Genomic DNA, 257,329 nt, shown 5'->3' with positions numbered 1-257,329 from the left:
AATATGCAAATGGATAATGTAGGTAATCCCTTTTGTGTCTTTTTTCTTTCATGATAAAAGAAAACAGTGCAAATCTACAACCAATAAATAAACTCAAACACATCAAATAACAGCTGCTTGTATTCCATACACTCTAAGGAAGCAGATCAAAAAAACAATCATTTCGCTGTGACTTTAATTTCACATCCATTGCTTAACACTGTATAATTTTAATACATGAACCTTTCCAATAAAGATTTGAGGTATATCGAGATGAATTGTCTACACATGCCTGCCTTGTTGTAAAGCTACCCTGGTAGGAGGGACCAGTGAAGAGGATTCAGATGGGCAGGGGGCTTAACTGCTGGGTTTCAGTGGAAAAGTATTCAATTATCTAACGATTGAGACTATTGGACTGAACGAGACATGGGAGAGTGGGTGGAAAATACGAAAAGATTGTTTTAATGTCATAAATCCTTCAGAGTGGCGTCCAGGGCCAGCCCAAGGTATAAGTGAACTTGAATTCTTGGACAACATGTTGACAAATGCATGATTTGGTTGCATACTAAGACAAAACTTCATAGCTTAAAAAATTTGCTCACCAGCAACACAATATAAAGCCTATTTAATTATTTCTGCTGCTATGTCCGAATGGGGAATAGATTTTTTGCACATCCTAACTGTTTGTTAATAGTTCAGCGAAGAACATTGCTTTTTCCATGGTTTGCTTGTAAAAGCAACATTACTTGGCATCTCTTCTGATCTGACGAATTGACATGTCAGACTGATACTTTTGCAATAATGTGTAAAAAAGCTGAAGAAACTCATAAATAGTATCTGATTTTTTTAATCAAGTAATGACTAGTTAGCTTTTTATGTAGCCATATAATTAGTCTTGGTGTCTATTGTTTATACCGTCTAGTTTAGATTATATGTTCTTCAAAGGTACACAAGCTTTATGAATATTTTCAGCCTGCAGCAAGTTTTGGAACCAAGAAAGCTTTATAGAATTACTGTGGAAAAGAGTGCAAATATTATTGTGTTTTATCTTCAAACTATGAAACATAAATGAATGACAATAGGCCTGTTAATTGTTGGTAAGGCCGTTTTTTAACCAAATTTTGAGTCACTCTCACTAAAATAGGAAAGCATGCCCATATATGGATGATGCAGTGTCTGCAACAGAACTGTCTTGAAATCCCTAAAGAAAATTATAGAACACACTGTTTAATAAAATAAATCTTTTTGAATCGAATATGTTGAATTGATATGTGGTCAGTTATTGGTTATAATTATCATTATGCAGGAAACATGGGGGTGCTTCGTAGAAGTACACAGGGGAAGATGACGGATATGTCCTCACCAAACAAAAACAGCCTCTTTGTTGGAAACTCTGTTTGCCTCAGGATAATAAAATAGTTGGAATCTTTGATTTAAGGAAGCAACAGCCAAAGCCTGAGCAATGAGGACAGAACATAGTTGAAACTACAGTAAGGACCGATAGCTAGAGAAGGGAATCATCAGCCAGACCACTGGGGTGAGTGCAAGCGTTCTTCATGAGCATAACGTTTATCAGGTTAGAAAAGGATTTATTTTACAGGATTTTTTTATGTTTTATGTTTTATGTGTCCTCTGTCAGTACAAAACCTCTGCAGATGTCTGCAGATCACCATAAATCAATAACCTCTCCTTCTCATTAATCCTCCTGCATGTTTAGACAAGATCGTTAGCTTAAGCTGCTGCATTTCTTTTAGTGTCTGAGCCAAAGGAACAGGACTTTTTGACTACATCTACAACCTGATTGTATATCAGTGTTCTAGTTCCCTTGCATCCACCACACGTGTAGCATGTAGTTCTTTTTTTACATATTTCTCAATTTCTGTCATGTAACTTTCATGAGCTTATAAACCGGTAGAGAACTGAGAACGAAGAATTGTAAAATATTATGATATATGATCTTTAAATGTAGACAAAAATGAAAGCACTAATGTTCAAAATAAGCAGTTTATCCAAAGTGACATTTATGTCTTAAGAACTATTATGAGAGAAATGTGATAGTCAAGCAGAACACATTCTGTCATACTCTTAATTTAAATAATTGAAACAAGTTATATTTAATGCAGCTTGCAAAAATGGCCAAGCATGGACAAGATGAATGGGAATGAGAGGGACTATGGTGGATGGTGAGCAACCCAGTCCAAATGTTGCTTCAGGCTTCAGACACCGTGGGCCGGCTCTGGTGGCTCCATTTTTAGGTAGCATATGTACTCCATTCATTTAAACATCCTTGAAATTGTGTGTGTGTGTGTGTGTGTGTGTGTGTGTGTGTGTGTGTGTGTGTGTGTGTGTGTGTGTGTGTGTGTGTGTGTGTGTTCTTGTACTTGTTGCTGAGTGAGAACCATTTTTCGTATTTTTATCGCAAAGTGAGGACATTTTGACAAAGTGAGGAAAAAGGCACTCAACTCTTCCCACATAACCAACATCTCAGTGCTTGCAATGCAGCACAGTTGCTCTTTGGAGCCTCTGCACATCAACCACATGTCTCACGTTTTTGCATGCATGTATGTATGTGTGTGTTTCTTTTTGTGTGTGCAGGCCCAGGTTCATTACAGACAAAGAGGGCTTGATGCATCTGCAAAGCACCCAGTGCCACACATGGAAATGTTTCTATTTCTCCATCTCTTTGTCCCAGGTCTAAACTACAAACATCTGCACTAAAAAGCTCCACAATCTGTGGAAAACCATGAGGTCATGTAGTAATACTGTCTAAATATTTCCTTTAATCTCCGAAGTTGTTCTTAGGTGCTGCTGCCTCCACTGCCACACCCTCTTTCCTCCTCTTTGTACCTCCTCCCTTGTATGATTATCTCCCGCTTGAAGATGCTACACAACAAGTAGTTTTGCCCACAAAAACATGTAAAAAGATACTTAAAAATGAGCCAAAGAACACCAACAGCAGAGGAATGCAGGGACAGTCCAGTTCAAAGAGGATTAGAGATCAAGGAAGAGGTCCTTCACATCCAGATAGTCTATCTGTTCCACAGGTATTCACAAATATGCACAGTCTTTCCACTTGTGATATCCCTTCCTTGTCTGTGCATAGCATCAGTTTATGACATGTTGAATTGTCTTTGTCTTTTCCTAATCTAAACATTTTTTTTTTTTTACATTTTGTCAAGAAGGTGCTTCTTCACATATAATTTCAGCACAACATAGCACAATAGTCACAAAAGAAACCATGTGACTATGGTACTAATTTTACCCGCATCAACAGTTGAGGAGGAGAAAAAATGAAAGACACATTGAAGGGGGGAGTAGAAGGAGAATAGATAAATAGGGGATAGATAATACAGAGAAAAGGATTAAATTAAAGAGTATTTACAGTGTTTCATGTTTATCTGTGTTTTTCTGAGGTATGAAGCCGGCAATGGGCCCGTAATAGTGCTCGCAAATCGAGAAGTGTAATGATGCAGAGCAGATAGGATGGGGCGTGCATGGCGACGGAGGAGAGCTGCATCTGTTCTCTGATTATCATGAAGGAGGCAAACATCATTGGCACTCTGAATCCTGTATTGTAACATTTGACCTCCCTGTTTGGCCACTAGAACAGAGCAGAGCCGCCCGCCATCCCTCCTTCACCCCATCACACACAGGGACGACTTTGGTTAAGTGTGTGGAGTGCCGTCCTACTTTGATTGTTCTCCTTTTGGTAACCTGAATATAACCTCTCATATGGCAGCGTAGCTGCACAATGCAAACATTCAAATTGTATCAAAGGATGCGTTGATAAGAGTCAAAATAATATTGTTTCATCATCTATGTGTGTGTGAAATTTACACAGTGGGGTCAAAATGGTTTCTGTGAATGGAGATCTCCACAGAACGAGATGTGCATGTTATTATGATAGACAGCAGGTGGCACTGTTACTTCTGTGTGGATCATATTAGGTGACCGCAGGGACATTACCCCTTTACCACATGAAAGACCTTGTGGACATTATACACAGGTACCATGACACACACATGTTGATAAGTTAGTCAAAGAGTCTGGACACAACAGAAAACAGACATTTCTGTCAGCATATGTCTCTAAAGTGAAGATGTAGCACATTGCAAAGTGTTATTCCCCCTTGAACTTTTCCACATTTCATCATATTAGAACCCACAAATTTGATGTATTTTATTGAGGTTCTCTGAAATAGACCACCACAAAGAAGTGCATTCATAGCATAGGTAAATAATATGTCTGCTTAACAATCAGGTCACAAATCTGGCCTTTCTGAAAGATTAGCAGGCAGAAATCAATATCAGAAAGATAACCATACACGTTCCTGTTTAGAATTCTTTAAATTTGCCTAAACTTGTTGGCCTATCTGAAAAAACACTTTATGTGTTGGAAAACTAACACTGCACATCACCCTAAATGTACCAGTGAAACACGGTGGTGACTGCATCATGCTGATGTGGATTCTTTACTTCAACAGACAAGGAAGCTGATTGGAACTGATGGAGAGATTAATGAAGCTAAATGGAGGGACCTAAGAAAACCTGTCAGAGGTTGCAAACAACTTGAGACTGAGGCGGAAGTTCACCTTAGAGCAGGACAACAACCTTACCCCATGTTATATGGAATGTTTTAGATCAGGGATTTGCAAATTCAGTTGTCAAAAGCTACTGTCCTGCAACGTTTACATACATCCCTGCTCCAACACAGCTGAACCAAATGATTGAATTACCTCTTCAGCAACCATCAATGTTTGGCAAAAGCCTGGTAATGAGCCATTCCTTTAATTCAGGTGTGTTGGAGCAGGGATGTATCAAAAAGCTGCAGTATAGTAGTTCTTGAGCCCTGCAGTTGGAGCCCCCAGGTTTAGATCAAAGTATTGCATGTATTAGAATGGCATAGTCAAAGTCCAGACCTAAATCCAAATGAGAGTATCTTGCAAGACGTCACTTATTCTCTCCATAATTCTGACAAGGCATTTGCAAATGGCAAAGAATAATTGCCAAACAATTTAAACTCTAGACCCGTAAGGCTGGTAAAGATGTATCAAAAAGACTTGCTGCTGTAACTGCAGTGAAAAGGGGTACTACAAAGTATTGAATAGGGAATACTGAATACAAACGCAAGCCACACCTTTCTGAGTGAACAATTTTTAAATGTTTAAATAATTTTTGTGTTTATAAAATAAATTCCCAATAAAATCCACAAAATATGTGACCGTAATATCAAAAATTGTGGAAAAGTTCAGAGGTCATGAATAGTTTTGCAAGGCGCATTCTATCGCAGGTTATGAAAGTAGTCTCAAGATGCTAAAATTGAGCCAAGGCTGCTTTTAGCCCCCATTCAGGTACATGTGGTCTCCTGTGTCTGGCAAAATGACACTAAATTCACACTATGTTCCCCATTCTGGCCACAATTCATGCACAAAGAACCTGAACATGTCAGAGACCTGCTTTTGAATTTCAAACTCATGACTGAATACAAAGGCTGAATTTCATTTCACCCCTAGTCCCTCATTCCTAGCCCTTAACCCATGATACCAAGGGAAAGACATTTATGTGATTTAGGGAAAGGACAAAGCAGCAATTTTCTGGGACAAATTTGGAAATTAAAGAGTAGAAGCTGTGCTTCCAAATTCACTCTCAGATACACTGTAAATATTCAATTAACATAAATTTAAAGGCACAGTAATCACTGTTATGACTAATATGACGTTTTCAGATATTTTACGTTTGACATCACTGTCAATAATTTTAAATAAATATTAGTAAAACATTACACAGCTTTGACAGCTTTGACAGCTTTGACATTGACCACAATTACAATTTGCTGTTTGATTTACATATTATATGTTTTTTGTTGATATAACTTAACCCCTAACCCAAAAAGCGATAAACTATTCCAAATTTCTTTGTTTAACATAAACTGTCACTCTGATGTCTAGTTCATTGTATTTTGAAGTAAATGTATTAAGCATTTAACATTTTGACATACTTGCAGTCTCCATAAACATCTGTATGCTTCAAGTATATTAGAAGATTAGTATATTTGAACTGTGCTAGTTTGGAACAGCAATGTTTCAATAAAATAGATACATTTTTGTCGGCAGACTCACAATACCTAATCAAAAATCTAAATAAATTTTAAATATATTCGATTTATTTTTCATTAGGGTAGACGTGGCATTATAATTCTGTTCCCCCTGAACAAGCCTAGAAAAACAATGTATGCTGAAGGATTGATAGCTGTTTACACAACACATACAGCCATGTCAAGTATGTTTCTATATTAGAAATCAGTGAGAACTGATGATGTATCAGCTTCTTAACGCAGAGACCCATTTCACAAGAGGATATATTAACAACCACCTGAATTGGATGGAAAGGGATAGGGAAAGGGCGAGGGTGCAACCCTTGGAAATGTGATTCAGCCAAAGTCTTCAATGATGGAGGAAATATTTCCCTCCCATTTCAAGACTTCAACACAAACCTAGACTTTAGTGCAGACTAATTTTCTTTGGTTTGGACACTCGTTTAAAGCTACAAATTCTTTGGTTTGAGGAGAGTCATTTACAAATGCAAGTCAGCCCACTTAGAACGATGTTCAAATGTAAAGAAAACACAGTGCACATCTGATTCATCTGTATAAGTGTGCAAGAGCAAATGAGATCAGATGAGAGTGCTGAACCTGCACATTCAAGAACTGTGCAGAAGAGAAGTTTTAAACACTGTTTGGTTTATAAAAAGAAACAAAAAAACTGTTCAACCATCCGTCCTGCAGCCATCAGGCTTTGGAGAAGGTGTTTGCAGACGAAGTGCCGGGTTGGATCGGGGACGCGCTGTTGGTGCCGCTGCTGCTGTTTCCGTGGGGAGTGTGAATATAGCCGTGGCCGTGCACGCCAAGACTGTGCTCCTCTGCGTCCCAGCGCTCTGGACAGCGGCGGCGTGAGTTCATGAAGAAGTTGGAGACGGTGGAGAGCTCCAAGCCCAGTTGCTGAGAGATGGTGAGCTGCATCTCCTTGGAGGGACGACGGTTCTCTCTAAAGATGGCCACAAGGGTGCGACGCTGCAGGTCTGTGAAGACCAGCCGCTGCTTTTTTGGCACCTGGCTGCGCTCCCGTCCCCGGTCCTCCTCCTTGCGTTTACATGCTGGAAGAAGGAAGGGAAAGGGATGGAGGACACAACAAGAAATACCCATATACATTAATAGCTTTGTGTGCGCACGATGACTCGAAAAAACAAGACAACAACGTGGGAAAAGGGCCAGATAAGAAAGTATTTGTGTTTAAGTACTGATGATGCGGTAATAAATACTGTTTATAGTTTAATGCAGAACTTGAAAAAGGTATAAATCTACACTATATAATACAGCCCATACTTGCTCAAAACTTACCTGAAACTCTCCTTGCAACTTTCTTGGAACTTCCCAGATACTTTCTGGAACTTACGAGATACTTTCAAGAATTTAGCAGATCCTTTCCTGGAACTTTTTAGAACTTTGTGGTCACTTTCCTGGAACGTACCCTAACCCTAAATTCTGGGAAAATACCCCAGTATACATCACCTCATAATGCAATACGGTTCCAAAAAGTACCCAGTGAGTTTTATTAAAGTAACCAATAAGCTCAATGAAAGTTCTAGAAAAATTAAAGTTCAAGAAAAGTACCCGGTAGGTTCTGGGGAATTAAGCTATTACAAGTAGCCTCATAATATAGCCCAATTCTTGAAAGTAAGGAGTAAGTTCTGGAAATACTGATTACTAAATTCCACAAACGTTCTTTTAAACTATATGGTAAGTTCTGGAATTTAACCTCTAAGTTCTGGGAAAGCATGAGCTGGAAAGTAGGAGCTGTAGAATGTGTGTTGCCTTAATTCTATTATCAAGTACCATGAAATATAGCATAAATAAAAATCACATCCGTCTTTTACAAAAAAAAACATTTTTCTCAGATTTAAACTGAGTTAAATGTCACCCAAACCCATGTTTTTGGTACTTGAGGTAATGTTAGCTACTGAGTTTACTTTAAGTTCCAAACTGACTTTATACCTGCCAGCAAATGTTGTCAAAATTAAAATGTAGCCTTTTACAATAAAAGGTTAGATACATTGAAGGCATTCCTTAGGTAATTTACTCATTTACAAACATTTGTCATATTGTCCTAGTATTTATGATGCCAGGTCCAACTCAAAAATACTGTTAAATGTTCCTTGAATGAAATACTTTTTTCCTCATCTTTGTGGTTTTAAATGTTCAACATGTACCTAAATTTTATTCAGTACTGACTTCTGTAATTGCTTTTTTTTCTGTCTTTTTCTGTCTTAAAAACCTTTTCTGAGGATGTTTTTACTTGAAACTGTTTTAGTTTATGTTCATACCACCATTTTGACCAGGAGCCCATGGAAGAAGAGCTGATTATTAGAGTAGACTTCAAATACCTAATGGGCCTGAACCAGTGGTCAAAATTAACTTAATCTTGTATATGATGGATTATTACAAGAGGTTTGAAATTTTAATGGACCAAAACCATGAATTTGGATGTTAAAAAGAAAAGTTACAGATACTCTTAAAAATTTAATTCTAAATATTTCAGAAGTTGGATTAATGCAAATTAGGTTCTAAATTACTAATCAAAGTAAAACCAGTCTTGAGGAAAGTCTTATCATGGCCTTTCGAAATGAAGATTTAAGAAATACTTCAACATAAAAGCTACTGTATTTTAAAAAGTGGTTCTATTTCCCAGTTCCACTAATTAAATTAAACTAGGGATGAAAGTCATTCAAGATGAAAGTCTAGCAATACATAGATTACATGATTCCAAGACAGGGATAATTAATTCCTCATTTATCTAAACCATAATTGAAAAGGGAATTGAATTCTACCTTTAGAACTTTTTTCTCTCCCTCCCTGCTGATCCCTGCTTCTGCTTTTTGTCTGTATTTTTCTCAGAGCCTCGCTTTGCATATCCTCCAAACTTGTAAATTATGGATTTGGTCAGCTGGACTCTCAATGTAATTGGTCAAATTTTTATTTTTTTTTTCCAACGGGAAGACAGGGTAAAGGAGACCCTCTTGTCCAGGCGGGACGTTCTTCTCTGGAAACACAATGGATTCTTGGCAGCAGTGGAAGATTGTGTGCCTGACTACAATGTCGGATGCTCTTCCCCAGCACTCCCCTACCAGCTGTGTGCTGATAGGACTATGCGGCCGATTGATAAAACTTCCACCTCTCTTCTCAAGGACAATGGCGCTTCTATCAGTGTTGACAGTCTAATTCTTGCAAACACATTCAGACTTATATATATATATTCGCACCCTCAGGATTCCACTGTACCCTTGCTAAATCTTTACTTATGTGTGTGTTGCTTACCCCTGCTGAGGTTTTTTGTACTGTTTCAGACTCATTCTGCTAAGAATAGTGTCTGAAATATGATTTTTTTTTCTTCCTATCTTACTTTACCTAAATGTGTGATTTCATGACTTTTCATAGATTTTACCAGTGAAAACCAAACATTATTAGTAATTTGAACTTTAGCTGCTCTTACACCAATGACCCAGCTTTCTTAATTAGACTACAATGGACTGTTTTTATTTAGTTCAACTTCAGTACCATCAAAAGCAATATATCATTAGCACCTGAAAATGTGGATTAAAGCTGTTTTGTACCAGTGACTCAGCTTCACTAGTTATAATTCAGTGGAATGATGAGACTTCTTAGCAAAAGATGCTTTCCCCTACATAGAGGGCTTAATGATATAATTACCTCTTTAGAAAGATTGGTTTAGAACCAGCTCTTACCAGTAAAACCCAAAGGATTATTAATGTTATCTGTATTATTGTAATATTGACCAGATTTTTAGGTTTCTCAGAAAGATTCATAGATTTTTAGATTTATTAGCATTTGATTTGTTTTTCTGTGTTCTTTGTGATTGTATTGTAATTGTATGTACAGCACTTTGAGTGTCTCGTTACTGAAAAGCGCTATATGAATAAACTTACCTTACCTTACCTTCAAAATAAAGCTCACAGATGGCCTTTAAACAGACATTCTGGTTCTTAGGTTATTGAGTGAGTCAAAATGTTGATCTATATGTTTGATCACTATCTCCAAGTAATGACACATTAAAGTTATATTTCATGTGTCATTTCTTAGAAGACAAGGACAACACAAGCAATGAAAACAATGCTTAGGGGTGGCAGTCACCATCAACATTTCTTCAGGGATTTTTGTAATTAATATAATTTATGTATGAACAGTACATGATATCCATGCATGATTCGGCAACAAATTAGGAACATGCCAGAGCTCATATTGGAATGAACCATGGGAAATTCTGTGCGAGTGAAGAAAAAGGAAAATATTACTCTAAAGATTTGAAATAACTTTCAGTGTACATGTTTTTGACCTGCAGATGTGTCTCAGTAATAGATAAATAACTCATAGAGAAGTAATTTCAGTAATTTAATTCAAAAAGTGAAACTCATACTTTATAGACTGATTAATATATCCAACAATCCATTTTTTTCTGTACCTGCTTAATAATTGCAGGGTCATGGAGGGGCTGGCGCCCATCTCCAGTGATCAGAATAATGAATTTTAGGAATTAGTTTCTATTTGTTTTGATCAAAACCCCAAATTCAGTTTAAAAGAAAATTTGAGCCCATATTATTGTAAATGCAATCATATAGCAGACAGTCAGTGACACCATCCACAATGAGAGTAAGGCATGAGGTCTTTGCTAAAGAAGCTTATTGTTCACAGAGTGCTATTTCCAAATATGTTATTGGAAAGTTGAGTAGAAGAAAAAAGTGTGGTAGAAATTGTGTCCGTTCAAGAATTTGGGGGAAGTTTCACAAGACGTTTACTGAGGTTGGAGTCAGTGCTTCATGAGCCACCACACACAGATGTATGCACAAGGGCTACAACATTCGCATTCCTTAGGCTGAGCCACTTCTCAGCCGGAGACAATGTGAGAAGTGTCTTTTTCGTTCTGGAGGAGGAAAAGGAAAAGTTCTATTTTCAGTTAGAAACCATAAGAGGCACTGAATCCAAGTTGCTTGAGGTACAAGTTTTCACAGTCAGTGAAGATTTGGGATGTGTCTGATGGTGATGATCCACTGTGTTGTCAAGACCAAAGTCAGTGCAGCTATTTACCAGGAGATTAAAAAAATTATATAATGATTAAATGATACATTACATAATACACCAGTTTAACTTTTTGAGTAATGTGTAGTTTGAGGTTGAGAAACATTTGCAACAAGTTCTGCAAATGTAATTTTTGCAACCAAAAATAAAGCAAACCCTTTCTTTTAAGAGCGAGGTTATGGATTTGTCTGGAGTGTTTTGATCGTGTGGCTGTGCCTGTGTGCGTGTTGCTGAAACCGGAGGAGAGCAATGTGAAATGCTGACAAAGAGAAGCGAAGCGCCGCGCTGCCTGGATGCACCGTCAGTAGTGCGGAGCTCGGCTCTGGCTGTGGAGACTGGAGGGAGTTTGTTCTGTTCTGCTGCCCTAAAAAGCTGCAATGATCGATTTTCCGCGGTTTTCTCCTGAACACGTGGTCCAGTAATCAGGGCTCCCTTCCCCACCCGATCGATCTGCATCGATCCGTGAGAGCGAGGTGCATGAAAGAGAGAGTGTGTGTGTGTGTGTGTTATTGCGCGTGTGCACGTGTGCATGTCTGTTGTGATACCGTGCGCGTGCGTGGGCGCGTCTTTGTGACAGGCAGATGAGAAGAAATTGTTTATCTGTGGAGGAACAAAGGAGGTGAGGCGGGAAAAGAGTGGTAGCCATCCAGTCTGGGAGCTCTCAAACGAGCCACTGGTTATTAAAAGAAAAACAAATAGATATGAAATGTTTGCAGGAGATTTAGTTAAGACTGAGAGGATCAGGAAGGATCCCAGACTTGGATGCCTGTGTGCACATGAGGTCCAGAGGAAATGAGGAGAGGATTAAAGAGGAAAGAAGTGAAGCTGGCTGCATTGTGGAGGTGGTGTATGCAAATGATTGATGACTTTAAAGTGGGCTAAGACAACGGCAGTAAACAGATTTGACTGTGAGACAGAGATCAATGTGAATGTGCACATGCATACCTGTGTGTGTATTTGTTATTGCATGCTTTGTTACTGCAAGCGAAGCATAATTACAGAAATATTTCTCCTCAGCAGGATGTTGCTATATGTTCCTCTGTGTGTTAGAGACACATGACTGTTTTCCTCTGGTTGTTTCTCCTTGATTGTTTTAATTTGCCCCCAGATTGATAGCCCCCCTATATTGATTGATCCTCACTTCAGAACCATTTCATGGAATGTTTATTCAATTGGTTCAGGCCCGGCCGCGCCAGAATCTCCTGTAGGCTCTCCCTAAGTGCTGTCTCAAACCAAACTCGATACTGTGTAATGTAATGGCTGAATTCTAGTGCTAATATAGTGATAATTTAATATGTAATGCCTGTTTACGAACAAATTGTGCTACGAGCCATTTTACAATGCCAACACCACTCTGGTTCTCTTCTGTGAGCCAGTGAGAGCAGCTCGGAGGCCTGTGGTTTCAGCGAACACTGCAGCCATTATCATAACTGAGCCAAACTCAGGAGTTTGCAGAAGATGGGGGGCTTGTCAGATCATGTTTCAGATAATCAATAGGTTCCATTTAAAATGAGACTTGTTCAGCCTCTATGCAAGCAGTGGATAGGACCACAGGGTTGACTCGGGGGGCAGCTCATTAAAGGGACCTCTCTTGAGACAAGAACCAAACAGTTATAGGCTGTCTTTAGCTGCCTTGTTACCAAATCAGCTATGTTGAAGAGACAAGAGGCAGTCTCAAGTGGCTCTTGCTCATGTTGTCTCTTTTATAATGTTCAAGTGTCAACAGTGTCAAAGATTATCAGGCAACAGTCACTTCAGTCTAGCCAAGCTCCTGCTGATCCACTCATCACTCAGCTTATACCCAGTAAGCAACAATACCTTATGGCTCTGTGTTATTGCTGCTGGTGTGTTTGCTCTGTCTAACAGTGTCACTTTGCTCATGCAGCTAAATCCCCTGAGCATAATGAAACTGTCCAAACAATGTGTAATGTGTAATTGTGGTTGGAAAGTGAAAGGTAAAAAGATATCATCGAAAATACATTTACTGATGTCTAAACTGTCAAAAAGTTGTTGGTTTCGATCAAATGGGTTAACGAAGCCCAAACAACTTTGTTTGGGCTTGACTTGAATAGGACCTATAAAGAAAAAATGTCAACACTGTTTTCTAGGCTAAATAAAGAGGACTACCCAACCTTAAATAGCCATAAAAATATGTCTATCCACGTCTAGTGTTTGGAGGGATGATGATAAAAAAAACCTTTCGTCTGATAGATGTTTTGTAGTGCACAGATGTGCTGTGTATATTTAACAGGCCTGCTGAAGTCTAAGTTGATCTGATGCTGCTTTAAGTTTTGTTTGTTTGGTTCATACAATGAGTGATTCTGTTCTTACATATGGGTTAAATGGGTTAAAGCATTATCTTGCGGTGTAAATTGATGGTAAAAGTCCTTTATTTGATTTAATAATTGAATTCTAGAGAGCTGAGAGTGATTATTTGGAATATAGTTGTTAATGGGACATTTGACCAACAGAGACTCTAAGTTTTGGCTTTTATTGATTGAAAGGCTGGTTGTTTTTTTTAGTAAATAACTTGTTTAATTTACAAATGTATTTTAAATAGTTATGGTAAATGCTTAAATTGATCAGTTTACCAATTGTCATGTACTGTACCAATATGTTAAAGTAAAAAACTTATGAATTAATATTTTTTCATTGAGATCCAGTTAACAAACATTTTTTGTTTGTTTATTTGCAAGGTTTTCAACCTGCTGATACTGCTGATACTACTGCTGATTCTACTACTACATATTTAATCTTTAAATTAAATAAATAAAGATGATAAGAAGAGTTGAACCAATGTCTGCATTTGTGTATAAAGGCTTGACACACACCCCCCAACATAAGTCTTTAACCTTATTATATATTTTTTGAAGATAAATTTAATCAAGATGACAAGTTTTAGAAAGTTGCAACATTTAACTAGTTAGTTAGTGTTGCTAAATCTTAGTTAGTTAGTTAGTTAGTGTTGCTAAGTGTTAGTTAGTTAGTTAGTTAGTTAGTTAGTTAGTTAGTTAGTTAGTTAGTTAGTTAGTTAGTTAGTTAGTTAGTTAGTTAGTTAGTTAGTTAGTTAGTGTTGCTAAATATTAGTCCAGGATTGTCTGCTAAACGTTTTTTGCAAATCAGACTCATGGTTCCACTTCTTACAATTAGATAATCAGAGGAAAATGTTGCAGTTTCACATGAAAATAGCTTTAGTGTAAAGTCTGTTCACCGAAGCTCAAATATTCAGATGTAATATTAATAAAAAGAAGAGATCTTTTTGACGCAATAATTACTTTCTATCTTAACTCCTACACTGTTTTGTGTTTAAGCTGCTTAAGAATTTCTTAAGACTTAAAACAAACCAAGTTCCAAGTTCAGGTAAGGTGGAGCTTCACTGATGTGTGAAACTCTCATTTACAACGGTGTTACTCCTTCAAAATGGTGAATAATAATTCTGAGAGACAGACTTTGCTCAAATAGCTTAATTGGTCACTGCAAATGTCAGGGTTAAATAACACATTACAAACAGGTAAGAAAAGTGAAAGGACTTCTATTATTTCCAGCCATTAATAACAGTTTGTCAAAGCTGTGGTGCAGTACAAACTTTAAAGGTCATCTGTATTTATCTCCAAAACATCAGCAAGGGAACATGAATTAAACTTTACAAAGTATGCATATGTAATTTGCATCAGTTTAACATACAGAGATTAATGGTAAGCTGTGTGTGTGTGTGTGTGTGTGTGTGTGTGTGTGTGTGTGTGTGTGTGTGTTGATGGGCTGAGAGGCAGACGGTGAACTAACCGCACCGTGCTGCTGCTAGTCGACGCCTGGACGGACCGATGAGATCGGGCTTTGTGTGCGGTGAGACGGCCCCTCTCCCGCCCTGGACGGACTACTGCGGGTGAAAAACAGTTTGGTGTCAATCACTCTCTGTCACCCTCCCCCTCAGATATACGATTATTGATTATATTGATCATGTACATATGGGCCTATTCATTGCTTGGAGGTAAAACGCATCAGTGTCTCCTGTCCCCTGTCACTATGAGCCGTGGAAGCCACCCCGTCCTTTTTTTATCCCTTAAGCGCCGACAATTGATTAGAATTGGTTTATCTGGAAGCTGTCGTTTATGTCTCTGAGAAAATCCCATGTTTTCGTGTTTAAACGAGTGATCGGCAGCTTTATAGCACACCAGTTATTGATTTGCAGGCTGTAAACCTTCTGTGGAGATTTGTGCGACTTTGTGAAAGACCCATATCGCCATTTTTAAATGTCACGGCTTAATACATTCTTAGCAGAAGTAAAGAAAATGTATTAAAATAAAACAAATAACTAATTTTGGCTTTTTAAAAACAATGAAAGTAAAGAAGGTAAAACAAGCCATTTAAGTTCGAGGACACCGTTCAGAAACATTTGAAGGGAAGTGATATATACTAATTCAGTAGTAAATTATGACCTAGAAAATAGGCCATAAAGAAATTTCAATATTTTTGTTTCAGAGGAATTTTTCTATTATTCCCTAAAACAGGTCGTGTTAGTTTGACATTCATAATAATTTGAAATTATTTCTTCATAAAAACGTCAGTAAATTACAGAACATCTTTTTATGTAAGTATTAACCCCATGAAAACATGCTATGACCTGTTCATCCTATGGGCCTGTAGGATGAAAAGGCCAAACGTCCTCTCCTAATTTGCCCCGGCGAAAACGTTGAAAGACGGGCTTTTTTACCAATCTTATCGACCATAATTCTTCATCATCAGTTTTCGTCGTTATGTAGAGAAAAAGTCATCTTCCTTGTGGCTGTACAGTGACAATTTGCGCTCTGGGTTAATTTTAGGGATCAGTTCCGAACACCCTGCGGAATGTGCGTCCTGTTTCAGACCCTGATTGACATCGATATGCTAATAAAAACATAAAGTATATGTTTTTTGAACAGATTATATTTTATGATCCCTTTCTAAACATTACATGTTTTTGCTATCAATTTATTTTGACTGAACTAAAATATTATGCACCCTGACAGCTTAAAGTCATACATTCCAAAGTGTTTGACTTTGTTCACATCGGCAATATGTCTCTTTTACAGACGGAAACCGCGCACAGTGCGTAATGTCGAAGCAGCTTTATGCTTCATGAACTGTATCTCCTTAGATAAAGATGTTACCTTTTAAAAGTTGCAATTCAAAAATATAGAATACACAAGAGAGACTCTGGGAAGATTTTAACACCAAATTACAGAGGTGTGAGGTGAGATGGAGCTGTCCTTTCAGCACCACGAAGCTACATCTGACAGATGGACCAAATTAAATACAAAAAAAGACTGTTATTTATTTGGAAGCAATATAAATTATTTAAAAATAGTTTAACTCCCTGATTAAGTATTTTGGGAAATTATAATAAAAAATGCATTTCACTCTTGTTTTGTAAATTACATAACCTGACTCTCTTGAAAAGCATTTCACCTATCTGACTCCAAATTATCTAATGTTCCCTAAATGCAATATTTTTTTGTTTCATGAGAAAAGCTACTCTAAACGTTTTCGTTTTGCTAAATACATAATTTCCACAATCCTATATTTATGCAGTTTGTTTTTCAAAACAGCTGACCTGTATTACACCTATGCATTTCACATATCTGAATACACGATGCATATTCATTTGTTACTGCCAAGCTAAGGGATTTTGCTACACCCACTCTCATTCAGTCTGAGGGCCAAAGTATTTAACTTCAGTTTGTCAGTAGTGGATATGCAAAATGTCTGTTACAGAATGAGATGACTAGAAAGCAGAAGTGAATTATGGCTGGAAGGCTGGTACAGTGACAGAAGAAAAACAGGAAGGGAGGGAAGGAAGCAAGGAAATAAGGAAATAATATGAGAGCTGAGGGGAGCAGAAGAGAGAAAATCAATACCGATTCAGAGGGAGTCAGATAAGCCTGAACAATGTATAGTGCAGACACACTCTATAACCCAGTCACACACACCCATGTGCATGTGGAGGAACTCACGCAGACACACAGGGAAAAGCGCACTCAGTAAACTGTGCTCCATGCCTCCATAAGGATGCATTACAAAACCCATAAAGCATACACACCTTTAAAATCAAATGATATTACAACCTTTGATTGCTCAGGGGATTTGCTGACATGAGCAGGAAGCGCTCATTACTAGGTGTCGATAGTTAGCTAGATGCTCTGATGCCCTACTGTACGATTTTCTTCAAATCTGATCTTTCAGTGTTTGGGTTAGAAAAATCACTCTTCTTACACTGAACCACTTGGAATCCTGCAGTCTGCAACTTTATTCAGCAGTGGAAGGCTAGACCCTGTTGACTGATATCAAGCTTGTACTATTGATATTTCTCACTATGTTTGGGTTGTAAACAGCGTTTTTTGGAAACCACTTACACGCCCGGCGCTGTGATGTTTGGGTAGTAGGACTGGTGTGTGATCCTTAGCTGTTAACCACAGATTTTACTTTGCTTACCAAGAAGATGCTTTTACAAGCTCTCACACCACCACTCTCATGCCTCTCTCCTTTTTCCCCTCTCCCTCTTTCTTGCCTTCGTCTCCCTTATACTTATCAATTATTAAGGCTGGTATTGATCCTTTCACTAGCCTGCCTCTATCTGACTGTTCACACAAAGCCCTAACCTGCCAACCCTCTCTCAGTCAATGGCATCTCCTGGATCTTGCATGGAGCTTCTTCTTCTTTTTTTTTCCAAATGTCATTTTCTGCTTTTTTCACTTTTGGTCTTAAGACAGGTTGACTGAAGTTTCGTGCATTCCAATTTTGGTCCATTCAGATTCCTCTGAAAAAACGCATCAATATTTCATAGCACAAGTACGTTTGATGGGCGATAAAAAGAGAGGGCAAAGATGCCTCTGTACATCATTTGACTTGAAGATTTTATCCTAATTTTTTGCACTGCAGGTCAGTTTCCCAAGCCAAACGACCTGCCTGCCTGTTGCTGGGCTATACAGAGAAAGATTAGTGATATTTTTGTCATGTACTGCAAAAAGGGTAAGCACTGGAGAGGGGGAGAGAAGGGGGTTGGGATGGGGAAAGGGCCTCATTGATCTTCTATGTGCAAAGCCACGCAAACACAGAAAGGACAGAGCAACACTATTAATGACACTCAAAATCTCAGCTACTCATCCTCATCTATCTATCTATCTATCTATCTATCTATCTATCTATCTATCTATCTATCTATCTATCTATCTATCTATCTATCTATCTATCTATCTATCTATCTATCTATCTATCTATCTATCTATCTATCTATCTATCTATCTATCTATCTATCATCAATCTATCTATCTATCATCAATCTATCTATCTATCTATCATCAATCTATCTATCTATCTATCATCAATCTATCATGCATTATCTACCCATGCATTTAATGAGAGGTTGTCTAATAGTATACATCTGGGAATGGTGTCAGCATTGGGGTTGTATTCAGATTATATTTCTCTTATTTGTGTCATTCTAAAAAAGTATATATTTTTGTCATTGTCCCTGCTAAGATGGGTGCAAAGGGATGCATCAGTCACCCCTATAAATTATTTATTCATTAATTATTTATTTATTTAACATAACAAATTAACGATTTATTTGTTTACTGAAACTTAACAGATTTTTATTGTTACTGATTAATTGTTTTCTGCTTATTTCATTTATTTTTACTTATCAGTGCCCCCCATCTCACCATAGCGACCTGAACGGTAATCTCCCTGCTTTTTTGCTCATCTTAAAGTGTTTATTTTCCTACTATTTGAAAAGCAGGAGAGGATTGTGTGGTTATTACGTCTTGCAGCTGTGATACGGGTATTGATCGGTGTGCCACATTTAAAAAGGAGAGTGGGAACTGGCGTATTGATCAGGCAGCCCGGGGTCACCCCGCTTCTGCCGGTGCAACTTGTTGGCCCCTGTAGCCCCACTACCGCCTGGTGGTGAGAAACAGGCGTCGTGGAGGTATATTCATTTCGACGTTATTGTGAATCACCTGGGATTAGGTATTTCGATCAAAAATATAGATTAAATTTTAGTTTACAACAACGTGTCTAAATGGCAGTGTCCTCAAACCGGTTACTGATATTTTAGGTTTATATGAAGGCAAAAGGCTCTTGTCTGTTTCTACATTATATTAATATCTAGAAAGTATGTTTTCTGACTTCAGGTCAGTTCACCCCTTCGCTATTCAATCTCCAATGTCGTCCTTTGCTATAGCCACTTCATACAAACCAACCAAGCAAACCACCGAGGTACTTCAACTATTGCATTTCAGTTCATTTTTCGTTATAGTTAAGACTTTTTTTTAATTTAGAGATTTAAGTCTTGAAAAGTCTTAACTCTCCCATATAATTTAACGCTACTGTGCATTTTCCGAAAACCCAATTTCTATTGACTGTGGTGCTGATCCCCATTTGGACCTCATTATCTGTCATATTAAGAAATGTAGATACAGACAGATAATGAGCTCCGATCCAGACTATAAGACGCACTCTGCTGTTGGAATTATATTATTGGAGTCACTAATAATAATTTCCTTACAGCAGATTCTGAATGGGTTGTACAGTAGAAGACTGCTTTAAGTTCTCGGTTGTCAAAGGTGGTAAGAAACGTCCCAAACAACAAATGCACATAATGCCTTTTGGCATGAAAGTCTGCACCAAATGTCTTTTGACCAACTGTGCCATTAAGTACCTGAAAAACGTATATATGAAACAACCAAAATAACAAAGGTACTAAATAATGAAGTGCAGAATTACCGAAAAAGTGGGGCAAGAAGACCAAAACTGCAAGAGTGCGAAACGGCGAAGGGGCAAAACGCCTCGTGGCCGACGGCTTCGTTTTATTCCGTGTGGGAAAAGAATGGGTGGCAAAGGATCGACAGTAAAAGCAGGAAATGGCAAAGCGGCGAAATGCAGCACGTTTTTTTCTCCGTCGTCCCCCGTGCGATTAACACCTGTCCGTGGTGCTGAATCTTTTAGGACCCGTGCAACTCTTTTAAACAACCTGCGTGTCTGTTTAAAGTAACGGTGTAATGCCATGCGTTTGTTGTTTGAAACTCTTGAATGTGAAACATGAATGTTGTGAAATGATTGTCTCACCGGCCAGCCGCAGAGCAGACATTCGCTGAAACTCGGGCTCCTGCAGCCACTTCCACATCCGCCTGAATGTCTCCCGACCCGATTTGAGCTTACTCCATGGTTTGGGGTTCCTTAGCAGGTCCGACAGGGTGCCCTGTGACCGGCTCAAGATCCGCTGGGCAAAAATAGCCTGTGGGATAGAGTAGCGCTTCAACTCGGCCGTTATCCTTTGGGCCACCTCCTTTGTGTTGATTTCCTCCGCCTGGATGCCCGACCCCGACACTCCCTGACCGGCAACGTGGCCGTGCCTCTCCCGATCGGCCATCATCACGGCACCGTTCGGCTGGGAATGGAGGTGGCTGTGTGGGTGGTGGTGCATGCCGTTGAGGTTGGAGATCAAACCGTGGCCGTGGCCGTGCCCCCCTAAACTCCTGGCTAGGTGTTCCTGGTCACTTCGAGACAGCATGGAGGCGTGAGACTCGAACCCTGACACCGGCGAGAGCATCTTGGTGTCGGTTGGGAGGTGCGTGCTGGGACCGTAGGCGGAGAGCGACTGTTGGGTGTTGTGCAAAGAACCGAGCCCACTGGACAACGGGGACAGCGATCCATGACCCATGCCGGCGACGGACATCTCTTTGGGGTAGTGACTGTACAGATTGCCCATGGAAGTCAGCCCCCGGTGGTCCTCCCGCATCAGCGTGAAACTACCGCTGACGTTCCCAGCAGACAGTCGTTGGTGGGCGGCAGGGTGGTGGTGCGAGTGTGAGTGGTGAAACTTATCTGCCACGGTGGATATCGGAGGTAGATGCTGGAGAGGGGTGAGCGTGGTGTAAGTGTTACTAAGGCTCATCCCGGTCTCACACATGCTGATGGACGAATGGAGGTGTCCCGACAAGGCGGATGGGTCTGTCCGGTAGTCCCCGCCGGACCCCTCGAGAAGTGAGGCCATGCCGGACACCATGGCCGGTCGCCCACCGGGAACGTGCGAGACCAGATTCCGGGATGTGGAGCTTGGGGATGGAGACGGCCGAGCGTGCGGAGAGCTCATGAGGTCTCCCGGCTGGGAATGCGATGAGACGGTGTGCAAGTTGTCCATGGTGAGCTCCATGGCTGAAGGAGCGTCTGTTCCCTTCGCCCACCCTCCCACCCTCACCCCTCTGTCTCTCACTCCGTCCTCTCTTACCTTCCTTTCTTAGCCGTCCCGGAGAAATAAAATTGTCAATCCGTTTGAACACAAATCCATCGATTGAAATTCGCCGATCGATCCGTAGCTGTGAAGAGAGAGGTACCGTTGTATACAGAACCGACAGGCTCTGCGTGCTTTCATGTGCTTGGGAGCTCTCTTGGGCTGGATCTCATCTCTGGTCTGACAGCGCCCACAATAAGAGCGTATCAGAGTGAAGGGTGCGCGCCACCGTGGATTTATAATGTGTCACGGGCACGAGCTGAGGTTCCTATATCAAACTGCCCCAGAGCGCTGCAAAAAGCTGCGAAACAATTAAATATTCATCCCAGAGTGTTCGATGTGAGTTAGCACACATATTTTATGTATTAATATAATTTTGAAATTACTTTTGCAAATTAAATGTTCGCACAACACCTCCACCGACCTTCCAAAAAGTACCATCTGACGCGGACAGTTTTCTTCATATTTTGCTTTTATTTTTCAAAATGCAGTCTGTTCGAGTTCCTTACAGATACACTTTGTTTTCCCACGGACTGTATGGTTTTGCATTTATGCGCTCAGTGCTAAACCTGATCGAAGTATTGACTGACAGAGATTAATGACGGGGCGCAGGTCGGTTAGCAGGGCGGGGAGGAGGGGAGAGGGTGAAGGAGGTCACAAAGTTAGGATCCCCGACACTACTGTATGGCCCAATGAGAGCGCATGGCGGCTGCTGGTTCAGCTTGTCATTGAAATTCAGCGCAGAATTATAAATCCAGAAAAACAATTTGCGTATATTATTCCGACATAGGTTCATATTGTGAAGCAGTTAGAATAAAATATCATATAAGGTTAAACACACCACGATAAAGGGGATTTTGGGCCGACATTTGAATTGTGGTGAATGAAAATATAATGATAATAACTATAATAATAATAACAAAAAAAAAAGTTAAAAATAAAAAGCAGCACAGAGCTCAGTTCTGAGAATGATGCTTGAAAATCCGCCTCATTCAGCCACGGCCAGCAAGCAGACACAGCCCGTTTAATCTTTATCTTGAGTGTCATACTGATCCATCTCAAACGTGGAGAAGAAAAAAAATAACGCAGAGCCATTAAACTTCGGTTATTGTGATTTTGTTTCTAATCGTTTCTAATATTGCACTCATTTGCAATGTGTCCGGTTTTTGCAAATCGAAAACATCTAAGATATGAAAGAAAAAAAAACCACAAAACATCTGAGTTTCTTACAGAGATCAAACTGAATTTTAAAAAGGCAGAAACTTGTTTTAGTTAAACCGTCCAAAGGTCAGACAGAAAAAAAAATATCAGGGAAAATCGCCCGTTTCTATAAGAGAAGGGCTATTTTACAGTTATTGTAATTTAGAATTAGTTTATAGATTTATTGTAAATACTGCTTGCGATGTTAATGTTCTCTGTAAACGTATTGCTTTTTGTTGTTTTTATATAGGCCATGAAAACACGTCAGATTTTATTTAGTCCAACACACAAATCTGGGCTACAGCTCCGGCCTATTCAGAAATTAACTAAATCACAAAAATAATGACAGCCTAATATATTTAATAATGATTTTTACCAGCCCTGAGCATTACTAATTTATCTAAACCAAAAATGTTCTTTTTAACCTTCATCAAATCAACTATTTTATTTGTTCAATCCAACCGAGAGCAGGTTATTTTCAGCCTATGAAGGACAAGGCTCTCCATATTAAACATTTATTTCCGGTTTTCATAAAGCTGGAAGCTGTCCCCCTCCCACCCCCCTAAGTTCAGATATTGATCAGCAACGTTCGATATATTGATCCTCGATCAGCCCACTGTTTCCATAACACTGAGGCATTTTGTGTGGGATTGTTTCGGCGGTTGGACCTTGACCTGTATGGATGCTGAACACCGGCAATATGCTGGAAAAATAAATGTCAGCTGCCCTGTTTTATTTTCTGAAGGCCATTAAAGGCTCCGCTCCCTCTTGCTTTTAGTAAAAGTGATAATATCTGTGCAGGCCTTAAATTCTTATATTGACGTGTTTTACAAACTCAAACACACACAAAAGAAAATAAATGGGGCAAAACGACTCATATTTTCATCAGCACATTTTTGTTTTACTAAGTATTTTATGTTTTTGACCAGTACTTATTATTATCGCCTTTTTCCGAGTTGTGCTGCACGGCGTTGGACGTTAGTTTAGTTTTAGAGGTTTGTTGTGTCAGAGAGCTTCGGGCCTGTATTATAAACTGTTTTGTGTGTGCATGTCTATTGAGCCCAATAAAAATATACAGTTGTTCCTTCTTTGTGGTAAAATTGTACATTTTCATTTGTGTTTTCTTGACCGAATTTGAAAATGTAACATCAAAATTGTTGCACCAACTGCTTGCGAATTTTACTCTAAATTCTAACGAAATCTTTAAACTTGTTCCATCACTGTAATTCTTGTAATTATATTGCTGTAATGGAAAAAAATATTTGGGTCTCACTGCTAAAGAGCAAAACTGGAATGAAGGGAAGCAACATCTGTTACACAGTGGAAAGCATTCAGGATATTTTCCCCCATAGGTCTGCAAGTGTAACTTTATGCATACAGAGCAACTTGGAAAACAAAGACAGCTCAAGAAATGAAGAACTGGTTTTCTAAACAAATAAAGCTGTTTAAATAAGATAACCTGAAATAATTTTAAATCCTTTCACATGTTAACTAAAAATAAATGGTTGCACGTCTGGAAACATTAATTTGGAGGCATGCAGTTTGGAACAATAAAACATGTGACATGCTGTATGTTATGGGTTCAATATTGTGGAAAAAATGTACTGGAATGGTAAGCTTAAAAAAGATCCATCTCTTTATAGACGTTTTCATTGATTCATTTATGTTAGAACTCTATGCATGATTTTATAGCTTTGTGTTGCTACTTGCTTGTATTTGGTCTTTGGTGTATTTTGTGTTGCTTGTATTTGTAATGCACTTTGTAACCTTAACAAACAGCTAAATAAATACAGCTTAACACCTGCATAATCTGCATTCAATGAAATATCAGCAAAACTAAAGGAAAGCATTTTGTCACTGTGATTTTATTATTTTTAAACATTTCAGTTAATTAACAGATATTTCTGAAATTCAGATCATTTCTAATGTTATTTATATTCATAACTTATATTTATGTGTGTTAGCAGTTATTGTCACAATATATCGATTTATATGAACAACAACATTTTACCAGTTGCACAAGTTTTACTGTTAGTACAGCTCACAAAGCTCTTTTTGAAGTATGAGGTCCTCATACTTTAACACAGCCAGCTTGCTGTTTTTTGAAAGTTCTGCCCTGACTCCCTATCTGATGATAAATGTCCAATCTTTTCCCTTTTACTCACAATTTTATATGATTTTAGCTTTTGCCCAGCCTGCATTTGGAAGCATGCCACATACGCAATAGTGGAAGTTCTTGCTACTGTTGTCATCTGATGTGAAGGAGGCTACATCTAGAATATCCCTGCAGCAAAATGAAACAAAATGAATTAAAAGAATAGCAGGCTGTATGTCTGCCTTCTAAATTTCCTGGAGCTATATGTGCTAAGCATACTGCATATTTTTTATAGAATGTATATGTCTGTTCTATGTCACAAGTTAATTAATTTCTGCTGTAATTTTTTTTTTCTCTGAACTAATACACCAAACGAAATCCCTTGTCTGTGTAACAACTGATTTAACAACATATCTAACTCTTAAATTTATTTGTAGTTATTTTTAGAGCCTTTTAAATATCAGTGCACATGTCATTTCCATTACTCATATGTCTCCATCAATGCAAAATGCAGAGAAGTCTAACTTCTCCAGCATCCATATCCTCCCAGGCTCTGGTTGCCTAGTAACAGAAGGGGAGATGTATTGAGACAAAATAGTCAATCAATTTTCCTTTGAGGTGCGTGCATGTGTGTGTCAATGTGTTTGTCCGAGTGTTGCACATACAACCATGTTGTTTGTGCTGTTCGGTGTCTGGGAGAACACGTAGAGATATAGTCAAAGTAAAAAATATGGCTAAAGGTCATAAATTACTTTTATTACCCCACAGGATTTTTTCAGTTTCATCTTTCACAGGTAAATCTGCTGACTGTAGATAAACTTTATTCTCTTTAGTACAAAAGCAACATGCACTTTGGCGACATGACCACTGATAAATGTCATTCTAATAAATGTCAAAACAGCACATTGTAGTACAATTGTTTATGACAGCTGCTTAAAAGGAAAATCAGTTATAATGAGTTGATTTACCCTGTTTTAGAACTTTATTGGGAAAGTTCACATTGTTTTCGCTGTGAAATTCATAGTGGAATTTAAAAGATTAATTTGAAAGAGGCTAACCTTTGTAAAGTAATCCGAATGACTTAGGACACCCAAAGAAAGCCTGTCTGTTTTTCTAATGTATCATTGAAATATTAAAGTACTTTAAATAAAAAACTAAAATACACTTTCTTTAAAGTGTAAAAATCACAGTTCCTGGTGAGGAATTCATTATTCTCCACATTGATTCTCAATTAAAATAGTTAAATTACACACAAGTGTATCATATTGGGTGCATAGTATTAACATTATTAATGTTGCTACTCGGAATTTTGAAGGACTGTTGAAATGATAGTGAATACCATGGCAAAAGTTAGGTTTGTTTGAGGCTTTCAGAAAGAAGACTGGAGCTTATGAGTCTGGTAAGAGATTTAAGAGGTCTCAAAAGAATTAAAAATCAGGCAATGCACTGTTCAGAAAATAGTCCACAAGTGGAGGACAAAATAAATACCAAAATGCCCAGGTTTTGCCTGTCCAAGCAACTTCAACCTGAGAACAGACTGCAAGATGGTAAAGGAAGTCTCCAGAAACTCCAAAATGTCAGATGTGACCTTTTGAAGGATCTTACTACTGTGAATTTGAACATGGATGCCTTTATAATAAGAATCAGACTGCACAAGTCTAACTTTCATGGGAGGTGTGCAAGGAAGAAACTTTCGTTCTCTGAGAAAAACATGAAGGGCAGGCTGAAATACAACAATTCAGGTATGAAACCTCAAACCAAATGTGAAGCATAGAGAGGGAAGTGTCGTGGTCTCGGGATCCATAGGATCCACCATGAGTTATATCACTTATCACACTGTGCTTAATGAAGATGTGAGACCATCTGTAAAAAAAAAAAAAAAAAAAAAAAGAAAGCTGTAGCAGAACTGGACGCTGCAACATGACTATGACCCAAAACATACCAGTCAATCCAGCAAGGACTTGCTGAGAATTAAGAAATGTAAAGTCCTTGGATGATTAACAGCCCTGATTTTGATGCCTGTGAGATGCTGCGGGGTGACTTGAAATAAGCTGAAGCTGCAGGAATCTCCTCAAACATCTCACAAGTTAAAGTGAGGAGCAAACTTTCCTCAGACTGATGTCAGAAACGTGTAGATGCTACAAAAAGCATCTCACTGATGTTATTTCCCCCAGAGGGGATAGCACAGGCTATTAGGAAGTAGGATGTGCTTACTTTTTCCTCAGCTACACATTTGTGTTGATATGTTTTGTTTAATGAGTGAAAATGTGTTTCCTGTTAAGTTTCCTCCAGTTAAGTTACTTTTTAACAAATAATTGAAAAAAGAATAGTAATCAAAAAGTGAATATTTCCCTTAAAATAATGTAATGTTTCCAGGGGTTTCCTAGTTTTTATAAGACTGTTTGTGGTGCCTTTTTTAATTATTTGAATGAAAGTAGTGAAAGTTGCTGATTGTTCATTTAGCTTTAATTAAAGTAATCAAAGTTAGGGTGCCTCGCCGAAGTCTTCACATTCCTAACTGTTTCAAATTTGTCACATCACAACCACAGAATTCGTGATATCTTAATGGGATTTTATGTAATGAATTGACACAAGACAGTACATAATTGTGGAAAAAAGGTGAAATAAAAAAAATTATACATAATGTTTGCATTTTTTTTTAAATAAAAAAAATAAAATGTTTGGCTAGAATTTGTATTCTACTCCCTCTGATACCCCTAAATTAAATAGTTGTTTTATAGTTTGTGGCTATAATGTGGCAAAATGTGTGCATATTTTTCACAATGCACTATATTTAGTGAGCATGCTTTATTGTTTGGAAGAACAGGTTCACAATGAAGAAATGTGAGAAATGAATCACTAAATTCCTCGTTCTGTTTCTCAGCGCATCCATCATGTGTTATTGAAGTTGCTGCATAAAAAGTATACTGGCTGAGCAATAAAGTTGGCTTTAACTGAACAAATTAAAGCAGAAATGCTCCTTTTACCACCTTATCCAAGGCTGTCATACACAATTCTTCTTAACCAGGGGGAAGAGAGATAGACCAGATTCATATAGTGCATTGATTTCACCCTCAAACAAAGACAGACAGGGAGAAATTGAGCCTGGAAGCAGGAGGAGGGGGGAGAGAAATGAGAAGTAGATAAAGAACTTGCCGCCCTGCTAATTTTTCTTGTTTTATCTGTTATTCAGATATAAATCTGGCAATTATAGGCTACTACAGGAGGAGATAGAAGGATGTGCATTTATTGCTGGGAGTCACTTAAAATGTTTTGTGTGTGTTTACCTCAGAAAGGAACACATTCATCAAGCTGGCAATGAGATCTCCTAATGTGGGGAAGAAAGCACTGTTTCCAGTGTAAAAAAGTGTGGCCAAAAAGCAACAGAGGCAAGAGAGACGAACAGAGAGCAACAGGAAAGGAAGACGAGGACAGAAAGGAAGGAGAGAGAACAAGAGCTGGGGTGGTGTTAAGGTGATTAGTCTGGTGGGTTGGCGATAGAGAGAGTTGATCAATAACCTATCGATTGCCCATTGCAAGTGTCAGGGGGGTAGTGGGAAAGAGAGGGAGGGTGAGAGAGAGGATTGGGAGGGAGTCGGTCCTGGCTTGACTTTTAAAAATCCTTTACACCGCAGATGACAAATAACCCATTAGACTGCAGGAGAGCTGAAAAATGTGGAAACATTGTATGAACACACACTAAAACACACTAGTATGTATATATATATATATATATATATATAGATAGATATATTTATACACTCCTGAGCTAATATTTTCTCTGTTTCAACCAATTGCAGCACCGCCAATTTTTCAACTTTGCTGGAAAGAAAAATCATTCCTGCAAGTAGTGTGGACGAACTATTGAGCTCAGTGCAGAGAAGTTACTTAGCAGACCATTACTTCAAAGAATTCCTGTAGGCTCAAATATTCACTGGAGCGAACCTCACCAAATACTTGCCCTGAAACCTTTAAAAATGTTCTGCAATAAGTTTGTTAGAAGTAGATGACAAATCTGAGCACAAAGCAGATGAGAACAATACAGCTGAGTTCCACTTTTCCCAGTATTTTAAATTCAGTTTTGAATCTTAGGGCCCACATCAACATCAGCTTCATCAGAGTGTACTCACTTTTTCCAGATCTGGTTAAAATTTTGAGAAATCCTGAAAGACTTTTCATCAGTCTGCCCCCAACCTAAGAAAAATAGAACAGTGGTTTGAAAAATGTACAAAAAAAGAAACAAGGTGTTGAAATGAAATTGAACAGATGTGTGAAACTGTCTCTTGATGGGGTTTTTTTCAATGCACCTTCAGGAACTATGGAAGGTGTCAAAATATTCCGGGATTTACACGAGACCAGTGTCAAAAAGCCAAAGGTGACGGGTCACTACTGTCAGAAAGAGGACAGAAGCTTAAATTATGCCGATAGAAGAATGAATCCTTAAGAAAAAAAGATGTATTTTCACTGTCACTTCTTACATACAGAACATTTTTCACTACATCAGCTGGGCTTAAAGTGCCCACAATGGATGCAAAGTTTGATAACAGCTACAGTTTTATATCTCTTGAACCTTTTCACATTTTTTTCAGTTACAACCATGAACCTTAATGTATTTAACTAGGATTTCATGGTTTAGATTCACCCAAAGTAGCACATCATTTGTGAAGTGGGTCACTACTGACACTACAGGTCACTACTAAAACCCAAGCCCTGGATGAGTTGAGTGGGATTATAAATGGATTTGAAAACTCACACCCTGAAGCTGCTTTCATTGTTTTGGGGGACTTTAATCGAGCCAACATGAAAACAGTTTTGCCAAAATACTACCAGCACATATCTGTTCCCACCAGGGGGGACCAGACCCTGGACCATTGTTACACCCCATTCAAGCACAGCTACAAACCCCTCCTCTCCCCTGCAGACCACAGTGTATTTTGCCGCTGCCTTTGTGCAAACAAAGGCTCAAACAGGAAAAACTGGTTCCCAGAGACATTTTCAACTGGGACAATGCAGCTAATGAGGCCCTACAGGACTGCTTTGAAACAACAGACTGGCCAATGTTTGCAGACTCAGCTGATGGCAACATTAATGAGTACACAGATTCTGTCAAAGGCTATCTAGGAAAGTGCATTGAGGATGTTGTGCCAAAGCCTCCATCTGTACTTACGTACCCCAACCAGAAACCATGGGTGGGACCTGAAGTACGTGCTGAACTTAAAGCATGCACTGCTGCCTTTAAATCTGGAGATCCTGAGGCCTACAAAACAGCCTAGTACAACCTCAGAAAGACTATTAAGACATTGCAGAAGGAGTACAGGGAGAGTGTCCAACAGAGCCAGGGCCCGGGGCGCATGTGGCATGGACTGCAATGCATCACAGACTAGAGTGGGAGGAACAGGTCTGTGGAACTGTCCAGTGCATCTTTTCTGAATAAGCTTAACACCTTCTACGATCAGTTTGATGTGAACAACATCACACCCGTCACCAGACCACACGAGGATAGTAAGGACGCTACACTCAACATAGACATGGCTACTGTGAGACAGGCGTTCAAGTAAGTTAACCCTCATAAGGCACCAGGGCCTGATGGCACCTCAGGAGAGTATGCGCTGACCAACTCGCCAAGGTGTTTACTAACATCTCTGAGCCTGTCTATTGTTCCCACCACCCTCAAAACCTCCAATGTTGTCCCCATTCCTAAGATCCCTGCAGCTACCCGTCCTAATGACTTTCAGCCCATAGTACTTATATCTATCATCATGAAGTGCCTTAAGCGAATCATCAAGAACCACATCTGTGCCTCCCTTCTTGACACCCTGGACCCTCTACAATTTGTATATAGAGCAAACAGGTCCACAGACAATGCCATCGCTCTTGAAATCCACACCTCCCTCAACCACCTGAAGAGGAGAAACACCTATGTGAGAATGCTCTTTATTAACTACAGCTCAACATTCAATACCATAATCCCCTCCAAGCTGGTCAACAAGCTCACCGCCCTGGGACTGGAAAAGTCCATCTGCTGCTGGATATTGGACTTTCCTACCAACGGACCACAGGTGGTGGGAATCGGCAGACACCTCTCCTTCACACTAGTCCTCATCACCAGTGCACCTCAGGGCTGTGTTCTCACTCTCCTCCTCTACTCACTTTTCACGCATGACTGTACTGCCAGGCACAGCTCAAACGATATCCTCAGGTTTGCTGACGACACCACCATCTTGGACCTCATTACAGACGGCGACAAGTGCCTACAGGAATAAGGAGAAATCACCAACCAGTTGGTGTCAGGAAAATAACCTCTCTCTGAACATCAGCAAAACTAAGGAGATGATAGTGGACTTTAGGAGACAGCTTGGAGGCCAGCATTATCCCATCGATATTAATAATTCCGAGGTGGAGCAGGTTAGCAGCTTCAAGTTTCTCAGCATTCACATCAATGAGGACTTATCCTGGACAGTACATGCAGACACTGTGGTCAAGAAAGCCTGACAGAGACTCTACTTCCTGAGCAGGCTGAGGAGGTTTGGTATGAACACCAGCATCCTCACAAACCTCTACAGGTGCATCATTGAGAGCCTTCTGATGGGCTGCATCACAGTGTGGTACGGGAACTGTAAACGTCAGAGACGGAAAGCACTACAGAGGGTGGTGCGAACGGCACAGTCTCCCCTCCATCTAGGACATTTACTGCAGCCGGTGTCTGCATAAAGAACGCAGCATCATCAAGGACACACCCAGCAAAACGACTTTCTGTCTGCTACCCTCTGGCAGGTGGTACAGGTGCCTGCCAGCACACAAAAAAAGAGTTAAAGACAGTTATTATCTGCAAGCTGTCAGACTACTGAACTCTGGACAACAATACTGCACCAAACCAAATTTGTGGCATTTTATTAGCTTATTGCTGCTGCATGATGTGTACTTTTTTTTACTGTACGCTATTAGTATTTTTGTTTTTAGAGTGAGTTGAACGGTTCTTCTTATCCTAAGCATTTCATTGCATTGTTGACTGTGCGTTAACCTGCATATGGCAAATGAACCAATACAGTACAAGAGAAAGAAAGGTTTTCAATGTTTTTTTATGAAAAATCTGATGAGACATATATTTGTTTTCGGTCTCACAGAGTCATTACTTCATGAAATCATTTTTTGCTCCAAAAACATCAGCATATGTTTTGAGGTATGTCTCTACAAGCTTTAGACATCCTTAAACTTCCAAAAACAATTTTTTTGCCCATTCTCCTCACAAAATAGCTCAAACTTGCAGATTGGATGAAAAGATTCTGTGAACATTAGCTTTAATTTCTTGCTATAGATTCTCAATTGGATTTAGGTCTTGACTTTGACTGGGCCATTCTAACACATGAATATACTTTGATCTAAAGCATTCCATTGCAGCTCTGGCTGTATGTTTAGGGTCGCTGTCCTTCTGGGAAGCTCCAGTCTTTGACATCCTCTTGCTCCATCCATTCTTCCCATCAACTCTTATAAATGTCTCGGTCCATACTGAAAAAAAGCATCCCCACAGCATGATGCTGCCACCACACACACCCAGTGTGAGTGTGCGCAGAGATGATTGTGTGTTCAGGTTGATTGACTGTGTTATTTTTCTCTACACAAAGTGTTTTGCATGTAGGTTAAAAGGTTCATCTGACTGGTATACCTTCTCCCACTAGTTTGCATTGTCCCCTATATGGCTTGTGCAAAATTGTAAACAGGAGATATCATGGCTTTCTTGTTGCCACTCTTCCATCTTCCTTTGTGTAGTGCATAACTAATAGTTGCCTTATCAACAGATTCTGCCAACCGGTAATCTATTTACTTATTAGGAAAATGAAGGGATGTAGTTGCATTGAATTTAGTGATGCAGAGCCTTGCAAAAGTATTCCCCCCTTGGTATTTTTCCTGTTTTTTTTTTTTTTGCCTCACAACCTGGAATTAAAATGGATTGTTGGAGAGTTTGCACAATTTCATTTACAGAACATGTCTATAACTTTGATGTATTTTTTTAATGTGAAGTAAACAGCAAATAGAACAAAATAACCGACAACTTCAGCGTTCATAACTGTTCACTGGCCTAAAGTCAGTACTTTGTAGAGCGACCTTTTGCAGCAGTTACAGCTGCAAGTCGCTTTGGATGAGTCTCTATGGCCAGCCACATCTTGCCACTGGGGTTTTAATCCATTCTTCAAGGCAAAACCGCTCCAGCTTCTTTATTTCGGATGGTTTCTGCTTGTGAACAGCAATCTACAAGTCTAACCACACATTATCAATTTGATTGAGGTCTGAACTTTGACTAGGCCATTCCAACATATTTAAATATTTCCTCTTAAACCAGTCAAGTGTTGCTTTAGCAGTAAGCTTCAGGTCATTGTCCTTCTGGAAGGTGGACCTCCATCCTAGTCTCAAATCATGGGCAGACTGACAGGTTTTGTTCAAGAATATTTCTGTATTTAGCACTATCCATCTTTCCCTTTACTTGGATCAGTCGAGGGAAAGTTCCTGCTGCTGCTGAAAAACATCTTCATAGCATGATTCTGACACCACCATGTTTCACTGTGGGGATGGTGTTCTTTGGGTTATAAATGCATTGGGTTTGCTCCAGACAGGCATTTTCCTTGGTGGCTGAAAAGTTACATTTTAGTCTCATCTGACCAAAGCACCTTCCTCAGTACATTTGGGAACCTGCCCATGTGCCTTTTGGCAAACTCAAAACGTGTGCTTTTATTTTGAACACTAAGTAATGGCTTTTTTTCTGGCCACTGCACCCTAAAGCCCTATGGAGTGTATGGCTTATTGTGGTCCTATGGACAGATACTCCAGTCTTTGCTGTGGAACTCTGCAACTCATTCAGGGTTACCTTTGGTCTCTGTTCTTCCTCTCTGATTAATGCTCTCCTTGCCTCGTCAGTTTTGGTGGCCGGCTCTCTCTCGGTAGGTTGTTGTGGTACCATGTGCTTTCCATTTGAAGATGATGGATTTGATGGTGCTCTGGGGGAACATCAAAGATTTGGATATTCTTTTATAACCCCACCCTGACTTGTACTTCTCAGCAACTTTGTCCCTGACTTGTTTGGAGACCTCTTTGGTCTTCATTGTGTGATGCCTTTAAATTACAGGTTGGGGTTAATACTTTTGCAAGGCAATGTAGGCTCAGTATTAAGAATACTAAAATGAATGCACTCCACACACACTCCACACCTGTCTAGGCTGTACCCGCCTCTTACCCAATGGATGGATGGATGGATGGAAGGACCTTTTTTCCTTAAGCCTCACCATTCAGCACTGGGTGTTGGTCTATCACATAAAATCCCAATAAAATACATTCACGAGGGTTTGTCATTGTAATGTGACATATAGTAAAAAAGGCTGGGGCTCTGAAAACGTTTTCAAATCACAGTGTACTGTATACAGTATGTGTCATAAATCACAGATTTACACAGTTTCTCTTTGCTGAGGCTCCTGCGTTAGATGGCAGACCAAGATGGATTCTCCTCGTGCTGCAGCTCAGATTTCTAATAGCTATTGTCGTTACGGATCCTGCTGACTGCAAGGCTTATTTGGACAAATGGACACAGTGTTTGATATTCAAGAAAATATGTGTAAAACTAAACCTTTTTTATCCCTTCATCTTGCTTCACTTTCCTTATTTTATTTTATTTTAATCCTCTTTGCATGTCTGTCTCCTTCTTGTGTCCTTGTGCCACTTTCTTCCATCAGACAGCCCTTCCCCCACACAGTTTCTCTCAAATTAATGTAGAGATATTGACAAGTGATTGGCTTGGGAGGAATAGATCATCGGGAAGATGAGGAATGGAAAAGGAGTGAGGCTGAGCCAAACTGCTCCAGCTTAAAAGCTGAGTTTTTTCCACTATATCCTCTGAGCTTTCTTCTTTATATTAAACTATTCTCACTGAGTGATCTAAAATAGATAAAATTCCTCTTAAAAACTCAGTGCTTGTTTCAGAATATGGCAGAGACTAAATCCGTGGGTATATCAACTTAAAGACACAAATGCACCTTTAAAATAAGTACCAGGCACATTAATGCCACAAACAGCAGGATTTGCACTACACTATACTCTGTGTAAACTGAATAAAGTCCTGCAAACAATGTGCATAGGGCCAGTTGATCAATATGACAATTAAACAGATGAGGGTATGGGAAGGGCAAATAATAGCCAATCACTGGAGTGCTTTCCCTGTCTTCTAGCGAGAGCTGACCATCTGACCCCATCCGAGGGCCCTGAGGCCAAAGGTCACCTCTCGAGAGGTCACAGGACATATCCACACACTGACCAGGGATGTGTTGCCATGGCAACGGCACTGACCAAAGAATGAGGTGGTGAAGTGGAGAAGAGTCACCACTGCATCTGTGACAGTAATGTGATACTTGGCTTTCTCCAGGTTCCTGCTCAGGTATTAGAACTCTTGTCACGTATTAACTTCCCTTCTTAGCAACATCTGCTGCTTTACCTCTATTCTTGTATCTTCAAGGGAAATATAACTTCAAACTCACCTACATCTCTGAAAAGTTGTATATTATCGTTTAGATAATAGAAATATATTTGATTCTTTTATATGCTTGAAAAAACCAGGATTAAGCATTTCCGATATAATATAATATAATATAATATAATATAATACAATATAATATAATATAATATAATATAATATAATATAATATAATATAATATAATATAATATAATATAATATAATATAATATAATATAATATAATATAATATAATCATTTGTTTTGTCTTACAGTAACGGAGATTTGGAAAATAACTAGTGAAGTAGACAGTATCAAAAATCATCGTATGCAATAAAACGTCACCTGTGCAACAATGCAAATATTATAAAATGCAGTACAAATTGTAAGCACTATATGATGCATATAGTTACATTGGGTACAGAATTTAGAGAGAATTTGTGTTTTTAACAAAATACAATCCTTTCTATATGTTGCATTAAAAGTATTTTACAAGTCAAAGTACTTTCTAAGCAGGATTTTCTCATTCGTTTTTAAACTAAATCTACTGTATTAAATCATAATTTCTGGTTTCTAAACATATTTCAGTCACTGCTCAATGTTAGTGGTGACATATTGAATTAGATTAATTTTTTTCTTACATTATGTTTTGTTTTTTTTCCCCTTCAGCAATATAGCTTACATACAGCTTTTAACTTGCAGCAAAACAGTAACATATTATAAAATTATTTTTGTTTTCTTATTTTGGCTGTGAATTTTGCTGGACATTTCTTAACCTTGAAGTCAACACACTCTTACTTGTGGTGTAATTCTCTTATATAAAGTGTTACTTGCCTCACTTTATTACACAGACATTATGGGGGTATTTTCCCTCAGACTATCACCTTATACCGCAGAGTTCAGCTTTAGCGAAATTATTCCCCGAGGATACCCATATTCGTCTATAACTACGCGTGTCAGATTGAATGGTGTCTCAGAGTGTGTGTGGATGTCTCAGCTGTCCCTGCGTTAGGTCTGTGATGGACTGGGGGCCTGTCCAGGGTGTACCCCGCATGCCTTCAGCCCTGAACAGGATAAAGCAGATACAGTAAATGGATGGATGTCACAAAACTAGGCACAGAATCACTTTTAATGCTGGTCAAGCTTTCTTAATAGACTTGTAAGGTGTATGGGTGTAACTGCACAACTTAATACAGCCTTTAGTAAGAAAAGAGTTTTCTTTATATTTACAGTGCTCTTATTGGTTTTATTACCTTAAGAAATCAAAGTGTTTTCCAATCAATTCTTGATCATCGTCTGCGGCTCTGCCTTGATTTGTAGCTCCCATGCTACTCTTATTAACCTTGAATGTTTTGTATTATTTGTTTAGGAATATAAATGATATATAAATATCAAAGAAAATGAAAAAAAAAGTTATATTTCAGTAACAATAAAAAAACATTGACTCAAAATTTTGTTCTGTGTTTTCAGTTGTTTTGGTTTTGATTATTACTAAAGCTGTCCATTTCATGTCATGCTTAACTGTTTCTCATCTTCAAACTAATTTTAATATCATTCAAATATCATCTGTGTAAAAACAAGTGCTTTTCAAATGATAATTTCATTTATTAAGGGGAAAAAGTTATCATAACCAACCTGATATAAAAAACTGTTTTATGGTCTGAAACATTTAAGAGTGACAAAAAAGCAGGATAGACAAAGCCGAAGTAACGTTTGTTGGCTATAATGCATGTGACACACCTGACCCTCCTTGTGTGTGATGTTGGGACATCACTGTAAAACCTTTATCATTATTTTTGATAATCACAACACTTTAAATAATCACCTCAGTCTCGTTGTTCAAACACGTTTCATGCAGCTTAGGGGAGTCGGCAGGGTCATTTGAGCTTCCCCTTAAAGAGGTTTAGAGTCATTCATGCTTTATACCCATCCGATTAGACTACTGAGCCACCAAAGCAAATCACATCAGCCAGACTTCTTTCTTAAATAAAAAAGGACAAAAGATTTGTCTTATATTAGCCTTCTTTCATTGGCAACCAATTAATTTGAGCATTGATTTTAAGATTTTACTGATTGCACAACACAATACATTTTTACTGATACGTTTAAAGCCCGTTCTGGGTTTACACCAAAGCACATTGCAGCTCTCCTAACACAGCTAATACATAATAATAGTATAAAATGTTTAGGTTCAAAATTGAAATAACACTAAAGGGATAAACAATGGATAACAATATTTGGTGAGAATTGTGACAGAATTAATTTGTGGTCCTTGTCTCTGCTTCTCTGCTCTGCTACAATGTCAAGCGGAAACTTCTTCAGACATGACTAATACAGCCACACACACTAAATGCTCATATAGTGAGCAAGAGTGCCACCTGCTGAAAGGAAAGCATGGTTCAGCAGTTAAGAGACTGCAGACAAACAGGATGCACGTTGCTTTATTAGTCTAATAAAATATAATCAAGGCTGAAATCTGTGCATGTCGTTTAATACAAGTTCCTTTCAATGAAGATTGAAGAAATGAAGAAAATAAACAACCATGGTATTTGCTATTGCATCTGGGAAGGGGTGTTTAAAAATACCTTGCAATTTTGAGCCCTTTTGCATGTATTAAATACAAATAAATTGATACATATGCATAGGTTTATGTTTGTAGATTTAAGGACTAAAAGTCTTTCAGCCTTATTTTGTTCTGCAGGTTGAGGAAGTGGCTGTATCACTTGACATCCATGTTCAACAGTTTCCAAAAGCTGAACAGTCAGCACCTGCCTTTTCGGTTTTAAGCTTTTTTTTTTCTCAATTTAAAGTCTGTTCTCTTGTCTCATCAAGCAAACATTTACCCAGAATAAATTATTTATTGTGTTGTGTTAACATTCAAAGCTGGAGAAATGGGCTGGGGAAAATGAAAAAGCATTCTGTTGGTCCCATTTTGGTCCCAATGCTTTATTGTTTGACCTGAAACAATTTAATCCAGCAGATCCCACTGGAGATGTTTCCTACAAGGCACTATAAAGGTGGCTCCATTATGATCTGGGTAGCTTTTTCCTTCAATGTACCAATGGAGCTTCTGGTTCTGAGGGAGCTCGTCTGTTCGTCAATGACCAGGCATTTCAGAAGGACAGTATTGTCATTTACAACACACATCTGACAGAAAATTTCTTAGTGTCCCTCATTTGGACCATCCTGCATGTTCTCTAAATCCCATTAAAAACATTTAGAGATGGATGGCAAGAGAGGATTACAAAATGTAAGTCAATTTCAGACTTCATTAAGCCATCTTCAACACATAGAGCACTTTGCCTGCAAACACTCACATCAAGCATGTCTAAACTATAATTCTGATGTGATCAACAACAATGAAGCTAAACACTTTTGATTAGCTGTTGCACCGCCTGTTTGAGCTTAAAGGCAGTTTTCAGTATTTTTAATACTCTATTTATTTTGTGTCCTTTTCCTGGTTCTTCTTCTTGTGTTTTGAAGCCCCTCCTACAACCTGGTTACGATCAACATAATACAACATTTTGAGTTTAGGAATGTTGTTTTGTATTTGAAAATATCAAAGAATTCCCTATGCACACAAAATTAAATTGTGCAAAATGCTCGATTTATGATTGCAGAATTTTATTTCTTATACAAACATTTTTACATATTTCCAGAAGTGTGCACAGTTATTGTCACTGTTTCTCTTGTGTCCTATTTCACTTTATAAGGGTATTGTTTCAAAAAATAAGGTCACATTAAATATTAAAAAATATATATCTAATTTTTGTGGTATAATCTAGTTTACAACAAAACAAACATTACAAAAACCTGTTTGCACATTCAAAAGCAGACAGAGCAGATGATTAATATCTTCTGGTTATCCTTACTTAATCTAGCTCTAATTTATTTTTTTGAGGCAGTACCACATATGTTACTTTGAAAAGGTGCAGTTAACTGGGATCAAGACCAAACTGAGACACAAACACAGGTTCTCTGATCAGAAATGTCTATAGCTCACAGTTATCTAAAATCATCATTTCATCTTGACTTCTGACTTTTATTAATTTTCTTTCAACATTACTATATGGGCCTGTATGAGGTGAATTTTGTTCCTTTAATATGCAATCAATACAAAAAAGTCAATGAAAAAAGCACATTTAAAAGGAAGACTACAGAAACTGCTACTAAAATTGTCGTTTTGCAAAATTAAATTAAAATAAATGTGCATCTAAGGTTTTGTGGGCTTGCAGACAACAAACTAATTTGTATTTCTTTAAGGTATTGTAGAATTAAGGCCATTTATATTAATCCTCATACACCAGGACAACATGAAGCTCTAATCGTTTAGTGTAATATTTTGTGAAGATATGCAGGTATATTAAAAAAATTTTTTATATTCATTCCAGTGAGGCTTGTTTGTCAGATTAAAAGTACATTTCTAATAACCTATAAGCAGGTATTAAAACATACCTTTCATTAAGTTCGCATTTCTGTATTAAAAAGGGCCGGGGTCACCCAGGTCTGGGCGGTGCCAGCGCTGTCTGCCTGTCTCTACCCCAGGAGGGAAGGGGACCACCTCCTGGGTCCGGGGCTAGTTGCCCCTAAGGGGTACCGGTGCCTGGACCTGGGAGTATAAAGTATGCATGGGGAGTGTGAGTGAATGTATGACATTCCATTGTTGTTTGTCTTTATGTTGGGTGCGGGTGATTTTATGTATATGCATGAGGGTGGGAGATTGTGACTGTGTGTGCCTGTTTTTTTTTTTTGTGACAGGTTGGGTCTTGGACTGCTCCCTCTTGTGGATCAGCTTAGGCCACCCCATATTATGGGGGGCGTATTTCCTCCCCGCCACACTACCTGCCGGTGGTTGGAGTCTCTGCCCGCTGGTGTACTTGTGGTTCTCGGTGTCCGGGGCCGGGTGCTTTGGTGTGTGCTGGCTCACTCCCGGTGGCTGCTTGCCGGGGCCTGGCCCCCTGGGCTCTGTCGGGCCTCTGCTTGGGGGGTGGTGTGTCCCGGGGTCTTGGGCCTCTGGGTCCATGGCTGGATCTGCTCGGGCGTGGACAGCTGCCGGTGGGGCCTGTGGGCTCGTCGCTGCGGCTCCCTGGGGCTTCTGCACTGTCGCTGCTGGGTGGTTCCCCTGGGATTCTCCACTGCTCTTCTCTAGGGGGGTTGCAGTAGTCCCGGCGGTGGTTCTCCTGGGGTTCCTGTGCTTTGGGGGGCTTTTGGATGTCTGTGGCTCAGATCTCCTCTGTGTCCGTCCAGGGACAATGGGGCAGGTCTGTGTGTCCTCACACTCGCTATTGCATATTTCTGTGGAGAAACTTTGTATACAAAAGCGCGTCCACACTCATACTCACAGGTGTTAAGCTTCAGGTGTTGACAGATACACAGATGTTCTATATTGGGCTGTACCTCTCGCTAAGTACATTTATAAACGACTCTCCAATTTTCCCTCACCTGTCTGATGTGCTCAATGGTCTTCGTGATGCTGTTTGTTCACTAATGTTCTCCAACAAATCTCTGAGGCTTCCCAGAACAACAGTGTTGAAACTGAGATTAAATTAAACACAGGTGAATCTATTCTGGATGTATATACTGATTGAGTGACTTCTGAGAGCTTGTTTGCACTGTATATTATTTTGGGGTATCAGAGCAAAGAAGGCTGAAGACAAATAAACGCTGCCATTTTCATTTTATTTGTAAAAGAATATTACAAATATTTTCTTCCAGTCATTTGTCTTAATTTTAGTCAAGTGCAGATATATGGGCCTTTGTGTTGCTCCATCACATAAAAACCCAATAAAATAATGTCAAAATGTTCAAGAAGCATGAATATTGTTGCAAGGCAGCAAGATCTTATCATATGAGCAAGCACCATCATAGCTATGTCAACAAACTCAGCTCCAGCAATGCTTATTGTTTCATACACATTGCAGGCTAAACAGGGCATGGCCTCTTGTGTTTGGGCCATTTGGCTCCTTTGTTGTTGTTTTGCTCCTGTCTGTACCTTCTCCAGATGTTTTGAGTTTTATGTCAAAGTTGTCCAAATCTTTTTGTTTTCTCTTTTTTTTTTTTTTTTGAAGAGAACTCACAATTTTCAATTAAATCATCTGTATTTTTACTTTGTGGGATTGATGGCTTTATGAGCATTTTGGTTGTATACTTATCATACCAGAAGGGGGCAGCACCTGAGGTATATCACAGAGGACTTTACGTAGAACACCTAAAGTGAGCAGACCCATATTCCAGGCTGTGATATCAAAACATATTTTGGCTGTGTGTTGTTTCCAGCGAAGGAGATAAATGTCGGAAATTCAGAGCACTCTGGCTCTGCTGACACCCACTCCTCTAGGTTACCTACAGTGCAGTGGGATGTTACAAGATTGATATTTGGAAAAATAATAAAACCATCTTTGTTTGCGTGTCTGTCAACTCCAGACAAATACGAGAGACCTTGACCTTTGGGAACAAATAAGTAATGCAGTATGTGTTTTGCCTATGTGTGAGCAGTGTTGTTGGGAGTAAGAACTACAGCAGAAAAACAGCAAAGTCTGCAGTCATTAATATGCAAATATGCAAATGAGAGGGTAATTAAGATTGGGCGTTTGTCAGTGGCTCTTTGATTGCTAATGAATTCCAATCTGCAAGAAAGGGGGAGGGGAGCAGAAAATGAGGGAAAGGAACAGAACGGCATTGTGCTTTCCTCCTTCTTCTTAAAAGGCAAGAAAAGAAGTCAGCGACAAACACAATGCCATAACCGTATAAGACTGATGTCATTATTTACATCATGATATTAAAAAACTGGGATGATAAAACAAAATGAACCATCATATGAGTCTGCTGAAATTCTGCATTAGCACCAGCAAACAGTTTAACATGTAAGGGTGAGTTTGTGCTCTAGACAATTAACCATGCACATTATCACCAAGCATTCAGCCAAGCAGGCTAGAGGCACTGCAGGAAGCTGCTGATATTTCTGCTCATTAAGAGTGATGCGACTGATCCCTGTTGTGAGAGTTGTTCAGGTATCATAGTGGGGGATGTGCAGTGGTGGCATGTTGTGTGTGATGGTCGAGTGTTTTGTCTTTTTTGTTTCATATTTTCTGGTAAACAGGAACCTATACCTCACACAAAAGCACACACTGCTGTTTTTGCTGTGGAAATGGTCCCATGACACCTGTACATGTTGGCAAGTGAGATATGTGTACTGTGCATGAAATAATGACAAATTAAATGTGACTGACGGGGTGAAAGAGCTGCTTCTCTCACAGCAGTGCTTAATGCCTACTTTACAACACATTAGTCTTACAGTTGCAAGTATTCATATCCTTTGATTTCTTGTCACATTACAACCACAAACTTCAGTGATACTGAGAATTGCGAAGTGGAAGAAAAATTAGATATGTTTTTTGTAACTTTGCTCAAATACAAAGCTGAAAGCGTGATGTGGATTTCTGTTCAGCACCCTCCAGAGTCAATACTTTGTAGAATTGCTGCAGTTGCAGGTGCATTTATTTTTGAGTATCTCTACAAGTTGTGTGCACATCTAAAGACTGAATTTGTTGTGCCTTCTTCTTTGCTAAATAATTGGAGTTCGGTCAGATTAGATGGAGATTGTCTCTACACAGCACGTCTTGCCACAGATTCAGTTGCATGATGCTGCCACCACCATGCTTCACAGTGGGGATGTTGTGTTCAGGGGGCAATACAAGGGGCAGTACAGTGACCAGTTTTGGTCCCATCTGCTCAGAACACTTTCTTTTACATGTTTCAGTGTTTCATTTATCTTTGTTTTGCCACTCTTCCACAAAGACAAGATTTGTGGAGTGCACAAATAAAAGTTGTCAGCAGCTTATCCCAGCTGAGCTGCTGCGGGGCTCTTGCTCATACAAATTATTTCCTTGCCAATCGTGTTGGCTCAGGTGACAGACATCTCTTGCTAAGTTTGTAGTCGTGCCATTCTCTTTACATTTTCAAATTATAAAGTGAACAGTGCTCTGTAATATGTATCATTTATGGAATTTTGTTTTTAGAACCAAACACTGTTTTAAAGATCTAAAAATTTTTATGTCTGACCTGCTGTGTTCCTTGATCTCCCTGATGCTGTTTGTTCACTAATGTTCCCTAACGAACAGTTAGATTTATACTGAGAAACAAAAGTACACATAGGTGGACACTATTTACTAAGTAGGTGACTTCTGAAGACAGTTGGTTGCATCAGATTTTATTTAGGGGTGTCAGAATAAATGGGGCAGATTACAATTCATATTGTACTGCAGATATTTATTTGGAAAAAGGTTGAAAACTATGTATTCAAAATAATGCACTACTTTGTGTTAACCTATGGCATACAATCCTAATGAAATAAATGAGGTTTGCAGTAATGTAAGAAAATGTGAAATGTTCAAAGGGTGAGAGTATTTTTGCAAGATGCTGTATATTTTTCTCAAACCTTAAGGTTAAATTGCAACATTTCAGTCTTAGGCTTACAGCAAATGCAAGATGAAGTCTTCTTTGGAGTGTAAAAGAAGACAAACAACAACACAATTAAAACCTGGCACATACTTGGGCCAGAACTGGAAACGGAAGCCCTCCAACTAATTCACTCCGTTTGAATTGCTTGAAGCTAATCCCAGCTCTGCTCTGTTTGCTTTTTGACAAGTTGTGGAGTGTGAAGTGTGTTTGTGTGTAAGAACGAAAGCTAGGAGGGGGGCTGTATTTTTTACAGGAAACAGGAAACCAGAAGTCATAACAGGATGCCCCAGGTTTTGATACTGTACCTGATGCGTGGGTGGCTGCATGGGGGTAACCCATTTACAAAGCCTTACAGAGCTGATGCCTCAAAGAGGAGAGAGCCCAGGAAAGAGTGGGTGGAGAGGAGGGTGCACAGTTTTGGGGTTAGGAAAATGGAGTTCCACTCTATATATAGACTTCATTTTTATCTTGCACTCTGCCGTAGAACCTCAACGTTGCTTTGCCACAGTTGTCGTCCTACTTTCAAAAAGGCAACAAAGCAAACGACCTTTGATGTTCCGTGGAATGCAGTGATATGATCGCTTCCATCCGAATGTGTTTGCCACCTTGCCCCAGGTGTACTGTTGGAGTGTCACACTGAATCTGTGACACGAAACTCATTCTGTCATAATGAGGTTGATGTGCTCAAGCCAACTGAACACTGCACACCCAAGCTGTGCAGTACTCTTGCATCCTTTGTATTCAAGTTGCTCTATGAATCTAAGCATAGCACATCAGAAAATAATAATGTAAATGTTTTTTGTTTGCAGGGCAAAACACAAAAGCTATAGTTATGAGAATTAAAAGGAAAAGAAAATTTGTTTATATGTTAAAAGTTCCATGAAAGCTTGATTGTGTTGAATGAGATTATTACCAGACCTACTCTGTTAATCACATACAGGTGTGTGCCAGAGCTGCATTTCTGCAATGCATGCCTCATATGTGTGCGTGTTTACGAACCACAAAGTGGATGGTTGACTTTTCTCGTAAAGGCCGGCACAGATGTCACTTAGGTTTCTCCCCCCTCCAAAGCAGTTGAGGTTTTCTTTAGAACATGTGTTGGTATTCTGCAACCTTGTTTTCATAAAGCCAAAAATAGATTTCTTGATATTCAACAACAGCATGGCAGTTTATGTAGGTTACTGTGGGACATGCAATACATTCTCTACCATTCTCAGCAGGATTCCTTAGGATTCTTTACAAAACGTATGCTGGAGCATTTAGAAAACATGTTCAAACATACAAGACATGGCATGAGATCACAGGTACCACAAACATATACAGTAGCCTACAATTGTATTCATTTATTTAGATTTAATTTTAGATTTTTCATAACACATGTCTGGCTTCTATTGAATTTTATTTTATGGCTATCACAGTAATGAAGACACACAGACAGAACTATATTTTCTTCAATGACAATGGCAAAATCATCCACCCCTTTTAGTTTTTCACATTCTGTCATGTTACAACCACAACTTCACTCACCTCCAGGGGATTTTATTTAGGGTTATCAGAGGACTGAACACATCTTGTGCTGCTGGTATGAAACATTTAAAACATCGACAAGATCAAGGGGTGTGAATACGTTTTTAAAGCATTGTTATACAAGTCGCCCCGTCAATTCGGAACTTTGGAAATAAAAATTAACCGAGTGAATAATAAAGAAAACTTTCTAATTGTGTTACCCTGAATGACATGTCAGAACACCGACCTTCATGTCTTGTCTGTAAGTTATAATTTTTTTTTTTTTCTTTGTAGCACAGGCAGTAAAAAAAACTAAAACGCTTCAAAACTCTTTGGCAAATTGAGACTCCTCTTTAGGGTGACGGTGGAAGATATTTGGACGTCCTGCACGTCAATCAAAATTTCGCGGCATCCAATTGGTCCTTCCTCCGATATTATCGTTCCATCTTGTGGTTTTACAGTCTGCTGTCCTCATCCGCGAGTTGACGTAGATCCCCTAAATTCGTGGTTATACCATTTTGTGTCTTGCTGACAGCTTTAGAGCCTTGACATTTTACGGTGCGTACGTTAATCGCAGTGTATAGACGTATAATGTCAAAAACTGCCTGATTTGCATTTTTGTCTGTTTGAAATCCGACACCGCTGATGTTTCATCGCCCCATGTCCTCCTCTAGGTTGTGCTGCGGAGTGATATTCCATTGGAACCGACAATGTGGAGGCTGTGAAAATGTCTACTTGGGAAAAGAAATGATTGCAGAGTCTCTAGGTGAAAGGAAACAGAGTAACGGACGAGTTATGACCTGCGATAAAGACGCGAGGTCGACTTCGTAACGAAGACAAACAACGAGTCGAGGCAACAGAGGAGCGGTTTATATAGTCTTCCCTGCGCTTAATCGAGCCCACAGTCCGGGACCACGGGAGAAGGATACTATCCCTAACTTTGTTTTTCCTCTCTTCTGATACACTGCGGTATCACTGCCCGCTGCTGGATGCCACACTGCTGACTCCAGGTAAACGTGGACGCATTCATAACGAGCTCATTCATGCGAAGCAGGAGTTGTTTGTTACGTTGGTGTAAGTTTTCAGCGCAGCGCTTAAATTGCTGGAGCGCTACAGCCGGGGTGAAGAAAAGCGGGGTGTTGGATTCTCCATTCTTTCGGTCTCATCGAGCTCCCCTGTGTAATTACACAGCATTAGCTGCCCTGGTGTGGTGGAAAACACGTCTTTGTTCACTTCAGGAGGCTATAACGTTATTAGCATATTACCAGAGCGAGTGAGCTCCCCTGGGGTCTCGGCACTTCTCTCTGGGTTTTATGTTCGACCGCTTAGCCGCTGACTTGTTAGAACAACCGTGTTGTGTTTGTGGTTTAGCCTCTTTTTATATTCAAATACGTTTAATAGTCCGGTGTGCTCACAATCACTAGGAAATAAGCTTAAAGTATAGAAATGAGGACATAATGAGGTATTCCCCCCCCCCCTTCGACCCAGCCTGCTACCGTTATAACCGTCGCTTGCGGCTTTTAATGTTTTCATTTATATCATCCCCCGACACCTGTAAGCTACCTAAAGTAAAATATATTGTTAATAAATAGTTTAATGGTGTATTATCATTTTATCATATAAAATCAACTTTGTTGGGCTGAGTCTTTTGTGTGTTCACCTCGATGTGAGGGGGCCAGGCAACAGGTTTGTGTTTTTTCCTTTTTTTTTTTCAGAGCCATTTAAACGTCCCGCAGCGTTTCCAACCCCATAAATGAAGACATTTAAACACTGATCGCTGGCTACCGCCCGCATCCGCATGTTCTCTGAACGCCACGGCAGGCAGGCAGGAGCTGTGTTTGTTTTTAGACGTTTCTGCCTTGTAACTTTTCCCCAAATGCGGCTGGCCAAAAGGTGGGGGTGCTCAAGGCAAGCGTAATGCAACTTCCATGTGTTAGGAGGGGCTAAGCACTTATCCCCCATTTTGACCTCGGCTCGGTGAGAGGCAGAAATTGCTAGATTATGTGCTGTCAGCGTATTGTTATTTGGTTGCATTTCGCGCATGCACTCCTATTTACAGCCTCTTCGTGGTTATTTATTGCAGTCTTTTTTTTTTTTTTCCCATTTCAAACATGTTCAAGCAGACAAAGTAAAGCAATTACTAATTACTATAACGATGATGATGGTTAAATAACGTATTTAAAAATGAGCTGGAAGAAGCATGTCGCCGTTTCTCCACTACGTATTATTAATATTCATCTCAGTGCTTCCTGTTTATCTCCTCCCAAATCCCTCTTGTTCTAATTTGCTACATAACTTAGTTTATAACCGCAAATGACATGCGAAGAGATACAAGTATCTACAGACATATGCACATAAGAAGAAGCAATATGGATGGACAATTTGTGGTTTTTATTGGAATGATGCTAAAAGGAACAGCAAGATAGTCATTTTGGCTGTAAATGTCAGGGCCACAGACCCAAAATAAAACTCATTCTCCAAGTCCAATGTTTAATAATCACGTATGAGCCAGTGGGAAATTCACAGCCAGGGCTGACCCTTTTTTTGGCCGCTCCATAACTTGTAATTTTTAAAGATGTTTTTCACTCACTGGGAACATTTGTGTTGATGTTGGCTGGCCATAAATTGCCTGTTCGAGAGTTCGGGGTGCTGCGTTATCACTGTAAATGTCAGTGCAATGAGATACAAAACACAGTTGGGTTTTGATGTGGAGGAAGCACCCTAAGTCCAGGGGCTGACTAAAACCAAATGCTGTGTGGCCTGTGGCTGAACCACGGTTTGATGTGGGCTACTTTTAGAACTGGTTTAGTTTTTTGGTCAGAACTCTGACTAAATGGTTAGATGTGAGGGTATGTCGCTTCAAAGATAGCTCAGTTTAAGGTGGTGGAATGCGACTATTGGTTATTTGGTTAATCTAGTATTTGACAGTTTATTCCATGAAATATTCACATACGATAGATTTTTGACAAATTGATGAGTGTTAGTACAGATTCATAAGATAAAATAAGAAAACAAAACTCATCGAATGAACAACTAACTCAGAGTTTCCCTCATTGTATGGTTTCTTATTTAATAGACATAATGCAAACTTAAGAGATCACTCAAGCCTTCAAGTTATGCTCAATGAATTCATAAATTTTTTTATCTGCCACAAATTTGCTTTGTGGGTCTTCCTTTGTGCAGTCACTGTTTCAGAAACTGAAGCCAAATCTAACTAACAGGTAAATGGTTCTGCTGGATGAAAGGTTGTGCAGAGCAATACGAGCTTTCTCCACTTATTTTCCAATCATCTTCAGGGTTCACTTGTGAGAACTTATTATTTGCGAGCCTTTTTTTTTTTTTTGCATCTTTTATTTTTACTACAAATAAAACCGTCCTCTTTTGTTGTTTAGTAGTTGTGATTTTTTTTCTTTCTTCCTGAATGTATTTGTGTAAGAGTCCTTTACCATTGCAAACCAGCCTACACAGAAATAGCTGTGGAAAAATGCTTCATTTCTTTCTTTCTGAGCAGAGACATGGAGTGACCTTTACTGACAGTGTTTGTTTCTGCTGAGTTTGAAAGATGCGGCTTTAAATGAACTGAACGATTTTTTTTAGCAGCCATGCAGCACCGGGACGGTCTGGTCTGTTGTGGGAACGAATAATGATGAATAATTGATTATTGTTTGGTTTGGGGTTATTGTTAATTTTTCTTCTCATAAAGCTTGATTTTATGTTCCATTTAATGACCAAACAACCAAGCAAACAGCATTTGATATTTGATTGAAAGAGTTATCAAAATAGCTGATGTTTTGAGGCTGGAATAAGACATTAATACACCTGTCTGGTTTTAAGTACACATTGCAGAAAACAGTCATCTTAACCAATATGTTTCATGTGATCAGAATGCCTACTGAAGCAAAATGACATCATGTCGTCCATGCTTGTCCTTGTAGTCTGTTGCTGAGACTGAAAAGGCCCAGTGAACAGCATCAGAGAATGGCTGCAGTGGAAAACGACAAGGAGCTGAGCGACTTGCTGGATTTTAGTGCGGTAAGGTCTTGTTGAGTCTGAATCTCACCTTGATAATCCATTTCACTTTAATAATAAGCCCCGAACTGCTGATAAGGGCCTTAAAATGTGAATGAACGGGGTTTATTATCAATTAGGAATGAATGGATTAATGATGTGTTTGTATAAAGCTGCGTCTTTTTTCGGGGGGTTGGGGGGTTCAGTTAAATTGTTTTTGTCACAAGCCATAGCTGAAACGTGGCTTGCCTTATGTTCGTCGCAGTTGTTAGTAAAAGCATGTAGGACAGCTTGGATTACCCTCTGATCAACGTTTGCATAAACTTCGAGAGAACATTCAAATATTTTATTGCCTTGCTGTGGTTTTACAGATTTATTGCTCTCTTTTCAGATGTTTGAACTTCCAGCTTCGAATGGAAAGAACGGCCCGACGACTCTTGCCAGCAGTCAGTTTGGAGGTCCTGGTAAGAAGCTGTTTGCTTTTCTGTCACCTGTAGTCAGTGGCTGTATTGCTTTGTTAATGCTTTTTGTGTTTTTCTAAAAATAAATCCATTAGAGCCGGTCTCCAGTCTCACTACCTCATTTTTATTCTCTAGCTTTCTTTCCAGTTGTAAAAGGATAAGACATTGTTCCTGTTTTGTTGATTTTTTTCTCATAAATTGAGATTTGTATCAAAGATAAGTGTGGTAAAGCTATTTAACGTTATATAGATCAAGCTTATAGGGCTGCACGGTGGCGCAGTTGGTAGCACTGTTGCCTTGCAGCAAGAAGGTCCTGGGTTCAATTCCCAGCCTGGGGTCTTTCTGCATGGAGTTGTTCTCCCTGTGCATGCGTGGGTTCTCACTGGGTACTCTGGCTTCCTCCCACAGTCCAAAGACATGCCTGTTAGGTTAATGGGTCACTCTAAATTGCCCTTAGGTGTAGGAATGGGTGTGTGCATGGTTGTTTGTGTGTTGCCCTGCAATGGACTGGTGACCTGTCCAGGATGTACCCTGCCTCTTGCCCATAGACTGCTGGGGATAGGCACCAGCTCCCCCGTGACCCACTATGGAATAAGTGGTAGAAAATGACTGACTGACTAGATCAAGCTTGAAGTCCCTTACACTCATTTTCTTCACAGGTGTGCCCTCTCTCACCTTCTCATCTGTTGCCTTTCAGTCAGTCCTCCGTCTCCTCTGCCTGGTCTGGGAAAGGGTGTATTCCCTTGTCCTTCAATTTTGTACCCCAGATTTTCCGCTCATATCAGTCGTCATCATCAGATATACACATCCAACCCTTATAATTAGTTTTATAGCGTGCATGTAGCTGGGTGTTACCAAAAGATGACCAGGATGCCTAAAATCCGATGGTGGTGTTGTGAATCTGGGGAATGTTTGATGCTATTATATGCAGACCCCAGTCGGTGTTTCCCTACTCTACCAGACCTTCTAGTCGCAGACAAAAAAAAACTCCCTGCTGCCATTGTATTTTTGGAGGCGCGTGAAGTCGTTCAACAAGCAACAGAGAGAAACACGATATTCAAGGGGAAGATCAAACACGGTTGCTGGGTGAGGTTATTGGGGGCTCTATTTCATCTATTCACATGTAAGCCACTTCTGTGTTCTTCTGTGATGATAGGATTACAAAAGAGGCATGTAGCTCTTATCAATCTAACGGCTTCTCACGAGGCACCTTTGGGCCTCAGGAACCTTATTAGAGTTCTTAGAACTATTTAAACAAGTCGCTTGATTTGAAATGCCTGAACTGAGCTTAATTCCTTGGACTGTTTTTCAAGGTTCTTTTTTAGTTCTCACCTTTGAGTGAGAACTAAAAGTTGAGCTTTTACAACATAAAGATAAGTAAATGCACCCAAAGGAAGAAAATTACTGGTGTATTGTTTTTGTGTTTCATAGGATGTGCTTCATGTGTGGCTTCATAACATGAAGGATAAGAGGCTCAGCGGAAACCTAGACTAGGTACACACCCCTGGCAGTGGATTGAGCTGTCTGATGTCTGACATCAAGGCTAAAAATTCATATTCCTGATGAATAATCATGTAGCAGTCATTAGTCTAACATGCATTTTGAACTATGTGTGGGCTGGTTACTGCTGTCAAGGCATGCCAGGTTTTTAAAAGATACTCTTTCAAAACCGCAAACATTCCATTCCTACGTTTCCTATGGTTCCTATAGATTCAGATGCCAGAGAACATGTTTAAATTGCCTGAGTTTTTTATGGCTTTATGTAGCAGGAGTAATGCACCACTGCCCCTAACCCTTCTTTTGCTGCTCACTGCCAGTCAGGTGGCTGAAAGAACCCTACTACATTTTTTCCTTCCTGACAAGAAACATATTTTGCTGCTTGGAAATATTCCACATAATTCCCAGACAGTCTTGGTGTGGAACCTGAAGGGGAGATACACGTCACTCTAGTGTAATTCTGCTTTAAAGGCGCAGTTAGGAAGCTATAGGCCTGATTGTCTTACTGTAGGGTGGCTACCCAGGTGCCTGACTATATAAACAACAATAATAATAATAATAATAAACTTGTTTCACTCCTAGTGCAGCATTAGTATTAATTCCTGCTTTTCTGTTTCATGTAAAATCAATAATATTATACATTTCTGTTTCAAATTATATACAGTTAGGCCAAAAATGATTTATATCTCTGGCAGATGTAATCTTTTAATTTTACCCAAGTTTCTTCTGACTGGAGGTGTTATTAAAGTTTTGGAGCGGCCCAGCCAGAGTCCAGACTATAATCTGACAGAGAATCACTGGAGGAAGCTAAAGATTAGCGTGATGGCAAGGAGGCCTTCCAACCTCAATGACCTGGACTCGTAAAAGATAAATCTTCAAAATACCAGTGCAAAGATGCAAAAAGCTGCTCAGTGATTATAAGAAGGGCTTGCGTGCTCTGAGAGTTTTCCACTGATTATAGAGAAAGGTATGGATCATTTTCAACATGTCACTTTTAAACAAGATGTAAATAAAAACTGTTTTTATTTCCAAACTGATTCTCCTTTTACATTGTTTTATTATTCATTATAAGATGCCTATCAGAACCGTCTTGGTTGAATGAAAATAATTTTACATCTAAATCTGCCATGGGTGTGAAGAATTGTGGGGCTAATTGTGTATTGTGATACCATGAAACTTTTATCTAAGTGTCATCATACTTTAATAATCTCATACCTGCCCACGCCTACATGGAATCATGAGAAATTTGATTCAAAAGTACTGATATGGATCTTAAGTAGTAATAGTAATCTATATTATATCACCAGTCTTATTGTTTTGAAATTGTTACATAAACACATCCCATTTAGGTTCGTTCTTCTTTGTAAGGTATGAGAACGTTTACCACGTGTTTCTGTGCTCTTGTTCCGAGCTTTCAGTGATTATGTTCAGTCCAGTTCCCTGTTTTTCTTTTTCTGTGGCCTTTCATTTTTTAGTTCACAAGAAACCGAGACTCCTAACGTGTTTTTTTTAGGGTGGTATGGGTAGAAATTTTGAAAGGGAGGTGATGTAAATTTGCATGAAAAGGTTCTTGTTTCAAGCAGATGTGAAACTGAATTTTAAAAACTCAGGTGTGAAAGTTACATGAGGGTCGGCTGTGGAAAGTCTGAATACCTGCTGTATATCATTGTTAAACATGTAAAAATCCTAGTGCTGGAGGACATTCTAATATAAGCTTAGCTGCGTGTGTTAAAAGCTCAGTGTGCCACATTGTCTTATGCTTAGGGAGTCTCCTGTGACTAACAGGTTTAAAAAGCCAGCCCAGTGTCATTGTACATTGTTCAGTATTTCATTAACAGTGTTGACTCTCTTGAGATTTTATCTGACATCATGCTTTGTGTTTGCGTGACTCACTTTTCCAGGGGAAGGAAGACGTTCAGACAAACGGCATGCTCCATTCTAGTTGGCCTGGGGCAGTGTTCCTGTTAAAAACCAAGACATGTCTGCGTGTTTGGTCAATATATCTGCCTGTGTTTCACTCATGAAGCCGGTGACTCAGGCTGTCTGCCTGTTTGCGATAGCACTGTCTGTGCCGTGTAATTATAGACTAGCCAACCTTAAAGGGGTGTTGCATGCTGGGAGGAGAAATGCATTGGGGTTCTCAGGAGAATATGTCTGTTAGTCACCCTCTTTTTCTTTCTTCTAGATAACATAGACTGTCTGAGTTCTTGACTGCTGATAGTTATTTGATGATTTTGGCATGTCCTATAGTAATAATAAAACTTAGTGTGTCTGAAATTGGTTTTGTTGTCATGCATCTTTAGCAATCACCGGTATGATCAGTTGTTGCTACTCTAGGAATCAGTTTTTGTTTATAGATCTAAATGAATGTAAAAACTTTTAAGTATAGTAGACACATAGCATTGGACTGTAAATGTATTTATTGCTCACATGTTTTGGGGGCAATGCACAGGTCTGTTGGTAATTTTGTTATTCTAAGTTAAAAAAAAAAGTTAATTATGGCATATTAAGACAAGTTTTAAGAGATAACATAAAACATAATTTGCTTGCTTTAATTTAAAACAGAAAAGCAGCACTTATTCCTACTGCTGAAAGATTTATAACAATATCTGTTATGTTTATTCACTAATTTCATTTATTCATTCATCTTCTATACCGCTTATTCCATAGTGGGTCATGGGAAAGCTGGTGCCTATCTCCAGCTGTCTACGGACAAGGGGCAGGGTACTCCCTGGACAGGTCGCCAGTCCGTCGCAGGGCAACACAGAGACATACAGGACAAACAACCATGCACACACCCATTCACACCTAAGGGCAATTTAGAGAGACCAATTAGCCTAACAGACATGTTTTGGACTGTGGGAGGAAGCTGGAGGAGCCGGTGAGAACCCACGCATGCACATGGAGAACATGCAAACTCCATGCAGAAAGACATCGTGCAGCCTTCATTAATTTAGTGTTTGGTTTTTTTTTTGTGATATTTTACATTTTCATACACAGACTTAGAAGAAATATATAATGAAGACTATAAATGTAGAAGCAGCTTGTGGGTGCAGAATATTATCAATTTTTGCCTTAACTTAGTAGCATAATGATATTAGCTGGTTAATTAGTCAGGCTATCTGCTCTGGTGGCCGACCTGCAGTCACCTGCTTAACAAACATGATTCTCACAGCTCACCAACTTTGGTTTTCAAAAACACGTTACTTGAATGAAAAAAACGGCACTCCTTTCTTTCCACACCATAACTGTCCATAGTCTTTTTGACCAGAAACATTTCCAAACAGACTTTTACTCTCCTTTTTCAGCCAGCTGACAGGCACTTAGCAGCAGCATGTGCACAGCAGAACTGTAACAGTACAGCGGCCTTGACTAGATGCAGATTTTGGATGAAACATAGGTGTAGCGCTTTTCAAGTAGCGCTATAATCCAATTTGTTCAAATGAAAGTTTTGTCTGTGAGTGAGCTCCTGCAAGACGCCTGCTCCCATTCCTGCTGTGGGGCAGTATTATTTCCTCAGCAGCGAAAAAGGTTTTTACCATCAATCCAGTCCAGTTTGGTTCACCTTGATTATGTGGATCAACTGATGTCACTAAAGAAATGGCTGTGATGTGGATTAAAGACACTGCAAAGCAGTTTTGTATGTCCACTATTATCATTTGCTGAAAAATGTTGATTATTTTAGTCTGTTTTTTTAATCGTCACAGTCCTTTAAAGTTATTTCACTACCTTAACTGTTATTTTAATAATAAGTCCGGCTTTTGAATGAAGAGAAGTTATTCGATGTATGAGCCGTTGTAAAAACTCTTCTCTTAAAGGTTAACATGTGTTTTTGTTGTTAGTAATGTAGAAAGCTGATTTGTCTGCTGAATGCTGAGTTATTGAATGAGGCCTATTGTAGTGGAATTATAATACAAGGCCTCTTGTGAAAGAAAGGGTTGCTTTTAAAACTAGGCATCCATGTGCAGTCAAGAAGCACCATTCACATGTTTTGCTCTAATCTATTAAATCAAGTTGCACCAAATTGTTTCCTGGTTAAATCAGATTAAATCTTGGTTGGAGGGCGAATTGAATTGCACTGTTTCATTGTTTGCTGCTCATGTATCTTTAATGTTAGTAGGGCTGCACAATTTATTGGCATCGGTGTCGGCCCAATTAGTAAAACTGAGGTGATATTGATAACCGATATTTGTTTCAGTTGTAGCTGTTTGTGTAAGCGTTTTGGAGGGGAGAGGGGTGGCCATGTGGTATTTGTTTGGTCATGTGACAGTGATGCAGGGCAGGATTGTGGGGCGTTTAACTGAAGCACAGAAGCAATGTCAGCAGTGTGGTCCTATTTTTAAGCTGTCAAAAGGGTAAAGAAATATATATAATATCAGTAAATAAATGGCCATGACAACAATATTAATATTAGATATTTATAATGTCCAAAATTTTCAGATTGATGCATCCCTAGTTGCTAGGACACATATCATATCATATCAGCCACAAAGCAGAGATACCCAATTCTCATTGTCCTGTCGCAGCATTTCAGGGATACCATATGGAGCAAATGTTCGCCTACATGTGCCAGGGCAGTTTTGCTCTACAAAAAGGATATGTCAAAACAGTATCCTAAATGCGTGATTAAGTTTATTAGTTCCGGATTCAAACCAGCACCAGCGTAAGCAGGGCTCACTGATGTTATAATAAGCTATGTTTGTATCACTTTCAACCATTTGAGTAATTGAGTGGGTGGGTGGGTGAGCATATGCGTAGAAATAGATGTGCTTGTGTTGAGTGGGCGTGTGTGAGCACACGTTTGTCACCTGGAAGAGAACATTTGTAAGTGTGGCGAGAACAGTAGAAGGCCTGACCTCCAGAGCACCTAAGAGCAGCAAAGGGCAGGTAGACCCGGCTCTGGAAGGCTGCAGTGGACCCAGGCAGCCAGACGTAAAGCATCACTCCAGGGCAGCCATACGCACAGCACAGAAGTAAACTAAAATCTTAATATTTAGGCATTTAGTGAGAATGATGAAGCTGAAAAAGATGTTGAGAATTGAACGCTACAAGGGCAGAAAGGAAGACCACTGAAGGTTTAATGAGTTTATATTGACGCTGCCGCATTTGCTTTATTCCAGCTTTGTTTATGAGGCAATTTATTGTGTTTTTTCATTTTGTCCCTGCTTTTAACTTTTTCCATTCAGTTAGTCACCTCCTAAATCTAAATCAGAGATCGGAAGTCTTCTTTCTTTTTTTTTTTTTTTTTTTTTGGATTGAAGGTGGTTGTTTATGACTCCACACATAAAAAGTGTTTAATGTGTAAGTTTTTCTCTGATTGACAGACAGAGCGGTAGTCAGACATAGAGAGGGGACATGAAATTGCCTCCTTCATCTCTTATTCTGCTGGTGTCGTGTAGATCACACTTGTCACTGCAATCTAGCTGCTTTTGGCACTATGGAGCCATTATTCGGTTCTACTGCTGATCCTGTCAGGAATCTAGCACCTCCCCACCCTCCCCTTAGCTTTTTAATTAGACAACAAAACAAAAATATGAATATTCATAGGTCTCAGCCTCATTAATATGCACAATTATGCAAATCTGAGTGCAATTAAGCTTCAGATTTCCCCTAGAGATGCTGTGTTGCAGTATGAGAGGAGATGGAGAGCAAGGGGATGGGCAGAAATTTCTGCTTCACAAATCTTTAACATCCCTTTCTTTCAACACCCGTCACCTTTCTTTAAGCCACTCCGACCAGCAACAGAACATCCTAGCCATGTCAGGTTGAGACGGTGAGCCCGTGTTATGGCGAAGGTGTGGGCCTAGTGTGTGAGAATAAATGGGTTATGAATGACTGTTGCCATGGAAAATGTACAGGAGTAGAGTGGTAGACTGAGGAATGTCGAGGATGATTCTGGAAGCCTCGATCTGAGTGTTAATTATTCAAACTTCCTACAGCTCATATCCAGACTATGTGACAGCGCTGTCACTGTGCTTTCTCTCTGTGAGCTTTTGAAGTGAGGCTCTTCAATGGAGGTTACTTTTAAGAGCCTGAAAAACCTGTATCAAAGCAAATTGTCACTTTCTCACATGACACATTTGTTGCAAAACAGGGGCATAAATCTGTGATTACAATGTTTTTACCCTTTGCTTGACAAAGTTTTTCTGTCTTCCAGGTATAGATGAGAGGAGAGGGTCCAGTCCTTGGGGACCAGGGGAACAGACTAGTCCATCTTTCAACCAGGGAAGGGTATGCTTTATTTTAGCCTCATACATTGAACTCAGCGATAGACTGCATGGTATTATTCATCATAGTTTGGATGATTTACTGCTTTGTACCTCTTTCACCCACAGTGCAACATGATAAACTGCTCTAGATTTGACCATTTGTACATTACCACTGTTGCCACTGATAAATACTACGTTGTCACCTAACCTCCTGGGCTTATACCAGAAGATACTTTGTTATCCTTCAGTTATATATCGAGCTTATTAGCAGATGTCCCCATACACTTTAAAAGTATGCAGCAATATTACATTCATGCTTAAAATAAACAGTATAATTAGTCAATATGATAATAAAAGATGACTCAAATCAAGTATCATTTTTTTTTTCGTCTTCAGGTACATGAAATAAAAATCAAAGGATGTTATCTGCTTATTTTGATGTATGTATGGAAATCCGGGTGTCTTGAGTTAAAGAGTCGCTGAGCTTACCACCCGGCAACTGCAGAGGGAAACAGCAGAGCAGAGGCTGTAGTGGCATTTAAATCATATCCTTTACAGATCCATTCCCTATGCTCTTTGTAGCAATTGTTTAATTCCAGCCTTACGATTTTATGTCCATTCAGCCTCATTTATGCTCTTAAAGAAATAGAGACTGGAGTTTGCGATTATCCGGTTATCTAAATCTGATTGGGTCAAATTCTGATTTTATTTTTTATTTTAATTAATGCAACAAAACTAAGACCTTCCTCCATTTCCAGTCTATAAATGTATCAACCAACAGCCTTTACTTTGATCTTGAGTTTAGTAAAAGTCACAGGGATACACAGGGAGATCTGCTTTGATGCTTAAATAGTAATACTCTTGTTTTCTTCTAAACAACCTTTTCTATTAGACAACCAGCAGCATATTTTTCTGCCTTATGTGTCATAGTCAAAGCTGTCTGTCAATAATCAGAATCAATGAGTCAGACCTCAGCGAGAAACAGACCTAGGAATTGGCCAAGAAAGGCCTGATTGATGCATCTCTACCAACAGAAATGAATACTATTCTCATATTAGAACAGAACGTAAAGTGAAATAATATCTGTGTGGTACAAATCAATTTTTATATAAGACTTTGAAGCTAGTTTAACCCTGCATTCATATGTGTTATTCCATCTCTTTCCGTTAGGTTTATGAAGAGGGCCTTTACAGTGAGAGAGAAAGCCTGGCCTCCACCCCAGTGTTCGGATCAGGGATTGCTGGTAAGAAGATTTAAGTTAAACTTTGCTCTTGAAGCACAGATGTCACCTCTTTCAAATCATCCCTTCTTTTTTTGTCAAATGAATTCAAATTGGTTGAACTTTTGTCAGTGTCGGACTAAGTGATGAAGGAATGTGTTCACTGGGGCACAGACCTTTACATCAATGGACAGTGTGGCTAAACAGAACAACGGGCAGTTTGTTTTAAAAGAGCAGCCATTCACAAGTCCAACACTCATGTAGCAGTTTAGGGCAGCGCATGAGGCAAGTAGGGTAAACGGGGAGGATGTGGAGGAGGGGTTTGTTTGTTTGTGTGTTGCAGTGAATGTGTGCTCAGTATGAGAGGGGTGGGGTTGTAAAGGGCACCCATGCACAAACAGGGCTTTCCCTGGGGATAAAAGTGGACTATAGCTCCTCTCTGTTTAACTGTCAGTGGAGGGGGCAGAGGTTGGGTAAAATTGCCCCCGAAGCATTGGTAATGAGTCTATTTGTTTTATTTTTGCTGTCCACAGTCATAAATACCACAGCATATACATTCACGTAGCAAATGAGTCAACAGGGCAGTGTGATTTAATAGATACATAAAAGCTGCATTTTAACAATCCTCACATATTTTTCTTTTTCCACAGTGAAGGCAGAACGAGGCTCGTACTCAGCATTTGGGACCCAGGTAAATCGTTTTGGAAGGCCAGTGAGATCTTCCTAAAAATGTTGTTCCTTTTTCGGTTTTATATTTGAAAACCAGTTGTAATTGACTGAAAGTCAAAGCAAAGCAGAAATAAATGTTTATCACATCGCAGAAGAAGTATGGTACGAACATGCAGCCAAATAAAAACATGAAAACATACACTACTGCCAAAAGTATTGGGTCACGCCACCAAAGCAATTCTGGTGTTAAAATCACCTTCATGGCTACAGGTGTAGAAGGTTTAGTGTGGAGAAACTTGACTGGCCTGACCTCGGCCTTCTTGAACACCTTTGGGATGAATTAGAGCAGAGGCTGCAGTTCTGGTTTTCTCATCTAACTACGAACACACTCCTAAACCTTCTGGGAGATGTTTACAGAATAGTTAAAGTTGCTGTTGCTGGCAACAGTGGGTCCCATCAACATGTACCATGTAAAAGTACACAGATACTTTTACTCAGTGTGATACTTTTGGCAATATAGTGTATATTATTAGACTTGGTATTTTTGAAAATAGGAAGTTGCCTGCTTGGTTTGTGGGCGTCTCTCCTGACAAGACTTTTAATGAATCCTGAAGCAATTTGTAAAGAAGTCATGAAGTTCAAATGTCTAAAATGTGAAATCATAACATGATGCAGGTATCTCTGTTGCATTGACTTTCTAGCTGTGGGTGATAGAATAGAATAGAAATATCCTTTATTGTCTCTCTCTTGGGATTTTGAGATGTACCAGCTGCAGGGTGACAGAGAAATGGAAGCATGCAGATTCACACAAATAAAACTTTCACATGTTAAATTATGTGATGATACCATTGCGGCCATTTATTTGTAGGTACAAAATAAAAGTCCACTTTAGCTCTGCACACCATTAGTCCAGGGCCCGGTAGGGTCATGTTTTTTAACCTGAACCCTAATCAATTAAAACTGATTCAACTCCATTTTCTTTTCGTGGAAATGTTCTTACTGCTGTTTCAATGAGTCTTTGTCTTTGTTTCACTAACCATCTGTAGCCTGGTTTTATGCCAAGTGAGATACCCCTGCCCAGTCCTGATAGCCTTTCCCCACCTACTGCCAAGTCCAATTCCCAGTTTTATTCATCCTATGAGAGAAGAAGACCCCCACAGGAACTCACTGGTAAGACTGCAAGAAAATAACTATTTATTTTTACTCTCCTAGTGCTAAACAATAATCAGACATACGGATTTTGTTTTACAAACAATTTCTCTATTCTGATCTATATTTACATTTGTGGGCTACGCCACTTCTCTTGTAAGTGTTTTAAAAGCGGTTTCGAGTTCTCACTTCTTCTTAGGAAGAGAAAGTGGCATTACTTACTTCTCAGTACATGAAACTACATAACTTTTTATGGTTGCTTTTCTGATCAGGCATTTATGAGGCTGCACAAAGGGTCACATGTTTAAAGGGTCACATGTTTGAAAGGAGGAAAAGATTTTAAGTGTAAACCTTTCGTGTATTGTGTAGTTTACTTTATATGTTGATTTAGATCTGTTTCTTTTTCTGTTTGCAAGCAGGCTTAAACAGCTACCTTTCTGTCTGTTTCCCAGCAGAACCACAGCCAAAAAAGATCCGTAAGGTCCCTCCTGGCCTCCCCTCCACAGTAAGTACAAACGTTCAGAAAAGCTTCAGCTCTATGCTACATCTCAGCCTTTAACCCAAAATGTTTATTTTTCATGCCCTTTTCCACATTTGGTTCGGCACCCAAAGTCCTTCCTTGGGTTCTGGGGCGGTATAATAGGAGCAGTACTGGCCTTCCTGGTCGTACAGCTGTACATCTGCAGCAGCAAAGTCAAAACGCAGCAGGACAGGCCACTTATTTACCCAGTCACTCATTTGCAGCATGTATTTATAGTATGTTGTGTTTGTGGGCCCATGGCTTTGTGGCCGCAATTCTTCCTCCCTGCCAAGTATACTCATCAAATCACTGAGGAGAATTCATACTGGAAGGGTTGATGGTTCTTTTTTCTCCCTCCCTGTTTCCCTCTATGGACACCCTATTTCCTCATTTCTTTTTCTGCTCCCCACCCGACCTCACACAGCCTCTCTCCTCCTCTTCCACAGCCATAAACAACAGCCCTCCCATTTCTCCCACTCCCTCCCCCATTCTTCTATCCCAGCTGCCAGCAGAGTTGGCCAGCATCCAGGATTCGGCAGATGGTTCAGTAATTAGGAGTGCATCTCCCTGTTCCCTCTTCTCCTCTTCCTTCTCTTTTCCTCTTCTTTTTTTCTCTGTTTAATCAAATTACAGAAGAAAACTTTAGTCCACTGTCATCAGAATTTTACAGACATCCTTGGTTTCAATTAAGAAAGAGGTGGTACAGAACAATGATTTCTTTATTCCCATTTTAATATACAGATTACATTTGATTGCTCAAAATGTTGTTTGTTAAGAAGAGCAAGTTACATGCCTGTTTTTAACAGCAAAATATAAATGAAATGGTAGATGTGGGCTCAAAAAAGGCTCTGGCCCTGTACATTTAATGCTCTCTGATCTATTTTCAAGTCTAAAGAAATGTTTTTTCAGACAAGCTTTAAACCAGATAGTAACATGCATGTTAGATCAGAGAAGGAATTTAAAGTTTATATCACTTTTTTGCTTTTTGGAAAATTTTTCTCAAGCAAGACACCAGCTTGGCATAGATTTCAGTCACACACTGAGCTAAACATATTTTAGTAAAGGTTTTAGGAAACAAGTTGTTTGCAAACTCCTTTCAAATATAGTGTTTATTTCCTTTGTAACACTAGAGGTTTACACCTTATGAAAAACAAATTTTTTACTGTCTGATTATAAATCAGATGAAAGTTTTACTGCTTTGGCCCAGTTGGGATTACCAACATTATTTCTACCTGCCTGAATAAAGAGGTTTATTTTTGTTATTTTCTTTAAGGGCAGACATTTACATAGACTGGGAAACCCAGATGAAGTTACCATGGCTTTTTAAGCTTCCGATAAGTCAATTCACAATAACAGGGCTTACTTGTGTAGGATAAATAGAAATCAAAAGAAATCAGCCAAGAAATCAGGAAGAGACCTCCACAAGTTTGGTCGATCATTTGTTACATTTACCAGACGTCTGAAGGTGCCAAACAATCAAGTCTAAACGCCATGGAAATATTCAGGAAGGAGACAGGTTCTATGTCCCAGAGATGAATGTCCCTGGGACATTGTGAAGATATTGGCTGAAGCTGCTAAGAGAGTGTCTTCACCCAGAGTAAAACACATTCTGTACCAACTTGGGCTGAAAGGCCACTCAGTGAGGGAGAAGCCTCTACTCTTTGTGGAAATATAGAACCAATGTCTTCAGATATCATTCAGGAAGTTAAACCCAGGGCACTAATGGGTTTTCCAAATTACTGCCAAATTCCACGGCCTCCACTTTGGCCAGCTCTGCTCCACTCTACCCGTTTTGTGACTGTTTCCATTACTGGCTCTTCAGGCCCGGTACTGGCTTCTTTGGTACCTGCTTGGCAGCAGGTCCCATTGGGGCGGAGCAGGGCCGCAAAACTGCAGTACTCAGCAGCAGCTCGATGGTATCTCGGAAAAATGACGACACGCGTGTTTTCGTAGCGCGGTCAGCCGTCAGTCAATGGAAACACAACCGGTTTCGTGCTGAGTGAGGCCGAGCAGAGTGGAGCCATGCGGTGCTGGAACCGTGAATGGAAAAGAGTCATTAGTTACAACAAAGTCATTGTCATCTTAAACTCCTGGCCATAGTCTGATAGAAAATATAGGGGCATAGCTGAAAATGAGCATGCATCAAGGCTGCTTTACTGAGTTAAACCAGTTCTGTCAGGAGGAATGCACAAAATTCCAGCAAAATGTTGTTAAAGGCTTATGGGAGGATACCAGAAAAGTTTGATCCAATTCATAGTTTAAAGGCAATTCTACTGCATATCAAAGAAATTTGATTTGTAGAAAGTAATAAAAATGTTCTCATTATTCTGGCATTTAGCAAATAGAAATTTTTTGGGTAATCCTGAATGATCTAAAAGAGATAAAGCTTAGTCTGATTTAACATCAGTGAGACAAAAAGGTATTTTTTTCATACCATGTATGTAAACTTATGGTTTGAGCTGAGGGTCCAGCTTTGTCGTTCTGACTATGCCATCATTCCTTCAGAGTTTTAATCTTCTGCTGGCAGGTTTATCCAACAACCACAGGAGAGGATTTTAATCGGAACACTGCTTGCTTCCCAGCCTCCAAAGCAGGAAATGTCTACCCATCATCGTTCTACATGCAAGGTCAGTCGAAACAATATTTTCCTCTGGAGTCTCTCCTTGTTCTTTGTGTTTAGATGAATAGTTTAGTCTGGCAAAGACAACATTTTCCTGGAATTTTCCTTTGAAGCTAGTGCAGCTGAGAAAATCCGTTCCCTGACCGTGTTATGGCCAGATGAAGTGTAGGTGCTGTGGTTGTAGGCTCCTGTAGTACACTGGGATTAAATAAAGTCATCACGCTAATGTGATATGTCTCATGTGTGGCCTTCATTGTCTTCCTTTGCTTTATTTTACCCCTTTCTCTGCTGGATTCCCTGGCCTGACAGAAGGCCTCCACCCGCCCTCTGATCTTTGGGGCTCTGCTGGGTCGATGATTCAGTCTGGTTATTCTGCGGTGTTGGGGAACTCCCCCCATCTGGGCCAGCACGGTCCATTCACTGCCATCAACCCTCAAGACAGAATGGTGAGTTCTGCTTCTTTTTCTTAAGATTCATTCAAATCTACTTTTTTTTACTAAAACGTTTGTATTTTTAAACTTTGTGGGATCTGCTCTTTTAAGAAACGACATCCGCTCCCCCTCTCCCCCCAAAACTACCCCCTCCACGGCAGCGAGGTGAACGGAGCTCATCCCACCAGCTTCCACGCAGGCTCTAGCAGCTTTGGGGTCCCCAGCCACACGCCCCCTATCGCCAGCACTGAAACTATTATGGGTAAATAATTTGTGTGCCATTTAAGCATAAAGTGTCAAAATATTTTTAAGTTTTTAAATTATTTTTTTATAGGTACAGTTCTCTGAATTAAGCATTCATATCCGTTAAATCTTTTTACATTTTATAACATTACAATTGCCAACGTAGATGTACTCTATCTGGTTGTTATGTGATGGACCAACACAAAATAGTGGCTAACTTTGAAATGTAAAGAAAAGATAACATTTCTGGTGTGCATTTGTACGAAGCCCACCTTTAAGAACCACCTTTCACTATAAGTAGTAGCTTGCTTAAGCCAGTTGAATGGCAATTCACAGTGGGGGAAAAGGTAGCAGTGCCTTACTCTACGCTTCAGTTTCTCCAGCAGTTTTCCTGGTATCTTTTTAAAAGGACCGTATGATGGAAAGTGCTGTGGTTTGAAACCTGACCCATACTCCAAACGCACCAATCCCATGGTGAAACATGGTGGTGGCAGAATTGTGCTGTGGGGATGTCTTTCTCTAACAGGGACAGGCGAGATTAGGCTGTCCCTGTTAGAACTGCACCTTCCAGGAGGATGAAGACCCTAAAATTACAGCTTAAGATTCTATAAGATGGTTCAAATCAAAGCATGTTCATGCGTTAGAACGGCCCAGTCAAAGTCCAGACCTCAATTCAATTCAGAATCTTTGGCAAGACATGACAATTGATGTTCACAGATGCTCTCCATCCTATCTAAAGGAGCATGAGCTATTATGCAAAGAAGAAGGGGGGGAAATGTCAGTTCCTAGATGTGCAAAACTGATGGAAACAAAGGTTGCTGTACAAAGTATTTACTCAGGGGATTTATTTGTTTAAAAAAAAAAAAAACAGAACAGAAAATCATGTATTCTTTTTCTTCCACTTCACAATTATGCACTACTTTCACAGTAACACATAAAACTCCCACAAAATACATTGAACCTTGTGGTTGAAATGTGACAAAATGTGAAAAAGTTACAGAGGTATAAATACGTTTTTTCTTTTCAAAGTAAACTGGAATTGCCAATTTAAATTTTCTGTTGAAATTTTTCAAGCAAATCGGGGTGCTGTACCAGGAAGTTCGGGTGATGAGATCGGAAAAGCCCTGGCATCCGTAAGTAGTGGTAGAATACATATTTACTGGCAAGTATTTACATAGGTCGGTACAGGTTATGTGTTATTATCTGAGCCAATGTAAATGGAAGTCAACAAATATTTATTTTGATTGAAAGTTCGAACTTCTTTGTTCAGATTTATCCTTCAGACCCCAACAGTAACGCTTTCCCTCCATCGCCGTCTACTCCCTCTGGTTCACCACAGGCTGTATCAGGTGAGTCAGAAACATGTAGATGTTTTCCTCCCACTCAAATGTTCTGAAGAAGCTCTACGTGTTGGACTGAAAACGTAATGTTCTAAGTCTCTATTTATTTGCTGTGAAGAGCCCTAAAATTCCTTGTGTAAACGCCACCATGATCGACAACAGTGTTAAACATGAGGTACTTCCAATACAGTACATTAAATATTAAACGCTGTCCTAAATTTATTCAATATTGCGGCCAAATGGAAAATTAGGTAAGAAACACATAAATAAAGACTTAATTTATCAAGCGTGTAACAGAAAGCTTTTCTTTAACTGTCATTTTTTTTCCTACTGATGGCGCAGCAGTAGCATAGTAGCAAAGCAGCAAAAGCTTTTTTTAAAAATGTCATAAGTCATCTCAATTTAAAAATGAAAATGTCCGACTTGACTTGAGTCAAAAGCTATGACTCTAAAAAAACATCACTTTTTGAGGCATAACAGCAGTATTTCTCTTGATTCCTTATTTCTTTAAAACTACTCCACGGCATACCTTTCATTTTATAAATTTGCTACACATGCATGTACACTCAGGCCTGATATAGTATATGAGAGAGGAAGGGAAAATACAGTAAAAATAAAAACAAGGTGGGGTCACTTCCCTTTTTGTCTCTGCACACTATGTTTATAGAGTAGAATCATAAGACTGGAGGGATAACAAAGAGGGGAAATTAAATAAATCTAATGAGGAAAAAGAATCGTTTTATTGCCTAAAGATTACAAAATCTGTATTTTAGATTTATGCTCAAACTGTAATGTGTTCTGAATGGCTTCCAAAAATGAAAATTCTTTTTTTACTCATAACAAAAAATGGCATAATTCGTGACAACCTCTCTGAAATAGTTGCATAGTTCCTTGCATAGTTCATAGAATCTGGTGAGAGGCAGTTTTTTTGGGTATCTTGGAGAGTTTGCTACAGTTCATCTGTAGATTTAGACAGTTTCTGCATGTAATCCTTGAATAAGAGCTTCATGATTTTCATACCATCTGTAGTAAGACCTTTTGTTCTTCTGGTGGCTGAAAGCTCAGTTTGTAATCCCTGTTTGGATTGTTTTCAATCTGCACATTCACAAACTTGAAAATGGTTTCAACGAATCTGCCTTTGCAAATACATTCCTCCGCGCTGCATTGTTGTGTCACACAGTCTGTCTTGTAGTCAATCAAACAGCCTTCTGTTCAAGGCAAGCATTTCAGTTTTTGACTTGTTAGACCAAAGCACCCACTGTCAGCTTGGCTTTGTTTCCACATTGGAAGAACGTTTTCTGGCTTCTGAGACTAGACATCTCCAGACTGTAGGTGGGTGTACCAGGGTCCTGGTGGTGTCTGTACGTTCTGAGCTCATGGCTTCCCACGAGGGTTTGAAAGTGATTAAGCGATGTGTCTCATTTGCTTCTTTCAGTTTTCATTACTCCCGACCTGAACTGTACCTGTTTTCTTTGCACCGCACATCTGGAAACAGATGTCACAAAATGTCTGCCTGTTTCTTCAGATTGACTAACATGTCCCTCGTTTCTATGATCACTCTGTGAGATTTTTTACATAAAACTGGCAGACTGTCTATAACCTGAAACTAAGCAACTCTCCTCGATCTCATGGAAATTAAACTTATTGTGTACATAAGCAGGCCTCAGGGTTCCTGCTTTCTGGAAAATTGTGGAATTTAACAAATTTATTTTTGTTCTGGATAAGTATGGAGGGATCCTTGGTCTTTCAGACTTTATTTCCAATCCTTTTGTCTACGATCCATCCATCCATTTGTCTTCTATCTATCCATCCTTCCTTTATTATTTTGTTCTTTCCTTTTTCTGCTTGTTCATTCATTTGTTTGTTCATTTGATTATTTTCTTTTTTTGCTCCTTCCTTTTTTCTGTCCTCCCTTCCTTTTTTTATCCCTGCTTCATTCATTTCTTTCCTCCTTATGTCCTTCCTTTATCCCTTTCTCCCTTCTCATTTTCCTTTCTTTCTTGTTTCCTTTTCATTTGGTCCTTCCTTACCTTTTGTGTCCCTCTGTTCCTTCATCCATTTCCTTCCTTCTGTGCTTCCTGCCTTCTTTCTTTTTGTTTATTCCTTCCTCTCTCTTTCACTGCTCTTTTTCCATTCTCTATTTTCATGTTCCGTATATAAAGCCTGACCACTATAGAAATATCTGCCAAAAATGTATCAAAACTTTTAGTATTTACACAAAATGGGATAAAGGGACGGAGAGCTCTGGAAATTTGAGTCTGGAAAAGTCTTGAATGTTTAGTGTGTAGGAACCATGCATCATCATTGGCTGGTGCAGAAAAACACACACTTTTATGTTCTTAACATCTTTTTCTTCATCAAATCACTGCAATGAGGTAGAATTTATATTGGCAGCATTTTTCATAATTTAAGTCCAATCCAAAAATTGAACTGTTGAGTCCTCTGATGGTGAGGTGATCATTTCCGGTTGTGAAACTCTCTGACTTGTCTTGTAAATACTTGTTGACAGATCTGTAGGAATGAACCTTCTTACTCTCTTTGTTTTTGTTTTTCAAGGCTCTGGCTCACAGTGGACTCGGTCCTCAGGCCAGGCCACCCCTTCACCCAATTTTGAGGGTGTAAATCAGTCTATGGTGAGTCACTTTGTATGATGCATAAAGCCACAAATCAGGGTGATAACATAAATCATGTATCAGTTTATGTTTGTGTTGTTTCTTTCTGCTCCCTAGCCGAGTAAATTGGAGGACCGCCTGGATGAAGCCATCAATGTTCTTCAGCGACACGCCAGCGGACAGGGAGGGCCGGGACTTGCTGAAATGCACAGCTTGTTGTCGGCTGGCTTAGGGATAGCACCAGGCTTCAACAGTGCCGCCCTCGGACTGGCCAGTCGTCTGCAAGGACTGGTGAGGTTCAGGAAGAGGGTTATAAATGCTATAAACAAGTCACTGAGGGGGGTGTTGCCAATTTCAGTCAAATAAATAATTTTTCTGCCTTTAAGCCAGCACTAAAGGAAACAACTGTTTTTAAGGTTTCCAGCCACCTTGAGGATTCTGTTGGTCTGCCCTCTAGTGGAGGACGTTTGCATCACGGTCCTTCATCTGTTCATTCAGGCTCTCAGCCGGACGGTTTCACAGGTGGGATTTTCTGCTCATACTACAGTCTTTAGTTTTGGCCAGAAATGTTCAGGCTGCCTAATTTGTGATATTTTACAAATATTTGCTTGATGCAAAACACAGTTGCTCACTATCTTGTTGTTGCTGTGTGTAGGACTGCCTGGAAGCGGGAATCGTTCCAGTGGCACAGCTATCAAGCGAGAGGAGAAAGAGGATGATGAGAATTGCTCTATGACAGACAAGTCAGAGGATGACAGAAAAGATCTGAAGGCTCGTCTTCGATCAAGGTGTCCAAATCCTAACAGCACCATAACGTTTCATATTACTTCATATAGAATTAGAATATTTGCAGTGGCAGAATTAGAAAAATGATTGTTATTAGATGTTAGAAGCCTCTTTAGATGTAATGCTAATGCTAACAGAAATTGGAGAGTTTTACCAGCGAATTCAGTTTCTGTGTTATCTGAAGCGGTTTCATTGTTTCTGGTACTCTTTGCTCAAAAAGAACCATTGTTTCTAAGTGATGCTTTAAATGTGTAGCACATTGTTATTTTGCAAGGTACATATGAGGTCATAAGCTTACATAACCTTATCAAAGGCATGAATGTCATTAACATTTTGGGCTTTTAATCATTTTTGAAACTGTTATGTTTTTTCAGTGAACAATGATTATTCAGCAGAAAACTTTCATGATTTTTAAAAACAGGAATTGGGTTAACTGAGTTTCTCAAATGCAGTTTTTGTAGCCATCAAAACATTTTAGGTATTATTAAGAGTTAACCACTCTTCTTGGCAGATCTAGTCAAATGCATTTAAACTTGTACATTTCATGTCATGGACCTGGCTATACATTTTCAATAGTAGTAATAATAGTAATAGAGTTGAAGATTTTAGAAAAGCATAAGCTTAATGCCATGCTGTTTTATCCTTACCAAAACCAGTTTAGATCGAATTTTACAATCATTCTTATCTTGAAGCACCAAGTTGAGTCCAGGTCTCAACAATCTGACACAATCTCCGGTCCTTAAATGAAGGGTATTTGGTTAGGAAGTTCAAAAACAGTCCAGCAACCATCGAGCCCTGGAGGCTGCAGGAACCCTAGTGGCACTGTCCTAACATCACCGTCAACTATGAGGGTGCCAACCAAGAAAGAAGCTCCTGGAAGATTGACAACTTCGAGCTCAACTGAAATTTGCATACCAAGATTGAGCTATTTGGCTACGATAGTAAGAATGTTTGTAGGTGTCAAAGAAAAACCTCCAATCCTCCATTCTACAGCTACACATCAAATAACAAGGTTCAACAAGATAATGATGCGAAACACATCAAAACCTTGTTGGAATGGACAAACCAGGCTAACATTAAGCTTCTGGAATGGTCCTGACCTCTGCCCTACTGAAACATGATAGACGACACTTAAAAGCCAGACCTGTTCCAGGACACCAACCAATTTACATGAACTCCACTCATTTTGGCCAGAAGAGTGGCTAAAGGTCCAGCTAGTATTATGCAAGGACCTTGTTGATGGTGGTGGTTTTGCTGCAGCTTACTCGGGGACATTTATCAAAATATTACTGGGGGTGTGTGTATATGTTTTACAATCATTGCAACCTGAAAAAAGCACAGTTCAAAACCAATAAAAGCCCAAATGATGACATTTGTCTCTATGATAAGTGGATATAAACGTCTGACTGCAACTGTAGTTAACTGTTAACTGGGGCATTCAGCCAAATGAGCTATACCCATATTATTGTTTCCTTACCTCCTTATCTGCCTCGGACTCATCAGTAGTCTGGATGTTGAGGATGACGATGAAGATCTACCAGTGGAGATAAAGGCTGAGCGGGAGAAAGCACGGAGGTCGGCAAACAACGTCCGCGAGCGGCTCCGTGTGCGGGACATCAATGAGGCTTTTAAGGAGCTGGGCCGCATGTGTCAGCTCCACCTCAGCTATGAGAAACCCCAAACCAAATTGACTATACTGCAACAGGCGGTTACAGTTATACTCAACCTGGAGCAGCAAGTTCGAGGTCAGTGGGTGTCCAGAGAGAAAGGAAGCAGAGGGGGAGGGCCTCTTTCCAAATTAAAACTCCCACACAGCTTCAGCTTTCCATAACTGGCTTCTCTGAGATTTATCCATCTGGATTGCAAGATAAATCCTTATAATTCCTTATATTCAACTCTGCTAATAATTTCTACATTATTTCAAACTTTGTAGTTCTGGAGTCTGTTCTAAAATGGTCTAAAAGCAAGAGAAGAGTGTTAGAAAATAAAGCTGTGTCACAGTTTTAAGGCATGGCCATTCTCCAATTCACCCTTAAAGGTTGCCATCTTCTTATAACACAAACAGGTCTGTCATTTCTTTAATGTACTCTGCTGCTGCCTTGCTCACAGCTTACTGTCTGTCTACCTCACTACTGGGCTGTGTTAATCGCTTTTTAGGCATTCATTTTGTCTTTTCTCCACAGTTGCTTTGTTATGCTTGCATTAAACAACTGGGTGATTTTAATTTATTGTCTCTTTTATAACCTTTAAGCAAATTAGACCTATTTTCCTCAAAGCAGAGCTGTGTGCCGTGGATTAACATTCATTCATGTTTGTAGTCTTTGTTCTGCATGTTCCAGCCTTTCAAACATTAAACCTCGCATTCTTTTTGCTACCCTTCTTTCTAATCCTTGACGTTTTTGGACTCCCTCCCCTCATTATCCTTTTGCAGATGGCAACAGAGACCGACTTGTTTTTTTACTTTCAGATAAATACATTGCCTGTTGATGTATCTAATGATGACAGTCACCCTGCCTCTCCTGTTCGCTTTACCTCTGTGCCCCGTTGTGTGTATTGCATTTGGCAGAGGGCGTTGCTTCCTTTCTTTCTCATAACTCCAGTCTTTATGTCAGACAGTGTCCACACCCCCTCCCCACCTTCCGTTCTGGACCCTATTGACCAAACTTAAAGCTCTGCACTGTATTTAGGTACCACTTCACCTTAACTCAGTCTTGGCCTCAAATGGCTTAAAAACGAATTTTACTATGCAGAAAGTAGATGTCTGTATTTTTTTAATGAACGTTTTGTGCATCTAAGATTAATCATTAATATACCTTCGTTCATTCTCCTGGAACACGTCACTTCTCCACTGAGATCTTCTTTAACAGTTTCACTGTTTTAATCTCGGGTCGAGAGCTTCAGAGTGTTGACAAACATTAGTTTGAACAGGGTGAAACGCTTCAATTAAAGATTTAGATCTAGATTGTTAAGGCATATTCCAGGAGGTTTGTGATTTGGGATTGTTCACCAGCCCCTCCAACCTCCCCCCACTTCTCCTCCTCGCTGCAGCCTTGTCTCTTTGAGCGACGAGAACCTGACTGCGGAGGAGAAGGAGCAGAGGGAGCGCGAGCGCCGCCTGGCTAACAATGCTAGGGAGAGAGTGCGTGTTCGTGACATAAACGAAGCCTTCAGAGAGCTGGGCAGGATGTGTCAGGTCCACCTGCAGAGTGACAAGGCCCAGACCAAGCTCATCATCCTGCAGCAGGCTGTCCAGGTCATCCTGAGCCTGGAGAAGCAGGTGCGAGGTATGTCAGCCAGCGTTAGCAGGTCTGATCCACATAGACAACTAGATTTCTACTACTGAAGCTCAACACTGGGAAGTCTTTCGTATAACTTTCTTTCTACTGACTGCTTAGTGTTCATTCTGGCTCACTCTGTGGCTCTCTGGCAATACATGAAGATAGGAGAACAGGAGAAAGTTTTAAGGAAGTAAATCCCTGCTCTCTGCCAAATGCTTGCATTGCTCACCATGATTTTCTCCTTCTGTCTTGCTTTCCCTCTGGCAAAGTGAATCCACTGTATTTTTAAAAGTCTACTTTGTTGTTTTAACATCTTAAGCTTAATAGTTGTTTGCCTGACTGACATTTGTTTCTGAATATCTTGAAGAGCGTAATTTAAACCCAAAAGCTGCCTGCCTCAAGAGGAGAGAGGAGGAGAAGGTTTCAGGGCTGGACCACCAGATGCAGCTGGGTGGGGGTCACCCTCCTCTTGGAGGTGATGGACACAACCCTGTGAGCCATATGTAATTCTGAGGTATGTCTGCAGAAGCTTTAAATGGTGTTCCTACAAATTTTAAAAGCCTAGAAAATGTGCTTTTATTTTGCCTTTTTTGTTTTCGGCTTTGGATCTTTTTTTGCTTTTATTTTGTACTCCATCAATATAACATAATGCTTGAAGAAGAAGAGCTGAGGCTCACACCAAGGATCGGTCCTGATTTGAAAACTCTAAGCATAATTTACCACACTGTCTAATCAACTTCAGCATTGTGTCGAGTTGTGATTTATGGAACATATAGGTGGGAAAACACACAAAAGTCCAGACTTATAAAAAATGCAGAAACTTGAGCCTATAAAAGTATGGAAACTTGATATGAGCAAAAAAAAAAAAAAAAGAGTTTGAACCCTGTTTGCAGTGGGATCTGCGATTCTTCAATAAAATATTAGAATTATTATGCCTATTTATTTGTTTAATGTTGGTCTGTTCTTGAAAATTAATTGTCTTTTCTCCTTTCTCTTCCAGTTCCTGTTGATTGTCCAGCCCTACGAACACGTGGCCTTATCGATCATCGTCGTGCATCTCAGTGTGTGATAATCATGGAGACACCTCATTACTGACAAAATAGGTGGCCACATTCCTGACGATGGGAACAATTATAAGAAGCACACAGGATCTAGTGAAAGAATGACAGTACTTAGGACAGAACACACTGCCTTTGGAGACAGTGGATAATGGACTACTAAAAGAATGCTCTTATGATAATGTTTTTGTAGGACATTTTAAAATTTGATCTACACTTTGGGAGCAAAACCTGTTTGGATCAAATAACATGTTTTGGATCAATTGCTCGTGTGATTGAAATTGGGGTTTTTCTTGTTGAGTAGTTATTGGCATTCCCATCCAAAAAAAGAGGTCTTACGTTCTTCACAGGCTGAAAAGGATGACTTATATCTGTCGACTGAACAAAAATCTGTTTAACCATGCCTTAATCACACCTCATGTGTAGGGTTTGGTTTTTAGAAAAGTCACGACCCTCATGATGGCTGAACTACAGAATAAAATGAAGATACTATGCGAAAGCATTCAAACCCCTCCAACGTCTTCACGTTTTGTCACATTGCAACCTCACTGTTCAGTGTATTCTGTTGAGATTTTATGTGATACACCAAAACCAAGAAGTATTTCATTGAGAGGCTGAAGGAAAATAAAACATGGTTTTCAAAATTGTTTACAGAAAAAGAAAAATATGGAATGTGTGACAGGCCTTTCTTTCAATCCCGCTGTTTAAGCACTTCTTAAAGCTCCCCTTTTCTGCAATTACAGCTGAAGTTATGTTGAGGAATGTCTCCACCTGCTTTGCACATCTAGAGACTGGCATGTTTGGTCATTTTTCTTAGCAAATGAGCTCAAGTTTTTTTGCAATTATGCACTACTTTACATTGCTCTTACATAAAATCCAAATAAAATGCTCTGAGGTTTGTGGTTTTAAAGTGACAAAATGGGGGAGAAGGTTCAAGGGGTGTAAATCTTTCTGCAAGGCACTCTACCTGGTGAGTTAGAACACCTGGCTTCTTTGTATTTCAGTGGCTGAGAAGGTGCCACTCGGACCTTGGGTTACTTTTGTTTACTTTGCTCAGAACTGCGAACCCCTAGTCTTTAATCTCTTAAAGGCGTGTACCTCTGTTATTGTCACTGCCATGCTAGTGGAATGGAAAGACTGCCAGAGAGAGACACACGACTCAGAGTGAAAGCAAAACACACAGGGAGGTTGATTTAGGTATGATTTGGCTTAGCGACAACCCGGTCCGGGCCAGCTGCAGGACCCAAGCATTCTTCGCCACATTAAAGTCAGACGCTTCACCCTGCACGCATCACGTCTTACATGATGCTGTTGCAAGATGGTGAACTGATTTAAGCTTCAAAGCAGTTTGCATTGTGATAAACCGCATTTTGCTTTACTAAGTATTGTAAGGGATCATGAGTGTTACCGCTACCTTTAAGACAATTTCCTCTTTTGTCACCGACTGACTTGTTTTGGTCGCTCTGTGTTGAGCGTTAGGTGTTTTCAACACCCACCCAGCCCCTTATTGAACAATTGTGAGGCCTGTTATAGGGATCTTCCTGTTGTAGAAGTCATATTCTCTCTTTGTTTTTGTATTTTATTTTTTACGTTGTAACATAGTTGTTTTGTTTGTCTCGTTTGGAATGCTTTTTCCTTTTTGTTTACATTGTTTTAATGTAAGACGACTTAGATTCCACGAACAAATCGAGGTTCTTTCTTTGGTGCCAGATGCTTGAAAATGTTAGCAATGACAAATTATTCTGCTATAACATCACATGTTGTGATATTGGTCTATTTGTTAAGTATACTCTTGTTTGAACAAACCAAACCTCATTGGCCAGCTGTAATTTACTAACGTTTTTTAAATGTACGATTTCTTTCTTTTGCCCCCCCCTATTATCCAGCTTTATGATGAGCTTATTGATTAATTTGAAGAAGGGGTAAGGAGGGGGGTGGTGCTGCAACAAAATTCATTTTCATTATGATAAGAAACCCTTGAATTGATTTTAAAAAGGTGGCCTTAGTCATTTTCCCTGACTTTGGGAGCTTATATAATGGTTACTCACCAGTGCCTCGATGTGTCCCTGTGGAGGATGTTACTTTCAAGGTTTTATAACTTGTATTTTCTTGCAATACAGATGTATTAAAACATGTATACTTCAGTAACATCTGTCACATGAAAACACCTGATGCTGTATCCGGTGTATGTGTCATGAGATTAGTTACATGACTTACAACTTTCATGCTGAAAGTTGCACTGAAATCTCTCCTCTTTCACCTTTGTTGTTAGGGATGTGCTTTGCCTTAGAACTGGTATGTCCATTGATACATATGTACAGCTGTAAGATATGTCCATGTCAATCTTATCACTGAAAGCTGATACCGACAGAGAACAGTATTTGTCATATTGTCACTCATCCTGCACTGTGGACGTGTCTCATTCATTCAAACGTTTCCCAAGGGAAAAAAAACAGACTTTGTGTAATTTGGAAAACCACTTTTAAATATTTACTTTAGTCAGTGAATATTTCTGCAGTAACCTTGTCTCAAAATGTTGAATTGATATGTTTGTAAACAGACCCTGTCTGTCCTCAGTGAAAAATATCCTGCTACAGATTTCTGTCTTCTCATGTTTGGGGACATTATCTATGTAGGCTGTGTCCTCAAAGTGCCTCCAGTTTCCTATTTTTTATATATAAAGTAGATATTGAGAACTGTTGTGTATATAACAGTGATGTAGCAATAAATGTGCCATTTTTAATAACATCTGCTCTTTCTGTCATGATTTAAGCCTTGTAAAAAATATAATTAAATTTTTACCCCGGGAAGCAGGATTTATTTGATTTATATAAACAACACTTCAGACTTTCTTTCTTAGTTTTTTCTGTTTAAATTGTTTTTTCCCTACTTTGTTTTAATCCTGAAAACTAATCTGTGTGGCTGTGTTGAATGTGTAGATGTCCTCTTTATTTTGTATTCATACAGTGGCTCTCAAAACTGAGCACAGTCCTGTAAAAATGGCAAATTCTGTTATTTAAAAAGTAATATACCATCTTAAAAAGTTTAGTCAACATTTTTCCCACTTATGTGTTGTTCTGCACAACTGCAGTGGAAAGCAAACAAATCTGAATCTGATTAACCTGAAATAAAGCTGTCCTAGTTGGATTTTCTTAATTTTTTCCCATGTGGAGAATTTCACCGACAATTTACCAGTCGGTCTACGTTCATACTCTGACCTATGGCCATGAACTTTGGGTCATGACTGAAAGAATGAGATCCCGGATACAAGAAGCTGAAATGAGCTTCCTCCGTAGGGTGGCTGTGCACTCCCTTAGAGATAGGGTGAGGAGCTCGGCCATCCGGGAAGAGATCGGAGTAGAGCCGCTGCTCCTCCACATTGAGAGGAGCCAGTTGAGGTGGCTCGGGCATCTATACCGGATGCCTCCAGGACACCTTCCTCGGGAGGTGTTCCAGGCACGTCCCACCGGGAGGAGGCCCAGGGGACGGCCCAGGACCCGCTGGAGGGACTATGTCTCTCAACTGGCCTGGGAACGCTTTGGGCTCCCCCCGGAGGAGCTGGAGGAGGTGTCTGAGGAGAGGGACGTCTGGGTGTCTCTGCTGAGTCTGCTGCCCCCGCGACCCGGTTCCGGATGAAGATGATGACGATGAGTATTTTAAAGCTACAGTTTGCAGCCAGGTTACAAGGATTGGATCGTACAAAGATATCGGTCAAAAGTAGGCTACAACAGGTTCCACAAGATTATTTATGTACCATAGTACAATGAAGGTAGGCATTAATAATTGTTGGGAAAGTATCACAACAATTAAATTACAAAAAATTGGACATTTCTCTTAAATTTTCCAAAAGACAAGGTGGAAACTGGTCAGGGTGGCTGGTAAGAGGACAGCAATGCTGAAGCAGCTGCAGCAAATTCCAATAAGGACTGGTTTTCTTCTGCATGTGACAACAGTCTCAGGTACATTATTTACCGTATGTCTGGAATAGGACATAGGGTTGGAAGACAGAAACCTTTTTCTCCAGTTGAAAGATTCCAGCCAAAATCTCCAAAGTCTTCTTGGTTAATGTGGTATAGTCTAAAGGAACCTAATGGGAATTCTGGCCAACTATGCCGAAAGGTGAATTTAGTACAAAAAACAACACTTGGCACACATCACTATGCCCATAGCAAAACAGTGTGATGGCAGCGGCATTCTGGGGTTATTCTACAGATGGAACAGGTTTTCAAGATGGCAATGTAAACAGCCAATACCAGTTCGTTTTGACAAAAAAACCTTTAGATGTTTGCTAGAAAGCTCAAGATTAAGATGTTTATTTTTGTCTCAGTGATCTGTTAAATGTAAAAAGTAATTATTACCGCTTTATACAAAAACAAAATAAAACAATTCAGGCACATATTATTACTTGCCACTCACAATATGGCGGCTGACGTACCGTTTCTGCGGGCTAGCAAACGCGTCTACTTTTCACATTATTATTATTATTATTATTACTATTATTAGTCTCTGACTATGTTATGGTTCCATTCCACACCTTTTATTTTGTTAATAAGCGGAAGTGATTGGGTGTGACGTGCCGGAAGTTCTGAGCATTTAAAGCAAAGCGTCCTGTAGGTAGAAGGGCATCCGTCAGCTAAAATGATTGGCAAAATGATCGGTCAGAAGTATTATGCCATCACCAAGTCGTGGTATGTGTTTTTATATTGCTTTTGTCGGTAAAAGATCAAATAAATGTGACGTTTGGAGAGCAGAGTCATGGCTTAGTCCTGTCTAACATTAGCTGCTAGCCTAGCCGAGGTCATATTAATGGGGACGGTATGTGTGAGTTCAGCCTCTTGGCTAAAGCCCGGATTAAAAACCCCTAAAATAGCAAAGATATTTCATTAAACAGTATCTCGACTCCCCCGATCAGACACGACGATTGGAATTTCTTACCCTGTAATTCAGTGTTATTTTGAGGCGAACAGCTAGCTAAATGGCTTTGGCTTCTACTTGACATAAATACTTGGATCAAAACGTAACGTTGCGATACATTTTGACAATGTGACAATATTTTACGTCACAATTTTAAGTTACAATTTTCTGGGATCGTAGTAACTGAGTTCCTAGATGTGAAAAATGTCATATTACCGTATTCCTTGTCCTGTTGTCTTCAAGATAAATATATCTGAATCTAGAAAGATTCTGGGGACATATCTGACAAGTAGTTTTTATATAAAAGATAGACTTCCATCTAATCATCCTTACAGTCAGAGGTTTTTGTAGGTTCTTTATTTAAAACCTGATCCCTGTAGAACTATCTGCCATAAATTCATATTAAACTCTTGTGTTTTTCTCATTTTAAACTGGGCATAAAATTGAGTGAGAAATCGGCAAATGATGAGTCTGGAACAGTATGGTGTTTTCGAAACAATAAATGTGTAGGAGCTCTGTAATAAAATTAATGCTGTTGTAAACAGGGACGTAGCCAGACTCTAGAAAATACTGAGGTCCACCACTCATTATCGCCCTGCACATCAGTTACAATGAAGACAAAAACTTAATTAAGATGGAAGCATTTATATAAAACATAAGTGATTTGAATGTGACATGTATTTGTGTGTGTGTGTGTGTGTGTGTGTGTGTGGGTGAGATTCCATGGCGACTGACATCATCTGAGGCAACTGGGGACTCAGGACACAACCATGATGACTCACCGAAATGATATGAATTAGTTTATATAAGTGTTGATTGTTCACACTGCACAAACACATTCAAAACACAAGATTTTAGCATATTCTTACCTCTGTACTCACACTCTCACCTGTCTCTCCTGACAAATCAAAAACAGACTAAAGTTATCCACCCGCCCTAGTCTGTCTTTGTCTGAATTCATGTTGGATTTGACTCACCGAAACATTTTTCTAAAAGAACACAAATATAATTAAAGCTTGCTTTATTAAGTAATACACATATTTTATAGTGAAACTGTAATTTTGTACTGTATTCTTTGCAGTCAAATTTAGCCTGGATAGCACTGTAATAACACATCTGTCCGTGGTCAGCAGTAGTCTACAGTGAGTATAATAAAGGCCAGTTAGTTTTTGTTTGATTTGAACAACACAGGGACATGAGTTTCAGCAGTGTAGCCTAGCAAGAGTGGATGGACAGCATCACTTCTTTGTCTTGTCATCACACTCTTCCTCTCATAGCTGAGTTTTGAAAAAAACGTTCTGTCTTAATTGAATGGACGGAAACATTATCTCTTGCAATAGAAACATCATCAGTCGATCACAGCTGCTCACGAACAATGCGCCAACACAAATCAAGCAACGTTGTCAATGAGCTGTAACTATTCTAGCTAAACGTAAACAGTGTTATGAAGGGTGAAGACTTGTGAACTGTTATTTAGAGAAGAACGAAATTGAAGTAGAATATTTTTAGCAAGTTACCGCTGTTACATCTCACCATCAGCTGCACTCTTCTTCTTCTGATCTTTATTTTAGCGGATAGGGTATTCAAAACTGCACTCTTCTTCTTAGACATTGAGTTTGACTGCTTTACACAGTTGCAGCTCCTCCTACAGTAACCTGGTGGCGCTATTTAGAGAACCACACCATTCGAAAGTATTGTTTTAATTAATATTTATTTTTATACACAGCAGAAAAATACTGAGGTCCGGACCTCTGTGTCCTCAATGGTAGCTACGGCCCTGGTGGTAAAAATACCACAGAGGTTTAAAGACATACACATTCCCATCACTGTGAGCTGAGCACAAGTTGACAAATTGCTCCTAACTCAGTTCGAGATCTACCTGGATTAGGTTCTTGTACAAGTGCATCTTCTTAGACCCTGAACTCTGAAGTCTCCAAAGAAACTATGAATCCAACATTTTTTTTAGCTACTGCTCATCTCCCCATCTGTATAACTCAATAACTGTAGAAAGCTGGACATGGATAATTTTATTATTTGTAGATTAGCATCTGCTTCTTCCTACTCCTCTTTGAACCAGAAATGGATACATTTTATTTCTATTCTATGTGTTTTTTACTGTATGATGTCCATATTATATAAAGCTTGACTGACATGGTTCTATGTCACATTAATATGTTACTTATGCTTGTTTTTATCTGTTTATTAACATTTATTACCTGTATGTTTGAAACAAAATGTATTTCCTGCTAACAGAACAGGCACCAAAACACTTTTGTTTTTAGCTTCACTTCCATTTGTGGTGGCCTAAAATATAGAATGGGTTTTTGGTTTGCTTGTGTGTCTCAGACCGGTTTCTTTTGAAACATCCAGGGTTCCTACTATGGCCCTATGGGGATCAACCGGAGGTGTGGCCCTGGTCTACTTCACAGACTGGCGTTTGATTTTGGATTATGTTCCCTACATCAGCGGCAAATTCAAGAAGGATGAGTAGGGTCCGTCAGGCCGGTAAAAGGTACTGCATAGAGACACTGTTTTTATTAAATCTTTGACAAGACCATTTTATTCTGGTGTAATTTAGAGCTGCACAATATCATTAGTCTAATCTGTGGTGCAGCTTCATCATATAGCAGTTATAAAGGACTTATTGGATGGAATATGTTCAAGGCTTAATATTCCTGATGCCCATGCATTCAAACTCTGCTTGTCATTAATTTATTTGGTCAGTTGATCACACTTGATATAAATCTTAGGCTACATTCACAGTGAAGGTTTGAATGCTTAATTCCATTTTTTTTTTTTTGTACATCGGACTGTAGTCCTACTGGAGAGCCCATCACCAACACCTCAGTCACCACTGAACTATTAAATTAAAAAAAAGTTTTGTCTAATATACGAGTGACGTACAAAAGTCGAAAGAAATGCGACCTGTCTGTTCAGACCGAGGTCGCTTTGAAAAAAGTCAATTAGGTATCCGACTCCAGACCACATATGAAAGTGGCCTGGATTTGAAAAGAAAAGCAGTTGGGTTGCGCAGTTTTAGACTGTCACTGAAAATATGGTAGGGTCAGATACAGTCTATGCAAAAAAGCAACTCCTCCAACAGGTTGAGCTTAGCCCTACTTAGCAACATGCTAAAGCTCAAGGAGAGCGGTGGGGATTAATGAAAATCTGGGTTGATTGGAATAGTTATTTTCATTGTTATGTTAAATAAATCATATCCTAACATCACATTTTCCTTATATTGTGCAGCCTTAGCATAAATGTGTGTATTGTAGAGTGAAATGTTTCCTAGTATCACGTTTCTTGACAGACTTTTCTGTGCTGCATCCAAGTGTAAAATTAAAATGCAGTCTGGCTGCTCAGCTGGGATCCAGCAGTAACGGGCTTCAATCAGAATGACTTTAAACATTTTAAGTTTAAATGTGATAAGCATCTAAAACAAAATTCACTTAAGATTTAAGTTCTCAGCATCACATGAATATATAAACATTAAAAGAAGTCAAATAAGAGGTTAGATTTTTTGGTACATTTATTTTGCCAGTTGAAAATAAATGCGTCAACATTAATTGACCTAAGAAGTAAAAGCATAAATATTTTGGACAAATGACAGAATGGGTTGAGCTCCATTGTGGTTGTTGGGTAATTATAGGAAGATTCCTGGGATAGAAGGTGGGGAATCTGCTGATTATAAAAGTTTTTATGTTTAAAAAAACAGAGAAGGTCTCATTCCCTGGACGGTAACACGTCTCTGTCTGGAACTGGCCGCACTGTTGGGGCAAAACAGATTTCTGAGACAGTCTGTTTAGATGTCTGAATGACACTGAACTACTCTGGGAATACATTTTTGTGCCTACTATGAAGTATTTGAGTGTTTGGTTGGTCACACACATCTATTGTTAATGTTGATGGAAGAAGTGTGAATCTTCGTGGTGATTTTAAGTCATAAGTCTCAGCTTGTCATTTTCTCTTCTCAGGTTGGTGCTGTTTCTTGTTTCTTCTTGATACCAAGGCGTATATGATGAGCACGAACCACTGCAGCCTGTACATCGGACTGTAGTCCTACTGGACAGCCCATCACCAACACCTCAGTCAACACTGAACAATACTCATCACAATTGAGTGAAATCGTCTAGCGTTTGACATTTTCATTGTTTTCTGCCAGTATAAACAAGGAATTGATGAAAAAGAAAAAAAGATGACAACTCTGCTTCTTCCTCTCCAGCTCAGTCCGAGGATGTTTGTTTCTTTTTTTTTTTTTTTTTAAACGTGTTATTTGGATCAAATTTGATTCTGCTTCAGTGAAGAAGTAAAGTATGTATTTTATCCTGTGTTTGTGTGTATTTTCCAAAGTGGCTTTTACATCCTAAATTCAATTCCTGGAGGAATTTGCTTGCAGTATAGACTGTTCACTGAATCAGATGTTTAATTTGTTGGAATGTGCCTTTATAAAAACGGGTTTTTTTATTTAAGAGACCCCGAGATGAGGATCAGCTGAATAGTATGTGAAAGATGATTGTTCCTATGCTGATAAGATTTTAGTTGGTTGAGCTACTTTCTTTAGTCATATTTTATTTTAGAAAATTATCACACACCTTACAATTATGTTACAGATAAATCTCTTTACTAAAAGGACTAAAACATTGTAAATAAACAAGCATAAGGCCTAAAATTATAATTAATAATATGAAGTGTGATGACATTTGAAAGGTTTTTTACATTAAGACCTGAACCTAGTTTAAAACTGCTTTCAGAAGAAAAAAAAAATCTATGACCACAGCTGTATTTTAATATTACTGGACTAGTAAGTATTATTGCAATGTCTGTAGTCTGTTTGTTTAGTGTGTACCATTATCAAAATTAAGGAAGGGTGTATTTTGCAATTAATTATAAAACTACAAATAAAGTTTAAAACAGTCTATATGTAATGAATAGAATATAAAAAAAGCCACCGGTAGATTGAAGGGGCTCTTGCTTTCTGGCTGCGCAAGAGAGAAAGTTTAGAGGAGAGGTGGAGCATCACCATCGGACTAGTTTACAGTGTTGTGGCGCATGCATTTAAGTCGATTATTATGTTGCGCGTCCGGCGGAGTGATCTGCAGGCGTTAAAGGGTCCTGACAGCAGGATTCGACAGCTCAATATACTGTAATTTCAGAACAGGTAGATTGCAGACTTTTTCCCCTTATACTATCGCAGAACCACCAGCCGACACAGCGATACAAACTGGGACCATGGAGAGAAAGAGGTGAGGCGTTTAATTGCGTGCTGGTTCCGTTCTAACGAGGTGTGCAGACATGCGTTCGTTGTGTAGTTAAACGCTCATTAGCATGTGGACATGTCGAAGTTATTTATTCTCTCTGTCACCGTCTCAAACAAATTCACGTCTTTTGTGGTCGTTGAATTTATAATTTCATGAGAGTGGAAGCGGTAAAAGTTTGTGTGGGTCATTGTTGTTCCGCAGGCTGCTAGCTTGATTAGCTAGCTAAGTTTCATTGTTTACACATGCTTGAGTTGCGAGGGCGCAGGGCCCGGTGTTGCACTTCATTCTGTCACCCCCACATTCTGGGACCTTATGACGACTTCCTGCAGTAAAAGGCATACCACACTTTTTCCTTAAAAACAACAAAAATACCGCACAGGATGACATTAATTAGTGTACAGTGTATTTATATGTGACAGAGTTTTAAAAAAAAGTAACAAATTGTTCATTTCGAATTATTATCATCATTATTATTATTATTATTATTATAACAGACATTAAGAATCAACAAATACAACGTTTGGTTATCGTACCTCCCTGGCCTGTCATTCCCAGTTTAACCAGTTACAACTGAATTGGGCCACGCATGGAAGAGGAAGGAAGTAGTACCTTATACCTAACTGACTTTTTTTGTTGTTTAACTATAGTTTTTACATAAGTTATCAAACCCTCATTTCCTGTAATTCAAATTATTATTATGAACAACGGTTTAATGATGATAGTTAATTTTCTCTTATCGACTAAAGTTTTTGCTGTTCTGTTGTGTTGTGTATATTTTTCTTAACAACAGTCCTAAAACATAAAATATTAATGCAACAAAATAAAATCAGATGCAGTCACAATTTTAGATTAACTTTCCGGGATTAGACATGCATTTGATTTTTGAACATGATGTTGCAGGCAAGTGGAGCCTGTCTTTTTTTTTTTTTTTCTAGTCATCTGCTTTAACAGCTATTAAAGTCACATGAAAACTTGTCATTTATACATTTGGCAATGCTACAATATTATTGCAGCAATCAACTGACCAGTGATCAAAATATGCCAGTTTTCCCTTGATCTGCTGTAATCGTTGATTATCACGTACTTAAAAATCTAATGTTTTTTTTCCCAGCTCTTTGAATGCATCAAAATGGAAAAATAAATTTTTTTTCAGTCTGTTAACACATTAAACTGCATGTTTGTTGATAACATTTGTTTTGAGTTTAGTAAAATCAGATAAATGTTAGGCACATACAGAGCCTTGCAAAAGTATTAGCCTCCATAGCATTTTTCATGTTTTCCTGCCTCTCAACCTGGAATTAAAATCGTTTGAGAGTTTACACCATTTAATTTGCCTATAACTTTGAAGATGTATTTTTTTTTTTTCATTGTGAAGCAAACAACAAATAGCACAAAATAACAGAAAACCTCAGCATACATAACTGTTCAACCCCTAAAGTCAGTACCTTGTGTTGCTTTAGCAGTAAGCTTCAGGTCATTGTCCTACTGGAAAGTGAACCTCTGCCCCAGTCTCAAATCACAGGCAGACTGACACAGGTTTTGCTGAAGAAGTTCCCTGTATTTAGCACCATCCATCTTTCCCTAGTCTCTGACCAATTTCCCAGGCCATGCTGCTCAAACATAGCATGATGCTGCCACCATGTTTCACTGTGGCGATGGTGTTCTTGGGGTGATGGATGTATTGGGTTTGCACTGATTTCTTTAATTTTGGGAGATCGGTGATCGGACGATACTTACAGGTCCTTCTCAAAATATTAGCATATTGTGATAAAGTTCATTATTTTCCATAATGTCATGATGAAAATTTAACATTCATATATTTTAGATTCATTGCACACTAACTGAAATATTACAGGTCTTTTATTGTCTTAATACGGATGATTTTGGCATACAGCTCATGAAAACCCAAAATTCCTATCTCACAAAATTAGTATATTTCATCCGACCAATAAAAGAAAAGTGTTTTTAATACAAAAAACGTCAACCTTCAAATAATCATGTACAGTTATGCACTCAATACTTGGTCGGGAATCCTTTTGCAGAAATGACTGCTTCAATGCGGCGTGGCATGGAGGCAATCAGCCTGTGGCACTGCTGAGGTCTTATGGAGGCCCAGGATGCTTCGATAGCGGCCTTTAGCTCATCCAGAGTGTTGGGTCTTGAGTCTCTCAACGTTCTCTTCACAATATCCCACAGATTCTCTATGGGGTTCAGGTCAGGAGAGTTGGCAGGCCAATTGAGCACAGTGATACCATGGTCAGTAAACCATTTACCAGTGGTTTTGGCACTGTGAGCAGGGGCCAGGTCGTGCTGAAAAATGAAATCTTCATCTCCATAAAGCTTTTCAGCAGATGGAAGCATGAAGTGCTCCAAAATCTCCTGATAGCTAGCTGCATTGACCCTGCCCTTGATAAAACACAGTGGACCAACAACAGCAGCTGACACGGCACCCCAGACCATCACTGACTGTGGGTACTTGACACTGGACTTCTGGCATTTTGGCATTTCCTTCTCCCCAGTCTTCCTCCAGACTCTGGCACCTTGATTTCCAAATGACATGCAGAATTTGCTTTCATCCAAAAAAAGTACTTTGGACCACTGAGCAACAGTCCAGTGCTGCTTCTCTGTAGCCCAGGTCAGGCGCTTCTGCCGCTGTTTCTGGTTCAAAAGTGGCTTGACCTGGGGAATGCGGCACCTGTAGCCCATTTCCTGCACACGCCTGTGCACGGTGGCTCTGGATGTTTCTACTCCAGACTCAGTCCACTGCTTCCGCAGGTCCCCCAAAGTCTGGAATCGGCCCTTCTCCACAATCTTCCTCAGGGTCCGGTCACCTCTTCTCGTTGTGCAGCGTTTTCTGCCACACTTTTTCCTTCCCACAGACTTCCCACTGAGGTGCCTTGATACAGCACTCTGGGAACAGCCTATTCGTTCAGAAATGTCTTTCTGTGTCTTACCCTCTTGCTTGAGGGTGTCAATAGTGGCCTTCTGGACAGCAGTCAGGTCGGCAGTCTTACCCATGATTGGGGTTTTGAGTGATGAACCAGGCTGGGAGTTTTAAAGGCCTCAGGAATCTTTTGCAGGTGTTTAGAGTTAACTCGTTGATTCAGATGATTAGGTTCATAGCTCGTTTAGAGACCCTTTTAATGATATGCTAATTTTGTGAGATAGGAATTTTGGGTTTTCATGAGCTGTATGCCAAAATCATCCGTATTAAGACAATAAAAGACCTGAAATATTTCAGTTAGTGTGCAATGAATCTAAAATATATGAATGTTAAATTTTCATCATGACATTATGGAAAATAATGAACTTTATCACAATATGCTAATATTTTGAGAAGGACCTGTACACGTTAACTGATCTATTCCACCCATCTTATCCACTGATCTGCTTGTCTTACCTATTGCACAAGTTTTGTTTCTTTTTAAAATGTGAAAAATGAAAGACTAAAGGAACTTCAATGTTCTAAACATTTCATTTATTTCATTTATTTGAGAGCACTACCTCATGTGCAGTTAAAACAAGTTTGAATTGTTTCACGGGTATTGTTCAGTATTTTTGAATAAAATAAGATTGGAACTTTGAAGGTGTATTGTGATCTTAGTACACCTGACAGGTCAGGCTTTTTAAAGATCAGTGATTGGCAGAAAACATGCAATTGGTGCAACCCTCTTTAAAATGTGCCTTCTTATTTTTAAACACTAAGTAATGGATTTTTTCTGGCCACTCTTCCATAAAGCCCACCTTTATGGAGTGTACATCTTATTGTGGTCCTATAGACTGATATTCCAGTCTCTGCTGTGGAACTTTGCAACTCCTTCAGAGTTACCTTTTGGTCTCTGTTCTGCCTCTCTGGTTAATGTCCTCCTTGCCTGACTGATTTGATGGTGTTCTGGTGGAACATCAAAGATTTACATATTTTTTTCTTTTAACCCCACCCTGACTTGTACTTCTCAACATCTTTGCCCCCAAGTTGTTTGGAGAACTCCTTGGTCTTCATGGTAAGATGCCTCTTGCTTAGTGGTGTTGCAGCCTCTTTCAGAAAAGGTGTGTTTATACTGGCAGATCATGTGACACTTGGATTGCAAACAGCAATCTAAGTGTCACTGTATGCTTTGATGCATTCAAAGGCATAATCTTGTAATTCCTTAATTTCTTCCACCTCTGTCAAGACACCCGCATCATGCTTTTCCTTTATGGCCAATATTTCTGTAGTGAATTACCGCTTCAGTTGAACTAATCTGGCCTACTTTAAAATGATCGGTTTCAAACTAAATTCATGCTCGATCTGAAAGAAAATGATGACACTTCATATTTTTTTCCTTTTCAGTCTACCTGTTAAGCGAATCCTCAACAAGCCCCAGATTTTCCGCAGTGACCTTCGTACTGATGTGAACGCCGGCCAGTCTCGGGCCGGGCGGTCGCTACAGGCCAAAGTGCAGAGAAGCAGACACAAGCATCTCTATGATGGAAACCATCAGATCAAGGTGAGAAAAGCACAAGAATGAGCAGGGATAAAGGCAACAACCATTCAGAAAACAACATTAAATAAATTATTTTGGCGGGGGTTTTTTTGTTTTGTTTTTCTTTCCTTTTATGGAAAATGTTCTTGTGGTGCTTTTTGCTTTTGTGTCTGTTTCACAGAGCCTAGTAGCTTTGTACATGTTAAGACGTTGCAGCTTATTTAAGGTGTATTCACACCAGGAATGTCCTTTGGTCCGCTTGTTTGGTCCGGACCGAATGCGAACTTTATTTTTTTCATTTGGTGCGGTTTGTTTTCACATTGTACTTTTTGCAAGTGAACTATTACTTGTAAACAAAGCCACGCGGGTGACGATCATTGTTTCCATTGGACAGAAATGATGGGGGCGGAACAGAGCACAGACCCGGAAATTTAGGAAAACATCTGTAGACGTGCTGCGTGCAGCACCTCTGTTCTGCATATTTGTGCCGTTATTATTGTGAGAGTGAAGAGAAGCTCATTCAACACAGATTTTGAGACGTTCCATTTATAATTTTGGAACCCTGTCGGCTGAACCCTGACGTTCTCTACGTGCCTTGTCCCACAGCAAGCCGGTAGCGTTGCTAAGCAACACACAGTTTATCAGGTATGATTACCTTACAACGCACACCTTTGCTACCAGCTACGGTGGCTTTTTATGTCCAAAGAGACGTACGTTTTTGTAGTTGGTTCGGATCGGGGCCGGTTTGTATTCAGACCATAAGTGAACCGCACCAGAGTCCATTTGGAAGCGGACCGAGACCACCTCAAAAAGTGGGTCTTGGTCCGGTTGTTGATGGTATTCACACCTGCACAAAAGTTCTGGACCAACGGGGGAAACGAACTCTGGTCCGTTTAAAGCGGACCCTGAGATAGATATCAAGTCCCAAATTAAGGCGGTTTAACATTTTAAATATTAGCTTTTAAATAGTTGGCTCTCCTCAGAGATGTGATGTTTTGCTATATCCATCACTAGTTAACCTCACCTGCAGATAGTCCCTTTTTAAAGTGTCGTGCCGACTTTCCAGATTGAAGTACTGTGCAAAGGTTTTAGGCAGGTGTGAAAAGACAACACAGTGAACAAAACAAAGAGAAATCTGAATCAAATCAATACTTGGTGTCACCACCCTCTGCTTTCAAAACGGCATCAGTTCTTCTAGATGTGCAGTTTTTGAAGAAGGTTTTGAAAAAAATTGTTCCAACTGTCTTGCAGAGCTAACCACATATCTGTGGATCTGTCCCTTCGTGTAATCCCACATAGACTTGATGATTTTGAGACCCAGACTCTATGGGATCCATATCATCACTTCATGTTCTTCTTTGCGCTGAAGATGGCTCTTAATGACGCAACTGGATGATTGGGGTTTCTGTCCTGCTGCAGATTAAATGTGGGATCGATCCCAGGCCTCCCTGATGGAGTCTCCTGATGTATAAGTATCATGTCTGTACTTCTCAGCTTTGAGGACACTGTTGATCCTGATCAAATCTCTAACTCCCAGAACTGCAGCCCCAAACTTTCAAGGAACATTTACCACCCTTCATGGCCTGCAGAAACACGTTTGTCCCTTTTTCTAGACTTTTCCTTAACAATATACTTTCTGCTACAGCTGAATATTTAAAATTGTGACTCATCAGTCCAGAGTGCTAGCTGCCATTTTCATGCATTTTTGAGTCACTTGACCTTGTTTCATGTTGGAGGTGTGGCTTTTTGGATACAAGTCTTCCATGAAGATAGCTTCTGGTCAGATCTCTTTGAAGCTGATGGCACTGCTTTATATCTTCCGATTCCTGAGGGAAATGAGCTTAATGGGTTTTTATCTGCTGCATTAAGTTTCCTCGGCTAACTACTGCATCTGCAATCCTTAATGTTTCCATCTTCTTTGAGCTTTTGAAGCTTGAACAGCACATCTCGAAACCCTAGGCGTAAAAACCTTTGTCTGGGAGAGACCTTGCTGATGCAGTATAACTACCTTGTGTCTCATTGCTTGTTGCCATGGTAGTTGGCCTGTTTGGCAGCAGAGTTTCCTCAGTTTTTAACCTCTTACACAAATATTTTTGTGATGGGAAATTGATGATCATTAGCACCTGTTTGGTATAATCGGTTGATCATTCATCTGACTATAATCAAATCCATGATTTTGTGTTAGTGTAACTATTGGAACCAATTATGGTTTAAAAGAGTAAAAACACTAAATATTGATCTGCATTTTTCTTTTATTTGCTTGATTTGCATTTATTTTTGTATTGTGTTTTTGCCTTGCACAACAATATTCAGAGTTTTATGTAATATTTATAAACAACCTGTGTAGATTAAAAAAAAAAAAATTGCACCACACTTATCCCCAGGTTGGTACTAGCAAAAATGGACTAACAATGGAGAAGTCATTCTACCAACTTCACATTTACTTCCTACAAACGCCTTATGCTGTTGTGTTTTTATTATGTGTTATGAAATGGATGAAAGCTGGTTCCGGTTTTGCCCAGTCGCTCATGCCATTTCTCCTGCAGGTCAAGCCTGATTTAAACACAACACTCCCTGTTAGACAGACGGCTTCCATTTTCAAACAGCCAGTGACTAAGATAACAAACCATCCCAACAACAAGGTGAAAACAGACCCTCAGAAAGCGGTGGACCAACCAAAACAAGTAAGTTAGAAGATGGAGGAAATAAATACATTATATTTTTTTAAATGTTGCCCTGAATAAGGAGCATATTAGTTTGCATCCGAGGTCTAACATCTGCCTCTCTTTTTAGCTGTTCTGGGAGAGGAAGTTGAGTGGGTTAAATGCATTTGACATAGCAGAAGAGCTGGTGAAAACGATGGACCTTCCCAAAGGCTTACAGGGTGAGGACAGCTTTCCTAACATGCCCAGGAGGTGTGGTTCAAAATAAGCATTTTCTATAGCTTGACCTGAGCCAGTCTTGTTTTTTTTCTCCTCAGGTGTCGGGCCTGTGTGTTCTGACAAAACACTGCTTTCTGCCATCGCCAGTGCCCTGCACACTAGCCCAGCTCCCATCACCGGCCAGCTCACTGCTGCAGTGGAGAAAAACCCTGGAGTCTGGCTGAACACAGCACAGCCTCTCTGCAAAGCGTTTGTGGTGACTGATGATGACATCAGGTAGGACCAATTAGTGATAAAAGTACAGAGAATCGGCATGAAGTCATTGCTTCTAGCTTCCTTCACAGAAAAAAAATTGCTTGCTTCATATGAATGACCAGCTCCTTTTTAAGGAGATTATTCGCAGTGTCAAAGGTGGTTCTTGTGATTCTATTAGTGAAGCTCAGGGTTGTCCATTCACTCTGGAGGCAGAAGATGTAACCTTTCATAACATGATGACTGTTTGTTTATTATTAGAAGATATACCGCCTTGTAGAAAATTAGGACACCCCATTAAATATTGAAAGAAGTGTTCACATATTAATCTCTAATCGTTTTTATTTTTTTTAATTTTATCTTGGGGAAATAATGTGATTTAATTACAAGTAAACACTAGCAGCTTTTAGTGTTTACCAAAAGATATCAACAGAAAGGTTTATTCTAACTAGGGTTGTCATGGTGATCAAATTTCTAACTCAAAACTGATAGTAAAGAAAATACACTTTAAACCATTTTCAACCGTGGTGACTTTTTTAAAAGCGTAGGATTATTTCTAACAAAGATTAAAAAGAACAATTGCAGTGTGACAAATTGTCATTGTTTTCACTTGAGCAAAACCATTAAGTAGTGGGAAGTTCAGGCTCCAAAGAGGAAAGAAAAAAAAACTTTTAAGTGTCAGTTTCCTGTATAGCAAAACGACAGAGTGGATGACACTTAGAAGAGGTGTTAATATCCTTTTATATAAGTTGGTTTCAGTTGTGGAATTAGTTGGAAATAGATGTTTTTACAGTTTAAACGAGGGCCCGGTCCATCCAAATGTTTCCAGCTGCAGATCTGTTCAGTTTCTGTTTCCAGCCATTTTGCATCTTATTCTCTGTGGTGATTAACTAGATTCAGCAGGGTAGGATGAAACGGGTTCTGACTAGTTTCTGCTTTAGTCTGGATCCAACTTTTATTAGCGTTTTAGCATTAGCCACAATAACCCCCTAATTACTGAACAGAGAAGTAGTGTTGGGGTATCATTAGTTATCTGGTGGAGCTGTTGTGCTGTGGGGAAACAAATCTCGATGGGGGGACTCTGACCGACGTATCAGAGAAATGGGTCTATTAATAATTTAATAGTTAAACTGATAACTTTAGGTTATTCCATTGAGCACATTTACTGCTTTATTGTTACAGGAGCGTTACTGACTGTTTTAAATCCTTCTCATTCTGAAACATCAAGGCGTCTTGGCTTTCGAGCCCCTGCTCTGTAGCATAGCATCAGGGTTTATCAGCTTCCCTCAGCTTTATCTGTTCATCCCCCTCTCAGCAAATTATGTCCAAACAGTGCTTGTGCCTTTTCTTTTTTCCACCCAATTTTACCCCTCATTCGTAGTTGGTAAAAGTCTGTGTCAGTCTGCAGTAGCTGCGAACAGGTGAAGACTGGAATCCACAAGTGTGAGAGAAGAACCGACACGTCCAAAGTAGCAGTCAAACAAACGTGCTTGAACCTTTTGAGTTGAATCTGGACACGGTCGGATAGTGTGAACTGATCACCGACCCAGATAAGAGACAATGTGTTGCCAACAGCTAATGAAAAAGTGAGGATGGGACACGACAACAGCTACTAGCCAAGTTTTTCTTTTTCTTGAAAACTTTATTTGTAACTATACATTATAAACATGAATGCCAAACACCAGTAGGCATAATAAAAAAACAGTCTCAAATTAAATTCCTGCTATGGATTATAGTAATTTATCACATAAATTAAATAAAGAAAACATAAATGGGTGCAGAGAACTGCTTGTTCCGGAGGCGCGCTCTCCTGGTGAATTATGTCCTTGGCCACCCCTGCCCACCCCCTGGCTTCACCCCAGGCTGTATGTCTATGATTGTTGTGCTGATGGAAGATAAACCGCCACTCACACACAGCCTTTTGCAGTGATAAAACATTTTCTTTCAGTATTGCCTCATATTTAGCTCTGTCTATCTTCCTGTCCACTCTGATCATCTTCCTTGTCCCTGCGGAAAGAAAGCATCCCCACAGCATGATGCTGCCACCACCATATTTTTATGTAGGGATGATGTGTTCAGATGGATGTGTAGAGTTTGTTTTCTGCCGTTCATAGCATTTTGAACACAGGCCTAAAAGGTAGGTTTTTGTCTCATCTGTCCAAAGCACCCTGTTAAACGTCACTGTTGTGTTCCCTACATGGTTTGTAGCAAACTGCAGATTATTATGGCCTTTTTAATGCCGCTGTTTCTCTTCTTGGTGCTTTCCTTGCAAGACCAGCCAGTTTAAGTAAATGGGCACAAAGCGAACAGAATACAAATGCACATCATTCCCTTTTCAGATTTTGTTTTTTTGGTAAGAATTTTGGAAAACATATTTCATTTTCTAAAAATGGTCAACAGAAGTGAATGCTATTGCAAGGCAGAGTATGAAGCAGCAGGGATAGGGGTCAGCTCCTCTGAGCCTGAGGCCATGGTTCTCAATCAGAAAAGTCGAATTCCCGCTTCGCATTGGGGGCCAGTCTCTACTTCAAGCAGAGGAGTAAGTATCTTGGTTTCTTACCCATGAGTGACGATAGGGTGGAGGATGCAGATTGCTATCACCAAGATTATCACCAAAATTGGGCCCTTGGTGATAGTAATGCTGACATTGCTGTGGTCTGTAGTGAAGAAAGAGCTTAGCCAAAGAAAAAGCTCTCGTATTCACCAGTTTGTCTACGTTGTGACTCTAAGCTATGCTCAAGAAACCTGGATCACGACCGAAAGAACAAGATTCCTGATTGAAGCGGCTGAAAACGGGTTCCATTGTAGGGTTAAAGGACCCTGGGAGGGAACTCACTGGAGGGACTATATATCCTATCTGACCTGGGAACCCCTAAGATGGATGGATGGAATGATGGATGGTTGTTTTGTGATAGATTGAAAGCATGTGTTTACGTTTTGCCAGTCTCCATGACAGTATTGAAAGAAAATGATGTGTAACTTTAGAGCCGCAATATGGCGTCAGATGTTTAATGACATCCTTTGTGTTTCTGTATGCACCTCAGGAGGCAGGAGGACCTGGTGCAGAATGTGAGGAGGCGACTTGAAGAGGCCCTGATGGCCGACTCTCTTGCTCATATAGAGGATGTCACTGCAGATGAAGCCGTCGACAAAGTGGAGAAGACAACTCAACTGCTGGAGAAGGAGGAGTTATAGCCAAGGTAGACAGAAACGCAGCATCCTTTGAATCATCATTTTATGGTTTACAGAAATATAAACTGTAGCACATTTCTTTCTCATCTCTCCTCAGGTTTGCTAAGAAACTCCACATACTAAAAAGAACTCCTTTGGATTTGTATGTAGAAAAAGCAAAAACAAACGCAATCTATAAATTTTCCTAACCTAAACAAAGACTTTCATCTTTATTGTTTTATATTTTTACAGTTGGTTGTGTAATCCTAAAAGGGTGCTTTTGTGTGTGTGTGTTTTTAAATTTTTTTTTTTTTTTTACCTCTACTAATGTAAAGCAGCTGTGGATGGTGCTCATCACAATGCAGTGTTACATTTAGTTTCCAGCTGTTTTAACCTCAGTATTGAAGTTACAAACCTCACATATGTGAATTTCTGTGTTATAATGTTTATGTCGGTTCTGCAAAGGCTGTATATTTTTAACTGTTCTCCCAGATTGTGTTGCTTTATATTTTACTGATACTGTAGGTAGTTTGTTATACAGCGTGTTTCTGAAAGTAGAAAAGCTGCAGTATTTTTATATGAGCACAGCACTTGTGGGGCTGTGAATAAACGACTGTCTTCAAGTTTTAATGGTTAGTTTTGTTCATAATACTTTGAGTTTTACTAAACCTGGGTCATTGTATTTGCATTGTCAGATAAATTTTGTTCTTTTGCCAACAACATTAAAGTTTGGAGAGTAACATTGAAGATCTGAAAAGACAACTGAAACACTGATGTACTGTACATCATTACGATATTTCTGTTTGTGAAATAAATGCAGCTTCTTTATAACTGAGGAGTTTGTTGTGCATACATTGCCCTATAAAATTATTCATACCCTTCAAAATTTTTTATACTTACCATCACTAACTTGTCTGTACAATGTATATTCTGACATTTTAAACAGCCTCTTTTTTTTCAGGCCACTCCTCTGTAAAAGTCCTATTGAGAGGTTCTCCCACCTGAGCTGTGGATCTCTGCAGCCCCTCCAGAGTTACAATGGGCTTCTAAGCTATTTCTCTATTGCAAAGAATATTTATCTCTGATTCATATTCTTTGCCCAATCAGTTTAGGTAGACAGCCATGGGTTGGTAGGTTTGGAGTCTTTCCACTTTCAGATGATTGATTGAGCATTGCTCTGAGGGATACGGTTTGCAGGTTCAAGGGGTGTGAATACTTTCACAAAGCAATAGAAGTATTTTTATTTTAACAGAATGTGTAAAAATGTGCAAAGATAATTCTTTAGGAAATTCAGAGTATTTTCATCAATAGTTAACTGGTAAGGATTTCAAAATAATTTGTGCCTCGTCTGTACACTATAGGCCATAACTGGGGATGACCAACAGTATCTATATAGAAGTGGATTAATGATGGGTTAAAATGTTTAATGACAATAAGTGTGTATTTTGTAGCAACCACATTTTATTGCGCACTTGAGTAATTATGAAATAAACGCTATCAAGACAAGACATGGCTGAAACGAGATGTATTCAACTATATGTTACTTTAAATGTATGAAACCGAATGTCTAAAAGCTGTTATCTGGAGTCCTCTCCTTGTATCTCCACTACTGGACCATCAGAGGTGGGGTGACCTACACAAAGAAGAAATAATTGAGGAGTAGCAACAGCATCAGTGAGAATGTCAATAACCTTATATCGTGTTGTAGAGGAACGCCGTCTGCTGCTGGTCCATCCATCCTTTATCACAGTTTAGCTCAGAACTGGTTAGAAAATGGACTGGCATGCCTGAAAACAGCCAGGTTCCAGAACATGCTTTGTGAAAATGGTTCAAGCTAATTTGATTTGGACAAATTATATTTATGTCAGACTTACTTTCACTTTTCACTGTGAGAACTATTAGAAAAGGACAGAACAATGAAACGAATGATCTGAATCAAGGTAGTTTTTTTTAATTTTTTTTATTGAAGGGAAATGTACAGGAATCATTGAATAATTTCAAAGCACACATCAGCATAAAAATATTTAAGATACAGATGTAAACATTTAAACCATTTCATTAATCATTGAAATGTATTCTGTGAATTTAAATGGTCCTTCAATCTATTTGTGAATTCAATCATTTCAGTAATCAGACATTGCCCAGTTCTACATCTCTTAAATAAATAAGCTATATTGAGCAAACAATGCCACAGAGCATCACTCAGAGATGTTATTGGACCACCTCAAACAGCTCATTGGTAGCCATGATGAACACACTCAACCATGACCATATACTTTTATTCCAATTTTTTTCCCTGATCCGTCTGTGCTGTAACCGGACGCGTGAAAAAAAATCAACTTATCTTGCAAATTAATTGAGATTGTGGCAGATTGTGAGCTGGGGCGGTGCGTTGATGCTGCATGTGGCCTCTGAACCCATTGTTGTGTCGCGGCTGACGTCAGTGCCGTGTGTGCGGCAGACGGAGCGGCGTGCGCCTGGCGAGACAAAGGCGGCGGAGCGAGCGAGGTCAGGCGGCAGCACGGAGCAGAGTAGAGAATCACTGGTTTATAACTCAAAGGGAAATCCCAGCCTCGGGTTTCAGCCGCGCTTCTCACTGACGAGACGGAGAATGGAGCCTCGGCGTCACTCCTAGGAGTGTGCTTTGGCCTTCCGGGAAGAAAAATCAACATTGATGCTCCCTTTTTGCATTTTTTAACGTTTTTCCCAGCTCCAACGCCTCCCTTTTAGCTTTGCTAGTTAGCTGTCGCGCTAAGCTTATTGCGCTGCACTGATCTCATCCTTTCTTGCTGCTTCTCGTCTTTCCCTCAAGACAGGGCGACAGGGGAAGAACGGATATCAGCAGCTAGATAAAGTAAGTTTGTGATGTTTCCGTGCTTGTTTAATTTAAAAAAAACAACACTGCTCTTTTTGATATGGGACACAAGTTCGACTGGCAGTGCGGAGCTAAAGCAGCTAGCCGCGCTGCTCCCAAACAAAGGGGTCGACAACGTGACTGAGCCGACTCTGTGGAGCTAGCTTGTTAGCTCTCTTGTTTAGGCTAAAAACAGCTTCTGTTCATTCTTTACTTTTGGTTTTAACTCTCCTAACACGCGTTAATGACTGGCGACAAGGCTACAAGTCTTAGTTTCATCTATGTTGAGAAATACTTTAATTCATTTGTGCTGGGACAAGACGAAACCAGCAGCCTGCTGGATGGGTCCAGTTGTCAGACAAGCTGCCACAACAGACAAAGCAAGGCGCTCAAACCAGCGCTGCATGCTGCTGTTGTTGTTGGTGGTGCTAATCTCCACGCATGTTTTGCACATTTATTGGAAACTCGTCTTCTTTTCTTTTATGGGTCTTCTTCTTTTTTGTTTTTGTTTATTTCAGCTGAGGGTGAGATCACTCCTAATAAACAGGCATCCGTGATCTGATGTGAGATCCACGGAGAGACTATGCCTAGCCCTTTATTCCACCCCGAGATAATGGACCACGACGTGGTGATCAGCAGCCAGCACAGTGGCGTGGCTCTTCCCCGGGAGGCGGACCAGGAGTCCCGGGATGAGGACCACCAAGAGGTTCTACGATTCGCACTGGACCAGCTGTCACTCATGGCCATGGATAAAGTTGACTGTGTGGGCGGAGGTGGAGGCAACGGGCTTGTGGACACTCTGGATGGGACCCAGGGTCCGGTCTCCGAGAGCTGCAATGGTGTTGTGGGCTACGTGGATCTACAGATGCTGGAGCATCCCAGCGGGTCCCGGGACTCGCCGACGTCCTGCTCTCCATCCCCGGAGTACTACGGCTCGGGCGGGTACCACATGGCCGGGTCTCACTCCATGCTCCACGGGGAACAAAGCTCCGTCCTCTGCAACAGGAAAAGAAGCGTGAACATGACTGAATGTGTGCCTGTCCCCAGCTCCGAGCATGTCGCTGAAATAGTGGGGAGACAAGGTAAGAAAGTGTGTCGTGTGATGCTTATGATAATAATTATAATGATTGCGTGTTTGTGTTTACGCTGCACTGTGGTGGCTCTTTGTTTGGGTTGCTGTCTGGGGGGGGGGGTCTGAACTTTAAACCATCTGAGCATAAACATACTGCTCTGATCACCTGGTTTTGGTTTTTAATCTCCACAAAATGCGGACTCTAGATCAGAAATAACACACCTGGCTGTTTTCTACCTTTTTATTTTCTCAGCATTTAGACAATGTCTGAGAGTGGGAGAGTGAGGGTGGCTGATGAGGAGGATGGAGGGGGAGGGGTAGAAGAGGGTCAGACAAAGCGGCAGATTGTCGGGAGTCTGGACGTGTCTAGAAGGCTGCACCAAACAAAGAAAATCTAGCGAAATCTCGCTCCGCTTGTGCATGGCGCATATAAAGTGGCCGCTTCGAACACAGACGTATCTCTAACGTCAAAACGCGTCCATGTCGTCTTGTTATCGCGATTTCTGGGCGGATTTGTGGCTAAAACTGGAGCAAGCAGGCGCACAAACACGGGACTGGGCGGTGTAACGCCCTGCACCCTGCGCTGTCTGCCGATCGGCTGCGAACCGAGCCCTTTTACATAAACTAAACATTTCTACGTAGTGTTTTTCCCCCTCGACGTTTAACCAAAAGTCGGGATGTACGTGAGTTTCAGACTTAGTATTTTCGCTGCAGCCGCGCTAGCGTTACGGCATTGTTCTCTTTGTTTGAAAAAGCCATGCTTTCTGCTTCCCAGGATGACATCACGCTCCGTGCGTCCCATTGGTCGCCGACGGTGAAGCCCTCGCATTTAAAGAGACAGAGCAGAGCTTGAGCTGCTGGGCCAACATAACAGGACGCAGGCACGACTGCAGCTGCCCGGTTTCTGCTCTGCCTCACTTACACCCAGAATACCTGCCGCCATGATCTCCCGTGTTTTTCTGTTTGATTTTTATTGATGCGTGGCTAGGCAGCAGGCACGCTGAATATAAAATCAAACGCCCAGAAGTCAAGCATTCACCACATGAATGCAAAAGTGTACATGTTTTTGTATTCATGAATTTTACTATTGTCGTTGATGATTATTGCTATTATTATAATTTTTTTTTTTTTGGGCCTCTTTCAAAAACAACAGGTGCTTTTAAATCTAGTAAATACTTATCCCCTCCCCCACAAATAAATATAACAATTAAAATCAAAGGAAAACAATAAAAACAGAATACAGGGCAATAATAAATATGACCAAAACAAACTTAAAAAAGCTTCGACGGATTACGCACATTTGACTGACAGTTTGAGCGGCCGTGATTTGTGTGTGAAAAGCAGAGTAGCCTACTTTCAGTTGGTGTTCAGCAACACGCGGGGGAGGGGCAGCACTGTATTAAGCTATCCCTCCGTACAGCCACAGTAATTGGGTAATTATTTGCTATCAGCAACCACGCCAATGTATATGCACGCTGCATGGAAGTAAATAATTAAATGTAAACATCCGATGAATTTTAGAGAAGTAGTCACAAACATGACTGAATCCCATTGACTGCATTGAGCTTTCTTTATACAAGTGCACATAGATATTTGTCATCATTATTTTATGTGATTAAGCTCAAAGAGCCTCTAAACCAGCAAGTACATCAATCTTGTTTCATGTAATTCATAACATCAGGCTGCTGTTTTGTTTATGAACACGTTAGAAATACATTCGGGTTAAAAGAAATATGTGTCTAAAGCAGTTTGTGTGGCTCTGATTTTTCCAGGTTGTAAGATCAAGGCCCTGCGTGCCAAAACAAACACCTACATAAAGACTCCAGTCAGAGGTGAGGATCCGGTCTTCATCGTGACAGGGCGTAGGGAGGATGTGGAAATGGCCAAGCGTGAAATTGTATCTGCAGCCGAGCATTTCTCCATGATCCGGGCGTCTCGCTGCAAAGCTGGAGGCCCAGGAGGAGGAGGCTCTCTGCCTGGCCCACCTCACCTACCGGGACAGACCACCATACAGGTACAGAAACAGTGCTGGGTTTGGGGAATGGAAATATCTGAGGAATAAAATCCAGGTTGAAGTCATGTGTTTCTTTAATGATCCAGGTGAGGGTTCCCTACAGAGTGGTCGGTTTAGTCGTGGGGCCGAAGGGAGCTACCATCAAGCGCATCCAGCAGCAGACTCACACCTACATCGTCACCCCCAGTCGAGAGAAGGACCCCGTCTTTGAGGTGACTGGAATGCCGGAGAATGTGGACAGAGCGAGAGAGGAAATAGAGACCCACATAACCCTCCGAACTGGAACCTTTGTAGACCTACAGGGAGACAATGACTTCCACACCAACGGCACTGACGTCAGTCTAGAAGGCCTCGGCTCCCTGAGTGGAGGGCTCGGAGCATCTCTCTGGTCCAGAGCTACAGGCCACCACTCCGCCCCTCCACCTCCACCACCTCCTCCTCCTTCCCCACCACCATCTCTTCCCATGTCCATGCACCACTCCTCCAGCAGGAAGATGTCCTCCTCGGTCGCGTATCACACCCACAACAGCGGGATGAGCTCAGACAGCTTCAGCTCCAACAGAAAGGCCAACGAGGGGGGCAGCCCCACCAGTCCTTTCAGCACAGGTTCCAGCAGCGCTGGAGGCGGTTTCACGTTTGGAGGTGACTCGACCCCGGGACTTACCTCCTCAGATGAATTGGGCTTCGAGTTCAGTGCTTCCAACATCTGGGCGCCTTTCATCAATGGTGGAGCAGGGAATAAGACCTCTGCGTCTTCTCAACAGCAGCCCCTGCGGCGCAACAGCAGCGGCCTCAGTGGCGGTGCCATCACTCCACGATTGTCTCCGACTCTGCCTCAGGACACGGGTGTGGGCCCCCTGGACCACCCACTGGCCCGTCGCGCCCAAAGCGACCCTCTCAGCACTCTGTCCTGGCTGCAGTCCGGCAGCACGGGCGGCGGCTCCTTCTCGGGCGCCTCCAGTTCCAGCTCCGGTGGCTCATCAACTGGCTACTCCTCTTGCTCGGCCTCTTCCCTGCCCGGCGGTTCGCCCACTGACTCTGAGGGAGGCGGCAGCGGTGTAGGGATCACCCCTGGGATACTCAGCCGTCTCAAAGGCAGCTCTGGGGTCGCAGCTCTGGTCGGTGTCGGCCCCGGGGTCAACAGGGACTGCTTTGTGTGTTTCGAGAGCGAGGTGACAGCAGCCCTTGTACCTTGTGGCCACAACCTGTTCTGCATGGAGTGCGCCGGGCAAATCTGCCAGTCGGCCGAACCCGAATGCCCCGTCTGTCACACTCCCACCACACAGTGCATCCGCATCTTCTCCTAATGCCATGAGCAACTGAGTGGCGAGGGCGGGGTTAGATGTTAGGGTAGGGATGGGAGGCAGACAGGCACCAGCTGTATTGGAGGAAATGGAAGGAAACACACTAATAACCTTCACACAGATGATGGACCATATTAAATGCATTAATAGAGATGAGGATACTTTATGGATGTTGATATATTGCTGATAACTGTTGAATAATACCAATAATAATAATAATAATAATAATGATGATAATACTGACTTATTTTCCGAGGGAAGTGGATTGACACTTGTCTGCAGACAGTCGGGGCTCGGACAGTCTCTCAGCGGTGAACTTATGGAAGGAAACTAGTGTCTTATATCTCTTCAGGCCTTCATTTCGACGTGGAGCGGCCCACCCTGCGGGCCGCCCGCCCGCCCGTCCGTCTCCACGCGTCTTCATTCTGGCTTCTTCCGATCTCTGTCTGCTTTTCTCTCTCTCTTTCTTGCTCTCTGTCTCACAGCCTTTTTTTCCTTTTGACACTTTTGTACTACAAATATTTTTCGATAAAGCTGTCAACGAGGCCTGCACTTTTCTACTCCTCATTTTAACGCTCGCAACCCTCCAATTGTCCTCCGCGCTCTTCGCTTGCTCATGCTAAAAAAAATGTTTCCTATCGTGACACAAAGAGGAAAAGGTTCGTGGAACATCTTTATTTTTTTGTTTTTTTTAAGTCGGCATGTTTGTCAGGCGCCTATTGGAAAACACTACACTTCTCGAGGAACCTCTTCAGGTTAAATTCTTTGTGCCACACAATATTTAGCCATCCGATAAATAAGCCAAATGAATACTGAGACACACTCCTTGGTTCAGTTTGGTAACACGTTGGGTGAAACTTGGGAGAGTCCTCGCCACATCATTAGTGTGTTTGTTGATTATTCTGTGATATGTGCGAAATGTAAAATTTATAGCAATGCTGACGGCCTGTGATTGTGGTCAGTTTGTATGTTTGGACTGCCTGACAATCCCTTCACATCTCTATTCTCGCGTGTTTGTGTTAGTATGATACCCAGTGGTACCAGTGTCATCACCTCAAGTGGGCACCATTTTGCTCATCTGATCCATCTTGTCTGTTACACTTAGATCTGCTCGTTTATGTGTGTGTTTTTTTTTTTTTTTTGCTAGTTTATGACTTGACTGTGTAGTGTGTGGATAAGACATATTTTGAACTCTAGGATGAGACGGGGCTTTGATGTAACATGAGAAGGTTTAGTCCAATACGGTTTAGAAGGGAAGTCTTACAAGGGGCTTGAATTTTGGTTCTCACCCACTATAATCCCTTTGTTTAAAAAATAGAAACAGCTCTTACTGTTTTTGTTGCGGTCTTCCACCCCTGTCTCACAGCAAAGCTGTGCGGCACTCTCTCAGATGACACTGTTGTACCTATAGATGGATTCAACGCCACTCCACTTCCTTCTCCCTCAAATGGTTGCTCCCCCTTCTTGGGGGAGCTAAATACAAAACCCAATGCTGGGACATTGTTTACATAACTGAATACAAAAACTTGCTGGTCCATCTCAATGGAGGTCGGCTGAAGTCATATATGTAACAGTACCAATATCCAAGCACATAAAACTAACAGACATTTTTAATTGTTGCTTATTTTATGCTTTTGTTGCATCGAACACCCCGCAGATTGGTTTTAACTCCTGTTTGTCCCCCTGAAAGAGGCTAAGTACCTGGATGTGTTAAATCTATCTATACAGCGCTGTACTCTCTGCTAAATGTAGTGCACTATATAGTTAGTAGTTTGAGATTGGTCCTGTGTTTCCTAGCATTATTCCAATAAGGCAGTATGCCCTGTTTTGTGGGTTTTTTTCCCCTTGGGGAAAAAAAAAGTTCAACGAGTTTGCAGTAACTGCCTCTTTTAGTGTTAAAAACGCTGCATTTCGGGCAGCGGAGTTTGTATTGGTGGCCCCCTCTCTCTCTTTTTTTCCCCCTCACTCATAGAATGAGACAAGCCATGACAACTGAACTAAATCAGACATTCTCAAGGGCTTCCTCTGACTGCACAGACAAATAATCACATGTTCAGGCTCACACCGTATAGGGAGAATCAACTTATCCTTTATGGCAGCTAGTAGCTAGGTCATCCAGGGCTTCCAGACACTTCTTGTGTTCAATCCCAGCAGCTGCAGAATGTTTTGCTGTTTTGTGTTTAGTTGTCGTTCCGGTTGTCCCTGCACACTCATCTCATTCTGGTCCTGTTGGTGTGTAGTGTGATGTTTCTCACTGATCAGGACATGTTTTTGGTGCTCCAGTTAGCTTCAACTTGATAGCAGTTCTGACTGCTTGTTTGCTGTTTCCGGAAAGGTTTGCATTCACATTTAGTTTTTTTGGTTTTTTTCTTCTTTTTTTTTTCCTGGAGGAGAAAATGCAACCCGGGAGCTGGAACTTACTAAGTCTTTGCAAAGACTCGTCCATGGTGCTTTTGGTGCAACTCCCTACTGAGTCTCAGAAACAAACAAACTCGCTGGTTATAGCGAGGGGCTGCCATTTACTTCTCAGAACACCCCCCACCCCCTCACTCGTTCCCGTCGTGTTAAAACCGGCAACAAGTCCCCCTTTCCTCCACTTCCTATCGGATCTGTTGCCGTGTTTTGCGTCTTCAAACTGGGAACAGATGCCGGGCTGTCTGAATGAGCACATCTGTGATGACTGGTGCGAGTCTGTTGAGGCCCTTTCTTTAAACTGTCCAGGCTGACATGTTAAAGAATAAATTGTTGTATTCTGCCAGATGGCTTTTCATGTTAAATCTTAGAGGTTTTTCTGGCCAACGAGCAAATGTTAGGGTTGATGTACAGTAATTTTAAATGTTAAAAAGGTACAATTTTTTTTTCAGATTGACTTTTTTTGGTTTTTAGCTAATTGTATCCCCCCTCCCCTAATTCCTTCCTTAAGGTTTGAAAACAGGGTTTCCTGAGGCATGCAAGTCGGTGACCTCTGACCTTTTTTGTGATGAGAGGGGGGATGCTAAGAGAGCTGCGCCAGCGAAGGGGGTAACCCCCCCGCCCCCCTCTCAAGCCTCCCTGCTCTCTCCTATTTTTGCTTTAATTCTCTTTGTATGCAGAACCAAAATGTTAAAGCCGTCGGTGGACTAGGTTTCAGGCCTAACCTGTGTAAATACCCTGGATACAATCAGCAGGATCTTGTTTTTCAAAAGGCAAAAAGGACTTAATTGAAGATAAGTGTAGTTTCTAAAGAACATGTATCATTATTTGTAGGTTAACCATCTGCATGTCTTCAAAGCCACCTGGCATTAGCTAATAATTTTTAAGATGAAAAACAAAAACAGTTTTTTACATGTTTTATTTTTTACGATTTTATTTGCTTACCGAAATATCCCAGACAATAATGTGACCCTTTTTTTTATTACTTATTTTTTATTTTCCTTTTTTTTTTTTTTTTCTTATTTCCTGTGTACTACATATAGGCAATTTATAACAAAATGAGAAAAATTATTGAAGAAATTTTAAAATTGAAATATATTTTATTTGAAAGTTTATGGACCTTTTAACCGTGAGCCGGAGAAATTGTATAATCGTATAATTTGAGCTGACTTGACGGTTATGAGAAATGTATCAAGAGTTTTATTTTTTATGCTTCTTTAATAAAGTCTTGTTTTTTGGTTTCATTTTTTTACTGTAAAAATACCAGCTTGTGTGTCGTCTTTATTTATAAGGAGTGTGCACTGGAGCTGAGCTGCAGCTGCAACCACATGGGGGCAGCAGACTCACAGCTGCCACCAAATCTGAGGCATAATGGAGGGGTGTGGGTTCTGCAGAGAAACTTCAGAGCTATTAGATGTGGGTGCAGCTTAGTAAGTATCACTATCATTGAAAAGGTAACTTAGCTCAATATTTTAATTCAAAAAGGGGAAATCTTAAATTGATAACTCATAGTGATGTTTCAAGCATTTCTGGTAATTGGATTGATTATGGCTGACAACTACTGAAAACTCAAAATTCATTTTCTATAAAGAATTTATTATAGGATCAATAATTATTTTTAATCATGAAATGTTATTGCCTCTGAAATCACAGCGAATACTGCTAACTTGACAGTGACCCCACATGGTTCGGTGTTCTGCCCAGCTTGTAAACCCACTACTTACCGTAACTGCTTTTTTTTTTAAAGTATGTTTTGGACGTCTGGAGAATGTAATATTTACCTATTTTTTATTATGGCTCTGGCTGTATGTTTAGGACATTTCCTCTGCTGGAAGGTGAACTTCAACCCCGGTCTCAGGTCTTTTGCAGCCTCTAACAGATTTTCTTCCTCGATGGTTCTGTAATTGGCTGAATCCTTATTTCCATCAACTCTGATCAGCTTCATTTTCTGTACTAAAGCAAGGCATCCCCACAGCATGATGCTGCCATCACCATGCATTACAGTGTAACAGTTTTTCTGTTGCAGTGTTTTGTATGTAGGACAACCTTTTAATTTAGATCTCATCTGTTCCCAGATGTTTGTGTCCTTCATATGGGGTTGCAACCGACTTTCTTTCACCAATGGCAAGTCTGTCCATTTTGAGAGCATGGATTGACTTGCAGTCCCTGAGATGTTCAAAGCCTAGGATGATATTTTATAATCCACAACTTCTTCCCTGACCTGTCTGCTGTGTTCCTTGATCTTCATGATGCCGTTTGTTCACTAATGTTCTTTAACAAACTTCTGAGCCCTTCATAGAACAGCTGGATTAATACTGAGAATAATTTACACATAGGTGGACATGGGTGATTTTTGGATGCTCTTTGTAGTGGATTTTATTTAAGGGGACCTTTTTTCCTGCTGAAAGCTGCAATTTGTGATACACAGAGAAGTCAGATGCCAGAGAGAGGTACTTTTAACCTTCTGAGTCTCTGTAAACAGATTTTTACCTGGTAAAAAGAGCAATTACTTACAATCTTCTGATTTGCTTTATAGTTGGAACATCAATTAGAAGAATAAAGCTAAATAAACGAAAGGATATTCTCAGGAAGACATGTTGGTTGTGACACAAAAACATCCTTTTAATAGGAAGCAGATCACAATCAGGCTGCATTCCAGCTCCGCGTCCTCATTTAAACAACAATAACGATAAGAAACAAATTACAAACATCCTCAGTAGAAAATAATTCTCTCATGCGAGTTCTGTATTCACACTACATTCAAACTGAAAACATGATTTCTTGAAAACGCACAGATGGCTTATCACAGTTCTGGAAAGTAAGACCAAGACAAAAAGCAATAAGAAAAAAAAAGGTCAAATAACATCAAGGAGACACGTGCTGGCACAATTAAGTTTTCCTTCATGCAAGTTTAGGTGAATTTATTCACAGGGTGGGCATTCATGGTCTCCACAGAGTTGTGTCGGCGTGCATGCATGCATGTGTGTCATCGCACATGTGCCCATTTTTGTGCTTGAGCAGAGATCAGTGTGCAGCTGTGTGTTGTCAGTGCGTATGTGCAGTAGTTGTCTGCATGTCAGCCGAGGAGCCCCGTTGTTGCTTTTTCAGCTCCATGCTGAAAAGGAAAGTTTGTCTTGAGCCCTGGGACCACACGCAACACATGACAACAGTGTAACCTCCTAGGACTGTTGAAGGTACCCTCCACCGATTTATCACTGCATTTTAGTTACGTTTTCAGATGTGCAAACTGGAAAAAAATTTAAATGATTCAAGCTGTTGCAGCAGAGCAGAGATACCTTTTATGTTTTTTTTTTTTTTTTTTTTTACATTACCCACAATGCAATGCATTGCAAAATTAGCAATTTAATCAGGTTAATGTTAGAAATTGTTGATGAGGTAATTGAAAAACAAACTCCACATTAAAGGGATGGTTCAGAAGTTCTTAGGTGAGGTTTTGTTAAAATATAAGGTGTTACTGCGTAAATAACTCATAGATGTTTCATTTAGTATAAATGGAGGCTAAAGCTAACAGCTAGTCCTAGAGGAGCCAAGACTAAGGGGTCCTTAATAAGGCAACTATAATCTCAAAATTTGACATCAATATATGTAAATCCTATTTCAAAAACTATCACATTTGGTTTGGGAGGTTGTTCACACAGAAACCTCTGATTATTTAAAGAGGAAATGGAGGTAGGAGGTGGTGCGTCAACAATGATCTTCCTGGGTGAATCACATAGCTACTAGAGAAAAAAAAAACATTAAAAAAAAAAGCAACGTAAAAATCAATCAAATAGCATTCACTTGAATGTCATACTGTTTTTGCTTCTCAAACAGCTTGACTTTTATCCACCTCGGTCCTGTTGGTGTTGCTTTAGGATTGTGTTTGCAATGGCCAGTAAGATACCAGAAGCTGCAGTAAAGCAGTTTGTTTAGGTAGCCATTTGTATAAAATGAGATGGATTTCATATAACATGTTTGCATTTTAACAAAACCTATTATCTTTTGTCTACATGGCTGCTGTTGCAATATTTGCAACCTGTAATTAGAAGAAGACTAAACTGTGCCTTCAGTAGGTGTTTGTTAAACATGCACTCAAAGAGAAACAGGATTATTCCTTCGATCAGTGCATTATTTTTTATCAGTTACCTACAGATGAGGAAGCAAGGCAGATTTGACAACTAAATTTGAGGCACTCACTGAAAACTTGTTAGCTCCTTTCACATGTCATTGTTTGACTGCAATGGGCAACCAGAGATGATCCCAGTTGATTTCAGTTTCTGAAAAGGATTAACAGCACCACTGAGAAAATATCAGGGATGATATTAGGTTTAAGATGAGTAGTAATGTAGTTATGTTTTATGATAATAATTCATCAGTGCATGACATCCAGGTCTTTCCATTCCTGAATGCAATCTCAGCCTACCACAGAAAATTGTGATTTAAAATAGTCAAAGTTGAGTAGGGAGCTCAACTAATGAGCTCCCTGCCATTTAAAAGCAAAGAAAACATCACATCAGCACAGAATTAAATAATATTTTTAACTTTGTTCTTTATCCACAGAAGTGGATTTGACAAAGCAGCTAAATATGCTTGGATTAAACTATCCAATTAGATGTGAACAAGTTGATGTTCCTACATTTTTGTAATCCACATTTGCTCTGGAAGAGGCCATTTGTATAGATGTATGAATACTGATCTAAAGGCCACAACCAAAATTCATGCCAAGCATCTTGGGTTTTAGACAGAAGGCAGATATTAGACAGTTACTTTTACTGGAAATGTTTTACATATTCAGTTCTCAGTACGTGTTTCATACAAGATCACTGGTGGTGCACCTTCTCTCACCTCCATTTCCTGTGAAAATAATTATTGGCTACTTCGTAAATAACAAATCCCAACATGAAGGTGGTTCAAAGGTTCACTCAACATTGTTCACTACAGCCAATCTGATGTTATTTTAAGATGGTAGAAGTACACTTTGGTCTTGGCCTCTCTTGGATTATCCATTGGCTTTAGCCTCTGTAACCAAATAATAAAGAGTTATACAATCTTCTAACCGTCAACACTAAATCCCGAAGATACATCCCTTGGGAACGTTTATGTTACTTCACATGAAAATACAAAGCCTTTTCTCATATATATCATCAGGAAGGTTTTAGATTTGTAAAAATCTGTGTGGTTCTCCTTTAAGTGTAGCCAAATATTCACAGAGAATCAGAGCATGGTATTTATATTTTAATGACTCAATTGAATTCCTTTGTCTTAAATCAAGAGTATGAGTTGGTGTCTCTATGCAAGTAATGGTCTAAGGATTTACAATACCTTTGACAAAAGAGAAAGGGAGAGAGAGAGAGCGAGAGAGAGAAGGCTCTGCTGAGGATAAGTGACATTCAGAGGATTTATTTTTGGTAAATTTTAGCCTCGTAAAGTAAAAACAACATGTGTGGGTGGCTAAATGACAATTAGAGATTCAAAAAGCATACAAGGCGAGCTGGATTATGGCTGTGAGTGTCTGCTTTTTTTGCAAGAAAGGTAACTGGTTTATCAACCATTATGACTTAAAATAATACTTTATAAATGCTTGGCGGTGACTTTAATGGCTTCATTCGTTAAAAAAACAGACAAGAGCTCTGGTTCTTGGAGATTTAGAATTACTAAAGAAAAAAATCTAAATCAAGAAACTTTCCTTAGGCAAGTATGTCAAGAACAAGATTACACACTTCCAACAGGAATGGGAAATTATGAGTCTGTAAAGAAAATTTCTCAGGATTTACAAATAGATGTGATCATAAGTTTCCCATTCCTTGGATCTGGATAGTGAATTTGGTGCTCTTGTAGTTTTCTAATATTGACAGCGCATACGGTTTGGGCATGTAGGTATAGCTCACAATCTAAGAGCCCATTTAGTAGGAGTGACAATTTGCCTGGACAGATACACTAACGCTTTCACACACATGCATGTACACATGAACAGAAGACACAGCAGAGTTAGCTCTCGTGGCTCTATGGATACATAAACTACTATTGCCTTACTGGATGGAGTTTTATATGTGACATTAAGGGTCCGCTTATGAAAAATCATCTGATGTACAGAATGTCTGCGGTGAAGCTGTGTTTCTACAGCAGGTACCGTGCCTTGCAAAATTGCTTATACCTCTTTAAATTGTTTGCATTTTGTCACTTTACATTCTCAAACACTTTTATCTGATAGACCAACACAATGGTGTGCAAAATTGTGAAGTGGGACGAAAATTATACTTGGTTTATAAAATTCTTTACAAACAAGAACCTATAAGTGTGTTGTGCATATGTATACAGCCCCCTTTACTCTGGTATCCTAACGTTAAACCCAGTGCAGCCAATTGTTTGCAGAAGTCACCTAATTTGTAGGTAGAATCCAGCGCTGTTTAAGCCAAACACATCATCCCCTGTGAAATATTCTAGTGGCAGTGTGCTGCTGTGGGGATGTTATTCCTTAGCATAGACAGGGAAACTGGTCAGAGTTGACCAAAAGAGATTAATTTAAATAAGGGGCAATCCTGGAGGGAAACTTGGTAGAGACTGCAAAAGGCATAGAGGTTCACCTTCCAGCAGGGCAACGATGCTTAACATACAGCCAGAGCTAAATCGAAGCATATTTATGTGTTAGGATGGCCCAGTCAAAGCCTAGGCCTAAATCCAGTTCAGAATCTGTGGCAAGACTTGAAAATGGATGTTCGAAGTCGCTCTCCATTCAGTCTGACTGAGTTTGAGCTTTTCACAAAGAAGAATGGACAAATATTTCAGTCTCTGGATTAGGGCTGCACAGTCTATTGCAAATTTATCATTGTATCACGATACGCAATACATGTATTGCAAAGAACTGCAAGGACAGCAATAAATATCAGCTAATTATTTAAGTGCCATGCATTTAGGCTCTCTACAACTGGAATTGATACTTGTTTAACTTGGCATGAAAGGTTTTAGTGAGTGAAGAGGGTAAGGTCTTTAAGGAACTACAGCTAACTTACTTCCCAAAAAATCAGATGTTGGCCAGAAGCAACTTTTTCAATAAAACCTTGTGGTTCTAACCGGAAAAGTGAATTGCATTTATTTTCCAGTTGCTGGATAGACTACAGATAATCTCTGGTCTATTGTTGCTATGAACCTGAAGCAAAAACACATGAACACTTTTTAATTATATGTTTGTTTACAGCAAGTCGTATCGCTATAGCGATATTCATCATTGCATGTTTTCCTAATACGTGCAGCCCTACTCTAGACATGCGAAGCTGGTAGACGTACTCTAAAAAAGACGTGCTGCTATATTTGCAGCAAAAGGTGGTTCTAGAAACATTCACTCATGCAGAATACATATGCAGGCAACACTTTCTAGATTCGCATTTGTAAAAACCTTTAAAAACTTGTATCCATTTCCTTCCACTTTACAATCCTTCACTACATTGTGTGGGTCTATAACATTAGTTTATCAAACATTTTAGTTGTAGTTAAAAAATATAAAAAAGTTCAAGGAGTATAATTACTTTTGTAAGGCACTGCTGCTGAGAGAAATCCTCTGTTCAGTTTGCCAAAAGAAGCACTGACAGTATGTTTTAGTGAAAGTGACAACCCAGTCCACAGATCTTATAGCCCTTTTTTTTCTAGGAGGGGGTTAATGTGCACTCTGGGGTACGAGGGCATTGGGTATTGCTCCGTTTTGATGCGCAAACTGGCCCCAACCTCTGCTTCACCTTACTGTGGCTCAACTGTGGCTCCGAAATAATCCTCTGTCAGTGTGCCCTCTCTGCAATAAAGAGCATTAGTCAGAACCTTGCTGTTACAGGATTAAATGAAACCATGCTCAAAACAGATATCATATTGGAGAATAGGGACGGCGCAGTTACAGAGAGGTGAACCACAGTGTTTCTGGGGTCAACATGCAGGATGTAAATACATTACAGCAAAGACTAGAAACATGTCGCCCCTCCACACTGATTTATGTTCTCTTTTTGGATTTTTGGGCACAACTGACTTACATACTACATAACACTTTAGGAAGACTGTGGAGAGCAAATGACACGGGATGGCGAACGACGTGGTCGGACACACAAGCAAACAGACGGGCAGAGAGACAGAGTTAATGGCGAGGGCTGCTCTCCTGAAGATGCAGAGAAGCAAAAGTGCAAAGTGGTCAAACTATTCACATAGTTTTGTTGTTGGTTTGCGGTGCTTTTCATCACAACTAATTGTACAGCATATAAAAGGTGTGATGTAGCTGAAAGAGTGTTGGGAGATTAAGGAACGATAAACTCAGAGCTTTGAGTAGTGCAGATGCAGAAATATTCAAAATTAAATAAAACTCTTATTTTTTATATAAACTCACTCCCCCGTGTTTGCATTGATAACATTACAATGTAGATGTTGCATAATGTATGCAAATATATGTACAATAGAGCAGTTTCACATGTGTGCTTGTATATTGCACGTGGTTTTCTATGTAGGCGCGGGTGTTATGTGTGCGTAACACGATGCCTTGTCAGGTATGTTTCTGGTGTTTTTGTGCACACATATTTTTTTGTTCGCCCTCCTCCCCCTCAGCTGCGGCCCTCTTCTGCTGAACGCTGGTCAGACTTCAGCTTGACAAATTCTTTGGCCACGTCGTCATTGTTGCGCTGAGAGAGGATGCGCAGCACCGTCAGGCCCGTCTCGTCCATGTGGACCCGCTGTCCCAGGGGCAGCCAGCAGGTGACGCTTCCCTTGTTTGCTATGTCCTTCACCTGCAGCACGGCCATTCCGACGGTGCGGTCCTCCCTGGCGAAGCAGTAATCCTTCACACAGACCTGCAGCTCGTAGCTCTCCGGACCCACTTCAGTGCCAAGCGAGCTGAAACACAGCAAACACATTCACATTTTCGGTCATGGATCATCTCATTTGCAGTCAAAGCAAGATGATGGAACCCAATGGATACTCACTACTGGTAGCTCTCGTTGAACTTTGGTGACCAGCTGTTGTTCTTGGACTTGGTGGCAAATTTCCTCTTCTTGTCACTGAGGTGGGGCCCAATAATGTAGACTTCCACAAAAGGCCTGAAACCCTGTGCTTTCCATTTCAGATCATTAGCAGCCACCACTGGAGGAAAAGGCAGAGTGAGCAAAGAAGGAAAAGCAGCAGAAGAGCAGCACTCACACTATACCACAGTACAGCGTCTAACCTTTGACACTGATCTTGTGCTCTCCGTTCGGCTGGGGTAAAATGTCCACGTTCATGACCACCTCTCCAACCGTGTCCACTCCAGATGCTGCAAAGGAACACTCAGCAATGAACAATATATCTATTTTAAACAAGAGTGTGACAACCTGTCTTAAAACACAATGTCTTGCAAAAGTATTTAACATCCCTTGAACTTTTTCACATTTTGTCAGGTTACGACCAAAAACGTCACTGGATCTTACTGGGATTTCATGATACACCAACATAAAGTACCACATACGAAGTAGGGAAATGATACATGGTTTACAAATAAAAATCTAAAAGATGTGGCGTGTGTTTGTATTAAGCCCCAATTTTCATAACCAGCTTTCATTGCAATTACAGCTGCAAGTTTATCAGGGTGTCTCAACTAGCTTTGGATCTCTACAGACTGAAATATTTGCTTATTCTTCTTTTCAAACTAGCTAAAGCTTAGTCAAACTGGATGGAGAGCATCTCTGAAGAGCAATTTACAAGTCTGGTTTAAACAATTCTATTGCAGCGCTGCCTGTATGTTTAAGGTTCTTGTCCTGTTAGAAGCTGAATCAACACTCCATCATTTCTTCCAAGATAGCCATGTATTTATATATATATGTGTCTTCCAATCAATTCTGACACACTCCTCTGTCCCTTCTGAAGAAAACCATCCCCACTGCATGATGCAACCACAACCATGTTTTATCATGTGTGGTCGGGCGATGTGTAGTGTTGGTTTACTGCCACATATAACTTTGCATGTACGTGAAAAAGCTGAATTTTGTTTTTATCTCACCAGAGAACCTTCTTCCACACGTTTGCTGTGTCCCTGGCTTGTCTCAAACTGTAAATGGGACTTCTAATGCATTTCTGTCAGTAATGGCTTTCCTCTTGCCACTATTCTAGGCCAGATTGTTGGAGTACACAGCTAATACAGGTCCTTCTCAAAAAATTAGCATATTGTGATAAAGTTCATTATTTTCCATAATGTCATGATGAAAATGTAACCATCATATATTTTAGATTCATTGCACACTAACTGAAATATTTCAGGTCTTTTATTGTCTTAATACGGATGATTTTGTCATACAGCTCATGAAAACCCAAAATTCCTATCTCACAAAATTAGCATATCATTAAAAGGGTCTCTAAACGAGCTATGAACCTAATCATCTGAATCAACGAGTTAACTCTAAACACCTGCAAAAGATTCCTGAGGCCTTTAAAACTCCCAGCCTGGTTCATCACTCAAAACCCCAATCATGGGTAAGACTGCCGACCTGACTGCTGTCCAGAAGGCCACTATTGACACCCTCAAGCAAGAGGGTAAGACACAGAAAGAAATTTCTGAACGAATAGGCTGTTCCCAGAGTGCTGTATCAAGGCACCTCAGTGGGAAGTCTGTGGGAGGGAAAAAGTGTGGCAGAAAACGCTGCACAACGAGAAGAGGTGACCGGACCCTGAGGAAGATTGTGGAGAATGGCCGATTCCAGACCTTGGGGGACCTGCGGAAGCAGTGGACTGAGTCTGGAGTAGAAACATCCAGAGCCACCGTGCACAGGCGTGTGCAGGAAATGGGCTACAGGTGCCGCATTCCCCAGACCTGGGCAACAGAGAAGCAGCACTGGACTGTTGCTCAGTGGTCCAAAGTACTTTTTTTGGATGAAAGCAAATTCTGCATGTCATTCGGAAATCAAGGTGCCAGAGTCTGGAGGAAGACTGGGGAGAAGGAAATGCCAAAATGCCAGAAGTCCAGTGTCAAGTATCCACAGTCAGTGATGGTCTGGGGTGCCGTGTCAGCTGCTGGTGTTGGTCCACTGTGTTTTATATCAAGGGCAGGGTCAATGCAGCTAGCTATCAGGAGATTTTGGAGCACTTCATGCTTCCATCTGCTGAAAAGCTTTATGGAGATGAAGATTTCATTTTTCAGCACGACTTGGCACCTGCTCACAGTGCCAAACCCACTGGTAAATGGTTTACTGACCATGGTATCACTGTGCTCAATTGGCCTGCCAACTCTCCTGACCTGAACCCCATAGAGAATCTGTGGGATATTGTGAAGAGAACGTTGAGAGACTCAAGACCCAACACTCTGGATGAGCTAAAGGCCGCTATCGAAGCATCCTGGGCCTCCATAAGACCTCAGCAGTGCCACAGGCTGATTGCCTCCATGCCACGCCGCATTGAAGCAGTCATTTCTGCAAAAGGATTCCCGACCAAGTATTGAGTGCATAACTGTACATGATTATTTGAAAGTTGACGTTTTTTGTATTAAAAACACTTTTCTTTTATTGATCGGATGAAATATGCTAATTTTGTGAGATAGGAATTTTGGGTTTTCATGAGCTGTATGCCAAAATCATCCGTATTAAGACAATAAAAGACCTGAAATATTTCAGTTAGTGTGCAATGAATCTAAAATATATGAATGTTAAATTTTCATCATTACATTATAGAAAATAATGAACTTTATCACAATATGCTAATTTTTTGAGAAGGACCTGTAAATGTTCTGTCAACAGATTCCCCCACCTTAGCTTTAAATCTCTGCAGATCATCCAGAGTTACCATGAGCCTATTCCTTTCAGCTGTGAGATTTTTAGTGCTTGTGATCGTGTTTTATTACCTAACCCTGCTTTAACCTTCTCCACAACTTCATTGCTGACCTATCTGCTGAGTTTCATGGTCTCCCTCACTAAAGTTCTCTAACACCTCTAAGGGCTTTACAGAACAGCTGGATTTATACTGAGATTAAATTACAAACGTAGTTGTATAAATGCTTTTGCAAGGAAGTGCAAATATTTATATTCCGAATACATGTATTTAGCTCATAAAATGCTTCAACAGGAGTGACCATGTTTGCTTCTTGGCAGTTTCATGAAAGATGAGTGTGAAAACAACTACCTTTTTCTGGTGGGGTGTCTTCATTTGCAGTATACCTGATGCCTTTCCCTCCATGGACTTAGGGTAGACAGAAAAAAAGATAAGATTACAAGGTGGCACAGTAGGGTAAGGATCAGTAAACACATTGTTGCTAATAAAGCAGATCACAGGAGTAAAGTTGGCTCATTGATTCAGTATCCAAACATGTTAGGGATTCTCAAAGTATAAGTATTTCTCAGCTGGGGGAAGGGAAACATTTAGTCAGACATTTAATAAAAAATAAAAAAACATAAATAGCAAGCAGGGTTTGGCATAATAATTTAAATCTTATTCCCCAATGCTGTAAACACAATTCATTTTAATTCCATAAATATATTAAAAAGGCAAAATAGCTATTTGACAGCAGTTCTGACAGCATAAGTATCTTTATGTACAACTGTTTGAAGTAGTCTCTGACAAAATGTGTCTATGTGTGCGTTGTTACTCTCTGAAGTCGCACCTTGAGCATGCTGGGAGAGAATGAACTTCCTGATCAGCTTGTCAGTGGCCTGCGTGTACAAGGACAGGGCGTAGCGCAGAGACTGCAAATCGGGACTCTTCTCTAAGAACGTCTTCTTCAGGCCAACACCGCCCGCATGGAAATATTGCTGTTTAACAGATACGACACATACACATTACTGGACAGCAATATGAAGTGTAGAGTTAAGAAATGTGCCTTGTAGTGTGCAGGATGGTTGTCATCCAACAAGCAACAATGAGACGTTTGAAGCTCCTCTGGTTATTCAGTTAATCGGACTATTAGAAAGCTCCAAGCCCGATGTGGGAACTAAAACAGACCCATAAACAGAATTATTAAAGCTGTGAACGACCACAGTTCCAGCAGTGTGAAACACAAAACTGACCTAAAAAGTTGTAAGAACTGTGAAACCAGCTTTTATCAGCATAAATACAAAAAACAGATACCTGAAATGGCTCTGGGTCAATTCGCCCCAGTGGCACTTCGTACCTTCATTTTGTATCAATACTGGGCCATTATAAAATCCTAATGTCAGTCTGCTTTATCCAGTCCAAAACCTACTCTGAAAACCATTTGTGATGTGTGTTTGGTATCATTGTCCTGTTGGAACACCCAACTCTGTCTAAGTTGCAACCATCTAGCTGCTGATTTGAGGTCAAAGAGGTCAAATTCAAACATTTCAATACTGTCCTCTTTTTTTATTTTTCTGTGCACTTTGTAAAATGCACCAGTTTCACTGGTAGCTAAACAGACCCTCAGCATGATGAGAACCATCACCATACTTAACAGTTGTTACAATATCAAGGTATGAAATCCTCACCGTGACTTCTTCAAACATACTTATGGCTGTTGTGGGAAGTTAGTTCAGACTTTGTTTCATCTGCCCATAAAACCAAAGGCCTTAGGCTTCTCTATGTGGGCATCTGCAAATTGCAGTAGATCCTAAAGATGTCGGTTTCGAGGCATTGTTTCTTTCTCAGACACCTGAAATGCCTCCAGATAAAGTTTTTCTTTTGCCAATTTATTATCCCATTTCATACTCATGCTTTGCCATTTAGTCCCTGCCAACTTCCACTTCATACCCAGGTACCTAAACCACTGCCTATCCATCAGTTTTTTCCGTTGTGTATGAAATGGAGCTGTTTGCCTGAGGACGTTTTTTTTACCTGCTTTGACAATCGATGATTGAAAATAATTTTCTGTACTCTACTCCCTACCCAGCTAAAATGGAACATGACCGCAATAAATAACAACAACCAATAAGAGTTTTTTTAAACTAAAATCTTAAAATAAATAATTGGATTGTTGAGACCATCAAACTTTTTCATATTTCATAAGAGTCAACTGGCCAAACCAAGGTTTAGAACCAAAATACATTGTAAAAGGATTTTCAAAAAATGATGTAAAATTTTATCATATTGTATTTTAAAGCTGAAAATTTTTCCATTTATTTGCCTAAAATATGCAACAGTTAAGTACATGTGTGTGAAAAAGTTGTTTTACATGTACTAAATAGAGAAAGGATGAGAAAAAATTGCAACGTTTGGGGTTGAATTAGTGAAGGGGAGAACTAACCAGGAGCCATTTTGATTAAATATGACAATAAAAATACTTAAATCTCATATTAAATAAAATTGTAGACATTTCAATATTATTAAAGTCAACATTGTTAGGCCTTTAAACCCTATCCATACTGATTGGAGTCCTGATCATTGTTTGGGCCAGTTAGCTCTTACGAAATTATGACCCCTGAACAAAATAAACTGTGAGAGACCTCCATTGGTAGATATGATGTATTACAGTCACATCACCATATTTCCTTACAGTAGACTATGTGTGGATTAAAAGGAATTACTTCAAAACCATTACTTGATTAAATGGGTACAAAAGGTCCCCTGAGCTGTGTCGTCAGATTTTTGTTCTAAAATCCTTTGGCAGACAAAGCTACAACATTACAAAATGGCAACGGACTAAATGACCAGAACACCCTTGAAACACAAAGCAACTGAGCAGTTTGAAAATGTTTCTCTGATAATGAATACAGTAACTGAGCAGTTATAGACAACAAACTATGTAAAAAACCTGTTTTTTGTTGTTGTTTTTTTTTACAGCTGATATAACATTTCTGTTTAAATCCAGACTAAAAACTAACTAAAAACTAAATTAATAGCAACCTAATAACTTTATAAATTTTTTTACATTATTGAATTGTATCTATGTTATTGGACCCAACTGCAAAAGCTACATTCTCCTGCACAGTGTGTTCAAGTTCGTTTTTTTTTGTTCAGTTGGTGGAAACGCTATGAGACACAGGGGGAGGTCTTTTGCAGCTGCTAGTTGTTGACATCAGTTTGGTGTCTCAGAGCTGTTAGATGTAATTCTTTTTCTGCAGTCAGTAATTTTGAATGTATTAATATGCAAATCAACCCTGCCACCCCGCTGCTGAGAAGATGGCTGTGTTGCTGAGACGAGGCAGACATAATGTTTGTGAAAAGAGACAACAAGCAGGAGAGAAAATCCCAGAGCGTACTCTGCAAATCAAAAAGCTTCGACACACAGAGAGGGGTCTGTGTTGAGGGAATTTGCTGTGCAAAAGGGAGAATATACTCAGTTCTAAAAATCAATGCTCAGCAAGTGTCACAGGGAAAATGACACTCTGTGGGACTCTTGTGTTTTGTGGAGAAGAGGATCAATCAAGGAGACATAGATCTGACATGCAGTGAGAGCTGAGCCTGCAGTTCGTGAGCACACAGACAAACATACTGGCAAAACAGCATTTTATATTTTTTGTTTATTATTTTTTATGGTAAATTTTATTGTTGTGCTTTTATTATTTTACTTATCCTAACTGCTATATTGTGTTTTATTGCTAACCACTTTTATCTGTTATTATCTTATTTTGTCTGTGAAGCCCGCTGCAAAGAGGATTGGGCGGCGGACGAAGGTGGAGACCTCGGCGGCCCGATCCCCGGATGCTTAGGCTGGCTCTAGGGACGTGGAATGTCACCTCGCTGGGGGGGAAGGAGCCTGAGCTTGTGCAGGAGGTGGAGAGATATCGACTACAAATAGTTGGGCTCGCCTCCACGCACAGCGTGGGCTCTGGAACCCATCTCCTCGACAGGGGCTGGACTCTGTTCTACTCTGGAGTGGCCCACGGGGAGAGGCAGCGGGCTGGAGTGGGTTTGCTTGTCGCCCCCCAGCTCAGCCGTCTAGTGTTGGGGTTTACCCCAGTGGATGAGATGGTCGCATCCTTGCGCCTTCGGGTTGGAGGTCTCTGACTATCATTTCAGCCTACGGGCCAAGTGGTAGTGCGGAATACCCGGCCTTCTTGGTGTCCCTGTCGGGGGTGCTGGATAGTGCCCCTCCTGGGGACTCCATTATTCTGCTGGGGGACTTCAACGTCCACGTGGGAAACGACAGTGACACCTGGAGAGCCGTGATCGGGAGGAATTGCCTCCCCGATCTGAATCCGAGCGGTGTTTTGTTATTGGACTTCTGTGCTAGTCACGGATTGTCCATAACGAACACCATGTTCAAGCATAAGGGTGTCCATCAGTGCACTTGGCACCAGGACACCCTAGGCAGGACGTCAATGATCGACTTTGTTGTCGTATCATCAGACCTTCGGCCGCATGTTTTGGACACTCGGGTGAAGAGAGGGGCTGAGCTGTCCACTGATTACCACCTGGTGGTGAGTTGGATCCACTGGGGGAGGAGAAAGCCAGACAGACTTGGCAGGCCCAAGCGCATAGTGAGGGTCTGCTGGGAACGTCTGGCGGACCCCTTGGCCAGGGATGTATTCAACTCTCACCTCCGGGAGAGATTTGACCAGATTCCGAGGGATGTTGGAGACATAGAGTCCGAGTGGACCATGTTCTCCGCATCTATTGTCGATGCTGTCGCCCGTAGCTGCGGCCGTAAGGTCTGCGGTGCTTGTCGCGGCGGCAATCCCCAAACCCGTCTGTGGACACCGTCAGTAAGGGACGCTGTCAAGCTGAAGAAGGAGTCCTATCGGCTGTGGTTGGCTTGTGGGACTCCTGAGGTGGCTGACGGGTACCGTCGGGCCAAGCGTGCCGCGGCCCGGGCGGTGGCAGAGGCAAAAACGCGGACCTGGGAAGAGTTCGGTGAGGCCATGGAGAAGGACTACCGGTTGGCCCCGAAGCGATTCTGGCAAACCGTCCGGCGCCTCAGGAGAGGGAAGCAGTGCTTCGCCAACACTGTTTACAGTGGGGGTGGGAGGTTGCTGACCTCGACTGGGGACATTATCGGGTGGTGGAAGGAGTACTTCGAGGATCTCCTCAATCCTGCCATCACGCATTCCCTGGTGGAAACAGAAGCTGGGGACTCGGGGTTGGACTCTTTCATCACCCAGGCTGAATTCACCGAGGTGGTTAAAAAGCTCCGCGGTGGCAGGGCTTCGGGGTTGGATGTGATCCACCCTGAGTACCTCAAGTCTTTGGATGTTGTGGGGCTGTCATGGTTGACACGCCTCTTCAACATTGTGTGGTGGACGGGGACAGTGCCTTTGGATTGGCAGACTGGGGTGTTGATCCCCCTACATAAGAAGGGTGACCAGAGGGTGTGTTCCAACTACAGGGGGATCACACTCCTCAGCCTCCCTGGTAAGGCCTAAGGCAGGGTATTGGAGAGGAGAGTCCAGCCGATAGTCGAACCCCGGCTTCAGGAGGAGCAGTGTGGTTTTCGTCCCGGTCGTGGAACACTGGACCAGCTCTATACCCTCTACAGGGTATTCGAGGGTTCATGGGAGTTTGCCCAACCGGTCCACATGTGTTTTGTGGACCTGGAGAAAGCATTCGACTGTGTCCCTCGTTATGCCCTGTGGGGGGTGCTCCAGGAGTATGGAATCGGGGGCCATCCGGTCTCTGTACAAACGGAGCAGGAGTTTGGTTCGCATTGCCGGCACTAAGTCGGACCTGTTCCCAGTGCATTTGGACTCCGGCAGGGCTGCCCTTTGTCACCGGTCCTGTTCATAACTTTTATGGACAAGATTTCTAGGCGCAGCCAAGGGCTGGAGGGGGTCTGCTTTGGGGACCAGTGGATTTTGTCTCTTCATTTTGCAGATGACGTGGTCCTGCTGGCCCCTTCTACCCAAGACCTACAGCATGCACTGGGGCGGTTTGCAGCCGAGTGTGAAGCAGCTGGGATGAAGATCAGCTCCTCCAAGTCCGAGGCCATGGTTCTCAACCGGAAATGGGTGGCCTGTCCTCTTCAGGTTGGAGGGGAGTTCCTGCCTCAAGTGGAGGAGTTTAAGTATCTCGGGGTCTTGTTCACGAGTGAGGGAAAAATGGAGCGGGAGATCGACAAACGGATCGGTGCAGCTGCCACAGTAATGGGGGCGCTGTGCTGGTCCGTTGTGGTGAAAAGAGAGCTGAGCCGAAAAGCAAAGCTCTCGATTTACCGGTCGGTCTACGTTCCTACCCTCACCTATGGCCATGAACTTTGGGTCATGACCGAAAGAATGAGACCCCGGATACAAGTGACTGAAATGAGCTTCCTCCGTAGGGTGGCCGGGCAGTCCCTTAGAGATAGGGTGAGGAGCTCGGCCATCCGGGAGGGGCTCGGAGTAGAGCTGCTGCTCCTCCATATCGAGAGGAGCCAGTTGAGGTGGCTCGGGCATCTATAACGGATGCCTCCTGGACGCCTTCCTCGGGAGGTGTTCCAGGCACGTCCCACCGGGAGGAAGCCCGGGGGACGACCCAGGACACACTGGAGGGACTATGTCTCTCGGCTGGCCTGGGAACGCCTTGGGCTCCCCCCGGAGGAGCTGGAGGAGGTGTCTGGGGAGAGGGACATCTGGCGTCTCTACTGAGTCTGCTGCCCCCGCGACCCGGTCCCGGATAAAGCGGAAGACGACGAGTACGAGTACGAGCCCTTTCCTCACTTTATTGTGTGTAATAGTGCAACATAAATAAAGATTAATTGATTGATTGAAAACACTTCAACGAACCCATATTGAGAGAATCTGCAACGGTCACTTCCAAATAAACATATTTATATCTAAAGTAAGGGAAATAGGCGTAGTTTTTTAGATTATCATTCAACATTAGGGCTGCTGTTGTCTTAGTTATTAAAATACACTTCATGTCCTGTTAAACACTACTGTTTAGTTTGTTAAATTACAGAAGAAATACATTATTAACAAAGAAGACTTTTCGTGACAATACGGTGTAACTATTATGTTATAAGGGTTTTAACACTCAAGCTAATATTAGTGTTACAAAAATCTTTTTTTTCTGAATTATTAGCTCAGAAAATTTAGGCCCTGCCAACAAGTTGAATGTAGCGGTTTCTTGGATTCTTTAATTTTAAACATTGGCAGCTTAAATCTGGTTGACTAGTTGTACCAGTCGTTTTCCAGCATGGAAAATTTAACCCGCGAACATGTTAAAATCTTCTGACTGGCGGATTGTTTTAATCCAATTTTGAAAAAAAAAAAAGCAACAACAAAAAAGTGAGCGAACACAGGCATTTGCTATTTTCTAATTAAAACAATAGAGATGCACCAAGAAATCAGCTGGTGACCAGAAGTTTTTAATTGGATGCTTAAAAATTTTATCTTTTTCCAATCAGTGAACCTGGTGGTATATGTAAGTACTACTAGGTCGTACTAATAGCACTTCGGCATGTAAGTGGTTACTTTGGACAGAATATTCAGTCAGCTATTGTCCATATCAGTGAGGTACTGTAATCATAAAAGCTGTAAGAAGCTATTTAAAAGGACGCTACTTTTTTTTTCTTTAAAAGTTTTTTTATAAAAAAAATAAAAATAAAATATAAAATCAAATGTAAAAAATAAAATAAAATAAATAAAGGAACCTATTTTCTACAGAGGCATGCCATTTGTTCATTCAGGCTGGTCATTTTGCTCCTTCAGCATTTTGTACCTTTGGAGTTTTCTTTGTTGTTTTGTGCCAACGGAAGCAGTTGTCTGCTACAGACACCCCTTAACGATTTTTCTTTAAATAGGCTAGAAGCTGATGTCAGCAGATAAAACGAAGTCTGAACGTGTTATGGCAAAGTTGATCTTTTTTTTAACCTTTAAACGCTCTCTGTCGTGGAACATGGTGGACTTAGAAATGTCATCCACCTTTAGGAAATCTCAGTTAGGGAAAGGAGAGTCTAGGCTAACAGCGCTAACCGTGCTTAAGGCTAAAATACACTCACCGGACACTTTATTAGGTACACCTTGCTAGTACCGGGTTGGACCCCCTTTTGCCTTCAGAACTGCCTTAATCCTTGGTGGCATAGATTCAACAAGGTACTGAAAACATTCCTCAGAGAGTTTGGTCCATATTGACATGATAGCATCACACAGATGCTGCAGATTTGTCGGCTGCACATCCATGATGCGAATCTCGCGTTCCAACACATCCCAAAGGTGCTCTGCTGGATTGAGATCTGGTGACTGTGGAGGCCATTTGAGTCCAGTGAACTCATTGTCATGTTGAAGAAACCAGTCTGAGATGATTCGTGCTTTATGACATGGCGCGTTATCCTGCTGGAACTAACCATCAGAAGATGGATACACTGTGGTCATAAAGGGATGGACATATTCATCAACAATACTCAGGTAGGCTGTGGCGTTGACATGATGCTCAATTGGTACTAAGGGGCCCAAAGTGTGCCAAGAAAATATCGGCCATACCATTACACCACCACCACCAGCCTGAACCATTGATACAAGGCAGGATGGATCCATGCTTTCATGTTGTTGACGCCAAATTCTGACCCTACCATCCGTATGTTGCAGCAGAAATCGAGACTCATCAGACCAGGCAATGTTTTTCCAATCTTCTATTGTCCAATTTTGGTGAGCCTGTGTGAATTGTAGCCTCAGTTTCCTGTTCTTAGTTGACAGGAGTGGCACCCGGTGTGGTCTTCTGCTGCTGTAGCCCATCCGCCTCAAGGTTCGACGTGTTGTGCGTTCAGAGATGCTCTTCTGTATGCCTTGGTTGTAACGAGTGGTTATTTGAGTTACTGTTGCCTTTCTATCAGCTCGAACCAGTCTGGCCATTCTCCTCTGACCTCTGGCATCAACAAGGCATTTGCGCCCACAGAACTGCCGCTCACTGGATATTTTCTCTTTTTCGGACCATTCTCTGTAAACCCCAGAGATGGTAGTGCATGAAAAACCCAGTAGATCAGTAGTTTCTGAAATACTCAGACCAGCCTGTTTGGCACCAACAACCATGTCACTTCAATGTCACTTAAATCACCTTTCTTCCCCATTCTGATGCTCGGTTTGAACTGCAGCAGATCATCTTGACCATGTCTACATGCCTAAATGCATTGAGTTGCTGCCATGTAATTGGCTAATTAGAAATTTGCGTTAATGAGCAGTTGGACCGGTGTACCTAATAAAGTGGCCGCTGAGTGTAAGATGCCGAAAACAGTTTAACATATAAATGCTGCAATCATTCTGCCTTTAAACAAGTGAAATCCTGTTTTATAGTGATTGCTCTCTCACACAGTATGACATCACCTCTTTTCCTGATATAAATAATTTATGACCTTTAATGGCAGGAAAGCTAGAAAGACATATGTTAAAGGCTGTCTAGTTTTCAAAGCAAAAATCAGGATTAGCAAGTCAAAACCTTACAACATCAGAGATTCTAATTTAGCCTCAAATGTCTTATTGTTGTATGTTTAAAAATATTGTAATATTTGGAACAAGGAGCCGCTAACAGGTGTCATACCTTAATAGTATCTAGTGCCAGCTCTATAACTGCACACTGTTTGGGAGTCAGGGCTTTGGCCTCTTCTCGGCCCATGTGCTCCTGCAAGACAAAAAATGCAAAGGAGTTAGTGTATCTATCATCCATCCATTCATCCATCCATCCATCCAATGTAAATTCACATATTAAGTCTGTCACTGGTTTCACTGCCGCTTGCATGAGTCACCTTAAGCTTGGAGAGCTGGCCCAACTCCTTAGCAGCATTGAAGATCATCTGAGTTCCCTAAGAAAAGAGAGATAGACATCAGTGACTACAAAGAGAAGATAAGAGTAATAGCTGTTTTTAAGGGATGTGCAGGAAGGAGGATTTGTAAAGTGTGAAGTATGTGACAGAGAGACCAGCTATAAATTGTTTATATTCTTTACTATCAGGATGGCCACAAAATGCAGTTAAAAGCCTTCAGCTGATCCAAAACACTGCAGCAAGAGTTCTGATGAAAATTAAAAAGAGAGATCATATTTCCCCTACTTTAGCTTCCCTTCATTGGCTCCCTGTTAAATCCAGAATATAATTTAAAATTGTCCTCCTCACATATAAAGCCCTTAATGATCTAGCTCCATCATACATCAAATATCTGATTGTTCCATATGTTCCTAACAGAGCACTTCGTTCTCAGACTGCAGGTTTACTGGTGGTTCCTAGAGTTTCTAGAAGTAGAATGGGAGGTAGATCCTTTAGTTATCAAGCTCCTCTCCTGTGGAACCAGCTCCCAGTTTTAGTCCGTGAGGCAGACACCCTGTCTACTTTTAAGGCTAGGCTTAAAACTTTCCTTTTTGATAAAGCTTATAGTTAGAGTGGCTTAGTTTATCAGGGAGGGAGCCTTCCTCCCTCCCTGTTGGTTGGAGTAAGGTGGTGTCAGGTTTAGCCTAAACCAGCTCAGTTATGGTTGAGGTGCAAACACACCCTCCATTTCTGCTACCTGTATGACCCCTTCTCTTTTCCAATGGTTATAATCAGTCTGACAGAGAGAGGTACCCTCAATCCTTGTGGTTTTTAGTATAACAATGACCATCAGTGGGACCCTTTGTGGGGTGCCTTGAGACGACATTGTTGTAAATAAGCGCAGTTTAACTAAATAATCTGAACTGAAACTATCTGTGTAGTTATGCTGCTATAGGCTTAGGCTGCTGGAGGACATAATGACCACTTTCACCCTCTTTGCTACATTCTCACACTACTCTTCAATTTTGCATTATTTGCTGTTATTTTAGCTTTTAACTTTATTCTCTCTTTTCTCTTCCTAGAAGCTACACATGGCCTGGCTCTGTGTCTGCCTGTGACACCTTTCTGGAGAGGGGAATCGTCCGAGCTTCTGCTGGCAACAACTTAATGCTCACCCTCTACCGATGATCCACATAGCCCTGTCTTTTAGTGTTTAACCCTTTCTCTCTCCTAGACATGGCGATTGACTGAGCTTAACTGTAACTAATTATATGTGCTCTCTTTCAGACTCTAACCTTGAAAACTGGCTCAGAGTTTATCTGTTCTTTCTTTCTAGGTGAAACGACTAAAGGAGCTACATCCATTAACATTTACTTTTCCTTCCCATAGAAAGGACTCCTGGATCAGTGCTTCTGTGTTCTTTTTGTGTCTCTGCTCTGTTCTCTCTAACCCCCAGTCGGTCGTGGCAGATGGCCGCTCACACTGAGCCTGGTTCTGCTGAAGGTTTCTTCCTGTTAAAAGGGAGTTTTTCCTCTCCGCTGTCGCTACATGCATGCTCAGTATGAGGGATTGCTGCAAAGTCAACGCCAGTGACTGCCCACTGTCTCTACATGCTCATCCAGGAGGAGTGAATGCTGCAAGTCACTGACTGGATGCAATCTGCTGGGTTTCCTTAGACAGAAAAACTTTTTATCCAATTTGAATAAATAACTAACTCCGACTGCACTGTTCAATTGTTAGGATTAATTGGAATGTATGTACCTGACTGATGTGAAGTGCCTTGAGACAACATGTGTTGTAAATTGGCGCTATATAAATAAAACTGAATTGAATTGAATTGAATTTGATTAGCAACTATTTTCTCAAGAATTTTAGATAAGAATGGAAGATTGGATATAGGTCTGTAATTTTTCAAGTCATCTCGATCAAGCGAAGGTTTCTTGAGTAAAGGTTTAATTACAGCTACCTTAAAAGCCTGTGGTACATATCCATTTACTAAGGATAGGTTAATCATACCTAAAATGTGGCTGGTAATCAGAGGGAACACTTCCTTAAATAATTTGGTTGGGATTGGGTCTAACATACAAGTTGAAGGTTTAGATCAGGTTTTGATGCACTCTATTGTTAGAGGAAAAAATGTGACAGAAGTCACACAGGGTGATAGAGGGTTCATGTTAAAGCCAGTGTTCCTTCATGCATTCATGTGTTCCTTTAAAGGCTATTCACACATATTTACAATGACCTAAGAAAAAGAAGAATAGGGGGAAAATGGGGAAATGTCAGGATAAATGGGTTACTGTACAATCATAGTCGAACACACCGATGTACATCAAGAGGGAGAAGATGACAGGAATGTTTGTGTGTGTGTGTTTTGTCGTATATACCGTTTGGTCTGTAAGTGTTGGAAGCACAATCGTTTTTTCCATCGTGTTCATCACAAGTTTCCACAGCTCCTTCAGCACTCTCTTCAGGACTGTCTTCTCACAGATCTTTGCAAACAGCGACAAGCTGAAACACCACAAAACACAATCTGTCAGCCCACTAGAGCAAAACACATCTGAGATCTGTATTTCTATTTCCATCACATATCCCAGGCAAAAAGCTAGGGAGCGGTTTGATATATAAATAAAAAAGAAGCACTGAATTGAAAATCATCCCAACTGGTACAAAAATAAAATATTACAACAGAAATACAACAGAAATACACAAAAATAATGCAGAGGGGTCTCTGTAGACAGCTGAAAAAGGCTGACAACCAACAATGAATGATTGAACTTTGTGCCGAAAGGCAGCGCCACATAAAAACAGAAATCATTCTGTTGTGCAGAGTGAGCAACACCTCCTAAAAATAGTCAACAACGATTCATTTTGATTTCAGAATGGCAATTTAAAACTTGAAGTTGTAAAGCAAGGGTCTGCAACCCCAGCCCTTGAGTGCTGCTGTCCTGCAACTTTTGGATGCATCCCTTCTCCAACAGATCTGAATCAAACAATAGTTAATGAACAGGCCTTTGCAAAACATACTGACATGCCAGGGAGGTAATTCATCCTTTCATTCAGGTGTGTTGGAGTAGGGATGCATCCAAAAGTTGCAGGACAGTAGCACTCAAAGACTGGAGTCACAGACCCCTGTTGTAAAGTAGAAAAACAACAAGAAACACTGCGGCTATTTCTTTACCATATTCTTATTAATATTGGACCTGGGTAAAGTGAAACCTGTGATCATCTGAGGTAACTAGTGTATCACTGAAGGCAACATGCAGTAAAAAACAGTGACAGACTACATCCTCCACACTTGTCTTTCCGTTTTATCTGTCAAACAAAAAACAAGGCATTTCTGTTGATGGGATCATTTTTTTTCTAGCCAGACTGCTCCGCCGGAGTTCCACAAGGATGTCTTCTTGGACCAGTCTTTTTACACTTCTTGTTCATGATATACAGAAACATATCGTATGCCCAAACCTTTCAAATGTAAACTGTTAAAATGTGTTTCAAATTGTTACGCTATGTTTTAAATTAAAATTAGACCATAGCGCAGTTGTTTTTTTTAAGACTGGGTTGTCCAAAGTGCAGCACAAGGGCCATTTGCGGCCCTTGAAATGATTTTTGGGTTTTCCCTGACCACAATTCAGTATTATGAATTTAACTCCTACACAGGAAATTAATGAAGATGGACACTTGTAATTTTTTAGAACATTTTTACTAACAGATGTAAATCTCCTCTAAAATGGAAAATTTTTGGTTGAATGCGAATTCTTGTCTTTTATTAGCCTTGTTTTTTGTTACTTTTATTTAAACTTCATAAAAAGTTAGACCACAGTGACCTTTATTAAAAAAGAGCCCTGGACACATCCATTAATTGAAATGGTAAAAGAACAGCATGCGTTTTTTAGAAAAAAGAGAGACCCACATCCTGTTTTTGTTGATGAGAACAGGGAGAAAAAAAATCCTGATTAAAAATAGAAATCTTTCAACTCATAAAATCTGGAAATGTCATGTTTTTCTATAATAAGGCAGATGTGTGGGACCTATTTATGTTTCAGATCTAGAATGATTTACAGAACCGTTTTCTACAAAAATTAGACTAGTACAGGTCCTTCTCAAAATATTAGCATATTGTGATAAAGTTCATTATTTTCCATAATGTCATGATAAAAATTTAACATTCATATATTTTAGATTCATTGCACACTAACTGAAATATTTCAGGTCTTTCATTGTCTTAATACGGATGATTTTGGCATACAGCTCATGAAAACCCAAAATTCCTATCTCACAAAATTAGCATATCATTAAAAGGATCTCTAAACGAGCTATGAACCTAATCATCTGAATCAACGAGTTAACTCTAAACACCTGCAAAAGATTCCTGAGGCCTTTAAAACTCCCAGCCTGGTTCATCACTCAAAACCCCAATCATGGGTAAGACTGCCGACCTGACTGCTGTCCAGAAGGACACTATTGACACCCTCAAGCAAGAGGGTAAGACACAGAAAGAAATTTCTGAACGAATAGGCGGTTCCCAGAGTGCTGTATCAAGGCACCTCAGTGGGAAGTCTGTGGGAAGGAAAAAGTGTGGCAGAAAACGCTGCACAACGAGAAGAGGTGACCGGACCCTGAGGAAGATTGTGGAGAAGGGCCGATTCCAGACCTTGGGGGACCTGCGGTAGCAGTGGACTGAGTCTGGAGTAGAAACATCCAGAGCCACCGTGCACAGGCATGTGCAGGAAATGGACTACAGGTGCCGCATTCTCCAGGTCAAGCCACTTTTGAACCAGAAACAGCGGCAGAAGCGCCTGACCTGGGCTACAGAGAAGCAGTACTGGACTGTTGCTCAGTGGTCCAAAGTACTTTTTTTTCGGATGAAAGCAAATTCTGCATGTAATTCGGAAATCAAGGTGCCAGAGTCTGGAGGAAGACTGGGGAGAAGGAAATGCCAAAATGCCAGAAGTCCAGTGTCAAGTATCCACAGTCAGTGATGGTCTGGGGTGCCGTGTCAGCTGCTGGTGTTGGTCCACTGTGTTTTATCAAGGGCAGGGTCAATGCAGCTAGCTATCAGGAGATTTTGGAGCACTTCATGCTTCCATCTGCTGAAAAGCTTTATGGAGATAAAGATTTCATTTTTCAGCACGACCTGGCACCTGCTCACAGTGCCAAAACCACTGGTAAATGGTTTACTGACCATGGTATCACTGTGCTCAATTGGCCTGCCAACTCTCCTGACCTGAACCCGATAGAGAATCTGTGGGATATTGTGAAGAGAACATTGAGAGACTCAAGACCCAACACTCTGGATGAGCTAAAGGCCGCTATCGAAGCATCCTGGGCCTCCATAAGACCTCAGCAGTGCCACAGGCTGATTGCCTCCATGCCACGCCGCATTGAAGCAGTCATTTCTGCAAAAGGATTCCCGACCAAGTATTGAGTGCATAACTGTACATGATTATTTGAAGGTTGACGTTTTTTGTATTAAAAACACTTTTCTTTTATTGGTCGGATGAAATATGCTAATTTTGTGAGATAGGAATTTTGGGTTTTCATGAGCTGTATGCCAAAATCATCCGTATTAAGACAATAAAAGACCTGAAATATTTCAGTTAATGTTCAATGACACAAAAATATATGAATGTTAAATTTTCATCATTACATTATGGAAAATAATTAACTTTATCACAATATGCTAATATTTTGAGAAGGACCTGTATATTGTGGGTTTCATTTACTGCTGAGTGGATAAAAAAAATAAGCAGAAAATTATTTTAGCATATTTAACTGAAAACAAAAATGATTTTGTGTCCTTTGAGTATTTTTAATTTGGTGTTTTTTGGGCCACGTGGAAAAAGGTTTGGGCACCATTGTTTTCGGAAGTAATCATAATACCTCTTAAAGCAATAATCACATTGATTACTGTAATATAACTGGGTCTTTTACAAAATAATAAAACAAAATAGTAACATTTGAAGAAACATGATTTTATTGAGTTCTGAACGTTTTAATAATTTTAAATTAGCTTGTTTTGTATATAAGATTTTAAATAGGCTTGGTTAGTCTATTTAAGTTAATTGGTCTTTTAGCAGAAGACTGGAAGTGCCACTGGCCCAATTACAAACAGTTGAGGGATTTCTTTAATCTTTTATTTCTTCATTCTACTTTCTGTATTTTGTTACTGTTTCTTTGTTTGGTTTATTTTTCACTTTATTCTTTCATTGTGTACATCAGCCTGTCTTGTAGCTTCAGATAATCTGTAGGTCTATTTTTATATACCATTCCTATGTTCATTTATGCACACTGTGCATACTGGTGCAATGTGCTTCAGGCAGAGAAAACTGAATAAGCAGTTATTTAGCAGTTAACACATTTTGTTTTAAAGCTATTTTGAATTCAGTGTTAGGTGTCGTTAAGGAACCTGCTAAGTAACATCCAGCCTTACTTACTTGCTGTCCAAGAAATCCATGATTGGTTGCAGGACGTTGTCAGCCTCCTGAACCACACTGCCATTTGCTGGGACTGTCTGACCTTTCACTTGGGCTAGGATGTCCCCCATTTGCCTCACGTTATCCTCAATCTGGGGCTGGAAGCTATGACGAGACCCCAAAAAGAATAACATAAGCACAGACTTTGAAGTTAGCTGCAGAAAAAAATCTGTGGTCAACTTTAGCTAGAATCAAGCAGAAGCACCCACCTGACAGCGAAGATGCGGCTGAGGTCATCCATGACGCTGTTAAGTTTGTTTTGGAGCTCCTTCAGGAAGTCACTCGCGTCCACGTTGAGCTGGAACAAAGACAGATAAGTTCAGTTATATAATTTAGAGGAAACTGTATACACATGTTCTTGTAGAAGTATTCATATCTCTGGAACACTTTAGATTTTGTTATGACCAAAAATGTAAAATGTTTTATCAGGATTATGTATAACAGACCAACACAAAGTAGTGGATTATTGTGAAGTGGAGGTAAAGGAATCGGTAGCCCTTGATCTAGCCCACTTCACTGTAGCTCTGGTTTAATGTTTAGGTGAACCTTTGGTCCTCACTTTTGCTGCCTCTTACAGGTTTTCTTCCAGGACTGTCCTATATTTAACTCCATCCATCTTCTCAACTCTGACCTGCCTTTCAACCCCAGCTGAAAAATAAATTTCCACAGCATGATGCTTCACTGTGGAGGTGGTGTGTTCGGGGTAATGTGCAGTAATAGTTTTTCATAGTAATTTTCTGATCGGCAAAATAGTTCAATTTTGGTCTCCTCGACCAGAGCATCTTCTTCCACATCTTTGCTGTGTCTCATACATAAATTGTGGCAAATTGCAAATGGGGATTCACTTCAGCTTTTTTTCAACAACAGTTTTCTTCCTGCCACTACTCTATAGAAGACAGTTTGTGGAATGCAAAACTAATACCTGTCCCACCTACAGATTCTCTGAACTTTGAATCTCCACAGGTCCTCCAGAGTTACCATAGGCATTTTGCCTTCTTCTCTGATTAATGGTCTTTCTGTCCAGCCTGTTAGTTTAGGTGGACGGCCATGTCTTCCTTTAATTTTCAGATAATGGATTAAACACTGCCCTATGAGATGTTCAAAGTTTGGGATGTTGTTTTCTAACCTAATCCTGCCTTAATTCTTCCCCATAGCTTTACCTCTGTCCTGTCATTGGTCTTCACGATGCTGTTTGTTTGGTCTAAGCTTCTCTAACAAACCTAAGGTTTACACAGAACAGCTCACTGTTTACTGATTAGGTTACTTCCAAAGGCATTTGTTTGAACTGAATTTTATTTAGGGGTATCAAAGAGTAAAGCAGATAATTATTATGTATTATTGTCCTTCCCACCCCCAGTGATGCACTACTGTTGGTCTATCACTTTACTCGTACTCGTACTCGTCATCTTCCGCTTTATCCGGGACCAGGTCGCGGGGGCAGCAGACTCAGCAGAGACGCCCAGACGTCCCTCTCCCCAGACACCTCCTCCAGCTCCTCCAGGGGGGGGCCCAAGGTGTTCCCAGGCCAGCCGAGAGACATAGTCCCTCCAGCGTGTCCTTGGCCGTCCCCTGGGCCTCCTCCCGGTGGGACGTGCCTGGAACACCTCCCGAGGAAGGCGTCCAGGAGGCATCCGGAATAGATGCCCGAGCCACCTCAACCGGCTCCTCTCGATGTGGAGGAGCAGCGGCTCTACTCCGAGCTCCTCCCGGATGGCCGAGCTCCTCACCCTATCTCTAAGGGAGTGCCCGGCCACCCTACGGAGGAAGCTCACTTTAATTTTAATAAAATACATTGCTTTTTGTAGTTGTAATGTGATTTAAATGTAGGGCAGTTTAACTGGATAAAATAGATTTGCAAGACAATGTAGATGAAAAACTTACATCTTTTCCTCCCATGGCCTCAAACATCTTCTCCAGCTGAACCCGGAGCTGCTGGATGTTATTGATTATGATACATGGCTAAAAGGAGGGAAAAAGTAAAATCATTACACACACACTCATTAAAAACACACACTTCTCTTATGTCTCTTTCATAGTTTGCCTTTCCTATCTCTACATTTGCTCTTTCTTCAACAAAAAAAATGCTTCTTTGACAAAATCACACAGTGGCTGGGTCAGGAGAAGCAGTAGTTTTCTGTAATTACTGCTTCTCTAGGGGGAATTATGGTCTCTGTGGAAGTGTAGTTTACTTTCTCCTCCAGGTTTATACCACTTTGAGCTAATTACACAGCAGCCCTAATTCCCTCTGTTAAGTCTCAGTTCTGGAACTCTATGCGTTACATTAACGCTCAGCATGGACTCCTGCTTTACTTGCACTGCCATACTTGCACAATGATCACCTGCACTGTTGTATTGCTCTTGCATCTTATACTGCTCTATACTTACTCTCACTCACTTAAAACTGTGCACATATATTTATATTATATTGTAGATATGTTTATACTGTTTAATTTGTATTGTGTTGCACCGACTACGCCAAAACAAATTCCTTGTATATCCAAAAACGTACTTGGCAATAAAGCTTTTCTGATTCTGATCTGATTCTGATTCTGAACCGAAGAGCAGTTTAATGTGCCCAAATAAATAAACCTTACCACAAACTCTGTATACATCAGCTTAGATTACAGCATAGATAACACAAACTTCCATCAGTCACCTCATTTAGTGCAACATCTACATATTTATGCTCTATCTAGGTTTAAATATTATAAACACTTACTACTTTCTCTTTCTTGACATGATTCGGAAAGTCCTTTGCTATGATGTCAGCATAGGAAAGCAGGACATTGCCGATAGTCTAAGAGAAAGAAACCGTGTGAAAAAATCTGAAATTATATTACCGTATGTTAAAAACTTAGACAAAGGCGGAGCAGAGAGAGAAGAAAGTCACCTTGGCGAATCTCTTCATGTAGTTGCCAACAATCTGAGGGTCGGGACACTCCAGCTTGCGAATGATTTCAAAACTCTGATTGAGCTGAGAGAACACGTCCACCACCGAACAGGAGAACAAAGCGTGCTCCGACGTGACCTGGAACTGGAGATCAAGAGGGGCGGGGAATGGTGGACCAGAGGGAAAAGTTGAAGGAGCTGCATTGGGGTGATGAGACTATCAATACTAACATCTGAGTTTCCAGGCACTAAAAGTGAGAGGTTTTATTCCCCACAAAGGAACCATCCTTGCAGGAACAAAGAAACTGCCCCCTGCTCAGCTGCCTGTGACTGGAATCAAAACACTTGTGAGTTGGTTTCTCTGAAATCATTTGGATCAGAGGGATGGGGGGTAATCAAGGGGTTATGATCAGGAAAAGTGCCCTCATTAGCACTCCAGCCATTATCACAGAGCTGAATAGTATTATGGTATGCGACTGAGCCAAGGGACCACCATGTCACTGACGCAGGAAAGCAGGAACTGCCTTGGGCGACAGTAATTGGACCCAAAGGATCTATGACATATGATATGGGAGACTCTTCAGCTGCTTTGTATCGACCTTCTTGCTGTGTGGGTACGTAGGTGTGAGACGGCAGGTGTGAGTATTTGCATCGTGCGTGTGTGTTTACAGTAACTCGTGCTGGAGCATCTGCTCTCTCCACAGTGAAGAGTTTTCCACAAGCCTTTGCTATCGAGTCATCATCGATTGCCTTGAGGCCTTCAATCTGCTGCTCACAGCTTGGAATGTGCCGAGTAGCAAAATTTGCAAGTTGATGTCTCTGAAGAAGTCAATTTGATGTACTTACATTTTAGTTTCCAGCACCTGTTCATTCTTTTGTGAATTTTAGTCTTCATACTGCATTGTCTCAACCTAGGTTTTAAGCGGCCTAACATATAGCACAAAGTTTAATAGCACAATTAAAAAAGTTAATTGCATTCTGTTTTTTTATGTAAAACACTTACTCCATCTTTCTTGTCCCGCTCCAGCGCTCCATGGAGAAAATCTCTGGAAACTTCCTCGTTTTCGTCCAACCACATGATGACAAAAGGCTCGAACCATCTGCACAGCAAAGATTGGACAGGTGCAGGATAAATCCTACCATCAGGGTGGAAAATAGGACAGGAGAGGTGTTTAGCAGCGTAAAAAACACTCACGCTGGATATTCGGGTACGTGCTTCTGGAAAGTGGGCAGCTCCTTGCAGTACTCGTTATAAAGCCACTTCACTTTAAAGTGCAAATTCATGTAGTCTGCACTTTTACACAGGCGGTTCTTCTCATGCTCTAAATATCACACCGGAAGACAGAATAAGGAGAAGTATACAGAGTCAGGTAAAAGTATTTACACCCATTAACTTTTGTTACATTTTATCATGTTGCAGCCTCCAACTTCAGTGAATTTTATTGGGATTTTATGAGATAGACAACATAAAGTCGTGCATAATTGTGAAATAGAAGAAAGATAATTCATGTTGTTCAAGATTTTACTAATTAAATATGAACAATATGGTGTGCTTCGATATTTAGCCTCTTTTACTCTGACACCCCTAAATAAATTTCAGTGCCACTAACTACTTTCAAAAGTCTCCTAATTAGTACATACACCCTTGTTTTGTAATGTCAGTATAAATCCAGCTGTTCTCTGAAGGCTTCAGAGGTTTGTTGGAGAACATCAGTGAACAAACAGCATCATGAAGACTAAGGAACACAGCAGACAGGTCAGGGAGAATGTTGTGGAGATGTTTAAAGCAGGGTCAGGTTATAAACCGATTATTCAAGTTTTGAACAGTTCAGTTGATCATCTGAAAATTAAAAGAGTATGGCATAACTGCAAACCTCCTTAGCCAACAGGCAAGGAGAGCATTCAGAGAAGCAGCTGAGAAGCTCATATGGTGACTCTGAAGCAGAAACCCACAGCTCAGGCAGGAAAATCTGCTGACAGGACAACTATTAGTCATGCACTCCAGAAATCTGGCCTTTATGGTATAGTGGCAAGAAGACAACCACTGAAGAAAGAAAGCCAAAGGTTTGCCACAATCCATGTAGGGGAAACAGCAAACATCTGGAAGAAGATGCTCTGCTTAGATGAGAGCAAAATTGAACTTTTGGCCTACATGCGAACACTATGAGTGGAGGAATCCCCATCCCCACTATGAAACGTGGCGGGAGCATCATGCTGTGGGCATGCCTTTCTTTAGCTGGGACAGGGAAGCTGGTCAGAGTTGATAGGGGGCGATACTGGAGTGGTGGGGGAATCTATGGCAAGGTTTGAAAGTTTAGGGTCACAGATGCTCTTCATCCAATCTGACTAAGCTTGAGGTATTTTACAAAGAAGATTTGACAATACATTCAGTCTAAATGTGTAAAGCTAAAATGTAACTCAAAGATTTGCCGTCGTATTAACTCGGAATGTCTGGGCACAAATTCATGCCACACTTTTCCGATTTTTCTTTCATGATTATAATATAAAGAAATGTTTTAAAGCTACAGTCTTCCTTGCCAATTATGCACTACTTTCTCTTGGCCTGTTATGTTAATTCCCAATAAAATACATTGAAGACAGTGGTTGCTATGTGACAAAACATGAAAAACCTCAAAGGGGAAGGGATTTGTAAGTCACTGTATAGTTTATAAATTTTTAAAACTCACATAAATACCAGTGTTTGATATTTACAATTTACCTTCCATGGCGTATTTCATATCTTGTGCAAACATGTTCCACATGACTTCAGCACTGATTTTACCCACATTGAGTTCTTGGGGAAACCTATAAGAAAGATCAAGGCAGTTGTGTCTATATTCATTATGAAATCCAGTTATGGTACTGTGTTACTGAACAAACAATTTTTCTCCACATATCCAAGAACCACAGACCTCTAAAATCTCTTGAGAAAAAGGAAATCAGCAAGATGCAATTATCCACATTATTTCTCAAAACAAAGCCCATGGAGCTTGTTTAAATTAATTATCATAAATATTAAATTAAATGTCTTTAATAGTTTCCATTTTAAAAGGCTAAACTCTTTTTGACATTGTCCTCCTTATATTCCATTGGTGTTTTTAATAAATCCAGCAAAGCTGCTGTCTCAAAATATCTCTCAAAGTACGATTCCAGCGAACACCTGAATGAAAACACACTCACTGATTGAGGCAAGGGGTGTATGAGTTTTTATCTTCCTCTATTATGGAAACAATCAGTGTGATGAGCTTCGACCAGAAGTCCAGGTTTTTGATGCTGGGACCCTGCTCATCTGGAGGGATGGCTTTCGACTGGAAACAGAAAGAGGTTGCAGATTTATACCTGAAAAGCTACAACCTGACCGGGCAACGTGTACATTGCTTCATATGCATAAACTCACTGGGTCCGTCTGATATTCCCTGTTGTACAGATCATGGCAGTTGTTGAAGATGTACTCATAGGTGGAGTTGAGACAGGCTTTTACGCAGTCCTTCACCACCTGACTTGCCCTGGGGGGACTCTGCAACTCCTGGACCTGAACACAAACAAGAAGAACCATATGGGGGAATAAAAAAACACCATAAAGTACCTGTCAGACCAGCAGTGCTTCAGCAGGAGGTTATCTTACAGGAAATTTAACCAGAGGCTCAATGAATGGTTCATAAAAAGCTGACATACAGAGACATGGTTTCATGCTTCAGTTAAAGTTGGGGAAAGTTATACTGCTTCAGAATGTATCTTCAGGCTACTTTTTCAAATAATATTAGATCTGTCATGTTTAATCGGAAGCTAACATTTTTAAAGGGACATAAACACAGTAACTTTCAAATATGTGTGCTCACCTTCATCCTGAAAAATGTGATGCTCGTCAGCAGGTCCACGGTAGACTTGAGGTCTTGGAGTCTTTCAGGGCTGCTGGCAGGGAAATTATTCTTGTAGCACAGACAAACAGAAAAGCTGTAAGAAACTGTAGCATCATCGAAATAACCGCAACACTTTCATCACAGTCTAAAAACACACATGTATGCCTTAAAATAGCACATGCAGATGCAGCAAGCAAGCAAGAGACGGATAGTCAACTGCACTTGTGAGGCTACTTAAAGCAGGGTGTAAATTAGAATCAGCAGTAAGTACCCGATACATGGACAGGTCGATCCTCAGGGAGTTGTGCAGCTGATCCAGCAGTTTGACAAACCTCTCTTTCTGCAGAGAAAAAGAGAACAGAGCCACACAGCTCAGAAACATCGCACAGCTGTTACCATCTGACTGCCCAAAGCCAGGATTGGGCTTATTAGGCCTCACAAAGTTGCAGTGCACACAAACACCTTAGATTTGATCTTTTATCTATTTTAACTGCTTTCTCTAAGTCACTTAAAAATGTCTGCTGTTAGAGCTGGTCAATATAAACTCCTAATCCAAGAGGTGGCGTCAGGATATATGTACAATATTTTTTATTTGACTTAGTAAGGCTCGTATGGGCAATTATATGAATGACAGAAACTGTTTCATTTAAGCTGATGATCTTATTTTGCTAATTTATGAGTGACTCTCATTCACTGCTTTCATTCAGAGAACACGAGACTGAGCCAGGGATGAACTCGCTCAATGATTTTCTGGCTGACGGTGGGAGGGTATGATAGAGTGAAACTGTATAAGATTCATCGTGTTTGTTGTCCACATATTTAATTTTAGTTTTACACAGCCAACCTATAGTGTGACCCTCGTTTATGTTGTTTTCTATGTAGTACACAGGGTTCAGGTTGTCATTACTGCTCAGACATCTCCTTGTGACTCTGTGTTTATCCTAAACTTTCCGGAAGCTGCACTTAAGCTCTTCTAGGTTTTTTTTGCATTCCTCTAAATTAATGTTTCAATTAATAACCATATAATTAGGCTTTGACCTTTTAAGTCAGAATCGTCAATGACTGCACCAGTATGCATCTAAAAAAGAGTTTATTCCACCCCCTTGTAATTAATGTGAGAGCTTTTTGGCATTTTGGTGTGTAGAGAAGTCTCTGTATCTAAAGAATGTGGTTTTAGAAACAGTGCTAAAATAAGATTTTAATTGGATGAAACATACAGCACCTCTGGTGGGAGCTGAATTCAGTCTCAGGAAGAAGGTGCTTAGAACCCATTTAGAAGCCTTTTACAACCAAGTCAGAGAGAGACCTGATCAACTTTTCTAATTCTTTGCATAAATTGTATTTTTGTGTGGATCATACGCTACATAACAAGTTCTTGCAACTTCCCTGCATTGGACACCTGCTCAGGGTTACTTAGTGCTTATCTAGTTCTCTAAGTGATCCAAAGTGAGAAACCTCCCCATCCATCCGAAAACCTGGGACAGAACTGTCAGCCTGCCAGTCTCAGAGGGATCTCAGGAAGATAGTATAGCTTTTCCTGCAGAATCTGACTATCCCTCCAGAGATATGAAGGTGGGAACGGCTTGAGCAGACCTGCTAACTGCTTCCAAGAGCAAGGTGATAAAATGGCATGTCTGGTATGTTGAATTATGGCATTCTTCATTTTTATGGTGGTGGTTTTGGGGATAAAAGCTGAAAGATTTGGGCGGGTTCTGAATCTAGATTATACCCCTTTTTCCCTCTCAAATAAAAATAAATAAAATAATCAAAATTAGGCTGTAAGACCCTTTTCTTAAGACTGCTGAGTGATTGATACAAACTATTGATGAATATAAGCTCTTTAATCATTTTAGATTAAAAAAAACTTCAGCTTCCTCATTAAGAATTCTTTGTTTTTTTATATATTTGTTTGTGTAATTAGTCATTAATGAATAGATATTAGGTTGATCAATAATAGATGTAGATCTTAATTCTAATGATTTTTTTTTTCATCTTTAAATGAACCTTTGATCAATTAGCTCTGTTTGATTCTAAATAAATAATAATACATTTTATTTATTTATAGGCGCCTTTCTAGGCACTCAAGGTCACCTTACATAACACAGATACAATTTAAATAAATATTAAAATAAGTACAAAATAGGGTTAAATAAAACTGTGAAAAATTACAATCACAAAGCATAAGCTAATTTAAACAGCTACGTTTTGAGTTTAGATTTGAAGTGTGGCAATGAGTGTGTGTTGCGGAGATCAGGTGGAATGAGTTCCAGAGCTGGGGAGCAGACCGGCTGAATGCTCTGCTCCCCATAGTAACATGACGGGCGCGGGGAACGGTGAGATGGATCGAAGAGGAGGATCTGAGGGTACGGACAGGAACAATAATGTGAAGAAGGTTTGAAAGATATGGAGGAGCGAGGCTGTCAATAGCTTTAAAGGTAAGGAGTATTTTATAGTTGATACGATATGAAATAGGAAGCCAATGAAGCTGTTGTAGAACAAGTGTGATGTGATGGATTGAAGGAGTCCGTGTAATTATACGAGCTGCTGAGTTTTGAACCAATTGTAGTTTATGAAGGGTTTTCTGTGGTAGACCAAAAGGAGAAGATAATTACAATAATCTAAACAAGGGGTGATCAGACTGTGAACCAAACAGCAGTGGAATGAGGAGTGAGAAAAGGACGGAGACGCTGAATATTACGAAGATGAAAGTAGGCTGATTGAGTAATATTATTGACATGGGAAGTGAAGGATAGGCTGCTGTCAAGGATGACACCGAGAAATAAATAAGAAATATATTGAAATTTCCTGGCTTCTTCTTATGTTATAGAGATTACCTAATGGAAAGGTCAAGAACTCATCTCAATGACTGATTTTATAATTATGTGACAAACTCATTTTTGACAGACTGTTAGACAGATTGCTTTATGAACCAAAATACATTTTAACATAGCTTAACAATGTTATAAAGTCAACAGCAGCACATTAAACTTACAACCACGTACAGCCCCAGAGGAATCATGTTTACTTGTTTCTTAAGAGTTTTCAAACACCTTCATCTGCTGGCGTGTAGCTTTTTCCAGTTATCACATAACTCCTATAGCAGTTACTGTTTTTTTTCCTGGGACTTACGCCAAAATTTGATGCAGCAAATCTGTCCGAGGCAGAAACATTGTTGGAGGACTCAGTGGTGTGGGCGTAGTATGCATTGATGTTGGCAAGCAGGGTGCTCATCACAGCTGGCACTCCTGGGCACATGTACTTAGATGACAAGCAGGCAAAGTGGCTGTTGGGGGAAAATTGCAAAAGGACAATTAACTCTATTTTTCTCCACTCTGTCCGTACATTTACTAAGAATTGTTTTTATCTTATATAGCCAGACAACTGAAAAATGGCTCTGTGTAATAATAAGCTTTAGGTACTGACGTCATGGCCTGGTAGATGTACTCTACTCCATATCTCATGGCAAACTCATCCACAATCTCCTGTGCAGTCTCATCAAAGTACACCTTCCAAGCATCGTCACCTTTGGCATCCGGGATCTTTACTACACCTCCGTTTTGATCCTCAGTGGTGTACTGGAAAAGGTGCTGAACACAGACAAATGGACAAATGAATACATTTTAAGATATTAAGATCTTAAGATATTCCTTTTTACTATCGATAGCAGTAGTAGCTGTTGAATAAATAAAATGAAGAACTGTATTTGTTTGCTGGTAAATAACATCTAAGTCTGTAAGAATTTTTGTGGAGTATGAATACTTCTGCAAAGCACTAACTGGCTAACTTTCCTAATAAAGGAAACAAGTTACTGCTGCATGCTTAAAGGTTTATTTAGAACAGTTAAGATGATCACAAAACAATTTTTCCAGTCCAACTGACCTCATGCAGACAGGTGTACTGGACATGGTAAGGGGCTACAGTCTCTTCTCCTTTGATCTCCACGCTTATGTGCATCCGGATGGCCCCTGACACGGCAGATTTATCTGTTCTCTTGTCTATTACATAAATGTGAGACACACACACCTCATTATTAGGGTGAAACCTTCTGCATCTACAACAGACAAGCTCTTCAGTTAGCTGTTCTTCAGCTCTTATCTACTTGTGACTTACTGCTCCTCTAATCTATTTCTTACTCTCTCCCCAGTGTTATTGCACAAAACTCACCCAGGTTGTACCAAACATCCATCTCCCCACTCAGGGTGCGCACTTCGATGATGGTCTGACCCAGGAAGTCATCGCTCTCACGTTTGAACCTCTGTTTCACACGGGACTTGATGTCGTCATCCTCGTCCCAGACCCGGACCTTGATGCGGTCAGAAGAGTTGTGGCACTCACTGAATGAAGCAGGCGCAACACAAACAACAGAAATTAGGAATCTTAAATTTAAATGTTAGCAAAAATCGCACTCAGTTAAACAGGACCTTCTAAAATAAGCATATGATGCTGAAACTATTGGACTTTGCTACTCTACTCACAAGTGAAAGCTCTCCTCCCAGACTGGGTTCAGGTTGCCATAAATGGTTTTGGTCCTTTTCTTTGTTTTTCCAACTTGGACAGTTACATAAGGGTCACTGGAGCCCGTTTTGTCTTTGGCCTGAAGACCCTGGGCACAAGCCACTGAAGAAGAGACCACAAAGCGATAGATAAAGACACTGACAGCACAGGATACATCTCACTGTAAAACAACGTTCAAGTGATGTTTTTAAATTATTCTTCTGCATTTCCACATCGGTCTTGGCACAATAACACCAGCTGAAAGTAAAATAAAGTACAGCATTGTTGTCACACTGACAAAAAGAAAAAATGATTTTAAGTTTTTTCACAAATATAAATCAAAGTAGTGTGGTATGCATGTGTATTCAGTCCCCTACACTCTAATACCCCAAAATAAAATTCCCAAAGTAATAGTAGTAGCTGGAAAAGAATTGAAATAAGACAACACTGCATCAAACCCTCAAACGCAATTAACATGAGGGCATTATGTATTCTGTGACCAACCCAACATGGGGTCATTTTTCAGCCCATTTCTTACCAAGACAGGTCTCCCATATGAATGTTGGCTGGGCAGGGCTGATGATACCAAAATACAAGACAATACTAGGAGAACACATGTACTAGGCTACAGAAGACCTGCGACTGGGAAGGATGTTCATCCTCCAGCAGGACAATGGCTACAAAGATGTTGAGGTTCATTTTTTTTTTTACCGCAAGTATGATCTCAGGAAATAATAAGCTGTATAATTATCACCACCGTGTTAAAAAAATAAAACAGAACTGTTCCATTTTGTAGTTTCTAGACTTTTATTTAGAAAAAAAGAAAAACACAAATTGTTACCCAGTAGTGCTGCATGTCTGGCTAAAGGGTGCAGTTTCAGTTGTGAGTTTTGATCATTTGTTGCTGGGAAAAGCATCTTATACAATGCACAGTGGTTACGGCTCTTCCTCTGTCCTACAATAACTGAGGCAAACTCATAATTTTGCAATGTCATTTTGTTTCACTATGTTGCATATTTTGTTGTTTGCAAGTCCTAAGGAGACTTCACTAGAACTCCACTGGAAGCCACTCTCACTTGTTCTTGATCTGTTTCCACTGTGGATTTTGAATTATTCTTTGCTGCATTTATTTTTCAAGTAGTTTTGAATTTGAAGCCAAGTTTCTAATGTGATATAAGTTTTACATCACCGCTTGGATCATGATAGACAACTGGCATTGTATTCAACTTGTAAAATGGTCAAAGTCAAATCAAAAAGACAGACCAAAATCCAACTGAGAAATTATGGCAAGACTTTGTAAATGGACGTTCAAAAGATATAATTTTCCTTTTATATAAACTATATATTGTACTTTCACATAAAATCCCAATAAAATACATTAACGTTTGTGCTTTTATGGTGACATGAGAAAATTTAAGGTGTATGAACTGTAACATTCTTTATCAAATGAGTCTCAAACAAACCTGTGATGCTAATCTTTGCCGACCACTTGGAGGTCCCGTCGAGCACGCTCTGTTTGATCTGTTTCATGTGCGTGCTGTGCGTCGCCTTGTCCAATCCAAACACTTCTTGGATTAGCTCAAAGATCTCTGGCTTATTCCTCTCTCTGATCTTCATGCGGTCCTTCAGTACCATGATGATGTTCTGCGTCCGGTCCTCGGCACCGTGCTTGGAGCTCTTTTCTGCGGCTCCTGATGTGACAGAGAGTTGCAAAGCAAGAGGAAAGGTTGCTGTTGTGAATATTTCTTGCACAGAAGCTTATCAAGCATTTTCATGCAACAGCTCTCTCTAAGACTCACACACAAAGTCATAAAAGCATCAGATCAAGTTTCAAAGTGTTTGGCAGCTTTGGCTGTTTACCAAACCCAAACCATCTAATAATCCCACTTAACCACTGAATCTGATTATTGAGTGGCTGTAAACAATGTCATAGTTTGGGCAACAGATCTTAAAACAAGCTATTTGGACCCAAGAGATAAATTCAATATGCATTTCATGGATGTTAGAATGCAAAGCCTGTGGGAAGATGAGAGAGGAAAAAAAAAAGGCCGGGGTGTGACAGCACATTACTCAGCAGATAAATTGGAAAGGAAGAGGGAGGGTAATGTGAGAGTGGATAGAGGACAAGAATAATGGGATGTCAATCTGGCAAAGGGATACAAAGTTTGGGTGGAGGACCAGGTGGATGCTCATAATTAAAAATGCATAACCTTGTGTGCATATTTGCAAATATCTGTGTGATCTTACTCTGCAGACAGTCGGCGTTAAGTAGATCCTGGCACTTGTCGTGGCATTTAACGCCACACTCAGAGCAGCGCATGCCCTGCCGCGCGATACCCCACAGCAGTCCTTCACATTCGTAGCAGTATGTGGGGGTGGTGGCGGTCCACACTTCAAAGTTATGTGGAGTGGTGGAAGAGATGGGGTAAATTAAAGCTTGCAGGGTCTTTTTATACACGTGGCTTTTCTGCAAGTGCAATGGTGGAAAAAAAGACAAGTTTTATTCCTGTAGTGATAATATACCTGAAAATCCTGAGAGCTGTGACAAACAACCGTGAGAAGAGAAAACCCACCAGCTCCTCATTGCCGAGAGTGGTTGAAGCCATGGCTGAGGTGATTCCAGCTTTGCGTGAGTTCTGCACCAAAGACTGAAAGCAACGGGATATAAAACACAACACAAAACATGTTAAATATCAGCAACAGCTATGTTTTATTGGATGTTATTAAATGGTAATTAAATACTTACCATAGCCTAAATATGCCAGGCCATGAAGAAACAGGAAGAAAAATAAAACAAGAGAAAATACTTTTTTTTTTAAACTTTCAATGACAGGTATCAAAAGTATAATATTAATATACATATATTTACAAACAGCCTACTTTATATCCTGTTCCATCTAAGTGCCAGATGATCTCAGTAAACATTTATCTGAGGTAATGTATATATATATATACAGAATATATCAATGTGGTATCAGTGTGAGTAATGTGGAATGGGTAAGATAGCTGAAACAATCAGGAACAGAGAAATGTTTTTTTTAAACAACAGACATTTTCACCCAGGTGAGCCAACAGATTTGTGACTCCTGGAAAGGATAAGGTTTGACAAAGTAGCACTCTGTGGGGATTAAAAGTACTGCTTGGAAGTTTACATCTATTTTCTTTTTGTTTTTGCAATGAAAAATATTTCACTCTTTTAAAGTGGATGGAATGTTTATCCGTGTTTAATAAATGTTTAATCAAATAAATCTGATATTTTCTGAAACAATGTTGATGTGCAAACTTTATTTATAGAGTGACTACTGTCTGTTTAAAGATTTTAAACCCTATAAGCGTGGAGTATAGTACTTTGTGTGTTTGCGTTCTTGTAGTTTCTCACCAAATCTCTGACAAGAGGAATTGCTTTTCTCTTGCGAAGGTCAGGCATGCTATCAATACTGTAGAGTGCACCTCCCATTCTGAACAAGACAAAGTCACATTAATATACTGTATGTATGAATGGTAGTAACTCTTTTTAGCTGGTCAAAAACAAGAAAGAAATGTAACCATGAAACAGTGTTTGATCCTGAGGAGCTAATAAATGTGTTTTTAATCATTACTTCTAATGCTGTGCAACTTGAGGACCTCTCAAGGACTTCACTGGAAAATTTAATTACTCCAGCCTCCTCCCCTTAAATACTAATCATGGCTCTCCATACTCCTTAAAATGATTGCTTTTTTTGGCTTACTCGTCAGTTCTTTAGACGGCATCTACAGTAGATCTACATCATCTAAAACTGGCCTTCCTGCTAGGCGTAGAGTAGCTTAGCAACATATAGAAAGATCCAATAAATATTCCATTTCAACACTCCATGCTTTCACAGAGAAGAATTTCAGCATTTGTTAATTAAATTCTGAACATTCGAGTATGAAACATTTATTTTAAAATTTTTGGGAGTTTTTATCTGCATGTTCCAGATCATGAAGCAACACAACTCTGGCTTGGATTTACAGTGTGGAAAAAGAGTTTACAGGTTTTTTTTGGCATCTGTATTAAATTAGATAAATCTGGTCAGGCTATGATCTTTATGAACATTTTTATAAATAGTAGTTTCTATGCTTTGTTTTGAATCCAAACTAAACCCAGTGTAACAATCAGGAGTTTAGGAGCCTTTATTTAAAATTGTCTAAAGGCCAAGAGGACACAGTCACAGAAATGTCCTGTGTATGTTTATCTGTGAGTTTTTCAATCTGTGCCTAAAATACTGTCGCTTAAAATGTTGAAATTCAAAGATGATGTTGAAATTCAAAGATGAAAAATGCAATTTAAATACATATCTATGTAAAACCATCCCTTATTTTTTTTTACATTTAGCTTCTTCTTTCATTAAAGAAAACAGAATAAAGGACAAATTCTGGAAACTCAGACATTTTTCTGTACTCAATTTTCTTTTTTACAAACATATCCAGACCAGCAAAAATGATCAAATTCAATATTTTTGCAAGACAGTATAGGAGCCTGTGTGTATAACGTTTTACATGAGAAACAGAAAATACATCAGAACTTACCCTCCTTTACCAAACCACAATGAACTGGAGGTCTCTCCTCGAGCCTATGCAAAAAAGGTAAAACAAAGAGCATTCTTTTTTTGTTTCTCACTGCAGCTTTTTTTAGCCTTTATTTACTATATGACTGCAGCTACACACAAGAAAAAAGCTTTATCAGGCACTTACAATCATTCCTTCTATATTACTGTCAAAGAGGAAAAAATAGGGCTGGCCAGCAAACAATTATACAGATAACTTCATGGTCCTGATCTTGCTTCATCTAACAGTCACCTTTGACACTGTTGATCTCAGTATTTTGATTGACAGGCTCCACAATATGGTTAGTATATCCAGCCGGATTCTACATTGGTTTCGTTCACACCTTTCAGGCAAAAGACACGGTGTTTTCACCAGGGAGATCATGTCTGAATCTTGACGTTTACCATAGGGTTAAGTTCTAGGACCTAATCGTTTCATCATCCAATACATTCTACATTCTGATGATATTCAGCTTTATTGGTCATTTAAAAATATTCCATCTTTCCTTTATCTTTAATGGAAATCCCTAACCAGCATTAAACTGTAAATCACAAAGTGCTTTTTAGTACAAAACATAAAATCTAAAAGGCAGAGAATCAAATTGACACAATAAGAAACTGTTCAAAACGAGTAAATGTCCCATGTGTGGCAAGATGGCAGTTGTCTTTATGTTAACCTTTTGAGCAGAGGGGAATTGTTCACTTTTCTAAACAAATAACTGCAGTCAACTTTGAAAATTCTGAAACCTTTATTATTGACCCTGAATACTGCCAATCTGCAATCAAGTAACACATTGGTACATTAAGCTTAACTGTCCAGCCGTGCCTTACAAACCTTGGTGTTAGTTTTGACTCTGCCATGTTTTTGGAGTGTCATTTAGGACAGTTGATAACGACATTTGTAAGCTTCACAGTCTTAACTCAAAGCTCGAGCTGAAGATGATCATTCACACATTTAACTCTTCAGACCTTGACTAATATAGAAGCATTCTTGCCTTTAAATAAAAAGTCTAGAATGAGCCTGCTAAGCTTCTAACTTACAGAAGAAACAGATGACACATTAAACCCAGTGTAGTCCTTTTGCAGTGGCTTTTAGAGTTTATTTAAAAATTTTAGTCTTCACTTTTAAAGACCTTCATGGTCCTGCTTGTGCTTGTATCTCTGATGTCTGAGGTTGTTAGTAAAGACTCATTTTAAGATCAGAGGAGACAGATCCTGGTTCCCAGATCATTGAGCGCATCACCCTAATCTTTATGTGGCCTCCATTTGTTCTTTTAAAAAGCAGAAAAGAACATGTTTGTTTCGACATGATTTTAATTATTAAGGCCTTGATTTCTTAATTTTAATTCCTCCTAAAGTGCAGCACAGAGAGAGATCAGACTGCTGTGAAGAAAAAAACAGGCTGAATGAGTCCTAAATGTCTGCTCATGTTCTATAAGACTTCACCGATTCGCAAACATTCAGGCTGCACCTACCTTTCAGCATGCTCCAATGATGGCCGAGCAAAGTGCATGTGATTGTCACTATGGCAATGACATGAAACTGAAAAGAAAACAAAGTGGGTCGACACAAATAAACGACAAAATAAAGTCAAGGGAAAGGAAGCCAAATGTAGATAAAACACAAATAAACAAACATCAACAAAACATTGAATCAAATGATAAAATTTTTGCTCAACTGAATTCAAAATGTAATGATTAAACAAAATGTGCAAGTGAAAACCAAGCAAGCAAAAACTGAAAGGTGCTCAGCTAAATCAAGCTGTATGGTGCTTCGCCCAAACTGAAGTAAAAGGTTGCCTTTTGACAAGTATTAATATTTTAAGAAAGCTGAAAGGTATTAATTATAGAAGACGACTGGCATCATGTCTGTTTCATGGTGAACCATGAAATTCAGGATCAAAATAGACTTTGGGACATTGCTGGATGTACCCAGTCTGCACATCAATAATGCACAGCGCATACATATTTCAAAGACTTAGTAGAGTCTCTTGAACTGGTGTTGAATTAAATCATTGCGTGGAACTGAAATAAACCAACAGAACTGGGCCCTGACTTGGCAAATTTGATGAAATAGTGGTGCACATAGCAAAGGAGGAACTTAATTAGTGTACTTACCTCTCGCAGCTGCTCTAAGACCTTGTTGTAGAGCCTTAACCAGTTCTCTTTAGCTCTGACGGCTGGATCCACTGGCTCTTTTGGCTCCTCTGGTGCTGGAGGACTAAAGGAAGGATATTTCACATTTAATAATAAAAACAGCAATATTGCACCTCAGCGTGGTACTCTAGCTGCAGTAATACAGACAAGAGGGCCCTGCGAAGAAAAGTGAAGGGAGCTAACCCAACGCTTTGTCAAGGATCTATTTTGGGGCCGCTTGCAAGAACAGGAGTAGGGCTCTGAACATTCTTATAGACTCCTCACACCTCCTCCATAAACTTATTGAACTGCAGCCATCAGGCAAACACCACTACATCATCGAAACCAGACCACCACACTGCTACATGGTTTTCTGATTCAAGCAGTTAAAATACTGAACTGCTATTAAGATTATGTACTTTATATTATTGCACTAAATTTGAATGTTTATCTGTTTGTGTTTTTATCTATTTGTCTTTTCTGTTATCTAATAAATAGTTTTTAAAGCAATATGTTAAGGGAAATGCAGTCCATTAAAAATACAAATGAAATGAAATGTGCCCCAAGGCCCCTAAACCAACAGGGGGTGTGGGGGGCACAAAAGCACTAAGACTCTCCTAAAGGTCAGGTTTACAAATGTTCTAGAATGACCATAGGCACATAGGAGTAGACTCCAAGCTTGCTTCATTACACTGTCAAAACTCTACATCACCACTTCCATCATACTGTGAGTGGCAAGATCATCTAGGAAAGCATTACAAGTATACTTGTGTATATACTAAAAACATTTTCCGAAAACGAGAAACAGTAAAGGTACATTCAACTAAATTTCATGAATTGTGTTTTAAAACTAATGTTAATTTTTGTGCTAATAATTGTGACCAATAATGTAAATATTGGCAACATCTGCAAATGAAATAAGAAAAACCAGTATGAAATGACAAAGCCTACTTTGGTTATACAGTACAGACCAAAAGTTTGGACACACCTTCTCATTTAAAGAGTTTTCTTTATTTTCATGACTATAAATATTGTAGCTTCACACTGAAGGCATCAAAACTATGAATTAACATATGTGGAATTATATACTAAACAAAGAAGTGTGAAACAACTGAAAATATGTCTTATATTCTAGGTTCTTCAAAGTAGCCACCTTTTGCTTTGATTACTGCTCCGCACACTCTTGGCATTCTGTTGATGAGCTTCAAGAGGTAGTTACCTGAAATGGTTTTCCAACAGTCTTAAAAAAGATCCCAGAGATGCTTAGCACTTGTTGGCCCTTTTGCCTTCACTCTGTGGTCCAGCTCACCCCAAACCATCTCGATTGGGTTCAGGTCCGGTGACTGTGGAGGCCAGGTCATCTGGCACAGCACCCCATCACTCTCCTTCTTGGTCAAATAGCCCTTACACAGCCTGGAGGTGTGTTTGGGGTCATTGTCCTGTTGAAAAATAAATGATGGTCCAACTAAACGCAAACCGGATGGAATAGCATGCCGCTGCAAGATGCTGTGGTAGCCATGCTGGTTCAGTATGCCTTCAATTTTGAATAAATCCCCAACAGTGTCACCAGCAAAGCACCCCCACACCATCACACCTCCTCCTCCATGCTTCACGGTGGGAACCAGGCATGTAGAGTCCATCCATTCACCTCTTCTGCGCCGCACAAAGACACGTGGTTGGAACCAAAGATCTCAAACTTGGACTCATCAGACCAAAGCACAGATTTCCACTGGTCTAATGTCCATTCCTTGTGTTCTTTAGCCCAAACAAGTCTCTTCTGCTTGTTTCCTGTCCTCAGCAGTGGTTTCCTAGCAGCTATTTTACCATAAAGGCCTGATTCACACAGTCTCCTCTTAACAGTTGTTCTAGAGATGTGTCTGCTGCTAGAACTCTGTGTGGTATTGACCTGTTCTCTAATCCGAGCTGCTGTTAACCTGCGATTTCTGAGGCTGGTGACTCGGATGAACTTATCGTCCGCAGCAGAGGTGACTCTTGGTCTTCCTTTCCTGGGGCGGTCCTCATGTGAGACAGTTTCTTTGTAGCACTTGATGGTTTTTGCGACTGCACTTGGGGACACTTTCAAAGTTTTCCCAATTGTTCGGACTTACTGACCTTCATTTTTTAAAGAAATGATGGCCACTCGTTTTTCTTTACTTAGGTGCTTTTTACTTACCAAATACAAATTCTAACAGTCTATTCAGTAGGACTATCAGCTGTGTACTGTAGCCACCTCCTGCACAACACAACTGATGGTCCCAACCCCATTTATAAGGCTTGAAATCCCACTTATCAAACCTGACAGGGCCAACCTGTGAAGTGAAAACCATTTCAGGTGACTACCTCTTGAAGCTCATCAACAGAATACCAAGAGTGTGCAGAGCAGTAATCAAAGCAAAAGGTGGCTACTTTAAAGAACCTAGAATATAAGGCATATTTTCAGTTGTTTCACACGTTTGTGTTCAGTATATAATTCCACATGTGTTAATTCATAGTTTTGATGCCTTCAGTGGGAAGCTACAATATTCATAGTCATAAAAATAAAGACAACTTTTTGAATGTGAAGGTGTGTCCAAACTTTTGGTCAGTACTGTAGGTATAAAAAAAAATTATTCTGGCTTTGATTACATTTTCCAGATGATTTTTTCTGAAAGAGCAAGATGAAAATCCTGGCTGTTAAACAATTTCAATCCTTTAATAAGTCAGTAATAACCTCTGAGCTCTAGAAGGCAACAGAACTTCTCTACCAAAAAAAAATTTGATTCAAGCAATAACCATTCAGTTGTCAAGTCAATTAGTGTATTGTAATGTGTCTGAAATTGCTTTCCAGTTGTAGACTGTAGTAATAGTTATGTCAGATATATAATGCATGAATCTTTGAACATGATTGATGATCATTAGTGATGATTGATGGTAGCTGAAATGTCCCTAAAATCCCGTTCTGTTTATAGTCCCAAACAATCTTGCAATGACTCTGATAAACTGCTTTGAACTGAATTCAGTTTAAAAAAATGTGTTGAACAGACATATATCTACTGTCTTCCCCTGTTTATGATTCATTTAATCAGTTTAATTTCCTTTTAACATTTCCTACCTCTCAGGGAGGACCTCATTTTGTTCCTCGGGTGTCACTGGTCTGCTGTCTTCATAGTGCTCCTCTTTCTGCTCTGCAGGAAGCTTCTCCTCATCTTGAGCAGGGGGTGTACTGACCTCTTTCTCATCCATAATCTCATTTTCTAACCACTCTTCTTCAATCTGGGGTATCTTGTCCTCAAGACCGGCTGGCTGTGTGGTAGAGGGATCATTGGCATGCAATTGTGGCGATCCGGAGGATGGGGGTTGCTGGGATGGGGGGCCTGTGGCAGTGGGGGGGGACGCTGAATTACCCAAGGTTGCCGGGTGTGAAGGAGGGACACAGTTTGCTGCAGTGGACTGGTGCTGCTGAGGAACTGTTGAGGCTGGTGGGTGAGACTGGGCAGGTTGGGCAGTGGGGACTGATGACAGGAATGAAGAAGCCAGGCCTGTGACTGCAGCTGTCAGAGGTTTGGCCATTGAGAAGAAGGAGGTGGTAGATGGGGCTGCTTGAGGTTGTGTTTGGGGCTGTGGTTGTTTGGAAGGCTGAGCTGCTGGTTGACCTGTAGGGGGCTGTATTGCAGGAGGTTGGGCATGATTGTTTGTTTGGTTTGGGGTTTTAACTGGAGGTTGTTGGTGTATGGAGGCCTGTTTCTCCAGTGGAGGCCTGGAGCTTTGTACGTCAAGCATCGGTGGTGCAGTTGACGTTGGAGTGGGAGTAAATGGTGGCTCACGTTCCTCACTGAGGGTTCCATCCAGATTATACGAGTCCTCATCATCATACATCATCTCCTCATCCTCATACAGGCCTTTCTCCTCCCCCTCATACAGTTCTCCATCATCTCCCTCATACAGCGCAACCTCTTCTCCTCCGTCTTTGCTGTAGCCGCCCTCATCACTGTACGCCCCCTGGGTCTCATCAGGGTCCCAGTCTGGAGAGCCTTTACTGTAGCTGACAGAGGAGTGGCAGGAGTGGTATGAGTCATTCTCGTCGTATGGGTCCCTTTCTCCATACTCTCCTCCGTAGTCCTCCTCACTCAGCTGACTGCTGCACCGACTGAGCTCTGCAGAAGATGCATAGCTACCAGTGGGACTGAAAAAGAGATAGATGAGATCCAGGAAAAGTTAGAATGTAGCTCTATGTAGTAAACAGTCAACCTTTTTGTGAGCTATAATGTCAAAAATGGTTATAGAGGGCTGCATTGATGCATTTCAGCCTGTACACTGTTCTCCTCTGGACAGCCCCACTAAACACCCTTTTATGCACATCTCAGACTAACAGAGAACACTGCTGATGGCAAATCAATGAAAAACACAGAAAATACAAGAGTACCAGACACATAGAAAGAAACAGAGCAGACAAAGGAAAAATCAGCAAATGAAACAAACAAGAAAAAAACAAGGTTTGTACATCTTGATGAATGGGGGTTAGTAAAAAAACAGAGACACCTAGAGAGAGAAGAGGATGATGGAGAAGATAAGAAGAGAGTAGGCTGCTAAAACAGGAGGAGGAAAGGTAGAAAGGGAGGGTGTGCAGAGCTGAGTGGATGAGATGGAGAGGAGGAGGTGTAGAGAGAGGGTGGGGGATGCCCCTGTCCAATACACTCGCAGAAGCAGCTAATCTTATGTGCCATATTGACCGTTAGACTGCCAGCTGAATAATTCATAGAGCAAGAGGTGGATGCATATTTTAATTCCCTGTCTGAGAAGAAACACATCAATAAATGTTTAGAAATCACACAGCACCGAAAATAACAGCACCGGTCTGAGCGAGCCAATGAAAAGTTGATGTATGAACAGACAATATAACAAGGTTTGATTAAATAAATCCATTCATTTGTTAATCATACCCACTACTACATGAAAAAAGTGAACCACAGACATTTCTCTTTTGCAATTATATTTTCATTGGTTTTCCTTCTACGGATATTCAAAGATTATAATTGTATAGCTATATTGAGCCAATCAGACTTTAAAGGGCAAATATCACCAAAACTATTAACCTAAAAAACTAAAAATCCTCAAAGTGTGAAACTCAAACAAATTTCAATTGGCCTTCCGTTGTTTTTCAAAATATTAAAAAAACAAAAAGCGCCGTTGGAGCCTCTAAAAGTGAAACACCATTACCATAAAAAGATAAAGACTTAGCATACATACCAGCAGAGCGTGGCTGCCAATTGTTTGAAAAAGAAAACAGAAAACATTACCTTATTGACGAAAAATCTCTCTAGCTGTAATACATCTAATGGATGTGTGCCTGATTTTTGGCTACACAAAGAGAGATGGAGTGACCTTTCTTACTTTCTCCAAAGATCCTCTAACTCAAGGAACTTGGGTGAGCTCTGTGAAAGTATATACGTAAAGAAGGCAGAGTTCTCTTCATCCAGTAAAAACAATCTCTCTATTCAAAATACGTTTTGCCCCAGGATTATGGAACAATTAGGATCTGGGTTTTAAGGAAATCAACACATCAAAGCTGAAGGACAAAGACACAATACAATTAATGCCACAGTGAGGACTGATAGCTTAAGGGAAGTCAGCAGCCAGATTATCAAGGCAACTACAGGTGTTTCTCAGGTAAGAATATTTGTTTTTATCAGCAATTTTTACTTTTATGCGTCACCCATGATAATTTAGCTGCAGTAACAACTCTTTTTTCCCCAGTGTCTGAGCCATAAGTAGCATTAACTCCAGCTGGACTTATAGAGTTTGAGTGGCATGACAGATGTGGATTCTGAATAATGTTTTGACAACGTTACTTTTAACACTGAAATTAGACCATCATGAGAAAAACACTGCTTCCATTCACTGTCGCTATATTTTACACAGAGACTGCACAGCTCTCTAGTATAAAACATTCAAGTGACAGCATTTTGGGAAAAGTTACACTTTGTGCGCATCACAATTAGAAGGGTGGTCAGAAACAGAGCAGGAATTACAATGTCTACCTGAATATTGCCTAAATTTTAGTTTTTTGACAACTTTTGCTATAAGAGGTAGTTTGAGCTACAGGCAGACTGGGTTCATCTTCAATATCCTGGGTAGGGTGCCGGTCTGTCAGATCTCGAAACTAATTGCTCTCAGATAAAATTTATCTTGATGTCCTCCTCCTTGATGGAAAAGTGACCATATACGTTTTTGCCTTATGTATTCACATATGAGAGGGGATTTTTACTATTTTTACCTTTGTCTTGGGTGGCTGTTAGATTATACACTGATGCATAAAACCCACTTTCCAAATGAAAGGTAATTGCTTTGAGGTATCTTTCAGCTGCATGATTGGGTTCTTACCAATTTCCTATAGATATGAATATAACTATCATGTCCAAAAACTATTTAAAAGGAAAAAGTTCTGATACTTCCGTTTCAAATAAAACAAACTAACAAAGGATATGAAGTAATTTAAAGTGGAACTAAACCCAATGTAAAAACATAACGCTGCCCGCAGACAAATTTTGAAAAATGCCACCAAAATGGGCGGTGCCAAGAGACATTGAGGGGTGGGACCAAGTGTGGGGATGAGCGGAGGGGGTTAAGCGGGAGTGTGGTCAGGAGGGCGAGAGAAAATGGAACCTAGCTTAATTTGACATATTGAAACATGGAGAGTGACCAGAGTCACGCTGGTTTATAGATCTTTTGAGGTGGAGGTTTTTATACCCCCTCGTCACCGGAGGTTGAGGGAGGCTTTATGGAGCCCAGTGGGCCTGAGCCTTATCAGTTCGAGCCGCTCGCTCAAGGTGCAGACATCTTCTATCCATCAACCTTGAATTTTAAATTACTAAGACCTAAATTTTCAGTCATTTTGGGATCGGACGACATTTAATTTCTCACAGGTTGATAGGAAATGTTAAAATGAAAGTAAATAAAAATAAATAAGGAAGATGTGAAAGTACATACCTGATAGTCCTTTGATGGTGGTAGTCGAGATCTTGGTTGTTCCCAGAGCATAGATATGGGAAGCATCTGGAGCTGCGATGCTGGTGGCTGATGGGGTACTGGTGGACAGAGGCATTGGGCTGGGATGTGCTATAGTAGGGAGGTGGAATGCTGTTACTGGTTTCGCTGCGATAGTCGCTGTCCCTGTCATCAACAGCACTGTCTGGGTCCTCATCTACACAGAAGCAGAGAGAATGAGGTAGAGGGAAAATGATAATGAGAAAACAAGGTTAATCACAGCCAAACCAATCTCTGAAAACTATAAGTACTTAAAAAGAATTCTGATTGGTTGGCAGGCTTTCACTGTTGAACCCGTAGACAGCATTTCTAGATATTTTACATTTAAAAATTTCCAAACTTTTCCACACTCAACCTTCCAGGGTTCTCAGTCCTTTATGATCATTTTAAAATATAAAATAATAAACGTTCACTAGAAATTTAGGGCAGATATTTTTATGGTGGGCATGCCTTAAATATGGAACCCAGAAAAATAGAAACACAAAAGAAGAAATGTCAAAAGGGAGGAGGGCTGTAGAAAACATGGACAAAAAAACAGAAAGAAAGAAAGAATAACATGTGAGGCTAAAGATAGAAGGAAGGAAGGAAGCATAAGGCGAACACAAAGAAGAAAATGTATCATTTTGAAAATAACAGAGAAGAAAGATAGAAATTATAATTCTTTTTTCACATTCATATTTTTTACATACTTTTTTAAGACGTGGAAAAAACTGAAATCAAATTCCATACTTGTATGTATTTTTCCAGACTGTGAAGGATCCCTGAAGTGGTCATAGATAGAGAATTCACACATAAAACACATGAGGAACACAAATCTGATGTGGTTGCTAAACAGATGCTTTATTTCTCTGTGGTGTTCATTGATCAACAATTACCATCTCAGAGGAAAGTGCTGATATGCTTTTGCAGTGTGAAGCAGTCAAAAGCCAAACAAGCTATCTATTAATCATTTATGATAATCCATCATCATCTTTAGCACTCTGAAAGCCAAATGTCGTATGTGGCTATTGCACCACTAACTCCTAAATATCTATTTAAAGGCATCAAACTAAGTCTTAGATATCATTCCTGTCCCTACATATCTCAGTCTCTCTGTCTCCTTGTGTATGTTTGAGGAACTTTCTTGGCTCACCGTCTATCATTACCCCCTACTTTTTCTTTTTTCCTCTGAATTAACAGAAATTAATAGCTACAGTTGTGTGGGTGAGTCTGACAGGCTCTTATTTAACACCATCTGCTGATTACAACAAAGGGGGAAAGTGACAGAGAAGTGCAGACTTTTTTTGCACAACAATTATAAGTTTGGCCATGGCATTTTTTTTCAAATGTTTGTCAATGTTACAGGGGTCTCCTGCACAAATTAATATGAAAGAATCAGCAGATTTTATCATGTGTCACTGGAGATCAATTTTACCAAGAAAAATGATTTAATTGTGTTATATAACTATGATAAAAACCAAGGCTTCTTTAAAAATAATGTTCCATGTCTTTCTTTTTAACATTGTTACACCCACAAATGCAATTTACTCTGTCTTTAATGAAAAAAATGAACATTGAAGAAAGAATTACATTCAGAAATGACCAAAATGCTGAAAAACCTATTTTTTCTGTGACAATCAGGAATTACAGCTTCGTTTCAAAAGTTGTTTTAAAGTTGAACCATTCAGGATGTACCAGGACAGAAAAAACTGTACTTATTAGGCATTATTTATTCAAACATTGTCTGAAACACATTGGCAGAACTCCATAAAGTAGTTAAATCTGCTCTTTTTTTGCAACTTTGTGCACCCACTATTGACTTCAGGACCTAATGATGATGGAATGGCCTTTCTAAATCAATAAGTGATGTTGCACATTGCAAAAGACAGTGAAAAATATTCATTTAGAAATTAAAAGCATTGACTGAAGTAACAAAAAAAGTTTTATATTATAAACTTACTCCATGTATTCCAACTGAATAAATATACTATACTAGTTTGTGATTATATCAGAAACCTTCGTGCATTATATTGTCATAATCAAACATTTCTGTCGTAGGGCAATGAGAACTCCATCCCCAACTCCTCCTCCACATAATAGCTTTTTTACCCATTTTTTCTACTTTGCCAAAATTACCACCAGCTTTTAGCAGATGGTACTTTTTCTGCATTGATTGCGTAATCTGTGTAATCATCATACTCTGCATAATACCAGCAACTATGGTCTTCAAGAATGTAAAGCTATGTGCTCTGGATGTATTTAACTTTAACACAAAGAACAAAGAGAGAGTATTCTCAATTTGCCCTGTACAGAAAGTGGTGCACTTACTTTGCTGATCTCCCCAAAGACTCCAGTTACCTGCAGAGAAAGACACGACTGCGTTGGTATTGATCACGATCTGGTGCTCAAACTCATACATGAATTCCCACCATCAATGCATTAATGTTCTCCAATGCAGGCAGTGAATGGAAAGAGTCTCGCTTTTGCCTCAGACAGCTGGCTCAGCAAGCTGCACAGACTGGACCAACAGTAGAAAACTGCAAGCATTTTCAAGGAGCCTGACTCCAGACATTTGATAGCACTATTGATCTCTTCTAGTGCAGCGAAACAGGCCTGTTTCCCTCTAACACACAACAACCCATGTGTGGCTAAACACATAACAGAAGCTGAGTTAAGGCAATCTAATTACACCTAAACGGATCATTCTCAGTTTTGCACAATCAGCTGCGGGTCACTTACAGCACTGGGTTCCTGGTACCCGGAGAGGGCGTTCCTGCTCCTCCTGGTATGAGTACTGCAATTAACAGAAATAGGTGATAAATGATCTCTAAGAAATTAGTTAGCTGGTAATTGCTAAAGAAATCAACATTATATAAGGTCATGCATACAGTAACTTGCAAAAGAATACAATTCTCCACATTCTGTCACATTACATTACTACACATTACTACATCTTTTAATTCATTTTATTGGAATTTTATCTTAACTGTAAAGTGGTTGAGAAAGAATACATCTCAGCTTTTTTCCAGAAAAAAATCTGAAAGGTTTAGTATGCATTCGAGGCCTCCCTACCCACTTTTCTTTGATATCCCAAACATAAAGGGCATTACTTTTCGAGTACAAAAAGTCAAGAAAAGGTTTGTTATTTTTGGAAAACACTGTGGGAGGGGGAGGACATTTTATTGGATTTTAGCAAGTATGATGCCACCTGCTCTCCAATTAATAATTTTAGCTTGTGTCTATACTGCAAGATTATGTTGGGGTGTTAAAGCTGCCTTACATCTTGGTCCCTCATGGCATTGAGCTGCTCCAGTTTTTTGGCCCAGTAGCGCGCCTCATCCTCAGGGATATCTGAAAACAATCATCTGGTCAAACTCAGGTGACAAAGTCTGCCAAAGTATGGCTCATCCAACTAAAACCCTTTTAATAATCCCACATGAAACCACTTGACAGAAGACACTAAAACATGGTGAAAAACCACTAGCTGTAATTATATTTTGACAAATTTTTGATGGTCCATTTTTAAACAACACAAAAAATACAGCTCCAGATGCTTTGGCTTGACCTCAAAGTTCTATATTTAAAACCGGCCCTTTTACTTACAGCCTCAGAACAAAATCTCTATCAATAGGCAGGGTCCACATATAGAGGAGTCAGGTGCACATTATTGATTAGAGGAAGAGGGAACAGGATGGAAACGACACCTAATCAATGCTAAGAGGAAAGCAGCTTCATCACCAGGAAAGAAAGACACAAACACTCCTCTTGGTACAAACTATAAAACCAAAAAGTGGGTCAGGGTAATTAATCGGGCAATGTTTTTGGTGCTCATTAGTCAGTGTTCATTGTGAAAATATACTTACAGGCATAATTTATCTGCTCCCAACCACCTCCAAGCCAACAGGAGCAAGAATTTCCTGTGGTTTCACATTTAATCAGAATCAGAATCAGCTTTAAGTAGATCATTTTCCATCTATTGGTAGTTTGGGACTTTACTGAGTACTATGTAGAGGTTGATAGTAACTATTTACTCAGGTACATATCCTAGGACAACTAAGAAACACATTACTTAAGAGGTTAGTCCCATAGAATGTGAAAATGGTTTGCTTTTTGATTTCCGCAATTTTTCCAGCAGGTAGAGGGCGCCCCATCACAGTGTGTTTTCTGGGTTAGAGTAATAAAGTATCTTATAATTGTTTTCCGCCCAAAATCTTACCACTGTAATGATTTGGGTCCTTTCCATTGATATTTTCATACTGATGTCCTACAGTGCATATTGTTAATGGAACGGGTTTGCACTGTTCTAACAAATATATATTACCTAATAATAATCTTTGTTTTATTTGTCATAACAATTGTACATTCCAATGAAATTTGTCCTGTGCATTTAGCCTATGCCATAGGGAGCACTGGGCAGGGGAGCAGGGAAGCATTTCAGGGCAAAGGGTTCTGCTCAGGGTTGCAGTCTGTGGGATTTTAACCAAGTTCTTGCAGCCTTCTTAGAAATAGGACCTTCATGTTTAGTGGTTAGAACCTTCTACCCACTAGGCTACCACTATAAGCTTACAATAAGTATAGGTTTTAAAAGCTTTATGTTGTGAAAATATTTGATTGGGAAGTGCATGTTTCTTCAACCCAAATGTATTATTTTATGTTGATGTAGAAGAAGTTAACTATTTATTTCTAATACTTTTTTTTTTTTTTACATGTTATTCCTTAAAATAAACCTAACTGTTTAAAATACACATATTTGCACATCATTTTAGATTTATGTGTTTGACTACATAATTTTTTTTAAATTAAATCAAATAATAATAATAAAGGCACTTCATGAAAATAACCAGTGATCAAACTGTTACTCAGCACTTTACTAGTCTTTTTACCAAATAATTTTATACTCTTACTTGAGTACAATTTTTGGCAACCCAACCCTACCCTACTCCTGGTAGTCTCACCTAGTGGCAATTCAAAGCGTGTGTCGAGCAGCACCAGGTGTAGAGTGGGATCTTTAGTTCCACAGATCTCACTGTCAGCCATGATGACTTGAGAGTCCAGTGTCAGCCACTCCCCTGGACCTTCCTGTGTACACATAGATTGCAGACAATGCAGAAGAAATAGCACAAACAATCAATGTTCGTACTGCAAGTCTAAGACTATCTCCTACAACGCAGTAGGGGTGGTATTGGCAAACCTCATTTGATTGTCGGATGCTACTTAGGGGAATCCACACGGTGCCGACCATGGTGTCCCAGATTAACCCTTTGTTCCACATTTCCACTGTCAGGCCCAGGTCCAGGCGGTTGATTTCACTGCAAAAGATAAGCAAAAGCAGAAAATTCAAAAGAAAAATACTAAGATTACAAGAAAGCTAAAGCAACTTAAATTTCTCTTGTCTATGATGTTCAATAGTTAAAAAATATGGCAGGGGTAAAACTGGGAAAGCATCCAATATTTCCCCCCAAAATGAAAGAAATTCTTGCAAGTTTAGGGACGTTTTGGTTCTTCCAGGCTGATACACTGTAAAATGAAAGGTAAATACATGTAATAGAAGAAGTATTTTTCTGTCTTTGTGAGGCAGTTGCTTGCATTGGATTTTATTTAGAAGTATCACCATAAGGAGGGACAAAACTTACAAAAGCTTTTGTCAGCTCAAAGTAAAGTTTTACATAAAGAACACCCTCATCATCTTACGTTCACTAATGTTCTCTAAGAAATTTCTGAGGCCTTCACAGAACAGTGGTAATTATTCTGAGATTAAACTCCCCACAGGTGGACTCTAGGTACTACTTAGGTGACCTCTGTATGGAGTTGGTTGAACTTTATTTCATTTAGGAGTAATGGAGTAATGGGGGGCTTAATTTAAATTTAAATGTTTGATTATCATGTATCAGTTTACTTCCACTGACAATTGTCCATTACTTTTTCTTGGTCGCATAAAATCCCAATAAAACACACTGAAGCTTGTGGTTCTAATGAAATACTTCTACATGATTGCTTCCTTGCACATTGCTTAAGGATTTAGGTGCATCTTACATATCAAAACTATCCTAGCTCTCACACACACGACAAACAGAATAACTTGTAGGTTGTACTGTGACTAATATATAGGTTGATACATTGGGAACAAACCTACAACGATCTAATATAAAGCCTATATTAGAAGGTAGGAGGAAGGATGGAAAATGATGAAGAGAGTGACGAATAAGCGGAGGGAGGGAGGGAGGGAAAAGGTTATTGTATTGCCTGCCTGAAGGGACAAAGATGGAACTTTAATTAAGAAACAGAGGGAATAGACTTCCAATATTAGTGTAGCTCCTTTTTTTCTTGAAGAAAATGCCTGTTTGATTTAAAGCAGTGACTGAGGGTTCCGAGTCAGTTTGAGGGAGAACAAGAGTTCCTCTCTGTAGCCCAAACATTATATAACACAACTCCACTGATGCAACCCCAGTACAATGCTTCACGCCTCCAAACATCATACGGATGCAGAGGACTCCGCAGTAATCCTGCCTGCTGCAGCCCACATCCCGCTAAATGATTCTCACCCTTCAACGCCCAAATGCTGCTACACTGTCAACACTGAATCACTCTGCAAGCCAAACATTCAGCGTTGTGTAATTTTAGCACCTGCAACAAGTGATACCATTCAATATCTGTGGGAATATGAGCTGAAATAAAAAGATTAAAAGATGAAGAAACAGCAAAATATCTAGTGTAATGAAAACAGAGAGGGAGAGGAGGGAGGGAAAAAGAGGGGTTGTGGGGGTTTGTACAGATTGAAAAGAGAAAGACGTAAGGCTGAGATAAAGATGAACGGTTGTATGCAGAGGAAGTGACAGAAAAGCCTAAAGAAGGGGTGGAAGGGAGCCAAGGTTGAGAATGAGGATGAGAGAGAGCCAGAAGTACCACGGAAGAGCAGATGAAAAAGAGCTGAAGATAGCTGACCGAGGTGGAGAGGAAGAGCTGCGAGAAACAATACAGGGATAAAGGGCACTTAGGATGAAGAAGTGGAAAGAAAGAGCGATGAAAGCTGATATAAAATCAAGCACTGGAGCAGCAGTATAGAGAAAAGTGGATGATGGGTAAATGACAGCAGGCTGACGAGGAAGGTGTGTGAGAGAGAAAAGATACTAAGGGACTCACAACATGAAGTCCTGCTCCCAGCAGGGCAGGTTGCCCCTGACAGCAATCGTTGTGCTCTTCACATTTTGCACCTTAAGAGTCACATAAGTGTTAAACTTTTCTGCAAGGAGAAAAAGATAGAGAGAGGAATGGAAAACATCAGATCGAGAAAATAAATATGTATTTTACTATTGGATATACATTCTGCAAACTGACACAATTACTAACTCCAGATTGAACCTCATATAAACACATTAAACGGACAGTTTCCTTGTGTACCTCCTTCTATTATTTCCATGTACCTACGTCTTACCTTGGGGTCCATCCAGCTTGGCTTTCTTCACTGTGGGAACACAGAGAGGGACATGGTGACACACAGGAACACCATCTGTTTTCATGCTTACGTGTTTTCTGTTTGTACAGAGGGAGGACAAACCAAGGAGGTTTGCAATATACTAAAACAGCAGTCAAAGGGACATGTCGGACATTGAAACAAAAACTTCAATTTGAAGTAAATAAATAAGACTGGTCATAACTAAATAGCATTTTTTATTCATACCCCTTAAACCTTCTCACATTTTGTCACATTACAACTTCAATGTGTCTAATTGGATTTTTTTTGTTGCAGACCAACAGAATGTAGTGCCTAATTTTTTAATGGAAGGAAGTGGTTTTTAAAATATCGTTTACAAATAAAAATCTGAAAAGTGTTGCATCGACTTTTGTATCCTCTTTAGTTTTGATACCTCTAAATAAAATCACGTGGCCTTCAGATAATACAACTGTTCTGTAAAGGTCCTTTAGGTTAGAGATCATTAATAAACAGGAACACACCAGACAGGTGCCTGAAAACAAAAATGTCCTGATTAAAGTTTTCCACAAGCAATGCAGCAAACATCTTGGACAGCAAACATGTGAAAGAATGTGCTCTGGTCCCATGAGACCAAAGCCTAACTTTCTGGCCTAAACGTGACAAACACTGTCTATATGTGGTAGAATGCAGCGCATCACTTTGATCACCCTGAAACATGGTGGTGGCAGCATCATGCTGTGAGGATGCTTTTTTTTTCCAGCAGGGTTAGAAATGCTAAATACTAATCCTGGCACACTTGTTTCAGATTTCTGTTTGCAAAAAAATTATAAAAAACGAATGTAATTTTCCTTAAACTTTACATTTATTCACAAAATCCCAATAAAAAGGAAACGGTGGTGGCGCAGGGATGAAGCCCATGACCCATGTACGGAGGCCTTAGTCCCTGACAGGCTGCAATTGGTTTGAGCCCGCTGATATTACCTGCATATCCTTCCCCCTCTCTCCATCCAATTTTCTGTCAACTCACTTTCGAAAAATCTTTTGAAAGATTGAGGCCACTCGTCCCTAAATAAAATCCCAGTAAAAAAATCTGGGTTAAGTGGCAAATGTAAAGGGGTTCATGGGATATCAACACTTTTAAGGCACAATGTTTCTAAGTGTTGGAATAATTGAATATAGATTTATCTTATATTTTCTCCTATTCTTTAACTTGACTATTTGATCTCATAACCTTTCATGATGTATGTGTGAGAAAGGATGTGATGAGTTTGTCTGCAGGATAATAAATGGAGCTGAACTAGCAGAGAAGGAAGCAGTCCAGTTGAGGAGGTCATAAAGATGAAGGCTGATTACACTCAACAAAAGGCACAACTGACCCTACCAGTTGGAGGAGACTGTGGGAAATGTGTTGTTAATGTATAAAGCTGTTTATGACCTGTTTACGATGCAGCTGTTGTTTTCCCCCATCTTTTAGAGAACAATGTTTTTGTAAACTAGGGACCCCCGAAAGACAATAAAAAGAGGAGGCGGACAGATGCTGTTCAGAGCGGTGCGAGATCTGTAACTGAGCAAATCTTGACCGTTTCTCCTCGCAAAGCGAATAAAAGGAACTAATACTTTGTCTCTCTTTTCTTTTTGTGTTGTTATAAGTATTGTTAGGTTGGTTAAACCTGACACTAAGTACAACTGTTATCATCAAAGAACCAGTTAAAATCTGATCAAATTTAAGGTACGAAAAACATGTAGACCTGAAGAGAACAGAATGACTTTGCCGTTGGCTGCAAAATATCTTTAAGGATCTTATAAATGTAACAACAATAATGCATACAACTGTAAAACGATGACTACTAGCTGTGAAACAAAGAAAAGACCAAATTTTGCTCCCTCTTCTCTGTTTTAATTGTCCATCACAATGTTCTAAACTCTCTCTATGACTGGGTACCTATTTTTTTGTAATGTTTTGTCCATTTTGTCCATACCAAGCAGCTCATATATAACATAAAACCTAATAAGCAGGCATATTTTCCACAAACACAAAGAGGCAGAATTCACCAAGCACACTCAGCATTACATAAGTGTGGGTGAAGAATGCAGAGTCTGACTGAAAGTATGATGGTTGTGTGCTATAATGTTTCTACAACTTAGTTGTAAAGACAAAGCATAACATATTTCAAACAAGGATTTCAATGCACTCTGTACTGTACAGAAACAACATGCTTGTCTCATGTTATTTATTAATCTATAGATGTTTATTAATACTTTTTAAATACTTAACACATTTGGTGCAAGACGTAAATTATTTGGGGTTTATATGGGAATTTCTCTCTTTTACTAAGATTCAAGCAGAGCATCCCTATTTAAATTAAAGAGTATCTGCCAGTGCATTTTTCTGTGTGCTGTGTAAGTCTATGCTCCCTTTCTGCAGCACTGGTTTACCAGCCGTGACGTAACTCAACACATGCATTTTTAATGCTCCACTACCCACAACTCTCAACCACGTACACTCTAGGAGGTCCACTCACACACACACACACACACACACACACACTGCAGATGTGGACATACTTCACATGCACATGTTTACAGAATAATAAATACAAGTTCTTTGTGGTAAATCGTAGTTTAACTAACACTTACAATTCCTACATCAAAACTAGTCACCATTAGTAATAACCAAAAAGTGAAAAATACAATTTATCTGAGTCAGCAAGGCCTTTTTCCATTTCCCAAGCCTTTTTCCACGTAACCTTCACAAACTCGAGGTAAACCTGCAGCTTCTGCCACGCAGTCTCATGCTAAATGCAGTGGCTTGCTCCTTTGCTATGCACCTGCAGCAAGGATAATGTTACATAATCACTGCTTTCATTCAGCCTCAGCACCCTGAGGGAAGCTTTGCATGTTCACAGCAAACAAGACATTCAGACATAAATACTGTATGGAATTTGTTGTAAAGGTATTCAGCCTCCTTAAACTTTTTTGCAGCAATCACAAACTTTACTGTTTCTTCTTGAGATTCTATGTGACAGTAGTGCATAATTAAGAAAATTAACATTGCTTTTAACATTCACGCAAATAGTAATCTGAAAAGGGTAGCAAGCATTTGTGTTCAGTTCCCTTTACTTTGAAACCCTTAAATTAATTCCAGTGCAACTAATTGCTTTTAGTAGCTACTTAATTAGCGAACAGAGTCCAATTTGATCTGATTTTAAAAGTTCTCTTAGCTTATAAAGCAATATCCCAAGCTTTGAAAATCTCACAGAGACTGTTCCATCCACCATCCACTTGTGGCACAACTGCAAACTTATCAAGACACCAAGCAGAACATTAATCGCAGAGGAAGCCGAGAGACCAGTGGTAACTCTGGAGGAGCTGCAAAGATCCATGGTTCAGATGGGAGGATCTATGGACTATTAGTTATGCACTGCACAAATTTGGCCTTCATGGAAGAGTGGCTAAAGAGAGTGGCAAAGCCATTGTTAAAAGAATCCCATTAGAGGTTTAGCATCAGCCTTGTAAGTGACACAGCAAACATGTGGAATAAGGCGCTCTGGTAAGATGAGACCAAATTAAACCTTTTCTTCAGTATATACAGGGAAGCTGATCAGTGTTAATGGGGAGATGGGTGGAGCTACATGCAGGTCAATCCTGAAAGAAAACCTGTTAGATGCTACAGAGAGCAGCACCTTCCAGCAGCACAGTGACATTAAACATACAGCCAGAGCTACAGTGGTGTAAGTGTTAAGACTGGTAAGTGTTAAAATGTCCTAGTCAAAGTCTATACCTAAATCCATCTCGGAATCTGTGATGTAATTGCAGCAAAAGCTGAATATATTTGCACACTTTTCTGATTTTTATTAGTAAAACAGTATAAAGCAATGCAGTGCTTTCCTTTCACTTCACAATTATGCACTACTTCATGTTGGTCAGACACATAAAATCCCAATAAAATACAGTGAAGTGTGGAGATGTAACTTGAAAATGTTTAAGGAGTGTGAATATTTTTGCAAGCAATTATATATTTTTATGAAAACAGAAGTGTCTTCGAAATATATCAGAATACCCAAAAGACGAAAAATTTAATCTAGCAAGGCAGCTTTAAGGCGGCTTAAATCAGTTCAGGACTTGCCTAATATGAGAGTGTTTGTAAACTAAAACAAAGAACTGCAATGAGGACAATCAACTACACTCAAAAAATCCAGATTGGGTGTGTGCTAAATTAATCTAAGTGTGACATGTTGCTTCTATCATATGTAGTCATGTTTTGTGGTTGAACATCATTAAGTAATGTTATTTTAGCATGATGTGGAATAATTTAAGTACTCATACTCGTACTCGTCATCTTCCGCTTATCCGGGACCGGGTCGCGGGGGCAGCAGACTCAACAGAGACGCCCAGACGTCCCTCTCTCCAGACACCTCCTCCAGTTCCTCCAGGGGGAGCCCAAGGGGTTCCCAGGCCAGCCGAGAGACATAGTCCCTCCAGTGTGTCCTGGGCCTCCTCCCGGTGGGACGTGCCTGGAACACCTCCCGAGGAAGGCGTCCAGGAGGCATCCGGTATAGATGCCCGAGCCACCTCAACTGGCTCCTCTCGATGTGGAGGAGCAGCGGCTCTACTCCGAGCCCCTCCAGGATGGCCGAGCTCCTCACCCTATCTCTAAGGGAGTGCCCGGCCACCCTACGGAGGAAGCTCGTTTCAGCCGCTTGTATCCGGGATCTCGTTCTTTCGGTCATGACCCAAAGTTCCTGGCCATAGGTGAGGGTAGGAACGTAGACCGACCGGTAAATCGAGAGCTTCACTTTTCGGCTCAGCTCTCTCTTCACCACAACAGACTGGCACAGCGCCCCCATTACTGTGGCAGCCGCACCAATCCGTCTGTCGATCTCCCGCTCCATTCTTCCCTCACTCGTGAACAAGACCCCGAGATACTTGAACTCCTCCACTTGAGGCAGGAACTCCCCTCCAACCTGAAGAGTACAAGCCACCCTTTTCCGGTCGAGAACCTTGGACTTGGAGGAGCTGATCTTCATCCCAGCCACTTCACACTTGGCTGCAAACCGCCACAGCGCATGCTGTAGGTCTTGACTAGAGGGGGCCAGCAGGACCACGTCATCTGCAAAAAGACGAGACGAAATCCACTGGTCCCCAAACCAGACCCCCTCCAGCCCTTGGCTGCGTCTAGAAATCCTGTCCGTAAAAGTTATGAACAGGACCGGTGACAAAGGGCAGCCCTGCAGGAGTCCAACATGCACCGGGAACAGGTCCGACTTACTGCCGGCAATGTGAACCACTCCTGCTCTGCTTGTACAGAGAACGGATGGCCCCTAATAAAGCCCTGAGTACCCTAATTGAGGTACTCAGGGCGGATCTCATCCAACCCTGAAGCCCTGCCACCGTGGAGCTTTTAAACCACCGCAGTGACTTCAGCCTGGGTGATGAAAGAGTCCAACCCCGAGTCCCCAGCCTCTGCTTCCACCAGGGAATGTGTGATGGCAGGATTGAGGAGATCCTCGAAGTACTCCTTCCACGGCCCGAGTTTTTGCCTCTGCCACCTCTCGGGCCATGGCACGCTTGGCCTCACGGTACCTGTCAGCCGCCTCAGGAGTCCCACAAGCCAACCACAGCCGATAGGACCCTTCAGCTTACTGCCGGTATGCACCACCGGGTTCGGGGATTGCTTCCACGACAGGCATCACAGAACTTACGGCCGCAGCTACGGGCGGCAGCATCGACAATAGATGCGGAGAGCATGGTCCACTCGGACTCTGTCTCCAACATCCCCCAAAATCTGGTCAAAGTTCTCCCGGAGGTGGGAGTTGAACATCACATGCCTCGATTTTGTGGTCCTCATGAAGGTGTCTTGAACCGCTCTTTTTCTGACCTGTCACCTACAGCCTGTTTGCCATGGGAGATCCTACCAGGGGCATTTAAGCCCCAGACAACATAGCCTCGAGGATCATTCGAGCACTCAAACCCTTCCACCACGTTAAGGTGGCGGTTCATGGTTGAAGTAGTGTATCTGAATTTTTTTACACAGAAATTAAACCTTCCTATCTTTATTAGTGAATTTTCACCTGTATTTTTCAGTATTTTCGCATTCAAAATCAAAATTTAAATTTTTTTTTTAATTACATTGAAATAAATGAAGTTTGTGAAAATACAAAGTTTAGATTTCAGTTGCTAAATTTTCAAGATGCCAAATTCAGCATCAAAATACAACGTCTGAAATTCATGAAAACAGCTGAGATTCTAGATCAAGTCAAACCAATATCCAGCCTGTTCATTAGGTCTTAATGTAAAACAAACCGAAATTGTGTCAGCGTTGCTGGAGATGATAGCTGACTAACAGAAACAGCTGGACAGATGAGTTACCAGCTGTTCACTTTATAGAAAACAGTTTTACATGAAACCCTGATGAAAAGGCTGGATATTGGTTCAACTTGATCTATAATCTATTGCTTTTCCCTGGGATCTCAGCTGTTTCAAGTTGAATTTCAGACTGCATATTTCAACACTGAATTTTGCCGGTTAAATTTGACTGCTTGTTAGAATTTCTACTAGAATTATTTTATTAGAATTTTTTGAAACATGAAATTTTGATTCTGAATATGAAAATAGTGAAACATTGCTATTGAAAATTTGAAGCAGTAAATTCAGGGTAAAAGCAATTCAGGTACACAATTTCAATGCATTAATATTCACTGGTAACAATTCTACTTCATTTTTAATTCAAAATCAGATGAAACAGATTTACGCCATAAATAGAGGGCTCTGTAGTATACAGATTCATTTTGAGAATTTTATTATTTATTTATTTCAAATTCATTGATGCACAAGAATGCACTTTCATTTTTATTGTATTTACATTTTTTGTAGAGTCAGATGTTTTTCTATGTTTGCCTCTTCATGGGCAATAAAGTTCAATCTCAAGAAATCCTGTTTGCTTTAAGGTGTTTTTTTCATAACTTGATATCAACTGTCATAAACTAGGATGACAAATTTTTACATTGTTTAAAACAAATATTGATGTCAGAATTGACTTATTGAATTATTACTATTGATTTTCATATGACTGAAACGACTCACAACTAAAGTATTTGTGATTGTCAAACACACATAAGTCTTGTCTGATCAGCACAATTAATTAGTTGTTTTGTATCATTTTAAAATATAGTTGCAGCTACCCCATTAAATTGGGTCATCCACACTTAAATCAAACATGGGTGAATATGTTGAACTAACCTTTAAAAATGATGTTGGATTTACCTCTTGTAATTAAGTAACAGTGACGCCGACATATTATGTTGATTCGGCATCTTTACATTAATTTCACTCAACAAAACTGTCACTTGCTAAATGAGCGTATTATAATTGGGTGGAAATACTTTCCATAAGTTTTGTATGTTCACCCAACAAAAGATTATTATGTTGGACTTACCCCTTGTCGTTGAGTAATAATAACACCAACACCTTATGTTGAACCAAACCAGCATATTTACATTTATGTCACTTAGTAAAACAATTTCTTGCTAAATTAGCGTATTATTATTGGGTGGAAATACTTTCCATAATTTTTTTATGTTCACCCAAAAAATAATTTTTTTGAGTGTAACTAAAGGAATAAGATTTTCAGGAGCAGAAAATGGACGCTTATGGTTATCACAAAATCATAACTCTCTTTGACAGATTGGAAAATATCCCAAGTATCTGCACATTACAGTTCATCACATCTGCACACAAGCAGAAAGAAATGACAACCACTGCACACACCATCTACGCATACAGTATACACCAGTAATTGATAAAAGCCTAAGAGAGATGCAAACCTTGAATCGAATGGAGGAAAAGGTGGGTCATTGTTGAGAAGCCTGGAGTCAAAAAAATGAGGTAAAAGCTACAAATTAGTTTTAAGATTAAATTATACTGCCAGTAACCTCAAATACCAGCAGTAAATATCCTGCATTAACTTCATTCACAAATTACCTCCAAGACAGCAGTCTGACTTATGGGGACTGACTGGACATTGCCAAGAAAACAGACAGAGCAGGGAATCAAGCAGCCCCTTCAGCTTGAACCGTCAGGGAAGAGAAAGTAGAAAAAGGGCTAGCTGACTTCAGCTGTTTCATGACACAGAAGAGGGATGCCTCCATTCAGACAGACAGAACCTTATTCTGAGGGATCACATATACACAAGACAGAAGTTATAACCCGGCTGTTGCTGACAGGAACATCAGACTGTGTGACATTGTGTCCAAATAAAGACAATAATAAGGCAGGACTTCCAAGTGGGAGAAGGTTGCCAAAAATTGTTCAGATTGAATATGTGTCTGTGCCTGAAATCTGCTTGGTTGGCAGATATGCCACCGTTGCCCATTCAGAAGGCACAAAGTTCCATGAAATAGCTCAAGTCAGGTAATGATGTAAGCGCTTCAGAAAGAAGGCTCTCTGCCAAGCCTCGTAGTCTGCAGCAGCCAGTGTTTATGAATGAATGACTCTCAGGGTCTTAATGACATCTGGGAGTGAGTCAGTGGGTGGAACTGACGGGACAGGCTGAGGTGGAACAGCATCTATTATGTGGCTGGATGTAAAAAAAAAAATGGGCGGCTAAAAAGAAGCCTTTAGTTGTATTTTAGCTCTTACACAAATTATTGTAAGCTCAGTTGTTCTTTATGGTTTCTGCTCATACCGATTATTTCTGTGTTAATCATAAAGGTTTAATGGATCAATAGCTGTTATCACAAGCAAAATGGTAAATATTTTCAGATTTTATCCCCCATACTAACTGTAATATGTATATAATAGCTGAATATGAGGCAGAAAAGCAATTCAAATGCACCATAGTAACCTGAAGCACTATTATCAGAGACACAAGTCCATTTTTCCACCCTTTCCAAACTTGCTACTGGAGAGGAAGGAAGTGAATTTCATTTGCCCGAGGTCAAACTCATTCTTGTTCACTATAATGGCTTTTTACTGGGACTTAAAGTACCTGTGCCATTGCTATTATTTGCACCTAATCTTTCCTTTTTAGGACAAGTCATGATAAAAAGGTGGATTGTGAAAACTGTAAAAGAAAATCCTATCTTAACAATCATAAACTTCATTGAGAGGTTTTCAAATGCCTCCAATGATCTGGGACTTATTTCCAGCTCACATCAGAGACAGAAAAACAATAAAATCTTTGTTTTCCTTTGAAAATGTTGTTCTGACAAATAATCAGCTAACAAAAAAAGTTTCTATTACTTTCCTTTGGACTGGCACAGCTGAAAGGGGACACTCTCTGACCAGCTATATGACTTGCAACTAGACCCATATCTATACCCTGGTTTTAAAAAGTTACAGACACTAAAAATGTCAAACCTTAAAGCCCTTTTCTTGGGTGACTACGTTTTTTTTTTTTTTTTTTCAGATGTATGGAACATACATTAATGAAGCTTGTACTTTTGCCCACCAGTTGCTGCACACTGCTGATCAGCTGGATAAAAGAACTCATTTTCCATCACTTACGAGAAGGACAAAATGGGCTGTTTGAATATATACTCGCAGAATGGGTGGGGTAATATGGACTGCTTATCACAGAAATTTGTGGTATTTATTGCGATGGAAATACAAGTGATGATAGAAAGTATTTAAAAGACATTAAATTATTTTTGGCTACCCATGTATCACTACTTTCAGTCAGAACCGCACAAAAGCAAATACTGCCCTTAAGATAAAACTTACCCATTGTCTAGGAGGGTGTGTTGCTACAACAGTCAACTTTGTTGTGCAATTGCGCTGCCAAAAAGTACACAATAGTTGCATCACATTTCAAAATGTTAACACAGCCTTTATTAAGGACTCAATTAAGGACTTTATTAAGGACTCAAACTGTAAAGGTAATAACCTGGGTTTGGATGCATGAACTTTTTGCATCGCAGACGAAAATTGTTAAGTTGAAAGTACGTTTTTCCAACTTCAAACACAAAATAATTTGACTGTGAATTCTTTTCCTTTTCACGTGCACAACATTGAATGAAACTTCCCGTTCCTAGCAACAACAACAAGAACTTTCTTCTAAAGCCCCTGCTGGATTTAACAGAGTTTAAAGAATACATGTGTCCAACTTTCTTTTCGAGTAAAAAGTCGTTGGATGTTTGTGGCCCTACTTACTCTGAAATAAAAATGAAGGCAATAAAAGAATAACACTTTGCATTTTACCTTACCTTTTCCATCTAGCAAGAGAGAAGAAAATAAAGGATGAATGTCAGTGAAAATCTTGTCCTGGAAAAGTTACAATGAATTGTCCATCTGCATCAGCTTCATTTCAGGGGCCAAATTTGTACCATTCGTGAACTGCAGTCGGGGGCCAAACACAATTCTTCCGAGGGTCATAAACGGTCATAAACAGTCATCAGACAGTGGTAGACTACATTGTAGCCACAGCTGCCCTGGGACAGATTGACAGATCCAGGGCTGACATACAATCGGTGCCACTGGGCCATCTGATCAGAGCAGGCAAGGTGGGTGAAGTGTTTTGCCCAATGACACAGAGACAGACAGAGCGAGGGTTTGAACCGGCAACCCACCAGTTACATTTTTTATAACTACAAAAATATTATAATTACCATCCCTAATTTTCAGTGTAGTATATCATTATAATATAGGTATAAGGTTCTGAATAAAACTGTTTATTCTCCACTTTTGCTTGCATCAATGTATCAGAATAACAATTACGTTTATTAGAACTGTTATAATAAGAGAGCATTGTTTCACCAGCAGTGTGGTCAGTTATTTTTTTAATTTAACCTTTAATTAACCAGGTTAGAAACCTGATTGAGAATGAAATCTGTTTTTCAAGATGGACCCGTTAAGACAGCACATTCATAGTTACAATAAAAACAAGTACATTCATCCATACAATAAGTAATCAAATAAGCCATAAAAGATCACAATAAAATAAGCTAAAAATAAAAACAGTTCCAACAGACTGATTGTTGTTTTTCTGTTTTAAATCAAATTTGATAATTGTCTTCATTTATGTTGTAAATGTACGTGGGAATACCATAAAAGGTATTATATCACTATGAACTATTGCTTACTTGCAATTTATCTACAAATTGAGACGATCGTTTGTTGAGGGCAATTTAACCTAAAATGTATTCCTTGTGGGCATATAATTACGGTTTTCTTGACTCTTTATATGTGCTCTGCTTAAAGGGATTTCTTCGCCTGCCTGTCCTGATGTGAAAAACTAAACATTGGTTGCTGATTCAGCTTCTAATCTGTACAACAAAATACTCAGAAACGCGTTAAAAATAACTGCGGGAGAGAATGTCCCATTTTTAGATATTTCTCTCAACTGGTCCTAAACGTGGACCCCGTCACGTCACCTTGCCAGCAGATGCTTATTCATCCGGCTAATAAGAGGCAACGGTGTCGGCATCAAGTGCATTATGGGGCGTGTTGGTGGGAGGAGGTGACGCATGGTTTTCAGGGGAAGACGCGGAGCTTTTGGAACAGGAGGGTGGGGAGGGGGGCAGACGCGCACCTCCTGCCGCCAGTCACTGGGGAGCGTTGCGGTAGCGGCAAGGGAGCGTTGCGGCAGGGGCTTTTCCTCGTCCTCCTCCTGCTCCTGCCCACGCATGAATGAGTGGATGACACACACACACACACACACACACACACACACACACACACACACACACACTCACGCACACACACAGCAGCAGCCGCAGCAGTACTAACAGCACCGGAAAGGAAACAGCAGCCCGCCCGGTAATGGTCATATTATTAGCTGATCATATATATATATATATATATATATATATATATATATATATTTATTTTTGGCCACAAAACTAAATTAAAAAGCGCATTATTCAGTAAAATGTTTAATGATGCTGTTCAAAGTCTCCCCTGATTAAAAAGCTGCTATTTTCTAAAGGACCATTCAGCAGAAATCCTCCTGTGCTCGGACAACACTTTTCCAGGCAACTGACAGCCCGCAGGCTCTGTCAGAGACAACCGGTGCAGTTAAACCGTGAGCAGGTAACACTTCGTAAAACCACACACACACACACACACGGTCTTTTTCTAGCGTTTCCTGCCTTACCTCCCACACACAGCAGGGACATCTCTGAAAGCGGCGTGAGCGTCCCCGGCTGTCCTCTACTTAGTGCTCCGAGGTTTGTTTTAATCGGACCTTTTTTAGAGTCTTGGCCACAGGAAAAACTCAAACCGACAGAAACCGTCACCCTGAACGGCAACAGCAGTAATAAACTGGCAGCATCTCAGAGAGGCTCGTCTTTCCTTCTGCGGGACTGTTGCTCTTTTAAAGACAGGACAGGACAGACGGGAGTGGATTCCTCGCCCTCCCCTCCCCTTGGCTTCATCCTCTGCATTGCCTCAGCTCTCCGCCGCCGTTCCTCCTGCGCGCACAGCCATCTTGTTTCAGCAGCATCCACCGGGCTCCGGCGCGGGGACAACTCCCCCGTGCCTCACCGCCCTGACGTCACGGTTGATGAGGAGCAGGCGGAGAGGGGGGTGCGCTCCTCCAGAGGCCTGTAGGGATACACCGAGGACGGGAAGGACTGTACACCCTCACCCTGAAGAGGAGTGATGCAGCGTGCACTGTAAAACCTGACATGTTGTTTCATCTTATTGAGTAAAAGGGACACCTTAAACACATTTCTGTCAACAATCTATGTTGTGTTGTTTCACCATTTACAGTGTTGTGAAGAGATATTACCCGCTTACAGATTTCTTTTATTTTGCTTTTTGGTCACACGTAAACGAAAAAAAAAGTTTGCAAACAAAAGTGTTCCAATATTTTCTCCACAGAAACATTAATGATTAATTGCGAGTTATTGCAAACACCAAAGGTGGCACAACCAGTTAAACCGTGCAAATACGAATATGGATGGATGGATGGATGGATTGATAAAAGAAATATTCATTTAAAAACTGCTTTGTGTTAACTTTGTCTGACATTAAAATTGGCTTAATGATAAAATTAGTGACAAAGAAGCCAAAACAAACAAAATCTGTTCACCACCTAAACATTCTGAACTGAATTCACAGTCCCAGCATCAACTAGTTTATATTCCTTCATTAAAACCATAGATCATGACATTATGCATCAATTAGTACACTGTTTATAGGAGGCCCAGTCAGTCTACTTACATCCATATATTGTCTTTTCTGTTCTCTTTGTTCATATAAACTGAACCCCATTGTAGGTGAAATCCAAATACATATTTTCCTGCTTGTTGACATTTTAATAGAGTATTTGCCCAGTAAGACAATGTTTTCAATTCCAGCAATTATTAATATCAATACATTTTGCTCTTACAGTGGGGAGAACAAGTATTTGATGAATTGCAAAGCATGTAGAAGTCTTTAATTGTTATCACAGATACTTCAACTGTGAGTGGCAGAATCTAAAACAAAAATCCAGAAAATCAAATTGTGTGATTTTTTCAGTATTTAATTAGCATGACATAAGTATTTGATACAGAAACCTTTTTTCGCAAGTACAGATTTCAGATGTTTCCTGTAGCTCATGACGAGGTTTGTATATGCTGTAGCAGGGATTTTGGAAAACTCCTCCATACAGATCTTCTCCAGATCCTTCAGGTATCGGAGCTATCTTTGAAATACGGACTTTCAGCTACCTACAAAGATTTTCAATTGGGTTCAGGTCTGGAGACTGGCTGGGTCACTCCAGGACATTGAGATGCTTCTTACGGAGCCATTACTTAGTAACCCTGACTGTGTGCTTCAGGTCGTTGTCATACTGAAAGACCCAGCCATGACCCATCTTCAATGCTGATAAATGGCCCCATTCATGCTCCCCTCATTATGGTGGAGTTGTCCCGTCTCCTTTGCGGAAAAGCATCCCCAAAAAAAGAAGTTTTCCCCACCATGCTTCATGGTAGGGATGGTGTTCTTGAGGTTGTACTCGTTCTTCTTCTTCCTCCATATACAGCAATACATTTGAATGAAATGTATTGATTCATGAACTAAAACATGACATTAACCATAAATATTCATTTCACATAGCCAATATGGTGTTTAGATGTGTAACTCAAAGTAGACAATTTGTGTACTTGTTCTTAAGAAACTGAAGAGGTGCAACTGCTGTTTTGTATTTGTGAAAGAGTGAAAATAAATTCTACAATTACAAAATTCCTATAGCATTGCTCTCTGTGACTTCATATTCACAGATACAATGAACAAACAGTTTTGCCCCAAAGTTACGTTCATGACTGTCAAAGTTTCTCCAACCACTTTGAGAATATCTTGTAGCAGAAAAAATAACCAAATCATGTCACCTCTAAGGATGACATTTTTCTTTTACTTTACATGTTTTGATTTTATTTATGATTCAGTCATTAGTAGATATATTTTAGCATTGGTTGGAAGTTGCTCTTAATTTGTTTTTCTGGAAAGACAGTGATATTTTAATTTTTTGGTGACATGGTAAGAGTGTGGAGCCATTTTATTTTAACTAACACCGATGCGTGTGGAACTGATCATGAATGGGAACCAGAAAGCAGAATTGTAGGGTCAGTAGGCAAGGAAGGATAAATAAAGAAATAATAAAATACCTTTTCTACTAACTGCAAGAGACAGCTAATTCATTGGTAAACGGTAGTATGATGTCCACGTGAAGCGTGCACACATCAGCAAAAAAAGAGAAAATCACATGTCAGAACTAAAAAACTTTATAATGAAAAAGGTTTAAAAATCATCCATAAATGTGTTAACTCGGATGCAAGCCGTGAAATAGAAAACATCTTGCAGTACCGGTAATAAACGCCAGGTGGAATAAAAGGCCAAAATGCGTGTGTGGACCACTGGAATTACAGAAGGCGATGAAGTTTGTTGTTTACGCCTACAGCAGGTTGAAGATGGCCGCTGGAGACAACAGCGGCAGGCCTCCTTGCCTTAGTTTCTCCGGCCCGGGTCCTTTGGGGAATAGCCAGCCTAGCAACAGCGTTTTCTCAATGCCAGCAACCAACGGGGGAGCGGTCGGTGCAGCCGGGGGAGCACAGGGAACGGCAAGGCGACCCAACCCGCAGCTGGGGCCTGGCGGTGCAGACGGCAGCGGCGTTTCGAGCGGAGCTCCGCCGACTGCGCAGAACCCTCTGCAGCCGGCCGCTGCGGCAGGTGCTGCTTCTGCGGCAGCTGGAGCCATGGCCTCCCCGGCGTCTAACATGGCAAGCAGCGCAGCGTCGAACGCCTCCCCGGCCACTGCACCGAGTGCCACCCCGGCCTCAGCGTCTGTGCTTGTCTACAGAGAGCCGGTGTACAACTGGCAGGCGACAAAGAGCACCGTCAAGGAGAGGTTTGCGTTTCTCTTCAACAACGAGGTGCTCAGTGACGTTCATTTCTTGGTTGGCAAAGGAATGGGTGTTCAGAGAATACCAGCTCATAGGTAAGAGGATTTGTTTCAGCAGAAACATACAGGTTAAAAATGACCGAGCTGACCCCTCCTCCTGTTGTTGCTGTGGCGTGTCAGGTTTGTCCTGGCTGTGGGCAGCGCAGTGTTTGATGCTATGTTCAACGGCGGCATGGCGACTACCTCCACGGAAATTGAGCTTCCTGATGTGGAACCAGCTGCCTTTTTGGCCCTGCTAAAGTAAGGAGTTTGCATTATAGCTCCGCCATCAAATTTTGCGTGTGGATTTTACCGCTTACTGTAGCCACTCCATCTCTGCGTATACGAGTAATTAAACTGGCGTGATCTGTTTCAGGTTCCTGTATTCAGATGAAGTCCAGATAGGGCCTGAGACCGTGATGACCACTCTATATACAGCCAAGAAGTATGCAGTTCCAGCCCTGGAGGCTCACTGCGTGGAGTTCCTGAAGAAAAACCTCAGAGCAGACAATGCTTTCATGCTGCTCACACAGGTCAACTTCCTTACCTTGACATTCAGCACATCCAGGGGAAAACATTTGTTCAATCCTTTTCATTTGTCTGTGGATTTAAAACCCCTTGCACCAACTACTTGGACTATTCTGATTCACTGTCAGGTTTCTTAGAAAAAAATGCAGATGTGACAGAAAAGTATTTAACTTGCTAAGCATTCTATACAACACCTTTTTTAAAAGATTAAATTGTTGGGAATTTCTTTTGCAACAAATTAAACGGTTATTTTACAGATTAATGAAAAATGATTGAAACTGTCATAAGGTAAAAAAAATAAAAAGTCAGGTTTCCTAGACCTCTTGGAGAAGCATGAGATTTGGTTTCAGGGTTTTCAAGGTCTGAAGAGTTTTGAATGAGAAAATGGAATATAAAAATAGTTTTTATTTCCAGACTTTATTCCCTGTACCTTTCATCCATCGGTCCGGCGATCCATTGACCCAGCTGTCGGTCCGTTTGTCAGTCCCTCTGTCCAGCTAACTATCCCTCTTTTTATCCTTTCATCTATCATAAATGACAATTTCATAGCCAACTTCTGTATTTACTCTTCAAAATCTGCTGAAACAGACTGAAAACTCTGGAAATTGGAGTCTTTAGCAGTCTGGACTTTTGACATGAGCAAAGTGTAGGCACCGTGACTTATAATATGCATTTATCATAATAAATGCCAAAGTTTAAACATAAAAATAAGCTCGCAGATAAAAACTTAGCACTTGTAAGCCTCTTCAAAGTTTTGGCAGTATTGTAAAAGGAAAACATTCAGGTTAAGCCAGTCCTTTGGGCATGTTCTACACAGATGTGTTGTCAGCTGCAAGTATTGTGCTGTATGTTTTGATTTCTTAAAAAATAAAAAGAGCTAACTCAGCCTTCCTCAGGAGTATTAACTGCCTTTATGTTGGCTGAAAACTGGATCATGTTTTAATGGTAAGCTGTCATTAAAGCTTTATTATCTTTGTTTCAGGCACGTTTGTTTGATGAGCCACAGCTTGCCAGCCTATGTTTGGAGAACATTGACAAGAACACCGGAGATGCCCTTGCTGCTGAAGGGTTCACGGACATAGATCTGGGTAAAGACTTGCTTTAAATGTTGTTGTTATTGCTTCATGTTGTATTGGTCTTTAGAATCTGATTGAAAACCGCTCACGTTTGTCTCCTTTAGATACTTTGGTGGCGGTTTTGGAGAGGGATACTTTAGGAGTAAGGGAGGTGCGTTTGTTTGGAGCTGCTGTTCGCTGGGCTGAGGCTGAGGCTCGCAGGCAGCAGCTGCAGCCCACTCCGGAGAACATGCGTAAAGTCCTGGGAAAAGCTCTCACGCTCATCCGCTTCCCTCTAATGACCATCGAGGAGTTTGCAGCAGGTAAAAAAACAGAACAATAAAACTGCCATTACTGCATCTATTTAATTTTTAAATAACCACCCGGACTTTGACCTCTGTGTTTGGGTCATGCCCTTATCCTTCAGGTCCTGCCCAGTCTAATATTCTAACCGACAGAGAGGTGGTGAGTCTCTTCCTCCACTTTACAGTGAACCCAAAGCCTCGTGTAGATTTTATCGACCGTCCCCGCTGTTGTCTCCGTGGGAAGGAGTGCAGCATCACCCGTTTTGGTCAGGTTGAGAGCCGCTGGGGCTACAGTGGGACAAGCGACCGCATACGGTGTGTTGAGATCAGGGCTACAAAGCTGGCTCCTTATTCTTCTCTTCTCTTCTCTTCTCTTCTCTTCTCTTCTCTTCTCTTCTCTTCTCTTCTCTTCTCTTCTCTTCTCTTCTCTTCTCTTCTCTTGATTATGCAGCATGTGTGTGACACTTTAAAAAGTCATATCTACATACCTTCTATAATGGAAGTTCAAATGCTCATCACTGATGTTTCACTGATAAATCAACAATGTTGAAGAATTTGATCATGAAATCTTTTCAGTAATTTTTTGATAAGATTATGTCATTTTTGAATGAGCGTAATGTAAAAGGCTAAATTGCAATTGTGTCTACCTCAATTTCTTTTACAGGTTCTCTGTTAACAGAAGGATTTTTGTGGTTGGATTTGGACTTTACGGCTCCATACATGGGCCTACAGACTACCAAGTCAATATACAGGTACTGGCCCTGATTACTGTCAGTATTTACTGTGCCTTGCAAAAGTATTCACGCCCCTTGAACTTTGTTCGTTTGGTAACATTAGAACCACAAATTTCAGTATATTTTATTGAGATTTTGCAGAAACAGCAAAACATTGTAGCACATAATTTTACAGTTGGAGAAAAATGATTCAAGGTTTTAAAAAAAAAAAAAATCAAATCTGAAATGTGCCATGTATTGGTATTCAGTATAAATGCAGCTTTTCTGCGAAGGCCTCAGAAGTTTGTAACAGAATGTTGATGAACAATCGGCACCATGAAGACCAAAGATCACACCAGGCAGGTCATGGATAAAGTTTTGGAGAAAGAGCCCAAGAGACTCATTGTAATTCTGGAGGAGCTGTAGAGATCCACAGCTCAGGTGGGAACATCTGTTGTGTATTTGACAAATCTGGCCTTTATGGATGAATGGCAGTAAGAAAGCAATTGCTGGAAAACGATATAAGAGGTCTTGTTTGCAGTTTGGCAAAAGTCATCAAACTTACATGCAATGTATATTGTGTGGCAGAAATAATGCACCAACACTGTAGAGTGGAGGGTCAATAATTTTGCTCAAAGCATATTTTTGTTAGAATGACCTACTCAAAGTCTAGACCTTAAGTTGAGAATTTCAAGCACTTAAAATTGACCTAAAATGTTGTTCACATACACTGACTGAACCTGAGCTATTTTGGAAAGAAGAATGGGCAAACATTTTCAGTATCTAAATGTGCAAAGCTGTTAGACATACCCCAAGAAGACTTGCAGTTGTAACTGCTGGAAGGCTAAATACAAATTCATGCTACACTTTTCAAATCTGTATTGAAAACCATGTATCAGATTTTCTCCACTTTTACAATCTACTGTTGATCTATCGCATGTGGACCATGAGTCTGTTGAATAAAGTAATCAATACCACTAATTACATAGAAGAAAATGTAAGAGTGTTAACGAGGCACTCCTTTTATGCCATCTTGGATATTTGTGCCTGTTCTAGATAATTCACACAGACAGCAACACAGTGCTGGGGCAGAACGACACAGGCTTCAGCTGTGATGGGTCAGCAAACACCTTCAGAGTCATGTTCAAAGAACCGGTGGAGATTCTACCCAACGTCAACTACACTGCCTGTGCCACACTGAAGGTCAGCAAGAAGAGAGAGATGATTAATACAGGAAAGAACCCACCCATTTGAAAATGTGTACTAATTTTGGTTCTGTGTGTGTCTGACAGGGTCCAGACTCTCATTATGGGACCAAGGGAATGAGAAAGGTAACGCATGAGTCATCCTCCACTGGCACAAAGACCTGTTTCACCTTCTGCTACGCAGCAGGCAACAACAACGGCACTTCAGTAGAAGACGGACAGATCCCAGAGGTCATCTTCTACACATAGTCACCTCAGACGTCCCAGCGATCTTCCATCAGATGTGACAACCCGACACCAGCGCAAGGCCGCACCTCAGCAGCCATACTGGGGACTAATCTGTCAGACTTCAAACTTCGCCCTCCTCACAGTGTGTGACTGTTAACTGCATGGGAGGACAAATAGTTGGTAGACGAAGGCGAAGCCTGTCATTTGACGTGCTGTCAGCTCCCTTAGTGCTCTAGCTTTACAAGCCCCCTGAAACCAGCTCCGAGAAGGATTGAGAGATGTAGGGAGGGGTCTCTCAGATTATTCACAGTATCTTTGTCACTGCTTCGGGTTGACAGCATAAAGCTTGACACAGAATCTTTCTTAAGCTGTATGATTCTCCTCCTTCTGCTCCACTTCTTTAGTGCAAAGGAGATTGAACTGTATGAGTGTACAGTTAATCAGATTTGCCAAGATAGAAATCCTTGTAGCGTTTTGTACAGAGTCAGCTCTGCATCAACTGTAACTTCCACACACTTGATGGACCTCATAGGCTTCATGAAATCTTGTCAAATTTGAACCAAACTTCATAATAATGTTAAGAGTATGACTAAGGTGAGCATTTTTCTGTTTTTTACTTAACAGTACAATCTGTGATATCTCGTGTCTTTGCTTGGTAGTTGCCTATATGGTATACATTGCACTTCTTGGCCTTGCCTTTGTTTATTTTGTTGCTCTATGGATGCACACTAACTTTTCAGAATTTCTTTTAAGCTTTATTTTAAAAGTTGTGGATGGAAGAGAGTTTTCTCTTGTTGCTGATGTTGATGGGTTGTATATTAAAGTGGCATTTATTAACATTATATATGTAACTTGAAATAAATGGTAAATAAAATGTGAGAAAAAAATAGTGTGTAGCTCTTTTTTTTAAACAGCTTATTGAAATTGGACAAAAGCAGTGTATAGTTACGGATTGGGTTAACCGTTAGCATTTACATTATAAATCAAATAAATCCATTGGAGAGTGAATGACCACAATTGGAGAATGAGGAATTTGATTTCCTTCCCAGCTTCAGCCAGCATTTGCACTAGATATTTGATTTTGTTCTGGAGTTGATACATTCATTTTGCACCAAGTTTCTTTCATCTGTAGGTCACATAAGCTTCTAACTATACATTCCCATGTTTATACCTTCATACAACTGTCTGAATAGATGACCTTGGCACTTTTAGGTACCTGGAAATTGTACCCAAGGATGAATGGGACTTGTGGAAGTCCAATAATCTCTGATATCTTGCTTGAATTTGTATTAATTTTTATTTACTATTTTCATCTAGGAGAGAAATACAGCTTAGTAGATAAACTGAGTCAGTTTTCAAGTCTAGAGCATGAAAGAGAGCACATAGTCAGTCACAGTAAAAGCTCAGCCAATAGCTATGTCTATAAGAGAGACCGGGTTAAACACTGAAAGACAGGGAAATGTGTTCCCTGTCTTTCATTGTTTAACCCGGTCTCTCGTCATCTGTAGAAAGAGAACATTAAGTTGTTGGCAGCAGTACATCAGCCGATGCCTCACCAAAAAGGAGAGGATCCTGATAACTAAAGGATCTGCCTCCCATTCTACTTCTGAGACTCTAAGGAGCCACCAGTAAACCTGCAGTCTGAGAACGATGTGCTCTGTTAGCAATTTAAGGAAAAATCATATATATGATGGAGCTAGATCATTAAGGCTTTATATGTGAGAAGGAAAATTTTACATTCTATTCTGGATTTAACAGGGATGCTAAAATAGAAAAAATATGATCTCTCTTTTTAGTTTATCATCAGAACTCTTGCTGCAGTATTTTGGATCAGCTGAAGGCTTTCAGCTGCATTTTGTGGACTACTCCTGGACAGGATATTTCTAATTTTGGCAATGTTCCGGAGGTAAAAGAAGAAAATCCTAGAAACCGGATTTTATATGGGATTTAAATGACATGTCCTGGTCAAAAATAATATCAAGGTGTTTTACTTTATTACCGGAGGTCAATTTAATGCCATCCATATTATTTGATTTACTAAAGAGTTTCTTTTTCAAAGACTCCAACTATCTAAACTTTGAACAAAGTAATAAAACAATCTCTCAAAACATCATTATTTCAGCAAGCGTTAGTAAATAGAAATATTTTGGGTAATCCTAACTCAGCTAAAGTAAAAAAAAACAAACAAAAACAATGAGTTAAGTCTAATTTTGTATCTACAAGGGACATAAAAACGTTTGTCTTTTACACAGTATATGCAAATATCTGATTTCAACTGTAGGTAGTGTGTAATAGTTGTTAAATATGGACAATTGGTGAAAACAATGCTATTCTTCTTATATCTGCAGTCCATAAGTATTAAGTACTGCAGTACGGAGCTTTGGAGGCTCGGACTGTAAAATTGTAAATGTGTGTGTGTATATATATATACATATATATATATACATATATTGGCCTCGAAGCGATTCTGGCAAACCGTCCAGCGCCTCAGGAGGGGGAAGCAGTGCTTCGCCAACACCCATAATTTACAGTGGGGGTGGGGAGCTGCTGACCTCAACTGGGGACATTATCAGGCGGTGGACGGAGTACTTCGAGGGTCTCCTCGGTCCTGTCGTCATGCATTCCCTGGTGGAAGCAGAGGCTGGGGACTCAGGGTTGGAGTCTTTCATCACCCAGGTATAAGTCACCGAGGTGGTTAAAAAGCTCCACAGTGGCATTGCTTCGAGAGTGGATGAGATCCGCCCTGAGTACCTCAAGTCTTTGGATGTTGTGGAGCTGTCATGGTTGACACGCCTCTTCAACATTGTGTGGCTGTCGGAGACAGTGCCTCTGGACTGGCAGACCAGAGTGGTGGTCCCCCTTCATAAGAAGGGTGACTGGAGGGTGTGTTTCAACTACTGGGGGATCACACCATTCAGCCTCCGGTAAGGCCTACGCCAGGTATTTGAGTGGAGAGTCCTGCCGATAGTCAAACCTCAGCTTCAGGAGGAGCAGTGTGGTTTTCCTCCCGGCCGTGGAACCCTGCACCAGCGCTGCACCCTCTGTAGAGTACTCGAGGGTTCATGAGACTTTGCCCAACCGGTCCACATGTGTTTTGTGGACGTGGAGAAGGCATTGACTGTGTCCCTCGTGGTGCCCTGTGGGGGTTGCTCCAGGAGTAGGGAGTCGTGGGCCCTTTATTAGGGGCCATCCGGTCTCTGTGCAAGCGGAGCAGAAGTTTTGGACCTGTTCCCAGTGCATTTGGACTCCGGCAGGGCTGCCCTTTGTCACCGGTCCTGTTCATAACTTTTAAGGACAGGATTTCTAGGCGCAGCCAAGGGCTGGAGGGGGTCTGCTTTGGGGACCAGTGGATTTCGTCTCTTCTTTTTGCAGATGACATGGTCCTGCTGGCCCCCTCTACCCAAGACCTACAGCATGCACTGGGGCGGTTCGCAGCCGAATGTGAAGCGGCTGGGATCAAGATCAGCTCCTCAAAGTCCGAAGCCATGGTTCTCGACCGGAAAAGGGTGGCTTGCGCTCTTCAGGTTGGAGGGGAGTTCAAGTATCTTGGGGTCTTGTTCACGAGTGAGGGGAGAATGGAGCGGGAGATCGACAGACGGATCGGTGCGGCTGCCGCAGTAATGGGAACGCTGTGCCGGTCCATTGTGGTGAAGAGAGAGCTGAGCCCTAAAGCGAAGTTCTCGATTTACCGGTCAGTCTACGTTCCTACCCTCACCTATGACCATGAACTTTGAGTCATGACCAAAAGAACGAGATCCCGATACAAGAAGCTGAAATGAGATTCCTCCGTAGGGTGGCAGGGCACTCCCTTAGAGATAGGGTGAGGAACTTGGCCATTCGGGAGGGGATCAGAGTAGAGCCGCTGCTCCTCCACATCGAGAGGAGTCAGTTGAGGTGGCTCGGGCATCTATACTGGATGCCTCCTGGACGCCTTCCACGGGAGGTGTTCCAGGCACATCCCACCCAGAGGAGGCCCAGGACACACTGGAGGAATTATGTCTCTCGGTTGGCCTGGGAATGCTTTGGGCTCCCCCCGGAGGTGCTGGAGGAGGTGTCTGAGGAGAGGGACATCTGGGTGTCTCTACCGATAATATATACAGGGGTTGGACAATGAAACTGAAACACTTGTCATTTTAGTGTGGAAGGTTTCATGGCTAAATTGGACCAGCCTGGTAGCCAGTCTTCATTGATTGCACATTGCACCAGTAAGAGCAGAGTGTGAAGGTTCAATTAGCAGGGTAAGAGCACAGTTTTGCTCAAAATATTGAAATGCACAAAACATTATGGGTGACATACCAGAGTTCAAAAGAGGACAAATTGTTGGTTCACGTCTTGCTGGCACATCTGTGACCAAAACAGCAAGTCTTTGTGATGTATCAAGAGCCACGGTATCCAGGGTAATGTCAGCATACCAGCAAGAAGGACGAACCACATCCAACAGGATTAACTGTGGATGCAAGAGGAAGCCGTCTGAAAGTGATGTTCGGGTGCTAACCTGGATTGTATCCAAAAAACATAAAACCACGGCTGCCCAAATCACGGCAGAATTAAATGTGCACCTCAACTCTCCTGTTTCCATCAGAACTGTCCGTCGGGAGCTCCACAGGGTCAATATACACGGCCGGACTGCTATAGCCAAACCTTTGGTCACTCATGCCAATGCCAAACGTCGGTTTCAATGGTGCAAGGAGCGCAAATCTTGGGCTGTGCACAATGTGAAACATGTATTGTTCTCTGATGACTCCACCTTTACTGTTTTCCCCACATCCGGGAGAGTTACGGTGTGGAGAAGACCCAAAGAATCGTACCACTCAGACTATTGCATGCCCAGAGTGAAGCATGGGGGTGGATCAGTGATTGTTTGGGCTGCCATATCACAGCATTCCCTTGGCCCAATACTTGTGCTAGATGGGCGCGTCACTGCCAAGGACTACCGAACCATTCTTGAGGACCATGTGCATCCAATGTTTCAAACATTGTATCCTGAAGGCGGTGCCGTGTATCAGGATGACAATGCACCAATACACACAGCAAGGCTGGTGAAAGATTGGTTTGATGAACATGAAAGTGAAGTTGAGCATCTCCCATGGCCTGCAGAGTCACCAGATCTAAATATTATTGACCCACTTTGGAGTGTTTTGGAGGAGCGAGTCAGGAAACGTTTTCCTCCACCAGTATCACGTAGTGACCTGGCCACTATCCTGCAAGAAGAATGGCTTAAAATCCCTCTGACCACTGTGCAGGAGTTGTATATGTCATTCCCAAGACGAATTGACACTGTATTGGCCGCAAAAGGAGGCCCTACACCATACTAATAAATTGTTGTGGTCTAAAACCAGGTGTTTCAGTTTCATTGTCCAACCCCTGTATAATATAAACTGCTCAAAAAAATAAAGGGAACACTTAAACAACACAATATAACTCTAGGTAATTCAAACTTCTGTGAAATCAAACTGTCCACTTAGGAAGCAACACTGATTGACAATCAATTTCACATGCTGTTGTTCAAATGGAATAGACAACAGGGGAAATCTTTAGCGATTAGCAAGAAACACTCAATAAAGGAGTGGTTCTGCAGGTGGGGAACACAGACCACTTCTCAGTACCTATGCTTTCTGGCTGATGTTTTGGTCACTTTTGAATGTTGGTGGTGCTTTCACACTCGTGGTAGCATGAGACGGACTCTACAACCCACACAAGTGGCTCAGGTAGTGCAGCTCATCCAGGATGGCACATCAATGCGAGCTGTGGCAAGAAGGTTTGCTGTGTCTGTCAGCGTAGTGTCCAGAGCCTGGAGGCGCTACCAGGAGACAGGCCAGTATACCAGGAGACGTGGAGGAGGTTGTAGGAGGGCAACAACCCAGCAGCAGGACCGCTACCTCCGCCTTTCTGCAAGGAGGAACAGGAGGAGCACTGCCAGAGCCCTGCAAAATTACCTCCAGCAGGCCACAAATGTGCATGTGTCTCCACAAACGGTTAGAAACCGACTCCATGAGGATGGTATGAGGACCCGACGTCCACAAATGGGGGTTGTGCTCACAGCCCAGCACCGTGCAGGATGCTTGGCATTTGCCAGAGAACACCAGGATTGGCAAATTCGCCACTGGCGCCCTGTGCTCTTCACAGATGAAAGCAGGTTCACACTGAGCACATGTGACAGAAGTGACAGAGTCTGGAGACACCGTGGAGAGTGATCTGCTGCCTGCAACATCCTTCAGCATGACCGGTTTGGCAGTGGGTCAGTAATGATGTGGGGTGGCATTTCTTTCCGTGTGCTCGCCAGAAGAAGCTTGACTGCCATTAGGTACCGAGATGAGATCCTCAGACCCCTTGAGAGACCAGATGCTGGTGCGGTTGGACCTGGGTTCCTCTTAATGCAGGACAATGCTAGACCTCATGTGGCTGGAGTGTGTCAGCAGTTCCTGCAAGATGAAGACATTGAAGCTATGGACTGGCCCGCCCGTTCCCCAGACCTGAATCCGATTGAGCACATCTGGGACATCATGTCTCGCTCCATCCACCTACGTCACATTGCACCACAGACTGTCCAGGAGTTGGCGGATGCTTTAGTCCAAGTCTGGGAGGAGATCCCTCAGGAGACCATCCGCCGTCTCATCAGGAGCATGTCCAGGCGTTGTAGGGAGGTCATACAGGAACGTGGAGGCCACACACACAATACTGAGCCTCATTTTGACTTGTTTTAAGGACATTACATCAAAGTTGGATCAGCCTGTAGTGTGTTTTTCCACTTTAATTTTGTGTGTGACTCCAAATCCAGGCCTCCATTGGTTAACAAATTTGATTTCCATTGATGATTTTTGTATGATTTTGTTGTCAGCACATTCAACTTTATACAGAACAAAGTATTCAATGAGAAGATTTCATTCATTCAGATCTAGGATGTGTTATTTGAGGTTTCCCTTTATTTTTTTGAGCAGTGTATATATAATATATATTTACCATATATAATACTGGTCAAAAGTTTAAGATACTTTCTCACTTAATGGGTCTCTATATTTTCATGAATATGTACATTGTAGTTTCTCACCAAAGGCAAAACTGTGAATGAACACACATGGATAGTAAACAGAAAGTGTGAAATAACTAAATATTTTTTTACTTTAGATTCTTCAAAATAACCACCCTTTGCTTTGATTACTACTTTGCTCTCTTAGCATTTTCTCCATGAGCTTCATGAAGGGGTCACTTGACATAGTTTTCCAAAGAGCCTTGAAAGAACTTCCAGAGGTTCATTGAGAGATGGCCAAAGGTTAATATTTTAGTCATTGCAGCAAAGGGTGGCTACTTTAAGGAATCTAAAATATAAAACATATTTAAAGTTTTTTTTCAATTTTTGCTTGGTACATAATTGCATATGTGTTCATTCACTGTTTTGATGCATCCAGTGAGACTCTATGAGCAATGTAAATAGTCATAAACATAAAGAAAACCATTTTAATGAGAAAAGGGTTCTAAAACCTTTGACCGGTAGTGTACCCAGTTTCCTATAAAGACTGACATGTTCTCTTGTCTTTCCCACTTTTAGTCACAGGATATTAAAAGTCACGGATTATAAAAAAGATTTCTATACTGTCATGATGTAGGGTTGTTTGGTTTTTGGTTTCAGGGTTTTTCCTTATGTTTTTCACTTATGTTCAAGTTTTGAATCATGTTTCTGTTTATTTTCCTGGTCATGCTTTTGTTTTGTCGTCTTGTTCATGTTTTGTCAAGTTTGGTTTTCGGATCTGGTTATGCTTTTGCTTCATGTTTTTCTAGTTTGTGTTCAAGAGTCTCTGTTTTGCTCCAGTCACGTTTTGTTTTGTTAATTAAGTTTATTCAGTTCACTTGCTTCAAGTTAATCTGTCTCCTTGCTCCACCTGGTTTTCACGCCATATATTCACACCTGTTCTGTTAGTCTTTGCGGAAACATCTTTCACTCTCATGCTCATGCCTAGTTCTCTAACCATGTCTTTTTTTTTTTTTTGATCATGCCATGCCTGTCTTGCCTGCCCGTTTGTTTTGTTCCTACCTCCTGCTGAGTGTGAGTTTTTGTTATTAAACCTTTTTTTTCACTTACCATCACGCTGCCTGCTTGTCTGCATTCTGGGGTCCAATTCCAAGTAAACCGTGACAGAACCGTGACACTAGACAGACATAAAAAGTACCTTAAGTTATATTTAGAAGGACTGCTAGGTGTGCCAATTATTGTGGCACTGGAAATGTTATTTCTCTGTTTGGGTTTTTGTTCTCCTACTGAATAAATGAAAGTTGTGCTTTCTTAAGTGTTTCAGTGCAGAATTATCCTACTGCAATACAAGACTGAGTTCTTTAAAGTTCTTTTAAACACTTTGTGTACAAAAAAGTGTTATCTGTCTTCATACAGCTAATTTTAAAGCGTACACAGCTTCATTAAGTGTTTTGCAATGTGTTATCTTGTCTAAGGAGGTAGGCTAGGTTCACTGTTTTGCTCTATTACTCATGACCATGTGGAGGGGCGGTGTGCTGAAAAACAAACCTTGTCATCAGTTCAGTGGACGACTGGATTTATCACCTGATGTACAGACTCCCATGGCACCTGTAAAGCTGAATGAGTGTGCAGGCACCAGTGCGTTCTCAGTGGCTGAATAAGCAGGATACTGATGACTAATGTGGTAAAAGAAACAAAATATGACATCATAGTGACTTTGGTTTTCTACAAATCCAATGAAAAAGTACTTACCCCCACAATTTTTTTCTTTTGTGTCACACTTAAGTATCTAAAATTATGAATCTAATTTTAATACAAGACAAAGATAACCTGAGTAAATGTAAAAGGCATTTTGTACTGACGATTGCTTTTATTAGGAGAAAAGAGTGCACTGGCAACCTTCCAGGGATGTACCTCACGTCTTGCCCAATGACTGCTGGAGATAGGCACCAACCCTGATGTGATCCTGCATGAATAAGCTGGTATAGACAATGGATGGAAGGGTAGAAAGGAAAAAAGCTATTTGAGACCAATCTGGTTACATATGAAAAAGTAATTGCCCCCTAAATTTGAGAACTGATTGTGCCATCCTTGGTGGCAACGACTTCTATCAAGCATCTGCAATAATTTCCAGGCTTTTTTATTGCTACTAATGAATTATGGACCAATAATTTATGGTTTTATCGATTAAGACAGGTCTTCCATTTTCTAGTGAAGCACACCGGCCTTAGACCATAACACTACCACCACCACATTTGAATGTAGGTATTTTGTTCTTTTTTATAAAATGTTAGTTTTTCACCAGATTTAACCAGAAGACTGATCAGAGATGCAGCCAAGAGGCCCATGATCACTCTGGATGAACTGCAGAGATCTACAGCTGAGGTGGGAGAGTCTGTCCATAGGACAACAATCAGTCGTACACTGCAGAAATCTGGCCTTTATGGAAGAGTGGCAAGAAGAAAGCCATTTCTCAAAGATATCCATAAAAAGTCTCATTTAAAGTTTTCCACAAGCCACCTGGGAGACACACCAAACATGTGGAAGAAGCTGCTCTGGTCAGATGAAACCAAAATCAAACTGTTTGGCCACAATGCAAAACGATATGTTTGGCGTAAAAGCAACACAGCTCATCACCCTGAACACACCATCCCCACTGTCAAACATGGTGGTGGCAGCATCATGGTTTGGGCCTGCTTTTTGTCAGCAGGGACAGGGAAGATGGTCAAAATTGATGGGAAGATGGATGGGGCCAAATACAGGACCATTCTGGAAGAAAACCTGTTGGAGTCTGCAAGAAACCTGAGACTGGGACGGAGATTTATCTTCCAACAACACAATGATCCAAAACATAAAGCCAAATCTACAATGGAATGGTTCACTAATAAACATATCCAGGTGTTGGAATGGCCAAGTCAAAGTCCAGACCTGAATCCAATTGAGAATCTGTGGAAAGAGCTGAAGACTGCTGTTCACGAACGCTCTCCATCCAACCTCACTGAGCTCCAGCTGTTTTGCAAGGAAGAATGGGCAAGAATTTCAGTCTCTCAATGTGCAAAACTGATAGAGACAAACCCCAAGAGACTTATAGCTGTAATTGCAGCAAAGGGTGGCGCTACAAAGTATTAACGCAAGGGGGCCGAATAATATTGCACACCCCACTTTTCAGTTTTTTATTTGTTAAACTAGTTTGACACATCCAATAAATTTCATTCCACTTCACAATTGTGTCCTACTTGTTGTTGATTCTTCACAAAAAATTAGAATTTTATAACTTTATGTTTGAAGCCTGAAATGTGGCAAGAGGTTGAAAAGTTCAAGGGGGCCGAGAACTTTCGCAAGGCACTGTACTTTAGAATCTGAAGAAGCGTGTCAACTCTAACAGCATTTTTCTCAGTGACTTCAAGTTCACAGTCATAATGCACAAATACTTTTGCACCAGAAATCCTTTATAATGTGGGCTAAGGTGCTTTCAACATAAAAATATAGAGCTGGATGATATGCTGCCTGACTGTAGCTTTGTATCATAACCATCAAATTAGATCCAATTGGAATGTAACTAAATTGGACTCATTTGACTATATATTCATGTATGTAAACTGGATATGTGAAGTGCCACTAAATAAATCACTGAACTGTATTGAAAGTAGCTGACATTTCCTGTTGGACATGAGAAGGAAAAATTGTGTAATACAGCTTGTCTGAAGCTAGAGATGAATGTCTGTGAAAGAGAGAATTTCAAACACATATTTCTATTTCCTTTAGATTAGATAAATCAGAATAAGTGGGGATCTTTTAATTTAAGGAATAAATGTCCTGATAACTTAATCATTAATAATAAATCTTAATCAGTTAAATAATAAGATTATTCAATATTTATTCATTACTTTAAAAATCCTTTATTCTTATCAGTAGAAGTAGGTCAATTACAAACTTTGTGTGTTTTAGCTGCGCTGTGCATGGTGTGGAAGATAGTGAAAAATATACAATAAAGTCCCTATTTCACTGTGAACGTCATTGCAAATGGTGGAAAATACTGAAAACCTAAAATGGTTAGATCAACAAAATAACTTGTGGCCTAGAATAATGTACTGCAAGCCATGTGCATGAAAATAGCCCATTATTTTTACAAATTGGTTGCATAAATTGCTGAGGGTGCAGCAGAAATAAAATCAGACAGTAGAGCAACAATGAATGTTGGGAGTTGGTTTCAATTAGGGACACGATTCAAAAATACTTTGATTGGGACTCAACTCAGACACTTGGTATCAGATCTATATCATATTGTAGTAACTGGCATTATATTATATCATCATTTGTATCTAACACTACTAAGGAGAGAACAGAATCTCAGGCATCACATTTGTATCATGATTTTATTTCTTTTATTTCATTACATCCACTGAACAAAAGCTCTCTTCAGTCAGTTTACTTCTGTAACACTTTTTTGTGGCTTCTGTGGTTTATATCTGGCCATGATCCATTTATGAGCGTTATTGCAGCAGTATCACAGTGCACTGTACAGGCCCATCCTAGCAGATACGTTGAAGGAAAGGAGATAGGAGGGGTGAAGTGAAGGAACAGAAGAAATGAGGAATTACTGCTTTGATCCAAATGTTTTCTAAAACCCTCACCCTAGGCACTTGGTGTACGGTAGCTATGAAATGACAAAAAAAGCATCACTGCTCCACTACCTTACAGCTAAAGCTTTGATTCTGCCCTGGGCTCCGAGTCAAAAAACAAACTGTGTGATGAATCTTTAAGCCTGTGCAAAGGTTTTTAAAGTGCCCATGGGGTGGGGTTTTGTGTTGATTTGGTATTTTATGATCCAGCAGTCGGGGGGTTTACAATTTGTCCAAGTAGTTGTCGAGGGCCGGGATGCCCTCTTTCAGACCCTTGCGTTTCCTAATTTCACTAACAACTAGGAAGGGCTTGCTGGTAGGGTCGCTGGGGTCTCCCTGGAGAATCTGCCAGTGGTCAAACACACACTGAGGGAAGGCCTGGCCACCAGTATTACTGCGCAGGTCGGCTGTGAAACCTGAAGAAAGTTAAATAGATTAAGGCTTAGTTTATAATTATAAAAGTACTTTAATCATATAAAAAGCTCTTATTGCACATCCGTTCACTGACTGACAGTAGATATGTAACAGTGCCTTGCAAATATATTCATACTCTTTGATCTTTTTCACATGTCTTTGCAACCATTTTCAATGTATTTTATTTGGTGTTTAAGTGATTTACTCAGTAATGCATAATTGTAAAGGGGAAGAAAAATTACATATGTTTTTAAAAGTTATACAAATAAAAATGTGAAAAGCGAAGCTTGCATTTGTATTCGTCCCCTTCAGTCAACACTCAGCAGAACTATGTAGAAAAGCTTTTTCTACCAGCTTTGCTCACCTAGAAAATTAACTGTTTTTCCCACTATCTGCAAAATAGCTCAAGATAGAAAGCGCCTGTTAAAATCAATTTTTAAGTCTCGCCCCAGATCCTCCATTAGATATGCGTCTGGGCTTTAACTAGGCCATTCTAACACATGAAAATGCATTGATCTAGACCACCATATTCTAGCTCTTGCTGTATCTATGGGGTTGTTGTCTTGCTGGAAGTGAACCCAAGGCTCAAGTCTTTTGCAGACTCTAACTAGTTTGCATTAAGGATTACCCCGTATTTATCTCCTTCCATCTTCCCATCATCTCTGACCAAGTTTGCTCTCCCTGCTAAAGAAAAGCATGATGCTGTTTCACAGTGGGATTGGTGTGTTCAGGCAAGGGTGATGTGCAGAGGTAGTTTTCATCCAAACATCGTATTTTGCAAATATGGCCTTTAAGGTTCAGATTTGGTCTAATCAGACAAGAACACCTCAATGGCTGCTTTGAACGTCTCCACAAACCTGCCCCTAGGCTGCCTGCTGTGTTACTTGGCCTTCATGATGCTATTTGTTCACTAATGTTCTCTGAAAAACCTCTGATACCTTCACAAAAAGACCAAATTTATACAGATATTAAATTACACACAGGAGCAGTTTAGCTAATAATTTAGTGACTTGTGAAGAAAATTGGTTGCACTTGAATATATTTACAGGGTATCAGAACAAAAATGCCCACCACATTTTAGGATTTCTTTTAGATTTTAAGTCATTAATCATCTTCCTTGCACTTTGCGCTACTTTGTGTTGCTTTATCACATAAAATTCCAATAAAATACACTGAACTTTCTGGTTGCAAAGTGACAAAATGTGAAAAAGTTCAAGGGGTATGAGTAGTCTCACAAGGCAGTGTACATGTGAGCTTAAGAAGACCTTCAAAGGAAACCTGACATAGGATTTGATCAAAATAACTTACCAAAGGATTCATTGACTGGCAGGTAGGCTTTCACCACAAACATGGGAGTTCCCATAACTTGGGACTCCTCAAAGACGTGCCCACGCTTCCTGTTCAACACACCATAGATCCCACCAACCACCTGTTCTGGGCACTGCGTGGAGAGGAGGGACACAAACAAGCGCACAGCAATGGGTTTCTCATATTAAAGAGTAAAAACAGACAACCCTCCAAGGCCGTCTAAACAAAAACAAAAAAAAAACAATTTGCAAATGTCTGTGCTGAAAAATCATTCGTTCTATTCATACCTTCCAATACCAGATATAATAGTTATGTATATTCATATTAGTATGTGGGTAAAAAGAGACGTTATTTTAAGTGAACACATAATCGATAGTTAATCTAAATGATTTATGTGAGCTGGATTTTGAATGCATCCATAACATTGGTAATAAGTAGTGAACACTGTATTTTGTCAACAGTTAAATAATTTGCAGAAAACATACCATCTTGAAGCTATTTAAAACGGAAGGAGTGTATACATAGTCTTTAAAGTCATGGAATGTTCTGTTGTCTATCCCATTTTGGAGAACGATGACAAATGGGAAACAGGAAGTAACGGATGACTGACTGAAAGGTCTTTACCCTCTGAAAAATGTAACAGAAATCTTACATTCCACCCAATTTTAAAATTTGTCATTAAAGCTTCATGCGTTTTTCTGAATGCTTTTGGAGGGGATCTGACTCCAGACACCATACCTGTATCTCCACGAGATAAACTGGCTCCATGAGGCGAGGCTGAGCTGTGAGCTGGCAGGCATACAGGACCCTGCGAGCAGTGGGGATAATCTGTCCTCCACCGCGGTGAATAGCATCTGCATGCAGTGTGACGTCATGGATGTCAAACCTGATTGCGCGCATGTTTTCTTCGCACAGTGCGCCCTGAGGATTGACAACAGTGGTAAACACCAGAAAACTAATTACATACAGCAGAGCTATAACTGAACATGTACAGTAAACAGTAGACGAATGGTCCACAGACCTCTTTGGTTGCCCACTGGAAACCAGCCACCACACTGTCCTTGATCTCATTAAGGTACTGGACTCCTTTTGTTATGTCTATCAGCAGATTGGGACCAGTTCCATCGGGACCGAAACACCAGATCTTCCTTGCTTCAGCCACCTCCCACTCGTATTTTTCGGCGAGGTAACGTGCACGAGCTTTGAGCTCCTGCCGAGCGGTGACATCCCCTTTCTCAATGTCTTCAGCCAGGCCATCTGGGAACGGACGGGATTTCATGAAGAGTCGATTGTGCTTGTTGGGCGACTTAGACAGACACATCTGATCTGATTCCTCTGTCACTGTCTCTCTGTAAGACACCACCGGGTCGGATTTCTAAAAAAAGGGGTCAAGAAGATTGTCAGCATGAATGCTATAGTCCAGGGTATTATAATTTGCACGTAAACAATGTTTTGTGCAGACTTCTAGAAGAAACTCCATCTGAACCTGTTATTGCCTTAAATCATAGAGTTGGTGTAAGTCATTTTGTTTGCAATTTGAAGGAAACCAAAGAGTTTAAAAACATGCCATTTTAAATAATATGTCACTTATATCCCATGATAAACGGACCCTCATTCAACCATCATCTAGCGTTCCTTCACTGACTTCCTGTGCACCTAGCCGGTCTCTTAGAGAAAAATCTCCTCTATCCACCTTGAGTGGAATGCAGGCATGGTCCTCCTCCAGGTCTTTGAGGCAGATCTCCAGGTGCAACTCTCCTGCTCCGGCGATGATGTGCTCTCCTGACTCCTCGATGATGCACTGCACCATAGGGTCTGACTTGGCAAGGCGCTTCAGGCCCTCAACCAGTTTGGGCAAGTCGGCTGGGTTTTTTGCCTCCACCGCAACTCTGACCACGGGACTCACACTGAACTTCATCACCCTCATGTTGTGGGCCTGCAGGGAGAAGAGTCACTTCAGTATTTCTGTGTTGTTGTAACAAGAAGCTGATAGATATTATAATGCAAAGTGGTGTACACAATATCTTGTTGCTCATGAAAGAAGGAAATGAAGACGTTACTTGTTCATAGGTGGTGATGGTCCCAGTCTTAACCAAGAACTGGTCAACTCCAACTAGACCCACAATGTTACCACATGGAACATCTTCAATAGGCTCCACATACCGACCCATCATCAGAATAGTCCTGCACAGAGATGGATGTAAAAGAATAAGAACATAAGCAAACATTTATTCAATACAGTCCTCAAACAGTGCCATGCAAAAGTATTCATACCTCATAAACTGTTTAGCATTTTGTTGTGTTAGCAACTTGTAATAAACCTTTTCTAAAGTGGAAGGAAAATCATAGTTGATTTTCAAAATATTTTACAAATAAAAACTTGAAAAATGCTTTTTAGAACCACCTTTCACAGCTATCAAAGTTGAAAGTCTTTTGGAGTATGTTTCTACCAGTTTTTTATATCTAGCAACAGAAATTTCTGCCCTTTTTTCTTCCAAAAGAAGTCAGATTGGATACAAAGCATCTAAAAACAGCAATGTTTAACTCTTGCCACAGATTCACCATTGGATTTAGATCTGAACTTTCACTGGACCATTGTATTACAGGAATATACTATGATCTAAATGTTTCCAGTGTTGCTATGACTAAATGTTTTGGGTTGTTGTCAAAAAAATCATTTTTCCTCCATGTTAGTTTTGCACTACTTTGTGCTGTTGAAAAATATCCAAATACACAGAGCAAAATGTGTTAAAGTGCAAGGGCTGTGAATGCTTCTGCAAGGCCCTGTATTTTTTGCAAAAACATTCTCACCTCTGAATAGGTTTGATGTACAGGTCTTCCTTTTTTCCAGGCGTGAAGTTTGGCCCCATGATGCGCACCTTCAGGCCTGTGGACACACAGCCAGAAAACACGCGTCCAAAGGCGTAGAAACGCCCCTTGTCGCTTGTTGGTACCATCTTAGAAATATACATCATCAAAGGAGCCTTGGGATCACAGTTCTTGATACCTGAGAAGGGGTTGAGATATTAGAGTCTAAATCTGATGACGTTCAAGTAACACGAGATTAATTATTAAAGCATGATGAGATGTATAAATGCTTCAAATTAAATGATGTCAATGTCAGACCCATGGCAGCCTCGTCGTCTCCCGGTCCTTCGTAGAGCAGCTCACAGCGGTACTTCTGTGCAGTGACAGGAGAGGGCAGATGAATTGTGATCATCTGGAGCAAGGCCTCTCCAGCAGGAAGCCAGCGGCGCATCACAGCCTTCAGCAAAGGCTTCCCTTCCTTGTCCTTGTCCTCAGAGTCCAGTTTGACATCCAGTTTTTCAATTAGCTTGGCTGTTTCTTCCTTTTTAAAATTCATGATGGCATCGAACACCTGGGAAAGAATTGAAAAAAGGGCTAAATTATGAACTTAGTCTAATTAACTTAGTGCAACAGATATTTTCAATGTGGTGCTTCATTTAACATCTAAAATTAAGAAGTTGTAAACCCCTCATAAAGACCTCAAATATAATTAATTTTCACCTTAAAAATGGGATCCAAAACAAGCTGAGAAAAGGTCCGAGGATATTTCTGGCCGTCAGGACCGGAGGCTGTCTTACTGAATTTGCCAGCACTTGGGTCAAAATATCTAGAAAAACAGTGCAAAACATAATAAAATATTCAGACCTAGTTAAGGAATATACTAGAATAGATATATTTTTCATGGTCAAACAGAGCATCTGATTTTACAGCATTATGTTTTTGTTATCTTATATAGGAGCATAATTGTAGGCCGCAGTGTTTAGTTCACTTCTTCTAACCTCTGAAAGATCAATTGAGACCAGGAGCAGTTTTTAAATGCTATGATTTAGAAGTTGTAAATTTTTATGTAATTAAAAACATTTACATAGAAAGAACATAAAATAGCTTAAGCAGGTGGAGTTAAAATATTTGGTTTTTCTTTCCATAGAAAGTACACTCTGAGCTTCTGTGTTTAACTGTGTCTCTTTCCTGGAGGGAGTCTTTGACCGAGCTATTGTTGCCATTAAGTTCTTGTTTTTCTATTTTACAGAAAGAACACCTGGTCCAGTGTTTCTGTGTTTAGCTGTGTGTCTTTCTTGGAAGCAGCCGTTGAATGTGCTATTTTTGCCATTAACTATGTGCACCCTTCTTGTTTTTCTTTCCACAGAAAGTATTCCTGATTCAGTTGTGCTGCTTAGTAGTTTATTTCCCATTATTACTGTTGCTACATGGTTACTTAGTTGCAGGTATAGCTGTAAAGTTAACAGCTCGATGCAATCTACTGAGCTTTATCAGACACTTATTTATAACGTACAAAAGGTTTGTCTTATTTTGGAAACACTGACAGTGACAGACCTGAGTGGCAACAACACTGGCTGAATGGCAAATCTGCATATAAACAGCCAAACAAAAGGGGGCCAAGGACTGCATCTTATTGTCCTGAATGACTGGATCAGAATACAGCATCAATCTAATTTCAATGTATTTATGTCTGGTTTACAGGTAAACGATCGCAAAGACGTTTGTAATCATGGCCTCTTTAAAAGAATACAATAATGTCTGGCACCTTGGACAGCCTAAACAGTTCTGTCCTAAAAAGAACATGAATGGCTGCATTGCAAGTCTGCTCTAATTTTTACCTCTCTCCCCATAGCTTCTTCATCATGTCCTCCACCTTTTTACACCTCTCTGCTGGCCCCAGCTGAGCGACTCCTTTCGCTGCGAATTTAGCTACGTACATTTCAGCGAACTGCTTCAATGTGAAAGCCCAGCCGTGGAGCCCGGAGCCGAATCCAACTGTTCCGATAACAGGATCGATCTGAGGACAGGAATTACGAGATTTTAACCTTTTCGCAACTGTTTTATTATAGAAGCATGTTTTTGTGGCCGCTAGGCATGGGCTTCACCATGATGTTCCCCATGGGGCCCCCTTCATCTTCTCCATAGGTGGAGATGATGACGTTGACGTTCTCCACGATGCGCTGAAACGTCTGGTAGAGCTCGTCTGGCTCCAGCTGCAGTTCTAGAAGGGCTCGGTCCATCTTGTTCATCATCAGAACTGGCTTAATGCGTTCAGCGATGGCCTGCCGCAGTACGGTCTCAGTCTGGACGCACACACCTGTCCAGAGACGTGAAAATGTGAGTCTCTGCCGACAGCCCTAGTTTTTGAGAGCAGGTACAGCTCATGTGATTACCTGAGACACAGTCCACCACCACCAAGGCACCATCAGTGACTCTGAGGGCAGCAGTGACCTCAGAGGAGAAATCAACATGACCTGGGGAATCAATCAGGTTGATGAGAAAGCCGTTTCCGTCTTTACTCTGCTTGATGAATGCCAAGTCATTCTCTCCAAGCTCGTAGTACATGGAGATGGCCCTGAATCGCAGAGAGAGAAAATAATAAGATGTTCATTGTACATTTAGGTTCCACACTTCATTTTAGCTAAACTCTGTAGGAGATACACTAAACGCTGATGTTAAAACATCTTTGAATTAGGTAAATTCTTTTTTTTTTAAACGTGTCTTGTCCGGCCGAGTAGCGCTCAGAATTGGTCTGAGTGCCAAGAAAAAGCCCAACAAATTTACTTTCGCAAGTGGAGCGTTACAGCTAATGCTTTAAAGCTCTGCTTGATATTTATAAAATAAACTTTATTAGAAACTGCTTTGGGATTTTTTTCAATTGTTACGGACATGGAGACAGAAATGAAAAAAATTAGAAGCACGAAAGAGAGAGAGGTGACTCAAAAAGAAAAAGGTGAGAGAAGGAGAATAGAACGGAGGAAAGAAAGAAGGATGAAGAAAATACAAGATAAGACCCTAGAAGACTGCTTCTACACCTGCAGAAACGTTCATGTTTACAGCTTTCTAACCAAAAAATGCACGGTACTTATGAATTCAAGATTTATTTAACGGTAAATGCGGCTGAATATAGAACATTTGTTTGTTTGTTAACACCTGAATCTGAACACCTGTGGGTGAGTGTGAACGCCCTTGTGTATATAAGGTTTCTCCATAAAAATATGCAATAGCAAGTGTGACAGATACGGAGGAGATCCGAGCCATAGACATCCAAAGGCCCCCCAGAGCACAGAAACCCCAGTTAAATTCAAGACAGATTTATACAAGAAACTGACATAAGGTGGACTAGACACTGCCTAAGGTTGGAAATGTGATTATTTGATCTCATTATGGTTTTATTGATTTGTTTACTTACAAAGAAATTATCAGTCTCCAATACAGTAGTTTCATTTCAATGTATAGACACAGAGCATCGCTAAAAGAAACTTATTACTTAAAGTTAAAATTGATTTGCAAGTCGAGTGAAAGAAGTATTTGAGCCTCTCTAACCAGACCACAATTCTGGCTTCTGCAGACTGCTCAAGTGCCAAAGACACAGAGACTGATTGAGTGAAATCAAAGTCAGCACCAACTATGAAAGAAACTAACAGGAAACTGTCTTTTCTAGAGGGGCATGCCATTTATTCAGGCTTCTACGTTTAATACAGTGAGTGACACTTCAGCACGGAACAAGAAACTGAATTTGTTACAGAACAGTTGCTCTGTTTGTATTCTTTTGAGCTTTCAACCTGTCATGAAACACACTGGAGTTAGAAATGTTGGCAGTCTTTCAAATATCTTAGCCTTGAGGTTGACATTAGGGATTTCTAATTTTCTCCTAACAAGTACCAACTCAATCAATAGTACCTCCACAGTGGAAGGCATTTTTAAAATAGAAGTACAACTGGGATTTTGCTTTTTCAGCTTTTTGCATTTTGCCAACACAAAAACAAAGAAAAAACTGAGATTAATGTGCTTGAACAACTCATCTTCATGCAAGTTGGTGTTAATTAGCATTACATCACATTTACTATGCATCTACCTTGTAAAAACGTGGTAGGTTAGTTTCTTTAAATTAAAACTATAAGCAGCTTTTGCACCACAGTTGAAAAGATTGTTGTTTACAGGTACTAATGCTAACCACGCTAATCACTTATCTAAGATGCTGAAAACATGTCTTTTCCATAAAATGCTTAAAAAGGTGGAAAAACCCTCTTTTACAGTGTATTCCCTCACACGTATTGTGTAAAGTTGCCTCGGTTACAGTGGTATTCTGTACCAACTGGCCAATCACAGCAAGAATGAAAAAAATTAACATTTCACAGTGTTGAGTATAAATATTAAAGAAAAATTAGAATCGGCTAAAACTGGCTTCGGAAAGTCCAAGCTTTACAAACCCAAGGAACAGAAATTTGCCGCAAAACTCCTTGCTCCATCATGAAGCAGTCAAACCAGCATACTTACTGGCTCTATCACTCATTGATAACATATGGTGCAGCGGGAATAAAAAAATACAGCAAGTACCAAGCAACTGTTGAGTAATAATTATGGGAAACACTTTTACAACTACAGCATCTGGTGTAGAAGTTAATAGAAGAGGGGATGCAATACAGTGGCAAACATGCTGCTCTGTCAAGTGCTTTAAGATGTGCTGCTATTGGATTTGGACAATTTACATGTTTTATTAGAACATATGAGAATTTTAGCTTGGACATTTAAAAAAGGTTGAGACTTAAAATAATCAACTTGTGGTTTTTGTTTGTTATTTCTGTTGTGCAGTCTTTAGAGGCTCTTAGATCAGATAAACAATGTTCTAAAACTTACTTAAAAACACAATAAGCAGAGTTGAACATAAAAGGTCCATTAGCTTAAAAGTGTTGTAACTTTGAAAAGTTGTTGTTAATTTACTTGGATGAATGCTCTGTTTTTCTGTCTAAGTAGCCTTGGCTTGTTTCTTCACGTTAGATGTTTTATACATTATTCAGGAAGAAGAGTTTATTAATGACTATAAAGCAATTTGTTATTGATAAAGATGAACCAATCAAACAAACAGCTAGACATCATAATGAGGTAATTGTTTTCTTGATAGGCTTTGATTGGTGATCAGCAGGTCGAATAATGAAAAAACGTTTTTCCCAAAAAGCATCAAAATTAAGAACTCCACCATTTTTGGTCTTTAAACATACCCACCATAAGCATGTTTGAGTTTAGTAAAATCAGATAAAGGTTAAGTGAATGTGATTTGATAAAGAGATGGGATTGAGATTGCTTCATTTTATGTTCGATTTGAAACTACTACCTTTATCAAAGAACCTGCAGCACATTTTCTGTCTGTTGTGGGTTATGGTCCTAAGAAAACAAGTTGGAATCAGTCAAAATCTGAATGGGCAGATCAGACCTCGAAGAAAACCTGAAATCAGTATAGGCTAGGACAGGTCTGATCAGTGCATCTCTAATTAATGATATTCGAGTATATTATTTGGTTATATTTGGTTGTCATTTTCACTGTTCAGTGGAATTATCCGCTATTTAAGCCACGTTTTGAACCATAGAGCTGTGTCCGGGCCTCATTCCCACATACGTTGATTTAATAGTGATGCAGCGCTCCTGCTCGTCTTTGCGTGTGTCCGTGAAGCGGGTCTCCCCAGCCCGGGACGAGGCTATGATCCCAGCCTTGGACACCAGCGAGTCAGTCAACGTGGACTTCCCGTGATCCACATGGGCGATCACGGACATGTTCCTGATGTTGGACTTTTTGTCCATAATGGCCCGGATCTGATCCACAGTGAAGTTCACCTGTGGGGAGCGGGTTACATGTCACATGTTGCAGTCATTTACGCACAACCAGCATCAGAGGTTCACTTTATTCATCGTATGCTTCTATTTATGTCATGTAGTCGGTGTACACAACCGCTCCAGGCAGAGTTATAAAAAGAAAGACATGTCTGAAACTGAACCTAGGAGGAAAGAAGTGGTGGGAGGGCGCAGATTTTACCTTATGGCTGAAGCAACAATTCAGGAATTACTGAGTCACCATACACATGCTGCTCTCTCTGGTCTAGAGCTTATTACTGCTTTAAAAATGTTACCATAAAGATGGAAGATACAAGCCAGCAAAAAATATGTATGCACTTACTGAACCAAAGAAAGCTATGAAATGTAATCTGAAAATATCATCTTACAAAAACTGTTCTAACTATTGAGTTTGAGCTAATGATTACGTATTGTATGTAGGTACGGTTGATTTCCTAAATCCCAGGGTACAAAATGCCTATTATAATAGTCTTATTTTACAATGTTTGACTACATGAAAAACAATAAAAAAAATAATAATAACCTCTATGGGACTTAAGAAGCCTTAGTTTAATATGAAACAGTTTATCATAGTGGGAAGATTATAGGCGAAAATAAAAATAAAATTCAAATTACGAAATACAATCATCACCGTGGATCTTCCTAGAAATGAACAAGCCTTATCTTAGTATAAAATATTCCTTGACTGGTTAATCTCACAGTTTGTGAGGAATCCAGACACAAAATAATAATACAGTGATTGAAGAAAGAAAAACAATATTGTCATGGATCTTTATGGGGCTTAAAAAGCTTTACTTAGTATAAATAGTCCTTAACTGGTTCATCTCTTTGTTTAGGAGGATTCTATGCAAAAATGAATAAATAAATAAAATACTTTAAAAACATTATGAAAAACATAAAATCCTCTCTATTGACCTCTAAGGGAAGCCTTATTTGAAAATGAAATATTTCTAACCAGTCTATCTAACAGCTTGGGAGGATTATAGGAAAAAAATGTAAATAGAGTAAAATAAATAATTTCTACAAATCTCTGTGAACTTAAGAATCATCACTTTAATATGCAATATTCCTTGAATAGGCTCATTTAGAATGGAATATGTCCAAATAATAATGACATCTGTCCCAGATATAGCCCAAAAATGGCTCCACAAATATATGATTATCCTGTTACTTAAACACAACAAAACATCCTTAAATGATAATGACCACTCTTGGTCAGAGACGCCGTGAAGCTTTCTGTAGAAAAACATCAGATGACGTATTGCTTTTGGCCTATATGTAATTTCATATTTAAAGGCTCTCAAACAGTGACGCAATCTCCTTTAATGTCACGTAATTCCATAATTCAGTAAAACTATGGTTCGCCATATATCCCACAGCCATGCCAGCTCTATGCACGTTCCTCTCCCCACCGCCCGTTAACATAGCTTTTCTGCAGTCATGTCTAATAATAAAGGCTTTGCGACGAACGTCACAGAGAGGCTGAGCTGGGCCGTGCAGTGAAGGCCACAGCCCTGCCTTATCAGCCGGCTGCTGCGCATGTTACAACCGACCGCAGCCAGAGCCCTTATCTGGTCACACAACACCACCGAGCCCCGGCATCCATTTCAAACACCTGACAGGCTCCATCCAGGGCGGCTTATTGCGCTGTCACCGTTATAACCACGCATGAAGGTTATTCTGTGGTGCGGCTCCCAGACAGGCTGCACTCTTTTTTTCAGCCGCATTAAAACCTCCGCCTTAGGAGAAAAGCCAGTAATATACTCACCATGTTGGATTGTGGTCGTGGATCCTCGTATGTGACGGTTTATCGCAGTAGACACTGCCTCTGACAGGCAGTCCCGGTGGCGTAAGAGAAGAGACCGGGCTGCTGCTGCGGCTCTCGTTTTCAAGTGCAGGTGAGAGGGGGCAGCGACAGAGGGCGCTGGTGCTCAGAGGTCCCAGCTCAGATCAGGTTTCTGTGTGTCCAGTTCACTGGTTTGACAAATTTACTGAGATTTTTTTGTTTTCTCTATTTAAAATTCAAGTCATCAACGTTCTTTACCTTTTTTCAAAGAAGAATCTTAAAATGGTGGTGTCCCTGCTTTGATGTGCAAAGTAAGTTTTCTACCACACATGGCAATTTGCATGTACATTTTGGTCTCATTTGACCAGAACACCTTCTTCTACATGTTTGCTTCATCCCTTACATGACTTGTTGCGAACTGCAAACTGGATTTGACATGGCTTCCTTTCAAGAATGGCTTTCTTAATGCCACTCTTCCATGAAGGCCAGATTTTTGGACTCTATCAAATTATTTGGTCTATAGATCATCCCACCAGAGCTGTAGATCCTTGCAGCTCCTCCAGAGTTACCATGGGCTTTTTGGCTCCTTCTCTGATTAATCCTCTCCTTGGCTAACCTGTTAGTTTCAGTGGATGATCATGTCTTTGTAGGTTTGCAGTTGTGCCATACTATTCCTGTTTACAGATGATGGCTTGAGATGTTTAAAGGTTGGGACATTGTTTTATAACCTAACCCTGTTCTAAACCTGTGCACACATTTATCCCTGACCTGTCTAATGTCTTCATGATGGTGTTTGTTCTCTAATGTTCTTAAACAAACCTCTGAGGGCTGAACAGCACTATTTATACTGGATTTTATTCAGTGATATCAGAGAAAATGGAGTTGAATATGAATGCATGCCAAATATTTTAGAATTGTATTTATAAAACATTTTGAAAACCGTATATCCTTTTTTTCCATTTGTGGAATTATGTACCTATTTTTGTTAGTCTGTTACATAAATCCCAATAAAATAAAAGTTCTCAGGTTATGAATACTTTATCAAACATGTCCTCTGTTCTGGTGTCCAAATAGTAACATTTTAGTCTCATCCGACCAAAGAATATTATCGTAGAGAAAAAAGTTTTTCTCCCTGCACACCTCTCATGAAGGGTGAAGTTTAAATTGTCCGGTCTCTGCCTGATTGTAGAGGCATGCACTTTCCCATCAACTGTCGCAAAAGTCTGATGTAGATCCTGCAGTAACATTTTTTGGTTTTTGAAGACTTCTTTTGGCATCTTGCGGTCTGCTTTCAGGGTGAACTTGCTTGAATGGCCAGACCTGAGCTCGTAAAGTATTTTCTGGTCTGACTGATTTCAAATTCTGAGACATCTTTAAATCCCATATCAAGACTCATAAGATGTCACAATCTTATTTCTAAAGGCCCCAGGAAGCCATTTTTGTCTCACCATTGTGTTCTCTTGCAGTTAGGAGCACACCAAGCTAAATATCTGAGGTTTAAATGGAGCAAACCTCCTTCAAAATGCTGAGTAATGTTCTAATCAAATGCTCCTGATGTGATACTCTTGTATGTTATTTTAGCCATTTCAGTTGGGAATAAATGTATGGGTGTCCTAATTTATTCCTCACCAACATTAGCTTTGTTAATTATATTTTAAAGAATGTTTTAGTTTTCCAAAAATATTTGAAATACAAAAGCTTTCATAGGGTGTCCAATTGTTTCAAATAACTGAATATCCCTTGTGGCCTTGAAACATTTCAAAATGGCTTAGAATCTGGACGGACGGACGGACGAACGGACGGACGGATGGATGGATGGACGGATTCAGATAACATCTGAATCAGAGTAGCCAACCTCCAAAAAACCCTAGATGTTGGGAAAGTGAAAACAAAAAATTAAATAATTACAGACCAATTTAATCTAAAATACATATATTAATTATTTTCTCCCTCAGTTGCAGCATGAAATCCCTATCCATTAAAACATTAAAAAGTGCTTGGAACTTATTGCATGCTACAAGGATTCACTGATGAAGGCTGGAGGTTTTCTATTCCCTTCTGTTTAATATTGCACTGTGAAGCAGCTTTAGTATGCTGTAAGAGCTTTCCACCAGCTGAGGGCAGCGCAGAACAAAACATGTCAGGGGAGGTACCAAAGAAAAAGAGAGAATGAGACACAAAGATTATTGATCAGAGTGGAAAAGATTTGATATTGGGCGTGAGTTTTCAGCAAAGAATTTTGGAAATCGTGTCTATTTATTTCACCTAATCTGTTAGAAAGAAAATTAGGAAGAACAACAATAAAATGTATCTGAACTTTCTGATTAGGGAAAGGGTAAAAAAATCAGAGCCACTTGTTTTTTCACTGAAAGCATTTTTAACTTTTTAACAGACAGTGTCTTGAGTATTTATACTGACTAAATGTTTTTACATTTTGTCACATTATAACCACAAACCACAAAAATCTCATAGACCAAGAGAAGCAGAGAATAATTGTGAAGTGGAAAAAAAAGTTGTTAAAATGGTTTTCTATTAAAAATCTGAAAACTATGGGCTGTATTTGTATTTACCTCTTCTTTACTCTGATAAATAATACATATTTTTAAGACCCGGCAAAGTCAGTCAGACTGGATGGAGATTACCTATGAATGCTGTTTTATACATCTTGCAACAGATTCTCAATTGGATTTAGGTCTGGACTTCGAATGGGCTCTTCTAACACATAACTATGCCTTGGTCTAAACCACTCCAACTTGTCCTTGTCCAGCTGGGAGGTCAACCTCTGCCCCAAGCTCAAATCCTTTAACAAGGTTTCCTCCACAAATTTTGCATGTAGCTCAAAAATATCTACTCGGTCTCATCTGATCAGACTTGTGACAAACTGCAAACTGGAATTCTTATGGCTTAATATGTGGGGTTTACAACTAATAATTTTCCTGTCTGTAGATTGAGTCAGTTTAGGTGGACAGTTTTGTCTTTGTAGGTTTGCAGTTATGACATATGTTTTTCGTTTTCAGGTGAAAGATCAAGGAGTGCTCATTGTGATGTCCACAGCTTCAGATATTTGATAACCTAACTCTTAAACGTCTTCACAGTTAACCCTGAGCTGTCTGTTGTGATCCTTGATCTTAGATGCTATTCATTCACAAACCTCAGAGGCCTTTACAAAATACCTGCATTTAAGATGAGATAAAAAGACACACATGTTAACTATTTTGCCTTGTCAGGGCAGTTTATTGCACTGGATTTTTATCTAGGGGTATCAGGGTAAAGTGGACTGAATACAGATGGCATGCCCTCCAAATATCTCTTAATAATTACCCACTAGTTTGTGTTAGTCTAAATGTATAGTTGAAACATGTCAAAATGTAAGAAGGTTCAAGGGGTGGGAATACTTTTGCAACACACTACACTGATGGGAAGTGTTATTGCTTCTGGTTTTATTAGATTTTGCAGAAAAAAAACCACACAAGGCTTTGAAAATATGATTTTTCTGCACACCTTGTATTGCAAAAGGGAGTATGAAACATATTAAGTTTCTATCCTGAGAAAATAACCAACCAATCTCCAATTATTCTGACCAGTGCAGCTGGGGTTTTTACCCCACTTCAATATCACTGGATCACGCCTCCCACTCCTGCAGCTGACTTACTAATAGAGTTCTTGATAAACCCAAAGCCATGTGTTTGCAGGTGTACACATTCATTCAAGACGATGAACACAGCTTAGTCATTATCAAACGGAGTGCCAGGTTTGTTAGAAAGCATTGCAAATATTGCTATATTTATGCACAGCTGGTGGCCCTTAAAATGACTGTCATCCTGCTGCTTTAAGTGCAAACAAACATTCAAACGAGCTCTAAAATGAGAAGAAATAGCTAATCATCACACGACATGAAAAGATTTTAGAAATGCAATAAAGTAACTCTTAAACTGAACAAAAAAGGCATCAAATGGCATATAAAGTAGAACTCAAAATAAGGGTTTACGGTTTCCAAGTTGAAAATTGTGTAAATCTTATTTAAATATTAGTTTTCACGGATAATAGATCATATTTAGTTTAAGAGTAATGAATAATGGCTCCATTATAAAGCAGGTTGTTGTATTTCCTGGTTAAGTTTTTTAAAACTTCATAAATCAATAATTATATCTGCAATGTCTATTATTTATAACTCTTGAACCTTTTTTAGCACCACAATACAGCCACATTGTTCATTTTATTTTATCTTGATTTTATGTAATGCACCAACACAAAGCATTGCTGAAGAAAAGCATCCGCACAGACTGATGCTACCCTTGCCATGATTCACATGAGGATTGTTTGTGCTGCGCGATGTGGAGTGTTAATTTTTCTCCCCGCATAGCATCAGACATTTCAATTTTGGTCTTGTCTGACCAGAGCATCTTCATCCACAGGTCTGCTGTGCCCCCTGCATGGCTTGTGGCAATCTGCAAATTCACACTTCTTATGACTCTCTCCCAAAAGTCGCTTCTTCTTTTTCTTCTTCTTCATAACCCAACCCTGCTTTAAGATATTTCATGACTTGGTCCATCACTTGTTTGATGTGTTCTTCGTTCTTCATGTTTGTTTGCGGTATTTAGATTAAATTACACATATATAGACTCTATTCATTGGTTAGTCGACTTCTGAGGGCAACTACTTGCACTAGACTATATTTAGGGTTTCGGAGAAGGGGCTATATACAAATCCAAACCACTTATTTCAGATATTTATTTGTAAAGAACTTCCCAATTATGCACAACTTTGCATTTGTCCATCACATACAATGTGTGATGAACGGACAAAAGGTGAAAAAGCTCAAGGTGTTTGCATACTTTTGCAAGGCCCAGCTGCTATGTTGCTAGTCTGGCGCTAACACAGAGACAACCACTCTGTGAGTAAAAAGCATTGCGCTTAGATTCATTTACATTATTGTAATGAACCTGGATGTTTCATCAAAGATCTCTTCTTGGGTTTGCCCTTGAACTCAGGAGACAGCTCTTTCACAAGTGATTTTTAGAATTTGGCACACTCTTATGCAAGGCAGCATGGGATTAATTCAGAGCTTCAGGGTATTTCTGTCTGCTCTTTGTTGGCGCTATGAAAAACAGATTTTGAAGCATTTTGCTGCCAAAAATAAATAAATAAAAATCACTGGAACCATCTGAAATGTGAGGTACACTTACTCATTGTGGAATTTGGGATTTGCCACAAAAAAGACAGAAGAATGTAATGAAGTAAGAACTGCATGGAAGCAGCTTGGAAGATGCAGAAATCAAAACCACATCTGGTCTGTGTTGCTGTGGCAGCAATTTCTGAGAACTTCATTTTCCCCCTAAAACCCACATGGAGTGACCTTTCTTCCTGTTTCTGTTACTAATGATGATGGTTGTGTTTTCCCAGGGCAAAGATTCTTCTAGTTACCAGCTGGCAGCCAATATGGATTTCAGGATTTGGCTAGGGTGCAAGGAGTAATGCCCCTTTGCCTTGCATTTTTGAAATGCCTCTAAGGATTCCAAGGTCACTTTCCTTGGAGCTGCTGTCAGCCTTCTTCTTGAAAAACTGGCCTGACCTTGGTGGAATGTCAAAGAAGGCAAAAAATATTATTAGATTTTGATCAGCTACCGTCTATCCAGCCTCTTGCTCCAATATTGTATTTGCTTCCTGCTACTAACTTCAAGCATGCTGCAGGCTCACTGCTACTCAAGAGATGCTCTCTCACTAATGTGTGTCATGTGTGATGCCCAACCTGGCATTTTTGGGACCATTCTTTGTAAAAAATTGAGGAAGATCTGACCTATTCATTCATTTTTGTTTTCACACACAGACTTAATGATTGTAGCCAACAATAGTCAAATGGTGAAACAGAAATATAACATTTTCTGTCATCAATATAGATGTTGAAAGATATAGTAGTAGTCCACAATTTGAGCTGGTGGATCATATTATATTTAATACCAGAGGCCTGAGACAGGAGCCTTGTGGAACCTCAAATTTGATCTGTTCGCTTGGTTTTATAATTTCCAAATGAGACAAAATAGACCCAGAATGCCAAAATATATCTGAAGTTTAAAACAGTACCAGACAATTCTACCTGTGTACCTACAGTCTGTTGTTCAGGATGTTAGTATCTATGGGCACTGTTTGTAAAGTTAAGTCAGAAGTAAAGTAAGTAAATATTTAGTTTGGAGCTAAATAGATGAAAGTTTGTATTTGTAATGTGTCAAAATATGAAGTTTTGCTGAAGTATACATACAGTGGAAAATTGAACGTGACGTTTTATCAGAAGCCAGTTCCATCCCTTTTACATTTGTAGGTAGTTGTAAAACACAATATTTTATTATGTTTTTACACTCAACCTGTCACAATCTGTATTTGTTTAGGTTTTGTTTTTTTCTTTTGGGTTTTTAGCATCTTGTTGTTGTAATTTTTAGGTCATGCCTATTATCATTATTGTTTATGTTCTCCAGCTGGTGCTTTATTAGTTAATTCCTATAGGTTTAGTTGTTACGGTTTGCGAGATATAGGACCCCAGAATGCAGACGGGCCGGCAGCGTGATGGTAAGTGAAAAAAGGTTTAATAACAAAAACTCACACTCAGCAGGAGGCAGGAACAAAACAAATGGGCAGGCAAGACAGGCATGGCATGATAAAAAAAAACAAGACATGATTTGAGAATGTTTCCGCGACGACTAACTGAACAGGTGTGTATTTATGGAGTGAAAACCAGGTGGAGCGAGGAGACAGATTAACTTGAAGCAGGTGAACCGAATAAACTTAATTGACAGACAGAACAAAACGTGGCAGCGGCAAAAACAGGGACTCTAATATACAAACAAACCCAAACTTGACAAAACATGAACAAGACTAAAACATGACCAGGAAAATAACAGAAGCATGATTCAAAATCTAAGAATAATAATAATAATAACAAACAAAAGAACAAGTCAAAACCCTAACTGTGAAAAACATAAGAAAAAACCAGAAACCAAAAAACCCCAAATCATAACATTAGTTCTTATTCTTGTATTCTGTTCATGGTGCATTTTAGTTCTGTTACATCTCCAAGGTTTTTCCTTTGGTTAAATCATTTCCTTGTAACTCTGTTCAGCACCAATCACATTTTAGTTACCACTCCCTGCCATAGTCATCTTGTAATCCGTTTCATTCAGTCCACCTGTGCTACGCTACCTTGCTTTGTATAACAAAGCAGTACTGTCATGAACGGCTCATGGAGTGGACCCAAATGCAGACAGGCAGGAGCAGATTGGTGAAAATAAACAGGTTTAATAAATAAACAAAAACTCACAGGCAGTGGAAGCCAGTGGAAGCAGTTGCAGGCATGAATATGGATTGGTTTGGCAAGGTAAACAGGCATGGACAGCAAAACGGAACAGAACAGAATAAACCAGCAATAAGTGAACAGAACAGAGGAGTATATATGGGGCATGGCAAAGGTGAGGCAAGGAGACGGACTGGCAAAGTGTAGGTGGACTGAATGAAGCTGAATGCAAGCTGACTGCGGCAGGGAGTGGAAACAAGAACATGAATGAGCTGAACAGGAATACAAGGACACATTCACTTCTAACAAACATCTTACAGTATGGATTCAGCGGAACGAAAATGCATGATGAACAGAATACAAGGATCATAAAGAACTAAACCTAAGGAAAGAACTAAAGCACCATCTGGGAAAACGATCAGATCAAGATCCAAAACCTGGAGAGAATAATCATAATTAGAGAAAAACACACACCCTGTTTGACATAATAATGTACAATTAAATCATGATGTCACATCCATTAATGCAGTAATTACGTGCACCAAGCTGCAATGCATTCTAGCTACCAATAAACATGCTTGAAATGATGGTTAGATAATATCTGCCTGTACTTTGAATCTCTCTAATCTCTAGTTGGAACAACAATAAAGATAGCAAAGTGCTTCTGCAATGCAATGAGGCTTATTACAGGAAAGATAACAGTCTCTTGCTCATAAATGACTTGAAATGCAACAAATACACTCATGAAGGTGGAGTGCTTTAAATACTAAAGTTCTCATATAGGATTCATATGTTGAACTTGCTCTGTGCATGACGTCTTTCATAAAATAACAATGAATCTTTCAAAACTGGTCTAGAATACATTTCAGAAGCCTCTAGCTCCACAAGAATTAATTTCAAAAGCCCTTAGACCTCAATCTGACCCTTTTAAATATTAGAAACCATTTGGTTTGTATTTAAACTTTCCTAAGTTCATATTAGATAAAATAACATAACATATTTCAATCTAAGATGTTTTAACCCAACAAATCTGCTTCAGATAACTGGATTTTCTGTTTTTATTCTGTGTTATTTTTGTGATGTTGACCAAAAAAAAACTGGATGACACTTGTTTTCAGTGCAGAAAATTACTCTCCAGAGTCTCAGCAGCAACTCGTTCTATACCGGAGGTTAGTGTATAAACCTGAAATAAAGGTTTGAAAGTTTCAAAATCGTTCTTTTCGTGCATTTATGTCTGGGCCCATTTCGAAAAGTGACGTTTTCCAAACAAAAAGAAATCAGAAAAACAGGGTGAGCACAAAGAAGATCTTGTTTTTGTCTTCTTTGTGAAATAAAAATAGCAGAAAAGGTATGTGATGAGAAAAGAAAATGACTTTACTATAGAACCTGTTTCTTCAAAGGTGCAATTGTGTGTAGATGTTTAGGCAGTAGTAGCTTATTGTTTGTATTATAGTTTTTCTGAGAAATACAGAAAGAACAAGGTTCAGCCCTGAGAAACCACCCCTCTGATAATAATGAGATACGTCTTTGCAAGTCTGCATGTTCTTCTTGTTTTCCTCCTCAGAGAACACATTATGTAATATCTTTTTAATTATTCTGTGCATGCTTAGAAAAAAAAACACAACACAGATGCTACTTAATCACGGCAGTAAAGATATGAAATAGGGTGGCACTGAATATACATGCCATAGAAATGCACAAAAAAAACAACACGTTCCAACAGATGGAAAGTAAGTGTGGCTCACTGATAGACACAAACATGTTTTTCGAATGAATCCGATTTGAATATTTATATCATGAAATATATTTACAGATTTCTTTGGTTTTCTTGTCAAACCTACATGTTTCCGATCATCAAACAAAGATTATCTCAATAAATGCAAAAACTGTCATTACATGATGATTTCATTTACGAAGAAAAAAACCTATCAAAACCAACCTTGTCCTATATGAATTGCTCCTTAACTGATTAACTGGTTGTCCCTTTCCTGCCATCCAGTGTGTGCGATGTCTGGCAAGTCTTTCACATTACATACAGAGGAAATTTGTTCTTTGCAGAATCGTTTCAGTTCAGTCACATTGGACAGTTTTTTAACCTCAAATGATCTATTTAGGGCCATGCCAGAGCATCTTAATTGGATATAAGTCCAGACTTTGACTAGGCCATTCCAAAATCTTCATCTGGTTTAATTTTTAAGCTAGTCAAAGGTTCACTTGCTTGTGTGCTTAGATCAATGTCCTTCTCCAAAACTCTTGAGCTTAAGGTCACAAACTGATGGCTACAAATTCTCTTCAAGATTTTCTGCTTATAGAGAAGAATTCATGGTGCCATGATTAATTACAGCAAGTTATCACCACTGTGTTTGATGGTCAGTGTGATGTTCTTTTGCTGAAATGCTTTATTTTTACACCAGACGGCACCACTTTTGTCATGTCAGCCTGCAGAATATTTTACCAAAAGTCTTAGGGATCATCAAGATCATTTTTGTTCATGTGAATTGGGCCTTTGTGTTCTTCATGGTTAGCAGTGCTTTTTGCCCTTGGAACTCTTCTATGGATGCATTTTGTCCTGGTTTCTTTCTTTGTGTTGAATCATGAACTTAACTGAGACAAGTGAGGTCTTCAGATCTTTAGATGTTAATCTGGGTTATTTTCTGATGTCCTGGATGAGCTGTTGATGTGCTCTTAGACAAATGCTTGCAGGCTGGAGCCTATCTCCAGCAGTCATTTGGCGAGAGGTGGGGCACACCCTGATCAGGTCACCAGTCCACACAGAACACACAACCATGCACACACACACGTACCTAAGGGCAATTTATAAAGATCAGTTAACCTGACACTTAGGTTTATGGACTGTGGGACTCTTCTGTGTACCCAGAGAGAAACCACACATGCACGTGGAGAACTCCATGCTGAGAGAGCTCAGGCTGGGATTCAAACCCAGGACCTTCTTGCTGCAAGGTAACAGTGCTACAAACTGCACCACCATGCAGCCTTAATTAAATTAAAGCTTGAAAAACCACTTATAAGTAGTCATAGATAATCCATTAGTGATTATTTTTCATATACTGATGCACTGAGTGTATGGCACTTTTTGGAAAGGTACTAGTCACTTGTAACTTCTCCCACATCTTTAATAATGCTGTCCTAACTGTTCATTAGGTTTTGCTAAAGGGAGTCTCACCATAAGGTGTTACTAAAAAAAACTGTCATGATGCATGACTTCATTGAACAGCCTACTTTTATTGGATGGAGCAGAAGTTTAATAATTTCAGTTTTAGTTACTTTTACTTTATTTTTCACCAGTTGTGCTTCAGAAGACCTTTTTACTGCACTCACAATATCCATTTTTAAACTCACATCATTTTCTGGGTTATAAGCCCTGCTCTGGCACTATTCCCAAAACGCTGTTGTCTTACAGTTTGACAGCCCTTATTGTAAAAAGTAACACTGTGCTGTGATGTTAAATCAGTTTCAGATACTGCGTTCTGTCTCAAAATGTAACACACTGTGGTCCCTGTTATGGCTTTCAGGGCCTGAAATATATTTTAAAGTTTAAAAGTGCAGCTGTTTGTTTCCAGTCTTTGGTTAAAACAGTTTTCTGTATAATTTCTAAGAGATTCTGAGTAACGACAGGAGATCTCAGTAACTATAATGCAATTTTCCACCTCCCTCGTTGTCTTGGCAGTGATAAAACATTTCTGTGAATTGAGGCTGTCCAGGTAAAAAATGAATGTGAAAGCACAGAGCAAATGCTTTTATGTCATTTCACATTGGCATCAAAGGTCACTCTAAACCACATCTGACTTACTTTGTCTAATTAATCCATCAGAGAGACTTCCTTCTGAGCCAATTGGCCCTCTCAGCTGTCAGCTGAACACTGAACTGGACGTTGATAAGCCGTGCTGTTCGGCGACGCAACATTTCAACTTTGTCCCTTTAAACACACTTCAGCAGTTCTCCTACACACTGTATCCACAGAGGAGTGAATTGATCTGATTGTCTGTTGTGCTTTCTCTACTGCTGGATAGTTTCATTGAAATTTCATCAGCTGCCTTGATGTCAGGATAATGACACTGACAACAGAAATGGTAAGATCGCTGCTTTGTGTCTTAGAAACTTGTTCAGGAGAAATGTTGGTAAAAGAAAAGTTTGAAAGAAGGCTAAACCTGACAGATTTCATTTATTTAGACAAGTGAAGTGTGAGGCTAAATAAGATTTTTTTTTTGTTATTAAAAAGCTAAAAAACTGCATTTTTTCTTTAGGAAGTAGAGAATTCCCCTTGTTTAAATCAGTTCTGGTTTCAGGAGCATGGAGGAATGTGCAGCTTTAACTTTCTCAGGAGCACAGAGGAATCAGCTGGCTGCTACAGTGACCATCCGTGGACACCTAATGATGTGTGTTCCTGCAACATTCACCACGGTTTGCTCCAAACACAGTCGCTCTGGGGAGAACATGATCAAACCCTTCATTTAATGTCATGATGAAAATCTATACTCTGACTGTGAAATGCATTGTGAGAAGAGGTCATGCCTGATTAAGCATAATATTATTATTTCCTTGTATGTTCTGCTGCTTGTTCCTACAGTTAAAATCCACTCATCATGGGCACAGATGTCATATTGATTTTGGGCTTTTAATGATTTCTTTGAGCTGTTCTTTTTCCAGAGTAGATTGATTTTTTTAACATACAGTTGCAATTAGTTTTTTAATTACAATTTGAAGCAGAAATGAAAATTTATTCTGGATTTTCTCTGAGCCACACGTCAACAAAATTACACATGCAGGCTCAAATAGACACATATGTTCCATGCTAATATTTGGATGAATTCAGAGTAACCACAGAGCCATCAAGAAGCTTCTGATATAATTCTGGCTGGACATTTAATCAATCCTCTTATCAGAAAGCAGAGCTCATTACAAGTGATTAGATTCCTACCATGAGCTCATCCTTAAAGCGCACTCCCGCTTAACTATCTGACAGACTAGCTGTGGATTTAAGTTTATTAATTTGTTGAAGAATTATTATGTAGCCCTCTTAAATTATTCCACCCGCTTTAAGCAATGCAGCAGTACCACTGGCTGCTAAACAGCCCACTGCATGATGCAGCGACCACCATGCTTGACAGTTGGCTCAGTGTTCTTAGAGCTGAAAGGCTCACTTTGATTCCACTAAACATACATCACTATGGCCATATAGTTCAATCTTTGTCTCATCTGATCAGACATCTTCTCCAGAAAGCATTTGGCTTCGATGCGAACAGTGGCCTTGGAAATCTAGGCTTCAGGCAGATTTGAGCCACGTTGCATCTGAGGGGGGACAGTTGGGGACAGACAGTTGAAACTTGGACACAGATGGGTAATCTGACCTCTAACCAGAAACATTTTTCCCTGTCTGTGTTTGTGTACAAGACTAAGATTATCTGATCATGTCGCTCCATTCAGCTGTGAAGGTGTCATAGGTTGATGTGCACTTATTGTAATTCTTCTCCTCAGACTCCAAGCCCTCAGAGTAGTGGTGCTGATGACTTCCTAGATGCTCTGCTGCATGACTCCTCTTCTGCGCCAGCTTCTCCCCTGTGGTCACCCTTCATCACTGACAATGGTGTTAATGAGGACCCCCTGGCAGAGCTAACAGAAAGCCCCCATCCAATCTCCAGCACAGCGTTCCCTACCTTTGACATACTGGTTTTTCCTCACCCTCCTGATCTGGAGAACCTGCCCTCGGCAAAAGAAAAGCTGCCCGATGCATCCATTGATTTAGGTAAGGCTACAAATGTAGTTAACATTATCTAAGATAAACAATTTTGCAGAAGAAAAGGAAAACTTGGATCAGTAGATGGAACAACCAAGAATAACTTAGGATAATCTCCTGCATTACTTCCTTTGCAGTCTTCCTCTCTTACAGTGTTGCGGCTCCTTGAGGTTTGCAGGGCATCATTATTCCACAGCTTTCTCACTGTCCTGCCACGGCATTTCAATCACAGTGGGATCTGGACCACCTTGATTCTTGTCATTTTCAGTCAGTCAGCTGTAGCTTTGCTGCTGCGCATTGATGTATAAATGTTTGACAATTGTGCATGTTGTTTGCACAATTATCCTTTAGTCTGACCCAGTTTGAGCCAAGCTTCAGCTGTCAGACTGATGGCTTCACTTTTGACTTGAGAATATTTGGGATTACAGAAAAATTAATGGTTGACTCAGTGACCGCAAGGTGACTTTCACCCCCCTGTGGTTGAGCATTGGTATGCAGTGCATCGGGTCATATGGTGCTGTGGGCATTATGGAAAAACATTTCAATTTCAGTAATGTCAGTCCAAAGGACATTGTTCTAAAAGAAAGAAGATGCTTTCCCACCTTAAAAGTCTTCTGAACAAGTAACACTTGTTCTGTCTTTTTGCAACTGTTCTGCCACTATCCTCTGCAGTGGACCTGCAGCTTGTTTTAGTGTTAACCGTTTTCTCAATAGATGACTGCACAGATAGATTCTACTTGCTGATGATTAGCTAATCAATGCATCTATTTAGTGACACATCCTGGCTTCTTACTCTCTGTCTTCCAATGTCAATAGAGAGAGAGAGAGAAAGCCAGAGATTGATTCTTAATATAAAAGCTACTGAAAACATGAAAACTCTTGTGTTGTTGCAGGGAAATTAAAGCTTATGTTGTCTTGACATTAATATAATTTAAACAGGCATATTTTGGTTTCTTTGCTTTTCATGATTTTTGTCTGAGGAGGAGGCTTGGCATTGTTTCTTGGCAGCCAGGTTGCACAGGAGCTGTGTCTACCTTTTTGGCACAAAGTTGATGCGGGTTGTAACACGTCCCCTTGTGCCCGGTTCTGTCTCAAGGTGTAGCCTTGGAAAGGAGGGTGACTGGTTTGTTAATTTGGTGGTCTGGGGTTTTTTTTGTAGATGATTTGGAACTGCATCTTCAAGCCATGACCTTCAGCGTGCACTGGAGCAGTTTGCAGCCAAGTGTGAAGCGGTCAGGATGAGAGCCAGTGCCAAGCATAAGGCTTTGTACTTCCTCTGCAAGAAGAGAGAATTGTTTTTCTCTCACCTAAGGCTGCCAGAAAATAATAACGTCAGTATGCTCTTCTCCCATGTGTTGTCTGACAACGAATGCGTGATTGGTCGAAGTATATGCCGCATACTGCAGTTCGAGGGCACTATAGGGGTTTCCCAGGAGTTGTGTTTTTGTTTGTGAAATATGAAATGTCGTTACCAGAACAACCTTTGTTGCCACCCATTGTCACCTCCAGTAAACCAACAAACTAGTTGTTGTTGACAACTGGTTGTAGGATGGAGCAGAAATAAGATTTGTAAGCTGGGGCCTCATTTGCTGTGATGCAGGTGTCGCTCCAGCCTGTCAGAACCAGAAAGCGAAGCTCTTAATTTACTATGGTCATGGGATATTGATCATGACCAAAAGAACAAGACCCTGTCATCCCCCGTAGTGTGGCTGGACTCCGCCTTTGAGATAGGGTGAGGAGCTTCGGTCATTTGTGGGAGCCTTGGAGTGGAGCTGGTTCTGCCTCTAACTGAACGCAATTCTTGAAAGGGTTCAGGCACTTTCCGATAGAGGTTTTTCAGGGATGTCCCACGGTGAGGAGACCCCAGAGCAGTTTCAGAAAAGCACTAGAATAGGGACTATAGGTCCCCCTTTTGGCCTGGGAACCCCTCGGGATCCCCCAGAATGATCTGGATAGAGTTGCTGGGGAGTAGGATGTCTGGATTTCCCTCATGGACCTTCTACCCCTGTGGCCAAATCTCAGATAAGCAGAAGACCACGTATGGATGAATTTTCCTGGTAATATTAGACATGAAAGAGCGTATGCAGATATTTTACTATGCATCTACATGATCATGCTATATTATATAATGTTCATAGAAAATTCTTCTTGATTAACAGAAAAGGACATTATTTTGTAGGTTAAGGTTAGAGGAAGTGGAGAACAGCCAATACCGATGCAACCATGAGGAACATAAAATATTTATTTTTGGTTTTATAAATATATTTCCCTTGGTTGTTTTTTTTACTTCAGCTAAATTCAAGAACAATCTGAATTGATAATTTTTAAACTAAAGTCTAATTGTTATTTTGGGTCCTTCCAAATCATTTTTAGGATCTTTAAACCCTGATGGTTTTTCATCTTTCGGAGATTATTTAATCTTTTTACCAGTTTCTGTCATAATGTTTCGAACGGATTTGACCCACATGCAGAAAGCAATTCAGGAGACAGAGTTATAACAGTAAGACGTTTATTGACAGTATGTTGAAATGTGTAGGAGACTGGAACCGGGACAACTGTAAAATAAACAGAACTATAAGCAAGGAGAAACTCTGGACCTATATTCACAAAATATATTTTTGCCTTACTGATTTGAGGGAGAGACCCGCCAGAGGGGGGTGGAGAGACCAGGAGGTTGTTGACCCGTGGGACGGGAGACAGTGAACACTGGTGTGCCAGGATGATTGAAGAAGCACTGGAAAACAAAAGGTTTGACTTGGGACACATGAAACACAGGATGGATGCGAAGGCTGGAAGGCAGGCGTAGACGAAGAGCAGAGGGACTGATGACTGAGTTGATAATGTAGGGACCAATGAAGCGAGGAGACAGTTTCTTGGACATAGCCTTCAATGGGATGTCCCGAGAGGACAACCAAACCTTTTGGCCAGGACTGTACGCCGGAGCAGGCCACCGGAGCAGGCCACCGTCTGCGGTCAGCGTACTTTTTGTTTTGGTCTGCTGTGCGAAGGAGGGCTCTGGTAACCAGAGGCTGCTGCGAGGGTGCAAAAATCAATGGAGAACTATGCCACTGACTGGTTTCTCTGTTTAATTGACCATAATTTTCATGCAGTGGCAGTTAAATTAATCTCACAGGAAAAAACCTGTCAAAACTCCTCCTCAAAATCAGAGAATGTACAACCAAAATCTAAACAGTTAGAAAAACACGCATCTGCCCATCTCAGGGCTTTACCAGTGAGTAACCCCAGAACATAAGAAATCTTTACTGAGTCAAATGGAAAATACTGTGGGGAGCGATTAAACACAAGAGTACATTGGAGGAGGAAACCCTTACAATCACCTTTCTCCCCGGATAATTTTTCAGGGTTAGGGGAAGTGACATCACGTGAGTGCGGAAGTTGCTGGGAGACGGGAGAGGCTGCAGCGCCCTCTAAGACCGGGGCGGTGAGATTGCTCAGGGTGTGCTGAAACAAGGAGGTTAGTTGTTCAATCTGCTGGTTAGTCTGTTTCTGCTGTTCAAAAAGAGAGCGGAGGGAGGAGTCATGAGTTGTGATTTGATGATGTTGTTCTGAGAGAGTTCTCCTGAATGCTTGTGCTGGGTCGGATTGGCCAGAGTGTTCTGTCATAATGTTTCGAACGGATTTCACCCACATGCAGAAAGCAATTCAGGAGACAGAGTTATAACGGTAAGACGTTTATTGACAGTATGTTAAAATGTGTAGGAGACTGAAACCGGGACACCAACTGTAAAATAAACCGAACTATAAGCAAGGGGAAACTCTAGACCTATATTCACAAAAGATATTTCTGCCTTACTGATTTGAGGGAGAGATCCGCCAGAGGGGGGTGGAGAGACCAGGAGGTTGTTGACCCGTGGGACAGGAGACAGTGAGCACTGGTGTGCCAGGATGATTGATGGTCCAAGAGTTTCTGTATTTGGTGCAATGGTAGAAGGAGGGTCAACAGGGTTCACAGAGGTAGATCCATGGAATGAAGGAATCAGGAGACTGTCAGCTGGTTTGATCCAATGAGGAAACAGGAGGCTTGAGTCTTGGTTCATGGGGTTGGGTAGCTTCTTTCCAGAAGACGGTATCCAGGCAGGGTTCGATGCTGAAGGCAAAGTCAGGTTCAGCTGACCTGCAAGGCAACAAATCCAAAATTACAAAAGAGCAAAGCAAGGTCAAGGCAAAGGCAAAGTAATGTGGCTTGAGCTGCACCACAAAGGGCAACACTCTGGCAGTGAGTTGCTGGCAGCCTCCTCCTTAAATACTCCTCAGCAGATCATCAAGGAGATAGAGAACACCTGTCACCTCTCCTCCGGGTCAAAACGCCATCTAGAGACTAAGAACAGAAATAGCACCGAAACAGACAGACATGGCACAGATCCTGACAGTTTCAAGATATTTTAGACTAAAATATGTGATACTGTGGCTGAAACATGAAAATAAGAGTTAAACAATGTCTTTTCAATCAAAGTTTTCATTCAAAGCAGACAATGTTGTGTAAGCAACGGGAATAAAACCCAAGGAACAAATTGGAGCCCCGTCACTGATGAAGATAATTTACCAACCTTGCTGCTTTAGTTTCTGCTCCTGATGTGTGAAAACAGCTGCTTTTGAACTGTGACAAATTCAAACTGTTACAAACCATGTTAACTCAGTGTCTCATCTATCTTATACCCTCATGTTCCTCACCTAATCAGCTCGTTTTATGTCTCATCTGCCCGCGGCGCTCCTTATCTTCCCTGCCACACACTTCGTCTCCCCTGCTCCTGAAAAGGATGCAACCAAAACATAATTACATCTCAGAGTTTCTGATGTGAAAATTAGATCATAGAAGCACGACTTTTATCGTTCTATCATTTCATTTTATTTGTAATGTAGAATTATTTTTAAACTGGCCTTGTAGATAAGCAGCCTCAGTTTCATGTCCAGACTCTGTTGCTGCTGTAGCAACAAGAGAGATCTCCTCCTCCACATCATCCTGTTTCAAATTTGAAAAGCACACCTATTTTGTTTTCTTTTCTTTGGAGAAAAAGCTTTTACACGGTCTAAAAACCACTTGACCAGCCAAAAGCAGCTGCAGGCTTTTCTTTCACGCTCTCTTGTCACTCTTACCCTCAAAGTTTGCACAAGCCACAAAGATTGAGGTAGAGGTAGTACTTAATGCACAGAGCATCCAAATAAATAAACAACTTTAATATGACTATAAACAGATCTAAATTTCCTATTTTTCTCCTCCTCTTGACATAAAATACAGAAAATCATTGTGCAGCACAGTACATTTCTTCCTCTAATGCTTCAAAGTGACTTCAAAGTAAACTTTGTGTCATATTCATCTGATTTATTGTTATTTTCCTTTTTCTGTGTCATTGTGTAGGCTGGGAGTCTGAGGGCTACCACAACGAGTTTGGCATTACATACTACCTTTCCAACAACCAAACCCCGTTGCTGCAATCAGGCTGTGCACTCACAGTAAAGGACTTGCTTTTATCCAATCTGGGACAGAACGTAAGAAGAGTTCAGCATCTATCAGACTCTATCACACTCATTATAGACCTCATGTTGAGATTATGAATATATTATTTAATATTTTGGTCTGTTGAGGGTTGTCCTGTGCATACCAGCCCAGTAAGGCTGGTATGCACAGAACAAAATTATTAGGTAAAAATAAAAGTATTAGGACAAAATTGAAAGGGGTGAGCCAAGCTCTGACATAATTGAACAGCAAAACTCTGCACACACACAGAATGAATTCACACAATTTCTTAAAATACAAGAATTTATTAACAAAAATAAGTCAACTCAAAGTCAAACATATTTCAATCAACAAACTCATTACTATGTTAAAACAATCCAACTAAACTACCAAGCAGAATTAAAGAATAGGGAAGACTAATGGGCTACGTACAATATAAACAAGTTGATCAAAGATGATTGAGAATCATGACAAAAAGAGTGATGCAACATTACCATCCAATATTTATGTTTGAGAACCAAGGATTATCTTGAAGAATCTGGAAAGGAAGTTAAGTTAGTCTTGGAACTAACTTAGGCAATATTTGGTATACCTTCAAGCAACCATTCACAATGCATGATCAGATAAAACATTTTAATATTAACATTTTAAAGAATTAATTTGCTGAATAAAACCAACCTTCTGGATGACTAATTCTCAACGGTGTCTCAAATAATATTTCCTTAAATTTTATTTTACTAAATAATGCCTTTATTTAGTAAAATAAAATTTAAGGAAATATTATTTTGAATAAGAACCAAACCTTTTGGATAAATGGGTCTTGATGGTGTTTAATTAGTTATCACATTTAGTAAAATAATATTTAGAGAAATTTTATTTCCTATATTGGAAACTAACAACCTTTCTTGGTAAAAGACAGGAAATGAGGAGAGAGAAGGTGGGAAAACATGCAGGGAAGAACACATTGAAAGTAAACAAAACATTTTCTTACCAAAAAACTTTATACTCACCAACAATACCTGTAATCATGTCAGCGGTCTGGCTGCTGACTCCTCTAGAGCTATTGGTCTTAGCCATGGCCTGAATTGTGTTGTATCCTCATCTTTCGGCATTAGGTTACTCCATTCTTAAAACCAATATTCCAAGTGTTTCATAAGCCAAAGGATTGGTTTTGGTGGGTGAGGAGAAATCTGTCTTATCACTTTCACAGACTCCCCAACATTTCCTGCATTGGGCGTCTTTGGGGGAATGTAAGAGTGCTCACTCTATTGTTTTCTGTGTTGCCAATAATTCAGCTACACATCTACATATTCTCAATGGGATGGTCTTTCTTGTCAGGAAAACAACTAGTTTTCTGTTTAAAACAGGCAGTCTTCCTCTGCTGTTCCAGACAACATATCATCAACCATATATGGTAGTACCTCTCCTTCTAATAGAGCTGCCAAGGTACTTTTTGTGACAGAAATGTGTGTTTTTAGATTACTTATCTTTCTTGAAAATCAAGAGAAGGAAGTACTGTCATTGAATTATTTTGGATTTTTCAGTTTTTTAGAGTTTCTCTCTCAAAAATATGATGACATCCGTTCTTTACACTTTTTAATCAGTATAATTGAATGTTGTAAACAAATACAATCTGAATTCCTTTCCTTATTTGCCACCACAGACCTCCTGGTGGCAGCCTGCTCTCAAACAAGCAGCACACCGTATGGGAAAAATTTTATAACTAGAATTCCACTTTAATTTCCTTCTTCTACTTGGAATTGTGTTTGGCAGGCGCAGCGAATCTCTCAGCATTCCTTGCAGGAGCTTGTGCTTAATGAGGATGAGAAGAAGCTTTTAGCTAAAGAGGGTGTAGATTTACCCTGCAAACTTCCCCTGTCAAAGGTAAATGAGCTGGTTACAGATGTAGGACAGTTCCTATACATGCATACAGACCCCTTGCCAATCTAATTCACACCTTTGAAAATCTAAATCTGGAGGCCCTGTTACACCACCTTTGCTACCTTCCTAACCCACTTTTGTCTCACTTACCTTTCATATCTTCATATTTTTTCTTGTCCTTGTTCTTACATCCGTTTCATCTTCCTGACAAGTTTGAGGAGAGGATTTTGAAGAAGATCCGGCGGAAAATCCGAAACAAGCACTCGGCTCAAGCAAGTCGGAAGAAGAAGAGGGAACATGTTGACAGCCTGGAAGGGAGGTATGAAATCTACTGTGCTCAGAATCCTTGCCCAATGTGACATTATTTGTAGCTTGACCTAAAACGTTTAACTTTTTATCTGCAGTCATTTGTAGTACTTAATGAAAGGTACAGTATTAACATCTTTTGATTTATTCAACTAACTTTAACAAAGTTTTAAGGAGGTATTAATTAAGCTATTATCAATAATCATCAGATATAAATAACGATGACTGCTCTCACAGAGGAATAAACAAAAACATGATGAAAGAGCCAAAAATATATGAATATCTTAAATTTCCAGGTAATATATATTGAGCCTCCTTAGGCAATACTTTATCAAACAAACTTTAAATGAAACTGTGAGTCTTACCTTTATTAGTACTTTTGTAAAGAACTGCACTATGCACTATTACCCTTTTTTAAAAGCTATTTCGGACAACTGAACAACATCTAAAGCACTGCAGACCTCATTTGCCAAGTTAAGGTCCAGTATTCATGATTCAACAAAGAAATTGAGCAAACATAACATTCATAGGGGAGTTGCAAAGCTGAAGCTGCTGCTTATCAAAAAGAACACAAACTCCCATCCTAGATTTGCCAAAAGAAATCTTGATGATCCTGAAGACTTTTTGGAAAATATTCTGTGGACTAATGTGACAGACATGGTGGAGGTGATGTGATGGTCTGGGGCTGCACTGCTGTCTTAGCACGATGTGTCGTACTTGATGGATCCATGAATTCAGCTCTGGACCAGAAAATCCTAAAGGAGATTGTCTGACCATCTATTTGTGAACATAAACTCAAGCAAACCTGGGTTATGCAAGCAGGGCAATAATTCAAAGCATGCCATCTTTCAAGATCCACAGTCATTTTGGTTTGTGTGTCTACAATCAGAACCAGGTTTATTATGGCCAGTTTTGTCAGTTTCTTTCCACAAATAAAATGAGGAATTAGTGATTTGGTGCAGAGGGTTCAAACTACCAAATACCATGGGCAATTTCCACTTACACAGGGTATGCAAAAATGTAGAAAAATGTGCAAGAAATGTGTCGATGATTGTGAACAAATTTATAGTTTTTTTAATCATTTGTGACATTGCTGCATCTGTATCTCTATTATCCCAAAGACATATTTCCCCTATTACCTGTGACATCAACATCGATTCAGAACGGAGGATGTGTGCCAGGCCTTATCCTGAACTGTCATGTCACAGAATGATAAGGCACTGTGGGACATTTTGATATCCAGTACTTTGTTCATTGTAGGCTGTAATTGCAGGCAACATTTAATGTCGCAGAAGGCCACCACTGATCAGTGGGCTGAACACAGAGAATCTAGGAAATAACATTTATGCAGCAGAGTCAACACAGGGATGCACTTACAGCGATTTTGCAAAAGTATTTCCACCATGATAAGTGTTTTGCACTTTATATGACAACCACGAACTTTATTGTTTTCTAATTGGATTTAATGTGACTAGAACAACACAAAGTAGCAAAAAAATGTGAAGTGGATGAAAATTAATGATAGATAGGTTTTGAAATCGTTTTTCAATAGGTTTTCAAAATCGGAAAAATGTCACATACAATTGACAGCAGAGTTGGGCTATAAAAATATTTCAAGCTTTGGACATCTCACAGACCACCGCTGAATCCGTCCTCTGTAAATAAATGGAATGGCAGCTCCGGTGAGGAGGTTATTAATCAGAAAAGAAGCCAAGACACCACATGGTATAACTCCGAAGGAGCTGCAGAGATCATCAAACCGTGAAGGGGATACAGCACAATATGACAGAGAGTGCTCAGATCAGATGACACAAAAAAAGCAAAAACACATTTCAGCCTAGATGCAAAATGCTATGTGTAGTGGAAAATGAACACTGCACATGACTCTGAACACACAATCTTTACAGTAAAAGGTGGTGGTTGTGGCATCATTATCTGTGGAGGATTTTCAGTAGGGACAGAGGAACTGGGTCGAGTTGGTGGGAAGATACATGGAGCTACAGTTGTGTTCAAAATAATAGAAGTATGTTTAAAAATGTGAGTAGAGCTCACAATTCTTAGAATAGCTATTATTTCCATGCATTGAGGACACTACACATTATATTCTAAATCAAACCATGAAAATGTGTCAATCTTTTAATCAAAAAATGCAAAAAAATGAACAATGGGCTTTTAAAAAAATCGCAGTGTCTGCATTTCTGTTTACGAAATCAAATATTGACTGTATAAACTGCAAAATCTTTAGGATTTATGATTTCTGTGAATCACTAAACTAATATTTACATCCCCAATTCCAATGAAGTTGGGGCGTTGTGTTAAACGTAAATAAAAACAGAAAACAATGATTTGCGAATATAATGCAATTGAATGGACCACAAAGACAAGATATTTTATGTTCAAACTGATAAACTTTATTGTATTTTGCAAATATTCACAGATTTTGAATTTGACGCTTGCAAACCATTCCAAAAAAGCTGGGACAGCAGCAACAAAAGACTGAGAAATTGACAATTGATTGTCACTGTTTGAAGTTATTTTGGGGGAACACAACACTTTATTCTGCGGTACACTGCTTCTTTTTCCCTTGTTCTCCTTCCTCCACTTATTCCCCATGTGCTGTTTCATGCTGTTGTCCAAACCACGAGGCAAACAGCCAGTGAACCAAGCCAACGCCCAGGCACGCTGTGTGCTATCTGGCCTGCTATATTATCCTGGCTGTGGGAGGCTTGCACACCTATGTTCATTATTGTTCATTGCTGCTTCTCATATTCTTGATCCAAAACTCCAAATATTTTCCCATTCATCCATACATTTCTGGTATTGACGGACGAAATCATTTCATACTAAAGGGTTATTTCTAGTGTTGATGTTCATCATGGTTCCTCACATTATTGTTTGATCCAAAGCTTAGATTTTTTAATATTTTCCACTTGTCCATTACTCATTAATTGATTAATCTTCCGTCTTACTATTATTTTTATTTTCCTTTGTCCAGTAGTTTAGTGAGTGTTACTAGTTTCAGGTGGAGAATTCCATTAGCTGATATATTTGACTGTAAGGTTGAAATATTTTAGTTAATAAATTCACACACAAGAGAAGTGTTTTGTTCTTCTCTTTGTGTAAAAGTGATCTGCTGCCTGACGGCTTGTGCTCGTATCATCCATTTTTAGTTATCTGTCTGGTGATTTTGGTTAATAGTTATTAATTAATAATTCCAATTAATAATTATAATTATTAAATGCTAGTAGCCTACCAATCACAATTTCGTAGTATATTTTGAATATCTAATTGTTGTGGATGGTTTTGGTGAGGAATTATAAATTATTAATTAGGATTGGTAAATTATACTTTTTTATAAATATTCATAATCAAATAAACATAGCTGCACAACAATTGGCTTCACACGTGTCTTCTAATTGTCATAGTAATCACTATTGACTTCAGTCCTACTTTGATCCCCCTGGAGCTGATTACTGGCTGAGTCTTTGCCATTGTGGTAATTCTTCGATCCATTAGAACTTTTTTCTTCCAAGTCTCTCTGGTTTTTCTCTCCATTTTAAAACTATGCATACCATTTTAGCCGGGCAGCCTATCATTTTCTACGCGTTTTTCCCCTCTCCAATCAATATCCTAATCATAATACGCTGTTATTCTGAACAATGCCTGGAAAAACCTATTCTTGTCAGGTTTTCAAAGAGACATGCACGTACGACATGGTGTACATGTCAGTCAGGATGACGCCTGACAGACACCTGTTTCTTTACAGAATGAGTGCCCTCAGTAGTTGACCTCCACACTGATATTATTTAGACCACGCCTCTTTTAATCAATTATTCAATAACACAGACTCAGGAGCATGCATATAATGAATGATGGTTCTGTTGGTTTTCTATGACTCTACTACACCTACTAGTAAATTATTTGCCATGTGGTGATAAAATTTCTACCAAGAACAGTGACTGGTCTGGTTGGTCTAATTGGACTATTAATTTTTTGAACACAACTGTATATACAGGGCAAGCCTGAGAGAAAAACCTGTTCGAGGCTGAAAAGACTTGGGACTGAGATACAAGTTTACCTTGCAGCAAGACAACCAGGCAAAAATATAGTTTCTGGTTGTAGCATGACGAAATGTGAAAACATTAAAGGTGTATGCCTGCTTTTCGAGGCAACGTCATGAGATACAATGTGTTGAGTGAATATTCAGTCCATCTTGATGGTCCAGTGTGTGGTTAGTTATCCGGCTGAGTGTTGGTAAGATGTAAAACAATGTGATTTCCAAAAGCAAACCAAATCATCTGAGCTTAACTGTATTGCAATTGTAGAAAGGCTTGAGCAAAACCTGAAGATGATACATGACTCATGTGAAGGGTGGAAGCTTTGCCAAGATTAAGCTCAATTTAGGCATTCTCCTCCTTCTCTGTCTCCAGGCTGCAGAGAGCCTGTAAGATCCTCACTATACAAGTTGCCAGCCAGTAAATTCATCAGCAGGCATGGAAAGCATGCCTGCCTCCCACATTGTTGGCACTTTCACCTTATCACGCCCCCCTCAAATGAAGTAGAGTGGCGAGTGGGAGAGCATGCAGCCATGTGCAGCAATGTCCCCACTTTGCTTTGTTTTATCACTGACTTTACGTTCAGGTTAACTATTCTAATCTGGCTGTTCTACAGATCTACTGTTGTGTACAAGTCTGCAAACTGATTTTTCCCAATATGGTAAAAATTAATTAGGGATTTTGTTATTTAAACACAAATAATAATTATTTTATTCTTATGAATCTGTGGATAGTTTGCACAATTCAGGCCTCATAAGACTTACAGAAACCTTAATTTTGAGTTCCTCATGCCTTTTGAAAGTTTGTGCAGGAGCTTTAGTGTTGTGCTATTAACATCTCATCCAGGCCCAAGCTCTGTTGGCTCTTATTAACAAAAGTTGCGTGATAGGCTGAGATTGTCTGTGCTTTTGATTCAGTTTTTGCTAGTAATTAAACCAGCCTCATGCAAACCATAACAACATGGTATCATTATCAGCTGTGGGTCATAACAGGGAAGGGGAAAAACACATGGAGGGCGCAGGGTTTGATTTGATGGACAGGATGAAGTAGATGATAACAGTCAGCAGGCGGATATCGGCGGAAGGGGGAAGCAAATCCTAACAAAGCATTGTTCGTTGCCCTACTTTTGTTTTTCATCTGCTGTAGATTTGCACTCTCATTCTTATGCAATGTTCCCTTGTCTGTTGCTGTAGGATAGCTGCGTGTAGTGCCCAAAACCTTGAGCTTCAGAGGAAGATCCAGAAGTTAGAAGATACTAACAAGTGAGTCATTACATAAACGTGCAAATGCTCCAACATATCATTGGATCATTGATTTATTTGTTTTGATTTCTATATTTAAAAAGTAAATGATTGCAAAATAATCTTTTGCTAAAATGCTTTTTTTGTTGGATCAGCAGGTTCAAATCTGAAAATTATTCAGTTCATTAAAACAGAGAAAGTGTCAAACTTTGGGCGACGTGGCTCACCACCCTGGGAGGCAAACGATCATTGGGCATCACAGGCCCTTGTAAACAAACAAAAAATGTAATAAAATAAATTTACACACAGGCCACTTTATTAGGTACACCTGGCCAATTCCTTTTTCACACAAATTGTAAATCACCCAATGACATGGCAGCAGCACTGTGAATCTGATGAAACGAGTTGCTGATGTACAAACTCAGTTCAAGAAAGAGAAAAAGAAAGGGGATTTAAGTGGCTTTGAACTTGCCATGGTCAGTGGTCCCAAATGGGCTGGTCTGAGTATTTTAGAAGCTGCTGGGAATTTTAGGCACAATCACCTCTCAGTATATCCAGGGAACAGCATTTGTGTGGGTGAAAATGTATTTTCCAAAGTTAAAGGTCAGAAGAGACGGGGCAGACTGGATGAAGATGATAGAAAGGTGACAGTAGTTTGAACAACCACTAATTACAGCTAAGACGTGAGGACAATGTCTGGCTGCCCAATATGTTGAAACGAAGACGATGGGCTACAAGAACAGAAGACCACACCGGGTTCCACTCCTTCAGCTAAGAACTGGACACTAAGGCTATAGATGACACAGGCCCACAGCAGTTGAGCAAAAACAGATTGGAAAGTGTTGCCTGGTCCAATTAGTCTCGATGTTAGCAACAGCATTAACACGGTAGGGTCAAAATTTGTTGCAAACAATGTGAAAATGTGGAACCATCCTGCCTTTAATCAATGGCCCAGGTTGGTTGTGGTGGTATAACGGTGTGGGCGATATTTTCTTTCCACAAACTGGGCTCCTTAGAACAAATGAGCATCATTAAAATACCAGAGCCAGGTCAGATAATGTTGCTGACCAAGTCCATCCCTCTCTGACCACATAGTCCCCATCTTCTTGTGGCTTCTTCCAGCAGTTGAAAGCACCATGGGTCAACTTATCTCTAACTGCTTTCTTCAATATGAAAACTAGTTTACTGTTAATTGCTCCAGTGGTCTCCACAGTCACCAGATCTCAATCTACTAGAGCACTTTTCGGATGTGGGGGAAACAGGCAATTCACATCATGGATGTGCAGCAAACGAACCTGCAGCAACTGTGTGATCATATCATGTAAATATGCATCAAAACCCCTGAGGGATGTTTCTGACACCTTGTTAAATCTAAGCCATGAATAATTAAGGCAATTCTAAAGGCCAAATGGAGTCTAATTTGCTACTAGGAAGGTGTACTTAAAGAAGTGCAGAGTGAGTTTATACTTTACATTCTACAGCCTAGCTCAGATCGATAAAAGTGCAAAAACATAGACTAGACCCTTGTAAACATTGCAAAAAACCAAGCAGACCCTCCTTGTTTATTTGATCTCGATTCTACTGCTAAAAAAGGACAACAAAAAAGGCTTCAAGGATGTGGATTTGTTGATTTCTGGTCTTATATCTTCTTTTTGTTTGCCAATTAATGTCAGTCTTGGTCTGCTTTTTATGACTAAACTGGTCATTTTTGTTGTTGCTTATGCCACCTCGTTGTGGATCATGTTAGTCAATGTTTTTGCTTGATCTATATTCATATTGCCTCAGGCTCTCCCTCTGGGGGTGCTGACAGTCCGGGTAAGAATATCTTCCATTGTGCCTCTCTGCATATAAAATGTTTGATACAGTTATATAATTTAACAGGGTTGTTTTAGCTTTACTTCTATTACCATCTGCAATCTAGTTGTATTGCTTGCCTTCTGACTCTGGTATAATTCTGCTGTGAATGGAACAAGAATCAAAGCTGGAAGAAGCCAAACACACACACACACACACACACACACACACACACACACCACACACACACACACACACATACAAACACACACGCATACAAACACACGCGCATGCAAACACACACGCACGCAAACGCACATCTTGCATGTAGTGTGCAGCTCGGCTTCTTTTTGCCTTAGCTGCCAAAGATCACAGATGTTGAGAAAGTGGTGCCTATATTTCATCTGTGGGCTCTTATGGGAAACTTTTGCTCTCCACCACTCTTTGTGTTCGCAGTGCTCTGCTGGAGCAGCTAAGCCAGCTACAGGCTCTCTTGCCTAATAGCTCCTGCAAAACAACAAACAGAGGAACCTGCATCCTGGTGAGATGTAACACCAAAATACCTTAATTTGCACCACTGAGGAGATTGTTCAGATGCACTGCATCCTTTGCAACAGCTTAGAGAAGATTGTAGACACACTGGAAACATGTTAGTGGCAAAAATGCATCATTAAAACATTTTCAGTTTCCTAATATGTTCCTGCTGTGTTTCCCCCGATGACCTAAAAAGAGCCTGTTTAAATGTTTGCACGTCACCTAGGCTCATGTTTTTGTTCAGGACTTTATGTAGGTCAAGCCTGATGAGTCCCTTTTTCATTTTGTCACTGTGCGTTTGCTCATTCCCTTTTCATTTGTTTTTTTTTTCCTCTTGGCCTTGCTGTCTGTATTCTTGTGCAGGTTTTGCTCTTCTCCTTCTCTATGCTCATTTCCTCAAACATTCAGCCAGACTCTTATAGCCAACGCAGCCATGCAGAATACACAGAGACAACAGGTCTGTTGAAACACACCCTCCCCTTTTTGTCCAGCAAGCACACTTTCAAAAACCACACACTCACTTATCTCCACCATGTCTCTACCTATCAGTGTTGTCGGGCTCCCTGCAGTTGACGGATGAAGCTGGAGATGTCCGGCCTCAACCTCTTCCACTTCCCTCCATCTCCTGGGGCTTTGGGGACCTGCGAAGCCTGAAGGAAAAGCTTTGGACCAGGACGGACCTCCCTACGGTGCACCTCCAGTCTCCTCACCAACAGGAACACAAGAAAGGAGATGATTGCGGATCTCGTTGGAGCAGAAACATGTAGCAACAGGAGAGTCGCCTTGCTTGCAAGTGCATCACTAGAGCAAGAACTTTAATCGCTTTTTTCAGCATCTGTATTTGACTGTTATGATTGGGTGGTGCTTCAGTGGACAAACAAGATGCTTCTAACCAGGACTCACTCGTTCAGTTATGGTCAGTGAGGAGCTCAGCCATGCCGATGTAATAAAACAAGAAAACTCCTCAAGTTCCTTGGTCTTGTTCATGATATGGGCAGGAGATTTGCATAATATGTAGATTCACTCCTTTATTTTATTATGCACTTTAAATACATATTGTTAAATATGTCAGGAATCACTTTAACTTCCCCTGTAATATTTCAGTGAAATGATGATAGAGCTCAGGAAATAGAGAGATTTCCAAAATAAACATTTGCTAACATATGCATTTTGTCTGAAATTCTTTGTTTCCTCTATGGAAGAAATGCATGAATTAAAAACAAACAACATTAGAATATAGTGGAAGGGATCTGGGTAAGTTAAAGTAAAAGGTGCTTTATCCAGATGTGGCTTATGCATTTTGTACTATGTGTCTTTATTACAATTAGACAGACTTGAGATAAACGTCAACACATTTGTGTCCCTGTTTCTGTGTGACAGTGTGTGACAGTGTGTGACAGTACATACAGTGCCTTGGGAACGTATTTATGCTGCTTTTTCATGTCGTGTCACATTAAAACCATAAACATCAATGAGTTTAGTTACATTTTAAGTGATAAACCAACACAAATGGTTCATTTAATGTGGAAAGAAAATAATACATCTTTTTAAATAAAAACAGGGGAAGTGTGGTCTGCATTTATATTGGGCCTCCAGTGTCTTGATTCCAGCCCTTCAGCTCTACCTTGACTGTGCTGACTACTCATTGCCTTCACCTGCACTGGGCTGCTCCTATTTATACAGCTGCTCGTCACCAGCTCAGTGCGAGATCGTCTGTTGCCTCAATCACAGCTTTCAAGACTTGATTCATGTTCCAAGAGAGTTTTTCTGGTTTTCTGATCCTGCCTGTTTTTGACCACAGATTTTTGCCAAGTCCTTCTGCTGTTTGGAAGAGTTGTGACCTCCCGTTGCTGAAACCTGCCTGTCTCCGACTCTGTCTTCGGATTACTGGACTACCTTTGCCTGAAACCCTCCAGTGCTTTACCCCGGATTGTCTCACGACTCTGCATCTGGTTGGTGGAAGTTGTCCCTGTCCCCTGTTTGTTCCCGGAACCCCGAAGATCTCCCGTTGTCCACTCTCCCTTCCTCCCCGGCTGAATTCCTGTCCTCCCAGTCTGACCACTTCCTGTGGAACCCCATCAACCCAATTATTTTAATAATAAATCTTTTGGTGAACCTTTCTCTTGTCTGGCTGCGTTTTGGGTTCTGCCGGATTTGCTTCATCGTTACATCCAGAGTCAATCCTTTGTAGAGTAAAAAACATTGTAAATTACAGATGCAAGTCTTTTTGGAGTTTGTCTCTACCACCTCCGCACATTTAGACATATTTTTGCCTGTTAGATTTAGCTCTGGATGTTGACTGAGCCATTCAAGCTAATGAAAACGCTTCCATCTAACAGTCCCTTGTAGCTCTGGTTTACTTTTTAGAGTTGTGTCCTGCCGGAAGGTGGACCTCCCAGGCTCAACCCATTTTGCAGCCTCTAGCTGGTCTTCTTTCAGCATTGCCCTGTTTCTAGCCCTATCCATCTTTTAATCGGGACTGACCAACTTCCCTGTCCCAGCTACAAAAAAGTATCCCCACAGCATGATGCTGTCACCACAATGTTTCATTGTGGATATAGTGTTTCTTCAGGGTGATGTGCACTTAGTTTATTGTTTGGCTAGATGCAAACGCTGTGTTTTAATTCTGGTCCTATCTGACCCCAGCACCCTCTTCCACATGTTTCCCTTGTCCCCTACATGGCTTGTGGAAATGGAACTTTTGATGAGCTTCTTCTTGCCTCTTCTATAAAGGTCAATTAATTCTTCTACCTGAGCAGTGGACCTCTGCAGCTCCTCCTTAGTTCTATGATTACTGATGACCTCATTACCCTTCACCTGGCCTTCCATTTTAGGTGGCTGTCCAAGTCTTGGTAGGTTTGCAGTTGTGCCATACTCTTTGTTTTCAGATAATAGATTGAATAGTGCTTTGTGAGATATTCAAACCGTGGGAAATCGTTTTATAAGCTAACCCTGGCTTTGAACTTCCACCCAAAACTTTCTCCCTGACCTGTCTGCTGTGTTCCTTGGTTCCTGATGTTTTCCAACAAACCTCTGAAGCCTTTATATAACAGTTGGACTCCTGATGACAGTGCAGAAACATTAACATGTAAAACCCACTCTATACTCGCTCCACTGACTCCCCATCACTGCAAGAACTGAACCGTCCTCACTTCAGTGCATCCATAAAAATACCATCCCTACCTATGACCTCAACATTTTTTCGTACGTTCCACACACTCAAACCGACTCCTTCTCTCCAGGACGAAACTACACACCACTTGGCAAATGCTCTTCCAGACACTCCAAGGCGTCACAATCTATAAGGGGGTTTAAAAAGTGATATTAAAACATTTCATTCAAACAGAAATATAATGTATTTAAATTAAATTAAGCTGCAAATTTATGTATTTCTAATTTCATGCAACTCGTTCTATTGATCTGTAGTGCTTTGAGATTTTCTCATCATAAATAAAATTTGTTATTCTTATTATTGGTATTATTCAGCAATTTGCTAAGTTCTGAAGGCAATTGCTTGCAAATGATTTTATTTAGTTGCATCAGAGTGGGGTGGGGGTGTGCATTTTCCAAATGAAAATGCACAGCTCACTTTCCGAGTTTTATTTTGTAAAAATCTTTCAAATAATTTTCCGTCCACTGCATAATTATGCACTCCTTCCCCTTCATAATTATGCACTCCTTCCCCTTCATAATTATGCACTACTTGGGGTTGTCAGATTACATAAATCCTACCAAAAATACATAGGATTACATTACAGTTTGAGGAGTTGCTTCACTGCTTATGCCAAGATTCAGCCAGAGAAAGACAGGAAAGATAGCATATGGTTGCAGCCTCTGTGTTTGACAACAATTAGAAAGGAGACAGTATGAAGACTGTGAAGATGCATCTAGAGACTGTTTTTGTTTCTGAACTTGCATCCAAAGGACTTGCAGCATGTTAGAGCACCAAACGCCATCAGTATCAGCTGTCAGCGAAACATCAGCTATTCCAGTTATTATCTCGAGTGGGCTCTCTGTGTTCATGTGCCTGCTACACAAAAAGGATCAGATTGAGGAGATTTTTTGCAGCATCTGCTCATAGCTGTGAATAGTTTAACTTCAGCTCCCACATGATCCCTCTTGAATATGGTTTGTGTTGATATTTTCAATGAATACTGGATAAAAATGTTTAGAAAAATGCTGCACCAAGTGTGATGTCTGATTAGAGTTTTAGATAGAGTGCAAAGTCAAACACATTGTATACACGTTTCTACACAGCTAATTATAATAAGTGATGTTAAAGAAAATCATCTCTTTTTTCATAACTAGGCTTTGTTGTGCTTAGAGCATGTAGGACCGCAGTAAGTGTGCCTGTTGTCATGAAACAGTCCTGTATGAGAGCTGCGGCTCAAGACAAGAGCTGCCAGGCTGCACTTAACCATTTAGGAAAAGAGAGATTTGAGCAAATGTGAAACAAGTCCACTCAATCCTGGAGTCTGAAGTCAATTGTTGATCACACAGCTTTAAACAATGTGTTACTGTGAATCATTAGAGAGTTCTGAACCTATGGGTAGAAATTCAATCAGAATCCCATTGTATCAGTTTTGAGCTGAGGCGCTGCTACATGAGGACAAAAAAAGAGGTCACAGGTGGGGAAAGATAATTCCTGGTATTCAATTGGCAAAGCTTGACCATCTTGAGGGGATTTGAGCCTTTGAGTAAATTAATTTCCCAATATGAGCTTCTGGTGGAGGATGTCTGGTATGATGGTGTTGAAAGCCGAGCTGAAGTCTACAAACAGAATCCCGGCGTACGTCCCTGGACGGTCGAGGTGTTGCAGAATGAAGTGTAGACCTGAGTTAACAGCATCATCTGCCGACCTGTTTGCTCGGTAAGCAAACTGCAGGGGGTCCCACAGTGCCACCAGAAACCATTCCTCTGTTGTTTTATGGTTATTTCTTTAATGTAAACTATTTGGTTAGAGGTGATCCAAGCATAAGCAACTTATGCTGTTGCTTTTTTAGGTTTTAAAGCAATGGACAAATGGCCTAGTTTAAATTATACAGATGAAAACCTTCACAGTTTCATGGTTATCTTAACATTCATGATTTAATCACAATCTTGTGCTCGTGCCTGCTCTGAATTCACTTTTCATGCACAATGTAACTGCAAATAAATCTCGACTCTGTATTAAAACTCTGCCCACCAAACAAGACTAAACCAGACGTCACAGGCTTGTTTATACAGATTACAGGTGCACCTCAGTAAATCAAGATATCATCAAAAAGTTAAGATCAAAGGTCAGTCATTTTCTACCACTTATTCCATAGTGGGTCGTGGGGAAGCTGGTGCCTATCTCCACCAGTCTATGGGCGAGAGGCAGGGTACACCCTGGACAGGTCTCCAGTCCATCGCAGGGCCACACACAAACAACCATGCACACACTCATTCATAAACCTAAGGGCAATTTAGAGTTACCAATTAACCTAACAGGCATGTCTTTGGACTGTGGGAGGAAGCCGGAGTACCTGGTGAGAACCCACGCATGCACGGGGAGAACATGCAAACTCCATGCAGAAAGACCCCCGGTCGGGAATCAAACCCAGGACCTTCTTGCTGCAAGGCAGCAGTGCTACCAACTGCGCCACCGTGCAGCCCAAGTTCAAAGGTGAAACTTATATTTTATGTAGATTTTTTACACACTTATATGTTGTGTGATAAAAAAAATTACAGTGTTTATTTCTGTCAATTTTGAGGGTTATGTCTTACAGTCAGATTCATGACTTTTCTTCACAATCCTCCCAAGACTGCAATTTTGTTGCATGTGCGCCTCTTTCTACCACACTTTTTCCTTCCACTCAACTTTCCTTTTTTATGTTTAAATAAAGCACTCTGTGAACAGCCAGCTTCTTTAGTGATGACCTTTTGTTTCACTGACTATCTGCTGACTCTCATGTCATCTGTCTGTGCCATGAAAGTTAAGGTCATAACATAACATTTTTGTTTTATAAATCCCTTTTTTATTGGTTCTCTGTAATCCTCAAATTTTCTGGGAAACAGAATTTGGGATTTTCATTAGCTCTTAGTCAGTGTCATCACATTTAACAGAAAAAGATTTTGAATATATCTGTCTATCTGTAATAAATCTATATATAAATTTTACTTTGGAGTTGAATTACTGAAATTATTTAAAATTTCAATAATATTAAAACTGATTTAAATTTACTTTTATCTCTCTGCTTTTTATTTAATATATAATCTGATGTTTTTTGATAAGGTCAAATTAGCTGCTAGCAAAATGTTAAATCCTGAAACTGGCTTAACAAGCAAACAATAAATCTTGGACTATTTAAACAAGATATTAGTGGTGCTGTGGTGGCAGGTGGGTAGGTGCTAGGAGAGGACCCCTGAATCAAATTCCACTTAATGCCTTTTGTAATCTTGTGCCGGCTCTGTATTTAGAAAACTTTCAGAAAACAATCTTCAGAAAATAGTCATACAGACTATACAAATCAAAGCTTAAGAACTTCTAGAGGTTGTTTGGAGAGTTTCTTAAAACAATTTCTGTCAAAAGTTCTATTTTTCTTATGAAGTCAGAGGTAGAAAATTGGTGTTTGCCAGTAGAAAACAAAATTGAATTGAAATTATATTTTTTGTTTTCTCCTTAGCTTTTTAAAAGTGTGTCCACATTGTTCAGGTTATTCTGAAGTGATGACGCATATGTATTCAAAAACCAATTAAATGATTTCAAGAAGGTTTTACTTCTTCAGTTTTATTTTTTATCATAAGTGTTTCTCAGAATCAGAATCAGAATCAGCTTTATTGCCAAGTTTGTACATACAAACAAGGAATTTGACTCCGGTACATTTGCTCTTTGGTTTTGTTTTTGTATTACAGAATATACATATTTACAATGTACAATATACACATATATAATAAAAAGGTGCATTTGCAACATCTGTATGCTGTTGTTTTGTACTCTATTAAATGTTCAACAGAGAAACAGCCTGGGGGATGTCCCAAACAAGAGCACTGAAGAACTAACTGGCTGTTATGGTCTTTACAAGGCAGTCGATTTCAGTGCCTGTTCTGCACAAAGGAAGGCAAAAATCTGTCTAAACAACAGCCCGTGAGTCTGACAGAACCGCCGCTTCCCTGTGACAGAAGAGCTGTAGCTCAACTCAGAGCACCCACAAGCACAAACAGACACAGTTTATCTTGCTTTTTATTTTCCCTCATTTAGAGCAGCGACATAATGAGGTGAGAGAGAGGCATTCAGTTTGAAATTCGTCCCCATCTCTACTACTTAATTGCCTGTAAGAGTCTGATGAAAATGAAAGCTGACACCTTTAAGCACCTCGAAGAGCTTCTGCAGAATGTAAATGAACTGCACCGGAGGAGGAGATGCCACCAGACTCCTCGAATGTTTCTTGAATTTTTACTATAAATATGTCCAATGAGTTTAGGAGGAGAGGATCACTTATTTTTACATCAGTGGAAGCTTATTGGTTTGGAAACCTGTAATGTGTGAGATTGGTGTGATTAGACTGACTGATTGTGAGATAATGACTGAATTTAATTGTTAGATACATCTTATGTCTCTTTTGATCAGAGAAGCAGCCAGGAGGCACATGGTACCTCTGGAGGAGCTGCACAGATCTACAGTTTAGATGGGAAAATCTGTTGACAGGTTAATTGTGCACTCCACAAATCTTGCCATTATGAAAAAGAGGAAAAAGGAGAGTAACTGTTGAAAAACAAAGTCTAAACATGTTTGCCACACGCCTGAAGGTGATCCAGCAAATACGGAGAAGAAGATCTCTGGGTCGGGCGGGATCAAAATAGAACTTTATCGCCTATGTGTGAAACATGGTGATGGCACCGTCATGGTGTGGGATGCTTTTCTTCAGCAGGGACAGGGAAGCTGGTCAGAATTGATGAGAAGATCCAATCCGGGAAGAACACATGACGGGAGGTCGACGACCCAGGTCCATCACTTTAAATCTCAAGAAAATACATTGAACTCTGTGGTTGTAGTATGACGAAATGTGCAAAAAAATTCAAGGAATCTGCATACTTCTGTGAGGTGCTGTATGTACGCCGCTGTCTCACAATAACCATCACACATACAGTGAAATCTGTCCGAATTTAGTTTAAACTGACATGGTGTTATTAAAGAAAGCCGCTTGGCACTGAGGTGTATCTTTGAAATGAGATGTGTGAAACCATGTGGTCAGTTTCCTTCTGCTTCACAACTTTCACTGTCACATGAAATCTAAATGAAAAACACAGAAGACTGTAGTGAAAAAGTAACCGCTGGCCATGAATAGCTGATATAAGAACACATGGCGTGTTTTTTATAAATATAACACCGAACAATATGACACTGGGATGATAAAGTTCTTCCTGCCTGTGGCTCTTGTGGTGATAATAATAAACAGCGATGAATGAACTGTGCGCACCCACAGTGCGCCGTCCAGCGGCGGAATGAGAGCCCATCGAGTATAAAAGCATCCAGCCCAGCTTTGCTCTCACATTCTCAGGACGGAGAGGCTAACGCGTCGTGTCAGAATAGACTGATGATTTTAACATTTACCGTTTATTTAATAAAATATATACATTAAGTTTTCATTTGAAGCACCGATAAAATGTGAAGGGAGAGGCGGTGCGCAGTTTTTGAACACCAAACGCAGGCGGAGGAAGATGAGGATTTTTGTCTCCACACCTGTGCGTCCTACGCACGGAGGTTAGCCTGGCACAGAGGAATCCTGGGGACCTTTCTCTACAAAAGAAAGTGAGCCGATATTTCTCCGCACAAGCATGCAGAGCAACAGCAGCTCCCCCGGACCCCCCACCGGGCTGAGTGCGTGTGGAGGGCAGGAGGAGGAAATATCCGAGCTCGTCAGCCCTACAGGAGCAGGCTCCAACCTTCCAGTTTTTAACCTTTCACTCAACTGCTGGCTGCACATCCTCTCCAAGGAGTTCTCCCTGGATCCGCACGGAGACAGCGCCAACCTGCCTGTAGGTTCACACCTTCATTTGTCAGTCAAGGTGGAATAAAAGGCATTAATTGTGCACAAATCATTTGCAGGAATAAAAGTTTTTTTGGGTGTAGTTTACAAGCTGAATTGATATTTCATGTTTGACAGGTGCGTGTCCTCATTGCCCTGGTCTACCTGGTGGTGTGTGTCCTGGGGCTGGTGGGGAACCTCTTGGCTCTCTTCCTTCTCCACTCCCGCCACCGGGGCCACCACCACTCCGCCATCGACTGCTTCGTGATGAGCCTGACCATCACAGACCTTCAGTTCGTCCTGACATTGCCCTTCTGGGCCGTGGACACGGTGCTGGACTTCCGCTGGCCCTTCGGCCGGGTCATGTGTAAGATTGTGAGCTCGGTCACCACTATGAACATGTATGCCAGTGTTTTCTTTCTCACGGCGATGAGTGTGACCCGGTACCACTCCCTGGTTACCTCCCTGAAGATGAGCAGCCCCAGAATCGCCATGGCCCGGGCCAAGTGGGTCAGTTTGGCCATTTGGGTGGTGTCCTTAGTGGCCACGCTCCCCCACGCTTTTTACTCCACCACTGTTCAGGTTTGTGCAATTGCAACTCAAATAGGGATACACAGATCTGATATTTTGTGGCCAATTTCTGCTATCGATTTTTGGCAGATTCCGAGTTTTCTTTAAGAAACATGAAACCTGCAGGTGCAAATGTACAGCAAATGGCTAAAGGCGCTGAAAACACATAACTGATGCAAACTCCAAAACACAAAAAATAAATAAAACAGAAAGATGCTGCAAATGGTGCTCCTGGCCAATAGGGGGAGTTTGTATCATTTATGTGTTTGCAGTGTGTAGCTAAGGAACTCTTTTTTTTTTTTTTTTTTTTGCACACCTGTAGAAGGGCACCATTTGGAGTATACTGTATTAACAATTTTGTCTACAAGATCCATTCAAAACCAGTTGTCTCCAGGGCCATACTTTAGAAAGGGCTTGCATGGGCAGTGTCTAGGGTCCCAAAATATATTTATTTATTTTGTTATTACTATATTCATCAGGCCTACAAACCATAAAGCTGATGCATTATTTGAATCTATTTTAGATACTTTTAATTAAGTTTAAATTATTTGTTTGATTGTCATGAATATTTTTTCTTTGATTTCAAATAACTATCAAAAACAGTTCAGTCAACTATGAAATCCCAACCAAAATAACAAACAATAATATCAATAGCATAATAACAGAGAGGTTGACACAAGAGAGGTTTAATAGAAAAAACGTAATGTTGGGAGAACAAATTGTTATTCTCTAAATAATTTAAGATTAATAATTTAAGGCACCCTTTTTAAATTGAAAAGCTATTTTGTACATGTAGAGGTTATCAACAGTGTTTATGGTTTTGGGGAATAAATCCTACTTAAGAGAAAAAAGCCCTGATTTACCGTCAGGTGTTAGATTTTTAAATCCTTAAACAACATTTTCTATTATGGACAATTATCGGTAATTTATACTGGATCCAGAGGAGACATCACAATGTGTGTATGATAGAGAGCTGTCTGTGTTACACCCTGCAGTTAAATTAAAAACAAAGACAAAATGATTGCAGAGCTGTCATTTTAAAATGTCTTTAGTATCTTACAATAGTGGTTAGCGTGGTTAGTATTTCTAACGAGGAAACAAATAACTGTATATTTCCTGTATTTTCAGTAGGCCTTTACCTTGTCTTTGATATTTCCAAATAACTGCCAACATTTCCTAATCCAGTATGTTCTCTGACAATCAGAATTGGACTCTTCAAATTATAATCAGAGTAACTTTGCAGATATACATTCAGTTTCCTTTTATCAGCAGAAGTCTTACTCCCTGATGCGGCAGCCTGAAGGAGCAGCCAGCCTGCTTCAGTAAACATTACAGTTTCCATTCTAGAAGCTTCTGCTTCCTCTGACTTATTTTCTAAATACTCCTCTGACACTCAAAACAGCGAAGTTTGAGACTTCTCTCAAGAAGAACTTCCACACTTTATACACCAATATTCCCAATTGGTGTATAAACAAATTGGGAATATTAGTCAATCCCAAATCAAACTTTTAGTCACCTGTGGATTTCTCAGTGCATTCCTAGATTTTACCTTTAGTCCTGATTTACCTTCTATTTTGGTGAGCTTGTTCTGTTTTATTTTCAGGTGTCTGCAGATGATGAGCTCTGCTTAGTTCGGTTTTCCGACTCCGACTCAGGTCACTTGGATCCCCAGGTCTTGCTTGGGCTTTACCAAACACAGAAGGTCCTTCTGGGATTTGTGGTCCCCCTGATTATCATTTCTGTGTGCTACCTGCTCCTACTGAGGTTCATCCTGAGCCGGCGCATTGTGGGCAGTACGGTTGGCAGGGTTAGCGGCACTGAGAAGTCAGAGCACGAGAGAGGACGCCATCGCAACCGCTCCAAAGTTACTCGATCCGTCACTATCGTAGTCCTGTCCTTTTTCATCTGCTGGCTGCCAAACCAGGCTCTGACCCTGTGGGGGGTGCTCATCAAGTTTGACTTGGTGCCTTTCAGTAAAGCCTTCTACAATGCCCAGGCCTACGCCTTTCCGCTGACTGTGTGTCTCGCCCATGCCAATAGCTGTCTCAACCCAGTTCTCTACTGCCTGATCCGAAGAGAGTACAGGGTCGGACTGAAGGAGCTCCTTCTGAGAGTTTCTCACAATGCCCGGAACATTCTTTCTCTGGCTCTGAGAGGAAGAAGAGTGGAGGAAGCACCTCCCAGCACAGTTGTGATACACAAGGATATCAATATGTGATTTATTATGTAGCTATGACTTTTTTTTATTATAAGGAATATATTTGAACAACAATCAACACCTAATATGTTAATTACCTTTAGAGGCTGACAAAGTGTATTTTGTTAACATTGGAGACAACCAGGCCAATCGTTTTTCCCTGTTCTCATCTCATCCTTTGGCTTGTTTGTTGGTGCTTGACATTTTAAAAAGGTCTCATGGCAGTTCCTGAAACATTAACTAGTTTAATGTTTAAGTTAAGTTCAACTAAAAAGTAGGCAATGCCAGTGAAAAACAATCTAGCCTCAATTATGTGAGAGATCTGCAGTTAATATTTATTTAAGGCTAACTGGGATCACCAAAAGAAATGCCATTACCAATATTTCCACAGCGTTTGTTTTTTTTTTTTACAAGACGATGACTGATAAATTATGCTTGCATGCAAACATCAAAGCAGCATGTTGCTGATACACAAACTGGCAGACGTTTGAATAAACGGCTAAACATTGTAGTTGTCACCAGTATGTTTGAAGCAGCCATATTGGATTTTCAGACTAATGGCAATGTTTCTCCAACTTTCTGAGTTAGAAATGCAGGGAGAGTTGGAGTTAACACTTGTCCTTAAAGGACAATTGAAGGATTGAAGGTATTCAGTGATGGGCTTGGACCTTGGCTAAAATCTTTGAAGTGCAGGCTTTGCATAGTGAGTTATGAAGGTAACTTTACTGAAATCATCTCTGATCATTCAGATTTACTGTCAAGGACAGAATTGAAAGAAAATCTAACAAGCGTTTCTAAGGGAGACGACTAGCTAATAGTTGGTTTTTTTTTTAAATCATCGGGCTGCTTTACCTCTCCGAATGTTTTTATTTTTCTGTTATTCCCCACTGTGGATGTCCTAATCCAGATTTAGTCCAGTGCATCATCAAAAATAATGCCATACAAATGTTTTGAAAGTAAATAGCATTAAACCAAAAATAGACAACTCAAGATAATATTTAATCAGTATAACATGGTCTGATTTAGCACTGTGATTGTATCCCACTCACATTAGATATACTTCTTTTTAAAGTGACATATTTTTTACCAACTAGGGTTTCTGCTGGACAGCGACAACACGCTGTTAGCTAGGTTAGCTACTGTAACGATCTGATATTGTAGTAAGTCCCTTTCTTCACCTAAGACACACAGCCCTATCAATTTTCTCTAAAGTTACATTTGAAATGCTGAATCTCCAATAAGCTCACCTTTTGCTCCGACGGAACAATTTGCTGAAATGTTAGGCTAACGTTAACAAGTTTACTCTCTGTTTTGATATGGCTAGTCAATAAATTACTGGTGACATACATCAGTGCAGTTGCAGTTAATTATGTGTGAAAAAAAACTTAGAAAGTGGTAATGTTTCATTTTGAACATCATAAAATTAATTGTGTTGCATTTCAGTTGCTTTCTACACAGCTCTCACAACTGCTGGGGACATCTGAGCACAGTGTGCAGAGATGATCACATGACACAAACAGACTGGAAACTGCAGCAGCCAATGCTGTCTCTCTTTCACTTTGATTGTAAGAGTGAACAAGAGAATAAATTCAACTGAATAAATTGCACAGCCACTAATATCTTTGCAAGCCATGCACACAAAAACAACTTAATCATAGGAGTGCAGGTTGATCTATGGCCCTTTATATGGTAGATCAATCACAAAGCTGCCCAACTTTCCTGGAATACAGTTTAGCTATAAAACTAACTGAGGTGACAGGTGAACAGTTATCGCTGAAGTTGGTTTATAACACAAAAAAATTAAAAGAGCAAACCCACAGTTTGCATTTATGAAGAATACTAAATACCAACCATTTAATCACACTCAGATGAATGAGCAGCTAATAATGTAATGATTTAGAAACTATCTGGTTTCGATCAGTGTTAACCCCCTTCTGAATATCACACTATATACATAAAGTAATTGTTTCACAAAATGCCATAAGACTGGCACTCAAGAATGGAATATGTCTCTGTTCCATCATAATCTAAATGTCTAACAAAAAACGATATTACTCCTGTAAGCTCAGCTGAGTCACATTTCTTTGGTGCATTGTCAGCACTTACTCTTGCTTATTTCAGTCCACAGTTTCAGTTTTTAAGTAGACTCGGGTCTTCCTGTTGCTTTGAAATCTGTGCAGTTGTTTGTTAGATTTAGTGTTCACTTTTGTAAAAAAAAAAAAAAAAAATGTAAAAAACAAAAAAGTCATAAAACTCTGCTAAAACACACAAATCAGGATGATCAACAGAAATGATCCTCACTGATCCAACTGTTTAGCCTGAAGTTACACAGACAACTAATTTCCTTTTCTCTTCTGATGTAGTCAAGCAAAATATAATGTGACAATGGATTTGTATGACTCCATTGCAAGCCTGTAGGATTGCTGTTAAACAGTTGTGCAGTGAAGGATAACTCCTGGACGGTTGGCATTCTGTGTCTAAAACAAGGGTAAAACTGTCATTCATACTGTCATTGTCAGCTTTGTTGTGTCGATGTAAATTGTTTTGTGAGTTCATGTATGTCCTGTGAGATTAAATAAAACGAAAGGACAAAAGAGTTCACTGACTTTTCGGGAAAGTTAATCTCTTCTGCAGCCACAACAACATTGCAGCAGCGAGGTAAATGAGTCACCTCCACAAAAGCTGCCCCACATTTTGCCCTTTTGCAACCTTTAAAATTTCAACACGGATAACCTTCTTCCAGCCACCCATAGATGAGTGCAGTTTCTGACGTGTCGCCAATCCCTCGACAGCTCCTCCATTGTGTGCAGATTACTTCTCCAATCCGAATCACAGATTTCCTCACTATATTCTCTGTTGTCTCTGGTGTTGCTAAGAAGAAGAGTTGGTCTCCAAGGAAACCTAAATCATTTATTTATAATACAAAACAATGAAAAATTAAATGTTAAAGTAAAACTGATCAAATTACAGCCCTTTCGGTCACAATATGTAACCAGGAAACAGGGATATGTGCATAAAGTGATATCAAGTACAAAGGAGTGACTTCAGTGAATATACTCACACATTTCAGAGCTAAATCATGCGAAACAAGAAAGACCTGATGAAGCCAAGGGCAATTTCACATGTACCGAGTAATTGATTGTCAACTACGAAGAGCAATTAAAGACGAGAAGATGAAAAACACTTGAAGAAATGTTCTCGAGTAGTTTCATCTGAGATGCATGGTCAGCCAGCATGGATCAAGGCTTGAAACAATTACAAGCTCAATGTGGTTATTTCTCAAGAGAATACGGTCAAATGGGATGAGCATGAATGACAAAATGGTCAAAGTTAGATTGATTTTGGAATTTTGATTATGCGTTTCAATTGCTCTTCTCTCAGGGTGATGATTTTTAAAAAGAAGAAATTTTTTTATTTATTGTGGATTTGATCAAACTAACACAAGAGGAAAATTTGTTGGTGTAGATTTTCAGACATCCATGACATGACGATCTTAAGTGCTTAAATGGAAGGCAAGTGGATTGCTTCTGTTGTTTCTTGAAGACATTTCACCTCTCATCCAACAGGCCTTCTCCGCCCTGAATATAGATTGAGACTATTAGGGTTGTAAGCTGCAATATAGAGCCGATTAGGTCACCAATTAGGCCTTTTAAGTGAGAGTTGAAACGTCTTCATAAAACAAAAGTCCATCTGCCTTCTATTTAAACATTTAAAATGTACAAGATTTTAAATTCTACATACAGGTATAAATCTATACATTTTGCACACCCCCACTAACAGTAGTCTAAAAGTCAATTTGCAGTTATACATAAATTGCATTGTTTTTGTAGTCACCAACAAGATTCTGGCATGATTCTGGCTTGATATTTCACCACTCTTGACAGAAGTGGTAGAGTTAATTTATACTGACTGGTTTCCTGCTACTTGCCAAGTTTTCAAGCATAATTCTTAGCATAATTTCAAGCATAACAACAGAAAAAGGAAAAAAAAAACAAAAAAACAAATGTAAATCAAAAAAAGCTAAAACAGTAAAAAAAAAAAAAAAAGAAAAAAAACTGATGAAATGACCTTTGACCTATGCATGTCATGACTTGAGGTTGTTGCGGACCCAAATTGCAACTGGACCAAGTCAGACACATGATGAGGAGATATTTTAATGAAAAACTGTAAAAAAACTTAGAGAACTTAAGGAAACACAAGAACTAGCAAGACAGCAACAGAAAATCCAGCAGAGAAGGAACAGAAACCAGGAACTTAAATAGAATGAAGATGTAATGAGTTACATGAAAATCAGGTCAGTACAATTAATGTAACGCAAAGCAGCTGAGGGAGAAACTAAGCAGGAAACTGAGGAAAATGGCACAGAAAGGACCAAAATAAGAGAAAAAAAATCATTACAATTACAACGGTCTAACCTGCTAAAATATAAGTATGGACCAGTTTTTCTGTCTTGATTTGAGAGGAAACCATTTATTATGTCAATGTCTGGAGGTCGATTTAGTAATACTTTTGTTTTAAAGTTAAGCTCCAAGTCCATGGTGCTCTAGGTTTTCAACCTAATCAAACCTAGCTGACAGTTGGTATCTAACCTCATGTCTTCAGAGACAAAAACAATTAACTGTCTTTTCTGCATTAAGCTGGATGAAGTACTAACCACCTTATTTACAGGTCCTTCTCAAAATATTAGCATATTGTGATAAAGTTCATTATTTTCCATAATGTAATGATGAAAATTTAACATTCATATATTTTAGATTCATTGCACACTAACTGAAATATTTCAGGTCTTTTATTGTCTTAATACGGATGATTGTGGCATACAGCTCATGAAAACCCAAAATTCCTATCTCACAAAATTAGCATATCATTAAAAGGGTCTCTAAACGAGCTATGAACCCAATCATCTGAATAAACGAGTTAACTCTAAACACCTGCAAAAGATTCCTGAGGCCTTTAAAACTCCCAGCCTGGTTCATCACTCAAAACCCCAATCATGGGTAAGACTGCCGACCTGACTGCTGTCCAGAAGGCCACTATTGACACCCTCAAGCAAGAGGGTAAGACACAGAAATAAATTTCTGAACAAATAGGCTGTTCCCAGAGTGCTGTATCAAGGCACCTCAGTGGGAAGTCTGTGGGAAGGAAAAAGTGTGGCAGAAAAGGAAGATTGTGGAGAAGGGCCGATTCCAGACCTTGGGGGACCTGCGGAAGCAGTGGACTGAGTCTGGAGTAGAAACATCCAGAGCCACCGTGCACAGGTGTGTGCAGGAAATGGGCTACAGGTGCCGCATTCCCCAGGTCAAGCCACTTTTGAACCAGAAACAGCGGAAGAAGCGCCTGACCTGGGCTACAGAGAAGCAGCACTGGACTGTTGCTCAGTGGTCTAAAGTACTTTTTTTGGATGAAAGCAAATTCTGCATGTCATTCGGAAATCAAGGTGCCAGAGTCTGGAGGAAGACTGGGGAGAAGGAAATGCCAAAATGCCAGAAGTCCAGTGTCAAGTACCCACAGTCAGTGATGGTCTGGGGTGCCGTGTCAGCTGCTGGTGTTGGTCCACTGTGTTTTATCAAGGGCAGGGTCAATGCAGCTAGCTATCAGGAGATTTTGGAGCACTTCATGCTTCCATCTGCTGAAAAGCTTTATGGAGATGAAGATTTCATTTTTCAGCATGACCTGGCACCTGTTCACAGTGCCAAAACCACTGGTAAATGGTTTACTGACCATGGTATCACTGTGCTCAATTGGCCTGCCAACTCTCCTGACCTGAACCCCATAGAGAATCTGTGGGATATTGTGAAGAGAACGTTGAGAGACTCAAGACCCAACACTCTGGATGAGCTAAAGGCCGCTATCGAAGCATCCTGGGCCTCCATAAGACCTCAGCAGTGCCACAGGCTGATTGCCTCCATGCCACGCCGCATTGAAGCAGTCATTTCTGCAAAAGGATTCCCGAACAAGTATTGAGTGCATAACTGTACATGATTATTTGAAGGTTGACGTTTTTTGTATTAAAACACTTTTCTTTTATTGGTCGGATGAAATATGCTAATTTTGTGAGATAGGAATTTTGGGTTTTCATGAGCTGTATGCCAAAATCATCCGTATTAAGACAATAAAAGACCTGAAATATTTCAGTTAGTGTGCAATGAATCTAAAATATATGAATGTTAAATTTTCATCATTACATTATGGAAAATAATGAACTTTATCACAATATGCTAATATTTTGAGAAGGACCTGTACATTACACACTGACTCACTGACCGCAAGGGACTGTAGTTAGGTGGAACACTGTATGAACAGTCAAGCATGGGGGTGGTAGCTTCCTGCTGAGAGTTTGTTTTACTGCCAGTGGCACTGGTGCACCACAAAATGTGGATTGGATATACAGGTCCTTCTCAAAATATTAGCATATTGTGATAAAGTTCATTATTTTCCATAATGTCATGATGAAAATTTAACATTCATACAGGTCCTTCTCAAAATATTAGCATATTGTGATAAAGTTCATTATTTTCCATAATGTCATGATGAAAATTTAACATTCATATATTTTAGATTCATTGCACACTAACTGAAATATTTCAGGTCTTTTATTGTCTTAATACGGATGATTGTGGCATACAGCTCATGAAAACCCAAAATTCCTATCTCACAAAATTAGCATATTTCATCCGACCAATAAAAGAAAAGTGTTTTTAATACAAAAAACGTCAACCTTCAAATAATCATGTACAGTTATGCACTCAATACTTGGTCGGGAATCCTTTTGCAGAAATGACTGCTTCAATGCGGCGTGGCATGGAGGCAATCAGCCTGTGGCACTGCTGAGGTCTTATGGAGGCCCAGGATGCTTCGATAGCGGCCTTTAGCTCATCCAGAGTGTTGGGTCTTGAGTCTCTCAACGTTCTCTTCACAATATCCCACAGATTCTCTATGGGGTTCAGGTCAGGAGAGTTGGCAGGCCAATTGAGCACAGTGATACCATGGTCAGTAAACCATTTACCAGTGGTTTTGGCACTGTGAGCAGGTGCCAGGTCGTGCTGAAAAATGAAATCTTCATCTCCATAAAGCTTTTCAGCAGATGGAAGCATGAAGTGCTCCAAAATCTCCTGATAGCTAGCTGCATTGACCCTGCCCTTGATAAAACACAGTGGACCAACACCAGCAGCTGACACGGCACCCCAGACCATCACTGACTGTGGGTACTTGACACTGGACTTCTGGCATTTTGGCATTTCCTTCTCCCCAGTCTTCCTCCAGACTCTGGCACCTTGATTTCCGAATGACATGCAGAATTTGCTTTCATCCGAAAAAAGTACTTTGGACCACTGAGCAACAGTCCAGTGCTGCTTCTCTGTAGCCCAGGTAAGGCGCTTCTGCTGCTGTTTCTGGTTCAAAAGTGGCTTGACCTGGGGAATGCTGCACCTGTAGCCCATTTCCTGCACACGCCTGTGCACGGTGGCTCTGGATGTTTCTACTCCAGACTCAGTCCACTGCTTCCGCAGGTCCCCCAAGGTCTGGAATCGGCCCTTCTCCACAATCTTCCTCAGGGTCCGGTCACCTCTTCTCGTTGTGCAGCGTTTTCTGCCACACTTTTTCCTTCCCACAGACTTCCCACTGAGATGCCTTGATACAGCACTCTGGGAACAGCCTATTCCTTCAGAAATGTCTTTCTGTGTCTTACCCTCTTGCTTGAGGGTGTCAATAGTGGCCTTCTGGACAGCAGTCAGGTCGGCAGTCTTACCCATGATTGGGGTTTTGAGTGATGAACCAGGCTGGGAGTTTTAAAGGCCTCAGGAATCTTTTGCAGGTGTTTAGAGTTAACTCGTTGATTCAGATGATTAGGTTCATAGCTCGTTTAGAGACCCTTTTAATGATATGCTAATTTTGTGAGATAGGAATTTTGGGTTTTCATGAGCTGTATGCCAAAATCATCCGTATTAAGACAATAAAAGACCTGAAATATTTCAGTTAGTGTGCAATGAATCTAAAATATATGAATGTTAAATTTTCATCATGACATTATGGAAAATAATGAACTTTATCACAATATGCTAATATTTTGAGAAGGACCTGTATATTTTAGATTCATTGCACACGAACTGAAATATTTCAGGTCTTTTATTGTCTTAATACGGATGATTTTGGCATACAGCTCATGAAAACCCAAAATTCCTATCTCACAAAATTAGCATATCATTAAAAGGATCTCTAAACGAGCTATGAACCTAATCATCTGAATCAACGAGTTAACTCTAAACACCTGCAAAAGATTCCTGAGGCCTTTAAAACTCCCAGCCTGGTTCATCACTCAAAACCCCAATCATGGGTAAGACTGCCGACCTGACTGCTGTCCAGAGGGCCACTATTGACACCCTCAAGCAAGAGGGTAAGACACAGAAAGAAATTTCTGAACGAATAAGCTGTTCCCAGAGTGCTGTATCAAGGCACCTCAGTGGGAAGTCTGTGGGAAGGAAAAAGTGTGGCAGAAAACGCTGCACAACGAGAAGAGGTGACCGGACCCTGAGGAAGATTGTGGAGAAGGGCCAATTCCAGACCTTGGGGGACCTGCGGAAGCAGTGGACTGAGTCTGGAGTAGAAACATCCAGAGCCACCGTGCACAGGCGTGTGCAGGAAATGGGCTACAGGTGCCGCATTCCCCAGGTCAAGCCACTTTTGAACCAGAAACAGCGGCAGAAGCGCCTGACCTGGGCTACAGAAAAGCAGCACTGGACTGTTGCTCAGTGGTCCAAAGTACTTTTTTTGGATGAAAGCAAATTCTGCATGTCATTCAGAAATCAAGGTGCCAGAGTCGGAAGGAAGACTGGGGAGAAGGAAATGCCAAAATGCCAGAAGTCCAGTGTCAAGTACCCACAGTCAGTGATGGCCTGGGGTGCCGTGTCAGCTGCTGGTGTTGGTCCACTGTGTTTTATCAAGGGCAGGGTCAATGCAGCTAGCTATCAGGAGATTTTGGAGCACTTCATGCTTCCATCTGCTGAAAAGCTTTATGGAGATGAAGATTTCATTTTTCAGCACAACCTGGCACCTGCTCACAGTGCCAAAACCACTGGTAAATGGTTTACTGACCATGGTATCACTGCTCAATTGGCCTGCCAACTCTCCTGACCTGAACCCCATAGAGAATCTGTGGGATATTGTGAAGAGAACGTTGAGAGACTCAAGACCCAACACTCTGGATGAGCTAAAGGCCGCTATCGAAGCATCCTGGGCCTCCATAAGACCTCAGCAGTGCCACAGGCTGATTGCCTCCATGCCACGCCGCATTGAAGCAGTCATTTCTGCAAAAGGATTCCCGACCAAGTATTGAGTGCATAACTGTACATGATTATTTGAAGGTTGACGTTTTTTGTATTAAAAACACTTTTCTTTTATTGGTCGGATGAAATATGCTAATTTTGTGAGATAGGAATTTTGGGTTTTCATGAGCTGTATGCCAAAATCATCCATATTAAGACAATAAAAGACCTGAAATATTTCAGTTAGTGTGCAATGAATCTAAAATATATGAATGTTAAATTTTCATCATGACATTATGGAAAATAATGAACTTTATCACAATATGCTAATATTTTGAGAAGGACCTGTATATGACCTTTGAAGACCTTTACCTCAAATCAACAGCTAGATAATTGGAATTTGAACAGTGATTTAAAAAACACATCAATACCTGCTTTAAAATGGTCAAAACAAGCCAACAATAAGCATCTTGAATTGCCTTCTCCAAGCCCTGACCCCAGCCCCTTCAAAACATATTGACCATATCTTTAAAAGGCAGGTCTGTGCCACGTACCTACCTGATCCTTGCCTTAAAAATCAGGGAAGTTGTATAATAAAATATCAGTCCACCCTAACGTAAGAACA

General features: G+C 40.2%; 10 protein-coding genes across 24 annotated transcripts; 7 read left to right on the top strand and 3 right to left on the bottom strand.

Annotated features, from left to right (window-relative positions):
* Positions 1–6,684: 6,684 nt before the first annotated feature.
* On the bottom strand, positions 6,685–21,313 carry onecut3b (one cut homeobox 3b). Its single transcript, XM_047369137.1, has 2 exons — positions 20,227–21,313; positions 6,685–7,130 (listed from the first exon to the last, which is right to left on the bottom strand). The coding sequence occupies exons 1-2, from the start codon at positions 21,311–21,313 to the stop codon at positions 6,766–6,768; spliced, it is 1,452 nt and encodes a 483-aa protein (XP_047225093.1). The 3' UTR covers positions 6,685–6,765.
* Positions 21,314–45,567: 24,254 nt separating this feature from the next.
* Positions 45,568–75,992, top strand: tcf3a (transcription factor 3a). Of its 8 annotated transcripts, none has more exons than XM_047368228.1 (22): positions 45,568–45,702; positions 45,819–46,154; positions 49,080–49,176; positions 49,544–49,616; positions 57,268–57,341; positions 58,490–58,562; positions 59,189–59,229; positions 60,254–60,377; positions 60,809–60,861; positions 63,404–63,503; positions 63,809–63,942; positions 64,039–64,189; positions 65,245–65,303; positions 65,441–65,519; positions 68,067–68,143; positions 68,240–68,413; positions 68,539–68,644; positions 68,778–68,910; positions 70,412–70,483; positions 71,957–72,192; positions 72,554–72,700; positions 73,187–75,992. In XM_047368228.1, exons 3-21 carry the CDS (start codon positions 49,123–49,125, stop codon positions 72,691–72,693), a joined length of 1,953 nt encoding a protein of 650 aa, XP_047224184.1. In that variant the 5' UTR covers positions 45,568–45,702; positions 45,819–46,154; positions 49,080–49,122; the 3' UTR covers positions 72,694–72,700; positions 73,187–75,992. The 8 variants fall into 8 exon arrangements, with proteins under 8 accessions (XP_047224184.1, XP_047224183.1, XP_047224181.1 ...); XM_047368227.1 differs by having other exon boundaries at positions 45,569–45,702; positions 63,806–63,942; positions 70,415–70,483; XM_047368225.1 differs by having other exon boundaries at positions 45,570–45,702; positions 63,806–63,942.
* A 1,875-nt stretch (positions 75,993–77,867) lies between these two features.
* On the top strand, positions 77,868–82,481 carry LOC124870309 (cytochrome b-c1 complex subunit 10). Its single transcript, XM_047368910.1, has 3 exons — positions 77,868–77,932; positions 80,529–80,670; positions 82,133–82,481. Exons 1-2 carry the CDS (start codon positions 77,883–77,885, stop codon positions 80,647–80,649), a joined length of 171 nt encoding a protein of 56 aa, XP_047224866.1. The 5' UTR covers positions 77,868–77,882; the 3' UTR covers positions 80,650–80,670; positions 82,133–82,481.
* A 719-nt stretch (positions 82,482–83,200) lies between these two features.
* mbd3a (methyl-CpG binding domain protein 3a) lies at positions 83,201–95,015 on the top strand. The gene is made up of 7 exons (XM_047368909.1): positions 83,201–83,401; positions 87,747–87,903; positions 90,426–90,563; positions 90,673–90,763; positions 90,860–91,037; positions 94,058–94,213; positions 94,303–95,015. Exons 1-6 carry the CDS (start codon positions 83,388–83,390, stop codon positions 94,206–94,208), a joined length of 729 nt encoding a protein of 242 aa, XP_047224865.1. The 5' UTR covers positions 83,201–83,387; the 3' UTR covers positions 94,209–94,213; positions 94,303–95,015.
* A 1,320-nt stretch (positions 95,016–96,335) lies between these two features.
* LOC124870541 (RNA-binding protein MEX3B) lies at positions 96,336–105,105 on the top strand. Its single transcript, XM_047369293.1, has 4 exons — positions 96,336–97,038; positions 97,557–98,120; positions 99,883–100,124; positions 100,211–105,105. Exons 2-4 carry the CDS (start codon positions 97,622–97,624, stop codon positions 101,429–101,431), a joined length of 1,962 nt encoding a protein of 653 aa, XP_047225249.1. The 5' UTR covers positions 96,336–97,038; positions 97,557–97,621; the 3' UTR covers positions 101,432–105,105.
* A 4,711-nt stretch (positions 105,106–109,816) lies between these two features.
* On the bottom strand, positions 109,817–178,908 carry LOC124869677 (protein unc-13 homolog A-like). Its single transcript, XM_047367680.1, has 42 exons — positions 176,305–178,908; positions 164,214–164,243; positions 163,922–164,021; positions 161,973–162,090; positions 161,737–161,860; positions 160,062–160,132; positions 159,521–159,575; positions 159,110–159,139; positions 156,746–156,959; positions 152,871–153,941; positions 149,762–149,864; positions 147,628–147,671; positions 146,459–146,537; positions 145,826–145,831; positions 145,653–145,727; positions 145,327–145,546; positions 144,543–144,770; positions 143,061–143,202; positions 142,750–142,919; positions 142,465–142,580; positions 142,009–142,172; positions 141,715–141,868; positions 138,857–138,925; positions 138,565–138,654; positions 138,123–138,257; positions 137,906–138,033; positions 137,445–137,530; positions 135,921–136,047; positions 135,729–135,825; positions 134,727–134,870; positions 134,556–134,633; positions 133,718–133,795; positions 132,046–132,134; positions 131,798–131,941; positions 127,748–127,871; positions 125,367–125,423; positions 125,162–125,242; positions 116,427–116,574; positions 115,949–116,005; positions 113,031–113,117; positions 112,792–112,948; positions 109,817–112,702 (listed from the first exon to the last, which is right to left on the bottom strand). Exons 1-42 carry the CDS (start codon positions 176,324–176,326, stop codon positions 112,414–112,416), a joined length of 5,601 nt encoding a protein of 1,866 aa, XP_047223636.1. The 5' UTR covers positions 176,327–178,908; the 3' UTR covers positions 109,817–112,413.
* A 138-nt stretch (positions 178,909–179,046) lies between these two features.
* LOC124869678 (BTB/POZ domain-containing protein 2) lies at positions 179,047–184,495 on the top strand. The gene is made up of 9 exons (XM_047367681.1): positions 179,047–179,631; positions 179,716–179,835; positions 179,951–180,107; positions 181,085–181,190; positions 181,283–181,480; positions 181,585–181,777; positions 182,127–182,214; positions 183,232–183,378; positions 183,468–184,495. Exons 1-9 carry the CDS (start codon positions 179,069–179,071, stop codon positions 183,627–183,629), a joined length of 1,734 nt encoding a protein of 577 aa, XP_047223637.1. The 5' UTR covers positions 179,047–179,068; the 3' UTR covers positions 183,630–184,495.
* A 10,437-nt stretch (positions 184,496–194,932) lies between these two features.
* On the bottom strand, positions 194,933–207,480 carry LOC124869999 (elongation factor 2). Its single transcript, XM_047368340.1, has 14 exons — positions 207,346–207,480; positions 205,345–205,559; positions 202,121–202,302; positions 201,833–202,044; positions 201,566–201,744; positions 200,448–200,553; positions 200,046–200,298; positions 199,731–199,926; positions 198,980–199,103; positions 198,613–198,855; positions 197,941–198,294; positions 197,658–197,840; positions 196,920–197,052; positions 194,933–195,613 (listed from the first exon to the last, which is right to left on the bottom strand). The coding sequence occupies exons 1-14, from the start codon at positions 207,346–207,348 to the stop codon at positions 195,420–195,422; spliced, it is 2,577 nt and encodes an 858-aa protein (XP_047224296.1). The 5' UTR covers positions 207,349–207,480; the 3' UTR covers positions 194,933–195,419.
* Positions 207,335–236,851, top strand: LOC124870000 (cyclic AMP-responsive element-binding protein 3-like protein 3-A). Of its 8 annotated transcripts, none has more exons than XM_047368342.1 (12): positions 207,335–207,475; positions 207,605–207,674; positions 218,677–218,736; positions 218,953–219,042; positions 220,142–220,409; positions 225,778–225,908; positions 227,650–227,760; positions 227,970–228,076; positions 233,312–233,380; positions 235,610–235,694; positions 236,051–236,144; positions 236,237–236,851. In XM_047368342.1, the coding sequence occupies exons 3-12, from the start codon at positions 218,716–218,718 to the stop codon at positions 236,452–236,454; spliced, it is 1,194 nt and encodes a 397-aa protein (XP_047224298.1). In that variant the 5' UTR covers positions 207,335–207,475; positions 207,605–207,674; positions 218,677–218,715; the 3' UTR covers positions 236,455–236,851. The 8 variants fall into 8 exon arrangements, with proteins under 8 accessions (XP_047224298.1, XP_047224302.1, XP_047224304.1 ...); XM_047368346.1 differs by having other exon boundaries at positions 218,953–219,067; XM_047368343.1 differs by lacking the exon at positions 207,605–207,674 and having other exon boundaries at positions 207,349–207,475.
* Positions 236,852–244,174: 7,323 nt separating this feature from the next.
* On the top strand, positions 244,175–250,043 carry LOC124869578 (relaxin-3 receptor 1-like). The gene is made up of 3 exons (XM_047367515.1): positions 244,175–244,687; positions 244,816–245,259; positions 246,851–250,043. The coding sequence occupies exons 1-3, from the start codon at positions 244,487–244,489 to the stop codon at positions 247,463–247,465; spliced, it is 1,260 nt and encodes a 419-aa protein (XP_047223471.1). The 5' UTR covers positions 244,175–244,486; the 3' UTR covers positions 247,466–250,043.
* Positions 250,044–257,329: the final 7,286 nt, after the last annotated feature.

The sequence above is a fragment of the Girardinichthys multiradiatus genome, chromosome 6, assembly GCF_021462225.1.
Source record: "Girardinichthys multiradiatus isolate DD_20200921_A chromosome 6, DD_fGirMul_XY1, whole genome shotgun sequence".
Taxonomy (NCBI): Eukaryota; Metazoa; Chordata; class Actinopteri; order Cyprinodontiformes; family Goodeidae; genus Girardinichthys; species Girardinichthys multiradiatus.
Note: the sequence above shows the minus strand (reverse complement) of the source record. Positions and strands in the feature narration are given on the sequence as shown.

Excerpts from the sequence above, each read along its gene's own strand:
- LOC124869578 (XM_047367515.1), top strand. The coding sequence starts at position 244,487 with ATGCAGAGCAACAGCAGCTCCCCCGGACCCCCCACCGGGCTGAGTGCG. Across the intron at positions 244,688-244,815 it reads GAGACAGCGCCAACCTGCCT|GTGCGTGTCCTCATTGCCCT; the intron begins GTAGGTTCACAC and ends CATGTTTGACAG. Across the intron at positions 245,260-246,850 it reads TTTACTCCACCACTGTTCAG|GTGTCTGCAGATGATGAGCT; the intron begins GTTTGTGCAATT and ends TTTTATTTTCAG.
- LOC124869677 (XM_047367680.1), bottom strand. The coding sequence starts at position 176,326 with ATGTCCCTGCTGTGTGTGGGAG. Across the intron at positions 144,771-145,326 it reads TAACGCCGACTGTCTGCAGA|GAGCCGCAGAAAAGAGCTCC; the intron begins GTAAGATCACAC and ends CTGTCACATCAG. Across the intron at positions 142,173-142,464 it reads AGTACACCTGTCTGCATGAG|CACCTTTTCCAGTACACCAC; the intron begins GTCAGTTGGACT and ends GTCTGTGTTCAG.
- LOC124870000 (XM_047368342.1), top strand. The coding sequence starts at position 218,716 with ATGACACTGACAACAGAAATG. Across the intron at positions 227,761-227,969 it reads GCAAACTTCCCCTGTCAAAG|TTTGAGGAGAGGATTTTGAA; the intron begins GTAAATGAGCTG and ends CTTCCTGACAAG. Across the intron at positions 233,381-235,609 it reads AAGTTAGAAGATACTAACAA|TGCTCTGCTGGAGCAGCTAA; the intron begins GTGAGTCATTAC and ends TTGTGTTCGCAG.
- onecut3b (XM_047369137.1), bottom strand. The coding sequence starts at position 21,313 with ATGGAGCTCACCATGGACAACTTGCACACCGTCTCATCGCATTCCCAG. Across the intron at positions 7,131-20,226 it reads GTCTGCTCTGCGGCTGGCCG|CATGTAAACGCAAGGAGGAG; the intron begins GTGAGACAATCA and ends TCCTTCTTCCAG.
- LOC124869999 (XM_047368340.1), bottom strand. Across the intron at positions 202,303-205,344 it reads TGCATCACTATTAAATCAAC|GGCCATCTCCATGTACTACG; the intron begins GTATGTGGGAAT and ends TCTGCGATTCAG. Across the intron at positions 195,614-196,919 it reads GCCAGTCAATGAATCCTTTG|GTTTCACAGCCGACCTGCGC; the intron begins GTAAGTTATTTT and ends AACTTTCTTCAG.
- LOC124870541 (XM_047369293.1), top strand. The coding sequence starts at position 97,622 with ATGCCTAGCCCTTTATTCCACCCCGAGATAATGGACCACGACGTGGTG. Across the intron at positions 98,121-99,882 it reads TGAAATAGTGGGGAGACAAG|GTTGTAAGATCAAGGCCCTG; the intron begins GTAAGAAAGTGT and ends TGATTTTTCCAG. Across the intron at positions 100,125-100,210 it reads CGGGACAGACCACCATACAG|GTGAGGGTTCCCTACAGAGT; the intron begins GTACAGAAACAG and ends TTAATGATCCAG.
- mbd3a (XM_047368909.1), top strand. Across the intron at positions 87,904-90,425 it reads ATGGAAACCATCAGATCAAG|GTCAAGCCTGATTTAAACAC; the intron begins GTGAGAAAAGCA and ends TTTCTCCTGCAG. Across the intron at positions 91,038-94,057 it reads GTGACTGATGATGACATCAG|GAGGCAGGAGGACCTGGTGC; the intron begins GTAGGACCAATT and ends TATGCACCTCAG.
- LOC124869678 (XM_047367681.1), top strand. The coding sequence starts at position 179,069 with ATGAAGTTTGTTGTTTACGCCTACAGCAGGTTGAAGATGGCCGCTGGA. Across the intron at positions 181,191-181,282 it reads GTTCACGGACATAGATCTGG|ATACTTTGGTGGCGGTTTTG; the intron begins GTAAAGACTTGC and ends TGTCTCCTTTAG. Across the intron at positions 181,481-181,584 it reads CATCGAGGAGTTTGCAGCAG|GTCCTGCCCAGTCTAATATT; the intron begins GTAAAAAAACAG and ends CTTATCCTTCAG.
- tcf3a (XM_047368225.1), top strand. The coding sequence starts at position 49,123 with ATGGCTGCAGTGGAAAACGACAAGGAGCTGAGCGACTTGCTGGATTTT. Across the intron at positions 63,943-64,038 it reads TCAACCCTCAAGACAGAATG|AAACGACATCCGCTCCCCCT; the intron begins GTGAGTTCTGCT and ends TGCTCTTTTAAG. Across the intron at positions 65,304-65,440 it reads TCGGAAAAGCCCTGGCATCC|ATTTATCCTTCAGACCCCAA; the intron begins GTAAGTAGTGGT and ends TTCTTTGTTCAG.
- LOC124870309 (XM_047368910.1), top strand. The coding sequence starts at position 77,883 with ATGATTGGCAAAATGATCGGTCAGAAGTATTATGCCATCACCAAGTCG. Across the intron at positions 77,933-80,528 it reads TATGCCATCACCAAGTCGTG|GGTTCCTACTATGGCCCTAT; the intron begins GTATGTGTTTTT and ends TGAAACATCCAG.